General features: G+C 46.8%; 3 protein-coding genes and 1 pseudogene across 7 annotated transcripts; 1 reads left to right on the forward strand and 3 right to left on the reverse strand.

Annotated features, from left to right (window-relative positions):
- Positions 1-13,986: 13,986 nt before the first annotated feature.
- NOM1 (nucleolar protein with MIF4G domain 1) lies at positions 13,987-37,373 on the reverse strand. Of its 2 annotated transcripts, none has more exons than XM_080663372.1 (11): positions 36,420-37,373; positions 25,136-25,260; positions 23,072-23,267; positions 20,596-20,919; positions 19,140-19,250; positions 18,233-18,427; positions 17,349-17,470; positions 15,994-16,126; positions 15,197-15,328; positions 14,813-14,922; positions 13,987-14,284 (listed from the first exon to the last, which is right to left on the reverse strand). In XM_080663372.1, exons 1-11 carry the CDS (start codon positions 37,362-37,364, stop codon positions 14,110-14,112), a joined length of 2,568 nt encoding a protein of 855 aa, XP_080519498.1. In that variant the 5' UTR covers positions 37,365-37,373; the 3' UTR covers positions 13,987-14,109. The 2 variants fall into 2 exon arrangements, with proteins under 2 accessions (XP_080519498.1, XP_080519497.1); XM_080663371.1 differs by having other exon boundaries at positions 25,136-25,263.
- A 10,623-nt stretch (positions 37,374-47,996) lies between these two features.
- On the reverse strand, positions 47,997-49,081 carry LOC308246606 (glycogenin-1-like; annotated as a pseudogene). Its single transcript has 2 exons — positions 48,520-49,081; positions 47,997-48,299 (listed from the first exon to the last, which is right to left on the reverse strand). The product of its transcript is annotated as a glycogenin-1-like (transcript).
- A 53,847-nt stretch (positions 49,082-102,928) lies between these two features.
- Positions 102,929-230,798, forward strand: LMBR1 (limb development membrane protein 1). Of its 3 annotated transcripts, XM_080667099.1 has the most exons (18): positions 102,929-103,242; positions 117,473-117,545; positions 120,342-120,381; positions 126,777-126,916; positions 153,791-153,894; positions 177,243-177,369; positions 177,776-177,844; positions 179,366-179,430; positions 185,312-185,384; positions 195,341-195,421; positions 199,132-199,208; positions 200,039-200,116; positions 203,889-203,962; positions 204,196-204,286; positions 205,884-205,950; positions 225,875-226,036; positions 226,795-226,840; positions 228,198-230,215. In XM_080667099.1, the coding sequence occupies exons 1-17, from the start codon at positions 103,177-103,179 to the stop codon at positions 226,824-226,826; spliced, it is 1,419 nt and encodes a 472-aa protein (XP_080523225.1). In that variant the 5' UTR covers positions 102,929-103,176; the 3' UTR covers positions 226,827-226,840; positions 228,198-230,215. The 3 variants fall into 3 exon arrangements, with proteins under 3 accessions (XP_080523225.1, XP_080523224.1, XP_080523226.1); XM_080667098.1 differs by lacking the exon at positions 226,795-226,840 and having other exon boundaries at positions 228,198-230,798; XM_080667100.1 differs by lacking the exons at positions 126,777-126,916; positions 226,795-226,840 and having other exon boundaries at positions 102,952-103,242; positions 228,198-229,448.
- Positions 230,799-238,176: 7,378 nt separating this feature from the next.
- RNF32 (ring finger protein 32) lies at positions 238,177-264,232 on the reverse strand (the record flags this gene model as incomplete). The annotated part of the gene is made up of 8 exons (XM_080665142.1): positions 238,177-238,395; positions 238,988-239,155; positions 257,638-257,746; positions 257,897-258,021; positions 258,524-258,556; positions 260,842-260,984; positions 262,147-262,411; positions 264,218-264,232. The coding sequence occupies 8 exons, from the start codon at positions 264,230-264,232 to the stop codon at positions 238,177-238,179; spliced, it is 1,077 nt and encodes a 358-aa protein (XP_080521268.1).
- Between the last annotated feature and the right edge of the window lie 24,126 nt (positions 264,233-288,358).

The raw sequence follows: 288,358 nt of genomic DNA on the forward strand, positions 1-288,358 counted from the left end.
GGGAGGGCGGGCCAGGTGGGTCTTTACCTCGCGGGACTCGAGCCCCAAGCCCCTCCTGTCCCCGTACCCGAGCGGCCGGGCCACCCTCAGCCAGCCCGCGGCGACCCTGCATTCCGCGGCCTGCACACCTGGCCGCCCCCGCCCCGCAAGTGCACACAAACTAGGTGTCCGACTCCCAGAGACTCCGCTGGCCATTGTCTGTGGCGCTGGGTAGGACAAAGGTGCGGCCGCGAGGGGCGCGGGCGCGGTTTACCCAGCTGGGGAGGAACAAAGGCCACCGCCTGATCCTGGCGCTGGCGGGCGCGGGGTCAGGCTGGGGGCACTGCGCGGCCCCTCCCGTGCCCCAGATGCGGCGACCCGTCCGCTCACTGCGGCTCAGGCGCGTCCCCACCCGCCGAGGGGCCGTGCCACCGCCCAGGAGGCCTCAGAGGCGCCCACGCGCAGAGGCGCCTGCTGTTACGGTCAGAGCTCCCGCGGCTGTTATCAGAGGTTGCTGTTATCGGGCGGTGGTGGTGGTGGTTGCTATTCTCCATGGATGTTTAGAGAGAGCGGAAGGAGCGGGAGACGCGCAGAGAAACGTGGACTGGCTGCCCCTGCTCCCCGGTGGAGCTTGCAACTAAGGAACGCGCCCTTGACTGGATCGGAACCCGGGACCCTGCAGTCCGCAGGCAGGAGCCCTACCCAATGAGCAACCGGCTCGGGCCATGTTTGGTGTTCTTTAATATTCCAGTTCACCTTATGAGTAATATTCTTTCTTCAAGCATAAGCGCCATCCTCTGTGCTAGAGTAATTCCTGAGAAGGAGGGAAAGCAAAGAGGAGTGAGGGCTCCCCTGCCTCCTGTAAACTGTGGGCCCCTCCGGCTATTCTTTAATGGATAAATCCCTAAAGGAAATGCAAATGGTGTTTTCCTGGGTCTGCAACACCTTTCCACCTTTTACCACCTGGCAGGTTTACACGGTGATGAGTATTCCACAGGGGTGCCCGCCAGGTCCCTTCTGCCCTGGGACTAGGGACCCATGTGGCCCTGCAGCCTTTTCATCCCAACAAAACAACAGCAGTCCTGGGGGTGCACGGTGCCTGGCTCTGAGGCCAGTCTGCTAGAGCCCCTGCTGCTGCTCCCTGCACAGCGCACACTGTGAATAAACAGACACAAGTCTCCACCCGCTGGGCTACCAGGTGTACCAGTTACTAACACGGATTTTGTAATAAAAGAAAACACGATAATTTCAAGAGAAACATCAAAAGTGCTTTATTCAAAGTAATGTCCATCGCTAGCTACACATTTCCCCCATGTTTCAGATAATTTGTGGATACCGTCCCAATAGAACTTTTCTTGTTTTGAGGCAGACGATTCAGAGACCCAATTTTCCACTTCTTTTGTACGTTTTGAAGTGCTGCTCAGAAAGTGCATGTGCCATCTATCGGAACAAGTGGTCATCTGAAGGAGCAAGCAAGGTCTGGTGAATATGGCAGGTGGGTTAATACTTCCCAGGCAAGATTTTTAATGTGAAACAAAATTACTTTGCTGTGTCTTCTGGAACATTCTGGTCATTTCACAATCAAAGCGTGGTTCAGATTGATTATTTGTTGTTGGTAGCAATTAGTATTAACAGTTTCACCTGGTTTTAGAAGCTCATAATACACCACACCTTCCTGATCCCACCAAACGCAGAGCATTGTCCTCTTTCCGAAGCGATTTGGCCTTGCAGTCGATGTTGATGGTTGATCTGGATCAACCCATGATTCTGTGCAACCGGGATTCTCAAAATAAATCCACTTTTCATCGCCAGTCACAATTCGATGCAAAAAAAGACTTTCTTTCATGCCATTGAAGCAACATTTTACTGATGCCTTTTCAGTTTTCCATTTGTCTTTCGTTCAGTTGATGTGGCACCCATTTTCCTTCCTTTAAAATCTTTCCCATTGCTTGTAAAAGATCGGAAATTGTTGAGCAACGTTTAATCTTTCTGCAAGTTGCTTTTGAGTTTGACATGCATCTTCATCCAATAATGCTTGTAATAGTCGATCTTCAAACTTTTTCGGTTGACCTGGACGTTCTTTGTCTTGCACATCAAAATCATCACTTTTAAAGCGTTTAAACCAGCGTTCACAAGTATCTTGAGATGAAGCATGTTCACCATAAACTTTCCGAAGTATTCAGCAGCACTTTTCTTCAAAATAATGAATTAAAACTTCCTGCAAATGCTCTTTTATTGGCACAAAACTCGACATTTTTAAGTGTAAAAATATCTATGATGTTAACACCTTCAGAAAATTTGACATATGAAATCTTGAAGCTTGTTGTCAATACAACAAAATAGCATACATATCAAATTGAATATATATCAACATATGTGTGACTCCATCTATTAAAAAAAATCCGCATTTTTAACCAGTACACCTAGTACATGCAGCAGGACGAGAAAGATGTGAATAACAAACAGTAAACCCCTGAGCTCATAGTGTAAAGGGTGCACCAACACTCGAGGTTATGTGTGGGACTGTGCCTCACTTGAAACAAGACTAAGGGAAGCCCTGGCCAGTGGCTCAGTTGGTTGAGTGTTCTTCCAGGCACTAAAGGGACTTCCTGGGGTGTGTGGGAGGCGGCCAACAGGCGTTTCTCCCTCATATTGATGTTTCTCCCTCTCCTTTCTTCTCTCTCTAAAATCAACAAAAACCTATTTTAAAAAAGATATTAAAAAATGGCTAAAATTGTAAAAACAAAACTAAGGGGAAAGGGGCTCTGAGACATTTAGATGTTCGCCACCATGTAGCCACCATCCTGTCCCCACCAGGCAGGACTCTGGCTGTGCTGGTGACAGGAACAGATAAACTGGTGGTAGCACAGGCTGCCTGCCTTTAAGGGGTTGGTGGAGAGGAATTGGGGATTTCTTTTTCAAACATTAAAAAAAAATCTCACCCAAGGGTATGTTTTTATTGATTTTAGAAAGAGGAAGTGAAGAGAGAGAAACATTCATTGGTCACCTCCCTTATGTGCCCCAAGTGGGAATCAAACTCACAACCCAGGTATGCGCCCTGACCAGGAGTCAGACCCGAAACCTGTTGGTGCATGGGACAATGCTCCAATCAACTGAGCCACCCGGCCAGGGCAGGAATCGGGGACCTTTAAGAATTGTGGGGTATTTATCCTGAGTGCAAATGATGGAACATTCACTTCACTGATTCAAATGTCCCTAACCATTATGGTGGGATAAATATTCCAGAAGAGAGAATAGACAGGCATGTTTGGATGGTGGAAGTGGGAATTTTGAGACAGAACTGGATTACATGTATGATTTATTTCCCCTTTTTATTGAGGTACTAGCTCTCTGCCACTCGTAGCTCTCTGCTGCGAGTAGCTCGCGCCCCATCCCGCCCGCTGCTTGTTTGGTCACAACATGGTTACGGCGTCATGACCACAGGCCTTTTATGATATAGACTAGAGGCCCGGTGCACGAAATTCGTGCAGGGGGGTGTCTGTCCCTCAGCCCAGCCTGCACCCTCTCCAATCTAGGACCCCTCGAGGGATGTCCGATTGCCCATTTAGGCCCAATCCTACCGGGACTGCTGGCTCCCAACTGCTCGCCTGCCTGCCTTCCTGATTGCCCCTAACCACTTCTGCCTGCCAGCCTGATCACCCCCTAACCACTCCCCTGCCAGCCTGATTGATGCCTAACTGCTCCCCTGACAGCTTGTTTTCCCCTGACTGCCCTCTCCTGCAGGCCTGGTCACCCCTAACTGCCCTCCCCTGCAGGCCCGGTCCCCCCCAACTGCTCTCCCCGGCAGGCCTGGGTCCCCCCCAATTGCCCTTCCCTGCAGGCCTGGTTGCCCCCAACTTCCCTCCTCTGCGGGCCTGGTCACCCCTAACTGCCCTCCCCTACAGGCTTGATTGCCCCCAATTGCCCTCCCTTGCAGGCCTGGTCCCTCCCAACTGCCCTCCCCTGCTGGCCATCTTGTGGTGGCCATCTTGTGTGTTGGAGTGATAGTCAATTTGCACATTACTCTTTTATTAGATAGAATTAGATAGGATGGAGGCCTGGTGCACGGGTGGGGGCCAGCTGGTTTGCCCTGAAGGGTGTCCCAGATCAGGGTGGGGGGTTCCCTTGGGGTGTGGGGTGGCCTGGGTGAGGGGCCTGTGGTGGTTTGCAGGCCGGCCACGCTCCCCGGTGACCCAAGTGGAGGCCCTGGTATCTGGGATTTATTTATCTTCTATAATTGAAACTTTGTAGCCTTGAGTGGAGGCCTAGGCCGGCCAAGGTGTGCGGAAAGCTTGGCTTCCTCCATTACCAGGGAAACCCAAGCCTCCTGCTCTCTCCATGGCCGCAGCCATCTTGGTTGGGTTAATTTGCATACTTGCTCCTGATTGGCAGTTGGGTGTGGCTTTTGGGTATAGCGGAGGTACGGTCAATTTGCATATTACTCTTTTATTAGATGGGATAATTCACATATAACATTGTATTAGTATTTAGGTGTATGATTCCTTAACTTTAATAATTAACACTCATACCTAAGACCATTATGGGAAATAAAATAGAAAAACAAAATTTTCACATAAAAAGGTGTGCTGCAAATTTTAGAGACTGGGGGAGACCTTTGGAAGAGGGGGTTCGGGCCCACCAGGCACAGGACACTGCACTAACTTCTTCACTTCTCTGACCTTTCAATGACATCAGATGCCTTTGGCCCCTGCCTGGCATCTTCACCGTCCCCTGCATGCAGTGTGTCTACATCCACACATTTATCATTCTCCCCTTCCCTGGTCCTCTCCATCCTTCCAGACGGGAGGCAAGCCTGCCACCCCAGGAAGTTCCTGTGCCCAGAGCAGAGGGCTGTGGAGGGTGGGACCCGAGCCTGGCTGCCCAGGACTGTGCCCGCCTCACCTGGTGTGTGTCTGGGACAAGTTTCTTGACCTGTTTGTGCCTGAGCATCCCCATCTGTGAGTTCCTGGCTCACAGGGCTCTGTGAGGGTTAGACACAGGATGCTTGTGGCATGCCAGGTACCACGTACAGGCTCCTGGGATAATCCAACAGGTGAATACCTGCCCCTCCATACACACCTCTGCAGTCCATGGCACACAGTCCTGTGGCACTCAGGACACCCGCTCGCTCGGGGGGCGGGGGCCTTGCAGGTGGGGCTCAGGCTGGCCTGGGAAGATGTGGTGGGTGGGGGTACTTTTTGTAAAGATTCCTTGGGAGGCACAGGGATCCAAGGACAGGACCTGGGAGGCCAAAATCCTGGCTGGGTGGCTCTGGGCAAGGACTTGAGCTCCCTGTGGCCCAGGGTCGCCCTCTGTCAGGTGAGGACCGGCACCTGTCCTGTGCACACTTGTAACAGGAGGTACCCCACACAGCAGCACCTCCTGCCGGCCCCTCGGGAGTCTGGGGCCCTCTTGCCCTGCGTGTGTCCTTGTCTCCTTCTCCACTCACTGCCCTCCTGGGCAGGTGGCTCCTGTGCCCACACCTGTGACACTCTTTCAAGCACCGGCCTCCTGTGAGCTCTGCTGCTGTCCCCGCCCTGAGTGCCTCACACATGGACACATCTCCTGTGTGACCAATGGGACCTTCAAAAGTGGGACCTGACTGAACCCTGTAAAACGTGCACAAGGGTCATCATGTGGAGAATCATGGGCTAGTGGCTCGATGTGGAGACCTGCGCGCCAGCTGACCTGCAGCCCCGAGTGAGGAGCTAACACATGCTGCTGGGGTCGCTGTGCAGGGTGCTGGTAGTAGAGAAAGCTATCTGGTCCCACGCACACCCCTTGGCACAGCCCATCCTTTAGGCCACTCCTTGAGCACCTCTCCCATCTGCGCCCTGCCCTCCAGAGCTGAGGACTGTTTGCTGAGGAACTCAGGGTGCTGGGCGGGGGCTGGGTGCTGGACCGCAGGTGTGCTCTGTGCCAGGCTCCGAGGTCCCAGGGAGCAGGCTGCAGGCTGACTGTGGAGGGGCCTGGGCAGCTCCAGCCCCCGCACAAACTATGCCCTGGTCAGGGTGCCAGCCCGCGCTGAGCTAGTCTACTGGCCAGGAGTATAGTGGGCTTGAAGCACAGGAGAGCCCCAACCACAGTGGCTTCCACAGAGTTCACTCCTCTCCTATGACCCGGGCCGTTCCGGGCAGGGCCCAGGCCCTTTATCCCTGGCTCATCTTAAACGCGCCTTCCCTCCTCAGTTGAGGGGCGGCCCACATCCCACCAATGGGACCAGGAGCACAGTGCGCACCTTCCCAGGGCACTCAATGAGTGGAGCTCTTTACGCAGAGCCGTGAGCATCCTGGGGTGGGAAGGGGGCTCCCGGGGGCCAGAGCCTACCTGAGAGTGGGGTTCAGTTCTGAGGGAGCAAAGGTGAATGGATATTGGGAAACAACTAACAAATTGCTACAGTGTTTACTTTGGTCCCTTTTTTAAAAAATCATTTTTGTTAATCCTCACCTGAGGATATTTTTTTCCATTGATTTTTAGAGACAGTGGGAGAGAGAGGGAAAGACAGAGAAAAACATCGATGTGAGAGAAACAAATTGACTGCCTCCTGCACGAACCCTGACCAGGGCCAAGGCTAGAGAGGAGCCTGCAACCGAGGTACGTGCCCTTGAATGGAATTGAACCCGGGACCTTTAGGTCCACAGGCCGACGTTCTATCCACTGAGCTGAACTAGGTAGAGCTACTTTGGTCCCTTTTTAATTGTGGTAAAATCTACACAATATTGGTCATGTGAACCATTTATAAGTGCACAATTCAGTGGCATTAACTGCATCCACATGTATGTGCCCATCCCCACTACTGCACTCCGTTCCCAGCCCCAACTCTCCCAGTCGACACCACACTCGCTCCCCAGCCCTGGGCACCTCCACAGTCTCTACCTCACTGTCCAGGTCTAACTCCCCAGAGTGCCCAGCAGAGAGATGAGCACCTAAAAAAGGACCCTGTGCATGAACTTTATTTCTTCCCTACTCCAGCAAAGGCACCCCCACCCACCCAGGGGCTTTGGCTGACAACCGCGGCACCTGTGCTCTCCTCACCGCGCATCGGGTGCTGAAGACACACCCACGCTGTCTCCGGGCTCTGGCCACCACCGTCCCTCCCCTGACCGTCCAGCACTCTCCTAACTGGCCACTGCAGCAGCCGGGTGACCTGCCAGTACCTGTCCTCAGGTACACGTCATGATCAAGAGTTCAACAAACCAACGAGGACATGTGGGTTGGCCCTGCTGCAGGCTCTCGCGTTTCTCAGTGCAGCTCAAACAAGTGACTCCTCACAGGACAGCCCCTGAGCCCGAGGGGGGGACTGGAGAATTCTCTTTCCTGCCCCCAACTTTCACTTTGAATATGAAGCTAGGGCGGCAACCACAGAGGTCCTTTGCTAATTTAAACCCAGAAGCAGAGGCCACTTCGCAGCTCTCAGATCCTCCCCTCCTTTCCCAGGTAAAGAAGACACCGGCCTCTCACACATGTACTTTTGGCTGCTTTCAAAACTGCTTGAAAAATCCGAATTTCCCCAGAAGCCTCCAGGGAAGTCACCAGCTGCCCCATCACTGATGGCCCCACGCTCTCAGCAGGTGGGCCTGGTGTCCCTGCGCGTCCTGCCCCGTGAGGCTGCGGACCCTCCTATGTCCTATCTTTATAAACACTGTAATTCGCTTTTAACGAGCCCGGTGTTTTTGTTCCCAGTTCTGCCTGAGGAGATAATGTGTCTGATGCCTTCCCACAGGGTTAAACCGCCGCGACCTTCCCAATCAGAGAACAGAAACAAATTATATTTACTCATACATGGCACCGAGCCTCCGCGCCAGCTGCCTCCTAATCACAACGCTGTGATACTGTTGTGCTTTATCGGGCTGGCGCACAGGTAACAAAGCGCATATTCTTCCACCAGGCAGGTAGGAGCCGCAGGCTGGCGCCGCTCCCACGGAGGGAAGCTCTTGCAGGGCAGCGGGGAGGCAGGTGTGGGAAACAGGCTGCCAGTGGCCTGTTGGTCCCCAGAGCCCAGAGCCTGGAGAACGGGTTGGTGAGGAGAATGGGCTGGGAGCGACCAGATAGCCCCCCGGATCCTGAAGAGGCTGCGCAGTGGGACCAGTCAGAGGCCTGGCTCTCTGGGGGGAGGGGGCAGCGAGACCATTCTCTACTGACTGTCCCATGGGATCCTCTACCCAGCACACGCATCCCCACGCCTTGGGTGGCTTGTTTCTCTGCATGTTTCTCAGCAGCTCAGCCTGGCAGCCAGCAGCAGGAGACCCCCAAAGTCCCTGGGGTCTCCCAGGCCCCACAGTAAGCCAGCCCAGGCAGAACAAGGCCAGGGAGAGGCAGCCCCAAAGCCACGATGGCAAGTGGGACCACCCCCCGCCCCCCCACCTCCTGACAGCACAGCCAACGCTCAGTGCTGGGTAGGCTGGACACTCCGGAGACCAGGCTCCTGGCCTGGAGGACTGCGCCAATGGGCTCACGGTTCATTCCCACAGCCCAGTTCCCTGTCTGCCTGCTCTTTAGGGCCGTATCACAGCTCTGGGAGGGTTCTGTGTGGAAGGAGCACAGTTCCTAGGCCCAGGCAGCAGAGTGTCCCAGTTTCCCCAGGCCCAGCCCCTCGCCCGTGACTCGTTAGTCCCACAGCTGCTGAAGTGGAAAAGCAGACGCTGTCTGCCCTATTAAGTCTGACTTAGGAAACAAGGCTTTCTAAACCTGATCGTCCATTTGAGTCAAAAAGTGCAAGGGTGCTAATGACGACGGCATGGCCTCACTAGCCAGTTGGGGCCACACTGAAATGTACTTCCTCACTCATCAGGAGTTGGAGGGCTAGGACCAAATAAATCTCAAATAATCACGTTGTACTTTTGCTGAGGAAACAGGTGTTTTACGCCCCAGACACAGGAGCGGGCTTCTCTGCTCGGCAAGCCCTGGGCAAGCACTTACTCCCAAACCCGTGGCCGCAGCATCTTGTCGGATGATCACACCCTGCACACAGCAGCTCAGATTTGACTCCAGGAAGAGCTTTGGCAGAGGCTGGCAAAACAGAGTAATATACTAGACCCAATCTCAGCCCTGTTCTCCCCGGGCGCTGCTGTGCTGACTCGGAGATGCTGGAACCACCTGGCCTTCAGCCCTGGTCCATTTTGAACTATTTTGCGAGCCTTGCCTTAGATTCACAAAAGGTAATTTTCCCAGTGAGTAAAAACACTGTGGATTCCCCACCAGCTTCCAGGAGTCACACGGGCCCTCGGTGGTACTCCGGGCCGGGGCCTGGGAGGAAGAGGCCTGGAGGCCCGTCTGCACGGGAAGCCAGGCTCTGCTCTCCTGGGTCTAGAATAGATGGGAACCTGCTTTTGAAGGACACAAAACTCATTAGCGGTCGTACACTGTGACTCGGAAGTGCCCTTTCTTGCCAACATCAGGTTGCCAGCAAAACTGATAAGCAAATGCTCTATCTCCTTGGCCAAGTTACTGATAAAACTATGAGATAAGTGCAAACACTGGAGCCTGGACCCGCCCCCCCCCACAGGCACCCCAGGCGTGTGGCTGTGGGACGGTGACCAGCCAGCTTACCACAGGCCATTGCGCCCTGAAGACCTCGTGTTTGAGGCTGTGCAGTCTCCTGGGGTGTCCAACCAACCCATGTTATAGGACATCCAGTTTGAGCACTGAGTCCTCCCTCCCGAGAAACCCCGGCCAACCAGGTCATCTGGTCACCTCGCCTGGTCCTCTCAATGGACATAATCACCCACAGTATGAAGTGAAAACAGATGACCTAACTCTCTGTAGGGAATGTGGCCTGAAGCCTGGAGAGGCTACGCTATCGTTCTAGGTGCTCACAAACCTGAACCACAGAAAACAGGTGCTGACCTGCTTCACACCTATTTCCGACAGGTGACCATGGAGGTGACAGTCTGTGGAGGCTGGCCTGGAGCTGCTGGTCAGCGCTGGGAAGCCTGATGCTTCTGGTTCCCTGCACCTCATGACTGCCAGTGGGCATGCTGACCAGGATCCTCCTACCCAGTAGAAACAGGACTGCACAGGTGTGACGCCATGGGCGATGCAACACAATGTGCTGATGTAAGAAACTACCCCGAGCTGGATACTGGGCCCTGACGGGTAACTAGGCTGGAGTTCAGGTCAATGCAGCAGGAGTTAGGGAAGCTTGGTAGCGCACTTGTGGGGAGGTGGAGGCTCGTGGGCAGGTGAACCAGGCCACTGACACCTGCCCAGTCTGGTGTCTCTTGCTGAGAAATGTCCTTACACGGCCTCAGCCAATGCCGTGATGCTCCCTTGGCCCCACCCTGGCCGTCTAAACGTGGCTAGTTTGGTCTTTCCCGGGAAAAGCGGAGAGGGACACAGGAAGGAGCGTTTTTAAAGAAGAATGCAGCTAACAATGGAGAAGCGGCGGAATGAGAAAAGCATTGGCAACCACCAGCAATGACTGACTGGCAGGATTGTCATGGGTACCTGAACCACAGGGAATATATTGGTGGAGAATAGGAAATCCACATTTTCCCCCTTGTAAAATGTCCTGAACTCTTGGTGGTTAATTTCCCTTAAAAATGACAAAGGCAGCCTGGCCACTGTTGCTCAGTGGTTGGGCATCATCCCGTTCACCAAGAGGTTGCTGGTTCAATTCCTTGTCAGGGCACTTGCCCGGTTTTAGGCTCCATCCCCAGTAGGGGGCGCGCAGGAGGCAGCCTATCCATGTTTCTCTCTCTTATCAATGTTTCTATCTCCCTCCCTCTCTAAAAAACAATAAAATGCAAACTATTCCTAAAAACACAAAATCAAGAATGACAAAAGGTCAAAAGGTGCCTTTACGGTGGAGAAGCCCGGCAGCCTCACTGGACGAAGTACTTGATCCCCAACCCTGAGCTCTCCCAGGCGTGCTTACTCCGCAGCTCACCACACACTCAAGGCTCGCCCACACCCAGGGATCACGGGCCAGTGGCCAGCACTGCTCAGAAACTTGCGTGAGGAACGCTAAGAACCAGGGAGTGGGTGGGGGGTTCTGTATTAAAGAGAAACAGCAAGGAAATGGCATGTTTGAAGCTTGGTGGTATTCTATCCAGGGGAAACAGCTATAGAAAATTGACTTTGGAACAAGGGGTAGCGTGAACCTGGCCTGTCTGCCGACGGGGCAGCGAGTGCTGGTGTCCTCAGGGAGATGATGGCACTGAGTCATGGGAGCGTGTCCTGCCTCAGGAGACACAGGCCAATGGTTCAGGAATTCGGTGTCACCATCTCTACTTTCTGGTAATTACAGCCAAAACGTGTGTTCAGGTGCATGTGTCTGCACACACAGAGAAAAAGTAAGCGTGGCAACTGTTAGCAATTGGCAAAGAAAGGAAGAATTTGCCCTTTCTCTGGAAACAATGCTGACAAGTAGAATGAAAGGAATATTCCACCAAGTCTCCATAGAGGATCATTTTAAAACCTCTTCAACCACTTTTACTTGGGCCAGAGTCTGTATTTCATTCCGCTTTGTGAGGGGCACGAAGCCAGGAGAGGCGGCCCGGGCAGATGGACATGGGAGGTGAGAGGGGTCAAGAGCCGGCCTCTGGAGCAAGAATAGAGCAGAGACTATAAGGGGTCGTCAGTATTCGTCAGACACCTCAGAGTGGGAAAGCGTGGACCTGATAACCCGCGGGAGGCCAGCTCATACATCCTCGCTTGGACACGCTCAAGGTCAAATCGCTAGGCTCCAGGGCCCCTGGACACAGGACACATTGTTTTCTAATGCACAAGCCTTGGTGTTCCCGAAGGCACCTTAGAACATGCAAAGCTGGCCCCCACGTTTCCTGTCATCATCTTATCATGCAAACACCATTTTTCATCATTATCCAGGTCTCACCATAAATGTCACCTGTGAACTCCCCTCCCATCACCCGTTCGTGCAGCATCCGACACGAAGTGTCAGGCTGAGAAAAGGTGAAGCTCCCATTCCCAGGCCAGTCTCACTTCCCCAAGACAACCCGTTGCACCAACCTTTCGTGACTCCCCCGGACCCACTGTGCACACAGCCTGCACCCTTTGTGTTCAGGTATGAGGCTCTCCAGAGGCTCCCAGCGTGGAGCTGCCTCCACGGTTATAGCTGCAGAGCCAGGGCGTGTCTTGGAGCAGATGCTACACGATCCCCAAAGCCAAGTTCATGTCCGTTTCCAGCCCCTTTCATGGCTCCGCTGTCTCAAGGTCAGAGCTGCCTTCCTTCCCCCCAAAACTCTCCTCCAGGCACTTAGATTGCACCTAGAGCTGGGAGGGCTGCACCTCAACCCCGACCTCTGCAGGCTCCACGGATCCAGATGCGGATGTTGACAAAAGCACCACCAAGCTTTCCAAACTCCTGTCCGCCCCCCTCAACCTCTTCATTTAAAGGTACCACCTCCTGATGCGAACCCATCAGGATGTCTCTAAAAATCTTCACTCTCCCCACTGCTGAGCCACGGGCAGCACTGCTGACCTGGAAAGTCGCAGGAACCACCAGACTGTGAACTGCCTGGTGAGAGGGGTCAAGAGCCAGCCCCCTGGAGCAATAGGGCAGAGACGATGAGGGGGTGGTCAGGAGCCTGCATCAGAGCGAAAGGTCTGCCTCTAAGTGGACTTACTTCTTGAGGAAGTGCTGACGGACATCCCAGCCCCTGCCCTGCGAGTGGCACTGCTCGCACCCTGACCACCACCTGGCAGACGTTTCTTGTTGAAAAGCCCCTGAATGAAGTGCAGGCTCCAGCACACTCGACACCTCAGCCTTCTTTGTTGTCAAAGTTCGGAGCCCACTGGGAGACTCGGAGCAGGAGGAGCAGCCATGTCCGAGAGGCGTTATAGCTAACCCGGAACTGAGTTCTCCACGTTTCAAAACTTAGCCCATGCCCTGGCCAGTTTGGCTCAGTGGATAGAGCATTGGCCTGCAGACAGAAGGGTCCCGGGTTCGATTCTGGTCAAGTGCACATGCCTGGGTTGCGGGTTAAATCCCCAGTGTGGGGCGTGCAAGAGGCAGTCAATCAATGATTTTCTCTCATCACTGATGCTTCTCTCTCTCTCTCCCTCTCCCTTTCTCTCTGAAATCAATAAAAGTATATTTTAAAAAGAGTTCTTACCACAATAAAGTAAAATTTAAAAACAACAAAAGAAACTTAGCCCGTTAGTTTAGAGACACGTGGAGACACTTGGGACTGCACATTGTGTTTCTAGTCACAAGCTGCTGACACTATTTGATAGTGTGTGGCAAAGGGGAGTCTGACCAGGAGGGGCCTCCCTCAGGTCCGGCAGCTTTCCAAGGCGGCCATGTGGAAGGACAGCACACTGTAGGGTTTGTGGGTATGTATCGTATACAAAGTCATGTGACACAAGTCTTGGTGACTTTTTTGCAACAAGTCACCTTGCAAAAATGAAACAGAGGTCTTCAGGGTGACATTTAAAGCGAGCCTCCCCATTTAAAAGGAAAGCACATTCTAAGAGTGACTCTGTGGCAGGCCGCAGGCACGAAGACATGCCTCTTCACAGTCAGTATGTGTATCAACAGGCAGCCCCAGGAAGTTCCTCAATGCTGTTTAGAAAAGTGCATCACGACCTGGAATCGATGGGTGTAAGTGGTCAACATGGACAGGGAGCACGTGCCGCACCGAGTCACAGCTTCAGAGGCATCACACGAACAACCCACACACACTACACGGCACCGACATTTCCTCGGTTCACTGTTCTGGAACACCTGCATTCCAGATACTTAGAGTAATCAATTACGTATCAGGCACCATATTTAACTGATGGCTTCTGAACTTTTCCTAATATGTTTAGAAAGATAAAAAACATGTCAATTTCTTTATAACTACACCCTCTAGTGGCCCATCTTATCTATGAAAAAACAAGAATCACACAAGTGCCCACTTGCACACTCACCCCAGTCTTGTGACTCAGAGAACACTATCCAGTGTGTCTGCCCATGCCTCCTACACACACACACACACACGCACGCACACGTGCGCAAGCCCTGACAAAACTGGTTTACAACACACTCAATATAACCTTGGATCAAAAATTATCTCAAAATATAATACTGTAAATACAACAGACCATGATATGGCTCTCCCCAGCTTTTACAGTCAGCAGAGTAACAGGCATTTGGGTTAAAAAGGGCGCCTGGCAGATAGGCCCCTACATTCTCAGCAAAGGCCTTCCTTGCAAGGCCTTGGTGGCGAGCTCGGCTTTCTCCCGCAGCGCACCAGCCTCCTCGGCACTGCGGTGCGCCCGCGAGCCCTTCAGCAAGAAGTGGCTGATGAAGAGCTTCAAACCTTCGCGCAGCACACCCAGCTTTGGGTTGTCGGACACCCTGGAAAGAAATCGTACAAACTGTCAGGCACGAGTCGTCTACCTGGCTCTCCATTCTAGAAGTCTTGGATGGAGAGAAGAAACGATTTCTTTTCCAAAGAGAACTCTTGCCCAGGCCTATGTGGCTCAGTTGGTTGGAGCGTCGGTCCCATACACCAAAAGGTGGCAGGTTTGATTCCTGGTCAGGGCACATACCTAGGTTGTGGGTTCAATCCCCAGTTGGGGCACATGTGGGAGGCAACTGATCCATGTTTCTCTCCCTCCCTGCCTCCTTTCCTCTCTAAAAAATAAAAAGAATTTGCAATGAGGAATTTAACATATCCTATTTACAAGAAATCATTATTGGTTTGCTATCAGGCAGGTTTCCTGTTCCCGAAATCAAATGTATAACATACTGTACTAGCTTAAAACTAAAACGGGAATGGACTTAAGTAGACGCCCATACAACCACCTTGCTTTTACGAGAGACGTGTGAGTGGGAACAGCCCCTCCTCTTTCCCATGATGTGCCAGCACGGCTGGGACCATACCTTGCAAAAATGAAACAGACATCTTCAGCTTCTGTTCCCATCAACAGCACATGTAACACTTCTCGTAAAAAGTGGACTCGGGGTTTATCCAATTCACTGAATTCAATCACCTAATAGTCAGGATAGAAAGAAAAATAAAGTTACATGGATATAGTCAACTTTTTCAACAATTTCTAAGTAGAGTAAAAAATAACCCTCCCTTAGACAAGAATATGTCTAGCTTTATAAAATGACGGAAAGCCTTCGCACTGCTGGTGGGGGTCCAGCAGGCACTTAATTTCTAGACTTGAGTGAGCTGAAAGCACAAGCACAATTTTAAAGCACCAAATATAAACAACTGTCATCATTTTCACTGCTTTCAGTAGTTTCATCTATTACACAAACCTTTAAAATGGAAAGTGGGAGTGATTTTGTCTTCAACAAGTGAGCCACCAGATAAACCAAATTGGAGAAGTTGGTGGCTGGTAAGTTCTCTAAGTCTCGAAATTTGTCCCATATGCTGAACTGGAATGTCATCTAACGTAAGGAGAAGAAGAAAAGTTTAAACGCAACAAGTTATTAGAACAAATGATTAAGAATACGATCTAGCTAGCCATTGCCGGTTTGGCTCAGTGGATAGAGCGCAGGCCTGTGGACTGAAGGGTCCTGGGTTCAATTCTGGTCTGGGCACATGCCCAGGTTGCGGGTTCAATTCCTAGTGGGGGGCGTGCAGGAGGCAGCCGATCAATGACTTTCTCTCATCATTGATGCTTCTATCTCTCTCTCCCTCTCCCCGCCTCTCTGAAATCAATAAAAGTATACTTAAAAAAAAAAAGGAATACAATCTAAAGATACTCTGCTTATCTACTCATTTGTAGTATCTTAAAAATCAAGACTGAGGACAACTCCACTGTCCTTTCTGATGCACAGTAGGTGACAGCAGACAGCCACACAATGCCCATCAAGGCAGCAGGAACGCTGGAAAAGGACAGTTTGGTGCGGCATCAGAGGCACTTCGCGGTTACTGGGCTGTGACAGTCCCTCACCTGTGACCAGAAAGGTGATATGGCGGACAGGGCTTCGGTTGTGGTCAGCTACTCTCCCCGTGACCTGACTCAGACACCACCTGGGGTGGGCCGAGCCTGACAGAATGCTTAGAGGACAGCGGAGCGCAGGGACCTGTCGGCCTTCTAACAAGTTACCTGGAACCTCCTCTCATAGTCGCAGAACTTGCCGGCCAGGAAGGCGTAGAAAGGGTTGTACATTTTCTCCTGCAGGCAGCAATCCATGAGAACGTGAACTATTTCCCTTTCCTGCTGATCCTTAAGCCCAAGCCTACAAAACACCAACAGCAATGGGGACATTTCAATTCTAAATCTGAACAGGTTTCAGGCAGAGACCTTTCCAGGGCCACACCTCTCTGGCAGTTTGGTTAAAAGGGAGTGGAGCAGAGGTGGGGTAACAAGGCAGGAGTGACAGGCCGGGTCCTGTGCCCACCCTCCCTGGCCTTGGTGACCATGGAGTCGACACCGATTGGTGAATCTTGTGCCACCTACAAAGGCCTGTCACTGGTTCCTGAGGGACAAGAAACAGGACGAGCACGAGACCGTGAGCCTCATCGTCAGGTTCCTGCCATCGTCCGGACTTCCCACAGACACACGCTTCCTTCCAGTGCAGGGCTGAGTTCACACAAGTGTCTAGTCCTGTACTATTTCCCTCTATTTCCTTCTGAATTTGAAGCAAATAAGGAAAATTACTATCACTCTCTTTAGGAGTACCTTGTACAGGCACTTTTAAAATCTTACTGCAACTAATTACAGAAATGATACCAGACCATTTTAAATTAAAATTAAAAAGACCTTTAATCTGGAGATTTTAAGCAATTCATGACAACCAGCAGCCACTGAGAACTGCCAGCTGGTCACCTAAAAAAAATTTTTAATTAATCCTCACCTGAGGATACATTTTTTCATTTATTTTTAGAGAGAGTAAAAGGGAGGAAGGGAGGGAGAGGTAGAGAAACACATCGATTGGTTGCCTCCCACACGCACCCCAACCAGGTACGTGCCCTTGACAGGGAACCAAACCCTAGACCCGTGGTCGGCAAACTGCGGCTTGCGAGCCACATTGTGGCCCCTTGAGTGTGGCTCTTCCACAAAATACCACAGCCTGGGCAAGTCTATTTTGAAGAAGTGGCGTTAGAAGAAGTTTAAGTTTAAAAAATTTGGCTCTCAAAAGAAATTTCAATCGTTGTACTGTTGATATTTGGCTCTGCTGACTAATGAGTTTGCCGACCACTGCCCTACACCTTTGGTGCTCAGGCTGATGCTCTAAACCACTTAGCAACACCTGCCAGAGCTCACCTAAGTTTTAATGAAAATGTATTATAACCTGGAAGTACTAGCGGCCAGTGGGTAAGAGCAAGGTTGCTGAGCCCAGACGCTGGGTCCAGATGAGGAGCAGGCCAGCCCAGCAGCCTAACCCCAGATGCAACCTCAGCTCCTCTTACTCCCTCAACATCTGTTCAGGTGGGCCAAGCGTTCACACAAGTGCTTACTTTAGAAGCTTCTCAAATGCATCCAAGAAATCTTCACTGGTCATAATCGTACAAAATATGTTTCTCCTGACGTCGGTGTTCATTCTCTGCTTTCGGGCGAGTTCCAGCATCTTGGCGCTAACCTGAAAGGGGGAACGATTGAGATGTGGGTCACACAAGTTTTAATGAGATCTGTGACTGTGGTTTAGCTGCAGTCGCTAGAGTTAGGTTTCTAAAAAATAACATGTACGATTCTGTGGCTTGCCCTAAGCATAACTGTAAACTGTAGGCATGTGTATGTAAATGCAACATCTTTATTCTTGGGCAACTCCCCAGGAAGAAAACACACAAGGAAGGACCAAGTGAGGCCAGGCGAGAACACACCGGACGTGGGAGACTCCCACGGGGCAGGCCAGTCAGCCTGAGCAACAAGGAGACAAGACAGGTGAGTGGTCATAGCAGAAGAGCCGCGTGATGTGGGATCCTGGGACAGAAAAAGGGCTTCAGGGGGAAAAAGAAACTGAAGAACATGTGGACTTCAGTTAGTATAAAGCACAAAGAAGTGCACAGAATTTTGCCCATCTGAATTCTGGGTTAGTGCCCAGCGGCCCCATTTCCGGGGAAGCAATGTGTCTGTCTCAAGAGCGGGTCTGTCTGCAAAAGTGTTCTAATGGTCTGTGCCCTCATCCAGTCAGCTTATAACTCTTTCATGTAACATGTTTTGGCACTTGAAACAAATCCCTTAAAAAGTAACAACAGAAACTGAATTAAATTGTATCACAAAACAGCACCAATTCTACAAGGTCTGCAAATAAGCCATGGCTGCCCATCTCAATAATCCAACAAAGAGGAAGGCGGCCACTCCAGTGGAGCCTGGGAGGTGCCGTGGGGACACAGCAACATGCCTGGTAGCGGTGAGCACGGGTGCGTACTGTGCCTGCAAGTGGCTTCTGCAGGGCCTTCTGCTGACTGCTGTCGATCATTGGGGCCCCACTCCAGGCCGACCCCACGATCCACCAGCGCCCAGTCTGCTCGGCATTCAGGACGCTGTCCCAGGACACGCGCAGCTGAGATTCTGTGCCCGAGCCGGCACCACGCACCTAACGGAAGGAAAAGGAGCTGGTCAAACGCTTCAGATGGACCAGTCTGTCTACCTCCCCCCTCTCCCCACCCTCCTCTGTTTTTGACAATGGCATTTCTGCTGCGTGCACACTGTGATGAGTCACTGACAACTGGGACGTCACCATGTGGAATAATGCCAAGTGAGAGGCACTCTCCCAGGATCTGTGTCTGAGGTCTGCGGGCCCATCCCCCCAGCCCACTGTCTCTGGAACGTTGTCACAGCAGAGCAAGAGGCTTAGGCTCAGGCCACAGGGAAGCTCCATCTGGCTGGTGGTGGGAACGCAGCCTAGAGGGGCCTGGAGTTGGCTGAGTCAGTGGTTCTGGATCTGACTAAAGAAAGGGCAGAGACTCGCCCTGACTGGGTCTCATGTAAAAAATACCCAGGGAGCGTAAATTAAATAGACAAGCCCCCCTCCTCCGTGCTGAAACACCTCTGGTCCTGATGGGGCCCTCTTCCAAAGTCATCAGAAGGTTCTATTGTGATTCTGATGTGCAGGCGAGTCCAGTACCACAGGCTCAGTCTCGGGAATGCTTAACGCCCAGGGACTCCCTGCACAAGGGCCACTCACAGGCTCTCACCTCACAAACTCCTGCTGACCAGGCCAGGCACCTGACTCCCAGCTCCCAGCCTTCCATGGTGGGCTCACGTCCACATGGAGGCCCAAACCAGTCACAATCAAGGTGACTTACCAAAGCTCTTTGCAATTTCCTCAATTTCTCTACAGGCTCAGGGTCATAACCCGGAATCTTCCGCATGTCATTGTTCTTCAGTGCCAACATCGTCTCCAGCATAAACCGAATCTTAAAAAAAAAAAAGAAAAGAGAGAGAGAGAGAAAACATCATTTCAAATTGTCTAAACAACTGACCTTTCAACTTGGGAATAAATAAACCAACTCTGCACATGGCCATCACTGGAGATGGTCTCAGGCAGCCTATCTCTACTGTAGCCTCTGCAGTATTTTAACAGAAACTAGATTCTAGCACAGACCTCCACTGGGCTCTGACCACTACCCACAGATCCTCGCTTCCTCTCCTGCTCCGCTGCCCCAAACTCCTCCCACCGATGCCCCCTCCTGTGCTCCTCCCTCCTGGCCCTGTGCTCCGAGTCACTCCTCCTGTTGCCATCCCTTCCCCACTCATGGCCTTTTTACTTTTTCAACTTTTAAATTGAAAATGTTATACTTAGAGAAAAGTTGCTAAAATACTACAGACACTTCCCAGAAACCCTTTTCTGAGATTTCTCCAATGCTGACTTTTAAAAAAATAACATTTTTATCGATTTCAAAGAAGAAAGAGGGAGAGATAGAAACAATCGATGATGAGAGAGAATCATTGATATGCTGCCTCCTGCACACCCCTTACTGGGGATGGAGCCTGCAACCCGGGCATGTGCCCTGACCAGGAATCGAACCGTGACCTCCTGGTTCATAGGTTGCCGCTCAACCACTGAGCCATGCCCGTTGGGCAAATGTTGGCTTTTTATTGATGTAATTCATACCACAAATTCACTTAATGAGAGTGTATGCTTAGTATATATTCAGGATTGTGCAACTATCTCCACAATTTTAGAATTTTCATCACTCCTCCCCCTCAAAAAGAATCTCAAAACACATTAACAGGCACACCCCAATTCCCCCAAACCCCAGCCCTAGGCAACCATGAGTGTACTTCCTATTTCGCTGACTTCTGTGTTTTAAGTTTGACCTCTGGGCATTCAATGTGGGGGCAACTTCTATTTCGGAACACTCCTGCCTGGCTCCTGTGACCTTCCTCCTGCTCTTCCTCCCCTCAACCGTGCAATCCCAATGTCTGACTGTCAGCTTTGCAACCATGGCCTCAGGACCTCCTCAGAGAGCTCAGACCACACCTCCTTTCAGCGAACCCAGGGGCTGTTACTGCGGGATTTCAGAAACTAGCCAGTCTTCCCTTTTGAGCCTGTGTCCCCTCCTGTGTGTGCTGCTGTCCACTGAAGGCCCACACTGAGAACCTGGGCTGACTGACCCCCTCCACTCCTCGCTTCCCTCCCACCCACACCAATAGACAAGCCCCCCACACCCACGTCCACACAATTGAGCTAATCCTTGCCAATGCTGTCAGTTTCTGAGCATTAGGCACTTAGGAAGCAGGTCGAGTGACCCCTCGTACCCTGGTGTGGTCCTGGAACTTGCTGCCTGCCTCACTGGCTTTGGCCTGGGTCTCTGTGATTAGTTCCTTAAGTGACAAAGCATCATCTTTTCTCAAGGAAAAGCCCACATTTCTCAGCATTAACAGGATCAGTTCGATATCTTTCTCTGTGAAAGTTCCAATAAGTTTTTTCAAAATGTCGAAGATGAGGAGAGACTGTACCACGTGGAAATTATACAAATGGGCAATGATGGTAAACAGGTTGTCACACTCTTTGCCCTCGCTTTCCTTTTTATAGATGTCATCAAACTTCCTCACCACAGCCTCCAGAAAGTGAGCTCCAACCTGCACAAAGAAAACAGACCAGATGTCATCGCCAACACCTGACAATCATGGCAGCAAGTTACTCTCAGGGATCCTTCTTTTCAACAAGCTTAAATGTTTATGCTGAGTCAGTACTTTTAAAATTAATGTGTAAGTATACGCATGGTAGGATACACACTCCCACAGGGCATATGCTTTAAAACCCAGTCTGAGTGTGCAGTATTGATACACAACACGGACGGGTGAACGAAGCACAATCTGTCACAGCACTTGAACCTCCCCTGAAATACACTCTCTTGCTTCTAAACCGAGGTGGACTGCTTTGGCCAGCAGCCATCTGGTTCCTTGGAAAAGTGGCACGACACATCTCTGTCTGCAACGCTGCACAGATAACAGCACTCATTCTGAAGCGCAGGCTGAGCCTGGAGGAGGAGGTGGAAGCAGGAAACCCTGGGGGGGCGGGGGTGCAGGTTAGTGGGGCTGGTTAAATTGTGGGTGCAGGTGAACTCGACTAGACAGGTTAGAGTCAATATACACGTCATTGCCAAAGTGCAAAAACTAAACGCTAGAAGACTCCAGTGAAAAGCCCTGATGGGCAGGAGGGAACGATGATTCCACAGAGGCCAGTGCCGATAGGCTGGGGATGTTCTTTAGTTAATAAGTAACTTTAGCCCTAGACAGTTTGGCTCAGTGGATAGAGTGGTGGCCTGCGGACTGAGGTCCCAGGTTTAATTCCAGTCAAGGGCATATGCCCGGGTTGCGGGCTTGATCCCCAGTCGGGGGGTGTGCAGGAGGCAGCCCATCAATGATTCTCTCTCATCATTGATGTTTCCATCTCTCCCTCTCCCTTCCTCTCTGAAATCAATGAAAATATTTTTAATAAATAAGTTTAACCTGTCAACTCCTCACTCGAGCTCCGTCACTAAAGATCAACTTGAGGAGCATACTATGACTACTACATTATGTCCAAATATAACTAAAAAACGAGAAAATAAATTCTGAAGACATCAAGAAAAAACCAACTTTGCACGTGGCCATCGCTGGAAATGGTCTCAAGCAGACCATCTCTACTGCAGCCTCTGCAGTATTTTACATAAATTAGACCTGGCAGCGACCTCCACTGGGTGCTGGGTCTAATTTATGTTATGTATTAAATACACTCAAGTTCTAGCCCCGGAGCCAAAGCATGTCCCTCCCCTGCCCCAGCTCATGGGCTGGGACATCACACAGCTCCTCTGGCTTTGCTGAACTTGCAAAGTGGGGTCCAATCAACATCTGCTCTAAGTATCTTGCTGGGAGACCGCAAGGACCCCATAGCGAGGACATGGAGCCTCGATCACACTGGGCCTCCTGCAGCGGTGCTTTGAGGCCAGGCCTGTTCTTGGGATAGGGCTATTAGAGGTAAAGAAACAAAACCCACCATTAAGACTCTGTCCCACACAAAGACCCAAAGGCGTCCTTAAGTTCTTCCTTGAAAAGAAACTCCACCCGCTAAGTAAGCATCATGGCCAACTTGCCGCCCATTTGCCTCCCCTTGTCTGCACTCTGGAAGTAGACCCCTTCCTTCAATAACCCTGGGAGCAGACACATGGAGGGAATGGGGTACTGACTTGGAGGGTGATAAAGGGGTGGGGACAAGTACACTCAGCGGTGCCGATTAGGCACCAGAGTTGTGCAGGACCCCACATGTCATCTGACAGAGACCCCACAAGAAAAAGCTGCCGCAGCCCCGCCCCAGACGAGGACACGGCACCGAGGGCTGGGCCTGCCTGCTGGCTCCAAGCCTAGGCCTGTCACTGTCTCCTCACGGGGTCCAGCTTTACCTGACATTCTGGTGGCCTTCTTAGTTATGAAAAAAAACAAAAACAACTTCCGATCAGTACAAACACCTCAGAAGTAAGATCACACCTCCACTGCCTTCTGAACTCCTGAAATAAGTCAGTGTTCAAGAGGAAACACGAAGAAAATGAAGGCAAGTCTGAGACATAAGCCCAGAGGAAGATAAACTAATAAATAACAAAGACATGTTAGAATGAACCCCACACAAAGGCAACAGTTGACCAAAATCAAGTACTTACTGGATGTGGTTTAGAATATGACACAGACCAGGCTGTGCTGAGCCTTCTGCGGCTGGCTGCCACAGCAAGCAGCGCTTAGAGCCACTGCAGCCTACCTCGATGCCCACTGTGTGGTGCAGAATGCTGACCAGGAGGACGTGCTCCATCACCAGCCTGCCCGGCATGGCCGTGCCCGGAGCGCAGGCGCTCATGAGGATGCCCGTCAGGGTGTCGCTCATGTCCTTCCTGCTGTGTGCCATGTACAGCTCCTCCAGCTGCCCACTGATGGAGGCCATGTTCGGCTCACTCAACCTGCAGACAGTTGTAAAGACAGAGCTGCAGTGACATTTCAAATTAGGAATTACTTTTTAGGTCAATTAAAAACAAACAAACACAAAAAGCTATCAATACCACCAATGCCCATGTCCTATTTCATGGACACACTGCCTCATGAACAATGCTTACCTTGCCACAACAGCCCAGCATATACGAGGAGCACACAATCCTCTGGAACCTGCAATACTGTGACTGCAGTTTTTTCTTTCCGGCTGAAATGCAGCCACAGTGAAGGACACACAGGACTCCCCCTTAAGATCGATGCTCCACTTGTACGCTAACCCGACATGCCCAGTGGAGGACACACTGGGCCCCCCTTAAGACCAGAGACAGTGCTGAGGATGTTGCACGGGAACGCTGCCCCAATGCCCGAAGGGAACCATCCTTGCACGTCAGTATGTGCTGGTGGGAAAAATTCCAACATCCCATTTTTCTGCCAATATGAAAATCTTGGGCTCCTAAACATGAGGAAAGGTCACCCTATTTCCTGGGTGGAGAAGGAAGGAACCATGTGCACACAGAAGCTGCGCACTGCACCTGTGCTCACAACGAACATTAAAACAGCTTGTTTAGCCCTGGCTGGTATGTTTAAGTACCAGCACAGAAGAGTTGTGAGTTTGATTCCCAGACAAGGGCACGTAACTGAGTTGCAGGTTCAATCCCCAGCCCTGGTTGGGGCACGTACAGGAGGCAACCAATCAATGTGTCTCTCTCACATCGATGTCTCTCTCTCTCTCACTCTCTCTCAATCCCTCCCTCCGCTCTTCCTTTCACTCTAAAAATCAATGGAAAAAATATCCTTGGGCCGAAACCGGTTTGGCTCAGTGGATAGAGCGTCAGCCTGCGGACTGAAGGGTCCCAGGTTCGATTCCGGTCAAGGGCATGTACCTTGGTTGCGGGCACATCCCCAGAGGGAGGTGTGCAGGAGGCAGCTGATCGATGTTTCTCTCTCATCGATGTTTCTAGCTCTCTATCCCTCTTCCTTCCTCTCTGTGAAATATCAATAAAATATATTAAAAAAAAAAAAATCCTTGGGTGAGGATTAACAACAAAAAGCAGAATTTCAGGATACACCATGGAAAGTGTTTTGTTTTCGTCAGAAAGAAAAATTTTAAAAAGCAATGGGGGCTGGGAGGGTGACGATAGGGGTAGCAGGAGAGCCATGGGTGCTGGCTCTGTTCTGTCTTGAGCATGGGGTGGCACTGCAGAGCTGTATGTACACAGGTACACGTACACACACACACACACACACACACACACACACACACACACGGAATGAGCCTGGGATGGAGGACCACGCTCCTGACTGGAGGGCCACCTTGGATCATGAACTCGCTCTGCAGGGAAGAGGGTCAATCTTGCTGCCCCCCCTCTAGGACTTCTCAGAATAACCAAGTGGGCACCTGCATTGCTTTCAGACTCTGAGAGGTTCAATGTACCAAAGAGAAAAGGTGAGGAGTAAAAAAAAGAAAAAGAAATAAGCCAATCCGTGGCCACAGTCCTGCCCCCTCACTGTGTTTTAATTCCTGGGATAGTTTCTGTTTGTTTGTTTGTTTATTTATTTATTTTTAAAATACATTTTTTATGATTTCAGAGAGGAAGGGAGAGGGAGAGACAGATAGAAACATCAATGATGAGAGAGAATCACTGATAGCTGCCTTCTGCACACCCCACACTAGGGATCGAGCCTGCAACCCAGGCATGTGCCCTAGCTGGGAATCGAATTGTGACCTCCTGGTTCATAGGTTGTTGCTCAACCACTGAGCCATCCTGGCCAGGCTAGCTGTATTTTTAGAAAACAGACACTCCCTGTAAGTGACAATGTAACAGTGTTTCGGGGTTACCTGTTAATTAGGCCTTGGACATGCTTCTTTAGCCGTTCTCTCTCTTCTTTTTTCCGGGCATCCACTGTCTGCTCAGCTCGCAGCACACGAGGGGGGATATACTTCCCCGCATTTTCACAAAGACTCTGCTAGAAAGGACAGAAGTTACAAAAATGTACACCGACTCTGCTATGCTCAGTTAGATATTAAACCCCCAGAACTGGCAGAGCTGTAACCATTGACTATAGCTGCAACCATTGACTATAGCTGCTTACTAAACAACAGCATCAGTGGGGCGCCCCTAAGCAACTGTGGGGTCACTGTTTGTGCTGATGTCAGCACATTTCCCCATTCATTCTGTTTTTCCCTCTGTAGTTCGACCTGGCTGTGTCCCTCTGGGATCTGCGGATATAGCCCTATATTCTACACTTGACCCAGGTTTAATTTCCGGGGATAGAGCACACAAACACCAAATGTAACACCAGTTTTGGAGGGAAAGGGTTCTAAAATAATTTCATACTGCCCTGGCCAGGTGGCTCAGTTGGGTAGAGTGTTGTCCCATATGTCAAAAGGTTGCAGGTTTGATCCCTGGCCAGGGTGCATGCATCGATGTTTCCCTATCATATTAATGTTTCTTTCTCTCTCTCTCTAAAAATCAGTAAAAAATGGTAATTTCAAACTTGTTGAAAACTAGTATCTAAATTTACATGATAAAATAAAAATTAATTCACTGCTCACTAGCTCCTAGCATATCAGCTGCAAGGATTACAAATTGTGATCACTGGCCAACACTCCCTGGGCACCCGAGTGACAAGCCTTTGGGAAACATCTATACCAGGTATACCAGATAATAATGCGGATGGATTTTTTTCAATAGATGGAGTTACACGTATGTTGATATATATGCGATTTGACATGTATGCTATTTTGTTATATTGACAACAAGCTTCAAGACTTCATATGTCAAATTTTCTGAAGGTGTTAACATCATAGATATTTTTATGCTTAAAAATGTCGAATTTCCTGACAAAAAAAGAGCATTTGCAGGAAGTTTTAATTCATTACTTTATTTTGAAGGAAAGTACTGCTGAATACTTCAGGAAGTTTATGGTGAACATGCTCCATCTCAAGATACTGTGAACGCTGGTTTAAACGCTTTAAAAGTGATGATTTTGATGTGCAAGACAAAGAACATCCAGGTCAACCGAAAAAGTTTGAAGATCGACTATTACAAGCATTATTGGATGAAGATGCATGTCAAACTCAAAAACAACTTGCAGAAAGATTAAACATTGCTTAGCAAACAATTTCCGATCGTTTACAAGCAATGGGATTTTAAAGGAAGGAAAATGGGTGCCACATCAACTGAACGAAAGACAAATAGAAAACTGAAAAGGCATCAGTAAAATGTTGCTTCAATGGCATGAAAGAAAGTCTTTTTTTGCATCGAATTGTGACTGGCGATGAAAAGTGGATTTGAGAATCCCAGTTGCACAGAATCATGGGTTGATCCAGGTCAACCATCAACATCGACTGCAAGGCCAAATCGCTTCGGAAAGAGGACAATGCTCTGCGTTTGGTGGGATCAGGAAGGTGTGGTGTATTATGAGCTTCTAAAACCAGGTGAAACTGTTAATACTAATTGATACCGACAACAAATAATCAATCTGAACCACGCTTTGATCGTGAAACGACCAGAATGTGCCAGAAGACACGGCAAAGTAATTTTGCTTCATGATGATGCACCATCACACACTTCAAAACCAGTTAAAGACATGTTAAAAGAGCCGAAACCGGTTTGGCTCAGTGGATAGAGCGTCGGCCTGCGGACTGAAAGGTCCCGGGTTCGATTCCGGTCAAGGGCATGTACCTTGGTTGCGGGCACATCCTCAGTGGGAGGTGTGCAGGAGGCAGCTGATCGATGTTTCTCTCTCATCGATGTTTCTAGCTCTCTATCCCTCTCCCTTCCTCTCTGTGAAATATCAATAAAATATATTAAAAAAAAAAAAAAAAAAGACATGTTAAAAAATCTTTCCTGGGAAGTATGAACCCACCCGGCGTATTCACCAGCCCTTGCTCCTTCAGATGACCACTTGTTCCAATTGATGGCACACGCACTTTCTGAGCAGCACTTCAAAATGTACAAAGAAGTGGAAAATTGGGTCTCTGAATGGTCTGCCTCAAAACAAGGAAAGTTCTATTGGGACGGTATCCACAAATTACCTGAAACATGGAGGAAATGTGTAGCTAGCGATGGACATTACTTTGAATAAAGCACTTTTGATGTTTCTCTTGAAATTATCCTGTTTTCTTTGATTATAAAATCCGCATTATTAACCGGTACACCTAGTAATCATGGCCCTTGGTGTTAATGACTTAAACCTAGTTGGCGAAAGCACTGATGTACATGGAAACGGTTACACTTGAGAAACCCTTAGTTCACACTGTATGCCAATGACCTCAACAGCCTGGGGAAGAAAACCAGGAATAGTAAAAAATAATGTTCTAAGAGAGGAACTACAGTACTCAGGAGCTGCTCACAAAGGGCTGGGTCAAAAATACCAGGGAGAGAAGGCAAGGCAGCTTGTTACCTAAGATGGAAAGAGTCAAAGAGATGCTGATGTGGACATCACTTAGATAAACACCACAGTGAGAAACTGAGGAAAAGCCATGCAAGCAGAAGTAATATATTTAGAGGAAGATGATAAAATACAGCGGCCCCTTTATTGGCAGGGGATCCATTCCGAGTCCATCGATGCCTGAACTGCAGATAGTACTAACCTTTACACTTAAAGGAAGCACTATGCATATACTGTAGGGCCATTATTAAGTGAAGTAAGGGCTATTTGAACACAAGCGATGCAATGCTATGACAACTGATCTGAAAACTTGGATGCTATGGCTACTCAGTGACTCAAAGGCGGGTAGCAAATAGTGTGGATGATTCCTGGATGGAGCACAGCATGAGATTTCATCACCTTTCTCAGAACATGGCACTATTTAAAACTTATGAACTGCCCGGTGGTGGTTGATCATTGACCTATGAACCAGTAGGTCATGGTTCAATTCCTGGTCAGGCACATGCCTGGTTTGTGGGCTTGATCTCTATGGTGGGGCATGCAGGAGGCAGCCAATCAATGATTCTCTCTCATCACTGATGCTTCTACCTCTCTCTCCCTCTCCCTTCCTCTTTGAAGTCAATAATAATATATTTTAAAAAACCACTTATGACATGTTTCTTTGTGTAACTTTTCATTTAATTATCTTTGGACCATGGTTCACAGCAGGTGACAATCTACAAAAGGCAAAATTGTGACTAAGGGGCCACAGATGTGAGAGGGAAGCAAGACTTCCATTGGCTGCCTGCAAGGTGCCTGTGGGGGTGAAGCTGGGGCAGGGGAAGGTGTGCAGGCCTGGACTGCTGTGTCTTGGCTTGTGAACTTGACCTTCAAAGTCAGACTATGGAAGTGAGTGCTAGAGTTTCAGACTCACTCCAGGAGCAGCCGGAGAAGAAAAGGCTAGGTGAGGGAAGAGGGGGTTAGGAACAAAGCCAGGGGAGGGGTCACAGCCAGGTTGGAGACCGAGGCAGTACATAAGAATGAAGATGTCCTCTTAGGGCAACCAGTGGGACTGGCCATCTAGTCCCTGGGATTGTTGGAGAGTGGAAATTTTTGCCCATTCCAGAGAGACCGTGGACTATGCCCCAGATAGAGTTGTCAGTGCTGACACCAGGCCAGGCCTTGAGATACGGTCTCATGGCCCCTTCCCAGCACGTAAGCCTTCTTTCATAGATCACTGTCAGCTTTCTGAAGAACAGGATGACCCTGTAAATAACAAGGTCGTCAATGGCATGATCCTGACGTTGCTTAGGAAAAACTGTTTTGCCTTGGGTTACTTGTTCTGCAAAAACAGGATGTGGTTAATGTGCTTAAAAGTGGTCCCGCACAAAGGGTCGGGGCTGCTCTCGGGACTCCCTGCATGGAGAGAGAGCAGTCGCCGGCCAGCTATTAAAGGCTCCCTAAATTTTAATTTGGTCTGGACTCCAGTGGTGGTTCACTCGCGTTCGCTCCACATTTGGAGGCCCCCGCAAGATAACCAGCCTTTGCCTGGTCCTTTTGCTCTCTGTCAGAGAGGGAATCAGCCCACTTAGCTAATAAAAATTTCTGTCTATGTTTGTATAAGTAAGGGTTTCAGTTTGCTCTGATTTGTGAATTTGCTGTATTAAATTGAAATATTGAAGTCCTAGGGTTAATTTGAAGGTATAAATTTGTGACATTTCAAAGAGCAAAGAACTTTTATTTATGGCTTTCTTATCTCTTTGGGGGGGTCGGAGAAATCAAGAATAGTAAGGAGGAGGATTTAAGATCCTCTAGGAGTCTAGGGGCTTAGAGTAAAAATCTATGAGGGAAAACAACGGTTACAGAAAGAAAAAAGTATCCTTAAATGTAAAAAGCCTGGTTATACAGGATCTCAGACCACTTGCCTTATTTCCCCTGCTAAGGACAGAGTAAATGGTTAATGCAGAAAAGGGGGGGGGTGTGCATCGGTGGGGAGAGCAGGGAAAGATAGGTTACAACCCGCTCTGCTGGCCTCCTTGGTTTCTTACTTATCTGAACTATGCTAGACCCAAGTTTTTTTGCAAAACACAGTGGATCTTCTTCTGCCCCGTATTATTACTTCTTGGGCGGTGGTGGAATATTCAGCAAGGGAACTTGAAGATATAATATCTTTAAGGCTGACAACTAGTTTAAGTTTTAAAAATCTCTATCTCTCAAAAAGAAATATTTTTTACCTATTCTTGGTTTTATCACTGAAGGTCTAGTTATATTTTCTTGAAAAAGTACATTTTAAATGTGTTCATAAAAATTAATCTAAAAATGCTAACTGTTCACTTTTAATAATCATTAAAGGATTGAGGTTTCTAAGAAAAAAACAACTACTAGGCTCCCAGCAGCCAAGCAGAGGAAAAATGGAGCTGAAGTCTGCAGGCGCCCTGGTGATTTAAAACTGGGTGCTGGGCAGACACAACCCCCGAGAGCCAGGTGAAAGAAGGGCGTGAGGGGGGCTGGATGCCCGAGCTGCTTACAGTGGCCCTGGAAGAAGCAGCAACAGCAAGAAAAGCGGGGACAGCAGACATTTACCTGACACTACAGCTACCCCGCTGCTGCCCAGTGAGTAATGAGTGTTTTACAACAAGCAATACAAGACTTAGGCCTTTGGCTTGCTGGCTGCAGCAGTTAAACCAGAAGCCAGTGACTGCTACTGGCCTTCCTGCAGCCCCAGGAATAGAGCAGCAGGCCCGGGATCTGTAAAAGCAGCAGATAGAGCTAGTGGAAGCTCCCTGTTTGCAAATGTACTGAAAGGGTTCAGTACCTGTTGCTGCTGGAAGAGGAGGGGCTGAGATCCCCTTCCAGTGCACTCCCTTGGGAGAGGCCTGGTCGCTGCTCTGCCACAAAGGGGACTGGCGGGAAGACAAGGGGCCTAATACCCAAGCCACTGCCACAGAAGCGCTTTGCAATATGCAAAGCTGTTTCTAACTGTAACTCTGGCTGTTTTGGACTGGCAGCTTAAAGTCAAAGAGCAAAGGAAAGGCACTCTCCCTGGAGCGGGGAGCCTTCAGGACTTTGAGATTCTCCAAGAGAGGAGGAGTCTGACTGAGGGATGGCAGAGACCCTGTTGGGTTGGAAGGACCTAAGGCCACATGTTAAACTTATAAATTATGGCTTTCTAGGCAGATGTCCAAGCCCAGTTATGTAGGGGTTAAGCTGCCTGTTTACAGCAAAACAACTTTCTCCCGTGCCAGAATAAATTTTAGGGAAATTAGACAGGCTGTGTTTGTGGCTAGAAAGAAGAACTGGCCACCATGCACAGCCCTGACAGTGGCCTGCAGAAAACTGTATAATAGACTTAGATGATGCCTGCGTCTTCATGGACATGACTCCAAAAAGACAAGGACAATTTTGCTTTGTGTGGGAAGGTCAAGAATAGACCTTAGTCACCTCCCTAAGATACTTGTATAGCCCTACCATGTATCATATATGGTAGCAGAAGATTTGACTACCTAAGGTGGCCACAGTGCCAATATTGTACTTCATTGTGTTAATAATATTGCATTAACCTTACAGATTTGAATGCAGTTGCCAAAAGGGCAGGTGCCCAAATGGGCAAGGAAAATACCCATCTGGTTTTGGTCTCTATTGAAAGACAGTTGGCAGCCTGTATACTGTCTTGCAGGCCTGTGTGGCCATACCCATGTCAGGTATGGCACAAACCTCAACTTTAGGAAACCGGGGAAGGCCTGTTTGGAACAGAGGGAAGTGGTGAGTACCAGCCCTTTGTTATAGGAATTACAGACCCCGTGAGGTCCTGTGACTTGTGAGACCCTGTAAGCAATAAAGCTCCCTTAGTCCTTTCTCAGAGGGCATGTCACCCCTCCCAGAGACCATATAAAATTTAAGGACAAGTCAAGTAGGGGGAACCCTACTACAAGGACAGCTATAATTGTCTACTTGAATATAGACACATTTTGAATTTCTCCTTGTCATTTGAAAACAGTTTTATTACTCTGAAGAATCCTTAGAAAGGACTGACAAGGAAAATCAGAAGATCTTAAAGCAGGTCAGTATATTTTTCTCCTTATATAATTCCTCTGAAATTTGGCCATGCTTAATAAATCATGGCAATACATTTCTTTGCATAAATTCAATAAGACTGGTTTCTAATAGTGGTTTCATTGACCGGAAACTTTGACTGGAGTATCATGTTTGAAAGAGCCCTGTCTGAACTCTGAAGACTTAAAACCAATAAGAGTGCCAAGGAAAAGCCTGGTATCCTTCTTGGGATCCCTGAAAATGGCTGGCACTGGAGCGTCAGGCCCATGCCCTACCATCACTGGCGGTTGGTCAGAGTAGAATGGGAGCAATAGGACGCCTGTGTCCCTGTGGAACCCCCAAGCACTTTAGGGTGCAATGAGTAGGAGGGCTGAGATGGGCCTTAAAACCTAGGGTGTGGACCCAGGTGGAGTCGCTGCAGGTGAGGGATTCACCTAACTCAGCAGATACTGCAGGCAGGCCGGACGGCAGCTGGATGGCTTGGCTTCCTGGCCCTACGGGGCATACTAAGATTCAATCATGGAGAGAAACCAAGATGGCGGCATAGGTAAACACCTGAACTGCTGCCTCGCACAACAATTTCAAAACTACAACTAAAAGACAGAACGGACACCATCCAGAACCACAGGAAAGCAGGCTGAGTGAAAACTCTACAACTAGAAGGAAGGAGAAAAGCTCACAGAGAATTGGAGGTACGGCAAAGGGGCTTTGTGCGCGCAGAGAGGAAGGGCGGCTGAGAGCCTGGCTGACTTCCTCTGGCGGAAGGGGGAAGGAAGCCTCCGACGGCACTGAACCCCAGTTCTGACTGCACTGAACCCCAGTTCGGGCGAACCCCTGGGGACCCACGCTCTTACGGGGGGAGTCTGGACTCTCGGGCGGAGACTCGAGCTGGGAAAGGCAGAAGTCTGAAGGCGCACGCGGGCCAGTGCGCACAAAGGCTGCGGAGGTTGCCATAGGCTTTCCCTAGTGGAAGGGAGTCAGAGGATCCTGAATGCACTGAGCCCCAGTTCTGACTGCAGTGAACCCCGGTTCCAGGCGAGCCCCTGGGGACCAACGCTCTTGTGGGGGGAGTCTGGACTCTCGGGCGGAGACTCGGGAGCCGGGGAAGGCGGAGGACTGAAAGTGCACACGCGCGCGTGAGCCGGTGCGCACAAAGGCTGCGGGGGTTGCCACAGGCTTTCCCTAGTGGAGGGGAGTCAGAGGATTCTGACTGCACTGAGCCCCAGTTCTGACTGCAGTGAACCCCAGTTCCAGGCGAGCCCCTGGGGACCCACGCTCTTGTGGGGGGAGTCTGGACTCTCGGGCGGAGACTCGGGAGCCGGGGAAGGCGGAGGACTGAAAGCGCGCCCGCGCCGGTGCGCAAAAGGGCTGCGGATGTTGCCGCGGGCTTTCCCTAGTGGAGGGGAGTCAGAGGCTCCTGACGGCACTGTGCCCCAGTTCTGACTGCAGTGAACCCCGGTTCCAGGCGAGCCCCTGGGGACCCACGCTCTTGTGGGGGGAGTCTGGACTCTCAGGCGGAGACTCGAGCTGGGGAAGGCGGAGGACTGAAAGCGCACGTGCGCGCAGGGGCGGGGCTGACAGGAAGCCAAGACTGAGGCTCCACCCCATCCAAGCTGAGCACAGAGGCTATTGCAATTTGGCAAGTCTAATCCTATAGGGCTGTCTCCAGCACCAAACTTCTCCCAGCATAGACACAGCTGATCCTTACAGCCAACTGACCTGGAGGTCAATTCTTCCCAGTGATACCAACAACAATAAAGACTTAATTACAACAAGGCTGTACACACAGTCCACAAAGGGGTGCACCAAGAGTGTCCACCTCAGGTTAACTGGGGAAGCAGACCCACTGGGCCATATTGGAAACCTAGCACAAATATCTACCTTACCAACTCAGGGAAGCAGTGAAAATGCGGGGTCAAAGAATCAGATCACAAACGAAAGAAATGGAGGAAAACAAACGACTGGATATAGAATTCAAAACCACGGTTATAAGACTTTTTAAGAATATCCTAGAAAAGGCCAATAAATATAACGAGACCCTCGAAGATATGAAAAAGGACCAACTAGAAATTAAACATACACTGACTGAAATAAAAAATATTATACAGAGACCCAGAAACAGAATAGAGGAACACAAGAATCAAGTCAAAGAATTGAAATACAAAGAAGCAAAAAACACTCAACCGAAAAAGCAAAAAGCAAAAAAAAAATCCAAAAAGTTGAAGATAATGTAAGAAGACTCTGGGACAACTTCAAGCGTACCAACATCAGAATTATGGGGGTGCCAGAAGAAGAGAGAGAGCAAGATACTGAAAACCTATTTGAAGAAATAATGACCGAAAACTTTCCCCACCTGGTGAAAGAAATAGACTTACAAGTCCAGGAAGCCCACAGAACCCCAAACAAAAGGAATCCAAAGAGGACCACACCAAGACACATCATAATTAAAATGCCAAGAGCAAAAGACAAAGAGAGAATATTAAAAGCAGCAAGAGAAAAACAGTTAATTACCTACAAGGGAGCACCCATACGACTGTCAGCTGACTTCTCAACAGAAACTATGCAGGCCAGACGGGAGTGGCAAGAAATTTTCAATGTGATGAATAGCAAGAACCTACAACCAAGATTACTCTACCCAGCAAAGCTATCATTCAGAATTGAAGGGCAGATAAAGAGCTTCACAGATAAGAAAAAGCTGAAGGAGTTCATCACCACCAAACCAGTATTATATGAAATGCTGAAAGGTATTCTTAAAGAAGAGGAAGAAGAAAAAAGTAAAGAGGAAAATTATGAACAACAAATACATATCTATCAACAAGCGAACCTAAAAATCAAGTGAATTAAAAACCTGAGGAGCAGAATAATCTGGTGAATATAATAGAATCAGGGGCATAGAAAGGGAGTGGACTGATAATTCTAAGGGGGAAAGGGGTATGGGGGGTTCATGAAGAGAATGGACAAAAATCATACACCTATGGATGAGGACAGTGGGGGGGAGGTAAGGGCAGAAGGTGGGGTGGGAAAGGGGTGGAGGGGAGCTATGGGGGGAAAAAGGAGAAATAATTGTAATAATCTGAATAAAGATTTATTTAAATTAAAAAAAAAATCCACAAAAAAAAAAAAAAGATTCAATCATGAAATTCTGGCAAAGGTAGTCAGTTACCATTCTTGTTATGTTTATGCAAACAATCAGGCCAAATTAAATACAATAAATTAGTCTTGATTTGGCTCTTTTGATAAACATGGGGGTAATTTTGAGGAGAAAAATTCTATTTCAATAGAAGTTATTAAAACTGAAAGGTTTTCTTTCCCTTCCACCAGATCATTTATTACAGTTTGTCTCCGCCAGGTCACAAGCCCACCTCCTTCTGTGCCCAGGCCTCATTGTCCCTCTGACAGACAGCAAGGATCTCTTGGCTCTGAGAGAAAACTCTGCCCCTCCTCAGCACGAAGCAGCTACAGAAGAAATTCAACGTCCATTTTCCCTAAAGGAATTCAGAGCCAGGATCCTTGAGGTAATATATTAGGCAGTTAGACAGATATGAGCAGAGCAAGGACGATGAGCCAACTAGCACTACCAGATGTAATTAAGTCTTTCCATCTCTACCTATGTGAGACAAGGGGACTCCCCAGAAGCAAGAGGGAACGAGGCTGCAGATGAAGTAGCCCGGGAGGCTGCCCTAAAACCAGTGGGGCCTCTACAGATTCTAGTGACTCTTCCAAACCCTGACCTAACCACCTCACCAGCTTACACACAAACCCAATCTAGAAAAGCTGAAATCCATAACCAATCTTTACTCACGTTCTTACAGGCTTTACAGTCTACCCAGAAAGCAGTCCAGAAGCATGTATACCAACTTCTGATCCAGTCCATCCTTCCACCCTAGTGACTCTGTTTGGGTAAAGAAATTTGCCACACAAGGACTGACTCCTACCTGGAAAGGACCACCCCCACAGCAGTCAAGGTCGACGGGATCCCTATGTGGCTTCATCACACCTGGCTTAAGACAGCCCAGGTGAAATAGAGAGTCCAGGACTCTTCAGACCCTCTAAAGATTAGTCCTGGCCCTCATTCTGGGCCCTTATCTTATAAACAGGCCCACTGACTTTATTCAGCAGAGAATTAATTCTATCAAGCTTATGGTCCTCAGGGGTCAATATAACTCCCTCGCCAACAATGACCCAAGAGAGTCAATGATTTGACTCATGGACATAAAACCAGTGGGGAATGTTGCAGTGGGAATTTTTGCCCATTCCAGAGAGACCGTGGACTATGCCCCAGATAGAGTTGTCAGTGCTGACACCAGGCCAGGCCAGGCCTTGAGATAAGGTCTCATGGCCCCTTCCCAGCACATAAACAGGATGTGGTTAATGTGCTTAAAAGTGGTCCTCCACAAAGGGTCGGGGCTACTCTCTGGACTCCCTGCGTGGAGAGAGAGCAGTTGCCCGCCAGCTATTAAAGGCTCCCTAAATTTTATTTTGGTCTGGACTCCAGTGGTCGTTCACTTGCTTCGCTCCACAACAGGATGAAAAGCCTCTACAGAGCTTTTCTCCCTAACTCTTCATTATGGGAACTTACGAACATAAAAGTAGGCAGAATAACCGATTTACCCTCTCAGGTCAAATACATCACTTGTGTCCCGTGTTCCACGCTCTGTCCTCGTCACTTTGAGCAGCGACTGTTCACACGATACCTGATCTGCTGCGTCCACATCCTCCGGGGAATTTTCAGTCCTTTCTTCGTCTTCTGCAAACTGGACTCGCCTTCCCCCGCCTTTCTCCTTCGCTCTCCCCTCTGCAGCTGCTTTTCTCAGCTTTTCCTCCGGCACATCCTCCTCCTGGTCGCCCTCGTTGCCCTGCTCCCCGCTTCCGTCCTCCGAGTCGCTCCCCACGTCGCCTTCGACCTCGGCCTCACTCTCCACGTCGCCTTGGTCCTCGGCCTCACCCTCCACGTCGCCTTCGCGGGCTGTCTGTCTGTCCTCCTCCTCGCTGCTGCTGTCGCACAGGCCACTCCCCTCCCTCGACCCCAGGGCTCCCAGGATGTAGTCGAGTCCGTCGCGGGCGAAGCTGAGTGGCACAGAGCTGGCGTCTCCCTTCTTCCTGCGCTTGTTCAGGCCCAGGCAGCGCTCCAGTTTGCGGATCGCTCGGTCCTCCTCCTCGTTGGCCGCCAGAAGCGCCCGTCTCCGGGTGGCGTTGGCAGCGGCGGAGGGCCGGGTGCTGCCCACGGCGGCCCTGGTCGGGGCCCGGGGAGGCGGCCGTGAGGCCCGACCGCCCCGCCCCTCGGCGCCCTCCGCTCGGGGCCCGCTCCCCGCCCCGGGTCCGCCGCCCGGGCCCCGTGTGGGGGCTGCTGTCCTCTGGAGCCGGCGCGCCTTCCTCAGCTGTCGCTTCTCCTTCCTCAGCTCCCTGCGGCTCTTCCTCCCGCCGGGACGCGCGTGCCGCTCCGCCTGGGGCCCCTCGAGGCCGCCGGAGGGCTGGCCCTCGGAGGTCGCCTGCACGAACTCCTCCACCGCGAGTTTCAGCCGCTTCAGGGCCCCTGCCCCGCCGCCCCCAGGCCCGCGCCCTTCTCCGCGCTTCCCGTGGCCCACGCGCCGCCGGCAGCCGCCCCGGCCCGACGCTCCCGCGCCGGTGGACGCCGCCATCTTCCGGACGCACCGATGCTGACTTCCGGGAGGGAAGGGACTTCCGGTTGAAAGCGGCGCGCTCCGCCGAGCAAGGCGGGGCGGGACGGGGCGGGGCGAGGCGGCGTCCCCTGGCGGCGGAAGGGCGGTAGCGCAGGGAACTGCGCAGCCGCAATGTGTCATAGTCTCAGAACAGATTGTAAACTGAGTAGGTGGTGAGTGCAGAGATGCAACTTCACTTGATACACGAAAGCCCTGCAGATCATGGTACAGAGGCCTCTGCATGCCCTGCCACAGAAGGAGCGTCGCAGGGCGTGAATCTCTTCACACGTGGGTGCATTTACCTGGGTGAGAATGTCCATAGGAAACTGTGTCCTGTTGTTTCTACGTGTATTTATGGGGATCTTCATACTCAGCTGGCTGTTCTGAGACATGTTTCCACTCAACCCCCGGCCTCAATGTCTCCGTGTGCTGTGTGATACTTCTCCCGGGGTGGTGCTCCACCATTTACTCCTCTGTTGATAGACATGCACCCCGTGAACCAGCGTCCCCAAGTCCATGCCTATGGGAAACCGTGACCGTGACCTTATTTGGGAATAGGGCCTTTGCAGATGTAATCAAGTTCAGAGGAGAGCTTGGATTAGGTGGGCCCTAACTGCAAGTAGGGTGTTCTTATAAGAGGGAAAATGGACTCACTCACAGGGAGAAGGCCATGCGATGGGGACGCGGTAGGGGGTGTCAGTTTCCAAGCCAAGGAAACAAGGATAGCTGGCCACCACCAGCAGCTGGGAGAGACCTGGGCTGATTTTCTCTTGCAGCCCCAGAAGGAGCCCACCCTGCCCACACCTGGATTTCTGGGAAGGAGTATTTCACGGGCTGAGGTGGGAGCCCCGTAGGCTGGACGAGCTTCAGTGTGGAGAGCTCTGGTTGCGGCTCACCTGCCTGGACCACAGTCTCCTAAGCTCCTGGAGAGAAGCGCCAGGGAGGGGGGAAGGGACTCCCAGCCGCAGCCCGCAGTCTGGGGGTTTGGAGCAGGAGGAGGGGGTGCTTGGGGCACTGTCCTGCCCCTGTATCCCTTGTACCTCCCATCTCATGCCGACTGGTGGGGCCATGGCTGATTTCTGCCCAGAGGGTCTGGGGACCAGTATGCAGGGCTGTGCAAGGGAGAGGCAAGAATAGGCGTGCCCTAACCGGTTTGGCTCAGTGGATAGAGCCTCGGCCTCCGGACTGAAGGGTCCCAGGTTCGATTCCGGTCAAGGGCATGTACCTTGGTTGCAGGTACATCCCCAGTAGGGAGTGTGCAGGAGGCAGCTGAATCGATGTTTCTCTCTCATCGATGTTTCTCTCTATACCTCTTCTTTCCTCTCTGTAAAAAATCAATAAAATATATTTAAAAAAAAAAAAGAATAGGCGTGACAAAGCTCATCTTCCGCCCTAGCTGGTTGCTCAGTGGTTAGAGCATTGGCCTGGGGACTGAAGGATCTCGGGTTCAATTCTGGTCAAAGGTAACGTACCTCTGTTGCAAGCTCGATCCCCAGCCCCATTGGGGCTCGTGCCAGAGACAACCAAACAATGTGTCTCTTGCACATTGATGTTTCTCCGTCTCTCCCCCTCCCTTGCACTCTTTCTAAAATCAATGCGAAAAATACCCTTGGGTGAGGATGAACAACAATAACGAAAGCTCATCCCCATCTGTGCCCATTCCTTCAGTGCCCATACACTCAGCACCCTCGCCACCCACCCTATCTCTGCAGGGTCTGCCTCCTGTCATTGCACCCAGGAGCCCAGGCCTCTCTCTCATTCAATGATTTCTCTGGTGCTAATTGGGAAGAGGGAGTCAGTCACCCTTTCTGCCACACCATTTGACAGGAACCAAATGAATTAAGCCCATTTATTCCTACAGAGGGCTTAGGAGGGGTCTGGTACACAGTAGCTGCTCAGGAAATGAATGTCAGCAGGCCCTCCCCAGGCCTCTCCAGGCATTCGGGGCAGTTGGTGGGCAGGAAGTTCTGTTTCTCTGGTCCTGGTGAAAGGGCTGGTTGCAAACATAAAACAGTCCATTCATGACACAGAGGCTGACAGGTGTGCAACAAGGCAGGTGGCAGAGTGCTGGTGTGCATGCATGCGTGCATGAGTGTGTGTGTGTGTGTGTGTGTGTGTGTGTGTGTTCCTACCTGTGTTTGTGCATGCAAGAGATGGCTGGAGAGATGGGCAGGGCCAGGGGTGAAAGGTCACTAGGTTTTGTGTTTATTCTGGGAGCACTGGGAACCTCAAAGTGTTTTAAGTAGACAAGTGGGTAAGAGTTTGGGAGGCAGCAGCCTAAATCGATCTGCATTTGGAAAAGATCGCCCTGCTGCGTGCAGGACTGACCCAGGTGGGTCAGAATGACAGACAGACCGAAGGCTGGGGCATCAGACACTAGTTCCCCAGCCTGGAAAAAACTGTTGATTGGGGCTTTGCCTGATGGCTCTTTAAAAATAATAGCATGAATGCTCTGTTAAGAGTAATATAATATACAATGTAAAATGTCTCCTTTACTCAGTGTCTTAGTCCATTCTGGCTGCTGTAACAGGCACCACAAATTGTGTGGCTTACACAGCGGACATTCATTTCTCACTGTCGGGAGGCTGAAATCTGAGATCAAGGCCCTGGCAGATTCCCTGTCTGGTGAGCACCCTCATCATAGTTCATAGACAGTGTCTTCTCACTGTGTCCTCATATGGTGGAAGGGGTAGCGCGCTTCCTGGGGTCCCCTTTACCTGGGCACTAACCACATTCACAATGGCTCCGCCCCATGACCTAGTCACCTTCCCAAGTCCCCACCTCCTGACACCATCCCTTGGGGATTAAGATTCAATATATGGCTCGGCCGGCATGGCCCAGTGGTTGAGCATCAACCTATGAACCAGGAGGTCATGGTTCAATTCCTGGTCAGAGCACATGACCAGGTTGTGGGCTTGATCCCCGTGGGAGGCATGCAGGAGGCAGCCAATTGGTGATTCTTTTTCATCATTGATGTTTTTGTCTCTTTCTCTTTCCCTTCCATTCTGTCTAAAAATCAATGGAAAAAATATTCTCAGGTGAGGATTAACAAAACAAAATAAATACATGTATTTTTTGCACTATTAAAACATGCCATAGCCAGCATCCCTCTGTGTGTGTGTGTGTGTGTGTACAGGACTGTGCCAGTGTTTCATAAGGCTATCATCCTAGAAATTGCTTAGGAAAAGTATATAAATATATATTTTTAATTAACAGGTAATTCCAAATTTTCAATGCACTTCTGTGCCAGCTCATACTCAAATTGGGAGTGATAGCCTGTTCCCCATGCCCCCTGACTTGTCTCTGGGTTTTCACCTTTGCCCCTTTGCTAGGTGAAAGGTCAGCATGGAGATGCCCTGTGATAGGGGATGGAGTCGGGGGGAGGGGCCCTAAGCTGCAAGGCCACCTAAACCCCCTTCCTAAGCTCCCTTCACCAGTGTCAAAAACAGCTAGATCACTGCTACTCTGAGCCCATATATTCTTCTGAATTCTGCTCGTCTATGCCAATTGTGGACAGGTTCCTTCTCGAACCCTGCCCATTGCACTAACTGTCTGGTCTGAGCCCCTCTGCCAGGGACTGGACCTTCTTGGGTGCTGGGTCTTAGAAAAAGAAGCCATGAGAAGTTGTGGGTGTATATAAGAAAGCCTTTATTATAGAAGCCAGTGGCCATATAGCCATCAGACACAACAGTCCTTCCAGCAGTCTCATTTAGGCAGCCGCATACCGGCTGGTCAATACATATCTTTCCCACACAGCAGTAGCAGTCTCTGCACACACAGTTACTATCTGAGCAGCCGCATGCTGCCCCTTGACACACCGCCTCACATCGTAGTGGCACTTGAGCAGCTTCTGCAGCCTCTCCAGCCTTTCCTGCACACATAGGAGCTACACCCTCTGAGCTGCCTCAGTTTCTCCAGCACACTCCTCTAGTACCTGTTCAGTACCTGCATTATACCATTAGACAAAGGAGGCCTCTGCCAATAATGACACCAATCATCTGGATTATAGAAGAGCACAGTGCATCGTAAGATCGCTGTGGCCTTGCAGCTGCTTACGGGATCTCAGCTGTGAACATTCTGATTAAGATTCCCATGTTCAGGGTGGCCTTGGCTGTTGGCATACTATCAAAAGGCCTTTTACCCTCTGAGTCCCCTTGACTGTTAGACAACTCTGGCATGGTTCCCACAACCAGCCAGCCACCGAGCCACAACTCAGGTGTCTTCCCACACATCCATCCCATCAACCCTGATGGAGAACATTTGGGTAGACCCTGGGTGCTGCCCAGTCTCTTGTCCCATCCTTCTGACCGTTGTCCTGGGCAACCCCTCCCGTGGGTCCTCTGCAGCCCATCGCTGGCAAAGGGCTCACTCTAAACCAGGCCTCTCCTCACCATTTCCCGGCTTGAGACTTTTCCGTGGCTCCCTGTACCCTGCAGAGTCAAGTATGCAGCCTTGTCTGGGACATAAGACCCCCTCACCTTCATTTCTGTGAGAGATGCTCACCTGTTCGAATTAAAATAACGGACTCAGAGACACGAAGTATGGCGAAAATGAGACTTTTAATGTGGTCTTGCAAGATCCAGTGTCTAGTTGCACAGGCACACACGGAGCAGCGATCACAGGCTATTTATTCCTAATGCGCAAGAATCCTTCCCCCTGCTCCTCATTGGCTGAGTACTATAGGGTTAACAGTCCCTCCCTCTCCCCAGTATGTCACCTAGGTCTTATTGTCTCCTATTGGGTTATTTTAAAAAACAGGCTGGGGCCTTTTCTAGTTGCCTCCACCTCCCTTTGTCTAGTTGTGGCAGATCTTTCTGGAAAATGTGCTGCTGGTCATGTGCACAGTTCCTTGTTCTTATACCCTCTCACCTCCTCCCTGCATCCTGTTTGCCCCGGGAAAATTCAGTAACCGACTGGCAGCATGCTGTTAGTTTTCTCCATGAAAAGTTAACTATGCTGAAGATGGATCACAGGGGCCTATTTCCTACAATTTCAGCCTGTCCCCCTCTGCAGGACCCGTTGGGCAGGAGAGATGAGCCTCATGCTCCCAGACTCTCCTCTGCCCACCCGCTGGCTGGAACACTCTCCCTCTTCTGCTTGACCAGCCCTCCTTTGCTCCCTGTGTCCCGGGCAGTCAGCCTACTCCCAGTAACGCTCCTCTGCTGGGCAGTTTGGGCTCACCGGCTCCTAGCCAGACCCTGCATCTGCCTAAGGAGGAGGAGCCCGAGTCTGTCCCTCCTTCGTCCTGCAGCACATTTCTGCCCCAGGGCCCAGGGCCTAGGGCCCAAAGCCTGGCTCACTGTAGGAATTCCGAGGGTGGACAAACAAGTTAGCACATGACTGAGGTCACGCTGGGCAGCAATGAACTTCAGAGCCACCGTGTCCCAGTCTGTTCCTTCGGGAACATGATCATCTGTGGAGCTGCTGAGCCAAGAGCTGCAAGGTCCTGGCAGAGCTGGCACAGCTCTCACCTGCTGCAGCCTGTCCTTTGGGTGAGACCCCGAGAAGGACGTTTCTGTGGGAGAGGCTTCCAGGGAACGCGGCCCTTGGCGGAGCTTGTCCCCAGGGCCCTGGGCCTGTTGTTTATTACGCAGGAGCTGCCGGGTAACTCAGCACCCGACCTTGTCCACCAGATGACAAAAAGTCATAGTTATATGTTGTGATTTTTCAGTATTTTTAGTTTACAAACCAACTGTTTATCACATGAAGACACTGATCTATAAATAAATGTGAAAGCAGTGATGTGTCTGGCCTCTTCAGGCCTCAAGTTGAGGCAATGATCTGTAAGCATATTTGTCTGTGTCTTTGATCCCTTTCTTATTAATGGCGTGGCTTTCATTATGGCTATCCATCTCTTTTTCGATTACCGAAGTCCCTGCAAACCTTTGTTCCTGTATGGCCCCAGGTCAGCTCCCGCTTCTGAGTGAGGTAGAGGCACGCCTCCTGGCTCAGCTCAGGGCAGCATTGATTTTCATGAGCCTTTCTGTTCTTTCTCCCCGTTTTCAGAGTACTTGTCTGTTATGTAGAGACTAGTGGCCCTGTGCACAAAATTCATGCACAGGTAGGGTCCCTAGGCCTGGCCAGTGATCAGGGCTGATCAGGTTCCCTGCTTCCCCACCTCCCTGCCTCCTCTTCCCTCACTCCCTCAGCGCACTGCCGCTGCTGCTGGTTGCCCACCATGTTCTGTGCCGCTCCCTGGTGGTCAGCGCACATCATAGCGAGTGATCGATCTCCCAGTCTCCCGGTCGAACTCCTGAGGGGACACTTTGCATATTAGCCTTAGATATATATAGATAGATGCCAGCTCCATTTTCATTGTGTGTCACCTATAGACCCGTGAACTTAGGGTCAGCTGTTACACTTGTTTGTTTGTTAATCCTCACCCAAGGATATTTTTTCCACTGATTTTTAGAGAGATTAAAAGAGGGAGAAAAGGGCAGAGAGAGAAGCATCAATGTGAGAGATACATGGATCGGTTGCCTCCTGCATATGCCCCCACAGGGACCGGGGTTTGAACCTGCAACCCAAGTACATGCCCTTGACCGGGAATTGAACCCAAGACTCTTCAGTGTGTAAGCTGATGCTCTAACCACTTAGCAGCACTGGCCAGGGCTCTCTTTTGTTGTTGTTGTTGTTTTGTTATGTTGTTCCATTCCTTTTCTTTATCTTTATTTTTCATATAAGGTGCCACTGCTGTTTTCAGATATACAGAACTGAACAGAAGTATTTTAGCATGCTGCCTCACTGTACCTGGAAAACTGGGGCATCTTCAGACACAAAAGCTAGGGAAGAAAATGGGTTAATGCCATTTGTTGATGGGTTCATGAATCACTCAGCAGTGTTACAGGCTGTCTTCACCTGAAAGCAGAACTGTAATCACTTGGGCAGCCCTGGACAATTCTGAAATGCATGTCTATGGAGGTGCAACAGCAAGCCAGAGACAGATACCATGTCCCACTCTGAAAGGAGACTGATCTGGCCCGTGGCTCAGCCCATTTTAAGAGCTGATATAGCCATCTTAATAGTTTGAGTTTCCCTTACCACATACATTGGCAATGAGCATAACAGAATTTCTGAAACAGCTGAATAAGCCCAGGTTTAAAAAACAGGCCATTGTCTATATAACAATTGCTACTTCATAACTTCTGCTCAGTTATCACCTGATGTCCTACAAAACCCCCTTATCTGATGAATTTCAGTGAAAGCCTCTAGCTCAGGGGTCCTCAAACTACGGCCCGCGGGCCACATGCGGCCTGCCGAGGACATTTATCCGGCCCGCCGGGTGTTTTTGCCGCCGCTGCCTGTCCTGCTTAGCAGCCGACTTGTCCCGGGCCCGCAGTGCACATGTGAGGAATGTGCACCGCACTCTCCGATTCCCCTCCTTCTCTCTGTCTCTCGACTCCTCCTCTCAGTCTCGGGTGTGATCGGACGAGTCACGAGCTTGCCTGTGCAGAGCCTGCTGCTGCCTGAGGACCGAGGTAAGAACAAGTTAGGATTTATTTTTTTTTGAAGTTAGGAGGTCTATTTATTTTATTTTATTTTTCAGTTAGTAGGGCCTCTTTTTTGCGGTTAAGGGGGGCCTTTTTTTTCTGAAGTTAGGAGGTCTTTTTTTTTTTGCAGATGGGGGCACCTTTTTTTTTTTAAGTTAGGAGAGCCTTTTTTTTTAAGTTGGTTAGTTGGTTGGGGGTGGTTTCTAGGGGGATGGCATCACAGTGATAACGCAAATAGTCAGCGCTCAGTGCTAATGTAAATGGTCAGCACTCAGAGGTAATACAAAGAGTCCGTGCTCAGTGGTAATGATAATTGGAAGTGCTCAGTGTTAATGCAAATGGTCAGTGCTCAGTGTTATCGCATGGGGGCCCCAAACTGGTAATCTGCCTAGGGCCCCATGGGAACTTAATCCGGCTCTGCAGACAGCCGAGGAGTAGGAAACCCAATTTAATTGACAGTAAGTGCATTTATATTTTGATTGCTATTCAGTTGTGTATGATGTTGTATGTTGTGTGCTGTGTAAGCCCTGGTTCACACTGTTGCGATCTCTGAGCAGTGCGAGTTCAGCCATATGCTTGTATGGCTGAACTCGCATTAGATTCGGAAGAAAAAAGGCATACGTGCCTTCTTTTTTCCTGCAGTGGATTCTGATTGCATGGGTCTTCTCACCCATGCAATTAGATTCCTGTGTGAGTTCACAGATCGCAGTGCGGTTTGCACAGGGTAGTGTGAACTGGAAAGGTGGTGGAGGAACCAGCTCTGTAATCGTGCCGTTCCCACACTGCCCCAGTGTGAGCCTGAGGTAAAAGCGGAGTTCCACCAATATGGGCACTGGTGAGGCTGAAATGATGTGGACTGGCAAGGCTGCATTGATGGACACTGATCAGACTGCATTGATGGGCAGTGCAGTCTATATGTCTCTGTGTGGGCAAAGTTATTGCTGGTATATTGTTTTTGTAGCGCTGTATATATGTATTGGTATTTTACTAATAGCAATTTGGAATCCCTAGGAAACAATGATATCAAGAAAGAGAAAAATTGACTCGGAGTGTAGGATATTCCAAGAACAGTGGACTTATGATTACTTTTTCATACAGTACAAGGAAAGAGCTGTGTGTTTGATATGCCAGAATATAGTGTCTGTGTTCAAAGAATACAATTTGCGTCGACACTATCAAACTCAACATAAAGATAAATATGATTGTTTGGTTGGAGAAGTGAGAAAAGATAAAATATTAAAACTGAAAAATACATTGACAACTCAGCAAAATACTTTTGTGAAGCAGAAGCAGCTAAATATTTCATCACTGCGAGCAAGTTCTCAAGTTGCCAAACTAATAGCATGCACTGGCAGACCATTCGTGGAGGGAGAATTTGTTAAAGAACGCCTTCTTTCTGTTGCCAAAGAGATGTGTCCAGAGAAGGCCGATTTATTTAGTACAGTGAGTCTTTCAGGACCTACAATTACACGAAGGATTGAAAAAATGGGAGACAATTTGCATCAGCATTTGCAAAACTCCCCACAAAAACTTTCCTATTTTCCCTTGGCACTCGACGAAAGTAATGATGTTCGTGATTCTGCACAACTTCTAATTTTTATTCGTGGGACGAATGACTATTTCAAAGTCACGGAAGAGCTTGCTGCACTGCAAAGCATCAAAGGAACAACTACAGGAGAGGATATCTATGAAAAGGTTTGCCAAACTGTGAATGGTTTGGAGCTGGACTGGGCTAAACTAGCCAGTGTGACAACTGATGGTGCTCCTAGCATGGTGGGGTCTAAGAAAGGAGTAATTGCTCACATTAACCAAGAGATGGACAAACATAACCATTCTCATCCAATAGCCATACACTGCCTCATCCAACAAGTGCTGTGTAGTAAATCACTGAAGTGGGACTCTGTTATGAAAATTGTGGTATCTTGTGTTAACTTCATTAGAGCTAATGCACTAAACCACAGACAATTTCAGGAATTTCTGTCTGAGCTAAATGTTGTCTATGAAGATGTTCTGTACCACACAGAAGTCCGTTGGCTGAGTCGAGGGAGAGTTTTGAAACATTTCTATGACTTACTTCCACAGATTACAGCTTTTCTGCTTTCAAAAAACAAAGAAGTACCAGAGCTCAATGATGCAGAATGGAAACGGCACCTTGCCTTTCTGACAGATGTAACAGAGCTACTCAACAGTTTCAATGTGCAACTTCAAGGAAAGGGGAAGCTCATCTGTGATATGCAATCACATGTGAAAGCATTTGAAGTAAAATTAGGCCTCCTCATCAAACAAGTGAAGGAGGAAAACTTCTGCCATCTCCCCACAACTCAAAATCTGTTAGCAGAAAAACCATTGGTTGCATTCCCAAACAAAACATGTGTGGATTCACTGGAAAAGTTGCAAAAGGAGTTCTAATTTAGATTTAAAGAGCTTCATCTCCATGAACAGGACATACAGCTTTTCCGTAACCCATTTTATATTGACATTGAAAATATGGATACAATTTACCAAATGGAACTGGCTGAACTGCAGAATTGTGACTCTCTGAAAGACGCATTCAAGTCAAGCAGCCTTCCTAATTTCTATGCATCTCTCCCCTCTGAGACATATGCTAATCTCAGGAACCATGCACTCAAAATGGCAACCATCTTTGGCAGCACTTATGTCTGTGAACAGACTTCTTCCAGAATGAAACATCTGAAATCTCCAACCAGATCTAGACTAACTGATGCACACTTGCATCACTTGTTACGACTAGCAGTGACAAATATGGAACCGGACATTGACCATCTCATTAGCCAAAAGCAGGCCCATAGTTCCCATTGAAATACTGGTAACTTTGTTGATTTAACTTTACTTGTTCTTCATTTTAAATATTGTATTTGTTCCCGTTTTGGTTTTTTTACTTCAAAATAAGATATGTGCAGAGTGCATAGGAATTTGTTTATAGTTTTTTTTTTTAAAACTATAGTCCGGCCCTCCAACGGTCTGAGGGACAGTGAACTGACCCCCTGTTTAAAAAGTTTGAGGACCCCTGTCTAGCTACTGTAACAGACCAGCTCTAGGTAATAAGTATGAGAAAAAGTGCCTGTAAAGTGGATGTGTCCATGGAAAAGTGGCAGTGTTTCTATTGGAGGTAAGTGTCAAGTTTCCTCTTGATGTTGTCAAAGGAATCTGCTCCCATGTAATCGGCCTGGCCCTGTTCCCACCTCTCCTTCCGTTTTCTGAGGATACAAAAGGATGTGCCGTAGCCGGAGTCTCCCCAAGGGACAAATGTGACACGGCTCCGGAGACATCTTTCACATGGCGGTGTGGCTGGGTGTTTGAGATGAGGCCAAACTGCTGCAGCAGAGGTGAAAGGCTGGTGGTGAAGATGTCCCACCACAAGCTGAGGAACTCAGGGTGAGTCATGGTGGGGTCATGGGACTCACTTTTTTTTTTTTTTTTTAAATATATTTTATTGATATTTCGCAGAGAGGAAGGGAGAGGGATAGAAAGCTAGAAACATCGATGAGAGAGAAACATCGATCAGCTGCCTCCTGCACACCTCCCACTGGGGATGTGCCCGCAACCAAGGCACATGCCCTTGACCGGAATCGAACCCGGGACCCTTCAGTCCGCAGGCTGACGCTCTATCCACTGAGCCAAACCGGTTTCGGCGGGACTCACTTTTGACACTTTTTGTTTTAGGATCATAGGCATAATTCCACAGTTTGATTCGTCCCAGGAAATGCACAGCTTTGGCATTTGCACCAAATGCTTTAAATGCTAGGAGGTAGGAGTATATAGAAATGCTGCTTAGGTTATAAATAAATGGCAGGTGTTTTCTGATATCTGTTGTTGCCCAGCTGCTAAAAAACATGTTCAGTAAACCTTGGTCCCCGCCATCAAAACTACCTTGCTCAGAAGCAACACGCAGCAGCTGCTGTGTTTCCACTGAAGGCTGATGCACAAAGACTCTGAATTGAAGCAGTCAGGTCACCCGGGGCCTTGAGCCATCAACAATTCTTCTCTCTCAAAAAGATCATCAATATTTGCTAGGACCAGAGTATCTGCATCCATGAACACACATTCTGAATACTGTGTAAGTGACCAGCAGTGGAGCTTAGTTAAGGCAACACCCAACTCAGGCCTATTCATTAAGGTCAGATGAGCAGAATCGCCACTGTCCAAAACATCTACCATGACTTCATCAAAGACTGTCTCTAAAACTTTCCTGCCATGGTGCTGCTGGGGGCGGGGGGCCGCCGCAGCTGCAGGTGAGAGCTGGGCTGGTGGAGCAACAGCAAGGAGGGGTGCTCATTCCATTTCTTTTAAAAATATATTCTTATTGATTTCAGAGAGGAAAGGAGAGGGAGAAAGATAGAAACATCAATGATGAGAGAGAATCATTGACTGGCTGCTTCCTGCTTGCCCCCAACTTGGGATTGAGCCTACAATTCGGGCATGTGCCCTGACCGGGAATCAAACCATAACCTCCTGGTTCATCGGTCGATGCTCAACCACTGAGCCACACTGGTCGGGCTGTGGTTACATTTTTGACAAAGGGACACATTACCTGCCTGATGAAAGTTAAGCCGATCTCATTAGTTATGTAGGGTTTCTCATGATTTGTCACCTGCTTTGTTTTTGCTCTTCCTGTGGCAGGGTTTGCTGTGAGGCGGTTGTGTATTCAGGCAGGGCCTGGCAGGAAGGTCCGTGAAACGCACCTGCTCCCGGGTTACTTGAAGTGCACACGTGTGAAACCTCTCCGGCGGGGGCTGGGAATCTCTGCTCTGTCACTTGGGTCTTGAGTCTGCTCTGGGAAACCATTCTGATCATTTCAGTGATTCACACTGCAACCTTTTCAGGACACTGGAGAATTTTAAGGGGTCCTTTAAAAAAGTATTTGTTGGACTTGTACTAAAGTCTTGTACTAACAACACTTAGCACTATAGCCTTGGATAGAAGTTGGTTTTTCTGTGTTAATCACAGGAGGCATGGGTAACATTTGCTATGTGCTTGCCATGAGCCAGGCCCTGTTCTAAGTTTTTTTGTAAAATATTGATTCATTCAATGTCCCCTGAAGCCCTAGGCAGCGATGGAGGGGGTAGGGCAGCGGTGGAGGGGGTAGGGCAGCGGCAGAGGGGGTAGGGCAGAGCTGCCCCCGCTTTGCCACTTTGCCAAGTGGAAGAGCCAGTCTGTTCATCACTTGCCAAAGGACGGGGTTGGCCATATCTACCTTGCTGGCTCCCCGACAACCTAATTGGGCCATTGCAGGTGGAAAGGGCTCCTTCATTTTTTAAATTTAATTTAATTTTTAAAAAATGTATTGCATTTATTGGGGTGACATCCTATATAATAAAAGCCTAATATGCAAATTGTCCTCTTGGGTGGTTGTTCGACCAAGAGTCTGACCAGGAGACCGGGAGTTTGACTGCTCACTATGATGTGCGCTGACCACCAGGGGGCGGAGAGGAACATGGCGAACATTGGCAAAACGCTGCAACCTCTTGCTGGCTACCTGGGGGTAGGGGACAGGGATGGAGGTGCCGTTTGAATGCGGGGTGTCCGCTATGATTGCTCTCACTCCCCTTGCTACCCTCCTCAGGATGCCAGGGCTCAGCGCTGGGGAAGCCCCTGCGCTCAGGTGCCAGGTGCCACCCCACACCTGCGCTGCCTCTTCCAGGTGAGCCAGGCTGCAGCTGCTTGGACTGCAGGGGCCCGTTGGGCTCCCCATGGGTTTGCACAGGAGCCAGTCTGTGAGGCTGGCTGGGAGAGAGCATGCTGCCTGCCTGGCTTCCAAGCAGCGCTGCTGGCTGGCCCAGAGGCCTACACTATGCCCCAGCCCATGGCATCTGGCCATGCTCACTGCATCTCCGTGTGGGGACTCGAGTGCCGTGAGTCAGGCGGAGGGGGGCATGTAGGGGCCTGGGGGCCCAGGTGCTACCCAGGGCCCAGAGGTCAGCTGGGACTTACCCTTCTATGCCAGACACTTGTGCTTCGATGTCCTGCCAGGCCTGGGGCCTGCACATCCACAGATTTTATGCACCGGGCCTCTAGTTGGTAAATAAAATTATATAAAACTAGAGGCCCGGTGCATGAAATTTGTGTACGGGGGGTGGGGGGGGGTGTCCCTCAGCCCAGCCTGCACCCTCTCCAATCTGGAACCCCTCGAGGGATGTCCGACTGCCCGTTTAGGCCCAATCCCAGTGGGATCGGGCCTAAACGGGCAGTCGGACATCCCTCTCACAATCCAGGACTGCTGGCTTCCAACTGCCCGCCCACCTGCCTTCCTGATTGCCCCTAACCGCTTCTGCCTGCCAGCCTGATCACCTCCTAACCACTCCCCTGCCAGCCTGATTGATGCCTAACTGCTCCTTTGCCAGCCTGTTTGCCCCTAACTGCCTTCCCCTGCAGGCCTGGTCACCCCCAACTTCCCTCCTCTGCCGGCTGGGTCACCCCTAACTACCCTCCCCAGCAGGCTTGATCACCCCCAACTGCCCTCCCTTGCAGGCCTGGTCCCTCCCAACTGCCCTCCCCTGCTGACCATCTTGTGGTGGCCATCTTGTGTCCACATGGGGGCAGGATCTTTGACCACATGGGGGCAGCCATCTTGTGTGTTGGAGTGATGGTCAATCTGCATATTACTCTTTTATTAGATAGGATAGAGGCCTGGTGCATGGGTGGGGGCCAGCTGGTTTGCCCTGAAGGGTGTCCCGGAACAGAGTGGGGGTTCCCTTGGGGTGTGGGGCGGCCTGGACAAGGGGCCTGTGGTGGTTTGCAGGCTGGCCCGCCCCCCAGTGATCCAAGCAGAGGCCCTGGGGTCTGGGATTTATTTATCTTCTACAATTGAAACTTTGTAGCCTGGAGTGGAGCCAAGCCTTCTGCTTGCTCTGTGGCAGCAGCCATTTCTATTGGGATTTATGTATCTTCTATAATTGAAACTTTCTAGCCTTAAGCAGAGGCCAAAGCAGGCCAGGGCTGCAGAAGCTTGGCTTCCTCCATCGTCGCAGGCAACCCTAGCCTCCTGCTCTCTCCAGTTCTGTGGCTGCTGCCATTTCTGTTGGGCTTTATTTATCTTCTATAATTGAAACTTTGTAGCATTGAGTGGAGGCCTGGGCTGGCAAGGGCAGGTGGAAAGCTTGGCTTCCTCCATTGCCAGGGAAGCCCAAGCCTCCCTCCTGCTCTCTGTGGCTGCAGCCATGTTGGTTGGGTTTATTTGCATATTCCCTCCTGATTGGCTGGTGGGCGTGGCTGGTGGGCGTGGCTGGTGGGTGTAGCGGAGGTACGGTCAATTTGCATATTACTCTTTTATTAGATAGGATACACACACACACACACACACACACACACACACACTAATGTCCTGGTACACGGATTCGTGCACATTGAAAGGAAATTAATTAGAAGAAATATTTTAATATTGCTATTGGCAACTTGCTAATGAAAAGAAAATAGGATTCTATCGAGTCTCCTATCTATCTACTCCAGGACTTCTGTGAGGATCAAATGAGATGAGGCATAGGAAAATGCTTCACAAACATTTGGTTAAAGTGTAAAATGTTTGCACCAGGGTATAAAGCAAGTCGTGTTCCTGGGCTGAAGAAACTCCAAGGAGGCTAGTTGCTAGGGAGAGGAAGCCAGGTGTTGCTATGTGACATCATTACCCGGCACCCACAGCCACCGTTTCTGGGCTGGGCTGGGCTGTGGGCCCCATGGGGTCTTGGCAGTGTCGGCTGCAATTTGGTGGGGTGTCGCTCCAGGGTGGTGGTGGGGCCTGTGTCCCACTTAGGGGAAGCCGAGTGTTGGTTTATCAGTGACAGGTCTGCAGTGCTGTTTATTTTTAAATGGCCAGTGTGCATCATGGCAGCTCCTGTGTTGAGCGTCTGCCCCCCAGTGGTCAGTGCGTGTCATAGCTACCGGTTGGACACTTAGCTTTTTATATATATAGATTGTACAATCATCTGCATATTGTATTGTGTGTTCACCATCCCTAGTCAAGTCTCCTTCCATCAATATTTATCCTCCCTTTACCCTCTTCTACCTTCCCCACCCACTTTCCCTTACCATACTGCTGTCTGTGTCTATGAGGGTTTTTGTGTGTTTTTTTTGCTTAATCCCAGAAAGGGCTCATTTAAGATACTTGTCATTCATGTTCACCCAGCTACAAACTATCTTTCTTACATTGCTTTTCTAAATATATTTAAAATATATTTGGAGGGAAAACAACACAAATAGTAACTGCTCAGAAGGAAACCAATATCTCTCACGTAACAATCTTATTGGAGGTTGGATCATGGTCTGGGATAATGTAGACCAGTGGTCGGCAAACTCATTAGTCAACAGAGCCAAATATCAACAGTACAACGATTGAAATTTCTTTTGAGAGCCAAATTTTTTCAACTTAAACTTCTTCTAACGCCACTTCTTCAAAATAGACTCGCCCAGGCTGTGGTATTTTGTGGAAGAGCCACACTCAAGGGGCCAAAGAGCCGCATGTGGCTTGCGAGCGGCAGTTTGCCGACCATGGATGTAGACAATAGACAAATATTTAGCAAGAATCAAACGGTGCCTAAACACTAGCTTTAGGTGAGCTGTGTTTTAAATAATGTGGTTTTAAAATACACAACAATAAGTCGGGAGGCCATTGTAAATCTAGGTCTCATATTTTGCCGAATGTCGTGTCTCCTTTGTGAAATGTAGGATTAATCTTCCTGTTGCCGAAAAAGTGATCCTTCCTGGGAGAGAGAAGGGGCGGGAATCTGAAAGTCCCTCACTGGGATGCTCGTGGGCATAGGTTGATCCACCTGCCTGCCACCCAGGTGAGCACCCGGGAAACCTGTGCACGGGGGTCACTCAGAGCGACTTGGTGCAGGTTGTCAAGAGTGAACATTGATATCGAGGCACAGTTGCCTATTTTGTCTTCTTTCTGGTGGGCTGGCAATAGCCGGCTTCTGCCATGAAAAGGCGTCTCTCTGATTACAAACCCTGTGCCATGATGAGGGCTTCACCCAGCTTCACCCTGGCAACTCGGAGGCAGTCTCCAGCACCTGTCTGGGTCGGCGTAGACCGGTAGTTATGGTTAGAACTTTACCCTGTAAAACAAGGCTAATATTTCTCCATTAATTTTCCCAAGAAAATAAATAGAAAGCAAATTACTTTATTTGAGTAGATTGTGTATTTAATGCTGGAGTGACAGGAATGCTTGAGGGCCTGGCCAGCGAGCACTCACTTGTACCTAATGGAGCCGTGGGCTGGGGATACTGCCGAACTTCTCATGGCTTTATCGATCCATTTCTGGCACACAGACCCCTAGACAGGAACTGTCTCTGGGCAAGATTTTATGACCTCAGTATAGATCCAAAGCTTTTAATGCACCTTTTGCCTTTATCATAATGTCACTGAGAAGCCCAGAGTGGGCAGGGATGGCCTTCTGACCCTCAGTTCCATGTGGAATCATGTGAAGACGGCTCCGTTTTACACAGCCCCTCCATCTGAAGGCCTTGGAGCAGCTCTTAGCCCATCTGGTCGCAAAGCCTCTAAAGGCAAGTGGGAGGTTCCCCTGCATCCTGAGAGGCAGAACCATTGCGATGCTCCCCGAGGCCTCAAGAAACAACTAAATCCACTGCAGTGGATGCCGAGAAAAGCAGGAAGCCGTCGGCCAGGCCAGTGTTAAGAGAGTTATCAGACAAACGCTGGCCTCCGCTTGGACAGCACCAAGCACGCTCACTTAATGGACTGGCTCACTTGATTATTTGGGGGGCATGTGGCTCACTTGATTATTTGGGGGGCCCGTCCGTGCACATGCCCAGCAGCCTCACTCAGCTCTTTCCTTGACATATCACTTCTCAAGCCTGAGAGGGGTTCAGTGCTGGGCTGGGTCCCGCCGCTCAGTGTCAGCTGTTTTCTCCCCAGGGAGTGGAGTGATGGCTCTATACCTGGGACTTGCTGGGGACTTAATAAACTTCCAGTTGCCTTTGGTGACTTTGCGGCCCTATTCCGTGGGAAGATGTAGCTGTGCTCTGTGAGAATAGGAATATAAATCAGGGCTCTAAACACTTAAGATACAACTTGCCCTTACTACCTAAATGCCAAGGCCAGGGATGCTGACACCCAAAGCATAGGAATCTTTTTCAAAAATAACTCGGAGGCCCTGCTGGGGAGCTCAGGTGGTTGGAGCATCATCCCAATACACCAAGGCTGGAAGTTTGATCCCTAGTCAGGCACATACTAGAATCAACCAATAAATGCATAAGTAAGTGAACAACAAACTGGTGTGGTTCCCCCCTCCCTGCCCCCTCTCAAATAAATAAATAAAAAGTAAAAAAAAAATAGCTGTGGCGGGACAGCACAGCCAAGGGTTCAGCGAGCCTGAGGAAGGGCGGCGAAGGATGAAGAAAAGACAGACAAAGAGAATAAGCTGTGTCTAGAGGGGTGGGCAAACTTTTTTACTTGAGGGCCACAATGGGCAAACTGGACCGGAGGGCCGGAACAAAAGCATGGATGGAGTGTTTGTGTGAACTAATATAAATTCAAAGTAAAGGAGCAGAGAGGAGAGCAAGAGAACCCTCCACTCTTTCGGCTCCGCAGGCCGGATAGAACAGCCGAACGGGCCGGATCTGGCCCGCGGGCCGTAGTTTGCCCACGGCTGCCTGGCTGAAACCACAGAAAAGATCCAGACTGCAAGCTGATGCTTTATTTTATAGTCAGAGTAAACAAGGTAATTTACAATGTTCTTGTAAGTTTCACTTGTTTTGGCAGCACCTGCTGCACCTCCCACAGCCCATTAGCTACCCAGGAAAGATCTAGGGAGCTTCACAAGATCAAGCTTAAGCTGGGACTTGTTTGTGGCTTTGCCAACAGGTCAGTCAGAGGCTTAACCCTATAACCGCTCCCTACAAATAGCCCTAGTTGGTTTGGCTCAGTGGATAGAGTGTCAGCCTGCGGACCAAAGTTGTCCCGGGTTTGATTCCGGTCAAAGGCACATACCTTGGTTGCAGGCTCCTCTACTACCTGGGCCCTGGTTGGGGCGTGTGCAGGAGGCAACCAATCAATGTGTTTCTCTCTGTCTTTCCCTCTCCCACTCTCTCTGAAAATCAATGGAAAAAATATCCTTGGGTAAGGATTAACAACAAAAATTTTAAAAAATAACTTGGAATAAACGTATTATAGTCACTTTATTAATTTTTTAAACGGCTTTATTGAAGTACAATTGGCACATAAAAATGCACATATTGCATAGACACAACCTGGTGAGTCTGCACATACACATACACTGTGAGACGGTCAGCACAGGCAAGGGCGGGCCCTCAGCCAGCTCTGCCAAAGGGGCCTCCTGCCCCTTCTTTCTGGGAAGAACACTTCACAGGAGCCCCACTCTCACTGCGGCTGCAGCACACACAGGAGCCCGCACTCACTGCGGCTGCAGCACACAGCAGGCGTGGTTAGCCACAGGCACTGTGCTGTGCAGCAGAGCTCCAGGGACTGCTTGTCTTGCATAACTGAAACTGTCACCGATTGAACAGCAATGCCTCGCTCCTCCCTCCCCGCCCGCCAGCCCCCTCTGCTCTCTGCGCCTTAGAGTTTGGTTATTTTAGGTTCCTCAGATAGTGGGACCCCGCAATGTTTGTCCTTAGGGACTGGCTTACTTCCCTGAGCACAATGCCCTCAGGTTCCATCTGTGCTGTAGCATATGATAAAATATGACATAATTATTTTTTAAGGCTGAATAGTATTCGATTGTATGTATTCACCTCATTTTCTTTCTTTGTTCATCTGTTGATGGGCATTTAGGTTGTTTCCATATCTTGGCTGTTGTGGAAAATGCTGCAGTGAATTTAGGAGTACAGTTAGCTGTCTGAGATCCTGATTAACCTTATCAATTTTGAATTGTCCATATATAAATACTGTCAAAAGCTTAGTCTAATTAACTCAAAATGGATCATAGATCTAAATGTACAATGCAAAACTCCTAGAAGAGAATACAGAAGAAACCTAGATGACCTCGGGTATGGTTATACCTTTTAATTTTTTTGAGACTCCTCACCTGAGTATATGTTTATTGATTTGAGAGAGGATGAGAGAGAGAGAGATAGAAAAAGAGAAAAGAGAGAGAGAGGGGAAGAGAAACATAGATGAGAGCAAAAGATCAATCGACTGCCTTCTGCACACCCCCTATTGGGGATCGAGCCTGCAACCCTGGGCATGTGCCCTGACCAGGAATCAAACCAGTGACCTCCTGGTGCATGGGACAGTGCTCAACCAACTGAGCCTAACTGGCCAGGCTGATGGTGATGTCTTTATAGACTTGATTCATGAAAGAAATAACTGATTAGCTGAATTTCATTAAAATTAAAAGCTTTTCTTCTGCAAAAAGACAATATCAATAGAGTCCTATATAATAAAGAGCTAATGTGCTAATTAGACTGAACAGCTGAATGACCTTCCGGTCGTCTTTCTGGACGAAGCCAGAGCTGCGAGGGCTGGCTGAGGCTGCGAGGGGCTGTGAGGGCTGGCCAGGGCTGTGAGGACCGAGCCCCTTGCACGAATTTCATGCATTGGGCCTCTAGTTAGAAGATAAGCCACAGATTGGGAGAAAATATTTGCAAAACTTATTTGATGAAAGACTATTATCCAAAATATACAAAGAACTGTTAAAACTCAACAAAGAGAAAACAACTTGATTTAAAAATTGGCTAAAGAGCTTAACAAACTCCTCACCAAAGAAGATGCCAAACAAGCATGAGAAGATGCTCCTTATCATATGTTATCAGGGAAATGCAAATTAAAGCAAGGAGATAACCACCACACACCTATAACAATGGCCAAAATTCAAACATTGAGCAACACCAAGTGCTGGCAAGGACATGAAGCAATAGGAGCTGTCAATCACTGCTGGTGGGAATGCAACATGGTTCTAGCACTATGGAAGACAGTTCTGCAGCTCCTCACAAAACTAAACATACTCTCACCACCTGACCCAGTAATCATGCCCCTTGGTATTTACCCAAAGGAGCTGAAAACTTATGTCCACACAAAAACCTACACACAGATGTTTACAGCAGCTTTAATTCATAATCACCAAAACCTAGAAGCAACCAGGCTGTCCCTCAATAGCTGGTGGGACAAACTATGGTCCATCCAGACAATAGAATATTATTCAGCACTCCAAAGAAATGAACTATTGCCTGGCCAGTGTGGCTCAGTTGGTTAGTGTCATCCCATGGACCAGGAGGTTGCCAGTCAGGGCACATGCCCTGGTTGCCGGCTGGATCCCCAATAGGGGGCATGCAGGAGGCAGTCGATTGATGTTTTTCTCTCATTGATGTTTCTATTGTTTTCTCTCCCTCTCCCTTCCTCTTTCTGAAATCAATAAAAACGTATGTAAAAGAAAAGAAATGAACTACCAAGTGATCCTAATGTAAACTATGGCCTTAGGGTGATTTTGATGTGTCCACGCAGGTTCATCCATTGCATCAAACATTCCATCTGGTGGGGTGTGTGTGTGTGCGCGCGTGTATTCGCGTGTATTGATAATGAGGAAGCTGTGCATGTCCGGGGGGGTGGGGTGGGGTGGGGTGGGTGGTGCAATATGGGACCTGTATCTTCCTCTCAATTTTATTGTAAACCTAGAACTACTCTAAAAAGGTAAAGTCACTAAAAAAAAAAAAAAAAAGCTTAGCCTAGACAATGGCTATTGGAGATGAATAGCTTAAAAAATTAATTCAGTTTTTACATCCTTTGAGCTTCATTAACTCATTTTCAGGAAATGGCATACTTAGACACTCTTACTCTGCTCTTCGCCCCAACAAAAAACTCTTCAGACTTAACAGCACACGTGTAGATTTTGCTCATAAAGGCCCACCTTTGTGCTTCTGGGCAGTTTGCCATGGAGTGCTGTCCCAGACCTGGGTTGACCAGATGCTCCTTCAGGGTGGGCCCCAGCAGACGGGGCTCTCTGTCCCACTCTCCCCTTCTCTGGTGCACATCCTTGAATAACTTCTCAGGAAGGGGGAGGAGAAAACCGGCAGCAAACTGTGTGGGAGAAGATCTGAGTGACTATGTTCAACCCCCACTTGGCTGGTAGTGTAGCAGGTTTCAGAATTTTAGGTTCAATGTAATTTCTCCCCGCAATGTTGGCGGTGTTGCTCCATTATTTTCTAGCATCTCGTGTTGTTTATGAAAAATCAGAGGCCAATCTGATTCCTGTCTCTTTCTGTGTTCAGAAGAGATATGGGCCTTTTTCATTTGTTGTGTGAGAACTTTATTTGTTTGCTATTTTCACTGAGTTTTGATTTATACTGATACAAAACATGCAGGTAGAGATGAAGAAGGATGGTCATCCAGTCAGCATGGAGATGAGCACATTTTACTTACCAATCTCCCTCCACCCCAGCCATATCACTTTTGACCAATCCGGGAGCCCTTGCTGAGTGTGTCTCGGGGTCTGCTGTGGCCTGAGGCTCCCTGGTGACCGGCAGTCCCTGGTGACTGGCAGCCCACGGAGGGCTGCGGTCCTCTGTGGAGCTGGGCGTGGGCCCGTCCTTGGGAAGCTGGGAAGCAGAGCAGCTGCTGTGGGATGGCTGTGTTCACGGCTCCCAGTCCGCGCCCTCCAGTGGGAGACATGGGCGTATCCACCTGTCATGGCTTCTCGGTGGGTCTCATATCTATAGTCAGACTTGCCTGCTCTGTTCAAAGCCTACTTTATGTGAGACGTGCGGCGCAGTCCACCCAGACTGGGGGGAATGCCCAGGGACAGCACAGTGCCAGAGAGGGTGGGCTGGGCGGCGAGGGGGCGGGGCTCCAGTCATCCTTGGAGGATGCCAGCTCACCGGTGCTTGCCCAAAGGGGACCACGACCTACTGGATGCTGAGGCCCGAAATTACGTCCGAGGTTGTGAAATTCAGATCACAAGGTGCTTCTCTGAGCCAGCCGGGGGGCCTAGAGCCCAGTCCTGCCAGCCCTCCAGGAGGGACCGAGTCTGCGGGCTGCGCTGTTCCCTCCCCTCCACTGGGGCCGCCTGCACCACCACCCAGGATCCCCGAGACCGCGGGTGCAGGGGAGCCCCGCCTGGGGCTGGACTCCTCCTCCCGCTGCTGCACACAGTGGCCCGCTCCTGCATGGACGATCCCTGCACATGTAAAGAACACGAGACTTCCTGGAACACAGCAAGAAATGGGGCCTTTCCGAGTCTCAGAAAGCCTGGATTCTCTCTCAGCTGCGATGAAAGGAATGCTGTACTTAAGAAATGCATCTCTGACTCCAATGAGATCTTCTCAATCTACAGTGTTCAAAGTTTTGTAAGCATCATACATGCACCAATCATTTCAGTAAACGTTTACATGTTATTTTCTCCTTATCGGTTGCATTCAACGCTGCTTTGCAGTAGCTACTGCTGTGCGGCAGGTGGATAGACATCCTTATGGGCTAAGGAGTGTTCCCTCCGAGAACTCAAGTGCCCACCTGACACCATACAGATTGTTGCAATGCTATCGACTATGTTCCCTGTGCTGTGCTTCACATCCCCATGACTGCTTCATACCTGTGCCAAGAACTTTAAATTTGAAGACTTGTGTCTTTTGGTTCTGATAATTTCTTATATTATTGCTTTAATAATATCCACCCTCAGTTTCTTTAGGCTCTCTTTCTGGGACACTTGTTGGTTAGGTGTTGAATTTGGGGGTTATTGATGTTCTAACTTCATTATTATTTCCCATATTTTTTATCTCTTGGCCTTTTCCCTCAGCTCCATCTTCCAGCTTTTCTGTTGACTTCCTTTTTAAAAAATATCTTTATTGATTTCAGAGAGGAAGGGAGAGGGAGAGAGAGAGAAACACCAATGATGAGAAAGAAGCACTGATCAGCTGCCTCCTGCATGCCCCACACTGGGGATCGACCCCGCAGCCCAGGCATGTGCCCCGACGGGAACCAAACCCTGGCTGCCTGGTTCACAGGTCGTCAGGCTCATCCGCTGGCTCATTTCAATGTCAGCACTCTCTTTAAAGTTTCTTATTCTCATTTTCTCTTTTCCTGGCACCCTGCTCCTGTTTTACTAATGCAATATCCTTGGATCTCCAGGATATTATTTAGAGTCTTGTTTGAAGTTCTGTTCTGTTTCCTGTAATATGTCAGATCACTCGATTGTTTCTATTTTGGAAAAAAAGTTTCTTGTAAGTTCAGAAGCATGGCACATGTTTATGTAATTGGAAAGCGGATTCGGAAAATGAAAATGGAAAAAATGCAGCAATGAAAAAATTATGTCCTCCTCACCTGGAGATTAGCACTGTTACTATCTACATACATATCTTTGCAGATATGCACATATATGCACACGTATGACATAGGTATGTCAGTGTGTTTGCAAACACACTGTACATTTTTAAACAACATAGGATTGTAGGTACCTATGGCTTCTTGGTCCCATTTCTTGTTTCTCCTGCTCTTTCTCTTTCATATTTCTGATTACCCAGAAATGCCTAGCTGTTCTTTGTTGACCTTCAAGCTAAGAAGGAGGCAATGCCCTGGCCGGTGTTCTCAGTGGTTGGAGCATTGACCCTTGGACCGAAGGGTCATGGGTTCGATTCCCAGTACCTTGGTTGTGGGTTTGCTCCCCACTCCAGGAGGCAACCAATTGGTGTTTCTCTCTCTCTCTCTCTCTCCTCTCCCTCCTCTCTCTCTTACACTCTGTCTGAAAAATAATGGGAAAAAATATCCTCGGGTGAGGATTAAAAATAAATTTAAAAAGGAGGCAATGGCTCATTGAGAGTGGTACTTGTATTTCCTGCCAAGGCTCATCCATGTTGGGTTGTATTTTATTTTTTACTAGAGGCCCAGTGCACAAAATTCATGCACGGGGGTGTGTGTCCCTCAGCCCAGCCTGTACCCTCTCCAATCTAGGACCCCTCGAGGGATGTCCGACTGCCCATTTAGGCCCAATCCTGGTAGGATTGGGCCTAAATGGGCAGTCGGACATCCCTCTCATAATCCAGGACCGCTGGCTCCCAACTGCTCGCCTGCCTGCCTTCTTGATTGCCCCTAACCGCTTCTGCTTGCCAGCCTGATCACCCCCTAACAACTCCCCTACCAGCCTGATTGATGCCTAACTGCTCCCCTGCCAGCCTGTTTGCCCCTAACTGCCCTCCCCTGCAGGCCTGGTCACCCCTAACTGCCCTCCCCTGCAGGCCTGGTCACCCCCAACTGCCCTCCCCTGCAGGCCTGGTCACCCCCAACTTCCCTCCTCTGCCGGCCATCTTGTGGTGACCATCTTGTGTGCACATGAGAGCAGAACACCAATCGGGGGCCTCCTGCATGGCCCCGCCTGGGGCTTGAGCCCCGAAACCGGGGCAGGTGCCCAGAATGGGAATTGAACCTGCAATTCCATGGTGCATGGGATGACGCCCAACCAACTGAGCTACAGCTGCACTTTAGGATGAGCAGGATGGGAGACCATGGGCTTAAATGAGACAAGCTTTGCACTAGGAATTATCTGGATCTAGAGAAATGGCACCCACAGACACAGGCTTGCAGTCAGGCCCACTTCTCCGAGGGTCCTCTCACAGGCCTGCATGCGTGGCCAGTAAGGAGCCAGCTGTGTGTGGCCAGGGAACTGCAGGTGGCTTACTCTTGGGGCATCAGCCAGCAGGCAGCCACTCCTCTGGGAGCCCTGGATGCTAGGATGCAGAGCAGATAACCTTATTGCATGTTCACTTTTCATAAAACATATTGATCACTCATTCCATTTTGTAGCATGTAGACCCCCTCATTCTTTTCTTTTTAAACCAGTTATTTTATTTATTTAGTTAGTTTTATTAATCCTCACCCAAGAATATTTTTTCCATTGATTTTTAGAGTGAGTGAAAGGGCGGGTTGGAGGGGGAGAGAGAGAGAAACATTGATGAGAGAGACACATTGATTGGTTGCCACACACGCGCGCGCACACACACACACACACACACACACACACACACACTCACCAGGGCCAGGTATGTGCCCTTGACCAGGAATCAAACCAGTGAGTCTTCAGTGCGTAGGCTGACACTCTAACCACCCCAGTGGCCAAACCCTCTCCTCACCCCCCTTTCTTTCTGGAGCAGCAAAGTAGTTGATGATAAGGTTGTTCTGAGTGTTTCGCACAGTCCCTCCCAGGAGCATGGAGGTGGTTTCTGTGAGTCGCTTCCTGACTTCCTCCCGCTGGCGGCCGCCTGCCTCCTTCAGCTGGTTATTAACACCAGGTCCATCCCTGAGGTCGGTGCCGCTGGCGGTTAATATCTCCACGCCCTACGATATAAACCTGTCAGGGGGAGTCATGCGCTGGTTTATGGCAAGGCCTTTTTGAGCCATAGGTTAATATATTAATGAAGACTGTGCCTGCTATTCCACATTAAACAACGGCTGTGAATGATGAGGAGACAAACACCCAGCAGGGCAAGAGATTGATGGGAATGGATTACTCTGCCAAGAGAATGCAAAAATATTACAACCTTTTATTCCCCTGCAGCTTGGACGGGTGTGTATTCATTTCTATGTTATTACAAAAAACCCTGCTCACAACGATTCTGAGCTAAAAACACACTAAATCATCACGTTAATTACATCAAAACAGCACACTGAGACTCTGGCTAATCTAGTTTAAACTTGGCCTCTTCAGCTCATCCAATATTTTATTTCTATTCAGGTCATATTAGTCAACTGGGCACGAGCAGCTATATTTATTTATCTTATTGGTTTATTTTGGCCAAGTAGTAAATTATGATAGAATTATAATAATTCCTCCCTTTGTATACATCTCACAATCCCATGCACTTGACCTTTTAATATGTGGTGGAAACACATATAAATATAGCCACGTCCACGAGTCCTTCCACTTTTCCAGGAGTGTAAGTGGCTCAGAACATTCTGGCCTCTCTTTTTTCTCCGAACCATTCCCACCCAGTGTGTTCTTTGTGGCATCACCTCTATGTGCATATAGATACAAAAAGAGTCGTCTATAGTAGGACGATGTGCGTTAAAGCTAAAAAAAAAAACAAAAAACGGGGGGCGGGGCTGCTAGGCCCTTCCGCTGTCTTGAATAACCGACTGCCCCTTCGCCAGGATGGCTGGGAGGTGGCAGGCGGCGGGTGTTCTGTCTCCAGGGTGACCCCAGGGGAGGTGAGTCTGTCCTGCCTCCCTCCCGCGCATCCCCTGTGGTCCGCACCAGGTGAGGACCAGCTGCAGGATGTGAGTGGCTGGGTCAAGGGTGAGCCGCCCCCGGGAGGGCCTCCCAGTCAGAGTCATTAATTCGGACATTTGTCACCGTCCGGCCCTGAGCTTCACAGGTTCAGAGACTCGACTTCAGCAGCAGACCTCGAGCAAACCAGTCTGGGCACAGGTCACAGTAGATGGCAGCGGAGCGCACTGTGGCTGTGTGTCCATGCGGCTTTGAGGCCATCAGGTCAGGGGCTGCCTGGAGAGCAAGGGCTTTCGGGAAGGGACACGATGCCAAGCAGGGGTGTGTCCCACGCAGGGGTGTGTCCCTCCAGCCCCAGGTGCCCAGGCCCACTCCCCACAGCCTCCGTGCGGATCCCGCGAGGTAGGACGGTGCGGTGTGCGCAGGGGACCTGAGTCACCGTGAGAGGCCTGCAGGGGCGGCAGCTCACCCTGCTTCAGTCTCATTACTCGGTCACGCATCCAGTTAGTTCAGAGTTGCCGTGCTGGAAGAGCCCTCATCTCCCCCTTCCGCCTCGGCGACCCAACCAGAGGATCCACAAGCAGGTACAGACACAGCGCAGCCACACAAGGCCCCCCAACCCAGCGCGAATGGAGGCAGGGAGGTGTCCCGCCTCCAGCCTTCCCCACGGAGGCCGCTGTGTGCTTATCTCTTCTCCCATCAGCTGTGCACAGATCTCACTATTACTAGTAGCTCTGAAATCCCATCGCCCTGATTTCCGAGCCCACAGCGAAGCTCTCGCTCTAACAGCCGCCCTGTACACATGGCAGGTAGAAATGTCCCAATTCGTCATTATCCGTAAGACTTTTAAATAGCGCGCCAACCTCAGAACTGTGCCGTCTCAGGCCCCACGGTGAATCGCAGAGGAATTACAGAAGAAATGTCCTGTATTGAAAAATGATAGACAGATGCTTCTTTCATTCCCTAACACTTCATAGTGGAAAACTTTACAATATGCACAAGTACAGATGACCGTATAATTAACCCCCATGTGCCCACTGCTCAGCTCAGACATATAACCCACCTTCGTTCATCCCTCCCAAACCTTCATCGTTCACACCAGATTAGTTTGAGCAAAAATCTCTGACATTCTATTCTTTTACCCTGGAAATAGTTCAGTCTCGTACACAGAGATATTTTTGCAAATTTTTTTTTTGTTGTGGTATAATACACATAATGTCAATTCACCATTTTAACAAATTTATTATTTATTTACTAGTGGCCCAGTGCATGAAACTTGTGCACATTAAAAGGGGATTAATTAGAGGAAATAATTTAATATTGCTACTTGCCCTTTCTCTATAATAGAAGTGTCAGAGATGAAAGAAAATTAGTAAAATGTATATAAAAACCTTCCTCCTGTCAGAGTCTGGGGCACATCACGGGACCCCCCAGAGTCAAGTCCCCGCCCACCCACATGCACATCAAAATCGCTTGAGACCCAGACACAGCTACCGCCCCACTCATTGGGCTAGATTCAGACCCAGCCAGACCCATTCTTGTCAAGCTCCGCCAGGCAGGGGACATAGCCTCAGGTCCCCTGTCAAGCCCCGCTGGGTGGGGGGCATGGCCTGAGGTCCCCTGTCAAGCCCAGCCAGGCAGGGGGGGTGCAGCCTCAGGTCCCCTGGCTGAGTGCTGGGGTGGGGGGTGCTGTCTGAGGTCCCCCAGCCTGGTGCTGGGGTGGGGGGTGTGGCCTGAAGTCCCCTGTCAAGCTCCACCTGGTAGAGGGTGCGGCCTGAGTTCCCCCGACCCAGCACTGGGGGTGCACCTTGAGGTCCCCTGTCAAGCCCCGCTGGGTGGGAAGCACTGCCTGAGGTCCCCCGTCAAGCCCAGCCAAGCAGGGGTGTGTGGCCTGAGGTCCCCTGTCAAGCCCCACCGGGCGGGGGGTGCAGTCTGAGGTCCCCGGCCTGGTGCTGGGGTAGGGGGAGGAGCTTAAGGTCCCCTAGCCCAGCACCAGGACGAGAAGCTCACTTTGAGGTCCCCCGTCAAGCCCCGCCCTGGCGCCAGGGTGGGGGGCACAGCCTGAAGTCCCTTGTCAAGCCCTGCAGTTGGGGGATGTAGTCTGAGGTCCCCTGTCAAGCCCCATGGGGGCAGGGGAGGTGTAGCCCAGGGGTGGGCAAACTTTTTGACTCGAGGGCCACAATGGGTTCTTAAACTGGACCGGAGGGCCGGAACAAAAGCATGGATGGAGTGTTTGTGTGAACTAATATAAATTCAAAGTAAACATCATTACATAAAAGGGTATGGTCTTTTTTTTTTTTATTTCAATAGTTTTATTCATTTCAAACATTTTAACAAGAAGAATGTAGCCGAAACCGGTTTGGCTCAGTGGATAGAGCGTCGGCCTGCGGACTGAAAGGTCCTGGGTTCGATTCCGGTCAAGGGCATGTACCTTGGTTGCGGGCACATCCTCAGTGGGAGGTGTGCAGGAGGCAGCTGATCGATGTTTCTCTCTCATCGATGTTTCTAGCTCTCTATCCCTCTCCCTTCCTCTCTGTGAAATATCAATAAAATATATTAAAAAAAAAAAGAAGAATGTAAACACTAATTATTATAATTTGAAACTTCAAAAAATGGAGGAATCATAGCACAATAACATACCTTATATTGAAGATGGCAAAGGCAAAATAAAATTGCCTAACAAAGGAAAGGTACAAAAGCCTTTCAAATTAAACTTAAATATAATAAAATAATTTAAAACTAAAACAAATAGAAAAGAACAAAATGTGTAAACAGTAAATTAAACATTTTCTTTAGTGCAACTTCCAAATTATGCCCGGGACGTAGATGTAGATGGCAATGTAGACTGGGTTGAAAGGTTTTTGGTCTTTAAAACATCAACTTCAGTGGGAACAGTGTTGTTGGTCTCCTTTTTTAGCTAATGCATCAAAGTCTGGAGTTAGTTTTGTTGTGGCTATTCTCAGGATAGATCTGAGGTGTTCGTCAGTTAAGCTGGATCTGTGAGGGGCTTTGTTGATGTTCATGACGCTAAATGTCTGCTCACAAACATAGGTTGACCCAAATAGCACCAGTATCTTCTGTGCCATCCTCCGGATGTTTGGAAAAGTGGCTTCATTAAGTGAAGCATAAAAGTCTCTTAATTCAAGAGAGCTGAATTTCTCCTTTAGGACAAAGTCAGACTGAAGATCGATGAGTTCCAGTTGCACCTCTTCTGGTGCTGTTTCAGGGTTTTGTGACAAAGGACAGGCCACCAGTTGAAGTGACTAAAAGCTGAAAGTCTTTGTTGTTTTATTAACAAGTCATTGTGATGTACAGAATGTGGGAACAGGAAAAAATTGTGTTTGAGTAGAGCTCTTAATCTTACCTCAGAAAGGCTCTGGTACTGTGCTCTCCAGGGGCGTGTCTCCCTACATCACCACGATAACGTGTCTACGCATTCCCAGGGTGATGTCGGGAGATGCGTCCGAGGGCATTACAAGGAGCCTCTAGAAGATTGAGAGGTTGTTCCTTCTACTGAATGGGCGGATATAAATCCGCCCACTCAGAAGAAGGAGCTGCGGCTGTGTTTCCCAATGTTGCCATGTTAACACTGCTGCTGGTGAAGGAGCGGAGGGGAGAGCAAGAGAACCCTCCACTCTTTTGGCTCCGCCGGCTGGATAGAACAGCCGAACGGGCCGTAGTTTGCCCACGGCTGGTGTAGCCTCAGGTCCCTGCTGATTGCTTGTTAAGGCTCCTTATGGGAACTTGGCCTCAGCTGTGGGTGCAGCCATCTTTGTGACAGAGTGATGGTCAATTAGCATATTCCCTCTTTATTAGATAGAATTTTTGTTAATCCTCACCCAAGGATATATTTTCTTTTTCTTTTTTTTAAAAAAATATTTTTATTGATTTCAGAGAGGAAGGGAAAGGAAGAGAGAGATAGAAACATCCATGATGAGAACCATTGATAGGCTGCCTCCTGCACGCCCCCCACTGGGGATCAAGGCCGCAACTGGGGCATGCACCCTGAGTGGGAATTAAACCTCAACCTCCTGGTTCACAGGTCGACGCTCAACCCCTGAGCCTCCCTGGCCGGGCTTAAGGATATTTTTCCCATTGATTTTAGAGAGAGTGGAAGGGAGGAGGGGAAGGGGGAGAGAGAAACATCAAGGTGAGAGAGAAACAATGATTGGTTGCCTCCCATACCTGGCCCAACCAGGGTCAAGGATTGAACCTGCAACCCAGGTACATGACCTTGACAGGGAATCAAACCCAAGACTCTTCTGTGAGTGGGCTGGCGCTCTAACCATGGAGCACACTGGATGGGTGCCATTTTAATAATTTGTAAGTGTCCAGTTCAGTGGCATTAAGTACATTCACACTATTGGGCAACCATCATCACCATCATCTCCAGAACTTTCTCATCTTCCCAAACTGAAGCTCCATCCCATTGAACACCCCTCTCCCCCATCCTGTGACAGGTCTCTTGAGCTTCCCATGATGGGCTGCCCGGGACTGGCCCTCTTGTGTCTGGCTTATTTCACTTACAATAGTGCCTCCAGGTTTACAGAGATATAAAGGCTCCAGACTGGCTGAAATCGTGCAGCAGCTCTGACAGAGTTCCTCTCCTTCCAGAAGGAGCAGGGAACAGAGCCAGAGGCACAGGAGTGTCCCCTTTGGTTGCCTCGGGCAGGAGGGACCTGCTGTCACCGGAGGGTTCAGAGCAGCTCAGGATGAGAGCCCTTGATCGAGATGAGGGAAAGGTGCTGGGGCACCTAAAGGGCTGTCAATATGGCTGCTGGTCCCAGGCAGTGGAGGGCAAGGCCTGGTCCCCTCCCTTCCTGTGACTGCGGGACCTGACGCTTAGAGAAACCGGCACCCGCTTGCTTCCCGGTTCCCTCCCCCACGGCTCGATGCTAGCGGTGGCAGTGACCTCCTCCACGCGGCAGGTGCCCAGACCCCAGGCCCTGGGAGCAGGGGCCAGACAGACCACCCAGGTGAGGGGTCAGGGGCACGGGACCTGCTGGGGGGAGACAGTGCCCCCTGTGAGGGCCCCTAACCTGTCACACCAGGGGATACAGGGAGTCGGGCCTGGGCAGGTGCGGGCTGGCATGGCCACTTGCAGGGGTGGAAACGCAGGATTTGAGACCGCTCAGCCTCGCAGGGTTCACAGGCTGCCTCCTGCAGAAGAGCGCCCCTGAAGTGGCCATAATTGGGGGGCACCCCAAGCATAAGACCGTGAACTCCCGAGCGGGGCAGGGCTGTGACCTCAGGGCTTTGGTCAGCTGCGCCTCTTGTATGTGTCCAGCCTCTCATTCACTGCAGGGCCTGCTTCGCGGTTGTCAGCTTAGCAGAGAACCTTCCAGATGGGGCTGAACCTCCCATGCTCCAACCACTGGCATCGTTGTTAACCACGTGTCCCCGCCTAGGGCGCCAGCCAGGGCGTGCGGCCTGCTGGGCTCTGTGCTGGGTATTGACGCTCCTCAGCTCCTGGGCAGCATGGAGGTTGGGAAAGTCAATGCTGGTGGACTACTGAGCAAAACTAGAAAGAAAAACAGACAGAGGCTGTAGATGTCTCTTCACCCCCAAACAGGACATGGGTCACCCTCCTCAGGATGGAAGGAAGGACAGCAGTGTCCCGTTTGGATTAGGCGAGCGGGACCGTGTCTGCGGGGCAAGCTCCGCCCTCTACTGGTTTGCGGTCACTAACCAATGGGTGGATGTCGCTTTGATTCTGTAACTGCACCGAGGGAAGAGAGGGAAGAGCGGGGCACCAGCTAAGGACTGTCGTCGTGCGCCCTCGGGAGCAGAGCGCAGCTCTTGCCAGGCCCCGGTGGCAGTGCAGAGAATGGTTCCTGTCCCTGCCCCTTGGCTGTACCTGGTTAGCCAGCAGTGTAACCTCTGTAGTTGCTAATCTGGCTTTTTTGTACCCTCGTTTTGGGAAGAGAGAGGCCTATTTGAACAACTGCTGCTGGCCACGGTGGCCTGCGCCTTTCCCTGCGTCTGAAACCACCCTCAGTCCCCGCTTCCGGCCTCGCACTTCGCACAGACCTTACTGTTGCTAAGAAGACAGGTAGAAGGTGGGAGGTCTTACAGTGTCAGACGGTGTGCTTATCTAATTGCTTTCAGGGACCCGGATACTCTTCGGCACCCCGGCCTGCCATGTATTACTGTCACAGGCCTGAGAGGGTTTAACCGTACTTGAATTTAATTAGAGGAGAACATCGGTGATTTCAGATAAAGCTTATCCCTCCTAATTTTTTTTTTTTTTTTTTTTTTTTTTCAAATTTTTATTAAGGTATTATATGTGTACATATCTTACCATTGTCCCCCACCCCCACCCCACTCCCATACATGCCCTCACCCCCCAATGTTTTGCATCCGTTGGTTACTCTTATATACATGCATATAAGTCCTTCAGTTGATCTCTTATTTCCCCCACCTCTCCCTAACCTTACCACTGTAATTTGACAGTCTGTTTGATGCTTTACTGCCTCTGTAACTATCTTTTTGTTCATCAGTTTATAATGTTTTTCATTATCCCCAAATGAGTGGGATCATGTGGTATTTTTCTTTCATTGACTGGCTTATTTCACTTAGCATAATGTTCTCTAATTCCATCCAAGTGCCTACAAATGGTAGTAATTCCTTCTTTTTTACGGCAGCATAGTATTCCATTGTGTAGATGTACCATAGTTTTCTGATCCAGTCATCTGCTGATGGGCACCTAGGCTGTTTCCAAATCTTAGCTATTGTAAATTGTGCTGCTATGAACATAGGGGTGCATATATCCTTTCTGATTGGTGTTTCTGGTTTCTTAGGATATATTCCTAGGAGTGGGATTACTGGGTCAAATGGGAGTTCCATTTTCAGTTTTTTGAGGAAACTCCATACTGTTCTCCACAGTGGCTGCACCAGTCTGCATTCCCACCAGCAGTGCACGAGGGTTCCTTTTTCTCCGCATCCTCGCCAACACTTGTCGTTTGTTGATTTGTTGATGATAGCCATTCTGACGGGTGTGAGATGGTATCGCATTGTTGTTTTGATTTGCATCTCTCGGATAATTAGTGACTTTGAGCATGTTTTCATGTGTCTCTTGGCCTTCCTTCTGTCTTCTTTCGAAAAGCTTCTATTTAGGTCCGTTGCCCATTTTTTTATTGGATCATTTATCTTCCTTTTATTAAGTTGTATAAGCTGCCTGTAGATGTTGGAAATTAAACCTTTATCAGTGATACCATTTGCAAATATGTTCTCCCATACAGTGGGGTTTCTTGTTGTTTTGTTGATGGTTTCTTTTGCTGTGCAAAAGCTTTTTATTTTGATGTAGTCCCATTTGTTTATTTTCTGTTTGGCTTCCATTGCCCTAGGGGCAGTATCACTGAAAAAGTTCTTTTGGCATATGTCTGAGATTTTGCTGCCTGTGGATTCCTCTAGTATTTTTATGGTTTCCCGTCTTATATTTAAGTCCTGTACCCATTTTGAGTTTATTTTTGTGTATGGTGTAAGTTGGTGATCTAGTTTCATTTTTTTGCATGTATCTGTCCAATTTTCCCAACACCATTTATTAAAGAGACTGTCTTGACTCCATTGTATGTTCATGCCTCCTTTGTCAAATATTAAATGCGCATATTGGTTTGGGTCGATATCTGGATTCTCTATTCTGTTCCATTGATCTATATGTCTGTTCTTGTGCCAGTACCAGGCTGTTTTGATGACAGTGGCTTTGTAATACAGCTTGAAATCTGGTATTGAGATCCCTCCTACTTTATTCTTCTTTCTCAGGATTGCTGTGGCTATTCGGGGTCTTTTTTTATTCCAGATGAATTTTTGGAGAGTTCTTTCTAGGTCTGTGAAATACGCCGTTGGTATTTTAATGGGGAGTGCATTGAATCTATAGATTGCTTTGGGTAGTATGGACATTTTAATGATGTTGATTCTACCAATCCATGAACATGGTATGTTCTTCCATCTGTTTACATCTTCCTCTATCTCTTTTTTCAGTGTCCTGTAGTTTTCCGCATATAGGTCTTTTACCTCCTTGGTTAGGTTTATTCCTAAGTATCTTAATTTTTTTGGTGCGATGGAAAATGGGATTGCTTTTTTAGTCTCTCTTTCTGTAAGTTCATTGTTGGTGTATAGAAATGCCATAGATTTCTTGGTGTTAATTTTGTATCCTGCTACATTGCCGAATTCATTTATTAAGTCTGTTAGTTTTTTGATGGAGTCTTTCGGGTTTTTTATGTACAATATCATGTCATCTGCAAATAAGGACAGCTTTACTTCTTCTTTTCCAATTTGGATGCCTTTTATTTCTTCTTCTTGTCTAATTGCAGTGGCTAATACTTCCAGTACTATGTCAAACAGGAGTGGTGAGAGTGGGCATCCCTGTCTTGTTCCTGTTCTTAGGGGAAATGGTTTTAGTTTTTGCCCATTGAGTATGATGTTAGCTGTGGGTTTATCATATATAGCTTTTATGATGTTGAGGTATGATCCTTCTATTCCCACCTTGTTGAGAGTTTTTATCAAGAAAGGGTGTTGGATTTTGTCAAATGCTTTTTCTGCATCAATTGATATGACTATGTGATTTTTATCTCTCAATTTGTTTATGTGATGTATCACATTTATTGATTTGCGGATATTGAACCATCCTTGCATTCCTGGGATAAACCCTACTTGGTCATGGTGTATGATCTTTCTGATGTACTGCTGGATCCTATTTGCTAGAATTTTGTTGAGGATTTTGGCATCTACATTCATGAGGGATATTGGCCTGTAATTCTCTTTCATTGTGTTGTCTTTATCTGGTTTTGGTATTAGGGTGATGCTGGCTTCATAGAAGGAGCTTGGAAGTGTTCCTTCCTCTTGAATTTTTTGGAATAGTCTGAGGAGGATAGGTTTTAGTTCTTCCTTGAATGTTTGGTAGAACTCTCCAGTGAAGCCGTCTGGCCCCGGGCTTTTGTTTGCCGGAAGCTCTTTGATGACTGCTTCAATTTCTTCCATAGTTACTGGCATGTTGAGCTGTTTAGATTCTTCCTGATTGAGTTTTGGAAGGTTATATTTTTCTAGGAATATGTCCATTTCCTCCAGGTTGTCCAGTTTGTTGGAATAGAGTTGTTCGTAGTATTTTTTAACAATCCTTTGTATTTCGGCGGGATCTGTTGTTATTTCACCTCTTTCATTTCTGATCTTGTTTATTTGGGTCCTCTCCCTTTGCTTCTTGGTGAGCCTGGCTAGAGGTTCATCAATCTTGTTTATCCTTTCAAAGAACCAGCTCTTGGTTTTGTTGATCTTTTGTATTGTTTCTTTGGTCTCTATGTCGTTTATCTGTGCTCTGATCTTTATTATTTCCTTCCTTCTGCTTACACTGGGCTTTTCTTGTTGCTCTTTTTCTAACTCTTTGAGTTGTTGGGTTAGGTAATTTATTACCCCTGTTTCTTGTTTTTTGCAGTAGGCTTGTAGAGCTATGAACTTCCCTCTCAAGACTGCTTTCGCTGTGTCCCATAGATTTTGGATTGTAGTGTTTTCATTGTCATTTGTTGTCATGATGTTTTTTATTTCTTCTTTGATCTCTCTGGTAACCCAGTCATGGTTTAATAGCATGCTGTTTAGTCTCCATGTGTTTGATTTCTTTGGGTTGTTTTTATTGTAGTTGATTTCCAGTTTTATGCCACTGTGGTCTGAGAAGATGCTTGATATGATTTCTATCTTCTTGAATTTGAAGAGACTTTGCCTATGTCCCAACATATGGTCTATCTTTGAAAATGACCCATGTGCGCTTGAGAAGAATGTATATTCTGTGGCTTTGGGGTGAAATGTTCTGAAGATGTCAATTAATTCCATCTGGTCTAGTGAGTCATTTAGGATTGATGTTTCTTTGCTGATGTTTTGTTTAGAGGATTTGTCCAATGGTGATAGTGGGGTATTAAAGTCTCCTACTATGATTGTATTGCTGTCAATGTCTCCCTTGATATCTTCCAGGAGTTTTTTTATGTATTTGGGTGCTCCTGTATTGGGTGCATATATGTTTACCAGAGTTATTTCTTCTTGTTGGATTGCTCCCTTTAGTATTATGAAATGGCCTTCCTTATCTCTTGTTATGTCCTTCAGTTTGAGATCTAATTTGTCAGAAATAAGTATTGCTACCCCAGCTTTTTTTTCAGTTCCATTTGCCTGGAAAACCTTTTTCCATCCCTTCACCCTCAGTCTGTGTGCGTCTTTTTTTCTGAGGTGGGTTTCTTGTAGACAGCAGATATATGGGTCGTGTTTTCTTATCCAATCTGTTACCCTATGTCTTTTGATTGGGGCATTTAATCCATTTACATTTAAAGTTATTATTGATAGGTACTTATTTGTCGCCATTCCTATTCTTTACCCCTGTGTTACTTCTTCGCTTCCTGTTTCTTTCTTTCTTTCTTTCTTTTTTTTTTTTTTTTTTTTTTTTTACAGTAGACCCTTTAGCATTTCTTGCATTGCTGGTTTGGTGGTAATAAATTCCCTTAGTCCTTTTTTGTCTGTGAAGCTCCTGATTTCACCTTCAATTTTGATTGACAGCCTTGCTGGGTACAGTATTCTTGGATTCAGCCCCTTCCTTTGCATGACTTTGTATATTTCATTCCATTCCCTTCTGGCCTGATGAGTTTCTGTTGAGAAATCAGTTGCTAGTCTGATGGGGGTTCCTTTGTATGTAACTTTCTGTCTCTCTCTTGCTGCTTTTAAGATTCTTACTTTGTCGTTGGTGTTTGCCAATTTAATTATAATGTGCCTTGGCGTCGGTCTTTTGGGGTTCATTTTGCTTGGGACTCTGTGAGCTTCTTGGATTTGTGTGGGTTTTTTCTTCCCTATATCTGGGAAATTTTCTGTCATTATTTCTTCAAAGAGGTTTTCTATTCCTTGCTCAGCTTCCTTTCCTTCTGGAACCCCTATTATGCGGATGTTGTTTTGTTTCGTGTTGTCCCAAAGTTCCCTTAGACTCTCCTCCTGCCTTTTAATTTTTTTTTCTAGAAGTTGCTTTTCTTGGGTATTTTTTTCCATCTTGTCTTCTAGCTCACTGATGCGGTCCTCTGCTTCTTCTAGTCTACTCTTGATGCTTTCTATTGAGTTCTTTACAGCAGCGATGTCATTTTTCATTTCTTCTTGGTTCTTCTTCATTTCCTCTTGGTTCTTGCTCATATTGTCGAATTTGTCTTCCATTCTTTTCAGCCACCTTATGACCATTTCTCTGAATTCTTTTTCTGGAAGGTTGCTTGCCTCCATTTCGTTTACTTCCTTTTCTGGTGATGCCTGCTTTTCTTTCATATGCGGGCTGCTTCTTTGTCTCCCCATGGTCTCTCTTCTCTGGGTGTCTGGTTATGTAGTTTTCTCTCTCCTGGGTTGATTTAAAGGCACAAAATACAGCACTACCAGGTACAACTCACAAGGCACTGAACAGGAATGTATTCACGATATTAATAACCTCCAATAAAGGTGACCACCAGAGAAAGGCAAATTAGGTGATAGAAGAGAAAGAAGAAGAGGAAAAAAGAAAGAAAGAAAAAAAAAGAAAAAAGGAGTGTGAAAATGAAATTGGGAAAAGGGAAAGTAAAGAGAAAAAAAAAAAAAGTAAGAGAGACAAGAAATTGACTAAGAGAGAAAGGGGAACAGACTATATATATTGGGGATAAAACTCCAATAGAACAATCACTAATCCCAGCAAATGCCAGCAACAAGTGCCTGGGGATTAGTACAAACTACAACACCAATTAATATGGAGTGAGGCAAGGGAAAGCTGAAGGACAAAACAAACAAAAAAATAAATAAAAGAAGAATAAGCAAAACAATCTCACAAAAAAAGCATAAAAATTGGATATAATCTACATTCAAGCAAACAACAACAAAAGGACAGAGATAAGGACAAGTTTATGGATAACTCAGACAGCAAAGGGAAAGGTGTATGTGGACTTGGAGTAGGGGATTGGAGATTAGATATGTAAGTAGGGTGAAATTTTAACAAGGGGTAAACAGAAAGAATAGGGAAAATCTAAAGCAGTAAAAGGGTAAGACAAACAGGACACTGAAAAGGGGGAGGTTAGGAAGAGAGTGATGGCCTAAAGGTAGAGTTGAGGTAGAGTAAAACGATGCTAAAGGAAAGATAAAAAATAGAATGTAGAACCCTAATCCCAAAATAAAATGAAGAGAAAATAAAATGACACTTTAAAAAAAAAAAAAAAAGATAAAATAGCAGTAGTAATAATACGGATTGAAAATAAAAATGTAATCATTAAAAAGGTAAAATCAAGTGATGAAAAAAGAAAAAAAAGTTTCTTGATTAAAAGATGCAAAAAATGAAAATTAAAAAAAATAAAAAAATAAAAAAAATAAAAGGTAAAAATAAAATGTGGAGTAGTGAAGGTCATTCACTTCCTCTGTTTTTCTGTTTGGCACGCCTGTTTCTCAGTCCAGGCAGTATTGCAGTTCCCTGCGATCCACTGCTCTTCGGTGTTGTAAGCCAGTCCTGATTTTAAGCAGGCGGTGTGTCTTAATTTCTCGTATTCCTTTATTTTTGATTACACAAGAGTCAATTTGTGATTCAGCCCCTGGGTGGCAGTGTTTCTGGATTGACTTCCGGGTCTATCTATGGCCTCTCTAGGCAGTGTTAGAGCCTTCTTTCCCTGTGGCACTCGCCAGGGGCCTGTGGGAGTGGGCTGCCTCAGAGCTGGCTCTCTGATGGTCACTCCCCGCTCCGATCCCCAGGTTCCAGAAAAACAACCTTCCCCTGCAGTCTCCCAGGGTGTCCCCAACTGTGTGATCCTATGTATTGGGCTTAGTAATCAGATGCAAGGATTTGAAGAGGAAAAAGCCCAAGTGTGCGAATTCCGGGACTGCGAGTAAGCCCAGGCACCCAGGGAGCGCACGGGCTGCGCGTAAGTCTGGACTGCCTGAAATTCTTAGGGTGTCCCTGCACTTCAGATCAAAATGGGTTGCTTTTTAGAGTGCCCTTCTCTTAGCAGCTCTGAGGACCCCTTTCACAGTCACAGATCACGCCAGCCCCTACAGCCACGGATTTTTCTAGGCACAGACTTCCCTGGTCCTCCAGCTCCCGCAAAACGCGCGTTCCTCTCTCCCGCCGGGACCAGAGACCTCACCTTATCCCAGGCGAAATCTGACCTTTCCGTGGTGGAGTGTAGAGCTCCTCTGAACCCGTGTGCTTGCGCCAGTTGGGGAGCGTTGTTCTGGGGCTCGCAGCTGTTCCTGGGGTGCCGCCGTTGTGGATTCTCAGGCTTCAGATAAGCTCCACTTTCCGGATCAAGATGGCGCAGACTCCGCGTCCAAGCCCGCAGCTCCGGGAGGGGACCCAGCCGCAGTTCGTGCTGCCAGGTCAGGGGAACCCCGTTCAGCAGTCCCCCACCTCCTTCTGGAATTCAGCAGTCTCCCAACCAGCCAACAAACACTCCTTGCGCAACCCTCAGCTGTTCTTTCTTTCTGCTCCGGGACAAGGCTCAGAACACGTCTGTCTATTCCGCCGCCATTATTCCCTCTCTCATCCCTCCTAATTTTGAAAATTAATTTAACTTATTCCCACTTGGATTTCTAATGCTTCTGAAGTAAATCTTCAGAAAATGAACAGTGTGTGCTTTCTTTTCTTTTCTTTTTTGTTGTTAATACTCACGCGAGGGTATTTTTCCATTGATTTTTAGGGAGAGTGGAAGAGAGAGGAAAAGATAGAAACATCAATGTGAGAGAAACACATCAATAGGTTGCTAAACCAGGCAGACATCACTGCAGGAAGAATCAGGTGTACACCCCCAGTGTTCCCGCGCGTGAATAGAGGCTGATGACTCAGCTCAGGTATTGGAGTTGATTACCAAGATGAACTGTGGAATCCAGTTCTCTGAGCTCTTCAAGGACACACACACTCTCTCTCACACACACACACACACACACACACACTCTCACACACACACACACACTCACACACACTCTCACACATGCACACACTCACACACACACTATACACACTCTCACACACACACACTCACACACACACTCACACACACTCTCACACGCACACACTCACATACACTCTCACACTCTTACACTCTCACACACACTCACACACTCTCACACATGCACACACACACACTACACACACTCTCACACACACACACTCACACACACTCTCACACACACTTTCTCACACACATTCACTCACACACTCTCTCAAACACACACACACACCTGAAGGCAGAAGGGTGGGTTAGGTTTCAGCTTTTAACTTGTACTTTTTAAAATGTTTTTATTGACTTTAGAGCAGGGGTGGGCAAACTTTTTGACTCGAGGGCCACAATGGGTTCTTAAACTGGATGGGAGGGCCGGAACAAAAGCATGGATGGAGTGTTTGTGTGAACTAATATAAATTCAAAGTAAAGGAGCGGAGGGGAGAGCAAGAGAACCCTCCGCTCTTTCGGCTCTGCGGGCCGGATAGAACAGCCCAACGGGCCGGATCCGGCCCATGGGCCGTAGTTTGCCCACGGCTGCTTTAGAGAGAGAGGCAGGTGAGGGAGGGAGAGAGAGCAACATCAATGTGAGAGAAACATCAATTGGCTGCTTCCTGCACGCCCCGCCCCCATCATGGATCCAGCCTGCAATCTGGGAATCAAACTGGTGGGTGACCTTTTGGTGCACAGGGCAACACAATGCTCAGCCAACTGGGCCACACCAGCCAGGGACCAGCCTTTAACTTTGAAAACAGCCCAATGAAGAAATAAAAATGCATATTTTAGTGATAAAGTTATAGGACAGTGTGGGGAAGCATGGGACTTGGTTGGAAAGTCTGTAAGGAGGATTCTCCGAAAGGTTGGGGGCCTCTGGGGGGATCTTGCTGAAGGTGGCAGCCCCTGCCTTGACTTTTCCAGAAGAGTCCGAGCCCCGGGTGTTTTGCTAGAATCTCTCTGTTTAGTCTTTAAAGACCCGACCTTGTAGAAGCAGGTGCTCTCTCAAGGATGCTTACCTGCTGATTGTATCCGGAGGTTAATTTAGTTCAAGCTGTTGCTACAATAAAAGCCTAAGGAGGCAGGTGAACAGGACTGCTTTTTACTTCTAAAGCAAAACAGTCCCTTAGCCTCTCTTCACAGAAACGTGTGTCAGGGTAGCCATTCACCCGTCGCTCAGGGTCAGCCCTGGCAGGACAGGAAGTGAAGAGAAGAGCAGCTATCCTGTCACTGTAGACAGTGTAGACAGTGGGTATCATTAGCCACACACTCCATTCTCAATTCAGGCACAATTTGTTATTTGCCTATATTGCAACTACAGCTCTATAGTTTCAGACTATACTATAATAAAATAGAGCTAATCCAATCCCATTAATGTAATGTAATGTAATGTAATGTAATGTAATGTAATGTAATGTAATGTAATGTAATGTAATGTCGTACAGCATGCACTGCACTGCAGTGTAATACAGATAGGCAACACAGTGCAACACAACTACAGACACCCTAACAGCCCAAGAATCGGGAAGCCACACTATGTAACATCATATCCTATAACATCACCTGCATCTCTGCCCCCTCCCAGCTCCTTTCTTTTCCTTTTTAAAATAGATATACTTTTAATTTATCTTTATTGTTGAAAGTATTACAGATGTCCCCCTTCCCCCTGCTGACCCCCCAGGTGAACCCCGCACAATGGGCAGGTGTAGAGGGCGCCTGGGAAGGCACATGGGCATTTCTTTAAATTGTCAGCTGAACCCAAGGCAACAGGTAAAGCCGCACCCTGGGAACATGCTTTGCCAAAAAGGCAAGGGTGTTATCAGCTTGACCTTCATTTCAGCCCCGGTGTCCGGTGTCCGGTAGTGGGTTTTTGATATGTAAATCCAGTCAAGCACCAGGAATGCTCGGGCCTACTCAAGAATGCAAATAATCTCCTTTGTCTTGACTTTTGGTGAAACTTCCTGGTATTTGGGATATAAAATAAACATGCTGTATGGGCTCCGGGTCACTGTCTCTCCAGCAGAAGAGGGCAGCGGTCCCACCCGGTTCCAAGGCTTTTCCTTCCATTTTGTGTCTTGTCTCTTTCTTTCTTTCATATTTCCTCAATCCCCAGCCCCTCTACTCGAAGAACCGGATCATCTCTCTTTCCGTGCTGGACGCGGAAAAGAGAGACCCTGTCATATCTGGCACCCAACGTGGTCTGGCAAGACCCCGCCATAGGCAGGTCTAGGGCAGGGGCTCCCAGAACAGCCACGGGGGTCAGACTCCGGAGTCATGGTTGATGCCACCAGCAGTCTTTACACTGGAAAATGGAAACAGCCACAAAACCAGCCTTAGGCTGGGCAATGGAACTGCACAGTCTTGACAATGAAAACAAAATGTTAGAGGTTCCTCAGAAAAACGATCACAAACATGTTTTTCAAATAAGCAGTTTTCACCGTGGCCCGATGAGCTTTGATCAAGACCGTCCACACAGGGGTCCTCAAACTTTTTAAACAGGGGGCCAGTTCACTGTCCCTCAGACCGTTGGAGGGCTGGACTATAGTTTAAAAAAAAACTATGAACAAATTCCTATGCGCACTGCGGGCCCGGGACGAGTCGGCTGCTAAGCACGACAGGCAGCGGCACCCGGCGGTCCGGATAAATGTCCTCAGCGGGCCGCATGTGGCCCGCAGGCCGTAGTTTGAGGACGCCTGGTCCACAAGTATAAAAGCACCATCTCCGGAACACAGAAGGTGCTGTGGGGGCGTGGCACTCAGGCTGTGAGGACCGTTGTCCCCACACTTCCTGACGTCACCCCCAGACACTGCCTCTGCCTGAGGCGCTGGCACTGTGCAGCAGTACCGCCAGGCGGGACTCATGTGGAGGAGGACCCTGCAGGGCATCCTGGAGGGCAGGCGGAAGGTCACTAGACGCTGGAAATCGGAAGAACACCTGAAAACCCCCTCTTCACTGGAAGGGCCATAAATCAAGACACAATCCTGAATTCACAAGCAATCCTTTTATGCAATGAGTTGATATCAAATATATTACTGAAGAGACACTTAATTACCTTAAAATCTGCCACAGGCAGGAATATATTGGAGCTCTTAAATTATAATTTAATCTTACAACAGTAAAAAAAATAAACACTTTTACTGTTTATTCTCCCCTCCCCCTTTTGAGCTTCGCCTTTTATCCTCACACATACAAAGAAAAAGTAGGACTGTTATACCCTTACATCCCAGGCAGCTCCAAAATTTCCTAAACAGATGAAAAGCTGATTTTGATGAGCAAGAGAAAGGGAGTTTTCTCATTCTTCTTAGTAAGTGAGATCAGCAGTCACACAGCTAATTCCGGCTTGGCAGGGACCATTTGTACATGCCCTCTCCCTTAGAGGAGGCGTTCTGTTGGACCCAGAGGAGTGGCGGGGGCTGGAGGGGGACTGCTAGACCAGGGGGTTTCCAGCTGCATATTGGAGTTTTTATTCAGTCTGCTCAGAGGGGCACTATATGTATCCATGTTTGTCTCTGTCTCCAGCTCTCTAACAATAGCTATAATTATCTGTCTCCACTGCCCCGGAGCCATCCCTCCCTCCTGAGACTGCTCTGTAGCCCTCTAGACTTGAACAGAGACCTGAATGTGGGATTTCCTCTACCAGCAGGTGCTCTGCCACTTACTGGCTGTGCGACCCTGGTATGTCATTTAACCGCATTCTATTTTAGTTTGCTCATTTGTTAAAAAGGATGATAACCCTAGTTTACCTGGTTGGGTATTGTGAACTTGAATGGATAACAACCTGTGCTTTGTGGGTTATGAAATACCACGTAAAGGCCAAACATCATTAGTGATAAAAATTTAGGTCCAGTAATAAATTAGGATCTAATCCCATTTTAAGGGCCCTGCTCAGCGAATGGCTGTCAATTATGCTTTGCTTTTTGGGAGAATCAGCGGGCAAGAGCGGGAACGCGTGGTGGACACTGCTGAGTACTCCCTCTCGGCCCTCTCTAACGCCCTCCGTGGTTCCATTAAGACATTGCCGTACAATCCGGGCGAGGTCCATGATGAATGAAAAAGTACGTGGAAAGATAAGGAGGTCCAATAGCATCCCCTGGTCCCCAGTGGGTCAGTACACCGATTCCCGGTGGACTCCTGGGTTCCAAACAGGGCGGAGGCCGAGGCTGTGCTCTGCCCGCTGCGCTGCCCAGGGCGTTCCGGCGTTTCACGGGCCACTGCTGCCCCCTAGCGGTCGGGACGCACCGTGCAGCCGCGCCTCGGCTGTTCCCAGCGGAGGAAGCTGCTTCTTGTAGAGCCAGCAAGCAGGGGAGCGGGCCAGCCTGGGTCCTGGAGGGAGGTCCCACCTTCTGCTGACGCTGTCACTCTGCAGACCCGGTGCCCTCCGGACACACGGTAAGCCAGTAAAGCGTTCTCAGCTGCGTTTCCCAGCGCGCGCCTGTGTGGTCCCTGTCATGAGCCTCAGTGTATGGCTGCGGTGCCTCACTTGAGGATTTCTTGCCCCGGGAACAAATATGGCATTTCCACGGGTTTACAAGCCGTCCTGAAGCCCGGTGCTGTGCTGAGAAGTGTCGGGCGCGCCCCTGCCCCGGAGAACTGAGACTAGGACAGGAGTCACACACTCAGAGGTAAACAGTGTCAGCAAGGATCCTACTGAGCCAGATGGCACGTCACAAGACAAAGACTCGGGCTGTTGTTCCAGTTTCTGTCTTGACATTTTACAGCCATAGGAACCTTCCAGAAGGTTAAACTCTCCGGAGATCAGCTGGACCCTGGAAGGTGAAGTCCTGGTTCTGTGCCCCCAGGTCACAGTCCCCCACACCTGCTGTGCCTCAGCCCAGCTCCCGCGCTTGCGCTGGGTGAAGGTCGTCACATTCCTGGGGTGGCTGGCTCTTCTGTCCCAGTGAGCTTTCCTAACAAATCCCCAGTGTGAAGTCAGAGATCACCAGATCACGGTGGGCATCCCCACAGCACCTTACAGCACCTCTTACACACCCTTTATCTTTATTGCCGAGAGTATTACAGATGTCCCTTTCTCCCCAGGCCTTCACCACACTGCTGTCTTGTCCATGGGTTATGCATATAAGATCTTTGGTTAATCTCTTCCTGCCCCCTCCCTCTGAGAATCGTTAGTCTGTTGTATGATTCCATGCCCCTGGATCTATTTTGTTTATCAGTTTATTTTGTTCATTAGATTCCATACATGAGTGAGATCATGTGATACTTGTCTTTCTCTGATTGGCTTATTTCACTCAGCATGATACTCTCCAGGTCCCTCTAAGCTGTCCCAAAGGGAAAAGATCCTTCTTTTTCACAGCTGCATCGTATTCCATGGTGTAAATGTACCACAGCTTTTTTATCCACTCATCTACTGAAGGGCACTTAGGCTGTTTCCAGATCTTAGCTATTGTAAATTGTGCTGCTATGAATATAGGGGTGCATGTATTCTTTCTGCTTGGTGTTTCGGGGTTTCGTAGGATGTATTCCTAGAAGTGGGATCACTGGGTCAAATGGGAGTTCAAATACTTAATTTTTTTGAGGAAACTCCATACTATTTTCCATAATGGCTGCACCAGTCTGCATTCCCACCAGCAGTGAAGGAGGGTTCCCTTTTCTCCACATCCTCGCCAGCACTTGTCTTGGTTGATTTGTTGATGGTAGCCATTCTGACAGGTGCGAGGTAACACCTCATTGTGGTTTTGATTTGCATCTCGCTGATGATCGGTATCTTGGAGCATGTTTTCATGTGTCTCTTGGCCATCTGACTGCCTGCTTTGGAGAAGTGTCTATTCAGGTCCTGTGCATCCAGCTTTTAACATTGACATGCTGATATTATTGAACTGACTTCCGGGAGAGAGTGATTTTATGACACTCACTTGAAAACTGGCATAAACTGCTATAAAGGAGGGACATTAGAGCGGGACACCTCAGAGTGCCATGAGGAGGCCCAAAGGTGACGAGATATTTCTGTCATGGTTTCCAAGCTGCCAGCTCCACCTTCCAGCTCCTTCAGGGACACTTGGCAGAGGCGCCTCTTCGCGCCTGCGATGCTGGGCTGCAGGGAAATCCAGGCCACCACTGTGGCCCAGACTTCCCCTTGGAGGGAAAGGCTAGAGAGTGAGGAGCCCTATTCCCAGGAAAACCCTTCAAGTGTTTTGCCTGCTGGAGTGGCCTGCAACCCCAGCGCTGATGAGCGATGGCAGCTCACTTACACAGGTGCAGGGACCCCCAGTCCGGAGAGGAAGCCTCCAGCGTTGTGACAATGTCAATTCTCCCTAACTCCATTCCAACCAGAGGCCAAGAGGGTTCTGGGGGCTGGGAGGTAAGGACAAACCATTCAACATACATCTGAAAAAGTAAATACTTGAGGGTGACCATGGTGGGGACAAGGAGCACTCTTAGTGGACCCCAACCCCACCTCTGCCACCCACCTCCTTCCTGCTGGGCCATTCTCAGAGTGTGGCGTGGGCTCTCAGGGGTTAAATCTCAGTGGCCAGGGGAGAGTCCCAATTGCCCTCCCGCTCCCCCAGGAGTTGCTGACTTGGTTTCCCTCAGTGGGCAGGTTTCAGGGCTTAGATCTGCACCTGGCAGCCCCAGGGGAGTGGGAGTCCTGGATAAGGCTTGTGCTCCACTGGGAGAATACCCCGACGCTCCTGCAGGCACTCTCTCCCCTAGCAGGCCATCCACTTCCTTCCCAGCCAGCTCTGGCTCCATCTCTATAGGTCCCTCTTGGAACCCCGTGCTGTGAAGGGCTGGACGTCTTCGGCCTCCCCTGGAGCAAAGGAGAGGGAGCCCCCCCATGGTGAAGCCTCCAGGAAGTGTACAGGCAAGGAGAGGAACACATGCAGGGCGGTGCACACAATGTTGTTTAACAGGAATGCAAGACAGCGTGGAAGCAATCTGAGTGTCCATGCAGCACTGGCTAAATAATGTGACTAGTCAATGGGTCACTAATCAAACTGTGGAAAGAATGTACAGGATCTGGTATGACAGCCAAGGTCTATTAAGTAAAAATATCAAGTGGCAAAACACATCTCAATTGGGTGGTAAAAATGTTTATATGTGTGTAGGAAATTCTGGAGGGGTGGCTAGCAGCCCTTTCCCCCTCCGTGCTCGCAGAGAACAGCTCTGAGGGTGAGGGGAGAAAGATTTACATCTTCCCACCATTCTCATCTTTTTCCTCCTTAGAAAGTATAATTAAAAAGCGAGTGTAAAGAGGGCAACTTCAGCATCCATTGTCCAAAGCCGGGAGCAGTTTACAAATGGCTTCTCCAATCGGAATATTTTCTCAGTCAGACAGCTTTGGCTTTGGACCCTGTTTCCCACGGCCCAAATAAGGCTCGCGTGGACAGACCCAGGAGCACTTGCCCCATCTCCTGGCTTCCTTCAGAGAGCATGTTTTCAAAGTTCATTGACATTGTAGCATGGGCATGGGCCAGTACTTCACTCCTTTTCATGGCTGAGTACTATTCCACTCAGTACTATGGCCAGACCACCTATTATCTATCCAGTCATCATTTCATGGACATCTAGCTGGTTTACTCTTTCTGGCTATTATGAATAATGCTGTTACAAACATATTTGTTTCCTAGGGGGCATAAGTTTTCATTCTCTTGGGCACACACATCGGAGCGGAATTGCTGGATCATCTGGATACTGTTTAACTATTTGTAGAGCTGGCACACTTTTCCACAGTGGCTGTGCCATGTTACATGCTTACCAATGACATCTAATTCCCCTAAATCCTTGTTTTATTTTTTAAAAATTCTAGCCATCTTAGGGATGTGAAGTGGAATGTCATTGTGTTTCTGACTTGCATTTTCCTAATGTCTAATGATGTTCACCATCTTTACGTGTTCACTGGCTATGTCTATTATTTTCTCTGGGGAACTATCTATTCCAGTCCTTTGCCCATTTTTAAGTTGGGTTTGTCTATTTGTTGTTGAGCTATAGTTCGTTATATATTCTGGACACTAGACCCTACTGAGATGTGATTTGCAAATGCCTTCCCCCATTCTGTGGGTTATCTTTTCACTTTCTTTGACAGTGTCCTCTGATGAACACTGTTAAGAAAAGTTTTAATTTTGATGAAGTCTGACTTACCTTTGGTTGTTGTTGATTGTGCTTTTGGTGTGACATTTAAGAAACCATTGCCTAACCCAAGGTCATGAAGATGTAGACTCTTTTTTCCTCTTTCTTTCACCCAACTGGCCAGGGTGATAAAATTCTAATAATAAAGCTCTTTTCTGCTTAAATTTGACAGGGAGTTTGTTTTTATTACTTGAAACTTAGAACTCTGATGAAGCCTACTACAGAACTGCTTTTGCTAATTTGTGTTTTGGGGTTATCCCCTTGAACTTTTTTTTTTTTTTAAATCAAGGGACACTATCATGAACAGTATCATGAGACTATTCCATTGCTTCATTTGCTGGAGAAATAACTTTGAGACTATTTTGTCCCCCTGAAGGCCTATCTGAGATCTGCCCTCCCGAGCAGAGTGCTGGACGAGCTGTTTCTCCCACGGAGGGCAGGCTTAGTTCTTCTAGCTGCCAGGTGATGTCACCAATCACAGTTTCTTTTTCATTTTTAATGCCAGGAAGCGCAACAAAGTCTAATTCACATCTAGCAGCTGGGTGCTTTATGATCTGCTGGACTAAGTGTAATTTCTTCCACCACTTAATATTCTAATATATATGTTCATTGGGTCTCATTTATTTAAAAAAGTATACTTTAGCCCTGGCCAGTGTTTCTCAGTGGTTAGAGTGTCTGCCCACTGACTGAAGAGTCAAGGGTTAGATTCCTGGTCAAGGGCAGATACCTGGGTTGTGGGTTCACTTCCCACCCCCAGTCAGGCACATTTAGGAGGCAACCAGTCGATGTGGCTCTCTCACATCAATGTTTCTCTCTCTTTCTCTGAAAAAGCAGTGGAAAAATATCCTCAGATGAGTACTAACAAAAATAAATAAATAAATAAATAAATAATAAAACTTTATATTTCTATCATCTTTTCTTTTCTTTATAAGCTGTCAAATCCTTGGTAAAATTAGGAAGTAGTTACGCTTTTATCTATACTAAGAAGATTAACTACTGAGTTAGCTCAAGATCTCTCTGTTACTTTAAACCAGTGGTCCTCAACCTTCCTAATGCCACGACCCTTTAATACAGTTCCTCATGTTGTGGTGACCTCCAACCATAAAATTATTTTCGTTGCTACTTCATAACTGTAATTCTGCTACTGTTACGAATCGTAATGTAAATATTGTGACCCACAGGTTGAGAACCGCTGCTGTAGAGCCTAAGACCAACACAGATATTTACATTACGATTCATTAACAGTAGCAAAATTACAGTTATGAAGTAGCAAGGAAAATAATTTTATGGTTGGGGGTCGCCACAACATGGGGAACTGTATTAAAAGGTCGTGGCATTAGGAAGGTTGAGAACCACTGCAACAGATCTTTGCTCTGGGAACGTTAGCCTTTAAGAGGCAATATATCAAGTGGTTAGAAATAGTGGACTAGCCTGCCCGAGTTTCAGTTCTGGCTTTGCCATCTACTTACTCTATTACCTTGAGCAGATTCCTAAGCTCTCTGTGCTTTAGTTTTCCAAACTGCAAAGTGGGGCCCTAGCTGGTTTGGCTCAGTGGATAGAGCATTGGCCTGCGGACTAAAGGGTCCCAGGTTCAAGTCCCTTCAAGGGCACATGCCCAGATTGCAGGCTCAATCCCCAGTAGGGGATGTGCAGGAGGCAAACGATGGATGATTAACTCTCGTCATTAATGTTTCTATCACTCGCTCCCTCTCCCTTCCTCTCTGAAATCAATAAAAATATCCTATCTAATAAAGAGGGAATATGCTAATTAACCATCACTCTGTCACAAAGATGGCTGCACCCACAGCTGAGGCCAGGTTCCCATAAGGAGCCTTAACAAGCAATCAGCAGGGACCTGAGGCTACCCCCTCCCCCGCCCCCGTGGGGCTTGACAGGGGACCTCAGGCCGCCCCCCTACCCGGCAGGGCTTGACAGGGGACCTCAAGGTGCGCTTCCCGTTCTGGTGCTGGGCTAGGGGACCTCAGGCTGCTCCCCCCGCCCCAGTGCCAGGCAGGGGACCTCAGGATGCACCCCCCACCTGGCAGGGCTTGACAGGGGACTTCAGGCCACACCCCCCACCAGCAGGGCTTGATGGGGGACCTCAAGGTGCGCTTCCGTTCTGGTGCTGGGCTAGGGGACCTCAGGCTGCTCCCCCGGCCCCAGTGCCAGGCCAGGGGACCTCAGGCCACACCCCCCACCAGATGGGGCTTGACAGGGGACTTCAGGCTGTGCCCCCCACCCTGGCACCAGGCTGGGGGACCTCAGGCCGCACCAGGCTCCTCAGGCCGCACAGAACCGAGCCAGGGGACCTGAGGCTGCGCCCCCTTGCCTGGCGGGGCTTGACAGGGGACCTCAAGGTGCACGCCCAGTGCTGGGATGACAGGAGATAACGGGGCCTCCCATCTCCAGTTGGGTTGGGGCGTATTTGTACAGTGGCAGTTGGAGGCTGCCCAGGGTCTGCAAGAAGGGACAAGCCCTAATGTGCAAACAGTGTCCTATTTTCTCATGTCCCTTTGACCAAAGCAAGTCACATGTCCAGGCTCAGGTGCAAGGAGTGGAAAACAGACTCTGGGGTAAAGCCATAGGCAAGGGGATGCATATATAGGGAGGGGGGAGCTTGTGGCCATTTTAAGGCAAACCCTGGACTAAGTGATGTAGGTACCAATGACAGGGTGGGAGAATTAAGAATTAAGTACTAAGTACTAAGAACCAAGTACTAAGACCAAGGTGGGAGGACCTCTACAGACAATCTCATAAAAGGAAAAAAAAAAAGGTCTAAATGCTTGCCATGTTGGGTTAGGAAACCCAGAAATGCCATAGGTACCCACTTTCTGGAACAGGAAACTAAATGCTACACATCTTAAAATCTCATCTGCCTATACTCAAAATTTGTAGAGATTAACCCAGAAATTACCCAGGTCTGTGCAGGCAGTATTTACCCAGTTCTTGAACCCTGGACAACCAGAAAAAGAGACTCGGGTGCTTCTCCATCTTTTCTTGGTTCTGTAGGGCTTTGGACAGTTTATAAGTAAAGGTGAACACTGAATCTAACGTTCACCAGCTGAAAGTTATTCCTGGCTTCTTATCAGCCTGTGGCAGCAGGAACAGTCACTCAGAGCAGGCCTCAAGTTCACTAAGTCCTCTGTAACATTTCCCCACATACGATGTCATATCTATGCACAGTATTTGGGGGCCTACATGCTTTTCAGGGGTCATAAAAAAGTTTGGATAATGAAAACTCAATATTGCAAAAAGGTACTATGAAATGTAAATCTATAATAATAAAAGCGTAATATGTTATTAGACCGGGCATCCTTCTAGATGTCCTTCCAGACGACCTTCTGGACGAAGCCAGGGCTGCGAGGGAAGCCTAGGTCCCGGGTACCTGCTGGCAGCCAGAGGGAAGCCTGGGTCCTGGGTGCCAGAGGGAAGCCAGTGCCGGCAGCCAGGGGAAGGAAGGCCTACTCTTGCACAAATTTCGTGCACCGGGCCTCTAGTATATCATAAAATCATTGGAAAACGAACAAAAGATTCACTGGAAAGAACCCTGATAACCGAGGACTGAAAGTGCAGACCTCATAGAGACTGGTAGGAGGAGCGGAGGTGCAAAAGGGCTGGCTGGGCGCCCACAGACAGCAGCTGAAGTTCTGGAGAGATATCTCAGCTGTGGGGCATGTGTTGCCACTGAAAACTCCAGGCTCTTATCCCTAAACTAGGCCCCCCAGCAAAGAGCACCACAACTGAGAAGGATATCCACATAACATCTGGCTGTGAAATGCAGCAGAGTTGCTGTCCACTGGAAATTCAGGCACCCTCTTAAAGGGCCAAAGCACACAATTCCCTGTGGAGCTATGCACCTTGTGCTCTGGCAGAGGGAGGGCAGAGTGGACTGGAGCCGTGTGAGCAGAAGCCAGGATCAGGGGCTCTGGGGTTAGAGCTCAGAAGGCAGACACCCCGGTTTCCTGTGCTGAGTCATTCTCTCATGCTGCGGAGGCTATCTTCCTCACATGGACATTAGCTATACAGGTGGCTTTGCCTGGGGGAAGACAGTTGATCCACCCTATTGGAAAACACCTTGCCCCACAGTGTGGAGTTGCTCAGACCCATTAAAGACTGAGAATAACAATTAGCCTCAGGCAGAAGCAATAGCCCCATCCTGTTTAAAAGAACTCTTGCCACACCTATGGAAGATAGCCTGTGGGCAATTCAAGACAAAATCCTATCAGTCTGTACATAGAGGTGGTCTCTGGGGGCTTTGAATCTTTGCTTGATCAAACTAGTCAGAAACAGTGTTGACAATGGCCTACACTAGAGATTGAGAAGCGTAGCAGATCTACCTAATACAGTCACAAACCCAAACAAGCAGCCAAAATAAGGAGACAAACAACCCTCAAATGAAAGAACAAGAGAATTCTCCAGAAGAAGAGATAAATGAAGCAGAGATAAGAAATTTATCTGATACAGAGTTCAGAATCATGATGGTAAAGATGCACAACAGCATGAGAAATGATATATTAACTATGAAAAGAGAACATTGGGAAATAAAGAATGACATAGCACAAATAAAGAATACATTGGAAGGAACACAGCAGTTTAAGGGAAGTTGAGGATCAAATCAGTGAATTAGAAGACAGAGTTGAAAATATCACTCAATCAGAGAAAAAAAAGAAAAAAACAATTAAAAAACAGGAGGACAGCTTAAGGGAGCTGTGGGACAATGTGAAACATAATCATATTTGAATAGCAGGTGTGCCAGAAGAGGCAGAAAGGGAGAAAGGTATAGAGAATGTGTTTGAAGAAATAATGGCAGAAAACGTCCCTAACCTGGTAAAGGAAAAAGTCACACAAGTTCAGGAGGCACAGAGGACTCCAAGAAAGAACAACCCAAACAGGCCCATGCCCAGACACATCATAATTAAAATGCCAAAAATTAAAGACAGAGAGAATCTTAAAGGCAACAAGAGAAAAGAAAACTGTTACCAGCAAAGGAGCTCCCATAAGGCTGACACCTGATTTCTCATCAAAACTCTACACCCAGAAGGGAATGGCATGAAGTTCTCAAGGTAATGGGAAGCAAGGATCTGAGACCAAGATTACTATATCCAGCAAGGCTATCATTCAAAATAGACGGTCAAATAAAGAGCTTCCCAGACAAAAAAGGTTAAAGGGTACATCCCCACCAAGCCAGCATTACAAGAGATGACAAAGGGATTGCTGTAATAATAAGAAGAAACAGAGAGAGAAACCTAGCCATACAAAAATATAATAGCAATAAATAAGTGCCTCTCAATAATAACCCTAAATGTAAGTGCATTGAATGCTCCAATCAAAAGGCATAGGGTAGCTGAATGGATAGGAAAACATGACTCATCTATATGCTGCCTACAAGAGACCCACCTCAGAACAAAAGACACACACAGGATGAGAATGAAGGGATGGGGAAAAATTTTCCATGCAAATGGAAAAGAAAAAAAAAAAAGCTGGAGTATTCAACAAAATAGACTTCAAAATGGAGGCCATCACAAGAGACAACAAAGGTCACTACATAATACTAAAGGGATCAATCCAACAAGAGAATATAACACTGGTAAACATATATGCACCAAATATAGGATCATCCAAATATATATATAAAAAAAAACTTCTAGAAGACTTTCAGGGAGAGATAGACAACAATATAGTCATAGTAGGGAAACTTGAACAACCCGCTTACTTCACTGGATAGACCTTCCAGACAAAAACTTAACAAGGAAACAGTGACTCTAAAGGACACACTGGATCAGATAGATGTAATTGACATTTATAGAACATTTCACCCCAAAGCTGCAGGATATACATTCCTCTTAAGTGCACATGGATCATTAACAAAGATAGACCACATGTTAGGACACAAAACATGTCTTTACAAGTTCAAGAAGATTGAAATCCTATCAAGCATTTTCTCAGATCACAGAGGAATGAGATTAGAAATCAACTACAGTAAAAACACGCAAAAACTTTCAAACACATGGAGGCTAAATAGCATGTCATTAAACTAGGGGAAATTCATGCACCTTGAAAGGAACTGTGGGCCACGAGGCTGCGGTGGGCATAGGGGCAGGTCTTGGCTTATCCTCTGCACCCCTACCTGGCCCCTCCCACTGTGGCCCCCTGGTCCCATCTGCCAGTAGCCCTGCTCCTGCCACTGCCGCTCCCATGCGCTGATAACGCCGGCCCGGCTCACACCTGCTGATGGCGCAGAGTGATTGGGGCCAACACCAGCAGCAGGTGTGAGCGGGGCAGGTGCCGTCAGCAGGTGTGAGTGGTGGCTGCTGCCCTGATCACCCCTCAGGAGCAGGGAGAGGTAGAGAAGCCCTCAGGGGTAATTGGGGGCCAGCAGCCGCTGCTCTCATCCACTGATGGTGCTGAGCGATCGGGATTAGCACCAGGCACTGGCAGAGGGTGTGAGTGGCGGCTCCGGCATTGGCTGTGGGTGCGAGCAGGGCTGGCACTGGCAGTGGATGCAAGCGGCGGCTCCGGTGCTGCCAGTGGGTATGAGCAGGGTCGTCGCTGGCAGAGGGTACAAGAGGTTGTGCTGGCCTGATCACCCCTCAGGAGCAGGGTGAAGTGGAGAAGCCCTGAGGGGTGATTGGGGCTGGCAGCCACCTCTTGCACCCACTGATGGTGCTGAGTGATTGGTGCTGGTGCCAGCAGCAGATGTGAGTGCTGGTTGGGACTGCGGTGCACAGAAGCAAAGAATTTTTAGTAACCACCAGAGGCTTGTCCTGAAGACAGTGACTGGTGCGCCACCTTGGTCTGGGGCCCCGCTCACCTGCTCCACCTTCCCACAGCGGCCAAAGCATGCCATGTTCCGTGCTCTGCCACCTGCTGCTGATGCCCGCCATGTTCCACCCACGCCCCCTGGTGGTCAGCTCACATCACAGTGACCGGTTGTTTGGTTGTTCCTCCATTCAGTCTATTTGCATATTAGGGTTTTATATATATATAGACTAGAGGCCTGGGGCATGAAATTCATGCATGGGGGGTGGAGTTGTTGTTCAGCCCAGCCTGCACCCTCTCCAATCTGGGATCCATCTCAAAATCTGCAACTGCTGACTCCTAACCGCTTGCCTGCCTGCCTGCCTGATTGCCCCTAACCGCTTCTGCCTGCCAGCCTGATTGCCCCATAACCGCTCCCCTGCCGGCCTGATTGACGCCTAACTGCTCCCTTGCTGGCCCAATGGCCCCCAACTGCCTTCCACTTCCGGCACAGTCGCCCCCAACTGCCCTCCCTTGCCGAACTGGTCACCCCCAACTGCTCTCCCCTACAGGCCTGGTCACATCCAACTTCCCTCCCCTGCAGGCTTGATCTTGCTGCCAACTGCTCTCCCCTGCCGGCCTGATGGCCCCCAACTGCCCTCCCCTGCCAGCCTGGTCACCCCCAACTGCCCTCCCCTACAGGTCTGGTCCCCCCAAACTGCCCTCCCCTGCTGGCCTGTTCGCCCCCAAAGGCCCTTCCCTACCAGCCCAATTGCCCACAACTGCCCTCCCCTGCTGGCCATCTTATGGTGGCCATCTTGTGATGACATTGTGCATGATGCCACCTAGGCTTTTATTATATAGGATGAATGGGTTACCAACGAGATCAAGAAAGAAATAAAAAACTTCACGGAAACAAATGAAAATGAACACACAACAACCCAAAATCTCTGGGACACAGCAAAAGCAGTCCTGAGAGGGAAGTTCATAGCATTATAGGCCTACCTCAAAAAACAAAAAAAATATACAATAAACTATTTAACCCTACAACTTAAAGAACTAGAAAGAGAACAAGAAGAAAATCCAGAGTAAGTTGGAAGGAAATAATATAGATTAGAGCAGAGCCCTGGCTGGTTTGGCTCAGTGGATAGAGCGTCGACCTTTCAACTGAAGGGTCCCGGGTTTGATTTCAGTCAAGAGCACATGCCTAAGTTGTGGACTTGATACCCAGTTGGGGGGCGTGCAGGAGGTGGCCAATTGTTGATTCTATCTCATCACTGATATTTCTGTCTCTCTCTTCCCTCTCCCTTCCTCTCTGAAATCAATCCTATCTAATAAAGAGGGAATATGCTAATTAACCATCACTCCGTCACAAAGATGGCTGCACCCACAGCTGAGGCCAAGTTCCCGTAAGGAGCCTTACCAAGCAATCAGCAGGGAACTGAGGCTACACCCTCGCCCTCCCCCGCCCCCATAGGGCTTGACAGGGAACCTCAGGCCGCACCCCCCACCCAGCAGGGCTTGACAGGGTACCTCAAGGTGCACTTCCCATCCTGGTGCTGGGCTAGGGGACCTCAGACTGCTCCCCCCGCCTGGCAGGGCTTGACAGGGGACCTCAGGCTGTGCCTCCCACCTTGGCACCAGGCTGGGGGACCTGAGGCCACGGCCCCCACCCAGCGGGGCTTGATGGGGGACCTCAAGGTGTGCTTCCTGTCCTGGTGCTGGGCTAGGGGACCTCAGGCTGCTCCCCCCACCCCAGCGCCAGGCCGGGGGACCTCAGGCTGTGCCCCCCACCAGGTGGGGGTTGACAGGGGGCTTCAGGCTGCGCCCCCGACCCCAGCGCCAGGCCGGGGGACCTCAGGCTGTGCCCCCCACCAGGTGGGGGTTGACAGGGGGCTTCAGGCCGCGCCCCCGACCCCGGCACCAGGCCGAGGGACCTCAGGCCGCACCCCCCGCCCCAGCACCGGCCCAGGGGACCTGAGGCTGCACCCTCCTGCCTGGTGGGCTTGACAGGGGACCTCAGGCCATGCTCCCCAACCTGCAGGCTTGACGGGGGACCTGAGGCTGTGCCCCCCTCCCAGTACCGGGCTGGGGGACCTGAGGCTGCGCCCCCCTACCTGGTGGGGCTTGACAGGGGACCTCAGGCCATGCCCCCCACCCAGCGGGGCTTGACAGGGGATCTCAGGCCGTGTTTCACACCTGGCAGGGCTTGTTGGGGGACCTCAAGGCATGCCCCCTGGTCTGGGCTGGGGCACCTCAGGTCATGCCCCCCATCCTGGCACCAGGCCAGGGGACCTGAGGCTACGTCCCCTGCCCGGCAGGGCTTGATAAGGGTGGGACTGGCCAGGTCTGGATCTAGCCCAAAGGGGGGGTGGGTGGCCGAGTCTGGATCTCATGTGATTTTGAGGTGCATGTGGGTGGGCAGGGACTTGACTCTGGGTCCCGTGGTGCACCCCAGATTCTGACAGGAGGAAGGTTTTCATATACATTTTACTAATTTTCTTGCATCTCTGACACTTCTATTATAGAGAAAGGGCAAATAGCAATATTAAATTATTTCCTCTAATCAATCCCCTTTTAATGTGCACGAATTTCATGCACCGGGCCACTAGTAAAAATATATTAAAAAAAGATTAGAGTAGAAATAAATGATATAGAGACTAAAAAAACAATACAAAAAATCAATGAAACCAAGAGCTGGTTGTTTGACAGGATAAACAAAATTAATGAACTGTTAGCTAGATTCATGAAGAAACAAAGAGAGAGGACCCAACTAAATAAAATTAGAAATGAAAGTAGAGAAATAACCACTGACACCACAGAAATACAAAGGATTGTAAGAAAATACTATGAACAACTATATGCCAACAAACTGGACAATGCAGATAAAATGGACAAATTCCTAGAAAATACAATCTCTCAAAACTGAATCAGGAAGAATCAGAAAACCTGAATAGGCCAATAACAACTGATGAAATAGAAGCAGTAATAAAAAAAGAAAAACCTCCTGGTAAACAAAAGCCCAGGTCCAGACGACTTCACACAGGAGTTTTACCAAACATTCAAAGAACTAACACTATACTCCTCAAACTATAAATATTTCTCTCTTTTCCCCAACCAGCACGGCTAGAGAGCAGATAGGAGTCCTGAGTAGGGGCAAAGGGGGATTGAGAAAATTAAAGAGACAGACACAAAGACAGTAGGGAAAGCTGGGACCGGGTGGGACAGCTGTCCTCTGATGGAGAGACAGGGACCCAGAGCTGATACAGTACATTTATTTTATACACTGTGTTTATTTTATACCAGGGGTCCTCAAACTTTTTAAACAGGGGGCCAGTTCACTGTCCCTCAGACCATTGGAGGGCCAGACTATAGTTTAAAAAAAAAAAACTATGAACAAACTCCTATGTGCACTGCGGGCCCGGGACGAGTCGGCTGCTAAGCAGGACAGGCAGCGGCACCTGGCGGGTTGGATAAATGTCCTCGGCAGGCTGCATGTGGCCCACGGGCCATAGTTTGAGGACGCCTGTTTTATATAGTAAGATACCAGGAAGTTTTACTAAAGTTTAAGATAAAGAAAATATGTGCATTTTTGTGGCTTCTTTGTAATCGTCACTTCTGGGTGGGCCTGGATAATTGTGTTTGTTCCTGGTGCCTGGCTGGATTTAGATAATGAAATCCACCCCCTGGTGCCTGAGCTAAAGGTCAGACTGACAACACACCTGCCTCTGGCAAGGTATGTTTCCAGGACATGGCTCTGCTAGGCACCACTGGATTCAGATGACAATCAGCTCAGGGACCTTTCCCAGGTGCTCTCTACATTAAGCTATTCCAAAAAATCCTAGAGGAAGGAACACTTCCAAGCTCTTTTTATGAGGCTAGCATTACCCTAATTCCAAACCAGATTAAGACACTACAAAGAGGGAGAATTACAGGCCAATATCCCTGATGAACATAGATGCTAAAATCCTCAACAAAATATTAACAAATTGGATCCAGCAATACATTAAAAAGATCATACACCATGACCAAGTGGGATTTATTCCAGGGATGCAAGGCTAGTACAGTATTCACAAATCAATAAATGTGATACATCACATAAACAAATTGAAAGACTAAAGCACATGATCATATCAATAGATGCAGAAAAAGCATTCAACAAAATGCAACATCCATTTTTGAAAAAGACTCTCAGCAAAGTGGGAAGAGAGGGAGCTGGGAAGAGAGGGAGCATATCTCAACATGGTAAAGGCTATATATGACAAACCTACAGCGGATATCATACTCAATGGGCAAAAGCTAAAACCATTTCCCCTAAGGACAGGAACAAGACAGGGATGTCTGCTTTCACCACTTTTATTCAACAAAGTACTGGAAGTCCTAGCCACAGTGATCAGACAAGAAGAAGAAATGAAAGGCATCCAATTTGGAAAGGAGGAAGTAAAACTCTCATTATTTGCAGATGACATGATATTGTACATAGAAAACCCTAAAGACCCCACCAAAAAACTTCTAGATTTAATAAATGAATTTGGCAATGTAGCAGGATACAAAATCAACACCCAAAAATGGATGGCTTTTTTATATGCCAACTAGAGGCCCGGTGCATGAAATTTGTGCACAAGGGGTGTCCCTGAGCCTGACCTGCACTCTCTCCAATCTGGGAGATTCCTCTTACAATCTGGGACCGCTGGCTCCCCACTGCTCGCCTGCCTGCCTGCCTGCTTGCCCCTAACCACTTCTGCTTGCTAGCCTGATCGCCCCCTAACCGCTCCACTGCCGGCCTGATTGATGCCTAACTGCTACCCTGCCAGCCTGATCGCCCCAACTGCCCTCCCCTGCCAGCATGATCACCCACAACTGCCCTCCCCTGTCAGCCTGATCGCCCCCAATTGCCTTCCCCTGTGAGCCTGATCACCCACAACTGCCCTCCCCTGCTGCGACCCACCTCCTCTGCCAGGACCGGCCTCCTCTGCGCTGTGCAGAGCCACAGGAACCCCAGGACTCACCAGGCGGAGTGGCCGCTGGGCCCCACCTCCACTGTGTGCGTGGCAATCTTGTGACGGCCATCTTGTGACGATGTGAGGGCATGACACCACCTAGGCTATTATTAGTATAGATAATGAATTCTCAGAAAGAGAAACGAAACAAGCAATCCCATTTACCATTGCAACAAAAAAATTAAAATATGTTGGAATAAACTTAACCATGGAGGCAAAAGACAAGTATTGGGGAAACTACAGGAAGTTGAAAAGTGGTGAGTCCTGGGGTTCCTGCGGCTCTGCACAGCGCAGAGGAGGCCGGTCCTGGCAGAGGAGGTGGGTCGCAGCAGGGGAGGGCCAATTTATATCATACACAAGTATAAAATAAAAATGGATAAAAAACTTAAATGTAAGTCGGGAAACCATAAAAATCCTAGGAGAAACCATAGGCAGCAAAATCTCAGACATCTCTTGTAGCAGTATGTTTACGGATACATCTCCTAGGGCAGTGGTTGGCAAACTGTGGCTCGCGAGCCACATGCGGCTCTTTGGCCCCTTGAGTGTGGCTCTTCCACAAAATACCATGTGCGGGCGCGTACGTACAGTGCGATTGAAACTTCGTGGCCCATGCGCAGAAGTCGGTTTTCGGCTCTCAAAATAAATTTCAATCATTGTACTGTTGATATTTGGCTCTGTTGACTAATGAGTTTGCCGACCACTGTCCTAGGGCAAAGGAAACTAAGGAGAAAATAAATAAATGGGACCACATCAAAATAAAAAGCTTCTGCACAGCAAAAGAAACTGTCAACAAAATGAAAAGGGAGGCCACTGTATGAGAAAACATATTTGGTAATGGTACATCTGATAAAGGGTTAATATCCAAAATATATAAGGAACTCATACAACTTAACAGAAGGAAGACAAACAATCCATTTAAAAAATGGGCAAAGGACCTACTAAGAGTATTGGTTAATAATATGGATTTTGTAATCAAAGAAAACACAATAATTTCAAGAGAAACATCAAAAGTGCTTTATTCAAAGTAATGTCCATCACTAGCTACACATTTCCCCCATATTTCAGGTAATTTGTGGATACCGTCCCAATAGAACTTTTCTTGTTTTGAGGCAGACCATTCAGAGACCCAATTTTCCACTTCTTTGTATGTTTTGAAGTGCTGCTCAGAAAGTGCATGTGCCATCGATTGGAACAAGTGGTCATCTGAAGGAGCAAGGGCTGGTGAATACGCCGGGTGGGTTCATACTTCCCAGGCAAGATCTTTTAACATGTCTTTTAACTGGTTTTGAAGTGTGTGATGGTGCGTCATCATGAAGCAAAATTATTTTGCCGTGTCTTTTGGAACATTTTGGTCGTTTCACAATCAAAGTGTGGTTCAGATAGATTATTTGTTGTCGGTAGCAATCAGTATTAACAGTTTCACCTGGTTTTAGAAGCTCATAATACACCACACCTTCCTGATCTCACTGAACGCAGAGCATTGTCTTTTTTTCCGAAATGATTTGGCCTTGCAGTCGATGTTGATGGTTGACCTGGATCAACCCATGATTCTGTGCAACTGGGATTCCCAAAATAAATCCACTTTTCATCGCCAGTCATAATTCGATGCAAAAAAGACTTTCTTTCATGCCATTGAAGCAACATTTTACTGATGCCTTTTCAGTTTTCCATTTGTCTTTCGTTCAGTTGATGTGGCACCCATTTTCCTTCCTTTAAAATCTTTCCCATTGCTTGTAAAAGATCGAAAATTGTTGAGCAACGTTTAATCTTTCTGCAAGTTGTTTTTGAGTTTGACATACATCTTCAACCAATAATGCTTGTAATTGTTGGTCTTCAAACTTTTTCAGTTGATCTGGATGTTCTTTGTCTTTCACATCAAAATCATCACTTTTAAAGCGTTTAAACCAGCGATGAAGCATGTTCACCATAAATTTTCCGAAGTATTCAGCAGCACTTTTCTTCAAAATAAAGTAATGAATTAAAACTTCCTGCAAATGCTCTTTTATTGGCACAAAACTTGACATTTTTAAGTGTAAAAATATCTATGATGTTAACACCTTCAGAAAATTTGACATATGAAGTTTTGAAGCTTGTTGTCAATACAACAAAATAGCATACATATCAAATTGAATATATATCAACATATGTGTAATTCCATCTATTGAAAAAAATCCACATTATTAACCAGTACACCTAGTAAATAAACACTTCTCCAAAGAGGACATACAGATAGCCAAGAGACATGACAAAATGCTCAAAGTTACTGATCATCAGAGATATGCAAATTAAAACGACAATGAGGTATCACCTCACACCTGTCAGAATGGCTACCATCAACAAATCAACAAATGACAAGTGCTGGTGAGGATGTGGCGAAAAGGGAACCCTTGTGCACTGCTGGTGGGAATGTGGACTGGTGCAACCATTATGGAAAACAGTATGGAGTTTCCTCAAAAAATTAATATGGAACTCCCATTTATTTGACCCAGTGATCTCACTACTAGGAATATATCTTAAGAAACCTGAAGCACAAATCAGAAGGAATGTATGCACCCCTATGTTCATAGCAGCGTAATTTACAATAGCTAAGATTTGGAAATAGCCCCAGTGCCCATCATAGACAAGTGGATAAAAAAGCCATGGTACATTTACACCATGGAATACTATGCAGCAGTAAAAAAGAAGAATCTCTTATCTTTTGAGACAGCATGGAGGGACCTGGAGAGTATCATGCTAAGTGAAATAAGCCAGTCAGAGAAAGACAAGTATCGCATGATCTCAATCATATGTGGAACCTAAGTAACAAAATAAACTGATGAACAGAGTGGATCCAGAGACTCGAATCTTGGAACAGAGTGTGGAATCCCAGAGGGAAGGTGGGGGAGGGTGGGTGGGTGGGAGGTAACCAGCCAAGGACCTTTATGCATATATGCATTGCCCTTGGACACAGACAATGGGCGGTGAGGTCCTAAGGGGGGGCGGGGCAGGGTGGAGGGTGTTAATGGGGGAAAAAAGGAGATATATGTAATATTTTGAACAATAAAGATTTATAAAAAATCATTTGAAAGCAATTTGTAGATTTTCTTGCTTCTTTTTAAAAAAATATATTTTATTGATTTTTTACGGAGAGGAAGGGAGAGGGATAGAGAGTTAGAAACATCCATGAGAAACATCGATCAGCTGCCTCCTGCACACCCCCTACTGGGGATGTGCCCGCAACCAAGGTACATGCCCTTGACTGGAATTTAATCTGGGACCCTTCAGTCTGCAGGCTGACTATCTACTGAGCCAAACCGGTTAGGGCTTCTTGCTTCTTAAATAATTCTCAATGAGAGATGCCAACAACCCTCCCCTCCAAAGCAAACAAAGAATAAAAACCAATCACAGCCACAGGAATTTAAATGATTTCCTTATCTATACTAATAAAAGGGTAATATGCTAATTAGACTGGGATACCTTTCAGACATCCTTCCGGACAAAAATATGGTGGCAGGGCCGAGGCAGAGGTGGTTAGGGGTGATCAGGCCAGGAGGGGAGGGCAGTTGGGGGCAATTAGGCCTGCTGGGGGGCAGTTGGGGGCGAGCAGGGTGGCAGGCAGAGTGGTTAGGGGCGATCAGGCAGGCAGGCAGGTGAGCGGTTAGGAGCCAGCAGTCCTGCATTGTGAGAGGGTTGTCCGACTGCCGGTTTAGGCCTGATCCCATAGGAGTCCCAGATTGAAGAGGGTGCAGGCTGGGCTGAGAGACCCCCCCCTCCCCTGTGCACGAATTTCATGCACCAGGCCACTAGACCTATCTAATAAAAGAGTAATATGCAAATTGACCATCACTCCAACACACAAGATGGCTGCCCCCATGTGGACACAAGATGGCCGCCACAAGATGGCCAGCAGGGGAGGGTAGTTGGGAGGGACCAGGCCTGCAAGGGAGGGCAGTTAGGGGTGACCAGGCCAGCAGAGGAGGGAAGTTGGGGGCAAACAGGCCTGCAGGGAAGGGCAGTTGGGGGGGACCCAGGCCTGCAGGGGAGGGCAGTTAGGGGGGACCAGGCCTGCAGGGGAGGGCAGTTAGGGGGTGATCAGGCTGGCAGGAAGAAGCAGTTAGGAGCAATCGGAAGGCAGGCAGGCGAGCAGTTGGGAGCCAGCAGTCCTGGATTGTGAGAGGAATGTCCGACTGCCCATTTAGGCCCGATCCTGGAGAGGGTACAGGCTGGGCTGAGGGACACCCCCCCTGCCCCCCCCCTCCCCGTGCACAAATTTCATGCACCAGGCCTCTAGTCTATAATAATAAAAGCATAATATGCTAATTGCTAATTAGACCAGACAGCCAAACGACCTTCCGGAAGTCCTTCCAGATGACCTTCTGGACCAAGCTGGGGCTGCGAGGGCCGAGGTAAGCCTCCGTGGCTTCAAGGGCTGAGTTCCTTGCACAAATTTTGTGCATCAGGCCCCTAGTAGTCAAATAAATCCAAACGTAAAATGATACATATTCCTTTAAATGCAATTTTATAGCAAAAAAACAATAAAAGACCTTGCATGCAGAATGGGGAGATTTACCGTGTTTGCATGTTTGGCGGTCCCCCTAATAAACGCTGTCGTGGGTTTGCAGAGGGTCAAAACCGCCCTAGGCTCAGGGCTGTCCTGCCACTTGGCGGCGCACATTCAGGCTATCTACGCTACGTTTTCCAGGTGGGCAAGCCCAGGCTCCTTATCAGATCCAGAGAGCCAGGTTTCCGCCCAAAGCGTGTCCTGAACCAACCAACTTCCGACCTTTACTTGCTTTGGCAGACTGAAAGTGTCCGTGGGAGAGCTCCTGCCTGACTCTGCTCAAATCTTTGCAGACTGAGCTGGGTGCTGGGTGCCGAGAGCCGGGTGCTCGGTTCTGGGCACTAACAGGCATTGAGTTAAAATGACGAACTCCTGTGGGGAACAGAGCACCAACATCGCCTGCCCGCGCATCAGCACCCTTCACCCTCACCAGAGGGAGAACAGCCTCCACGAACCTTCCCCAGTCGCACCCTCAAGGTTCGGTCTGCCTCCGCCCCTGGGGGCATGGACTCAAGCCCCGCCCCTGCACAAGGTCCCGCCCATCACGCCCCCCCGCCCCGCAACAGGCCCCGCCCCATCCCCCGCCCCTTCTATCTTAGGTCTGCAGACGCCCGGCGCGCTCCTCTGACGCACGGCGCCTTTCTCTGGCGTAGTCTCGCTCCGGCCCCGCCCTGGGTCGCGTTGTGCCCGCCCTCACCCGAGCGGCGCCGAAGCGGCGGCTGTGGTAGTGGTCGCGGTCCCTGCCCAGCCGCTGTTGCCGCTGTGGTCCCCGGTCAGCGCGGCGGCCGCCCAGCCCCTCGCGCCGGCGGGCGATGGTGCGGCGGGGTGCGCGGACGCTGGCATGACGGAGGATGGAAGGACAGGACGAGGTGTCGGCGCGGGAGCAGCACTTCCACAGCCAAGTGCGGGAGTCCACGGTGAGCGGCGGCGGGGCGCCTGCCTATCCTTGCGGCCCCCCACCCTGCGCCCCCTCCCTGCGCCCCCGCGGCCGCCTCCCCTAGGCCACCTGCGCCGCTGCCCGCCCGGCCCCGCTCTTTCTGCGCGCCCACCCGCCCACTTTCCTGCGCGCAGTCGCCTCGAGTCACCTGCCTTCGCGGGAAGTGCTGCGGAACCACCTGCGTCCGCGCCGTCACGCACCGCCACACACCTGCGCCCTCCCCGCGCTCCTGCGCCCGCACTGCCCCGGCTCTAACTGGGCCGGTGGCCGGGCCTGGCGGGTAGACAGGTGTGCGCGCAGCCCCGCTTCCGCCCCTCAGCGGCGACCTCAGCCCACTTGCATTCAGGCCGAAACCTGCTGTGGGTGGAAAGACCGGCGATTGGAGGGGAGGCAGCTGGCTCCTAGGGAGGTCACCCTTTCTCGTCCGGGTTCGGTCTGCGCTGCTGCCCGCAGTCCGGAACCGGCGTGGCCTCGGAAGTCTGCTCTGATGCTCTGTCTTTTCATGGTGCACAGAACACAGTGTCGTGCTATTTGTGTGTGCAATACGGCGAAAACACATCAACTTCATGCACTGGCATTGGCCCTTCTTTCTAACTTCTCTGATTGTCACACTTGGTTTGAGGTGAAACCTTGTAGTTTACAGTGGCCTCATGTGTGTAGTTATTGATCTTGAAAATTGAGAATCAGTTTGCCAAGTCATGCTCTGGAATAAAGAGGAGATGCAAAGTCCGAACTGGTGGAATTTGACACAGTACATTTGGTTCAATGTTTAAATTGAAGCTAAAAGGGCACAGAGGAGTGCACGATCATACATGAACGGCTTGAAGCATTTCACATGTGATTGAGAAAGGCTGCGACGGCATCCAGAGCCCCATCCCTTCCCTTTTCCAGTCACCCTGCTCCTGGACAGTGACTCCTCTCCTGGCTTAAGGTTAGCTTTGCTTAGTTGTGAGCTTTGATATAAACGGAACCTCTGCGTATGCACTTTTTGTTCTAATTTCTTTCATTGAACAATGTCTGAAATTTCTCCGTATTGTATGTGGTTGTAATTCATTCACCTGTAACTGTGTGATAGCACAGTTCATGTTTGTTTTGATGTTGGTGCGCACTGCAGTAGTTCCCAGATTTTGGCTCCGAATATTCTTGGACATATTTTTTGGTGAACATGGCTGTGCATTTCTGTCAGGTAGATACCTAGGAATGAGACCACTAGGTTATATAGGCACTTACTAGGTGCTTTTAAACAGTTGGCCAATTTACACCCCCAGCAGCACTGTATAAGAGGTGTACTTGCTTTCCATCTTTATAACACTTAGTATTTTCTGCCATTTTTATTTATTTATTATATCTTTATTGATTTTAGCGTGAGAGGAAGGGAGAGGGAGAGAGAAGCATCTATCGGCTGCCTCCTGCAGGCCCCTACTACTGATTAAGCCAGCAACCTGGGCTTGTGTCCTGACTGATTCTTGGAGACCTCTTGGTTCATGGGCACTAACCTGCCAACTAAGCCACACTGGTTAGGGCTTCTGCCCCTTTTAAATATTAACTACTCTAATGTGTCATAGTACTTATTGCACGAAAGATTTTACTTGCATTTCCCTGATGATCAATGCATTTGAGAACCTTTTAAAAAATTTATTGGTCATTTGGAAATCTTTTGTAAGTGTCTTCAAGGCTTTTTCCCATTAGTTTGTTTATCTTTTTAATATTGATTTACAAGAGTTTTTATTCAAGATATACTTTGGTCAGAGAAATATATTTAGCAACTCCCCCCCCCATTGTGTTGATATCTTCTGATGAGCAGAAATTCTTAATTTTAATATAGTTCACTTTATTAATTTTTTCTTTTATTGTTAGTGCTTTTTTGTTTTATGTCCCATTTAAGAAATCTTTGCTTAATCCAAGGTTATGAGGATGTCTCTTGTGCTTTTCCCTAAGTGCTTAATTGATTTGCTCTTCCCATTGAGATCTGAGTTCACCTGCAGATTATTTCTTATGTTGCTGTGAAGTAGGAGTCATACGTGTTTCTTCACATGAATGTCCAATGGTTTAAGCACCATTATGACCTTTGTCACAATTTAGGTAACTATGTTTGTGGGGCTTAAGTTTGGACTCTGTGCTGTTCCATTGGTCTATTTTTTTTTGCTTTATTTTTAATTAATTAGGTATTATGTCATTTGAATTAGATCTCATGTTGTAGTAGCCAGGAGCTTTATTACTTTGTCTACGCCACCATTTAACTATCACATCAGTCAGGTTTCTGTATGATAACAAGGGATTAGAGTCAGACTCTATTTACGAAGGAGTCTCTAGAGAAAAATCAAAGGCAATAGGGAAACAGAAACAAGAACAATAGAGGAAATTCTAGCCTCTGATGCCCACAGTGACATCTTACAGTAAACACAGCCTATCTCACAGCTAGATACATAGAGCCTCACACTGAAGGTGTACTTACCTCATTTCTTTTTACCTTATATATAATGCCTGACTTTCAACAAAAACAGTACAAGGTATACTAAAAAGCAAAACACAGTCTCAAGAGACAAAGCAAGCATCAGAACCAGATTCAGGTATGACAGAGATTTGGGAATTATAAAGGCAGAATTTAAAATAACTAATTAATATGCTTAGGGCTCTAATGGAAAAAATGCATGAAAGATTTTATTTGCATTTCCCTGATGATTAATGCATTTGAAATGGAAACTTGAAAAGAATGGTAGAAGTCAAATAAACTGTAATATAAATGCAGAATGCCTTTGATGGGCTTATCAGTTGACTGCACAGGACCAAAGAAAGAGTGAGTGAGCTAGAAGATATGTCAATACAAACTGTCCAAACTGAAAAGCAGAGAGAAAAAAAAGAGGTTAAAAAAGGAATGAACAGCCAAGAACTATAGGATAATTACAAAAGGTATAACCTACATGTGTCGGGAATGCCAGAAAGAGAAGCACACAGAAAGGAACAGGAGAGATATTTGAAGCAACAATGCCTAAGAATTTTCCTAAAATTAATACAGATACCAAACCACAGATCTAGCAAGCTCAGAGACTACCAGCCAGGACAAATACCAAAAAATCTATATCTAGGTATATCATCTTCAGACTGCAGAAAATTAGAGACAAAGAGAACAGAGGAAAGAAGGCAGGGCAACAAAAGCACCTTACAGAATAGAGGACCAAGAATAAGAATTATATCAGATTTCTCTTCAGAAATCATGCAACGCAAGAAGAGAGGAGTGAAATATTCAAAATGTTAATAGGGAAAAAACCCCACATAAATCAACCAACCTAGAATTCTGTATCTAGCAAAATTAATCATCTACACTAATAAAAGAGTAACATGCTAATTGACCGTACCTTTGTGACGTGCACCAGCCAATCAGGAGTGAGTATGCAAATTAACCCAGCAAAGATGGAGGGCTAATTTGCATACACAGGCACCAAATGGCCAGGGGCGGGGTGGGATGCTTGCATTGTTGCCATGGTGACGACACAGGCGTTCCACACCACCCCAGCTCTGCCTTTGGGCAGTGTGGGAAGGTGGAAAGGTGGCTCCGGGCCAGAGTGAAAAGGCGGCTCTGGCCAGAGTGAATGTGGTGCCGGCAGCCAGGGGAAGGAAGGCCCATTCTTGCACGGATAATAAAAATGTAATATGCTAATTGACCAGGCATCCTTCTGGATGAAGCTGGGGCTGCGAGGGAAGCCCAGGTCCCGGGTGCCTGCTGGTGTCTGGAGGGAAGCCTGGGTCCCAGGTACCTGCCGGTGGCCTGAGGGAAGCTCGGTTCCCGGGTGCCAGAGGGAAGCTGGTGCTGGCAGCCGGGGGAAGGAAGGCTTACTCTTGCATGAATTTCGTGCATCCGGCCTCTAGTTTAAATGAAAAGGAGAAATAAAAACTTTCTCAAACAAACATTAAGGGAAGTTGTTGCTAGTAAAGCTGATACTAAAACCAGATAAAGACATTAAACAAAGGAAAACTACAGACTGCTATATCCCATAAAGATATTGAGTATAGATGCACAATTCTTCAAGAAAATACTAGCAAGCTGAATCCAACAGTATACAAAAGGAATTACACACCATGACCCGGGGGATGTGTCCTAGGTATGCAAGGGTGGCTTAACATTAGAAAACCACTTAATGTAATCCATTATATTGACAGGATCTCTTTATACATTAGTGACCCAGCGCACAAAATCTCCTGGCCCCGCCCACCCCCATGCGCCCTGCCCACCCGCCGCCGCTGTGCCTTGACACTCTAATCTCTCCACCCAGAGCTTGAGTGTGCCTGGCCCCGCCCCTGACCCCTCTGGCCTTGTCTGGCTGCTTCAAGCCCCGCCCTTGGTCCTGTGAGTTGCCTCGGGCTGGTCCCACCTCCTCTGGGCCCCTCCCCGCTTCTGCCCCATCTCCAGAGCAGTGTGGCGGCTCCACCCCGTCATGGTGCTGGAGGAGAGTGTGGAAGCCTCCCGCCTGCTGCGCTGCGCTCCTTCCCCTGGCAGGTGGGTGGTGGGGCGCTCTGAGTGTGAGTGGTGGGTGGTGAAGGACTGGTGAGGGGGGCACTACAGGCTCTCACCCCCGCCCTCCCTAGCACAGGATGGTCCCGCCTCCTCCCAGTGTCTCCCTGCTTCTGCCCTGTCTCCGGAGCAACGCAGCAGCTCCGCCCCGCCGCGCACACAGCCTCCTGCTGATTGGTCGTTACAGCGTGAGGGCATCACAGCCATTAGCATACTAGCTCTTTATTATATAGGATACTTGTGGAGATAGGTAAATATATCTGAAAGGAAAGCTTTCAGCCACCAGCAACTCAATATTCATGTGTTCTAAAACATGGGTTTATTTTTCTCGTAAAGCTCTGCAGCAGTGAAATACTGATATATGCTACAACATGGATGCTAAATGAAAGAAGCTAGACACAAAAAGCCACATATGGTACGATTCATTTATATGAAATATTTAGAAGATAATAGTTCAAATCCATAGAAACAGAAAGCAAATTAGTGGTTGTGAAGGGCTGGGGCAGCATGGTGGCAGTGTATGGGATACATAGGGGCATGGAGCATTGAGTATGAGAAACACTTATATACTAGAATCTTATGACTTAAAAATGCATGTTTATTATTATGCATTTGGTTTGGGTTTACTTTTTCTTCCATGGTAAAGTAGTCTCCTAACTAAAGTATTGTTTTATTTTTTCTTTGCATATTCAATTTAAAAAAATGTCTTTTGGTACTATGTTTTTTAGTGCATGCAGATTCTTTCCTCATCATGGCTTATGCCATTGTTCATAAAGTGCCTGACTGTCTTACTTCACACCTTGTGCCTCAAATTCAGCCTTGTCTGAGAGAAGAAAAAAATTGATAGCTTAACTTTCTCCTTTGTTAGCATCTGCCTTTTAATAGTTTGTCTCTTTTACAATGATTTTAATATGTTCCATGTCTAATTACTATTATTTTTGTGTTTTCCTGCCTTTTACAACATATTGTAGATTCTTTTCCTTTTATATTTATTTTCCTGGTCCTTAGGGTAATTTAAACATTTTTTTAAATTTAGTTTTAAAATTACAGGTGACATACAGTATTATATTAGTTCAGGTGTACAACATAGTGGTTAGACATTTCTATATCTTACGAAGTGCTCACCCCAAGATAAGTCTAGTACCCACCTGGCATCATCCATAGTTATTACAATATTATAGGACCGGTGCACGAATTCGTGCACAGGTGGGATCCCTCAGAGTGGCCTGCGGGGATGGTGCCCCAGCTCGCCCCCAGGCTTGCAGCCCTGCAGCCCTGACATGGCCTGGTGCTGCCCCCTCACCTGCTCCACCATCTTGCCTGCCCGGCGATCGATCGGGGCCAAGCCTGTCCCCCGCTCGGCTTGCTCAGCTCCCGGGAGCCAGGTGGCAGCCCCGCCCCCTGCCGCCACCGCTGGTCACCGTCTGTGGGGCGATCGGTTGGGGTTGGGCCCCTTCCCAGCTCCCTCAGTGCCTGGGAGCCAGGCAGTGGCCTGGCCCCCTGCTGTTGCCGCTGGTTGCCATCTGTGGGGCGATCGGGCCCCCGCATGCACCTGTGTTGGCCTGGCACTGCCTGCTCACCTGCTCCACTATCCCTTCGCAGTCCTCCTCTTACCGAGGCCCATTGGGGCTGACAGCGCCTCCACTGCTGCCTGCTGCCAGTGCTGCATTGCTGATGCCCGCCATGTTCCGCACCACCCCCTGGTGGTCAGCGCACATCATAATGAGCAGTTGAACTCCGGTCGAACAATTTGCATATTAGGCTTTTATTATATAGGACTAGAGGCCTGGTGCACGAAATTTGTGCACTGGGAGGGGGTGTGCCTCAGCCCAGCTTGCACCCTCTCCAATCTGGGGCCCCTTGGGGGATGTCCGACTGCCGGTTTAGGCCCGATTCCCTGGTTGCCCCCAACTGCCCTCCCCTGCAGGCCTGGCTGCCCCAAACTGCCCTCCCTTGCAGGCTTGGTCATCCCCAACTGCTCTCTCCTGCTGGCCTGGTCACCCCCAACTGCCCTCCCCTGCTGGCCTGGTCGCCTCTAACTGCCATTCCCTGCTGGCCTGATTGCCCACAACTGCCCTCGCCTGCCGGCTATCTTGTGGTGGCCATCTTGTGGAGGTCATCTTGTGACCACATGGGAGTGGCCATCTTGTGTGAGGCGTGACGGTCAATTTGCATGTTCTTTATTATATAGGATTATTAACTATATTTTCATTCCTGTGACTATTTTGTAACTGTGAATTTGTACTTTAAAAAAATATATATTTTATTGATATTTTACAGAGAGGAAGGGAGAGGGATAGAGAGCTAGAAACATCAATGAGAGAGAAACATCGATCAGCTGCCTCTTGCACACCTCCTACTGGGGATGTGCCCACAACCAAGGTACATGCCCTTGACCAGAATCGGACCTGGGACCTTTCAGTCGCAGGCCAACGCTCTATCCACTGAGCCAAACCAGTTAGGGCACGAATTTGTACTTCTTAATCCCTCATCTTTTTCACCCAGTCCCCCAGTCTGTCTCCCCTTGGGCAACTCTTAGTTTGTTGAAAGAATTATAACTTTAATTTTAGTTATCGTAGTGGTTAGCTTATAACTTTAAAGGATAGAACTGAAAGATGGCGGCATAGGTAAACGCCAGTACTCGCCACCTCCCACAACCACATAAAAATTACAACTAAAATACAGAACAACCATCATTCAGAACTGACTGAAAGCTGGCTGAGTGGAGGTCTTACAACTAGAGAAGTAAAGTAAAGAAGAAAGCACATTGAGACTGGTAGTAGGGGCAGAGGTGCAGAATGGCCTGGCCTGACACCCATGTGTGGTGTGTTTTTAATCAGGAGGAATAGCTTGGCTGCAGAGGCCTCCAGTGAGGAGCAAGGGGTCCCAGCCACACATCAGACCCCCAGCCGAGTGTTCCAGTGCTGTGAAGAGAAGCCCTGTAACTTCAGGCTCTAAAATCCAGCTGGAATTGTGGTTGAGTGACATGAGGCTGCTGGAGACACAGACAGTTCCTCTTAAAGAGCCAGCACACAAACTTAGAATGCAGTCCTGCTCCCTTTGAGCTCCAGAGCTGGATGGCAACTTTGGGGGATCCATGGACATAAAGGGAGGAACTAGATTGTCTGGAATCAGGGCAGGAACTCAGCAGCAGCTTTCTCCCAGATGGGTGCTTGCAGGGATCATTGTTTCTATGCTGAGACCTCCCCTGTCGCAGAGCTGACTGGTAGCCATATCTAAATTTCCATCAGCCTGGCCCACACTGTTCACTATGCCTTGGTGATTCTCTGAGACCCTGCACCATCCAATTTGCAGCCCCACCCAAGCTGTTTGCAGGGGCTTTCCCATATAAATGACCTCTCCTGGCTCAGGCTTCAGACTTTCCTAAAATCTCTCAAATGAGTAGCAAAGACCCAACACTAGCCTGCCTTGTTTCACAGTGTGGCCTTGCCTGGGCACTTCCAAGCCTAACTCAAATAGCTCCTGCTGGGTGGCCCCAGGCAGTGGCTGACTTTGCACCTCTGGGATACCCCTGAGCCAGTGCATCTGGTGCACAGCTTCAGACCACACCAGATTACAACTCTACACATCCACAAGTGACACATTCAAGAGACAGATTCAGTGAGCACCAAAGCTGCACTGAAGCAAGTCCTGCTCCATAGGGGTGTCTCATGCACAGCAGTTCTTCCACTATAGTCACACTTGGTCCTCACAGCCAGTTGAACTGGAGGTCAATTCTTCCCAGTGATGCCAACAGCAATCAGGCCTCAACTACAACAAGACTGTGCACACAGCCCACACAGGGGTGCACTTAAAGTGCTCAGCTCAGGTGACTGGGGAGGCTGAGCCACTGGGCTCCACAGGACACCTAATAAACAAGGACACTCTACCAACTCTAGGAGACACAGCAGCTCTACCTAATACATGGAAACAAACACTGGGAAGCAGCCAAAATGCGGAGACAAAGAAATATGTTACAAATGAAAGAACAGAAGAAATCTCCAGAAAAAGAATGAAATGAAATGAAAGCAAGCAAACTACTAGATACAGAGTTCAAAGCAATGGTTATAGGGATGCTCAAGGAACTTAATGAGAGTTTCAAGGAACTTAGTGAGACTTTCAAGGATCTTAGGGAGAACATCAAAGACATGAAAAAGGACCAGTTAGAAACGAAGGATAATTTATAGGGAATCAACAGTAGAGGACACCAAGAATCAAATCAGCAATTTGGAATATGAGAGAGCAATAAACACCCAATCAGAAGAGCAAATAAAATAAAGTAAAAAAATCCAAAAATATGAAGATAGTGTAAGGAGCCTCTGGGACAACTTCAGGCATACCAACATTCTCATCATGGGGGTAACAGAAGGAGAAGGGAGAGAGAGCAAAATATTGAAAACCAATTTGAACAAATAATGACAGAAAACTTCCCTTACTTGTGAAAGAAATAGACTTATACTAGTAAGTCCAGGAAACACAGAGATTCTCATACAAGAGGAACCCAAAGAGGCCCACACCAAGACATCATAATTAAAATGCCAAAGTTTAAAAACAAAGAGAGAATCTTAAAAGCAGCAAGAGAAAAGCAGTTAGTTATCTATAAGGGAGCACCTATACGACACAGCTGATTTCTCAACAGAAACTTTTCAGGCCAGAAGGGAGTGGCAAGAAATATTCAAAGTGATGAATAGCAAGGACGTACAACCAAGATTACTCTACCCAGCAAAACTATCATTTAGAATTGAAGGTCAGATAAAGAGTTTCACAGACAAGAAAAAGCTAACGGAGTTCATCACCACCAACCCAGTATTACATGAAATGTTGAAGGGTATTCTTTTTTTTTTTTTTTTTAAATATATTTTATTGATTTTTTACAGAGAGGAAGGGAGAGGGATAGAGAGCTAGAAACATCGATGAGAAACATCGATCAGCTGCCTCCTGCACACCCCCCCACTGGGGATGTGCCCGCAACCAAGGTACATGCCCTTGACCGGAATCGAACCCGGGACCCTTCAGTCTGCAGGCCGACGCTCTATCCACTGAGCCAAACCGGTTTCGGCATGAAGGGTATTCTTTAAGAAGAAAATGAAGGAGAAGAAGAAGGGGAAAAAGGTAAAAAAATATGAACAATAAAATGGCAGTGAGTATATATCTATTGAAAATTGAATCTAAAAATCAAAGGAACAAGGAATCTAATGAACAAAATAGACTGATAAAATAGAACCAGAGGCATGGAACCATGGAGCAGACTGACGTATCTCAGAGGGAAGGAGGGAGAGGGGGCGGGAAGAGATTAACCAAAGAATTTATATGCATATAATATGCATTCCTATGGACACAGACAATAGGGTGGTAAAGGTCTGGGGTGGGATTGGAACCAGGTGGAGGGGGGTAATGGGGAAAAAAGGGGGACATCTGTAATACTCTCAACAAGAAAGATGTTTTAAAAAAGGATACTCAATGTCTCTAATTGTTTTGATTTAGCAACTTTAAAATAAAGCTGTATGCATTGGCTCAGGGAAGGAATACTCAATGTCTCTAATTGTTTTGATTTAGCAACTTTAAAATAAAGCTGTATGCATTGGCTCTCACTTGTCTTCTCTTCCATGATTTTGTTAGAAATGTGTTGGTGGTTGCAGTCCTTGAGCCCATAGGCACCCACCACTCTTTTATGTTTCAGTTATTCTAAAGTCCTTGAAGCCCATAGGCCTTAAATGAAAAGCCAGAAAGTACAGCTTGATTATAATGCACTAGTTTGAATTTAGGTTCAGGTCTTACACCTGGAATTTAGGATATTAGCTTTTAATGATTTTTTTAATCCTCACCCAAGGATATGTTTATATGTTTATTAATTTCAGAGAGAGGAAGGGAGAGAGAAATCGATCGGTTGCCTCCTGTATCGTTTGCCCTGACTGGGAATCAAATCTGCAACCTTTTGGTGCATGGGACAATGCTCCAACTAACTGAGCCACCTGGCAGGGCGACAGTGTATTTTAAATGTATTATTAGGTTACTTGTGATGGGGTAACTCAGCTTGGAAATGCCTAGCCGTTTGTGATCAGCATCAGGACTAAGAGGGCTCCAGAGAGGGCTGAGGAGCCTGTCCTCTGGGTCAACTGGCACAGAGGACATGCTCCCGGTATGGTTTCTGCTGGAGAGGTCCCACGCCTCGCTCTTCCTTCCCTGAGCCTTCTCCAGAACCATGAGGGCCCTCCTCTCCTTGTCACAATTTCCTCCTGTCTGTGGTGAGGTATTTCCTTTTGTCCCACCCGCTACAGGAGAACAGGAGGTGTCTTTGGGCTTGCTTGCATTTCACGCATCTTTTGGATCTGTCTCTCTGCTGAAGACACTCATTTAGGGGAACTGGGGAAACAGTCCAGCCAGGCCTGTAACCTCTGTTCCAATTGTATTTTTATTTCCGAGTGAGGAATACGTTTACTTTTGTAATTGCTAATCTTGCTTCTGCTCTTGAATGACTTGCTTTCCATTAGTCTTTTCGTTCCATGCCATGCAACTTAGTGCCTTGATTTCCTTTTGGTGGTTAACTTTCATGCCTTCTCATCTAGCACTTCTGCACTAACTCCCCAGAATTCCTGAAACTAATAAAAAAAAAAAATCCCCAAACATTCCTTAAGCACAACCATCTGCTCCTCCAGCTCTGTTGGTCAAGTTCTTTTATTGCAGCTGCTTCTCCACGGCAACCTCCGCTCCCATCCATCACCCATCCTGGTTTCTCTTGTCTCCGATGGACTTAGGGTTCATGGCCAGTCATTTCACTCACTCTTGCTAATGCCCTAAACCCGTGGTCGGCAAACTGCAGCTCGTGAGCCACATGAGGCTCTTTGGCCCCTTGAGTGTGGCTCTTCCACAAAATACCATGGCCTGGGCGAGTCTATTTTGAAGAAGTGGCATTAGAAGAAGTTTAAGTTTAAAAAATTTGGCTTTCAAAAGAAATTTCAATCGTTGTACTGTTGATATTTGGCTCTGTTGACTAATGAGTTTGCTGACCACTGCCCTAAACCAGTGTTGCTCAAACAGTGGTCCAGGGATTTCTGGGCATTGGTTGTTAAATCCCTGGGGCAGATGAGGTTACCTATGAAGAGCTTGTGGAATGAGAATTGATATCTGGTTCAGCCCAGGAATCACAGAGAAGGATGATGTTTAAAGGCTGGCACGGGGGGAGCCAGCGACGTTGCCTAGGAGCGCAGCAGAGGAGGAGGAAGCGTGTGGCTTGCAAGTTGCTGTGTGGAGGTTGAGTGAATTCGTAAACTGGGCTGTTGGGTCACTGCTGGCCACTGCCAGGGCATGCCGAGTTGGGCAGTAGGAGTGAGGTGACACTGGTGTTGGCAGAGTGAGGGAGGTGGAGAGTGAAGTCTGAAGGTGTAGGCTATAAAGAGCAGGAGAGAGTAGGGCATCTGTTAGAAACAGGCTTCTGATGTCTCCCAAAGGACATCAGATGTCTACCTGCATCGGCCTCGGGGAACCAGGCCTCATGTCAGACAGCACCCTCAGGCCTCCCAGGCTGCTTGGAGTTCTGGACTGGTTGGCCTGGAACTTTAAAGGCTATTTCATCTCACCGTGCCTCTCTTGTCTCCATTTAATCTCCCACTCTCCGTGAAATTTGCTTCCATTTCATTGACAACACAGAAGCCACCAAAAGAGAATATTTTGGCCTCCACTACTCACGTGCTTACCCACCTGCAGCGGCACTCGTATGTCTGTCTCCTGCTCTTCCCCCTCTTCCTGCTTCTCCTCTCCCTCCTCTTCCTTACAGGTGGATGTTTATACTTAGCCCCTCAACTTGGGCTCATTTCTTCAGCAAGTCTGTTTTCTTTATCGCATCAGTGATTTCTCTTTACTGGATATTCCCAGAACCATTGTAACTTCCCAACGTAAAAACCGCTCATGACTTCCCACTTCCTTCATACCTCCTTTGCTTCCCGATATCATAAAACTGGCAAGAACTGTCTGCTTATATTTGTTTCCAATTCTCTCTTAATTGACTTCGGTCAGGGTTTTGCCTCCACCCCTCCAGATCTCTGCATGTCTTGCTCTCTCCTCTCCCACGACTTTCCTCAGATGTCACCTTATTAGTGAGGTGGCCCTCACCCCCTTGGCACTCGCTGTCCCCTCCTCCGGCACTGGTTGTCATCTGACACACTGTGGATTCACGGATTTGTTATCTGTTTTCTTACTGCAGTGGAAGCTCAGTGAAGCGGAACTCGGTTGTGTTCCTGCTGCGCTCAGTTCTTGGGAGAGCGAGCACCTGGTGTCTGGTGGCCCACAGTGTGTACTTGCTGAATGAATGAGTTCTGGTCAGCCCCGTCACAGATTCCCTTGTCATCTGATCTCTCTGACTTTGACTTCTTATTTCACAGTGTTTCTGGCCATTGACTTCTCCCATTGCTCTTCCAGCCTCTGGGACTTCCCTTTCATTGTAAACAACATCCTGACTTCTTCTGTTTACATTTCTGCACCAATAACTGCTGCTTTTTTCTGACCCATCTCCCACGCTGGAGAGGCTAAGGGAGGAGGTGGTGATGGTGATGCCTTCTCTGATCTGCCAGGGTTCCTGGGGCTCCCAGCAGCAGGCTGTCCTGGATGCACCTGACTCTGCTCCTTTGAGTCACTGTCAGTATTGTTTCCTGTCACCGTCCGCATGTAGCGGGAGAACTTAGACAGGAGGCTCATAGTGGTCCTCTCCACCTCAGTTTGTCATTCCCTAGGTCAGTGGTCGGCAAACTGCTGCGGCTCTTTGGCTCCTTGAGTGTGGCTCTTCCACAAAATACCACGTGCGGTGCGCGATTGAAACTTCGTGGCCCATGCGCAGAAGTCGGTTTTCAGCTCTCAAAAGAAATTTCAGTCGTTGTACTGTTGATATTTGGCTCTGTTGACTAATGAGTTTGCCGAGTGGTCATGAAGTTTGACATGCTTGCTATACAGTGTATGTCCATCATGCATGTCCAAGGTTGTTCTCAGTCACACACTACCAACCGTCACTCAGAAATGCACCTATGGGGTGCTCCCTAGACTTCATCATCACCTGAAGGCTTTGATTTGAGAGTCTTCCAGGTCTTTCACTGTAGTCCCTGCACTGACGAGCCTTTCTTTCCAGCACACCTGTCTTTGACTGTAACGAGATCTGTTTCTGGACCCATCCTTGTGGCCTTTCATGCCCCAGATCTGATAGAAATGAAATGGAATTTAATGTTAAAGTCTGTTCAACTGCTGTTTATTTTGATATGTGGTATGTTTATCTAATTATTGTCACATTAATTAGTGATGCCTCTGTGTGTATAACATGTTACATGATTTTCATATAATAGACTGTTTTATTGATCTCTGATACACTTTTTCCATGTGACCGGAGCTTCCTGTATGTTTTAACATGTGGTGGGCTGGTAGCCTCTCCCTGACTTTATTTTTCAGAGTTGTCAGTGATGTCCTGGTTTTTATATATCCACATGATTTTGAAAACAATTTGGTCAAGTTATGAAAAGAAAAATCTCTACTGAAAATGGTATTAAAACTAGTTCATATAAATTAATATTTCATCCAAACTTAATATTAGCAAAATACTTAAAATGTTCACTTTGCAATAAATCCTTTTTTTTCTGTAAATACAATGGATGTATTTTCTATTATTTAAAGAAAGATATGCAAAAAATGTAAATGATATGTTAAATTTGTTCTGTTTCAGATATGTTTCCTTCTTTTTGCCATTCTTTACATCGTTTCCTACTTCATCATCACAAGATACAAGAGGAAATCAGGCAAGTAAAACACTGTAATGGAAACTTTGATTTTCATGCTCGGTGGTCTAGGACTGATACAAGGGCTCCACAGTGCCCATCTGTGTGGCACTGTATTCACCATGCCCGTGACTGAAGTAAGCAGTTGCCAGGTACTAAAAGCACTAAAAATAACCTCCAGGGAACCTGACTACTGTAGGGTCATCTTCTTAGGCCTTAGCCCTTGTTTGTCACATTCTTAGGGCCCAACTAAGAATAGTGTGGGCCCTTCAGTATACTGGAAATTCCCGAGTTTGTGAGGATATTTGGTTCCTTGTGACTAGCTCTGAATTTGAACACACTCAGCCCCATCCCATTGTTGCTCTGACTACCAGAATACTTCTCTTTCTCTAAAGCAGGGGTGGGGAACCTTCTTTCTGCCAAGGGCCTTTTGGATTATAACATCATTTGTGGGCCATACAAAATTATCAACTTAAAAATTAGCCAGCTATATTGGGTCAAACATTTAATTAACTCACTCCTAATGCCTTGGCAGGGCCACACTGAATGATTTCGTCCCTCCCCGCCCCCCTACGCCCCCCATACATTTTGTATGTATTTTAAAGTGATACAGAATGTAGAGTCTCCCTAACACCATATCCTTTTAGTATTTCATATATAGGGTGTCCCAAAAAATGTATACACACTTTGAATTATAATAAAGTCAGTGTTTATTAACATAGAGTTCATTTTCAAAATTTAAAAGAATTGATAGAAATGAATAATTTTTTTTTTTTTTTTGTCAATACCTGTTTCCAAATTGATGACCGTTTTGTTCTAGGCTCTGCTGATAACGTGAAGCAATGGAATCGCAAACATTAAGAATCATTTCATTTGGTATTTGTGCGCCCTCAATTCGTCAACTGTTGCCGGTTTTGTACTGTAAACTTTATCTTTTATGTATCCCCACAAAAAGTCTAGTGGATAAATTTTCTTTGTTCAAAGCTTAGTCTGGCTTCACATATTATTTCAAATCAATTAAACCGAAAAGAAGTGGAAATTGAGTTATCAGCTGTTAAAGTGTGTACACATTTTTAAAAATACACACTTAGAATAATTATAAAGGCAGTGTTGTACTTCAACTGCATTTTTAAACTTCCAGAAGCATTTAGGATGAATTTCCTTTGTTCAAAGCTTAGTCTGGCTGAAAAGAAAGAAGCATCAGTTGAGCCATCAGCTGTTACAGTGTGTGTACATGTTTTTGGGACACGCTGTAATATACTGTCTCGCCAGAGAGACCACTGTATCTTTATTCTTTTTTTAAAGAACTTTTTGCTGTTTAATAATTCACAGATTTTTGTGCCAGGGTTTTATACGACCTAAACAGTTACCTCACTGCCTTCTGTTAAATCTCAGCTGTTTTCTAGAAGTGATAGGATTTTCTGCCTGTGATGTTGTGCTGATATTAGTGCTGTATGAATACTTGGGGATTCCATATATTAAAGATTCCCTGCATTATGTTAGCATATCACACTTGTCTGTCAGACATTTGAAAGCAGTCAGGAACTACTCTTTGCTCTGGAATGTTACTTTAGAACTTGGCTCTGTGACAGCACTGACATGCTCCTGGGATTCCATAATCTCTCAAAATTTTGCAGACTTGGGATCCAAGACAGTATCTTAGCTAGTTTAAAAGATGTTTTGACATCAGATTTCATAGATTATAGACACAGAAGTAGAGCGGGGGAGAAAAAGAGGGTTGTGGGGAGGCAGGCGATATTAATGAATGACTATAAAGCAGTGTTTTAGAGGAAATTAGGAGATGATGAGCAGGAAAAGTGGAGATTTATTAGATGCTTTCTTTTTGAGTAATCATGGGGAGGAGGTGATAAGGACTCAGGACCTAGTTGGCAGAGTGTTGAGATATAATTGAAAAAAAGCATTCTTTAAGGTTTGATGGTTGATTGGAGTGGGCACCACAGTATAAAAGTTAGTTGTGACTACATTATTTTGTGGTCTCTTTGGTTGTAAAGCTATTTAGACAAGCCTGTAGTTAAGAATGGAGATTGAACTGTGAGAATGGTCAAGTGGGCCATTGGCAGGGAAGCAGGTGGTCATTCAGAATTGCAGAGGCCTACAGAGAGAGCCTTTGAGGACAAGCCCAGTTGGGCATTGGGGGGACAGGGGCTGGGTGTTGTGCAGTATCCTTGTAAGTGGGTCAAAGTTTCTTTGGTAAGTTTACGTGGGAGGACAGAGGAGATGGCTGGCAGCCATGGTGGGGGCTGAGTGAACACCGGCCAAGTGGACACATTCTTGTATGTACCTTGGACAGCCATGATGAAGTGTGGTGCATGGGACCCCAGGTGGGTTAGGGTGGCCCACTGCCAATGACAAACTCAAATTCTAGGAAAGTATACGAGTCCTTCGATTCTGAATTTTAATTTTATAGCAAACTTTTTTTTTTTGGCTATTAACCAGAAAATCTCATTCATTAGCAACTTCACTTACATTTTATAACAGTAAGCGTGATAGTGATCTTAAGGGCCTACTAAGCTTCATTTTCTTGAGCACTGAATGTTTGGGATATTTTAATTACATGTGGCCATTTTGTTAATAGGATTTTGATTAATCAAAATACTATTCTTTAACCATATTCTCTCCTATCTCATTTAATGAAATTTAAATGTGGATCTGTGCTGAAGTAAACACAGTGCTGTTTAAAAATGTTTCCATCAATAATTGCTGCTTTAAGTTTATATGTTTGTTTGTTTTTTTATAAATGAATGAAGCATCTTGTTGGAAGAGAAAATAATGTTAATACCTTAAACATTTTTGCAGATGAACAAGAAGATGAAGATGCCATAGTCAACAGGATTTCGTATGTATTTTAAAGTTTAATTGTTTTGTTTTTAATTCTGGAGTCATAAATCCTCAAAATTTAATTCTACCTTTTGGGCAGAAATATGGAAGAAATTTACCTAAAGTATTACAACACCTTCATCAATATTAATCCTATCCTCAGAAAACACACATAGGCAAATATGCATGAATAATGAAGGATTGATTATCTCCTGTTAAATTAGCTTATTTAAGGAGCTGATAGATTTTTGTTGTTGTTAATCCTCACCCAAGGATATATATATTTTTCCATTGATTTTTAGTTGAAGGGAGGGAGGGAGCCAGAGACACATTGATTGGTTGCCTCCCGCACTTGCCCCAACTGGGATCAAGCCTGCAACCCAGGTACGAGCCCTTGACTGGGATCAAACCTGGGGACCCTTCAGTTCTCAGGCTGACACTCCAACCACTGAGCAAGCCAGCTTGGGCAAGCTAACAGGTTTTAACTTCAGAAGATTTAGCCTGGAAATGGGCTTCAGGCTAGAAAAGTTGCTGGGCCATTAAGAAAGCAAGCTCCCGGCTTCTGAATGGTCTGCTGAGCAGCCTGGACGGGTTTGGAAGAGGGAGCGCCATCTGTCTGGTTACAGACCTCCTGTGAGCAGGGAGGTAGTCTTTTTAGGGCCCAGAGTTCTTCTGCTTTATGGATGCTGGTGACACAGGATAGAAATACCCTTTAATTTTTCTGAGGAATCAAACTTCTGTAGGTGGAAAGCAGTGAATTCTTTTCTATCAAGTTTGCTCAATGAAGCGGACATTCCACAGCTTTGCCTACTACATAGGAGACATCTGTTTTTTGATTGTTTTCATTGATACTTTAAAAATGTTTTGAAGTAGTCCCAAATTTATAGGAAAGGTAGAAATACAATACAAAGACTTCTGTTCCCTGAGCCCTTGGAGAAGTTGCTGACCGGATGCTCCATTTCTGCAGGATACTTTCGTATCTAATTCCTATAAATAGGGAATTCTCCTGCCCGTCCACCGTATAGCTACCAGCATCACGAAGTTGGCATTGACAGTCCCTGCGTTCCGGTTTGCTGTCGTCCCCATGTTGTCCCTGGTTCAGAACCCCACACTGCAGGGAGCGGCTGTGGCCCTGTGGTCACCCGCAGACGAAACTCGACTTCAGTATTTCCTTTGACTCCCTGACCTTGTCAACACATTTGCACATTTCAGGCCGGTCATGTGGTTTGTCTGTTGTCCCTTCATGGTTAGTGTCAGATTACCCAGCTTCTGCTGAGGTGCTGGGGAGGTGGAGAGGAGAGGGGAGGGAGACAGACGGCATGTTCTCTCTCTCTCTCTTTCTCTCTTTCTCTCTCTCTCACTCACACACACACACACACACACACACACACATGCTTCCCCTACACAGGCGCGTCACTTGGCCATGAAGAGGAAGGTAGACACCTGCTACCACATGTGTGAACCCCTAAAACATGATGCTGAGTGAGATGAGCCAGTCACCAAAGGTCACCAGTATTGATTCCATTTATGAGAAACGTCCAGAATAGGTAAATTCAGCAAAAGCAGATTGGTGGTTACTAGAGGCTGAGAGGAGGAGAATGGAGAGCAACTGCTTGATGAGTTTGAGGTTTTACTTTGGGGTGGTGAGAATGTTCTGGTTGCACAACTTGGGGAATGCTCTAAATCTACTAACTTGTTCGCATCAAAGTGGTTGATTTTATTTGAATTCACCTCAATAAGGCAATGCTTTCAACTAACAAATGATTTGATTTTTTACTGAAAAATGAGTGTGGATGGATCCTGCTGTACTGGATTTGGATTTAAATTATTTAAACACCCAGGGAAAGCAACTGTAACTCCATACTGAGCATTCTCTGTATGGCTCTAACAAAACTTAGGCCCAAAACGTGTTGCTTTAAATGTGCAGGATTAGGGATCTTACGTTTTAGTCCCAGCACCGTGACATTTGGGAAAATTCTCTGTCCCAGTTCCTGCTCCCGTAAAAACACAATAACACACTCACTCACTTCAGAAAGCCACAGTGGGTCCCACACTGGCTGCCGGGCGGACAGGAACTGTGTCCAGCGAAACCCTCCAGGATGAAGTACTGAGATTGCGCCTCTCTCCTCTGCGTGGTCTCTGTTCCACTTTGGTGGTCAATTACTGAAATGCATTTGTAGATTAATAATTTATAAATCGATTAGTGCCAGTCACTTTGGCCATTCCCCTTGCAGGATATTTTAGGAAAATATGCCATTTCCTGGTGGTGAGGGTCTGGAGGGGCCCCACCCCTCGACCGGATTTAGCCAGGCAGCACTGTGTGTCCGAGCGTCATGTGATGACATGGACACCTTCCTGTGGGAGATGGCTGTGCACCCACCGCAGAGTCAGGAGGCAGCGTGGAGGGGGAGGCACCCAGTCCATCCCCCTGTCCCCTCACCCATTGCTCTTTCTGTCCTTCACTGCCTTTTCTTCCTTCTGTAATGGGATGAGTGAGAACTGGACCTGGGTTCAAATTCTGAACCCAGATTCGTTTGAGTCTAGGCAAGGTGGAGAAGCCAAGACTTGAGTTTGGCACATGAGCTGGGCCTGTGCCTGCTGTGTAGTGCTGCTGTGCGGATAAACAGCATGTGCACAAGCGATGGTTGGGCTTCTGCTCAGTGGCTGTGGTCTCGGGGTTGTCCCCTGTGCCCTGACCCTCTTCCTGGCCTGCCTTCCTTCCACTGAAGGGAGTTGTGGGGGCACTGAAGAGGGTGAAACAGGAGAGGCTGAGCCTGAGCAGGAAACATGGACGTGGTCAGTGTTCTGAGAGTCCTGCAGTGTGGTGCCCGCCAGCCACCTGCACAGAGAGGGCTCAGGGTGACTCCAGCGCTGCCAGCACAGAACCCCTCCTGTGCCTCCCACCTTGCTCTAGAGCCTACCTTCACGCTCTCGTTTGCTCCTCAGGGCCTTCATTCTGCCCTCCTTCTGTCTCCTTGTGCCCCCAGATTAACTCCCTCTGCCCTCCCCAACCAGAATTACACTTGCTGACAGCAACTCCCTGCTCGTTACTGGATTTGAATAGAAGTGGTCGATATAAAATGTGTGCCTAACTGGCGAACAGAAACAGCCTGTGAGGAGAGGGCCTCGCATGTGTCTCACCCTGGAGGGTGGCCAGAGTGGGCTTAGGGTTTGAGAGCAGGGAGGAAAAGTCCCTGTAGACGGGGATCCTGGCATGTAGGGAGGGTGTATGTGCAGGATGGCAGAGCCCTCGAGGCATGGCCTGGCACGGGTGTGACAGCTCAGGTGGGGAGGGCATAGGGCAGGAAGGTCCAAAATGGGGGGGTCACCTGAGCAGCAGGCACCTCTGCATAGGATGGGTGTCAGTGTGATGGGAGACTGATCGCAGATGTGGGGTCAGTCTATTAGAGATGATGGGAATCAGTCCCAGTTGGGGAGAGGGAGACAACGAAAGGGAACATTGAGTTGTCGCAGTGGAGTTGGCGGTATCACTGTGGACTCACGGTTTTCAGTACAGAGAGTTGCTGTGTCACTGCAGATGTGAGTGTGGGTGCGTGTATCTACACACAGCGCCAGTGCACCCCGGGTTGGCCTGCGACTGAGCCTGGGAGCGCAGCACCCAAGAGCAGCGAGTGCCTCTGAGTACAGCTTTCAGGACAGGAACAGGGCCCTGGGAAGCACTGGCTGCAGGGCTTTCGTGTACCTTGTCCTGGGGGGCGCAGGGATGTGCCAAAGGATGAGGGCGCATGTCAAAGACTCAGGCCTTCAAGGGCTTTCTCGCCAAACCAGGGAGAGTCTGCTCATCACAGTAATGGGTGTAATGGATCCTGCACAGAAGCAATAGGAGCCTGAGTGCCCATGGCTGTCACCAAAGGGATACGTTGTTTGACCAGGAACAGGACATGCTCTTGGTTTCCTTAGCTTCCCACACAGTGCTTATGATGAAAGGGAGGAGTAACTTTCAATTGGAGAGTCCTGGCAGACACCACCTTGACCAGTGATGAGAGGATGTGACCAGTATGGGGCAGGCAGAGAGTCAAGGCCATCGGAGGGCCTGCCGTGAGAAGTTCAGAGATTGTTGTGACATTCATCTCGTGGACATGGCGCCTGCAAGTGTCCAAGCTGAACTCCTTGTTCCTCCGCTGCAGCTGCCTCCATCACGGCTGATCAGCGCGACTGTCCACATCCTCAGGCTAAAAACCAGGAGTGGTTCGTGGCCCTCTCGCCCCACACAGGCACTGTGTTTCTGTCCACAGAGCCCTTCTGTGCAGAAGGGGTGTTTCTGAAACTATCCATCACTTCAGAGGGCACTTTCCTGCAGTTCCGTAAGCAGCTACCACTCTGGCCACGTGGCAGGGCCTCACCTTAGGGACCCCGTGCCAGCACCTACCTCCTCCCCATCAGCTTTTTAAAAAAAAAATATTATAAAAATTGATTTCAGAGGAAGGGAGAGGGAGAGATAGAAACATTAATGATGAGAGAGAATCATTGATCACCTGACACTGGGGATCAAGCCCGCAACCTGGGCCTGTGTCCTGGCCGGGAATCGAACCATGACTTCCTGGCTCATAGGTTGATGCTCAACCACTGAGCCACACCAGCGGGTCCCCATCAGCTTCTCAGGGGCAGCTCTCCTCCTAGCTCCCCAGGGCATTTAGGGAGGATGCTGTGGTCTTTTTTGTGTCTCCAGGGCCAACCCCAGCACTGGAAATGCAGTGGGCTGCAGTCTTGGTGAAAGAGCTGTGGTCCAGTCGCGGTGCCTGTGTGATCAGGGTTTCCTGGGGCTCTTTGACTTCAAATACTCCATTTGTTTGCCCGCAGAAGCTTTGACAGGTCTGGGCTTTGATTTGGAAATTGTGGCTGGCCTTTATTGCTGGGTCTGTGGTCCGAGTGTCGTGGGAGCCAAGAGTGGGGGAAGGGAAATGCTGAGGGATGTATAGGGCGACCCTGGGGACAGAGCCGGCAGTGGCCTTGGCCCGGAGCCACAGAACCCACTCACGTGTGGGGCACAAGGGGGTTAGATGACTGATTGTGGGACTGTGGTGGCGGAGAGGGGTGTGGAAAAGCCTCGGTGGCTGTGCAGCACCTGGTGTGACGGGCTGAGGGTTGATTTCACTTCCAGCTTTGGAGGAAGGTGATGGAAGCCAATAGGACACTTCCTCACTGGCTAGAGGACAAGACGGACGGCCCTCGTTCAAGGCCACTCGCCGTCACTGCTGCAGTGGGCAGTGGCCCAGATGAGGGCTTGTGCTCCTGCTCTGACCAGGAAACACGTCCTGTTAGCAGAGCCTTCAAGGACGTCTCCTGGGCCTGGTTTGGATTGTGCTTTGGTGTGCGTCACGTGGTCTCATGTAAAATCCATCAGTGACACTGAACAGGTTCCTGGTGGGTAGGCTCTTAAGCAGGAAACACTTCTGTGGGCCACCACAAGGTGGCATTGCTGCAAAGTTACTCCATCAGATGTGGATTTGGAGCATTTAGTGTGATGGTTTTCCTTACATTTTCACATTCTTCCTATGTTTTCTTTAATGGGATGACTATTAAATTAAGTTTCCCTCTCTAATGTTGGTTAGACTCCTGTTTTTTTGCTATTTAAAATAATCTTTAAAAATAGCTGTAAAAATTTAAACGTTGCAGATGTGGGATTGAGAGTGAGAGCCCCTTGAAAACCATCCCCTTCCCCCGCCTCCCGGGCTTCGATATGTGCTGTGCTAGTGTTTCTACCTCTATTTTTCTGTGTGTATATATGTGCTTTTTTGCGGGGAGGGGCATGCTTTCTATTTATCATTTGTCTTTCCTTCAATTTGTGTTCCTGACTTGTTTTAGACACCTTTCTAAATTAGTACATATTAGAGATACCTTATTTTTAAAAATGACAAAATAGTGTTTTAAATACTGTTTAATGATCCTTACTGTTTATTAGTACAATTTATTTTTACTTTACCCATTTTAAGGGGTAGCAGACCAGTGGCTTTGTAAGCTTTCCCCTGAAATACGAGCTTTTCATACTGTGTTCACACGTATTTTTTCACCTAAAATAGTTGTTGCCTTGCTTTCAGCATAGATTGCCAAAGCTATTAATTAAATGCAATGTGAAATGAACACTCACATTTAAAGGAGGAGAGAGTCTACAGTTCATTCTCTGAGTGTGTGAGGCCCTCTGCCTTCGGCACATGTGTCCTCTGGGGCCTCCTCGTTAGATCCCCCAATCCCTGCAGAGTGAGGCGTTCTAGAGTTGATCTAGCTTAACTCCTAGGCTCATGCATATGTCATTTGTCTTCCAGTTGCATAGATTTCATGAAATTCTCCCATAATTTTTTTTAGATAAAAATTTCAGAATTTTTATTCGTTTTGAATGACGGCCGCATTCCCTGCTTCCCCGATGGCTGGTGACACGCCTCTCTTCTCTTCTAGGTTGTTTCTGTGCACGTTCACACTCGCAGTGTCCGCTGGGGCTGTGCTGCTCTTACCCTTCTCCATCATCAGCAACGAAATCCTACTTTCCTTTCCACACAACTACTATATTCAGTGGCTCAATGGCTCCCTAATCCATGGTTAGTATGTCTGGCTTAATCACAATTAATGTTTTAATTTAGTACTGCACTGTATTTTTAGGTTTTCCTTTTCGTAGTTTCTTCATAATTTGCATCTTTAATAAATCACTTGAGTCCTTAATAAAATCAGAAAACCAGATTTTATTCACCTCCCTTTTCCTGTTAGTTATGAAAGGCTTCTCTGTTTTATTTACTCAAGGAGTAGTTTTAATACTGACCAGGATTCTGATAAGTACATTTGAATTTAAATATTTAGCAAGAGAATTTTGGTTTTATCTGAACATGCCAGAAGAACTCAACCTCCATTGACGACCTGGAAAAGGAGCCATAGTTTCCATTGTATTTATTTGCTGTTAGTTTCTCTAGCCATTTCAAAATGTGTGGTAGAAGGGGAAACTCCTTTAAAGTTGATGTGGTTTTAAAAAGAATAATGAGTTATCATAGGCAACATGGTATATTACTTTGAAGCCAAAAAGATCTGCATTCCAATCTTAGCTCTGCCATTTTCTAGAAATTTTTAGTGAGGTAGGGCATTTTAATTTGTAATATACTGTATATCTCAAAAGGTCTAATGTGTATACTTTATATGTTTCATAGTCCCTTGCTCCTCCTTTTTTTCTATATTAAACTATGTGATCTCTTTATGTGTCAAACACAGCTTTTTATCCGATTTTTATAGATATGTTTTTCTAGATATTTTGCTTTTGAATTGTATTTGTTTTTTTGATTTATATAAGTTTTACATTTTTATGTTGTACAGTCTTTTTCTTCCTTTGGATTCTCTAATGGTTTTTGTGTTTAGAAGATCCCTTCCCTTCCTAAGATGTGACAAATACTTCCTTTTTCTTGGTTGGAGTGTTGTCCTGTACAGCAAAAGGGTTGTGGGTTTGATTCCCAATTGGGGTGTGTACAGGAGGCAATTGATTGATATTTCTCTCTCACATTGATGTTTCTCTCTCTCTCTCTCTCTCTCTCTCTCATCAATAAACATATCCTCGGTGAGGATTAAAAAAATTTAAAAAATGGTTTTGTTTGCATTTAACTATTTAATTCATCTGGAGTTTATACATATACCTTTTCTCTTACTCCTTTGTGTGTGTTTAAAGAAATACATGTTTGCTTTAGAAAATTTGGAAAACAACATTTATAGGGAAGAAAATCACTCTTCTTCACAGTCCTGTACAGTGGGAAGTCCTGTGGACACTGTGTCCTGCAGCTCTCAGCTGTGGATTTGAGCATGCCACTGACGGAGGGCGCCTGCTGTGCTCGCTGCTGCTTTGTGCCCTTCCCGTCCAGGCTGCGTGTCACTTAGAGCCATTATGTTCATGGCTCTTCCAGGTTTTTAATTAGAGAGCTACAGTTGTCATCTTTATAAGTAAATATTTGCCCTTAAATTTATGCAGTTCACTTTCCAGATAAGCATACGTTACAAGTTTTTAAAAAGAAATTTCCCCTTTATTCTTCAGAAAAAACTGTACGAGTTTTGCAGGCGGCTTCATCCTGGCCAGTATGCAAGCGTCTCTGTTCCCAGAGCGTGTCTTTACCAAGTTTGGTTGTTAGTGAAAACAAACCTACCAATTCAATAGAGGAAAATTTTCTCTTTAAATTTATATTTCCTTAGTTACTAGTGCAGGTGGACATTTACAAAGCACAGGTATAGATCATATTTTTCAGTAAATTGCCTACCTGTGTTCTTTGCCTATTTTTACAGTGTTTTTATTTTAAGTAATTAGTTGTCTATCAGGTTAATTGCAAACATTTTCCTCCCAATTGTCCTTTAATATTGCGTAAGTTGTTTTTTGATGTAAGAATTTTAAAATTCATTCTAATTGCATATTTTAAAAAATATTTTATTGATTTTTTTACAGAGAGGAAGGGAGAGGGATAGAGAGTTAGAAACATCGATGAGAGAGAAACATTGATCAGCTACCTCCTGCACACTCCCTACAGGGGATGTGCCTGCAACCAAGGTACATGCCCTTGATCAGAATCGAACCTGGGACCCTTCAGTCCGCAGGCCGATGCTCTATCCACTGCGCCAAACTGGTCAGGGCTGCATGTTTTAATCTGGCCTTGTGGTCACTGTCATGCTTGAAACGGGAAACAGTGGAGTCGTTGACACTCTGAGGACCAGATGAATTAGTGAGGTTAGGACTAATTATTAAGTGAATAAAAAAATTAGTCTATTTTTCAATTAGTTAGCAATTGAAAAACTCAAATAAGGAAAATAAGGTGTTTACTGAAATAGACACAGAAAGTAAGTCTGAAAAGTCACCTGTTACTCTGAGAGGCAGGACGCAGCCTGGAAGGCCATGGCTGCGGTTCCTGGAGTTGTCTTTAGATGACAGAGCTATTCGTGATGAACAAACACCTTGGTAACAGATAATCCACAGGTGGTTCTTGTGTGTGTTGTCCAACATGTTTGGAGAAGATGGGCGTGCTTCCCTCTGGGCCGCTTTTCTGTGAGACTGTGTGTGCCATGTGCTTGCCTTCCTGAGTGCTGGGCTCCGGGGTTTTCACCGGTAGTGAGGTGTCTAAGGCTGGGCTGATGAGTTTGACAGTGAATTTACCTTTGTTTTCAGTTTTACTCTTAGAAATGGCATGCTGTACTAATGACCTTCGTTTACTCTAAATCAGGGCTATTTCTTTGTTCTGTTTATTGACAAAGTAAGAGCTACCAACACATGCCCTATATTGGGTGCAAGAGGCCTTAACCTTGGAAGTGATTTTTTCGTATTGGTTGTCTTTCTCATTATGATGTAAGGGTGTAAGCTCAGGCACATTATTTTTAAAAAAAATAAATCTTTATTCAGATTATTATAATTGTTCTTCTTTTTTCCCCCATAGCTCCCCTCCACCCAGTTACCACCCCACCCTCTGCCCTTACTCCCGCCCCCTGCCCACTGTCCTCATCCATAGGTGTATGATTTTAGTCCAGTCTCTTCCCACACCCCCACACCCCTTTACCCCCAAGAATTTTTAGTCCACTCCCTTTCTATGCCCCTGATTCTATTATATTCACCAGTTTATTCTGTTCATCAGATTTTTAATTCACTTGATTTTTATATTCACTTGTTGATAGATATGTATTTGTTGTTCATAATTTTTATCTTTACCTTTTTCTTTTTCTTCCTTCAGCATTTCATATAATACTGGTTTGGCAGTGATGAACTCCTTTAGCATTTTCTTGTCTGTGAAGCTCTTTATCTGACCTTCAATTCTGAATGATAGCTTTGCTGGGTAGAGTAATCTTGGTTGTACGTCCTTGCTATTCATCACTTTGAATATTTCTTGCCACTCCCTTCTGGCTTGCATAGTTTCTGTTGAGAAATCAGCTGACAATCGTATGAGTGCTCCCTTGTAGGTAACTGTTTTTCTCTTGCTGCTTTTAATATTCTCTCTTTGTCTTTTGCTCTTGGCATTTTAATTATGATGTGTCTTGGTGTGATCCTCTTTGGATTCCTTTTGTTTGAGGTTCTGTGCGCTTCCTGGACTTGTAAGTCTATTTCTTTCACCAGGTGGGGGAAGTTTTCTGTCATTATTTCTTCAAATAGGTTTTCAGTATCTTGCTCTCTCTCTTCTGGCACCCCATAATTTGGATGTTGGTACTCTTGAAGTTGTCCCAGAGGCTCCTTACACTATCTTCATATTTTTGGATTCTTTTTTCTTTTTGCTTTTCCGGTTGGGTGTTTTTTGCTTCTCTGTATTTCAAATCTTTGACTTGATTCTTGCGATTTTCTAGTCTGCTGTTGGGTCTCTGTATATTATTTTTAATTTCAGTCAGTGTATGCTTAATTTCTAGTTGGTCCTTTTTCATATCCTTGAGGGTCTCACTAAATTTATCGGCCTTTTTTAGAAAATTCTTGCAAAACCTTATAACCGTGGTTTTGAACTCTATATCCAGTTGTTTGCTTTCCTCCATTTCTTTCATTTGTGACCTGTTTCTTTGTCTCCGCATTTTGGTTGCTTCCCTGAGTTGATAGAGTGGGTTTGTGTGCTAGGTGTCCTATAGGGCCCAGTGGCTCAGCCTCCCCAGTTACCTGAGGTGGACAGTCTTGGTGCACCCCTTTGTGGGCTGTGTGCACAGTCTTGTTGTAGTTAAGCCTTGATTGTTGTTGGTATCACTGGGAGGAATTGACCTCCAGGCCAGTTGGCTGTGAGGATCAGCTGTGTCTACGATGGGAGAACTTCATGCTGGAGACACCCTTATGAGACAAGACTTGCTTCAGTGGGGCTTTGGTGCTCACTGAGTCTGCCTCCTGAGTGTGTCCCTTATGGATCTGAGGAGTTGTAATCTGGATGTTTCCCACTCTGACCCCTGGGTACACTGGCTCTTGGATCTCCAAGGAGGTGCTAATTTAGCCTCTGCCAGAGGCCACCCAGCAGGAGCTATGGAGAGATCTGCAGATTCCCCTTCTTTGGGTTTTGGAGGTGCCCAGATGAGGCCCAGCTGTGAAGCAATGCAAGCTGCTGTGGGGCCTTGGGCCTTCTTTTGGATGTTCTGGGTCTCACTGACTTAGCTGCAGTTTGTTAGGTAAGTTTGGAATTCAAAGGACCAGGCCATTCATATGCAAAAGCCTCTGTGCTCAGCTTGGATGGGGTGGAGTCTCAGGGCGGAGCAAACAGCAATGGCTTCATGGGGCGGGATCTCAGGGTGGAACAAACAGCAATGGTTTCCCGTCAGCCCTGCCCTAAGAGACCCCTGGGTCTCAGTGTCCCTTGGTAATCGCTACAAGCACCTCTGAGAGAAAGCCACCCTTGAGTTTCGCCCGCTGCCAGACAGTCCAGTTTCTTCCCGTGTGAGTCTGGGTCCCCAGAGTCTCACCTGGAACTGGAGTTCAGAGCCGTCTGGAGCTTGTGTCTCCCTCTGGCTTTAAAAAGCCAGCCGCGTACTCAGTTGCCAGCCCTCTGTTATTGGGATGAGCCTCTGGCGGTTACTGAAAATTCTTTGCTCCCGTGCACCACAGTCCCACCCAGCGCTCACACCTGCTGTCGGCAGTGGCCCCAAATGCTTGGCACTGTCAATGGGTCGAGCGGCTGCTGCCAGCGTCGATAGCCCCTGAGAGCTTCTCCACCTCTCCCTGCTCCTGAGGGGCAATCAGGGCAGCAGCTGCCGTTCGCACCTGCTGCCGGTACTGGCCCCGCTCATACCTGCTGCTGGCGCTGGCCCCAGTCGCTCCACGCCGTCAGCAGGTGAGAGTGGGGCCAGCGCTGGGAGCGGGGATTCCAGCAGACGGGACCGGGGCCCAGGTGGGGGCACAGAGGATGGGCCCGAGACCTGCCCCTGTGCCCACCGCAGCCTGCCACCCACAGTTCCTTTTGGGGTGCACGAATTGGTGCACTGGGCCCCTAGTATTAATATAAAAAATATCACAGCTCATTGCTAAAATTATTCTTTATTTGTTGTTTTCTAAGCAAATAAACAGAAGCTATTCTAGTTCTGAAGTCTCACAATACTGACTCTTCAAACATAAACTTGTCTTTTAAAGCTTGTGCTTTCTTGGTAGAATTTAAAAAATTATCTTAGTCCCTTTTTGACAATTCCACTGAAATACTGGTTTTAACTTAGTTTTGTCATTTTTGGAAATTATTGACAAAGGCTGAACTCGGATTCATTTTCTTGTTTAAATTTGTTGAGTTTTTCATGTGATGAAAGGTGGGAGCTTATGTGCCTCACAGTGTTGTATATTGTCTTTTGAACTACTCTGTGACTCCAGCAGATGGAGCTAGAAGTTAACACATTCTGTGGTGATCTGGCATTCTGTCAGATGTGGTTTAGTTTGGCTTTAAACTAAGTATTTGGGGATTATTAAATAATCTTTGTTTAAATTCAGATACTTCTTTCAGGGATAGGCATTGGCTGTCTTTCAAAAAGGTTGTCATTGATACTGATTTAGACAAACTATGAGGATTCTGAATTTTTAAGATTCTACTACTGTATTGGAGCATGTAATTTTAACTTTGTGAAGTGGGGAAATTTGACTAATATTTCTTTTTATCTACAAGTTGACATATAATAAAATAAAGGCAGTGGTAGCATGTTATGTTTATTAGCCCTAATTTTTAATTTAGCAATGCTTTATCAAATTATAGGCTATTCTTAGGAACATTATGTGTATATATCTGACGTATGTTTGTAAGATGCTGGGAACTTACTCAATTTTAGACAATTGTTAAGAATATAATTACTACTTGGGAATGTATGATAGATCTATTATTTTTCTGTATATTAGATCTTCTCACAGTAACTTTAGCTTTCGATATGTTGTGAAATTGATAATTAAGTTAGCATAAGTTAAGTCTAAAACATTCACATTTATTTACTCTTGTTAATAAACTTAATTTTTTGCATTAATTATTGGGACTTTGATAAAGCTTTTTTTTTTTTTAAATATATTTTATTGATATTTTACAGAGAGGAAGGGAGAGGGATAGAGAGCTAGAAACATCAATGAGAGAGAAACATCGATCAGCTGCCTCCTGCACACCTCCCACTGGGGATGTGTCTGCAACCAAGGTACATGCCCTTGACCGGAATCGAACCCGGGACCCTTCAGTCCGCAGGCCGACGCTCTATCCACTGAGCCAAACCGGTTTCGGCTGATAAAGCTTTTTATGTGGATGATTAGGTAGGATAAAACCATCAACTCTCAAATTCTTAGTGTTAAGTGAATATTTCTTTCAAAAATAAATGCAGTCACGCACAGCTTAACGGCTGGGATATGTTCTGAAAAGTACGTCCTTAGGCGTTTTTGTTGTTGTGTGAACATAATAGCATGCTTCTGCACAAACCTAGATGGTACAGCCCACTGCACATGGCACGGCACAGTGCTCCTGGCTACCCGCCTGTCAGCCTATCACTGTGCAAACGATGCGAGATTGGAGCAGGCCTGAGAGAAATGATGCCATTAGGAGACACGATCAGATAAACATGAGATGTGTGAGGCTGCCACAGGCTTAACACAGCTGTTTTACAGCAGACTTTCTATTTACATGTAGAAAGAGTGCATCCTAAAATAACATTAAAAGTATAGAACATACATGAAGTGGTACCGTAGTTGTTTATTATTACCAAGTACTATGCACTGTACATGATTGTATTGCTGCACGGGGATACGACTGGGGGAGAGTTATGTGACGTGTTGCGACGATATGATGGCTGCGAGGTCATTGGGTGATAGGAGTTTCTGCATGACCATGCATGGCCTACTGTGTATGTATGATCACTGACCAGTGCGTTGAGATGTGGGCTGGGCGGCACAGGGAGGGTCTAGATCAAGCATGTCAAACTCACAAGCTGGCGAGCCGCATGCCTAGGCTACGATTTTGACACGCTTGATCTAGATTATATCCCTTCCGAGAGCCAGCAGTCATGTTGAGTCTCCAGAGAAAGAACAGGTGGGGGGAAATAACATTTAAATTCTATATAATGTATATTTAAAGTTCCACAGGTAAAAGAAGGCACCCAATTTCCTGACAGGCTAAACCAATTGGTGTTCAGACCGTACTCATCGATGGTCTTTCTCCCTGGTCCAGCGGACACTCTGCTTGTTAACATCCACGGGAGCAGATGTCTTTGTGTCGCCGTTCATAACTGCTTTGTTTTCCGTGCGCTGGCTGGTCAGAGGAGGTGCTTTTACTGCTGTGTGAGCCTTTGCCCCAGGCAGAGTTTTATATCTTAACTTTTGACTTCCAGAGAAGAATTTGAATTTGTAGTTTTCACGGCATGAAAGTGGCATGTATGATCAGAAAGGTAAATTCTGGACACCTATATATTTATAGATCACTAACAATAAAGAGCCTCCTTTTGTGCTATGCATGACAGTTGATTATTTCAAATTGCAAAAACTAAATGAAACCCCCTCACCACCAGTTACAGAGCAGCGTGGACTCTAAGCATCAAGGGTTTGCATTCCTGGTTGCACCTTGTTGGGAGCAGTTGTTGGAGCTCCCTGCCATGAGCTAATGTGCGACCTCACTCAAGTAACATTCGAGCTGTGCACCGGGGAGACCAGTGAATTGCGTAGGCGGTGTGCCGAGGGTCCCAGGCATACCCAGCTCCGGTCAGCTCTGCTGCCCTCTGCCCTGTGACATAGGGATATGGAGAATTTTGAGTTTCACAACGGGGTTTAAATATAGGTTTCATGATTTTTAAGGGTTTTTGCGCTTTAAAGAAAACAGAATATGTAGAAGAGCAGGAAGAAAAAAAATCATTGATAATTTTACTTTGTTCACATTGTTAATAGTTTGGTGTCTTTCTTTGCATTTTATTTTCTATGCCAATTTTTGTCATTGTTTTTATATTTGTTAATGTCATGTGCATTAGGTTTTTATTGATAAGTCTTTTTGCTGTAATTAATGATAACACTTCTTTAGGGAAAGGGTTGGGTGCTAATTTTAGTTGTAACTGGCATCACTTGCTTGTCTTGATCTGATCTAAATGCTGGTAGGCATTAGAACTTTTCAGTGTTTTGGCCACTCGCTGTGTTGAGACAGGGCGGGCTGAGACGCTGAAAGTGTTTAACTCAGTAGTGCATCGTTTCTCTGTGTTCTTCACGAGAGCCCAGCGAGTTAGGGTACAGCCTGTTTATACAGGAGGAGGCAGGGCCCACAGAGCGGATGGCTGCAAACCAACTGGTCAGACAGACAGACAGATAGTGCTGTCAGGATGCGGAAGGTCGTTCAGTCACAGCAGTGTGAGTGCCTTGTTCTGTTGGAGGACATATAGTACACAGTACCCTACATTAAATGTTTTATTGATGTGGGGTGTGTTTTAAAAAGAGGTTTTGGTGTGTTAAGGTGTGGGTGTATGTGTGCACACAAATATGAACAAATACAGAAATATAACCATAGAAAACTGTGGAAAAGAGAAACACCCAGAGGAAAAACTGACAGAAGAAACTGACTAGGGCTTCAGTGATACAATGCTCCTGAAGGAAGGAGGGTTCTGAAACAGTTTTGAAAAATTAATGGCAGAAAAATTTCAAGATAGGTGAAACCTGTAAACCCACTGATCCAAGAAGCTCAGCCAGCCCAATGTGCAAGAAAGCCCTGTGTGCAAGAAACTATGCCAGGCCATGAAATCGGCCAGGACCAGTGATAAAGAGAATCTTGGAAGCATTCAGAGAAAAGGACATGTAAGTGCAGAGGAGCAAGGATAAGAATTGGCATTTTTCTTGTGGGGAAGAAAGCCAGCCCATCCTAAACCTGCCAACCTAAATCCAGTGAGAATATTTTTCCAAGACAAAGGCAAAATAAAGGCAGTGTCAGAAATACAGAAGCAAACTGTACTCCAGGAAGCAGTGCTGCAGTAGCACAGAGGGAGGAGAGAGGAGTCGCTGCCCTGCACCAGCATGCCGTTTGTTGGTGAACATAGACGTTTTCCTTTGTCATTTATCTTATTAAAAGAAGATTGATTGTTGAAATAAAAAAGAGTAACAGTGTATTGTGAGTTGTATAACATGTACAAATAAAACATGTAACCACAGCAGCACAGAGGCGGGAAGAAGGAAATGGAAATACACTGGTATAGGTCTGTGCTGCCCATGAAGTGATACTATGGGAGGCACAGTGTGTGGAGTTAGAGGTGTGCACGATAACCCCCCAGTCCCTGAAACAGCTCAGCAAGGAGGTGAAGTCAGAAAGCAAATAAAGGAAACAATGTGGAGTCATAGCAAAGAGCTAGTACAAAGGAACACAGAAAAGGAAGGAGAAGGGAAGACAGACAGTGGATGGATAGAAAACAGAGCAAGCTGATAGCCTTGAACCTGACCACATCATTGGTCTGAATGCCCCAGTTAGAAGGCAGAGATGGACAGATTGATAAAAAGGAAGACACAAGTAGATGCTGCCTACAAGAAACCACTTGAATTAGAAAGACACAAATAGGTTAACAACAATAGGAGAAAAAGGTATACCCTCCTAATGCGAGCAAAAAGAAAGCCAGGGTAGGTATATTATTAGCAGAAAAGAGTAAGGAATAAAGAAGATCATTTCATAATGATGAAGGGGTTCATTCATCAAAAGAACATGGTAAACATTTATCTACCTAATAAATATTAAATATGTGAAGCAAAATTACAGAAATGAATGAGTTAACAGTCAACATCACACCTATATTCAGATATACCTATATCCCCTTTTCAATAATTGACAGAACAAGTAGAAAGGAAAACTTAAGGAAATAGAAGACTTGAATAACACTCCTAACCAATTTGACCTAATTTACATTTATTAGCACTTCCTGCCCAACAGTAATAGAACACATTCCTCTCAGGTACACTTGGAGCATTTATTAAGACAGCCACACCCAATGGCATAAATAAGTCTCCATACTTTAGAAGGATTTAAGATATGTTCTCTGACAATGCTGAGATCAAATGGAAACCAGTGACACAGCATATCTGGAAAGTGCCTCAAGTCTTTGGTAACTAATTATCATACTTCCCAATAGCGCATAGGTCAAAGAAGAAGTAAAAAAGGAAATTTGAAAGTACTTTGAACTGATTAAAAATGGAAAGAAATAATTTCAAAATGTTTACAGCACTGAAATGCATTTTTTAGAAAAGAAAAAGGGCCCAAATTAGTTCTTACAGTTTCCACCTTAAGAAACTACAAAAAGGAGAGCAAGTGAATCCCAAAGGAAGAAGATGGGATATTAAAAAAGACAAGTGGAGAAATCAGTGAGATAGAAAACAGAAAATATAGAAAATAGAAGATCAATATCATTGAAAAACGAAAATAATAAAAGAGAAAACGCCAATGATCAATATCAGGAACAAAAGAGGGTGACATCACTACACATCCTACAGCTATTAAAAGGATAATTAGTGCATATTATAAACATTGTTATTCCAGTAAATCCAACAATTTAGAGAAATGAAAAAATTCCTTGAACAGCAGAATAACCGAATTCCTTTCAGACATTGTGGAAATGCTACAAATATTTTCATAAATAAAACTCTAGGACAAGAGGGCTTCACTGTCAGCCCTACCAAATATTTAAGGAAGAAATAATTCCAGTTCTACATTGAACTTTTCAGAAATTAACCAAAGATCTTAAATGCATACTAGAGGCCCGTTGCATGAAAGTCATGCACTGAGGGGTGTCACTCAGCCTGGTATGCCCCCGCTTACAGTCCAGGAGCCCTCAGGGGATGTCCTACTGATGGCTTAGGCCCGCTACCAGTGGGAGGCTACCGGGCTAATCAGGGGAAGGCACTGCCCCCATCACCCCACTGCTGCTGCCATGCTGGCTGCGGCAGCTGCGAGGCCTGAGCCCCGGGCCTCGCAGCCACCGGGGCCCACGGCTGCTGTGAGCCCCGGGCCTTGCAGCCACTGTGACTTTGTCTGGATCAAGGTCCGGAAGATGTCCTCCCTAAGTAGCATATTACCCTTTTATTAGTATAGACTAGAGGCCCAGTGCACAAAATTCATGCACGGTGCGGAGTGTCCCTCAGCCCAGCCTGCACCCTCTCCAATCTGGGACCCCTTGAGGGATGTCCGACTACTGATTGTTAAAATCTTATATTAATTTGGCATTTAAACTCATATTTATTTGTCAGTAAATTAATTTATTCAGCACATCACAGTGTTAATCTTCTGATCTCTATGAAATATTGGCCAAGTTTAGCTTCAACTTGGGATGTCACTTTATACAGCCCGTATTTGGCCCATTTCTACCAGCGTCCCCAATGGTTCTTTCTCTCCTCTGTTAGTTTTACTGGCCCTTTATCTGGAACACTAGAGGCCCGGTGCACGAAATTCGTGCACGGGGGAGGAGGGTGTCCCTCAGCCCAGCCTGCACCCTCTCCAATCTGGGACCCCTCGAGGCATGTCCGACTGTCCGTTTAGGCCCGATCCCGGTGGGATCGGGCCTAAACGGGCAGTCGGACATCCCTCTCACAATCCAGGACTGCTGGCTCCCAACTGCTCACCTGACTGCCTTCCTGATTGCCTCTAACCGCTTCTGCCTGCCAGCCTGATCACCCCCTAACCACTCCCCTGCCAGCCTGATTGATGTGTAGCTGCTCCCCTGCCAGCCTGTTTGCCCCTAACTGCCCTCCTCTGCAGGCCTGGTCCCTCCCAACTGCTCTCCCCTGCAGGCGTGGGTCCCCCCCCACTGCCCTCCCCTGCAGGCCTGGTCGCCCCCAACTTCACTCCTCTGCCGGCTTGGTCACGCCTAACTGCCCTCCCCAGCAGGCTTGATCGCCCCCAACTGCCCTCCCTTGCAGGCCTGGTCCCTCCCAACTGCCCTCCCCTGCTGGCCTGATCGCCCACAACTGCCCTCCCTTGCAGGCCTGTTCCCTCCCAACTGCCCTCCCCTGCTGACCATCTTGTGGTGGCCATCTTGTGTCCACATGGGGGCAGGATCTTTGACCACATGGGGGCAGCCATCTTGTGTGTTGGAGTGATGGTCAATCTGCATATTACTCTTTTATTAGATAGGATAGAGGCCTGGTGCACGGGTGGGGGCCAGCTGGTTTGCCCTGAAGGCTGTCCCAGATCAGGGTGGGGGTTCCCTTGGGGCGTGGGGCAGCCTGGGCGAGGGTCCTGTGGTGGTGTGCAGGCTGGCCATACCCCCCAGCGACCCAAGCAGAGGCCCTGGTATCTGGGATTTATTTATCTTCTATAATTGAAACTTTGTAGGCTGGAGCAAAGCCAAGCCTCCTGCTCGCTCTGTGGCTGCTGCCATTTTTGTTGGGATTTATTTATCATATATAATTGAAACTTTGTAGCCTTAAGCGGAGGCCTGGGCCGGCCAGGGTGTGCAGAAAGCTTGGCTTCCTCCATCACCGGGGGCAACCCTAGCCTCCTGCACTTTCCAGCTCCGTGGCTGCCGCCATTTCTGTTTGGGTTTATGTATCTTCTATCATTGAAACTTTGTAGCCTTGAGTGGAGGCCTAGGCCGGCAAGGGCAGGTGGAAAGCTTGGCTTCCTCCATTGCCAGGGAAACCCAAGCCTCCTGCTCTCTCCAGCTCTGTGGCTGCCACCATTTTTGTTGGGGATTTATTTATCTTTTATAATTGAAACTTTGTAGCCTTGAATGGAGGACTGGGCCCGCCAGGGTGTGCAGAAAGCTTGGCTTCCTCCATTGCCGGGGAAACCCAAGCCTCCTACTTGCTCCGTGCTGCAGCCATCTTGGTTGGGGTTAATTTGCATACTCGCTTCTGATTGGTGGGTGTGGCTTGTGGGTGTAGCGGAGTGATGGTTAATTTGCATATTACTCTTTTATTAGATAGGATATACATAACCCTTGCACACAGTCAATAGTATAGTGAAGGCCTGGAGTGGGGGTCCGGCTAGAAGGGGTCAATGGGGAATATATGGGTACATCTGTATTACTTTCAATTATAAAGATAAACTTAAAAAAAGGAAGAAAAAGAAAATGAGGGGACACTTTGTAACTCATTGAGGCCAGTATTAGCCTGATGCCAAAACCAGACAGACATTACATGAAAACTATAGACCAATATCCCTTAGGAACATAGATTCCTAAATTCTAAACATAATAGCAAATCAAGTATAACAATATTTAAAAAGGAGAATAGATCATAACTTTTGAAAAAATCAGAGTGTAATTTATCATATTCACATACTAAAGAAGACATATGTTCATCCCTGTTTATGTAGAAACATCATCTGACAAAATTCAGCATTCATTCCTGATAAAATCTGTCAGCTAACTGGGCATGAAAAGGGATTTCCTCATTCTAATAAAGAGCATATAGGAAAATCCTACAGGTAACATTGTACTTAATAGTGAAAGACTGAATGCTTCTCCCCTGGGATCAGAAACAGGTCGAGGATGTCCCTCACCACTACTACCCAACATCATTATGGTGAGTTTTAAAAAATAAAGAACATTCAGGTTCAAAAGGAAAACTGTTAATAGGTGATATGTCTATATAGAAATTCTGATGGGGTTTATTTTTAAAAAGCTATTAGAACCAATAATTGAATTTTGCAAGGTTGCAGGATACAAGATTAGTATACAAAACTCAACTGCATTTCTGTATGCTAGCAATGAAAAATTGGAAGTTGACTTAAAAACCAATGCCAGTTAAGTACAATGGCATAAAAAATATGAAATAGCTTTCGGGTGTGTGGACCTGCATGATATAAACTGTGAACACACTGAGAAATATTAAAGAGCACCACACTAAATGGGGAGATATACTATGTTCATGGGTTAGAGGACAGTACACTTCCAATGTCTGTCCTCCCCAGATTGATCTGTAGATTCAACACAATCCTACTCAGAATCTCAGCAGACCTTTTTTTTGTAGAAATTGACAGGCTTATCTAAGATTCATAAGGGAGTTTAAAAAACTTAGAATTGACAAAACAACTGGAGGTCTTAGTACTTGACTCAAAGACTCTTTTAAAGCTGCAATAATTGAGACCACGTGGTGTCAGCATAAAGATAGACAAATAGCTGAGCTCAGTTGAATATAGAGTCTAGGAAAGTATCCACACATACATTGTCAATTCACTTTCAACAAAGGTGCAAGCTGATTTGGTGGAAAAGGGTTATTTGTCACAAATGGTGTCAGAACAACTGGATAATCATGCACAAAAATGATGAACTTTAATCTGTACCAGATCATCTACAAAATGCAGTTCAAGAGGATTATAGACCTGTATGTAAATCCTAAAGCGGGAGCCCATGTAGGGAACCTTAGGAGGAAGCCTGTGGCACTGGACCAGGCTGTAGTTTCTTGGGTGGAAATTACTGTATTTTTCCGTGTATAAGATGCTATTTTTTTCTAAAATTGTTAGACTGAAAAGCGAGGGGCATCTTATACATGGAAGTCAGCCAAGGAGGGAGCCGCGCAGGTGCATAGCTGCCCATACCTTGTCAAACAGGCTTCCTCCAATCATGAGCCTTATTGTTACTGACGTCAGCTGATGCTGTAATTGGAGGTGGAGGTGGAGAGTGTGCAGATGCAACAGGGACCGAGTGTTCTGAGCCCATAAAGATGTCAGAAATAAAAAAATAAATTCCGGTAAGTGATTGTCTTACTCTGTAAAATTCAAATCAGCTATGCAAAAGAGATGGAAATAGAGCTGCAGAGAGACAATTTGGACCTTCTCCCACTGAGTGTATGATCAGACAATGGAGAAAACAGGAAGAACAACTCCTTAAGATGCCAAAAAAGAAGAAGGCCTTAAGAGGAAAACCAGCAAAATATTTAAAATACCAATTTCTTAATTTTGGGTTGAAAAGTGGGGGGCGTCTTATGCATGGGGGGGTGTCTTATACATGGAAAAATATGGTACCCTTTAAAGCAAAAAAAAGACTTAATAAACTGGACTTTATAAAGACAAAGAAATTTTGTTTTTGAAATACTGTTAAGAGGATGTAAAGACAATGCACATTCTGGCAGAAAATGCCTGTGGCTCACTTCCCTGATCCAGGACTTGTGTTCAGAGCAGATAACGAACTTGCCACACTCGTAACAGGTGAACAGACAACCCAGGAACAGTGGGCAGCAGATTCAAAGAGACGTCACCAAAGACTATAAGCACGTGGCAAAGAAGTTTACGAAGAGATGTCATAGCCTTACTTATTAGGGAAATGCCAATTGACGCATTAATGAGCTACCACTATACACTCACTAGAATGGGCAGAGACCAAGGTGACTGCTCACGCCATATTTTGGCAAAATGCGAGTGAAATTTGAACTCTGCTGCTGGGAATGTAAAATTACATAACCACTTTTTCAGGAGTTTCTTAAAATGTTAAACATCCACCTGCTATGCAATCCAGCCACTTTCTGCCCACATATTTACCCCAAAGATAAGAAAGCATATGTCCATATAGAGGCCTGGGCATGGAGCCTGTAGTAGCTTTTGTGGTAAGAGCCACACATTGGCAATGACCAGGGAGAGTTTGCAGGTGAATGGTGCAGTGTGAGAGCTGTATTCCATGGATTTGTATGGAGGGGCCATCGACTGATACATGTCACAGTGTTGGAAAAGCATAGAAAGCTGTGCAAGGCGACAGAAGCCCAACAAGACTATATTACACACACCGTGAATATAAAATTCTAAACTGTGCTGTCTTTTCTGAACTTAGTGCAGATGTGGTGGCTGCCAGGAGGAGGGCTGGGAGTGTCAGGTGGCAGTGATTATAAAGTGGGAGGAGGAAACAGGTGTGTGTGTTCATTATCTTGATTATGGCGATGCTGTCACTGGTGAGTACTTATATCAAAATTTATGAAATTTTACACTTTCAGTATGTAGTTTATGTCAGTTACAACTCAGTGAATTGGTTAAAATTAATATTTTTAATTTCTGTCTGTGTTGTGATTCCCTTCATTGTGCATTGACAATGGACAATTATTCTCAATCTACCTTAGTTTGGCCCGTGAGCTTTTACTGAGAAGGTGTTTCCTGGTTTGTAGGGAGCGGCTATAGGGTCAAGCCTCGGACTGACCTGTGGCAGGGCCACAAACAAGTCCCAGCTTGAAGGGCAGAGCCCTCTTAGCATAATTAAGATGGATCTTATAGTCCTCCCTAGTTCTTTTCTAGGTAGCTAATGGGCTGTGGGAGGTGCAGCAAGTGCTGCCAAAACAAGGTGAAACTCTCAAGGACATTGTAACCATGTTGACCACTCCTTGTTTTGCTTTAACTATAAAATAAAGCCTGGGCTTGCAGGCTGGGTCTCTCTGTGTCCTCATCCAGGCATGGGAGATCCACCAAACCCCAGCTGTATTCTCTTGTCTGTCTTCTTTAATCCTTCTCCGGCCCTCCTCAGACTCACCTTTGGCCGTGCTGGTGCGGCACATGTGGTGCCCAATGTGGGGCCTGAGTACCTGGGAACTACAATTGCAAGGTGAAAGGACGCTCCAGTGAAGCACGAGCAGAAAGCAAAAAGTAAAGTAAGGAGCGCAGTTTAGTAATAGCTTAATAGCTAGGTGTAAGACATGGGGAAAAGGGATCTCTAAAACAATGCAAATTCCTAAATTTCTTAAGGTGTCAAAAGGTACTCTCTTAAATCAGGCTCAAGAAAAATGAGTGCCCTTGTCATCTTTAACTAGGTGGGCTCTTGTTTGAACTGCATTATGCCCACTTCGTATTGAGCATCAAAAGTCTGTAACACCTAAGGCCCCGGATCCTCCGCCTCTAGTGTGGGAAGGCTCAACATCTAGAGAAAAAGGGACTAACAGTCATCTTACAAAAGGACTCTTTAATGCTTTGTCTGAAAATTACCATATGACTCCTTGGGACAGGCAGATTTTAGCAAAAATAACTTTAGACGCCAGTCAATGCTATGGAGAGCAGAATATGATAAGATCTGTGATCATCAGGCTGAGATCTAGGCTGCATTCTGCCTGTAAGTCCCAGGCAATATAAAAAACATCTGAAAGATCCATGAAAAGAACTCTAATTTATCAAGTCCTATCTATATGTTGTGGGCACTTGTCTTTTGATTGTTGTTTTATCTGCTTGTTGTTTGGTTTAATTTGTTTGTTGTTAGTCTATTAAGCATGTCTTTAATGTAATTTTAAAGAAACAGTAGGTGGCCAGGCCAATACTAAATTTCCCCAGAGCAAACAGAATGTGGGAATGGAGTGAAAGAATATAAACAATACACGTGGCCGATGACACAGGTTCTAGGAAAAATCCCTAGACAAAGGGAAGTAACTAATAAAATGCCCCAGCCCATTAATTACTAGGTCTTTTGGTGATCCTGTAAAATGGACGCCCACTCTCGGGAGTGTTATTAAAAGTCTCATTTTCGCCATGTTTTTATTTCCCAGTCCATCATTTGAAATTTGAATAGATGAGACATTTCTCACAATTTAGGGATACGTCTGGGATTTCTGTACCCATGGGGAGAAAAAGGCTAGCTTAAGAGAAGGTGTGCCCCTCCGGGTGGCTTTGAACGGAGTCCCTTATCTCTTCATGGATGCTATAGAATAAACCCAAGACTGTTTTTCTTTAAAAGATGGCAAAAATGATACAAGGAAAATATACAGGCTGTATTTGGGCAGCAAGATTAGTGTTTCCATAATAAAGGGTCGTTCTTGAATAATAATGGACCGCATTCCAAGATTGCCTCACAGGTCCCAGGCACTCCTGTTTTTATAAAATAAAAATAATAATAATAATACTTTAACATTAAAGCCACTAAAAGTCAGTATGTTATCTTTAAGGAAAAATGTGGCAGTTTTACATTCAAGCAGCTACAGGCCTGCTCCCTCCTCCCCTTGCTTTTTCGCCATGCCTCTACATAATTTTTCAAAGTCCTTGGTAACTTGAGGACCTTGGAACATTGCTAAATTCAAAAAATTGTTCAATATCTAGGTATTTTAAAATGGCAAGGTACTGAAATGTCAGTCTGAGTTTGCCTCGTGTGAAGAATCTAGAGGATAGAATTGAATCTATTAATTGAATGTGCCTTGTGTTTTGTTTGAAATATATCCTTAGAGATGTGGATATGTTGCTAATCTGAGAAATGCTAGGTGTTTAGCTTGCCGGCTAGAGTTTGAGGCTTCTGGGAGTTTGGAGTTCAGGTTAGGTTGGGAGGAATTGTATGGTTGTGATGGCACAGTGCATGGAGTGTGGAGGTTCATCTTTGAGAGGAATGGTTCTTGTGTTTTCTCTGGAGAGATTGGTGGTTCGGAGCGTATTGTGGTCCTTATGTGTATTGCGTGTGGTGGAATTTCAACCTAGGATATAGTATTTTGTTGGCCTAATTAGAGGATAAGGATTAATTCTGTGATCTGAACCAAATTTTTAATGCTAAGACCAGTTTGAATTTAGTTGATGTCTTTCAGAAATAATTATAAAATGTGTATAATAAAATCTTTGGGTTATGTATATTTGATAGTCTTTCCAAGTTAAATTTCAAGACTTTAACCTAGAGATAGCTTTGGGACATTTCAAGGGCCCTGGAATGATGGAAGGATTTATTCTCTCCTCTTAAAAGAAATATTTTTAAACTAAATTAGGCCCATCTAATATACTCGAAATCACATGGGAAGCTTTATCAAATAAAAATTAATAATTATGTTCTATTTAAATACATATAAGCAATTGGTTCTAACAAAGTACACAAAGAATATTGTTTAAAAGTAAATTTAAAAAGGAGAAATTTTAAAATCTCTTCCACTACTATTTACAAAGTAAAGTAAAAAGTTATTATTCAGGCATTAAATCTCACCATTAATGAGACACCATGAAGAAAAAGAAAGTTACTTTTACTTGAGATGTATGCATTGCAGTATTGGCCAGCATGTTTCTCTCCTACTAGTTTTTCTGAAAAGCAACCAAGTTGGTGGTTCTGTTTAAAAGAAAGTAAAAGTTTTTAAAAGAAACTCCCTAAATGTGGCTTAGAGATTGCTCTGGGAAAAAATACAGTGGGAAATGATCTTCAAATACCTAGGAACTGTACTTAAAAATCAGTGTATTAGGCCCCAAAAGGTAGAAATACGAAAGGATTGCCTCAAGACCTTAAATGACTTTTAAAGGTTATTAGAGGGGGAGAAACCAAGATGGCGGCATAGGTAAGCACCTAAACTGCTGCCCCGCACAACAATTTCAAAACTACAACTAAAAGAGAGAACGGACACCATCCAGAACCACAGGAAAGCTGGCTGAGTGGAAATTCTACAACTAGAAGGAAAGAGGAAAGCTCACGGAGAAGGAGCGGCAAAGGGCTGAGGTACGGAGACACGTGCGTGCAAAGAGGAAGGGCGGCGAAGTGTCTGGCTGGCTTTCGCTGGCGGGAGGGGGAAGGAAGCCCCCGACTGCACTGAACCCCAGTTCCGACTGCACTGAACCTCAGTTCCGGGTGAAACCCCGAAGACCCAGGCTCATACAGGGGGAGTCTGGACTGTCAGGTAGAGAGAAAGGCACACGGAGACTCGGAGACTCAGGGGAACTGCGGCGGCAGGGGTCTGGAGGCGCAAGTGCGCACAAAGACTGACTGCGGAAGTTACCACAGGCTATCCCTAGCGGAAGGGAGTCGGAAGCTCCTGACTGCACTGAACCCCAGTTCCGACTGCACTGAACTGCAGTTCTGGGTGAGCCACGCTCTTATGGGGGGAATCTGGACTGTAAGGCGGAAACTCGGGAACTGCGGAAGGCAGAGGTCTGGAGACTCGCGTGCAAGGGCAGGGCTGACGGGAAGCCAAGACTGTCTGCTCCGCCCTGAGACTCCACCCCTTCCAAGCTGAGCACAGATGCTTTTGCAATCTGGCAAGGCTAATCCTATAAGGCTGTCTCCAGCACCGAAAATCTCCCAGTGTAGACACTGCTGATCCTCACAGCCAACTGGCTTGCAGGTCAATTCCTCCCAGTGATACCAACAACAATCAAGACATAACTACAACAAGGCTGTACACACAGTCCACAAAGGGGTGCACCAAAAGTGTCCACCTCAGATTAACTGGGGAGGCCGACCCACTGGGCCATATAGGAAACCTAGCACACAAAGCTACTCTACCAGCTCAGGGAAGCAGTGAAAAATGGGGGAACGAAGAAACAGATCATAAACGAAAGAAATGGAGGAAAACAAATGACTGGATATAGAATTCAAAACCACGGTTATAAGGCTTTTCAAGAATATCCTAGAAAAGGCCGATAAATATAATGAGACCCTTGAAGATATGAAAAAGGACCAACTAGAAATTAAACATACACTGACTAAAATAAAAAATATTATACAGAAACCCAACAGCAGACTAGAGGAATGCAAGGATCAAGTCAAAGATTTGAAAAACAAAGAAGCAAAAAACACTCAATCGGAAAAGCAAAAAAAAAAAAAAAAAGAAAAAAGAATCCAAAAAGTTGAAGATAGTGTAAGAAGCCTCTGGGACAACTTCAAGTGTACCAACATCAGAATTATTGGGGTGCCAGAAGAAGAGAGAGAGCAAGATACTGAAAACCTATTTGAAGAAATAATGACCGAAAACTTCCCCCACCTGGTGAAAGAAATAGACTTACAAGTCCAGGAAGCGCACAGAACCCCAAACAAAAGGAATCCAAAGAGGACCACACCAAGACACATCATAATTAAAATGCCAAGAGCAAAAGACAAAGAGAGAATATTAAAAGCAGCAAGAGAAAAACAGTTAATTACCTACAAGGGAGCACCCATACGATTGTCAGCTGACTTCTCAACAGAAACTGTGCAGGCCAGACGGGAGTGGCAAGAAATATTCAAAGTGATGAATAGCAAGAACCTACAACCAAAACTACTCTACCCAGCAAAGCTATCATTCAGAATTGAAGGGCAGATAAAGATCTTCACAGATAAGAAAAAACTAAAGGAGTTCATCACCACCAAACCAGTATTATATGAAATGCTGAAAGGTATTCTTTAAGAAGAGGAAGAAGAAAAAAGTAAAGAGAAAAATTATGAACAACAAATACATATCTATCAACAAGTGAACCTAAAAATCAAGTGAACTAAAAAATCTGAGGAACAGAATAAACTGGTGAATATAGTAGAATCGGGCATAGAAAGGGAGTGGACTGATAATTCTCAGGGAGAAAGGGGTATGGGGGCGTGCAGGAAGAGACTGGACAAAAATCGTACACCTATGGATGAGGACAGTGTGGGGGGAGATAAGGGCAAAGGGTGGTGTGGGAACTGGGTGGAGGGGAGCTATGGAGGGAAAAAGGAGAAACAATTGTAATAATCTGAACAATAAAGATTTATGAAGTTAAAAAAAATAAAATAAAAAAAATAAAGGTTATTAGAGGACATTAATTAGTTAAGACCTTATCTAAAAATCTCTATGGGAGAAATGCCAAATTTATTCAATATACTTAGGAATCCTAAGAAAATTTTTATTAAGTGTATGCAAAGACCTACAGAGTCATTTTTCTAATTTTGTGGCTTGCGTGTAACAGCAGTTTGCAACCATCTAAAAAATATGAATGCCAAGTGGTTTGGGGCCATCTAGTAAATCCTATCTTCCCTAAACCAAGGACACTTAAAAGTAAATAATTTGCATTTGCCCCCCTAACCAAAGCTTATGTCTATATTCTCAAAAAGACTGATAGCAGCCAATTAGTGTCATTTACTGTCCACACCTTAGGACAAATAAAGTTAGAAAATAAATCTTATTTCAGACTAATTTAAATTGGCAAATTGAAATAAGTGTATGTGGCAGGGGAAACTAATAGTGGAAGGTTACCAGAGGCTTATTACTGTCACAAAGGCTTGTCGCTCACCTGGAGATTACTTATTATGGAAGTATTTTATCCATGTTTGTGCTGATACTGGATTGGCCTACGTTCAGGGAATGGGCCAAGATGCAGGAGAGGAAAGCATTGGGTAAATGAATGCCACGGGAGTGTATAGGCCCCTTCCCGTGGGCTTGATGGGACTAATTTTAGGGAGAAGCAGTTTAACATTGAAAGGGTTTCAAGTTCTCCCTGGGGTGATAGATCAGGACTATACTGGAGAAATTACAGCCACAGGGGCATAGCCACTGCCCGTCTGGACACCTGGAGCTGGGCATGGCGAAGACGCCAGGTGTGAGCTCCTGGATGATGCATGACCCAGGGGCAGGGTCGCCATCCTGCAATGGGAACCCAGATCATGATAGACTCCCAAGTGGGGGAAGAGAACCCTGCCTCACACAGACCTGGGGGGTTGTGTGTGGGCCAACCCCCTGCATTGGGAAAGAACAAGGACGTTGGCACAAAAAATACTATAAATCAGGTCTTACAAGAAACAAAAATAGCACAAATTCAAGGTTAGGCAATAGCAGCAAGAGCCAATTCTACTCTTAAAAAGCAATTATAAAACCAAAAAAAAGGGGGAGAAGGATGTTATGTGTTAAATTTTTTGAATTACGATGCAGAGAGTTTTACAGAGGCCGAAAGGCATCGGACCTCCAGTGCAATAGCCTCCGCTGAGTTAGCCCAGTGGAAGGATGCACAAACCAGACAAGAGTTTTACCAGATTCAGTAATGATGTGGGGAAGAGGTTGTGTTTTGTATCTTTCCAGAAGGAGCAGCGTAGCCAGTTTGGGTGCCATAGCGTTATGTGCATCACCACAATAGACCCAGAGAAGCTCCTGTCCCTTCGTTCAAAAGACTGAGAGTTGCCCCGATGACAACAATGCGGAAAATGAAAATGAAGGCAAAGGGACCGAGGTGCCAACATGGGGTCAGCTGAAGAAGTTAACAACTGAAGCCCAGCAGACGGCAGAAAAGCAAGAATTGGAAGCTACTCCCTCAACCATGTTTCTGGCTATGCTAGCATTGGTTAGCTGCCAGTCGTCTGCAAAGTCTTACGCAGCCAAGTCCAAGAACTCTGAGTAAATATACACCAGCAGCAAAAGAAGCTTTCATTTTGTAGCTGAAAATGTTAACATGTCTGTAGTTTTGATTTCTCTCTTATTGCTATGTTGCATTGACATTGTTTTGTTATTGTTTTAATAGCCAGAGCTTTGTTCTTGATGTTTAAGTTTTTTATTATAGTAGCTTAAAAACAAAAAAAGGGGGAGATGTAGGGATGGCTATAGGGTCAAGCCTTGGATTGACCTGTGGCAGGGCCACAAAAAAATCCCAGCTTGAAGGGCAGAGCTCTCCTAGCATAATTAAACCTGACCTTGTAGCTCTCCCTAATTCATTCCTAATGGCCTGTGGGAGGTACAACAAGTGCTGCCAAAACGAGGTGAAATTCACAAGAACATTGTAAACATGTTGACCACTTCCTTGTTTTGCTTTAACTATAAAATAAAGCCTTGGCTTGCAGGCTGGATCTTTCTGTGTCCTCATCCAGGCATGGGAGGTCTGCCGAGCCCCAGCTGTATTCTCTTGTTTGTCTTCTTTAATCCTTCACTGCCCCTCCTCAGGTTAACCCTTGACCATGCTGGTATGGCACACTGGTTAACATTTGGTGCTCAGATGTCACGCTCATTCTGCCACTCAGGATGGATTCTTGGTCCTGGAGCCAGTGCTGTGGGGGCACAGTGCCGCCCCGCATGGGCACCTGGCTCTGGGGAGCTGTGGTGTAGAGTTCAGGCATCTGTGAAGAAGATGAGGATGTGGAAATGGGTGCCGATGTTGCTAAAATGGGGCAGCACCTTGGGAAGAGTGGCTGCCGTTTCCAGCTGAGGGCAAAGGCGTGTTTCTGAGCTTGAAGGCCATCTGTAAACTAGAGGGCTTGCCTTGTCAGGAAGAGTTTGGTGCAGTGCCCAAAGCATCTGGAACATGCCTGAGATGCTAGGGACTTAACAAGAGATAGAATACACTAACTTTTATCTCCTCAGCACAAATGATTTAAAACCACAGTTTCTCTGTTTTCCACCAGACCTAACGAAAGCAACATATAGCAGTCACGGTTCTCCAGCCCAAATAATATAATGTGCTATGAATCATCTAGATAATGCTCATTATCATTGTACTTCAGATCTGGAAGTAACTTACTTGGAAACCGTATGAAGGGAGGTCAAGTGCTGTTGAGCAAAGTAGAGGACAAAGACCATGCACTGAAGTTTATGAACTTGACTTGGAGGGCACAGCTCTGATTGAGGCCCATCAACTCTTAGGCACATGTGTGTATGGTGCCTATCCCCAGCATCTCTTGGGGGAGGGGAGAGATTGTTGTTGGACTTGCGCAAACTGCTGGTGACAAAAAGCAAAAAGCAAGAGCTGATACACCTGGCAGGAAGGGAGTTGGGAAGTCATCCCGCCTGTTAGCACCTCTGGGGATGTGGCTGTTACTAAAAGCAGCAAGTCACGAAGTGTTTTGTGTGTGACAGGTGTGCTGATTGTCCTACGTGCATTATTTCACTTAGTTCTCAACACCACGTTAGGCAGGATCCTCGCCTCCCTTTATAGATAAGAACCTGTGACTCATTAGGTGTGGCACATGGACATGCTGGTGAGGCTGGAACCCAGGTGTCTGACACTCCAGGTGGGGCATTGAGCCACCGTCCTTTGAACCCTTCCAGTTATTAATGCAATAAAACAATTGACTGTGATGATAACGCCTTTGGATGAAGAAAAGGGTGAAGGTGTTGAAAGTTTGGGAAGTAGAAAAGTACTTTAGAACAATTTTTATTTTAAAAAGTTCAAATTAAAGTTTTTCCACTGAAAGATGTAAGATGTTTCCCCCCAAAATTTGTGAAACATTTTAGTTCCTGCTAAGCTAAGTAAGTTGTCAATTTCATTAAATTTGCCTACATTTTTGAATAAGAAACTGTAAGTTGAATTTTTAAATTCTGTCCCCTTACCTACTGAAGGTCAGTCTCTCTAGATCAGTGGTCGCCAGCCTTTTGGGCCTCGCGGACCACCAGCTGCCGAGCGCTGCTCTAGAAGACCTCCACAGGACGCATGGGCTCTTTTTGTTTGTATCCCATGCTGTTCCGATGGGGTTAGGGCGGCGAGGACTCACGTATGTTAATTTGTAACCACCACCTTGGTCCCCTGAGAACTCACATGCAGTGTCTGGTGCCTGGATTGAGAGCTGCAACCGCAGAGGTTTGTGTTCTGCTCACTAGTGGCTGTGTCCCCAGCGCCTGGTGTCCGTGCCTTGGAAAGAAAGCAGGTGCCCGCTTCAAAAGCCCTGACTTCTAACCATAGCATAATTTTTATCTTTGTCTCTGGATTTTGTAAATTTTATAAAGATTATAGCCATCATTTTGAAAATCAGTTTTAAATGTCAGTGTTTTACCATATTTTAAATTTTATTTTATTACTAGAGACCTGATGCACAAAATTCATGCAAGGGGCTTGGCCCTTACAGCCGTGGCGGCTTGCCTCAGCCCTTGCAGCCCAGGCTTGGCCTGGAAGGTTGTCCGGAAGGACATCCAGTTTAATTAGCATATTATGCTTTTATTATTATAGATTTATTTCAGAGGGGAAGGGAGAGGGAGAGAGAGAGAGGGAGAGAAACATCAATGATGAGAGAGAATCATTGATCAGCTGCCTCCTTAATGCCTCCTACTGGGGATCAAGCCTGCAACCCGGGCATGTGCCCTTGACCGGAATCAAACCCGGGACCCTTCAGACTGAAGGCCGACGCTCTATCCACTGAGCCAAACCAGCTGGGGCTCAGTTTTTTACCTTTAAAAAATAGGAAATGTTGGGCTAAGTTCTGTCTCAAGGACACACCTAAAGTTGTCTTTTTCCAAATTTATTCTTAGTTGCTTTTTACAGTGGTTTTCTGAGAGTGTGGTATATGTGAGAAAGGGAAAAGGCTATGTGAGCTTCTCTTCCCTTCTCTTTCCCACTTGGAATTGCTCATTAAAACATCTGCGGTGTGGTGCTTTTTAAAAATCCCAGGAGCTGGCGCTGCCACAGGCTGGCTGTGCACCTCTGCCCATCCGGTGACCCGCCTCCACCGCTGTCATGTTGGGCTGCTGCTGGGACGAGTAAATGAGTTCGCATCATATCTGTAAATCACTTAGAATAGTGCTTGGCACATAAGGGCTCAGTAAATGCTAATTATTACTTTTAGGGTTTTTATGAGGCTTAAATTAAATGAGCTTATGCATGTAAAATGTTTAGTAGAGTACCTGGAATTTATTAAGTGCTCAATAAATGCTAGTGTCTCTAATGTAAATATTCAGGTGCCAATATGTCTAAAGAAGCCAATATGACCATGTCTGTGGGTCTCTGCACATGTCATATTGTAGTGACTTTATTTCAGGGTGTGAGGAAAAATTAATTCCTATCTTGGTTTTTACCAATAGGTACATGTTACAAAGTTGCACACAATTTAAATAGGTAATTACTTTCTGATTCTAAGGTTAGGTCATTTGTTAGGCCACTCTTCAGGTTTATGTTTATTTTACTGTTAGAAGGCACAGTGTTCTAATGCCACAGTGTAGTACGGTCATTTCTCTGCCGAGCGTGTCAGTACCTGACCTGGCTGTCTTCTGCGTTGCCTTCTAGGTCTGTGGAACCTCGCTTCTCTCTTCTCCAACCTTTGTTTGTTTGTCTTGATGCCCTTTGCCTTCTTCTTCCTGGAATCAGAAGGTTTTGCTGGCCTGAAAAAGGTGAGTGACCTGTGTTTTGGAATTAAATTAGTTACATGGAGAAGTAAATACCATTCACGTTGAACTATAAGAAGTTGCCTTAAACAGCCATTTGACAGGAATGTAAAAAGTTTAATTAATAACAACATCTTGTTACTATTACTATTAACAGTCTCTTAGTAACATTGCTTATGAACTGTGAGTCCACAGGGACCAGGGCGTCTTTGACCTTCGAGTGCTCCCGGGAGTGTGCTGCCCGGCAGAGTGTGCCATGTGGAATGGGACGCCCGGCGCAGCAGCTGTTACTCTCAGGCTCTCTCTTCTCCTTTGGTTTAAAGCATGGAACAGAATTCTAGAAGCTTAGAATGTATCTTGATGTAAGTTATTTCATATCCAATGTTTTCAGGATTGTAGCCTGTTAGAGCATTAGACATGCTCCATTAGACAATCAGATTCCCAAGGTGCTGCGGGCTACTGCTGTGAGTGGGAGGTAGAAGTGGACCAATTGGAGACTTTGCAAGAGCATCTCAGTTAGACTTTCTAAGTGGTGAGGACTTCATCTGTCCTTGAATATGGCATTTTAAAAGTGAAAGGAATATTTTTTACTTGCAGTCTCTTTTTACTCTTTGCTATAAATTTTTGGAATATAATGCAAAGATTTAAGTAGCTAGTACTTTTTGGGTGACTTTTAAACTTGACAAAATGAGCTTTAGTGTTACAGTTTATTTATAGACACAGCATGCCTTTTCATTTTTAGTCTCTTCATGCAACATATGGGGGAAGGCGTTCTGTGTCCTTGCTGAGCAGCACTGCAACGTCACATAAATGAACTTGGCTTGGCAGGTTGTAAGTTCTGTACTTTTTGTGTCACATCACTTTCTGTGGGTTCTTAGGAATGGGATTGTTTCGCTGGCGTTTGACGACTCTTGTAAACCTCAAGTTCAGCATGTTTTTGGCCTGCACACCAGAGGGCCCAGGAGAGCCCTTGAGGGTGAGGTGAAAGTGTGTCGGTGGCCCACCTCTCTGGTTTCCAGACCTGGTTCATAAGTCAATGCTCAGCCACTGAGCCACACTGGCCGGGCATCACTGGTTTTTATTTATTGGAGTTGTTTTTTATTATGATGCGTTTAAATTTACCTAAGTCATCTATATAATGTGAAAAATTACATAGTTTAAAAAGCTCTTTGTTATAATTTCTTGAAGAAATTATAGGAAGTGTTGTTGCTGAAAGAGATTTCGTTCAAACCCTCCTTTTATAAGGTGACATCTGAGGCCCAGCGATATTAAATGTTATTAAATTGTCTGCGAAGCGCATATGTGCAGTTGCAGAACTAGTGCCAAACCCAAGGGTAGCTGCCGAGCTTCTGAAGTGTTCGTGTTGTTCGCAGCCAGCACTGAGGGGAGCACAGTGAGGGCCAACAGGTGGGAGCTGGCCAGGGCCAGCGGGACTGGGAGGAGAGGCCAGTGGGATGGGGAGGAGAGGCCAGTGGGTTGGGAAAGGAGAGGCCAGGGGGATGGGGAGGAGAGGTCAGCGGGACGGGGAGGAGAGGCCAGCGGGATGGGGAAGAGAGGCCAGTGGGTTGGGAAAGAAGAGGCCAGCGGGATGGGGAGGAGAGGCCAGTGGGACGGGGAGGAGAGGCCAGTGGGATGGGGAGGAGAGGCCAGCGGGACGGGGAGGAGAGGCCAGTGGGATGGGGAGGAGAGGCCCACGGGTTGGGAAAGAAGAGGCCAGCGGGATGGGGAGGAGAGGCCAGCGGGATGGGGAGGAGAGGCCAGCGGGACGGGGAGGAGAGGCCAGTGGGATGGGGAGGAGGGGCTTACGGGTTGGGAAAGAAGAGGCCAGCGGGATGGGGAGGAGAGGCCAGCGGGATGGGGAGGAGAGGTCAGTGGGATGGGGAGGAGAGGCCAGATGAATGGGGGAGGTTGTTGGCGGCCGCCTCGGAGCAGGTGCCGTGCGTGCAAGGACTGAGCAGAGCGTGCTCCTGGCCCACCCCCGGTAGTCTAGAACAGCTTGTAAACTACAGCATTCAGGAGGGTCGGAAGAATGAGCATGGAGAAGAAATGAGGTTGTTGGAGATACTTGAGAAACCAGTTCCGTAGAATTTGGGAGCCTTTGATGGATATTCATTCATCTGACAGTTTTACTAAGCACGTACTAGGTAGTAATTATCCTGCTATTATAGGAGCTTGCCAGGGACAGAAATGGAGAGACCGGGATCCTGCCTGGAAGGGTGTCGAGGGAAGTCAGGCAGGTGAGTAGCCTGCTGGGAGGTGGACTGTAGACTGCAGCCACTGTGGAAGTGCAGAGGAGCGCAGGTCCTGGTTCCCGGGGCCGGGGAGGCACAGAGGCCGCCTGCTCTGGAGCTGGGACTTGCCTGCGGAGCAGGAGGAGTAGGCGGGTGTTGGCCTAGTGCAGTGGTCGGCAAACTCATTAGTGAACAGAGCCAAATTTCAACAGTACAACAATTGAAATTTCTTTTGAGAGCCGAATTTTTTAAACTTCTTCTAACGCTACTTCTTCAAAATAGACTCACCCAGGCCATGGTATTTTGTGGAAGAGCCACACTCAAGGGACCAAAGAGCTGCATATGGCTCACGAGCCGCAGTTTGCCGACCACGGGCCTAGTACATCCCAGGCATGAGTAGGACGTGGGCTTCTCTGAGCTGCGGGAATGGCTGGTGCGGAGACTGGTGAGCAGCAGCCCGAGTCCTCCGCCGCGCTGTTGGGATTTTATGGGTAGATGGCAGGGAGTGGGCACAGGATTTCTGTAAAGGATTTTTGCATCTACTGTTTTATCTAAGTCACTAAGGGAAGGTGAAATGTGGTGTGGTGGAGGCACTGGCCTATGAAGATGTCTCACCATCTGGCCCATCACATAGCGTCTGGGCACACGTCCCTGTTGTCGCTGTCAGTGTTTGCCTTACACATGCAGAGCTCTCCTTCCTGTCTCTGCCTCGTGTGAATCTGCCCACTGCAGACAACAACCTGGAAAATTCAGTGTTAAATATGGTTTCACATTTGGTCTCATAGGTGTACCTACTTTTATGCTTTTTATAAAAGTCTAGTTATTAGTTAAATAATTTTTAAAAACTGCAAATAATTGCCTCCCAATTATTTCCCCCTTCTTGTGAACTAACCAACTAGAAAGGGACTTGGCTTGATTTATTGGAGCTGAATTAGCAACTATCTCTAGAATTAAAAAAAAAAAAAACAGACACAAAAACCGTGACATGTCACTATTCTCTTGGTCAAAGGAAAACCACTGAGCCCCAAAGTGTGTTGTTTGCATGTCAGTGCGGAGGAGGGATGGGGCGGGGGGAGAAGGAGGGGGGCGCGAGGAAGCACCTCCTCCCTCCATTGTGCCGCTTTCTTTTTAAAAATTTATCTTTATTGTTGAAAGTATTACAGATGTCCCCTTTCCCCCCACTGACCCCCTCTGCGCACCCAGGCCTTCACCATACTGTTGTCTGTGTCCATGGGTTTTGCATATATGCATAATAGTTCTTTGGTTGATCTCTTCCCAGCCCCCGCCACCCCGTACAGCATTTTTTCCTCTAAGTTATGTGCTTCCATTTTCTCTCTAAATGAGGGGAAGAACATTCACTCTGTTACTGTCATCAAATCCCTCTGTGGGATCGCAAAGGGGACTGACATGGTGGATGAGTGATTGTGGGGTACCGTTGACACGGCTGCCCAACTAATTCCCAAACAGCCAAGAATTTTAAAAGATGGCAAGGAGGCAGCGCTCAAGATATTGCTGTTGATCGACTAGACCAGTGGTCGGCAAACTCATTAGTCAACAGAGCCAAATATCAACAGTACAATGATTGAAATTTCCTTTGAGAGCCAAATTTTTTAAACTTAAACTTTTTCTAACGCCACTTCTTCAAAATAGACTCGCCCAGGCTGTGGTATTTCGTGGAAGAGCCACACTCAAGGGCCAAAGAGCCGCATGTGGCTCGTGAGCCGCAGTTTGCCGACCACTGGACTTAGATAGTGGTGGAATGAGGGAGGCTGTAGGTGGAATCAGAGAGCGGGTCCTTAGTGCCTTTGAGGGAGTAGGGTGACAATGAAGATGAGGGGGGAGTGGCCTGGAGGCTGCAGGGAGGCTGAGTGCTGGGGAAGGCCGGGGTGCTGTGGTGAGATGCCCAGGCTTAGGGTTCCTCTGAGGTGAGTGGCCTTGTTTACAAGGAGGAGGTCGCATGTAAAGCAAAGCCCGCAGCCCAGGACCAGCCCTTGGACGTCAGCTGTCCTTGCAGTCCTTCAGAGCTGCCTGCGTTGACTAGTACATGTCCTAGAAAGTGCCAGTGGTGCCGGGGGTCATCTGAAGCTGCTGAGCAGAGGTGGCTCCTCATTGTTCCCACAGCTCGGAGTTTTAAGGTCCCATTTTGATCCCATTTTAGAATGACCTAGACCTGTGGTCGGCAAACTGCGGCTCGCGAGCCACATGGGGCTCTTTGGACCCTTGAGTGTGGCTCTTCCACAAAATACTATGGCCCAGGCGAGTCTATTTTGAAGAAGTGGCATTAGAAGAAGTTTAAGTTTAAAAAATTGGGCTCTCAAAAGAAATTTCAATCATTGTACTGTTGATATTTGGCTCTGTTGACTAATGAGTTTGCCGACCACTGACCTAGACTGAAGCAGAGTCAACCCCACTGCCAGACTAGGCTGCCAGGCTGCACTAGGGATGTTTGGGAAGCTTTCCAGGGAAGGTGAGCATGACACGTTATTTTAAAACATTCATATTCTTTCGGTTCTTAATCAATTACAGGGAAGTTGCAAGGTTATTAGCGCTGTCCAGCTGAGTGTGAGTGTGCACAGCACACGGGAGCCTTCAGTCTGCCTTCCTGTGAAGGCCCGCCTCCTGGTAAGCTGTGTTGTTCTGGGCCCAGCGCTGTAGGGGTACAGTAACTGGCTGTGGCCTCTTCGAGTCACTGACATGCTCTGCTCGGCTGGCCAGTACCTGTATTTCTGTCGATGCCTTTGAAGCTCTTTGCTCACTGGTGACGTTTGACACATCAGTTCCCATTGACATTGAAGAGAGCTTAGAAAACACCTCTAATTGGTAGCCAGCACAGTTACTTGAGTAATGACAAACTTGTAATATGGTTGTGTTAAAGTCGCTTTATATTCCTCGGCCACCCTCCTGGTGCGTTTTACTGTGTCTCAGTCTGTGGCATCCCTGACGGCCTGTGGCCCCTCCTCCATCGATTCCCCTGGGCATCGATTTTAAAGCAGTCCCTTGCATATTGTGCCGAGATGCGGAAATTGGCCATTCGCCACAGGCGGATGCAGAGTTGGAATTGAAAGTCAAATTAAGCAGAATTCTCTACGAAGTTTTTAATTAAACCACCATGTTAATTCAGACAGGACATTTCAGGCCTGGGGGGCTGACCGTGTCCCTAAAGAGCCTTTCTCCTCCTTCCCCGTGTGGGTTCCTGTTCTGTGGGCCAATTCTTAGCTGTCCCCGCTCCTTATCATCACATGGTCGGCGCATGTAAATGGCTCTGACAAAAGCAGCTGTTTTAGTGAGAAGGTGACTTTTATCTTGGAGCTCTAACTTATTGTTATAAGTGAAATGTTTATCACATTTAGATGATTTCCCTGTCACATACACATATTATATGTTCATGTGTGTTTGAACCTGAGCCCATGCAGACATCTGAATGTTTCTGATGAAAAGGTCACCTCTGTTGGTTTTTGTTTGTTTTGTGGGAGACTCTTTCTCTGCAGTTTTATCTCAGTCACTCAGATGTACACTGAGTGGGAGGGTCTTGAGGCCAGCAGTGCGTTTTCCTGTCGTCTTGCCGGGAGCTGTGCGGGTTTCTCTGCCCGCCTTGCCTCAGGGAGGCCTCTGGACCGCCCAGGCCATGCCCTACAGTGTTTCCCTTCGTATAAGGAACACTGACGGATTTGGGTGGGAGTTAAGAATGTGTTCCTTGCCGGAACCGGTTTGGCTCAGTGGATAGAGCGTCGGCCTGCGGACTGAAGGGTCCCGGGTTCGATTCCGGTCAAGGGCATGTACCTTGGTTGCGGGCACATCCCCAGTGGGGGGTGTGCAGGAGGCAGCTGATCGATGTATCTCTCTCATCGATGTTTCTAGCTATCTATCATCTCCCTTTCCTCTCTGTAAAAAATCAATAAAATATATAAAAAAAAAAAAAAAAAAAAAAGAATGTGTTCCTTTCATATTGTATTTTAACATCTTACTTTGGATTAAAATGTTAGGAGGAAAAAATTCAACAACTTAATGAAAGTGAAAAAAAACCTCATCAGTGACGGATTAATTCAAAACCAAAGATGTTTCTGGGAGTAACTTTACAGTGTGCCTCACCTTACTGCCCACCTTTTATTTGAAGTCATAGCATAAAATTTAACATGAGTGACAGCAACATCCTGACCAATTACCAGTCCTGGCAGACATCCCCCAGTGTCCAGAGCAGAGCGTGCGGTCTGCGGGATTAAGAGGTTAACTCCTGTAACTTCAAACGGAGTGCTTGATAATAAAAGCAAAAAGTACAGAATTTGGGGTAACTTCCTTCCTAATTAATTAGACTGACCAGGTGGAGCGAGGGGCTGGGTGCTGGTGCGGGAAGTCTATAAAGCAAGCGCCATGACAGCCGCGCACGAGGCTGAGCGCTTTAATATGTCTCTATCCTGTGTCACAGTTTGAGATTGTCCTGGTTTATGTCCCTTTTGGCAAACTTACATAAAAGTGACCCTGTACTGTATTTTATGGCCAGACGGCTTTCCCGCGGCTAATTTGTATCAGGCCTCTGTCTTCAAGGGCCGCAGACATGAGTAGGAAGTCCAGTGCGGTCCAGGGAGCTTTCATTGCGTTCTTTCATTATTTTTGCTCGTTTTTGCCACTGATCATCCATAAATTGTTGGAAATGAGTGATTAAGGAAGTGCTGCTTAGTGTTAGTGGCACAGCGCATATTTGGCTGGGCTTCGGGTGGGAGGAAGTCCCGTCCATACAGAAAGGAAAACGCCTGCTGGGAGTCTTGCACGGAAACTCACCCAGGGTCGCGTTTTGATCTTGGTGTTTATTACGGAAAATGGAGTCATATCTCACTCACTGTTGTTATGTGTTAATTTGATTTCCCCAACACCTTTGAGAAAAAAATCATTCAGTAATTTATTAATAGAATTCCTCTGCCCTCCCCCTGTGGGAGGACTGGTATTTTTTCAGAGCACCAACGTGGACGAGAATGATAATGTAGAGGTGCCCGGTTCTGGCCATGTTATATGCCGGGTCCCTTTGCACTTCTTACTCAGCTGTAAAAGGTGCGACAATAGTGATACACTGAGCGATTCCCACCTGGAAGCGTGGCATGTAGCATCTCCAAGGACAGAAAAGTATTATTTTGAGGGAAAGAGTACACTTGTTTCATTTAAAAATCATTTGAGTTTATGAAGATTTTAAACCCTTTAGTTCCTGGAAGGACATAATTTTGTCACTGTGTCAGTGCAGTTGCCTGTTGGACGGAGGGTGGCAGCCTCATGGCATCCCTGCTGGTTGCCTGGCAGCGGAGTTTCCAGCACCCACTCCCCTGCACTCGGCGATGGTCACATCCTTGGAACTGCAGTTCCGTGGGCTTCCATCCTCTCTGGCTGCCAGAGCGGGAGCTTCCCACCTCAGCCATTTGCCTCTCCACTGCATGACAGTGCCGTGCAGGGGCCTGCACCATGGCTTTCAGAGCCTGGCGTAAATCCTGACCTCCTTGCTGAAGGGACCTCAGGCGTGTTTTCTCGGCGTTTGCACCTGTGAAATGGGTTGGCTGTTCTCACTGAGGGGCACGGTCACCTTGCCTGATCTGCTTGCAAAGTACCCTGTCCCAAAGCGGCGTGATTGTTAGGGGCCAGGTGTGTCAGCGGGGAGAGTTGATACAGAAGCACCAGGAAGATTCGTGTGGGATCACTTTCTGTGCTAGCAAAACAATGTAAGAACTTAAGTGTCACAGACAGAGTCCGCTCCATTCATTTACCTTTTGTCTTCTACTAGTACAGGCAGTAAACATAGGTATTATGTTTAATAGGTAACCAAACTCCAAACTTTATTTTATATGATGATTAAATGACTAACAAATGTTTCATAATCCAGGGCTCTCTGTTAAGTGAGGAGAAGTTTGGGGAGGGAGGAAATAAAAATCATCAGGTTAGATATTAAAGTAATTGTACTTTTAACTAAACTGGCCCTAATACCTTCAGTATTCATGAAACAATTTAATGAAACAGTCATTGTTAATTAGAGTCTCTTTTCTAAAACTTTTTTTTGGGGAATTGAAAACTATCCACCCTTGGTTAGAAAGAACTTTATTTGAAAGTAAAATTAAATGTCAGATTTAGTGCTGACTAGAGAGTTTTTTACATAATTATGATCCACCCCACAGACCAATTGGACAAGGGCTCACCCAAGAGGCTGGTGTTTGGATTGTTAAAATCTTGTATTTATTTGGCATTTAAACTCATATTTGTCAGTAAATTAATTTATTCAGCACATCACAGTGTTAATCTTCTGATCTCTATGAAATATTGGCCAAGTTTAGCTTCAACTTGGGATGTCACTTTATACAGCCCGTATTTGGCCCATTTCTACCAGCATCCCCAATGGCTCTTTCTCTCCTCTGTTAGTTTTACTGGCCCTTTATCTGGAACACTAGAGGCCCGGTGCACAAAATTCGTGCACGGGGGAGGAGGGTGTCCCTCAGCCCAGCCTGCACCCTCTTCAATCTGGGACCCCTCGTGGGATGTCTGACTACCCATTTAGGCCCGATCCCACCCACCGGGATCGGGCTTAAACGGGCAGTCGGACATCCCTCTCACAATCCAGGACTGCTGGCTCCCAACTGCTCACCTGCCTGCCTGATTGCCCCCTAACCACTCCCCTGCCAGCCTGTTTTCCCCTAACTGCCCTTCCCTGCAGGCCTGGTCCCCCCCCCCCCCCCCAATTGCTCTCCCCTGCAGGCCTGGGTCCCTCCCAACTGCCTTTCCCTGCAGGCCTGGTTGCCCCCAACTTCCCTCCTGTGCCAACTTGGTCACCCCTAACTGCCCTCCCCTGCAGGCTTGATCGCCCCCAACTGCCCTCCCTTGCAGGCCTGGTTCCTCCCAAGTGCCCTCCCCTGCTGGCCATCTTGTGGTGGCCATCTTGTGTCCACATGGGGGCAGGATCTTTGACCACATGGGGGCAGCCATTCTGTGTGTTGGAGTGATGGTCAGTCTGCATATTACTCTTTTATTAGATAGGATAAAGGCCTGGTGCACGGGTGGGGGCCAGCTGGTTTGCCCTGAAGGGTGTCCCGGATCAGGATGAGGATTCCCTTGGGGCGTGAGGCGGCCTGGGTGAGGGGCCTGTGGTGGTGTGCAGGCTGGCCACGCCCCCTGGCGACCCAAGTGGAGGCCCTGGTATCTGGGGTTTATTTATCTTCTACAATTGAAACTTTGTAGCCTGGAGCAGAGCCAAGCCTTCTGCTTGCTCCAAGGCGGCAGCCATTTCTATTGGGACTTACGTATCTTCTATAATTGAAACTTTGTAGCCTTAAGCGAGGCCTGGGCTGGCCAGGGTGTGCGGAAAGCTTGGCTTCCTCCATCGCCAGGGGCAACCCTAGCCTCCTGCACTTTCCAGCTCCGTGGCTGCCGCCATTTCTGTTTGGGTTTATGTATCTTCTATCATTGAAACTTTTTAGCCTTGAGTGGAGGCCTAGGCCGGCAAGGGCAGGAGGAAAGCTTGGCTTCCTCCATCACCGGGGAAACCCAAGCCTCCCTCCTGCTCTCTGTGGTGGTAGCCATCTTGGTTGGGTTTATTTGCATATTCGCTCCTGATTGGCTGATGGGTGTGGCTTGTGGGCGTAGCAGAGTGATGGTTAATTTGCATATTACTCTTTTATTAGATAGGATAGTAGTAACTCAGTTACTTGTTAATTTGGGGCCTTTTTTGACCTTTTTCCAGATCTGGAAGGCTTTGTGGTTCCTGTTGAATCAGCTCTGCATTTGTCAATGGGTGGGACCCAGTCTTTTCTTCGGGCCTCTGCTCCCGGGCGCACAGCCTGGGCATAGGGGCTCTGGAATGGAGCCAAGCACTTGGGCTGCTCTTCTGCTGACTTGGCTGTCTACGGCTCCTTCGGGTGTCAGCCTGTGGGAAACCCAGAGCTGTACAGATGCATTCTGTCGGAGAGAGAGGCGACTGATTTCCTCCCTGTCCACAGGCTAGCCCCCACATTTCCTTTTGTTGTCCTATTGGATATTATCCAGTCCTTGCATCTATTAGCAGATCGATATTAGCATTTCCAATTGTCTAAGTATATCTGGATTCTTCAGATTCTCCTCTGGGGTGGTTTTAGTAAAAACTGAGACCATGTGGCCATGAGGAACAGAGAGCCAGGTGTGGGGGCCCCCGTCAGCACACAGCACAGCACTTGCTCTGCCGAAGTAGAGAATGTGGGTCCTGCTGTCTGAGAGCCAGGCCAGTATTCACACGTGTAGGGTGGAGCTACCACGACATCTCACCCCGAATCAGACCCACTCTCCCAAGAGGCAGGAGGTGACAGGACATGCAGGACAAGGGGTCGTACATGTAAAGATGAGAGGGACTCTGATGACGACCAGACGTCTGGGAAAAGCCAGCACTGTGAGGGGTAGCAGATGCAGTGGACGCAAAGAGTTAGAGGACAAGCAGAAGATTTCAGGGAGATTTGCAGAATTCCAGGTAGCATCCCAGGTGATTTTTGGCAGAAGGAATTAAGGCCCTCTCACCCTCACTATTGCCAGAAAGGAACGTTCTATAGACTCATTCTGATAATAAGGAACAATTTCCAGGACATTTCTACCAGACTTCAAAGAATAGTTAACTCCCGTTTCATACAGATTTGTCTAGAGACTTGGAGATGGAGCACTCACAGTTTTATGTTATGGGACCAGTGTGATCTCATCACCAAAAGCAAACAGGATAGTGTGAGAAAGGAGCTTGGTGCACCATTCTTTCTGAATACCTGTGAATCCCAAAATACTAAGCTGAATCCAGCCATGTATACAAAAGACCATCACAGGAAGTGTATTTCAGGTGTGCAAGTTGGTTTACCATAGGAAACCTAGGGCTGGAATTCATGTGAGGAGAGTAAATGGGAATGCAGTCAATGGAGCATGTCCAAAGGGCAGTCAGACTGAACAGCAAGCTGAGAACTCGAGAGTCTCCTAACCTGATGCGGACGCCCACCCTGAGCCTACAAATGACATTGTACTTCATGGTAAAACGTTCAAGTACTTACTTTAAAATTTGGAAGCCAACGTATTTTTATTTCCAATAATAAATACCACTGTAGTTGAGTTCTTTGCTAGTGCAGTTAGAGAAGAAAAGGAGCCTAGCCAGTGTGGCTCAGTGGTTGAGTGTCAACCCATGAACCAAGAGATTGCGGTTCAATTCCCGGTCATGGCATGTGCCTAGGTTGCGGGCTCAATCCCCAGTAGGGGTGTATAGGAGGCAGCTGATCGATCGATCGATCGATGTTTCTCTCTCATCACTGTTTCTAGGTCTCTATCCCTCTCCCTTCATCTCTCCTAAAATTAGTAAAAATGTATTAAAAAAAATAAGTGAAACAACAAATTGATATTTAAAATAAAAAAGAAGAAAAGGAAAAATGGAAAGAAACAAATTGCCATTATTAGCAGATGATATTGTCTGTTAAAAAATCCTATAGAATCTAAAGATAAATTGTTAATTTAAATAGGAAAATTTGCTATGGAAGGTGGATATAGAATTAATAGAGAAAATTAATAACAGCAACAAATAAAATCTAATTAAAAATACATTTTTAGTAGCAAGACAGTCCAAGGTATCTATATATATAAAAGCCTAAGTGACCGTTATGACTGGTTGACTGGTCGCTATGACGTGCACTGACCACCAGGGGCTGACGCTCAACGCAGGAGCTGCCCCCTGCTGGTCAGTGTGCTCCTACAGCCAACCTCCCACAGCTGGCCAACCTCCTGCTGCCAGCCAAAGTCCTGCGGCCTCCCCCGCTCCCACCAGCCGGCCCGATTGGCCCCAATGGGGACTGGGTGAGATGGCCTCGATTGGCCTTGATTGCCGGCCAGGCCGAGGGACCCCAGGCCGAATTCGTGCACCAGGCCTCTAGTGTTGAAATAAATCCAATAAATGATATGTAAAACCTTTATGGGAATAATATATGAAGCCAAAAATCTTATTGAAAGATGTTGAGAAAGACTTAAATAAATGGGGAGATATTTCTGTCTTTATGAATTTCTTTATATGATGAACATATCAGTTGTCAAATTATTTTTTAGAATCAGTGCAATTCTAATGAAAATTCCAAGAGGTTACCTTATTGAATGAACCAGCGGGGAGTCAGGTTCTCAGGGAAGAGCAGAGAGCCCAGGCAGCCAGAGCAGCTGTGAGGCACATGACAGCGACGGGACTTACCAACATTAAACGAGGAGCAAAGGACTTGCATAAACACTTCTCAGAGAAGGTTGCACACGGCCATTGAGCACATGAAAGGCCTCGACACCACCAGTTAGGAAAACAAACAAGCAAAAACAACCAGAAATAATATTGGTGAAGATGTGGAGAAATCAGAACTCTTAAAATAATTTCTTTAATTGATTTGAGAAAGAGAGAAAGGTCGATTGGTTGTTCCACTTATTTATGCCTTCATTGGTTGCTTCGTGCATGTGCCCTGACTGGGGGATTGAACCCATAACCTTGATGTATCTGGATGATACTCTAACCAACTGAACTACCCAGCCAGGGCCAAGAAATACACTGTTGGTAAGAATGTAAAATGGTGGTTGCTCAAAAATTAAGAATAGAATTACCATATGATTCAGCAATTCCACTTCTAGGTATGTGCCCAGAAGAATTGAAAGCAAGGACTTCACAGATATTTACACACCCATTTTCATGGCAGCATAATTAACAATAGCCCAAAGATGGAAACAACCCAAGTATTCATCAATGCATTATAAATAAAAAAATGTGGTCTGCACATACCATAGAATCTTACTAAGCCTAAAAAAGGAAGGACATTCTAGCACATGCTACAACATGGATGAATCTTGAGGACATTATGGTAAGTGAAACGTCAGACACAATAAGACACAGTGATTTCACTTATGTAAGGTCCCTAGAGGATTCAAATCCATAGAGACAGAGAGTAGCCTGTGGGGGCCATGGCTGGGAGGGAGAGGGGAGTGAGCGTTTAAGGGGTGCAGAGTTTCAATTTAGGAAGATGAGAAAGTTCTAGAGATGATGGTGGTGATGGTTGCACAACAATATGAATGTGTTTAATGCCACTGATCTATATACTTAAACATGGTAAATTTTATATATATTTTGCCACAATAAAAGTGTATGTCAATAGTGAACATAGCAGTTGGAATTGGTGGTTACCTTTGGGCAGGTTGGTGTGACAGTTTCAGTTGGGAGGCCACGTGGGTACCACAGCGGTTGTGGTGATGCTCCTTTAAGTTGGGCGGTATGTCCTCAGGTATTTTACAGCCATACAAGCTGAACAATGCACTTTCATTATTTAAAAATAGAAAGAAAAAAAAAGTGATTTATGTCTTGGTGATGGGCTCATATTACTTAAACTGGCTGATAGGTAAAGCCCAAATGCCAATTGACTGGTCCTCAGTAGAAAACTATGAAATGCGCCCTAACTGGTTTGGCTCAGTGAATAGAGCGTCGGCCTGCGAACTGAAAGGTCCCATGTTCGATTCCAGTCAAGGGCATGTACCTTGGTTGCGGACACATCCCCAGTAGGAGGTGTGCAGGAGGCAGCTGATAGATGTTTCTAACTCTCTCTCTCTCCCTTCCTCTCTGTAAAAAAAAATCAAAATATATATTAAAAAAAACAACAACTATGAAATGCTCACACATGTGTGCACCCCAAGTAGCTATTATTGAGCATGTGAGGGAGTGTAGAGCCAGGGGCTGGGTCCCTGCACAGATCCCGGGTCTGGGTCTGGGGTGCCATAGAGGGCAGTAAGCTGTGTGTGTGTGTGTGTGTGTGTGTGTGTGCGTGTGTGTGTGTGTGTGTGTGTGTGTGTGTATGCGCGCGCGCGCGCGTATACACACAAAGGCGCATACTCTTCTGTGGTATTTTACAATTCCTAGTGCTTTTTGTGTAAATGCCCTCTTTGCCACATAAGCAGTATGACCCTGTTATTTAAATTGCCGTGTGGCATTGCTTTAGATTCTGTCCTGCACCTTCCTATCTTGCACACTGGGCTGTAGCAATGTGATAGTCCCACCCAGTGATCCTCCTGCTGCAAATGATCAGAGCTGGCGCCTGATTGTGCGACTTCTGTATGGGAAGTGCCTTGTAGGACTGAGCCTTTGACCCCAGGATGATCTTGCTGTTATGGAAAAGAATGTTCTAGTAGAAGAAGCCTTTGTTTATGTTGTTTGATTTTTTTACTAACACGGTAGGTTTGTCTTAAGTATGTTTTAAGCATTTTCCCTCCTCCCTGTTTCCAGGCCATTTTGTCTTTTGTGTATGTTTCTGTCGGGGTGGGAGGCTCGGGCCAACCTGCCCAAAGGTAACCACCAATTCAAACTGTTATGTTCATTATTGATCTACTTTTTTTTATTGTGGCAAAATATATATAATATAAAATTTTATACCTTTCAGGGGATGGTGAAGATTCAGTGACATAGAAAGCAACTGGCAGCTCTCTACATGCGTCCCAGGTCCTCTTGTCCATGAAGCTTATAACTAGAGACTTGCTGGAACAGAACTATGGGAAAGACCCTCTGGCTGACCGTTAACTTGACTCAGTGTGAGGCCCTATTCGGAGAGGTTTTCTTCCAAATTTAGAATTACGTTTCAGATTTTCGATGTAAAGTCCCAGCAGTCTTTTCACAATTCAGTTCATGTTGGAAACTTGCTGTATTAATTATTTACCTGCAGTCTGGAGGGTTTTTGTTTAGCTAATATGAGAAACTTCTGCTCATGAATTTGAATACAACGCACATTTTAGTTCAGTGAACTAGCGATGTTAGAGTTTTTATTTTAACTTTGCCTAAAGTGCTTTCTTTCTGTCAAGTTTTAAGAACTTGAGCGCTTCATAGTTTAAATTTTTCTTATCTTGTATAGACTACATTAAGTGAATATGTATATAATAGCTGCAGTAAATATTGATATTAAAAAACATTTCACTATAGAATTTCACAAAGCTTTCTATAAAGCTGTTTCTTTTTGCTTGTGACCAAAACTCTGAGTGTCCTGCTCTTACAATGACTTTGAGAGCAAAGAGGCCGTGCTGGACCCTCTCTGGCTGCTTGTGTGAAGTTTCTTTGTGGTAAAGAGGACTCGCATCTGCCTTTAGTTTCTGTCCTTCATTAGAGCTGCTATCGATCTTCCCGCCAACGGCATGCGTGTTTGGTGCGGTCTGCATGTCATGCTGAGCAAACCCAATCCTCATGTTACTAAGAGACTCTTTTTGTTAGAGGAAAACAATGGCTCGATATTTATTTTAAATGTCCTGTGAGTGTAGAAATGTTCCCAGGCTTTCCTGATGGGTGGAGACATAGTATATAAAGTGGTGTTTACATGCCATCCCAGAGGTCAGGATGTCCAGGCCAAGTTTTGTTTACATGTTCATCACCATAGAAACATATCAGCTTGTTGTTAGTGCTTTTTACTTTATTGATGTTTGGTACAGAGCAATTAAATGTATGGTTGACCAGCACAAAGATTTCAAGAAGCAATTATAACCCTTTTAGTGTTTTAACTTTGCATATTCAGCACTTATTTAAATCTAAAAAGAGATTTACGAGTCTATGTGTATTTAGTTATTAGATTTTTAAATCTAATTTGAGCTGTTAGTGTTGAGGTATTGTAATTTCCAAAATAATACTGGTATGAGACTAGTGTACTAATCACATAGCTCACTTTTCTTCAATACTCTATGGCATTTCATTGGCAGAAAGTACCTTGTCTCGATGGTGCTTTTTACTGATATGCTGAGTGCTTGTAACACTACGATTTTAATAAAAGGGATGGAGCTTCATTACACTAACTTAGATTTATGGTTTTTGGGAGGGATTAGGGTAGGTGTTCATACTGGGGATAAAAATATCACGAAGTTCATGGAATCCTGGCGCGAGGTGATAGTCGAAACCTTCACGTGGTGTGTCGCGGTGCACTGGAGGCGGTGAGTGCCGTGCTGAGGGCTGTGATCGGTTCAGCAGACTCCTTGCTTTTCAGATGAACAGTGGAAGCCTCCTCCTTCTCTGACAGTGTTTTGGCACTTTGCGTTGGCAGGATGTCTCAGGGAGGTACTCTGACATCTGGCCCTCTTAGCTTAGCGTATGTCAGAAGGGAGTTTATGGGAACCTTCCCCTTGGGGCCTCCTGGCTCCCGATTCAGACTTCTAATGGAAAGATGAGCAGTGGGCATATTTTTTGCTTATATGCTATCTTGCTGGTGATTAATGGTGGCGATAAAAGCTCTCACAATGCTTTTCATTACTTTGCAGGCAGACTCACACACAAAAGTTTAAAAACCTCAACACTACCCATGTAGGCTTTGTGATATTTTTATGATCTCAAGAAAAGTATTGATAACAGTTGATGTGTTTTGGGTACTTGAATGAGCCAGGCTGAATTAACAAATGGAGCTTCTGGTTATTTGTGGTCCCATCACCCTTTTTCTGTGGCCTGAAGTGGTTGAAGGTAAAAATCTACACATTGCATTTAGTGAACAAGTTTATGTTTTTTACTAGTTTAGCTATAGCTCACACTTGTGACACTTAGTTGATTTCAAGTTGAGCTGATTTTGTCTCATTTAATCACAAAGAGAATAAAACTAACAAAAGAAAAACATAATTGTCCTAGCCTCCTAGTGGATTAAGTCAGAATAACAGTTATTTCTTACAACATCAGTTACCTTCAATATTTCATGAACGGCACAATCACATTCAGTAAAATGGACGCCTATGCTGTGGCAGCCTTTCCTGTGAATGTAGTTTGCTCATTTACTCTTTTAAAATGTAGATTGATAGCTGAAATGGACAGGTTTCCTTTTGTGAGTTATTTACTATCTTTCAAAAGGAATATTAATAAATTTGAAGTAAATTTTTGAAGAGTTTATGATTTGCCTGCAGAGGGTTTTTTGTTTGTTTTGTTAAATATTTCTTATTTGACCACTTAAGCATGTGAATATACATTTTAGACATTTTTTCTTGGTATTATTAATACATCTATAACAGAAAAGCATCCTCCTGGAGTTATATAGCTTGTATCTATTTAGAAAGACTGTTGTTCACATATAATTTTTAAAACACACACAAGATTTTTTTTGGTGGAGGACTTTGTTTGTAAATATATGTGAACAAATATATGGCTATTTAATCCTAGTATCACTTTCAGATAGGGTTATATTTAGGTTGCATTTTAAATACTATCTATTTTTCTCAAGGAGAGAATATACTCTTTTTTATTAAAAATAGAAGGGGGAAGTTTCTGAATTTAATAGATTTCCTTTTTTTGACATAAATTCTACTTAAAACTCTATGTAGAACTAATAACTTGTTAAATGAGGAGGTAACTGTAACTAAACTGCTTTTCAAAGGATTTTATATCAAGGTTAAATGTAGAAAAATGACCAGAAAGTGCTTGAGAACACAGAGCGCTTACATCAGATTTTGTTAGAAGCAGGCTTTTAACAGTCTGCTCCGACCAGCATGGTAACCATCACCCAGGTGGGACTGTATGAACTTAAAATACTTAAAATGAAATGAAGTTAAAATTCAGCTCTTCCGCAGCAGGGGCCATGGTCTGAGCGCTCAGCCAGCAGCTGCTGCCTGGGGTCTCCCTCGGCCCAGGGGAGCTGCTATGCAGCGGACTCTCTGCTGTGGAATCGCAGAACCCCTGACAGCGGCAGGAGGAGCAAGGTGACTGTAAATGGTGGCACCTCGCTGGTGGGGGTGGTGCTCCGAGACTGGATGTTTCTTCTGTGTCCTTGCATCCATGCACCTGTTTCCCAGTTGAGATTGAGAGGAACACAACCCGCTTTGTATTTCGAGATCACACTTGCACTGAGTCAGACGGTGGCGCAGTAGGACTGGAAGGACGAGGTGTGTACATGGGCAGCCGCCGCAGGAAGGCCTGGCAGGGATGGGCCGAGTTTCTTGCAGAAACAGCAGCTGGATAACGGCGCACCTAGTGAGGCCTGTGCACGAGGGGAACAGGTTTCCAGGAGGAACGGGGAGTTTGGCTTAGCATTCAGTTGGAGGGACCTGTGAGGCCTCTAAGGGAGCTGGCAGCTGAGGTTGTACATCTTGGCCTTAATGGTAAGATTTGGACTAAAGATATAAACACTAGAGTCCTTGGTCAAATGAGGGGACAAGATCTCCCAGGGGAGGAGCAGAGCAGTCTGCGGGGAGCACCCTCATTGGGAGGGCGCAGTGCCACCTGGGCTGGTCTGCAGGCACTGGCGAGCCCCGGGGAATTCTGGTGCTACTGGAGTTTGAGAGGTGCTGGTCCAGCGTATGCAAGCATGTCCAAGGCTGAGCCCTGGGAGAGGACCTTAGCCAGTGAAGGAAATAATGATGGAGATGGAGAAACTGAGTGTCGGGGGAGGAAGCTGAGGGGACGTGCAGGCGGCCCAGCTCTGTTTCAGTGAGGCAGAGCATGGTCAGCTGCAGCTGTAATAAAGTTAGTAGGGGGTGAGATTAGGACCCTGGAGGTTGGAGAACATTTAAAAATCATGAGGGAGTAGCCCTGGCTGATGTGGTACAGTTGGTTGAGCATCGTCCTGTGCACCGAAAGGTTGACAATTCAATTCCTGGTCAGGGCACATGCCCTAGTTTCGGGCTTGATCCCCAGTAGGGGGTGTGCAGGAGAGAGTGATCAATATTACACTCTCACATCGATGTTTTTTCTTTCTCTCCCTCTTGCTCCCCTGAGTGATTGAGGCCAATATGCATATACCCCTTAGAGGTCCCACAGGTACCTTCAACTTAATTCTAAAACCAAACTCACCATTCCTCTCTCTCTAAAAATCAATAAACTATTATATTAAGAACTCATGAGGGAGTTGTGAGTCAGCCAGAGATCCATGGAAAGATTGCTGGGTAGCACGGGGCCCACTTGAGAATGTGGTAGCAAACACTTTTCATGATTGTGTCGTTTCTTTAACAGGTTGAGAAGTCAGGAGGGAGCCATTCATGGACTGAAGTGGGGCTGGGGGAGCCAAGGGGATGGGCGTAATAGAGTGTGGTTGATGCTGGACTATTAAGGTAGAAAACAGGCAGGTGAAACAGGCTGGTAGAAGGCTGGGGGGTCGGGAGTGGGTTAGCGGGCTGAGTGGGTCAGAGAGAGGGAAGTGTGGGGGGCAGTGCACGTGTGGGGGTGACAGTAGAATGAGCTATGTGTTACTTGGGATAACAGGGGAGGTGGTCAGATCCTAAGAAAGATGGGATTGTTTCTTATAGGTCTGTACATGATAGTGACAAAGATGGGACGTGGGCGTAAGCTGGCCTTAGAAGGTGGTATACATGTAACTCAGAAGCACAAGTGACCATGAGCTCCCAAGGCCAACCCAGTGACCGAGGCAAGGCGGCTCACCTGGGCTGGAGCTTTCTTAGCACCATGTCACATATATTAACTCACTTGATCCTGAAACACCGGCCAGGCGGGGGCATTACTAATAAACCCATTGGCAAAGGGGAAACTGAGGCACACAAGGTTTAGGAATCACCCGAAGTGGTAGGTGGTCAGTGATGGAACCAGGGTTTGCACCCTTGCTGTCTGTGGCTAGAGCTGGGAAGCTGGTCCCCGCTCACTGTCTGCCTTGTAAACGGACTGGAGATGCTTAAAAGGTTAATTCTTTTAAGAAAAAAATAGAAAATTAAAAATAATAGTTTATTCTCATACTAGAGGCCCGTTGCACGAAATTTGTGCAGGGGGGGTGTGCCCTCAGCCCAGCCTGCACCCTTTCCAATCTGAGACCCCTCGGGATGGCCGGGGATCAGGCCTAAACCGGCAGTTGGAAATCCCTCTCACAATCCGGGACAGCTGGCTCCTAACTGCTCACCTGCCTGCCTGCCTGATCACCCCTAACTGCGCCCCCCTGCTGGCCTGGTCACCCCCAACTACCCCCCTCTGCCGGCCTGGTCGCCCCCAATTGCCCCCCTCCCCCCCACCGACCTGGTTGCCCCCAACTGCCCCCACTGCCAGCCTGGTCGCCCCACGCAGCCTGCTGCTCAGTCGTTTGGTCGTCCCTCACTAACCCCCCTGCCGGCCTGGTCGCCCCATACAGCCTGCTGTTCGGTCATCCGTCTGGTCGTTTAGGTTATGACGGACCCTGGCTTTTTAATATATTGGGATTACTTATGTCATATCCATCCACTCTAGAAAATACAGAAGAGCACCAAATATATAAGAAACATAGTTCCCCGTGGCTATAGTTGGAGCAACGGGACAGTCCCTTCTGGCTGGCCTCGCAGGGCCTGCTGGTCTCCTGTGCCCAGGGCACCCCTTCCTGCTCCCGCCCAGAGAGGAGCTACCCCGAGCTGCCCATGGGTCTCAGTCCCTTCACAGCTCAGCTCCCGGCCTGGGTCAGTGGTTGCCAGGGACCCTTCTTTCTCCCACCTGCTTGAGAGTCCAGTGCCAGATCCTGTAGTTTCTCATGGCCATAATCCACCCCACATGGCCCTGTGTGCTCTCCAGAGCACCTTGTTAGCTTCCCACCCTTGTCACCCAGCTGTCCCGACTGCAGGGGCTCCTAGACTACTGGCCAGCCAGGTGCTGTTGTGATGGCTCCTGGGTCAGAGACAGAGGACCTTGCACTCAGGCCTCATGCATGGGAGCTGCTGGCTCCTGTCAGTGCCCTGACCCCAGCCCAGAGGCCACTTGGATGGGGCTGCTCCCGTGGTGGGCCTGTCCCGCCCAGGAGCCCGAGCTTAGGGAACCACACCATTCAAAATGGCTGCAAGCAAACCCTCCGCCCTTTGCTCTGTAGGTGCCATCACCATTGTCATTCTAGACAGTAAAGCCCTGCCCTGCTTCAGAGACTCCCGCCTGTCTTCCAAGGCTGCTGCTGTGCCATAGGGGGCACCTTGGAGCCTCCCCGACAGCACACAGGAAAACAAGCCTCACTGCTAAGAAATGTCAGAGGAGCCCTAACTGGTTTGGCTCAATGGATAGAGCATCGGCCTGTGGACTGAAAGGTACCAGGTTCGATTCCAGTCAAGGGCATGTACCTTGGTTGCAGGCACATCCCCAGTAGGATGTGTGCAGGAGGCAGCTGATCGATGTTTCTCTCTCATCGATGTTTCTAGCTCTCTATCCCTCTCCCTTCCTCTCTGTAAAAAATCAATAAAATATATTAAAAAAAAAAAAGAAATGTCAGAGGAAGTGCGCGAGCCTACTGGCAAGTCATTTCCTACATTGATCATCATCATCTTAACCCTTATGCTGTATTTGTGGTTACATCATTATAATTGTTTAATAACTACTAGAGGCCTGGTGCAGTGGGGTCCCTCGGCCTGGCCTGCACCATCTTGCAATCCGGGAGCCCTTGGGGGATGTCGGAGAGCCGGTTTTGGCCTGATCCCCACAGGCCAGGCCAAGGGACCCCACCAGTGCACTAATATGTACACCAGGCCTCTAAGATCTTTGGTTAATCTCTTTCTGCCCTCCCCCCTTCCCTCTGAGATTCATCAGTCTGTTCCACGATTCCATGCCTATGCATTAAGCGTCTGCCTCCTGGTGGTCAGTGCGCGTCATAGCTATGGGTTGAATGGTCGCTTAGGCATAGATAGATAGATAGATAGAGAGATAGATAGATAGATAGATAATATATTATTAAAACAGTTTTGCTTGGGCAGCGGATCTCAGATAGTTCCAGGAGCACTATTGCTCCATTTCTATCTGTCAACACTGCTGTGCGACCTTGCTCATATGTCACAGTGCTTATGACACACGTATTCCATGTTGTGGGAGCCCTGGTGCTTCTGGCTCGTCACGGGCGGCAGGAGCTGCTAGCGTGGGGCACACACAGAGCGCCCACTCTTTTTATCTGTCTCACTCAGGGGCTTTCCACACAATATTTAATGGGTAACAGAAAACTCTTGCTTAGAAAAACAGATTATTGCCTAGAAAGAGAGGAAGGAGAAAGAAATCACTATTAAAAAGTGGTGTGCTTTGGTGCCAGAGTGCTGTGCCAGGGCAAGATTCAGAGCTGTGAGGCTCTTCTGTGAACTGGGAGTGTGTTCTGTGACCGTTCCTACCTCATCTCCCTGGAGAAACAGCCACTGTCTCATGGAAGACAAGTTCAATCACTCTGCAGTGCTGGCCCTGGTGGAACCTACGCTTACACCGGAGCAGGCATCTGTTCTGCCCGGGCACTGCGTGGGCCTGGGCCAGGGGAAAGGCCATGCCACTCTGAGTCTTCATTGAGGCTGAGGAATGCCACTCCCCTGGCCTTAGGACACGCCCTGTCCCCTATCACACATGAGGAACAATCTAAGGGCAACCTGTTTCTTTAACCCAGAAAGTGGGAAATAATATTTAGGGCAGAATTGGGCTAAGTGGGCATGTAGGTTCTTTATCTGTAACTCATATCTTTAAGTTTTTTGATGTGGAAGGGAAGGTTACATGGTTTATTAAGAAACATGGATGTACTTATAATTTTGTTTTGTCATGTAGATTAGTGCATTACAGTATCAATATGCGTCTTTAAGTTCAGATCAGTCATTTGGTGACTTCAGGATCATAAGGAAGTTTTTGTTTTGCCTTGTCTAGTGGGTTTCAATTTAAAAATCTGGTCTCTAGTTTGGCCCTGAGGCCAGACTTGTTTATATTGAAAACAAATGGTGCATAATGACTGTTATGTCCCAGCCTCACGGAGTAGGGAGAAGTCTCTAACGGGAAGGGGATGCTCTATCTCTATCCCTGGTATAAACTGACCATCTCTGGTCTCTCCTGCCGGGCTAGTCCTCCGCTGCTCACTAGAGGGCACTGGAGGCCGGGAGCTGTGAGAGGCCCGCTGGCCCAGCGCCTGGACGGGCCTGTTCCTTTGATTAGGACCACAGGTCAAGATTGGGTAATCTGCTTCCTTGGTGTAAGTGTTAGGAAAGTAATTAATTGTTTAGGATGATTCTGCAAAATGTTTGGACCAAGAATATTTTTCGTACTTTCCTCAAAGCTAATGCTATTTTACATAATTTTGGAAAAATCAGTCTCAACATTACAAACTGTAAGCACTTCATGTTTTTTCCTGCTGATAAATATAAATTTCCGCCCCTTCCCAAGGAATTTTATGCTTTTTATCTATGGCTAGAAACCTACTTGTTCATGAGATGTAATACAATATTAAAATCATGCCTCTGCTTACTTTTCAGGGACTCCGAGCCCGAATCTTGGAGACGCTGGTCATGCTCCTACTCCTGGCGCTGCTGATCCTGGGGATGGTGTGGGTGGCCTCCGCGCTCGTGGACAAGGACGCGGCAAGCAGGGAGTCTCTGTACGGTGCGCTCGCGGCTTGAACCAGTTTCTCCCGTGGAGCCCTGCTCACCACTCACTTTTAAAGCATTGAAATAGTTATTCGTGTAGTGAACCCTTGTTAGTTTACAGGATTAAGAAACCTTTAGAGACATTTAGGAAAGCAGTGAATACTCAGGCATTTGCTGTGTGCAGAGTATCTTTTTGTTGTGAATTGGTTTCTGTTCTTAAAATTCCATGGAGGCTTTTTTCCTCCTTCTAGATAAGTGTTGCAAAGGGGTTATTTTAGATCTTTTTGTTGTACTGTTTAGAAATTATATGGTTTAGACTCAAATAAACAATTATGATGTTTACTGTACATTAATTCATAGTCAGCCTCTATCTCAATGCACAGTGTTTTGGATTTACTAAAAAACATTGACTGTTTTCACAGATCTCTGGGAGTTCTACCTGCCCTATTTGTATTCCTGTGTATCACTTATGGGATGTTTGCTGCTTCTCTGTAAGTATTTTTCTGACTTTATATTGATCGGAAAGGAGAGTTCTTCTGTGTTCTAGAGAATTATGGGAAAATTTCCAATGACATTCCTTAACAGCTTGGAGAGTTTGAAAAAGTTGGCCCTTTATTTTTTATTTTTTATATTTTTATTGATTTGAGAGAGGGAGAGAGAGATCGAAACATCATTGATGAGAGAGAACCATTGATCGGCTGCCTCCTGCACGCCCCACACCGGGGATTGAGCCCATAACCCTGGCAAGTGCTCTGATCTGGAATCGAACCATGACCTCCTGGTTCATAGGTCGACGTGCAACCAGTGAGCTACACCGGCCGGGCAGCCCTTAACTTTTTTTATGTTCAAGGTAACTTTTGATAAACTGAAACCTTGAAATAATAAGACACTTGTGTTGTTCTCTAAGAAAAGCTTCTTCCACAGGGTTGGGGGAAGGGGTGGGTGGAGGGGGAGATACACACATGGTTGCATACATGCCCACATGCAGAGACACACAAACACAGACATAGATACACATGTGTATAGACACAGACACACATTCAGGGACATGCACACATAGCACAGACACAGACACACACACAGATATGCACACAGACACGCAGGCATTCGCACACACAGACACATGCACATATAGACACACAGGCACACACGCACAGACATGCACATATACACGCACAGACATAGACATACATGTGCACATGCACATACCCCGCACACACAGAGACACGCACAGATATGCACACAGACACACATATGCACAGACGCAGAGACATGCACATACTCACGTGCACTTACATGCCCCCCGTACACTTAATATTCTGACACTAGACCAGGGGTGGGCAAACTTTTTGACTCGAGGGCCACAATGGGTTCTTAAACTGGACCGGAGGAACGGAACAAAAGCATGGATGGAGTGTTTGTGTGAACTAATATAAATTCAAAGTAAAGGAGCGGAGGGGAGAGCAAGAGAACTGGATAGAACAGCCGGATCCGGCCCGTGGGCTGTAGTTTGCCCAAGGCTGCACTAGACTCTACTTTTGGATGGTAATGATAGAATTGTGTGTGATCAATTATGGTCTTTATTTTCAAGCTTGCTTAGTTTTACTTAAGACGTCACCACATGTCTCTGGGACCTTATAAACAGATAAGTGTTGTTATAAGGATTTAAGATGATAGTTGTCACTTTTAGATGTTCTTGGCTGCTTCTCAGTTTCATTAGTGCTTGAAACCAGTCTGTCCTTTAGTTGGTTTTCTTTAACTTCTTGTAAGTGAAAATGCTTATCATTCAGCTGCTAGAGGCTCGCGTGTCCTCAGTCTGTAGCCGTCACCTGTCCCTCATCAAGTACAGGAAGCAACCTCGCCAGCCCTCTTGACCATGCTGAGGAGCCTCCGACAGGCACTGCGAGTCTGAAGCGGCGACAGAACTTTCTGAGAGCCAGTCTGACTTAGTGTGGTGTGTGGGCTGGTGGTCTGTGTGCTCGCAGTAAGTGCTGTCTGCCATTTCCCCGCAGTGTGCACCCCGGTCGGCCTGTCCCGCATGTTTGCCGTCATGGGCCAGCTGCTGGTGAAGCCGGCGGTGAGTAGTGGGATCTGTGTCGCGTCCCCAGCCTTTGGTTGTGAACGTGCATGCAGACACAGCAGAAGACTATTTCTGTGGGTTTATGACCCAAATTGTGGTTGTTTTTATTTTAATCCTTTTCATTTTTGGAAACAACATTTGTTTTTGCTTTTAAAATACTAACTATAGGCACTCAGGTAAAAATTTAAAACAAGGTTTACGAACATTTACAGGTATTGTAGGTGTTTGTTACCTTAGATCAAATAGTAACTGTTATGTTTCAAAATCTACCACATGGGCCCTTTGATTTACAAAGCAATTATGTTTCTGAAAATTTGCTGCATATTAGATCTTGTCCCTTTAATCTCAGAAGTACTGTATATTCATTTTCAATTAGTACTAATTCTAACAATCTATCCCTAAGTTTCTTTGGCCTCTAGGTATTTTGTCAAATATTTCATAATATGAAAGCAGTTCTTAGCTGTATCTAGGACATTTGTCACTCAAATCACTCTCATGGATCCTCACTGCCTACAGACTCTACACTAAACTATTAGCCTGCTACAACACCTTGCACAGTCTCCACACTGTGTGTACCTGTAGCCGCCACACTCCCGCACTCCCTGCCCCAAGTGACTTTAACTGTAGACTCAGTGGCCCTGCTGTGCTCCAGGCGCTGTGCCTACGGCCTCTCCCTCGGTGCCTCCGCCCCCCCAGCCCTGCTGGCCTCCTCCGGCCGGCTCTGCGGTCAGCTGCCCACTGCCATCTCTGAACCGGCCTCACTGCTTTCAGCCAAAGTAGCTAAGCTCCTTCTACAGCTCTCACTCCCCTCTGTCTGTATCTTACTAGTAGTACTTACTACATTTTTATGGTCATAGGTTCGCTTTTCTTAGGGAGAAAATAAGGAAATGTAATAGATATTCTTTTAGTAAATGCTTGCTTAATTTCGAAAGTGTTGTTGTTTTTTTTTAATCCTCACTGGAGGATATTTTTTCCATTGATTTTTAGAGAGAATGGGAGGGAGAGTAAGAAGAAGGGAGGGAGTGGAGGGAAGAGAGAGAGAAACATTGATGCGAGAGAGACACATCAATTGGTTGCCTCCTGCATGCACCCTGACTGGGGCAGGGATCTGACCTGCAACCCAGGTACATATCTTTGACCAGGAATCGAACCTGAGACCCTGGTCATACTCTAACCACTGAGCACAGTAGCCACGGCTTGGACTTTTTAAATAAATGGCAATCTCTTCCTATCTTCTTTAAAATTGGACTTTTTACTTGCTTCCTAAATGTGCACACAGCAGATACCATGTACACCAACCATGTCAAACTCAAAGGCTAACACGGGCCAAATAAACAAGGCTTAAGTTTATGTGGGCCGCTTTCACAGACCTAGAAAGAACTCTCCAAAAATTCATCTGGAATGAAAAAAGACCCCAAATAGCCACAGCAATCCTGAGAAAGAAGAACAAAGTAGGTGGGATCTCAATACCAGATTTCAAGCTGTATTACAAAGCCACTGTTCTCAAAACTGCCTGGTACTGGCACAAGAACAGACATATAGATCAATGGAATAGAATAGAGAACCCAGAAATTGACCCAAACCACTATGCTCAATTAATATTCGCCAAAGGAGGCATGAACATAAAATGGAGTCAAGGCAGTCTCTTCAATAAATGGTGTTGGGAAAATTGGACAGATACATGCAAAAAAATGAAATTGGACCACCAACTTACACCATACACAAAAATAAACTCAAAATGGATACAGGACTTAAACATAAGACGGGAAACCATAAAAATACTAGAGGAATCCACAGGCAGCAAAATCTCAGACATATGCAGAAGGATCTTCTTCACTGATACTGCTCCTAGGGCAATGGAAACTAAAGAGAAAATAAACAAATGGGACTACATCAAAATAAAAAGCTTTTGCACAGCAAAAGAGACCATCAATAAAACAACAAGAAAGCCCACTGCATGGGAGAACATATTTGCCAATGATATCAACGATAAGGGTTTAATCTCCAACATTTATAGGGAACTCACACAGCTTAACAAAAAGAAGATAACCCAATCAAAAAATGGACACTTTTCGAAAGAAGACAGAGGAAGGCCAAGAGACATATGAAAATCTGCTCAAAGTCACTAATCATCAGAGAGATGCAAATCAAAACAACAATGCGGTACCATCTCACACCTGTCAGAATGGCTATTATCAACAAATCAACATACGACAGTGTTGGCGAGGATGCGGAGAAAAAGGAACCCTCGTGCACTGCTGGTGGGAATGCAGACTGGTGAAGCCACTGTGGAGAACAGTATGGAGTTTCTTCAAAAAACTGAAAATGGAACTCCCATTTGACCCAGTAATCCCACTTCTAGGAATATATCCCAAGAAACTAGAAACACGAATCAGAAAGGATATATGCACCCCTATGTTCATAGCAGCACAATTCACCATAGCTAAGATTTGGAAATAGCCTAAGTGCCCATCAGCAGATGAGTGGATTAAAAACCTGTGGTACATCTACACAATGGAATACTACGCTGCGGTAAAAAAGAAGGAGTTCTTACCATTTGCAACAACATGGATGGAGATAGAGAGCATTATGCTAAGTGAAATAAGCCAGGCAGAGAAAGATAAATATCACATGATCTCACTCATTTGTGGAATATAATGAACAACATAAACTGATGAACAAAAATAGATCCAGAGACAGAGAAACATCAATCAGAACATCAAACCTTAGGGAAGGTAGGGGAGGGTGGGGGTAAGGGGGAGAGATCAACCAAAGGACTTATATGCATGCATATAAGCCTAATCAATGGACACAGACAACAGGGGGGTGGGGGCATGAATGGGAGGTGGGGGATAATGGGGGAATAAGGACACATATGTAATACCTTAATAAAGAAATTAAAAAAAAAAGTTTATATGGGCCGCAAAAAAACAAAAGCTTCAATTTTCATAGAAACGTAGATTTATTTCGATAGACACATGCTGAATACAAAGGGCTGAAATAAGTGAGTAATCGTTAACATAAAATAATAGAACATTTTAATAAAAATTTATATTTTTTCTTGAATATTAACTTACCAGACACTGAATAACTGCACAAATTAATAAGCGTAACACAAACCTATTTTTCTTGTTCTCCGAAAGTGAAGTATTTCCTGTTGCACACACCAAACAAGTCAGTACAAGACTAATGACATGGCCATCGGATGCTAAAGTATTTGCTGCCAGTATTAGTGGAGAGAAATGATGCATTTGCGCGTAAGGCGCATAAGGGAAATGAATGCAACACGATGATAGTAATCAGTCATTAGCGAACATTGTAGTTCGTTATTAATATTATGTATAACAGGATATTGTAAAAATTAAGTTACAAGATTTTTATTAAAACCTTTCTTATATACCGTTATATTGGCTGGGCCACAAAAATATTCGTTGTGATTTGACATGCTTGATGTACACGCTGTCCACCCAGGAACCACTGCCCTCGGAGACATGTGGTGGCCCCGTATGCATTCACTTCCTTCCTTTCTCTGGTCTGTTTACGCATCTTGGCCTCTTTCTCCACTGGCACCTTCTGCCCTAAATTTTGGCAGAGGTGTGACGTCCTGAGCGTGGTCTCGGGCTGTGCTCTGCTCTCCTGGCCACTCGGCCACTTCTCCCTCTGTCTGACCTTGGTGAGGAAAGGCAGTGAGAACAAGCTCACGCACACAAAACCAACACCTTCTTCATATCCCCTCCCACGCTTATTTTCCCCCAGATTTGTCTGTTATTAAGAGGATCCTGAAAACGCTCATTATCTTTGCTGTGTGCTTGCCATGAGTACTTTGCACACGTAATTCACTCCATCCGGTGGCAAACACGCAGGCTCGCGGGTGGCTTCTCATTTACTGGCTGAGTCATCTGCAGCTCAGGGAGTGGAACGCTTGCTCCAGGTCACAGGCCTGAAGGGACGGCAGGGCTGGGTCAGAGCCTGGCTCCGGGCACCGCTGTCCGCAGAGCTCCAGCATCCCCACCCGCTGCCGCGAGCATGAGGTGCCTGCTCCCACTGTGGGCATATTGTCACCTCTGGCTGGGCGCCCCACCTCCTTTTGGTGAATTAAGCCACCAGGGAAGGCACTGCCACCACCAACAGCACTGGCCAAGGCCCTGCTCCTCAGCGGAGGTTGGGGGTCTTTCTTTCCCTGACCTTCTGTAACTGTACTTTAACTTCCGTTGTGACATTTAAGTCATGTTTTGAGCTTACCACATCTCTCCTGGATGCTGGAACACATGCCACTTGAGGTCCAGGCCTGTGTCTGACCCGAGTGGTTAAGGCGCAGGCTCCAAAGGCAGATGATTCTTCTTCGCCAAACCTTTGTTTCTTGGCAATTCCAAGACGGGGTGATAGCAGTATATTTTTAGGGTATTGTAGGCTCAAGGGCATGATGCATGCAAACTCTTACCTCAAATACAGGGGTGGGCAGCTGTTTGCATGGAGAAAGGCAGGCAGGCAGGCTGTGATGCTCGCAGGAGCTGTAGCAACTGTGACCCCACTTCTGTCCCCCCGGGTGCTACCACTGTCATTCCCACCAGCAGACCTGTGGGGTCAGTCAGTATCTGACCGTTTGCCAGTATGAGGATGTCCTTTGTGCGTGTCAGATCTTAGGAAAGTATAAACTGTCACCTGTGGTCCCGACAGGAGGCAGTGGTGAGGACCCAGGTGGGAAGGTCAGTCCCTGCGCTCCACACACTCAGAGCCGCTGGGTCCCCCAGCCTCCTGGTCCCCTGGCCCCACCTCCTCTGGGGCTTTTAGGGGAGCCCTCCTTTCCCAAGTGGGAGGGACTGGAGTGTTGTCCTCAGAGAAGCCCTGTCTTCCCATCCTGCCTGGCCACAGGATGCTCCTCTTATGTAGTTATTGGTACTCATTGTTGTGTGTGCTTCTTTTGTTATGAGTCCAGGCCAGAGGGGAGAGGCTGTCGGTACTTGTTCAGATACTGGGAACTGTTAGGTTGTTGTCTGTCAGTCTGATGTAAATCCTGCAGACTTAGCACCTGCCGGGATTGCACGGGCTGAGACGTCAGCAGGAGTGGAGAGGCTAGGTGGCTCCATCCTGTTCTGTCCCTGCTCCTCAGTCACTGCGTAACTGGGAGAGTGGCCTGAGTTAATCGCACAGAACATGGTGCCGCTCTGGCGTCCTCCAGGCGCCCCAAGCACAGCCCTGTTAGCACAGCTGCGATAGGACACTCAGGGGGTCCGTTTTGGAGACAGTGCGGATAACACCCCACATGGCTGGCTGTTGGTCGTGGTTGGTTGTTTCTTATTTGTGTTGTATGGTGTGACAGTGAGGGGTGCGTTCGTCAGCCTAGTTTCTCTAGGGTCCTATCTAAAGGGTGGCCTCAGCAACACCGTGATGAACATTTGCGGGAAATTTCTAGTGTAGAGATGATGCCGATAGAAAGCATTGCCTGGCAGGAGGTCAGTTTATGGATTTCTGGTTCTGAACATGATGTGAGAAGTAGAGATGAGGAGCCAGGGTTGGGCGGGCAGCCAGCCTGCCTTCAGCTCTACACAGTGGCCGGCATGGGGAGCCCCACTGTAGTGAGCCTTCGATGATTAGAGTCTGCACTTTGTCTGCCAGTGAAAACTGCAGAGTGGGTTAATCCTTTAAACTTAAAAAATACCCAATTTAAATATATGTAGATTTTGTGATTATTAGCTTTTGATGTATTTAGTTATACCCTGAAATATTTTTACTTAATTTGTAAATCAAGTAGTTTGAGCATTTTCATTTTAGATTCCTAGTCATTGAGTGGTAATCTGAGTCCCAGGCCCTACAGCCACTGTTCTCATCAATGGGGGTTTGTGAGTTGCCGCATTCAACAGCCTGGTCTTCCCTTTAGATCCTGGAGGACCTGGACGAGCAGATGTACATTGTTGCCCTCGAGGAGGAGGCGCTGCAGAGACGGCTCACCGGTACGTACACGGCGCACTCAGATGGGGAACCCAGCAGGTATGCGCAAACCGGGCACCTACCTGGCGCACTCAGACGGGGAACCTGGCACGTAGCTCAGAGAAGACGGTCTGGTGCAGCGCCTCAGGCCTCTGCTGTGCACGCGGCAGGACTCGGAGTGAAGGGGCCTTCGGGAGGAAGGGCTGCCGAGACTGGCGGCTTTTGGTCACGTTCCCATGATTCCCCAGCTGATCCCCTGAAATCGAGCAGGGCTGGTTCAGTTCCGAGACCCTGGCCACCACGCTGTGCCCACTTTTCTGTCCTTGTGTAGCGGCACCGCGACCCTGGCTGCTGAGGCGGCAGAACTGCATGTTGTCCAGTGAGGCACATGCGTCTCATTCCCTCCTGCGGACTCGGGGGTAGACACGTGTGTCCCCGTGGCACAGGCTGTGACCTGCTCTGGGTGGCACCTGGGACTCTGCTGGCATGTGGGAGGCGTTCATCGTCAGCTGATGACCAAGTGAACACAGCACAGATTTTAATGTTTAATTTCTAATTACTGGTTATGTTTGGCTTTAAATGAAGAACCAACAAAGAAAAGAGTAATGACATGATGAGAAATGACATAGTTTGTGTAAGTTTTATTTTTATTTACTTGGGTGATTTTCACCCTGCACACTTTTCTCTTACAAAGTAGTTTTTAATGTTGAAAATCTGCCACCAAGATCAGGTTATGGATAGCTAACTGTATTTCAGAATCCTATTTCAAGGGTAGCTATAAAGTGAAAGGTTACCTTAAGTATAAAATATTGAGAAATAGGAAGAAATATATCTATTTTCTTTAATTACAAATAATGAATTTAAATCTTCAAACAAAGAGTGTTCATAACATTTAGAGCGTGTGCTTAGAGGAAAGAATTTCAGGTTGTATCTATTCTGGAGAATTCTTGTCAGTAATATTTGTGCATTTTGATACCAATCACTTTTAGAGGGGAACTACATGTATCTTTTATCCTTATAACTTTATTAAAGTTACTTTAAGATTTAAGTCTATTTAATTCCAGAATTGTAACTTCAATTAATGCTGTTGGCTTAATAACATGTTATTAAAGTGGCAAATATAATGATAAATTTGTCTTTAGAGAATCATGGTGTGTAATAAACACGCCAGAATTGTAGGAACCAGCGGTCGCCAACCTTTCGGACCTCACGGACCACCAATTGTCCACGGACCACCGGTTGGTGACCGCTGGTAGGAACCACGTCGAGCAGACGGCCCAGTATGGGACTGTTTGCACTGAGCCATGTGCTATTTCTTTCTTTCTTTTTTTTTTTTTTTAAGTTTTTTATTTTTTAATATATTTTACAGAGAGGAAGGGAGAGGGATAGAGAGTCAGAAACATCGATGAGAGAGAAACATTGATCAGCTGCCTCCTGCACACCCCCTACTGGGTCTGTGCCCGCAACCAAGGTACATGACCATGACTGGAATTGAACCTGTGATCCTTCAGCCCACAGGCTGACGCTCTATCCACTGAGCCAAACCGGGTAGAGCGCCATGCGCTATTCAACCTCCAGGCCAGGGGCTGGGACCCAGGGAAGTAAAATGTAGTGCTCCATGAATTAAAGAATTTGAGTCGAGTCTAATCCAAACCAAATCAACCAAAACCACGGCCTTTACTCACTTTGCCCTTCACAGCAGGAAAAAGATTGCTGCAGAGTCCTCTGGATGCTTTGGCTGCTCCAGTCCAAAGGGCTTGATTACACCCGGAGACACTGAAAAGGAGACGCCTGCCAGAGGCTGATGTGTTACAAGAGGGAGCCAAGCCAGAATGGCAGACCCCCAACCAGCACAGAAATGTCCACGGCGGGGTGGGAGGGCGGTGATGGGAGCACCAATGCTGGGTGGAATCTGTCTGCCTCGGGGAGATGGGAGCCAGCGCTGAGATCTGCATCTGCCTTCGGGGAGATGGGGGAAGATGGGAGCCAGCGCTGAGATCTGCATCTGCCTTCGGGGAGATGGGAGAGATGGGGGAGATGGGGGAAGATATGGGAGATGGGGAGTGATGGGGGGAGATGGGAGATGGGGGGAGATGGGAGCCAGCTCTGAGATCTGTGTCTGCCGTTGGGGAGATGGGAGAGATGGGGGCGGGGGATGGGAGCCAGCGCTGAGATGCTGAGATCTGTATCTGCCGTCAGGATCTGTTTTGACCGCTCTGCTGGCGGGTGGGTCCCAGTCTCCCCGCCAGACTCCACCAGCTAGTGGGCCGGTGGCTGTAGTTTTGCTGTTTGCTACTGGTGGACTGTTTCAGGTGGAAAACAGGCTTGTAACAGAAATAGCTGCGGGACAGAATGGACATCTGGACTAATTACACTAGGAACTGTGAGCGTCAGGGTGTTGATCCGTGTTGTGCAGAGGGAAAAAACAAGAGGCAACGGGACAGCATTTTATGATTTGCTGTTTTAAAGCAAATGGAGATCCTAGAGGTTAGTAATAGAAATCATCCCCATGGGCTTATTACTCTAGTATTATGTGAAATGTGTTGTAAGTTATATTTTAAATCATTTTTAAAAATTGAAGTTTTAACTTTTTTATTCTGGGCTCCTAAGAAGAGTTGCAGTATGATCAAAGTAAAAAACAGTTAAAACAGTAATACAGATGGCCCCTGTGACGAACCCAGAGTGCATGGCGGTGTTTTGCTGATGGCACACAGCATGCGACACGCATCCCGTGAGACTCGGACATCTGCTTCCTGTGACCTGGAAAAGCCCGAGACCCTGCCGGACGCGTCCCTGCAGGAGCACTCTGCTGCTTCGGGGAGGCACCGCGGCTTGCGTTGGCGGTTACGACATCACGAGAGCTGAATTTTCGCGCTGGCTTTGCAAGGCAGCCTGGCTCTGAAGGCTGCGGGCCAGGCTTCACGTTCCTGTCTGACACGTGCGGGGCCAGAGGCTGTGTCCTTGGTGACAGTGTCGCGGCTTCATAATGGCTGTTAGGAAGATGAGCTGCCTGCGTGCCACTGTCAGTTAGTGTCCTCCCCTTCCGTCTGCTGCGCATCTTATTCCCAGCAGCACTTTTGGGCAGGCGAGTTCCAGCTGCGTCTCAAGTTCATGGACTTACTGTTGTGAAGCTGCTGCTGGCGGAGTGGGGGGGCGGGGGGGCGGGGTGTGTGGCCATTCCCCAGGAGGTGAGGAAGGAAGATGCAGGGCGTGCTGGGGGCATGAAGGCAGAGTCCCAGGGACAGAGCCCAGGACCCACAGGGCCCCTGAGGACAGGCCAGGCCGAGGGGTGTTCCCAAGGAAGCAGAAGTAAGGGGACATTCCCCTGTTGGTAATGTGCAATATGAGCAGTGACGATGCCTCCTCCAGACCCCTGCGGAGGAGCCCCACTGGTCATGGTGGTGGGAAGCCCTTTGTACCTCCTGCCCAGGGCCACGCACATCGCCATCACGTGCACAGTGGAAGTGAGGCAGAAGATGGATGGAAATAGCGAGCCTTTGTGTGCGTAGCCGATGGGTGTGCAGGTAACTTAGAGGCACTGCAATGAGCAGGGATTACTTTTTGTTGTTTAAGTTCAAAACCTTCACAGTTCATTCAATGTAATTTATTTAAATTCAATGTAATTTATTTAAAAATGTTGTAGGCTTTGAACTTAATGGTTCAATGCAGTTTTGTTAGATACTATTTTTACCTTCATGATAAAAACTTAGTGTATCACTTTTGGTAGCAGCTACTTTCCTGCTTGGTTCTAACCTTTTTTAAAGCCTGGTCCTCCGAAGCTTCATTAACTCCTTCTTCTTAGGGGCACTCAAGACATGCTTGTTCCATTTTCCCTGAGTGTCAGGTTGCAATGCCTTTGTATCCTGAAGAAGAAAGGACTTTCAGAAAGACACATAGCCCTTCCGTGGCCCGGGTGGGCGGCCTGCAGCATTGTGTCCTCGGTCCTGAGCCCGCTGTGCACAGGGGGTCGAGCTGTCTGGCGCTTTTAGGCGATGTCCAGGTTTGGGGGGGGCAGATGTCCAGGTTTGTGGAGGCGTGTGTGCTGCTCGAGAGTACTGGGTCCTCTCAGAGCACCTCCCAGCTTCCTGGGCAGACAGCTTGCTGACTGGTCATCACTTACCTGACATCTTTCTCCTAACACCCTTAACTGTCAGGAAGCTGAGGTCAGATTTCATCTCATGTCCTCCCCTCACTTTCATCTCGACGCTATGGTTCTACGCCAGCATTGGGTATTTTAAGAATCCTGTGTACTGTGGGATCTATCACGGAGTGACAGTACCTCAGATTTGCTGACTCTGGGCCCTGGTCCGTTGGGTGTGGACACAGACAGCAGCATTGCTGTGGGAGCGGCCCTTCTTTGGTAATACTGTGACAGAGGAAAGCGTTTAGTAATCCCTGACGTCCTGAGCGCACGGAAAAGAATGTTGATCCTGCTGGTAAAACTAGTTACATGGCTTCTTTCTAGTAAGATATCAGCATTTGGGTCTAAGGGTCTGAAACGGAGGAATTCCTTGTTACAGTTCATTCAGTTTTTAGGGTCATATAATCTCTTTCTAGACAATAAAATGTGGCCCAAATAGATTATTTGTTGCAAGTGAGAAGATGTGGCTGAAGAGATGTCAGCTAATGGGGAATATTTGCAGTAACCAGCTATAGAATGTATTCGAGTCAGGTGTCATGTAGTCTTTGAAATTCAGGGAGAGATTGCTCTATGTAATTGCTTCAAATTTGTTAGCAGAAGATGCATTTCATACACACGAGCTCCTTGTTCAGCCACAGCCTGCTCGGATAACAGTATTGTCGATACCGTGTTTCCCCGAAAATAAGACAGTGTCTTATATTAATTTTTGCCCCCAAAGACACGCTAGGTCTTCTTTTCAGGGGATGTCTTATTTTTCCATGAAGAAGAATACGGTACACATTTATTGTTAAATGAAAATAAAGGAAATTTATTACCTGTATACGGTACGGTAGTACGGTAGTTGTCAACACAAACCAGACAAACTGTGAATCCTACAGTATCAAGAATTTACTCATTTATTCAATGAAAATCATGTCGTCATCTTCTGGAACATCATCATAACAATCCAATTCCTGAATTTCCTGGTGAATTTCTTGTGACTCCATTTCTTTCAGAATCAGTGGACCAAATCTCCCATGTTTAGCAATAGCACTGTCTTTAAATGAGTACTTCTTGTCAAGGTAGCCTGCTCGCAGTGCATTTGCAATGCAACTGTCAGTGATTTTCTCCCATGAATTCTTCACCCAAGTCACAACTTCTTGCAGTTTAGGTTTCACAAAGTTTCCACGCTGATTTCTCCATCCTATTTTCAATGTAGTCATTAATTTCCATGCGCAAATTGTCTTTGAATGGTTTATTTATTGCAATATCAAGAGTCTGGAGATAGGCCGTCATTTCTGCGGGAATCATTATCTGATCTATTTTTCTTTCTTGAAGAATGTCTTCATGTCTTTAGTGTGGTGAGTGCTGGCTGCATCCCAGACTAGCAGACCGCTTTGGCTCCCTCGCATAACAAGCGGCAGCATTAAATCGACCCACTTCCTTATTACTGCTTGTGTGGCCCAGGCTTTTTCAGTTTCAAGAATAAAAACGCCCAAAACACGTTCAATCTTTTCCTTCTTGCCCTTAGAAATGATTAAAGGTGGGATTTTAGTGCCATCCAGACGAATTGCCAAAATATAGGAAACACGTGCACTTTCGTAAGCAGTGGAGGGAATGTACGCTAAGGAGGCACCCTGCTGTTCAATTGTTGTTTGAGATGATTGGCCCATAAACATTGCAGTTTCATCCATAGCAATCATGTTGGAAAGATTGTATTTAGAGAAGTCAGCATCATCAATAAAGGACTTGAATGCAAGTGCTCGCTTAATAACTTGAGTATCTTCCAACCTAAACAATGTTGTAGATCTTCTTAAAGACAGTTCACTTCGCTGAAGGAAATTATCCAGCCAGTGTTGTGATGCTTTGAAGTCTTCGGGGGCTATGTCAAACTGTGGTGCCATTGCAAGGGCAAATTCTTGAATCTGAGCCCTATTCACAACCAAAGCCTTTGCTCTCCTGTCAACAACCCATTCACAGATCAGGTCTTCCAGCTCGGAAAATAATGGTCGCCGACCTGATCCACACTTGCGCTTTTTAGCATTTCCCTTGTCCACTTGTTCAATGAGGTTACCATACTCTGCTCGCCATTTTCGGACCAATCGGATACTCAACATCTTCTCTTTGCAGAAAGCAGTAAGATTTTGGCCCCAAGAGTCTTCCACGATTCCTTTCTTGTACTCCACGGAGTAGCTTTTTCTTTTTGCGCTCATTTCTAGGGGTAAAAAAAAAGGAATTGGGGTATCAAGGTGGGGGGAGGGGGATCACTCAAAATGACACGGGGGATCAGAGATGGGAATCAAAATGGCACAGGAGAATCAGAGGGGGGATTACCATTTTAGTAACCCCTTTTGATCCTCCTGTGTCATTTTGATTGTCCCCTCTGACCCTCCTGTGTCATTTTGATTGTCCCCTCTGATCCTCCTGTGTCATTTTGATTGCCCCCTCTGATCCTCCTGTCATTTTAAGTGATCCCCCTCCCTCCACCCCTGTGCCACTGAACACCTTCACCAGACATTCCCCCTACCCCTTTATCAGACATTTACCCCCTGGGGCCTGCCTGGGGACTGTCACTGGGCTTGCTGGGGCCTGGATCTGGGCTGGAGCAGGGTCTGCCACTGACTGAGAACCTTCAGTCATCATGAAGGCGGCCGCGAGCATCAGGTAGTGTCACCAGAGACAGACCAGCACTCAGCACCTTCGCTGCGTCCTGTCCGCTCTAATCCTCCTGTTCTTCTACACGCATCTGCAAAAGTGTCCTCCTCTCTCCTGCCCCGCGCTCACCGCTCACTCTGACCTCCGCTCCGCCTCCACACAGCAGTGACGTCAGGACTCCGCGTAATGTCACTGGTTGCTAGACGCCAGTCGGGGCGGCCCTAGCGACCAGTTTACGGTAAATTAATTTTCATTCTGAGACAGAGCCTGGGGCCTTATTTTCGGGGGATACTTTATATTTCACTCAGAAGGAAACCTGTAAGTAGGTCTTATTTTGGAGGATGTCTTATTTTCGGGGGAACACGGTAGTAACGTATAAATAAATAAGTTTGAAAAATAATCCAGGATAAAGTCTATCAGTAACTTATCTAAAGTAGAAAAAAGCCAAACGGCTACTTTAATTGTACATTTGTTTCAAATTTTCTGTCTTGCATGTCATCATATATAGTGAAAGTATATTTACATTTTCAAAATTGTGCTGGATGTTGAAAGTTTTATGTTCCTTACTTAGCCATATATTTATGGCTATGTCAGAAGTAAATAGAAACTCTTATTGTAACAAATATTAGCATTGAAATGGAGTAGAACTAGAGCTTCTGAGTATATGGGTTGTCTGTCTCCTCTGAAGAGTAACAGTGTTTGTCTGTCCTGCCGAAGGTGCTGTGGGGAGCTGAGGATCCAGGCTTCAGTTGTCACAAGCTCTGTGGTCTCCTCCTCGCCAGGCTCTGTGCTGGGCAGCACCTGGTGCTCGCTGGCTGAGGGGATGGAGCCTGTTCACTCTGAGTTATTCAGAGCCTTGGGACTTAACAACAAAATCGTTTGCCTAAATGATTCGAAGTAATTAAAAGTACTTGAGTGACCTCACATTCTTGGTTGTAGAGATCACCTTTGTCAGTTTAAAGTACAAAGTATAATCAAAACTTTTAAGAGTTATTACTTAGATTTTCTAATCAACTTTTTTGGGTTATATGCTAAATTAAAAAGTTAAATAAGAAAATAATCTGTTTATTCTGGAGGTATCTACTTCCAAATATGAGACTAAGTTTAGGGTGCTGCTCTACTTAGGGCTACCTTCCTATTGCTTCATGGTTTTGGATTGTTTACATACCAGGCTGGAGACTTACATTTGTTTTAAGAAATGCAACATTGTATATTTTAAATTAAATTGTTAGTGTCTGCTCTTGAACACATGAATGTCAGTCAGGGCTGTGTTATGTATTAAGAAAATGTATAAGGTCAGATCAGTTATTGAAGAAATGCTGGGCTTTGGGAAACTGTTATCTTGGAAGCAAAATATGAAAGTATTTTCAATAGCACACTAGTTTTTCAGCTTTAGAGTGAAGCTGGGGAAAGTTGCCTTCAGCTATTCGTTTTCCTGCATCCAAAGAGACGGGTGGAGTAGGATCAAAAATACTTACTTGATCAAAGTTATTGGCTCAGAAGTCATTCTTACCAACGTGAGGAAGATGAAAGGCATTGTTTTTACTGCACGCTAGTAACAGCATAATTTTGAACTAATTGGTGTTGAACTGCCAATCACCTGGGGGAATGCAAATAGATACTCTTACAGGTTCCTTTGAGGTAGTGAAGTCTTGTGTCGAGGCTGGAAGGAAAACAGAATAATACCGTTAAATTGACCTTAAATGAGCTGCCTTGTGGTTGTCTTGGAGAATCCCTTTTTATTTTTCCTGACTAGCCCAAACAGGTTTTGTCTACCAATTTGACTTATTGACTAGACGATGCTGACGGTGAACGTTCAGAATCGTTTTGAAATGAAGTGGTGATGATATAATTCTGCAGGATATGGTGGTGATTTCGTTGGTGCGACTTAAGTGAGTGTGACATTCCAGGGCTTGTTTGCAGTTGTCATGGTTCCTCCCAGCAGCCATCGTGTCCTCTGGTCACTTACCGTGGAGCATTCTGCCCGACAAAAGGTGGCTGTGCTCACGGGGATGGCGATGGTGCAGGGAAGGGTGGGTGGCTTTGAGATCTGTTATTCCAGATGAAGCTAGTCATTTCATGAAAGCACCATTTCTCTGAGGACAGAATGTCTTCTTGATTTTTGTGTGCAGGTCAGTATTTATTAACTGCCTACTGTGTACCTCGTATGTGTTACCCTAAACAATTTGCATATTAGGCTTTTATTATATAGGATTATAATATTTGGGGGGGAAGTAACTTCTAAATATCTCCTATATGTCAGTGCTCACACCCTTTGACTCAGCAGAGTGTGTGTTGGGAATCTGCGCTACAGAAATAACAGACCAGAATGACCTGGGTGTGCCTGTAGATGTGTGTACTGCAGCATTGTTTGTATGCAAACCATCGGAGGAACTTGACTTCATAAGTGGAATAATCTTGAATAAAGCTGAAAGATGTCCACACTATGGAATAATACGTATTCAGCTGTTAAGGACTTGTCACTGTCAATGTGGATGCATCATTGACTAGGAAAGCAAGTGGTAAAATAAAGCAAGTGGTAAAACAATAAACCCCATGCAAGATATATGTGAGTGTGTGAATATGCACCTGAATATGAAGAAAGGTGTGGACGCATCAACCACACGGTCAACTGTTGTCACTGTAGGAAGGTGGGATGGAGAAGAGATCTTGATTTTCTTTTACTTTATAATAAGCACATACTTTTATAATTAATAAAAATTAATAATAGATCCATTTAGAATTTTACCAAAGTAATACATTTTCTAGGAAACATTTAGTGTTTTATCAAGAATTTGGACGTTTTAAGTGGTTAAAAAAATGGATGTACTTTTCTGTGAGTCACAGCAGCATTTGTTTTCATTCTCTATAATCAGCATTTGCAATGTGTTATTTTTATATTTTAATTGAATGTGAGGGCCACCTCTTCTATACTCCTAGGTCAGTGGTCGGCAAACTCATTAGTCAACAGAGCCAAATATCAACAATACAACGATTGAAATTTTTTTTGAGAGCCAAGTTTTTTAAACTTAAACTTCTTCTAACGCCACTTCTTCAAAATAGACTTGCCCAGGCCGTGGTATTTTGTGGAAGAGCCACACTCAAGGGGCCAAAGAGTCGCATGTGGCTTGCGATCCGCAGTTTGTCGACCACGGTCCTAGGGGTTCTGTTGTTTTACTTCTAAACTATGTTTGCTTTCCACAGGACTGTCTTCATCAGTGGACTACAATGTAATGGAGCTGGAACAAGAACTTGAAAATGTAAAGATTTTTAAGACAAAATTAGGTACATTTTTTCCCTTGACTTGATTTCTTATTAAAGTCTTTCCTGTAGTCTGAAATATTAAAAAACATATGAAATCTTTAATTTATGTTACAAGCTTTCAATCTGTCCAAGCCATTTGCGAGAGGATAAACATGCATCGACTCACTTTTTTTTTTTATGTTTACAAAATGAATTTTCAAAACAAACTGATGTTTAAAGGTGTGTCGTTCTATTGTCTTTTCTCTTGTATTATTCCTGACAAGTAATCATCTGTCATCTTTATCTTTTATTGTGTCTTTATCTTCTTTTCAGAAGATTTAGAACAGTTTTATTGTGATGTGCCTTTGAGTAATTTTATTTATGTTTCTTATCCTCTGGGTTCATTGATTTTTTTTGACCTGGGAAATTGTAATTGTCATCTCATGTGGAAACTTTTTGCCATCACTTTTCCAAGTGTTTGTTCTTCTCTCTGTGCCTCTCTCTCCAAGGACTCCAATTCCAATTCCATGTGCAATAGCTCTCGCAAAGTTGCCCCTAACTCAAGGATGTTCCCTCATTTTTCATGTTTTCTCTTTCCTCTGTTTCATTTCAGGTAGTTTGTATTGCTGTGTCTTCATGTTTACTCATTTTTTTCCTCTGAGTGTCTAGTCTGCTTTTAATCACACCTATTGTATTTTTTTTCAGACACTGCAATTTTTATCTCTTGAAGTTCTGTTTAGGCCTGTTTTATATCTTTCATATGTCTAATTAGCATCTTTAATTTGATATCCACCTTTTTGAAAATATGGAATACAGTTTTAATAATACTTTTAATGTTTTTGTCTGCTAATTCTAACATCTGTGTTTATTCTAAAAGAGTTTCAATTGATTGACTTACTGTATTTTTGTGCCTGTTTGCATGCATGGCAACTTTGGATACTAGCTACTGTGAATCTTACATTGTTAGTGCTAATGTTTTTGTGTTCCTGTAAGTGAGGAACTTTGTTTTGGGATGCTGTGAAGTTACTTATAAACAGTTTGATATTATCAGGTATTGCCTTGAAGACTTGTTAGGCTGGGCCAGAATAACATTTCGTCTAGGGCTACTAGTAATAGTTCCCCGCTACTGACGCAAGACCCTTCTAAACATTCTACCCAGTGTCCCAGTGTCTTGAGGGAACAGCATGATTCTTGACCCTTTGTGATTGTTGGATGCTATTCCTTTCCTCATTTTGGTTGGTTCTTTCATCAGCTGTGGGTGCTTTCTTCACATCCCTGAGCTGATCATCACCCTGCTCCAGTCCTTGGGGTTTTCTCTGTGCAAGTCTCCTCTCTGGCACTTGCTGTGCAAAATCCTGCTGACTTGGTCTCTCCAGACTCCATTGTATGTCCTCAACTCAGGGAATGAAGTGGGCTCTGCTTGGGTTCCCCCTCCCTGCACCAGGGCCTGCCTGGAAGCTCTCCCCAGACACTGAGCTGGGACAGACACAGGGCTTGCAGGGTTTGTTCCCCATCTTTCAGGGCCATTGCCCTTCAGTGATCGGATGTCCCAGGCTTAAAAACTATTGTTTTCATATACATATATTTTTTGGTCTTTAAAATGTTTCAGGCTGGACAGTAACTCTGGTCCCTGTTGTTACCCTGTCTTCAGAAGGGCAAGTCGAATATTATGTTGTTGAAAATCACATATGCAGTTCAATCATTTTCATTTCATAAACATCATTACATTGCCGCAGGTTATTTTCTTCATCCTGCTGTTGATGGATGTTTGATGTGTTTCCAGTCTTGTGTTAATGTGAATACTATTGGTATAGACATTCTATATATCTCTTGGTACAAGTGAAATTATAGGATCACTGGGTGTTTCTGTACAACGTTTTCAGATAACACCAAGCTTTCCCAGGTAGTTGTGTTACTTTGTATTCCTGCGAGGGACCAGAAGGCTCCCTGTTGTCCCCATCCTTGCCAACAGTCCACAGGGCTGGGCTTCTCCATTTGTACCAGTTCAGGGCATCCGACTTGGTGTTTCAGCTTGCATGACCCTGATTTGTGTTTCCAGTGTTCATTTAGCTTCTGCTGGAAAAACATTTGTAAGTATTTCATTCAGTGCTGGTTTGCTGGCAACAAATTCTCTCAGTTTTTGTTTATCTGAAAACATTTTTACTTTGCTTTCTTGTTTGTGGGGCGTTTACATGGAATTTGAACTCTTATCGGATAATTTTCATCATTGTAAAGATGCCATCCAAAGTTGTCTCTGTGCCCTTGGGGAGGGCTGCTAAGATTTCCTTTTGTCTTTGTCTTTCTACTGATCTTCCTTCACTTCTTTTCAGCTGTTGTAACTGCTGTCAAAATGATCACACTCTTATCTTTAGTTACAATATTTTTCAGTTCTAGAAATTCCATTTGATTATTTTTCTAGATTCAATTTGTGACATTTGCCATCTCATCATTTGTCTTATTGAGCATGTTAATCAGTTATTTTAAGGCCACTTCCTAGGAAGTCCAATATTTGGATCAGCTGAAAGTGTTTCTGTTCTTTTTTCCTTGTTCTTTCTACTGGTAATATTAGATTAAATGCTAGACATTTTTTATGTGTCATTGTAGAAACATGGTTGATATTTTCTTCTTTTTGAAAGGATTTACTTTAGCTTCTGGTAGGCAGTTAGAGTAGGGACAGAGCCCTTTAATCTGAGAGAGTTTGAGACTGGGTTTTGGTCTTTACTAGGCTGGTCTAGTTCCAGTTTGGTATTGCTCCTAGAATATAGCTTTTCCGTGGTCCTGAAAGCTGGTTGTTTTGTTGTTGACTATCATTCTGTCTTCTTCATGAACCTTGAACTCTAGTTTTACCTTTCAAGAAACATGAGCCCGATGGAGCCCAGCTTGACTTCTCTGCCCCGAGCTGCACCCTCTGTCCATCCCCTCAGCGCTGAGCCTTGCAGGGGCAGTGGCTGCATCGGCTCTCTTTCCTCTCTCTTCTCTGTGATCCTAGCCTCTCAAGTGCTGGCGGCCTCAGTCACCCCAAACTTCAATTTTTGTCTCCTTGGCTCTGCTGAGTTTGCTGAAAGCTTTGCTTTAGGAAAGTGGGTTTTCTTTCACCCACTGATTTCTGCTTATTTCTCAGCCTTGTGGGTCCTTGCAGTTACCTCTGGAAAATGTGGGGGGAAGGAGTGTGCATTCATTTCACAGAACACTGGCCCCTCAGGGTTGATTGTCATGGTACTTCTGATACCTTCATACAGATTTTTAATAAAATCAGTTTGCTCCACCTTCTACAGTTGTTTATGGCCTGGGACAGTTGTGACATGAGGTAGCCCCTTGCAGCCCAAAGTGGACGTTTGCTCTCAGCCTCTAGAAATGGGAGTGATGTCTTTGGGATGTGAGAGTAGAGGGGATTTTTACTCCTGTTACTTTAGTCATTCAAATCTGTATCAATATGTAAGTCCATGTCAAATACAAATATTTCTATATTTTCAGAGTAAGCTATAAATTACCAATTTATTTCATTAGCAATTGAAATGTCTTTAAAGAGCTAAAATTTAAGCATCACAGGACTAAGTTGTTTAATGTAGCAAACTAACTCTAAATTTCTGATTTTTATGGTTTGTGGAGGAAAAGTAAAATTTGTGTTTTTTAAAAAAGAAATTATATAAAAATAATGCATTCTGGTTATAGTAGTAAGGAATAAAAATGGGAATGTGGAGAGGATTTTTGGCCATTTCTGAAATCTTTTGTTGTGTTGTTTCTCCTACTAGAGAGGCGGAGGAAGGCATCGGCTTGGGAAAGAAATTTGGTATATCCTGCGGTTATGGTTCTCCTTCTCATTGAGACGGTAGGGATTGATTTGCCTGGATGCATAAAGCAAATTATTTTATATTTACTTTACTGTTTGAAAATGGCAACTCCCTCAGCGAAGTGCAAGTAAACTAGTTTTCTAACAGTAAGATTAAAATGCATCCATTTTTTAAAAGTCCTCAAGCTTATCTATTTCTTCGTGAAAGCAGGAAATCCATTCTTTATTTCATTGAAAATGCAGAGCAGAGGAGGTACAGGAGACACTGTCAAGCTCACGGGAGGCTGTGGGCAGGAGTTAGGGAGCCAGTTCTGATGGATTGTAACTATTTCTAAGTAGCGGGGGAGGGGGATCGGGGTTTGGATTTCCAGTGGGTGAGATCAGTGAATAAGTGGATCTGTGTTATTAGCATTTGTCACAAGTTTTGAAATTATAATAATTTACAGAATGTTTTAGAATTTATTCTGGGGTTTTGTAGGCAGTCTAATGACTTTAGGGTTATATGTAGAATTTTTTTTTAAATATATTTTATTGATTTTTTACAGAGAGGAAGGAAGAGGGATAGAGAGTTAGAGACATCGATGAGAGAGAAACATTGATCAGCTGCCTCTTGCACACCTCCTACTGGGGATGTGCCTGCAACCAAGTTACGTGCCCTTGACCGGAATCGAACCTGGGACCCTTCAGTCCGCAGGCTGACGCTCTATCCACTGAGCCAAGCCGGTTTTGGCTATATGTAGAATTTTTGTTTGGACTTCTTTTCCTCTCCTCTGAAGCATACAGTTGGTTGGCCACTTAGATTTTAATATATATGTATTGGCAAAATGTCTTTGAAATGTAGAACTGACAATTGACTTTTTGTGTCGTAGTCCATCTCGGTCATCCTGGTGGCTTGTAATATCCTTTGCCTGTTGGTTGATGAAACAGCAATGCCAAAGGGAACGAGGGTAAAGTAGAATGTTTAACACGGCTTTCTTTTACAAAAGTATTCTGCATAAGCCAATTAAAACAGTCACCTTTCTTTATGCATATACTTTAAGTTGTGTGAATTTCTTTATGCAAGGAGCCTTCATAAACAGCATTTATAAACTACTAGAGGCCCGATGCATGAAATTCGTGTGAGGGGCTCAGCCCTTGCAGCTGCAGTGGCTGCCTTGGCCCTTGCAGTCCCTGCTTCGTCTGGAAGGTCATCCGGAAGGCCATCCGGGAGGTCGTTCGGCTGTCCGGTTTAATTAGCATATTATGCTTTTATTATTATAGATGGTTTTGTTTCTGGTATCTTACTTTGGATTGGCTGGGCCTTTTATCAAAAATCAGACACACTTCATATCAGAGTTTATCTTTGTTTTACTGAAATTCATTACTTGTGATTCTTTTAAAAAAAATGTACACTCTGAAATAGTGACATATGAAGAATTTATTAAATGGATCCATTGGGTTTGTGAGAGATGCAACTGTGTGGTTGATGGGAGTCCCGCTTCAGGAGAGTCCACACTTTCTGATACTGAGTCGAAGTGTTCAGTTACTGGTGAGAGTCAGAGGTATATCTTTTTATGAGTTAACTTAGTTTTCTTTCTTGTTAAAAGATTGATGATTTTATTAAATTCTGTCAATTAGCCGATTTGAATATATTTTCCATCAGGAAGGTAGTTACCACTAAAAATTCATATTTGGCATAGTTTTTTCTAGGTGTCTCTAAACTTTTACATAAAGTAACATTTAAGTTTTGACATTTATTATATTTTTCCAAGTCAGCCACTTTCCCATTCCCCATAGAAATGACTTAAAAACTTCGACTTTTGATGCCCTTCTCTCTCTGATACACCTGTTCTCTCATAGAGAAAAGCCATTGTCTATCTTAATTCCTTCCCTTCGGTATGATGAAGATAGCCTGTTCTTCCAAAAACTAATTCATTCAGCCCTAGTTCTTGATTTAGACCCCCCTCACACCATTCCAGGACTTCGTGCCATCTGTCCCTGCCACTGTCTCTCCACAGTGTGAGCCACTAGCAGGCTCCAGGTGCCTCATTCCACTAAAAGCAGCAGCAACAGACAGCCTCCTCTTCTACAGTCTGGTCTTTGTCTTTTTTTTACTCCCAATCCCATTGATAAGAGCAAGAAGTCACCTCCTGTGTTGACTGCTAGCTACTTTTTAACCCATTCTTATATATTATCCACTAAGAAATCTTACGTCATGGTAGAGAGGGACTTGTACCTGGTAGGCTCCTGCATGATTGTGTAAATAAATCAGGTCACCTTAATCCTACCTGTGTAGGCCTCTGAAGACAGGGAATAGTTCCAAAATGTTTTTCATCACAGTTGTTGGGGAGGAAAAATTTTTCCTTCTACCCTTCTAGGTTCTTTTGTCTAAGAATTAAATTGACAGGAGACAGAAAAACAGGAGAAAATAAAATTTAATTATATAAGTACATAAGGAGACCCCATAGAATGAGACCTCAAGAAATGATCAAAGCAGGGAGTATGTATACCATTGGTAGACAAAGAAATAGTTACTTATGAAGATTGCACAAAACAAAGAGTTTGTGTTTGGGTTAGGGACTTAATTGAAGAAGTAACAAAGCTTGTTTGTATAGTGACTTCCAGTCCTGAGCTCCCTCTCTCTGGCACAGAGAGCTTTGTTTCTTGTGTTGGGAACAGGAGGCCGGAGTGTGCTTCTTGTACTGGCGGGCTCTCCAGCAACTGATTTGAAATGATCAGCATGCCGCCGTGGCCTTTTTTGGGGTGGCCTGCGAGTCCCAGTGCAGTCAGTATGCTTCCTATGCCTAAGTTAGAATGTATAGAGAATATTTATTATTTCTTGGTTTATTTATTTTTCTTAGTGTGGCTATACATTTTATTTTATCCTGGTATTTCTCTTAGATGTAATAGAAGCTGATAGTAAATAAGTCATTCATATTCATATAGTTCCTTTAATTAATAAGCTGTGAAAATATTGTTCCTACTTCACTAAGAAATAATTTTTTCCTGTCTGGTCTCATTGACAAATACTAGTTTTCTGAAGTTCTAGATAAAGATAGTTTTTGAGACTAGGTACAATGTTTAGTAATTTATAGCATTACATTTTTAAAAATCTGGGTTAAGTTATATCTTTTAAAACTCCGAGTTTCCAAGGAAGATTTGGGGAAAGGACATTTCTAAGGGCTAGAAACAGGGTATGCACATTCACCTTTCTGTGCTTAGCTTACTTTTGACATATTTTAATTGTATAATTTTTATATGTCGCCTCCGAGTTTGGATAATTACATATTTTATCCCTGTTAATGAAAGGTTAGCATGGAAGGCTAGCATGGTGGTCTGTCCGGGAAGGCTAAATAGCCACCTCTGAGAGTGATTAAAGAAAACTGAATTTAAGAAAAGGGCTGCACAGCACCGAACCAAGGGGACATTGGGGCGACAATGGCAGCCTCAGGAGCTTGAGTGTCATTCTTATATATAGTCACTGGCGGGACACTTGTCATCAGTGGATTTGGGGGCTGAGTCGGTGGGCTTGGAATGAGGGTGGAATGCATGTGTGTGATCAGGTGCCTTCAGGACAGTTTCAGTTCCTTGTATGGTCTGACTCCTGGTGTCTCGAATCTTTTTCCTGGTCTTTGTCTACGGGGGGCGAGGGAGCAGGGAATTGGCCATTAAGGATTGTATTGCCCTTGTTAATGTAAGAAACATTCAAATCTGTAAAGAATTTTTGTGAGTTTATTTGAGCCAAACTGTTGACAATTGCCGGGAAGCAGAATCTCAACATATTGAGATAATGCTCCTGAGAATGGCAGTTTTTTTTGTTTTTTTTTACCTAGTTTTACAAATTACCTCAAAGGAGGAGATGTAAGTGGGTTACATGAAATCCACTGGTGATTAGGGAGGTGGGAGAAAGCAAAGCAGGGAAGCCTCTGGGATTGGGAAAGAAGTAAAATGATAGATACTTACCCACCATGATCACGAAGGTGGTTTTCCCAGGGCGAGGCTTACCCGTTGCACTACAGATGTGCTGACCCCTGCAATTTCCCCAAAAAATATAAAGCAAAATGATAGACACATGTTTCTTTTGCATAGGTGGGTACAGGATAGTTAAAAGTCAACAATTAACCTGATAATAATAATAATGAGGGAACTTTTGGTCTCTACCCTGGTGCATTAGTTGTGCCCTAAGGGGTCCCCAAAAAGGGAAGTTACAAGTTACCCTGACATTCCACAGGTATGTTATCATAGATGCAAAAGGACAATAGGCTCAGTAAAGATGAAAGTTGATCTTTGTCAGGGAAGATACCGGCCTAGGACAGGACTACCCACCATAAACTGCTTTTTAATTTTAAAAAGTTTTAATTTCAGGCCATCCTTTCTGATTACTGTAAGTCCCTCCACACAGTGCTTCCCTGACTAGTCAGATTAGCATGTGGCCCCTTTTCGTCCACACCCTGTAGTCCTAACAGTTATATTTTAAAAAGATTTCTTCCAAGCACATTGAAGAATTAACAAAATAATCATATTATTTTGATAAGTAACTTAAATTTGAAATAAATCAAATGTTTCGAGCCTATTAAAATTGTTAACGTGTGGTTGAGTTAGTTGATGAACTCTGTCTAATGTCACATTTTATTAGACCGAGTTCCTAATTTCAGCTGTCCTATATTTGTGAAACAACAATTTTAGGGAAACCAAATATAATAGTGTCATTGAATTCTGAAAAGTGTTTTTCCCCCCCAGGGGCCTGGGATAGGAAATGCCTCGCTCTCTGCTTTTGGTTTTGTGGGAGCGGCACTTGAAATCATTTTGATTTTGTATCCTTTCTTTCACTGGAGCTCTGTCTGTTAACAGGTTTTCTGTCCAGTTTTCTGGGACAGTGGTAATTCACTAAGACACTTGCCCTGGAGAAAAAACAAGGCATTCTTCCCCAGGCACTCCAAGTGGCTTTTGGTTTTGTTTTGAGTTTCCTTTGGGCCCTCAGACTTGGAGACTACTGAGAGCGAAGGCAGCGCACATTCTTTGGAGGTGTTTTCCTTGACTCTCACAGCTATCTGATGGTGTCCTCTGTCGTCGGTTTCTATAGCCTCCGCTTTTTTGGAGACTTTATTCCCAAGAAGGATGACACGACCATGACAAAGGTAAGCTAAAAGTCTCAGGCGACTGTGCCTCCCCTTTGCCTTGCAAGCCAACCCGAGTGCTTTATTTAGTAATCGCCCTGGCTTCCTCTGCAGCAGAGGCGTTTGTAAATAGCGCAAACAAATGGGAAGGCTTCGGGCGGAGCTGCCAGTGTGCCCTGTGTGGCTTGGACGGGGTCCATTCACTTGTAAATGCGGAGGAGCCGAGCTTGTTAGCTGGCACAGCCGCTCTGAAAAGATGCTTTTCCTCCAAAGAAAATGCTCCGCTAATGAGTCACTTGGGCTGTGCTGACTGCACTTCAGGGAGCTCTTTTGAGATCTGAAGAACCTCTGTTGCTACAAGTAGTGGAGACAAAGTGTTTCAAATTTGAATAATTAAAGCAAGACGGAAGAGGCCTATTTAGAAACATTTTGCAATCTGAGGCTGATTTGACTTCCTACAATATGTCCTTGGCTTCGGAATGGCACAGGCTGTGGCACAATGGCTGCTGCTCTGTAAAATGTTCCCACTGGCTGAAATGAGGGGCATCTACAGGAGCTGCGGGCTTCTGTAATTTTACTAAATATTCCATATTGTTGTCTTATTTTAAGAGGGAACTTATTTCCTATTCATCTGTCGATGTATCTAACACACTGAGTTTCTGAGACTCTGAGCTTAAGTGATCACAGGTCTAATCAGCATTTCCAGCTCTTATTTATTATGAAAGAACTAGAGGCCCGATGTACGAAATTTATGCAAGAGTAGGCCTTCCTTTCCCTGGCTGCTGGCACCAGTTTCCCTCTGGCACCCGGGACTTGGGCTTCCCTTGAAACCCCAGCTTCGTCCAGAAGGTCATCTGGAAGGACATCTGGTCTAATTAGCATATTACGCTTTTATTATTATAGATAAGCATAGGGTACATTGAAAATGAATGACTAGAATGTATGTGTTTTGGATTTTGAGCTTTTTGATATTAAAATGTTATAATATCAACATATTAGAAGTAGGCCTTATATAAGTTCTGAGCAGTAGTTGGCTTTAAAAACAGAGATATTAAATGCATTAATTATTTAAAAAAATATGTTTTTATTGATTTCAGAGAGGAAGGGAGAGGGAGAGAGAAATTGAAACATCAATGATGAGACAGAATCATTGATTCCTGGCCCCTGCACACCCCACACTGGGGATCGAGCCCAAAACCAGGGTATGTGCCCTGACTGGGAATCAAACCATGACCTCCTGGTTCATAGGTTGATGCTCAACCGCTGGGCCAGGCTGGCTGGGCTAGGCATTAATTCTTTTTTACTTGACAAGCAAGCCGTTTTGAAATTGGCAGCATCAATCAATGTTGTAAAATGCATTGTCTGAGGTGTAAAGTAACTTAAGTGTTCTGTAGCTTTATATTTGTGCCAGGCACTACCAAGATTTTCTAGAACTTACAGATAGGACATTAACTGTCTATAGGCAGTTTCTTCTTATTTTTAAATTCTATAGTGAAGAGTATGATTAAGAAGTTAGCAAGGTACAGTAGACACCTGGAGTGAACAGCATCCTAGAGGTGATGGGTTCCATTTATCATCCTGTTGCGTGACTGCCTGCTGCTCTCGTGTCTCCTGGCAGATCATTGGGAACTGCGTGTCGCTCCTGGTCCTGAGCTCCGCTCTGCCTGTGATGTCCAGAACCCTGGGTGAGTCCAAGAGGGATGTTCTACTCCACTCCACTCCACTCCTTAACTCCAGTTTCTAAAGATCATCCTTCGAGATACACCACTACCCCCTACTTTATGCCTTTACTCCTGTACTTCATTATTTAGGGCTACACCAGAAAGCGCTTTTATCAAATGAAGGCCACTTATATTTTTAAATCCTAATAATATGTCTTCTCAAAACAGTGGACGTTTTTGTTCACTGACTAGTTAAGCTTTTGAGTCTCTAATAAGGAAACTGATTTTTATTTTTAAAAATGTTTAATGAATAGAAAATATTAAACTAATTTTTCTTAATATGAAATGTTTTAAAACATAATTGTGTTTTAAAAAATTGAAAATATGTCAGCCTTATTTTAAGTTGCTTTGTGCCATGACGTGGGCGTAAAGGCAGCGAGGTCTCGGAAAACCACAGGGACTTAAAGGGCAGCCTTTAGTGTAAGGATCTCACGTGCCTGTCATTCACGAAGTTTTCCTGTTTACAGAATTTTGATTCTCTAAGTAAAGCATCCCCACATTGTTCTAGTGGCTGGGAAGTCTTCCTGTGGCCCCTTTCCACCTATAAGCCCTGTGGACTCGGGATGCTCAGGCCTGGGCTAAATGTTGCTCAGACTGTTCAGGAGGAGGTCCGCTTTCTAGGCTTAGGGTTTGACCTGAGAGTGTTCACCAACGATTAGGAAACATCCCATCATTCAACCTCAGCAACTTGCTCACAACAAAAATGACAAGTCCGAGCTGCTTTTGTTTCAGCTCGTATATCGCATCATCATTTATTCAAGACGCACCCATCAGGATGTGGGCGGTGCCAAAAAGCAGACGTATCCTTGTCTCTAATTCTCACAGGAATTTCGTGTTTTAATAAAGAGTGAAATCTCCGATGAATGGAGAGAGACCGCTCTCCACAGACTGACACAGAGCTCGCTCACTCCTCACCCTTTTGTGTTTGCTTACAGGGCTTGTTACTGTTTTGACATCTGCTTATGGTGTGCTAATCTTGAAAATGCCAAAAATATGCACTTTCATTACTTGATTTGTAGCTAAATATCATATGTATCATGACAGTTCAACAAATAATTCTGTGACATTACAGCTACCCTACCATTTGGTCACTTGTGAAACCTACTGTCCTTTGTTATTTAAAATTGTTCATAGCAGTACGAGTATATGCTTATTTATGAAAGAAAATTACATGCTGAGTATAGTTTTAATACAAAGAAAACAAATTAATGGCAAAATTTGCTTTTTTGAAGATCAACACATTAAATTCCTGAGTATTTTGCCATAGAGATAAATAAAAAGGAGAAAAGGAAAGATGGAACAATTAAAAGGCAGCTAACAAATGCCCGGACCCAGCTGTCCAAACAGGATTAATGGCGTGCATTAGGGCACAGTGGTCACGTGCTCTGCCCGGCACAGCACGCACACACTACCTGTTATGCCAGTGACACTGAATAGATGAAAAGGAGTAAAGATTCATAGAGGCTTTTCACAGTGTTAAAAAAGCAAATTTCTAGACAAAAAGAATAAGCTTTATTTAGTATTATGGGAAATGCAAACTTGGGAGTTACTTTGTAATTCCTCTGTTAACTCTTTAGAAGTGAGTCTTTGATTTTAAGAAGATAAAATATAGGGAATTGTCACGACTATTATCCTACTGTATAACGGGACTTTGATTTACTGGCTGAGAAGCTTATCAGACCAGAATAGAGTGTGCTTAATCACGGATTCCAGGCTGTGGCGTCTCCTCTGTCTAATGCCTCCCACAGGGAGAGCCTGACCCCAGGAACGCAGCCCGCAGCAGCCCGCCACTTGCAGTTAAACGAGAAGTGAAGCAACAAGGAGCCTCATCACCTCCATTACATGCAGCTCTTCTCTTGGTTTAATAGTTTTAAGTGATGATTATAAATTCAATTATAAATTGAAAATATATTGAATCCTGTATAAAAAAGTAATTTGGTGTTCTGGGAGGTTTTTTCTTTTAAATTTGCCAACTGCTACTGTTGCTGCCTGTTAGGCATAAACTGTAGCTTTAGAATTACATGTCTGGTGTGACATGACACTTTTATTAAAAAATTCCTTTGAAATAGCTTCTTATATTTGAATATGGAAAACTGCACTAATTGAAAAATTAGTGCTAATTATGCTAATTTAAAATAACCACTAAGTAGATGTTATAAGCATATCACTTGCCACAAGGTCTGTGAGAAAAATTTTGACCTTGTATTTTCAGTCAAATGTAATTAATATAGATGATAGTTTTGTTACTTATAGGAAACACAAAACTTCTGTGCTTAACATTGTTTATTCGAACTCTTTAAACCCTTTGCAAGCGAGTAGTGACACTCCAGGAGCTGGTGACCAGACATGGCTGGCTGCTGGTCAGACTTCAGTTTTGAAGAATCCAACATCTGGGGGACTTGGTGTCCAGATATTTAGTAAACAAAGGACTCTCAAGGTGATTAGAGGAGATGGTTGACAGGTGAAATTAGAACAGGATCAGGCCTAATAAATGACCTATGGATGCCAGAGTTTTCTATAATAAAATACTTTAAAGGTAGCAGAGCATTTTGTAAGAACAGATTTTGTCTGGTTGCTGACATGTTCTTTTTTAAAAAAATATATATTTATTGATTTCAGAGAGGAAGGGAGAGAGAGAGAGAGAGAAATCATCAATGATGAGAGAGAATCCTTGATCAGCTGCCTCCTGCATGCCTCCTATTGGGGATCGAGCCCGCAACCCCCAGCATGTGCCCTGACTAGAAATCTAACCATGACCTCCTAATTCATGGGTCGATGCTCAACCACTGAACCACACCAGCCGGGCTGACATGTTCTTTATTATGCTTAATCAAGAAACAATGGAAGGATTGACATTTTTTTGCATTATTTATTTGAAATCTCCTTTAACCAGAAAGTTTTTCTCAACTGTAACCAAAAGACCTTGTAGTACTTCTACTAATTTCTATTTTTTAATTATTTTCTTCACTCTGAGGTTCTTTCTGTGACTTGCTAGTGATGCAGGATCCAAATGCAGATGTACCCTTTGAACCAGCTGGTTATTTGTGTTCTGTGCCCGTATTTCTCATCCTGCAGGAGAGCAAGTGCACTATTCGCTTTTGTTCTTTATGAAGGAATCCTGTTTCATTTCTGTCCTTTTCGGAGAGGTTTTCTTTTGGGGTTTTGTAAATATACTCTTCATTTTTACCCTGGGCCTTCTTTCCCTCTCCAGTTCTCAGTGTGAAATAGAAGTATAAGTTATCATATATACCCCTAATTATAATTTTGATACAGAAATAATTTCAAACCTCATATTGAAAATTTCTCAGCAAAAAAATGTGTATATAACTCAGTCATGGTCAGTTATTTTGTGGAAAATAATAAATGAGTGGTACTGATGAATTTTTTAAAAAATTGTATTGATTTCAGAGAAGAAGGGAGAGGGAGAGAGAAACATCAATGATGAGAGAGAATCAATGATTGGTTGCATCCTGCATACCCCCTACTGGGGATCGAGCCCGCAACCTGGGCATGTGCCCTTGACCAGAATCAAACCTGGGATCCCTCAGTCTGCAGGCCAACGCTCTATCCACTGAGCCAAACCAGCAAGGGTACTGATGAACTTCTGATAGATTACTAATGTCCTCATGTCTGAACAATCAGTTTGTATATCTAGTTAGGATTTTTAATAAAGGGAAGTATTCTGAGTCAAATGTCTAAGAGTTTGGAAAGTAACCAAGGCTCACGCTACACACCCTCATTCCCGGCACCTTCTTGTCATGTTCTGACATTGTCTTAGTTTCAGGGCTCACAGTCTTGCCCAAGAAAATGTCAAGGTCACACATTATCCAAATAACTTAGCCATCTGTTGACACACAACCAAATACCTTAACTTTTAGTTTGTCATAAAATATTTTTCATATGAAAATAATTCCAGTTAGGATCATTTTGCTGGAAGAAGCCTTAAGATACAGTTTTAGAATGTTAACAATTAAAACTAGACTGTGAACTATAGTGGGGGACTAATTTGTACTAAGAATCAAGAGTGCTAACCTGGCTGAGAATATAACACGACACTGCGTACTGTCAGCCCTGAGACTGGTGAGCAGCGGTGGTGGGAGCAGGCAGGACGGTGAACGCACTTGCACTGCTAACGACTTTAGGTGCAGCTTTTGTTTCTATGTTAGTTTGAGACTCGCTTTATAGACCAGAACATGGTCTGTGTTCTGTGTACACGTGAAAAGAAGGTGTGTTCTGATACTAACTGGATAGTGTCCTGTAAATGTCAGGTCAGTTTAGTTGATATGGCACCCAAGTTCGGTGTCCTTGTTGATTTTCTAGCTACTTGTTTTATCAGTTATTGAGGAAGGGTTCTGAAATCTAATAATTGCGGGTTTGTTTATTTCTTTCTATACCTCTGTTAGTTTTTGTTTTATCTGTTTTGAAGCTCTGGTAGTATATAAATACTAGAAGCCCAATGCACGAATTCGTGCATGGGTGAGGTCCAGCCAGCCTGCCCCGATTGGGGCCAATTGGGCTGGGCCAGCCGGGCAGAGGGGCCCCCCTGCCCCCTGGTCGAACTCCTGGTTGAACTCTCAGTTGAATTCCTGGTTGAGGGGACAATTTGCATATTAGCCTTTTATTATATAGGATTTAGGATTGTTATGTCCTCTTGATGAATTGACTCTTTTATAATTATGATAATGATGGTGACATTCTTTATCCCTGGCCATATTCTCTGCTCTGCCCTGAAATATACTTTGTGAGACATTAATATAGCCTTTTTATCTTTTTTTAATTAGGGTTAACATTGTATACTTTTTTCTATTCTTATACATTCAACCTGTTTGTGTCGTTGTATTTAAATAGTTCGGTTTTCTTCTGTCAATAATGTATAGTTGGGTCTTGCTATTTAATCCAATCTGTCAACCTTTGTCTTTGAATTTGGATATGGTTGTTGTTATAATTATTTTTTTCTTCAAAAAATTTATTGATTTGAGAGAGAGAAAAAGAGAGGGAGAGATAGAAATGTCAGTGATGAGAGAGAATCATTGATTGGCCACCTCCTGCATGCCCCTCATTGCCCCCCTCCAGCCCGTCCCCGCCACCCCCCATCCCTGCCCCAGGCTTTCAGCACCCTATTATCTGTGTCCATGGGCCATGCATATATGCATACAGGGTCTTTGGTTGATTACCTCCCACCCCCCACCCCCCCACGCTCTACTGCCGTCTCTCTGAGATTCCACACTCTGTTCCATGCTTCCATGTCTTTGGATCCACTCTGTTCATCAATTTATTTTGTTACTTGGATTCTACATATGAGTGAGATCATGTGATACTTGTCTTTCTCTGACCGACTTATTTCACTTAGCATGATACTCTCCAGGTCCCTCCATGCTGTCTCAAAGGGTAAGAAATCCTTCTTTTTTACTGCTACATAGTGTTTCATGGTGTAAATGTACCACAGCCTTTTTATCCTCTTATCTACTGATAGGCACGTGGGCAGTTTTCAGATCTTAGCTATTGTAAATTGCATACATTCTTTCTGTTTGGTATTTCGGGTTTCTTAGGATATATTCCTAGAAGTGGGGTCACTGGGTCAAATGGGAATTCCATATTTATTTTTTTGAGGAAACTTTATACTGTTTTCCATAATGGCTGCACCAGTCTGCATTCCCACCAGCAGTGATCTAGGATTTCCTTTTCTCTACATCTTCGCCAGCACTTGTCATTTGTTGATGGTAGCCATTCTGACAGGTGTGAGGTGATACCTCATTGTCGTTTTAATTTGCATCTCTCTGATGATCAGTGACTTTGAGCATTTTGTCATGTCTCTTGGCATCTGTATGTCCTCTTTGGAGAAATGTTTATTTAGGTCCTTTGCCAATTTTTTTATTGGATTGTTTGTCTTCCTTTTGTTAAGGTGTATGAGTTCCTTATATATTTTGGATATTAACCCTTATCAGATGTATCATTACCAAATATGTTCTCCCATAGTGTGGGTTCTCTTTTCATTTTGTTGAAGGTTTCTTTTGCTGTGCAGAAGCTTTTTATTTCGATATAGTCCCATTTATTTTCTTCTTAGTTTCCTTTGCCCTAAGGAGATGTATCGGTAAACATATTGCTATGAGAGATGTCTGAGATTTTGCTGCCTATGGTTTCTTCTAGGATTTTTATGGTTTGACGACTTACATTTAAGTCCTTTATCCATTTAGAGTTTATTCTTGTGTATGGTGTAAGTTGGTAGCGTGGTTTCATTTTTTTGCATATCTGTCCAATTTTTTCAGCACCATTTATTGAAGAGACTCTCTTGACTCCATTGTATGCTCTTGCCTCCTTTGTTAAATGTTAATTAAGTGAAATGGCTTGGGTCGATTTTGGGGTTCTCTGTTCTGTTCCATTGATCGATACCTGTTCTTGTGCCAGTACCAGGCTGTTTTGATTATGGTGGTTTTGTTGTATAACTTGAAATCTGGTATTGTGATTCCTCCAATTTTGTTTTTATTTCTCAAAATTGCTGCAGCTATTCGGGGTCTTTTTTGATTCCATATAAATTTTTGGAGTATTTGTCCTAGATCTGTGAAATATGCCATTGGTATTTTAATAGGGATTGCATTGAATCTGTAGAGTGCCTTGGGTAGTATGGACATTTTAATAATGTTGATTCTACCAATCCATGTACACGTATATTCTTCCACTTGTTTATATCTTCTTCTATCTCTTTTTCCAATGTCCTGTAGTTTTCCGAATATAGGTCTTTTGCCTCCTTGGTTAAGTTTATTCCTAAGTATCTTAATTTTTTGTTGTTGTTGTTGCAGTGGGATTGTTTGTTTACCTTTTCTTTGTGAGAATTTATTATTGGTGTATAAAAAAACCATTGATTTTTCGGTGTTGATTTTGTATACTGCTACATTGCCAAGTTCATTTATTAAATCTAGTAGTTTTTTGTTGGAGTCTTTATGGTTTTCTATCTACAATATCATGTTATCTGTGAATAGTGAGAGTTTTACTTCCTCCTTTCCGAATTGGATGCCTTTTGTTTCTTCTTGTCTGATCACTGTGGTTAGAACTTCCTGTATGATGTTGAATAGAGTGGTGAAAATGGGCATCCCTATCTTGTTCCTGTTCTTAGGGGAAATGCTATTAGTTTTTGCCCACTGAGTATGATGTTCGCTGTAGGTTTGTCATATATGCTCTTTATCCTTTGAGATATGCTCCCTTTCTTCCCACTTTGCTGAGAATTTTTATCAAAAATGGGTGTTAGATTTTGATGAATGCTTTTTCTGCATCTATCAATGTGATCATGTGATTTTTGTCTTTCAGTTTGTTTATGTGATGTATCACGTTTATTGATTTGCAAATATTATACCAGTCTTGCATCCCTGGAATACATCCCACTTGGTCATGGTGTATGATCTTTTTAATATATTGCTGGATGTGATTCGCTAATAGGTTGATGATTTTAGCATCTATGTTCATCAGGGATATTGTCCTGTAATTCTTCCTTTTTGTAGTGTCTTAATCTGGTTTTGGAATTAGGATAATGCTGGCCTCATATAATGAGTTTGAAACTGTTCCTTCCTCTTGGATTTTCTGAAATAGTTTGAGGGGTATAGGTGTTAGTTCCTCTTTGAATGTTTGGTAAAACTCCCCTGTGAAGCCGTCTGGACCTGGGCTTTTGTTTGCTGGGAGTTTTTTTTTATTATTGCTTCTATTTCATTCATTGTTATTGGCCTATTCAGGTTTTCTGATTCCTCCTGATTCAGTTTTGGGAGATTGTATTTTTCTAGGAATATTTCCATTTCATCCACATTGTCCAGGTTGTTGGCATATAGTTGTTTATAGTATTTTCTTACAATCCTTTGTATTTCTGTGGTGTCAGTGGTTATTTCTCCATTTTTGTTTGTGATTTTATTTACTTGGGTCCTTTCTCTTTGTTTCTTGATGAGTCTGGCTAATGGTTTATCAATTTTGTTTATCCTTTCAAAAAACCAGTTCTTGGTTTCAATGAATTTTTGTATTTTTTTTTAGCCTCTATGTCATTTATTTCTGCTCTAATCTCTATTATTTCCTTCCTTCTACTTACTCTGGGCTTTTCTTGTTGTTCTCATTCTAATTCTTTAACTTGTAGGGTTAAATAGTTTATTGTTGATTTTTCTTGTTTTTTGAGGTAGGTCTGTAGTGCTATGATAAGTTTGTATATGAACTTCCCTCTCAGGTCCCAGAGATTTTGGGTTGTTGTGTGTCCATTTTCCTTTGTTTCTGTGAAGTAACCCATTCATTGTTTAATAACATGCTATTTCGCCTCCATGTGTTTGAATGTTTTGGGGTGTTTTTACTGTAGTTGATTTCTAACTTTATTCCACTGTGATCTGAGAAAATGCTTGGTAGGATTTCAGTCTTCTTGAACTTGTAGAGCAGTGGTTCTCAACCTTTCTAATGCCGCGACCCTTTAATACAGTTCCTCATGTTGTGGTGACCCCCAACCATAAAATTATTTGCGTTGCTACTTCATAACAGTAATTTTGCTACTGTTATGAATCGTAATGTAAATATCTGTTTTCTGATGGTCTTAGGCGATTCTGCTAGCAGTTCTCAACCTGTGGGTCACGACCCACAGATTGAGAGCCGCTGCTGTAGAGTGCGAAATTCTTGCACGGGGGTGTGTGTCCCTCAGCCCAGACTGCACCCTCTCCAATCTGGGACCCCTCGAGGGATGTTTGACTGCTCGTTTAGGCCCGATCCCAGTAGGATCGGGCCTAAACGGGCAGTCGGACATCCCTCTCACAATCCAGGACTGCTGGCTCCCTGCCTGCCTTCCTGATTGCCCCTAACCACTTCTGCCTGCCAGCCTGATCACCCCCTAACCACTCCCCTGCCAGCCTGATTGATGCCTAACTGCTCCCCTGCCAGCCTGTTTGCCCCTAACTGCCCTCCCCTGCAGGCCTGGTCACCTCTAACTGCCCTCCCGTGCAGGCCTTGTCACCCTTAACTGTCCTCCCCTCCAGGCCTGGTCCCCCCCTGCAACTGCTCTCCCCTGCAGGCCTGGGTCCCTCCACCCCTGCCCCCCCAACTGCCCTTCCCTGCAGGCCCCGTTGCCCCCAACTTCCCTCCTCTGCCGGCCTGGTCACCCCTAACTGCCCTCCCCTGCAGGCTTGATTGCCCCCAACTGCCCTCCCTTTCAAACCTGGTCCCTCCAACTGCCCTCCCCTCCTGGCCTGATCATCCACAACTGCCCTCCCTTGCAGGCCTGGTCTCTCCCAACTGCCCTCCCCTGCTGGCCATCTTGTGGTGGCCATCTTGTGTCCACATGGGGGCAGCCATCTTGGAGTGATGGTCAATTTTGCATATTACTCTTTTATTAGATAGGATATATTTTTTTTAGGTCCTTCTGTATTGGGTGCATATACACTGAGTGGCCAGATTATTATGATCTCTGAATGCATAATAATCTGGCCACTTAGTGTATATATATTTATATTAGAGGCCCCTGTGCATGAATTCGTGCATGGGTGTGGGGTCTGGCCAGCCTGGCCAGGTGGAGGGGACATGGGTGGTTGGCCGGCCTGTCTGTTGGTTGAAGTCCTGGTCGAGGGGACAATTTGCATATTAGCCTTTTATTATATAGGATAAACACTGAGTGGCCAGATTATTATGCGTTCAGAGATCATAATAATCTGGCCACTCAGTGTATGTTTACCAGGGTTATATCCTCTTATTGAATCAATCCTTTTAGTATTATGTAGTGACCTTGGTTGTCTCTTGTGATGGCCTTCATTTTGAAGTCTATTTTGTTGGATATGAGTATTGCCACTCCAGCTTTTTTTTTCTTTTCCATTTGCATGGAAAAAATTTTTAATCCCTTTTACTCTCATCCTGTGTGTGTCGTGTCTTCTTGTTCTGAAGTGGGTCTCTTGTGGACAGCATATAGTTGGGTCATGTTTTTGTATTCATTTAGCTACCCTATGCCTTTTGATTGGAGGATTTAATCCAGTAACATTTAGGGTTATTACTGATAGGTACTTATTCATTGCCATTTTAATTCTGTATGGCTAGGTTTCTCTCTCTGTTTCTTCTTCTTTTTATAGCAGTCCCTTTAGCATTTCTTGTAATTCCAGTACAAGCCTTTTTTTTTGGTCTGGGAAGCTCTTTATTTGACCGTCTATTTTGAATGATAGCCTTGCTGGATATAGTAATCTTGGTCTCAGATCCTTGCTTCCCATTACCTTGAGAACTTCATGCCATTCCCTTCTGGGTGTAGAGTTTTGATGAGAAATCAGGTGTCAGCCTTATGGGAACTCCTTTGTTGGTAACAGTTTGCTTTTCTCTTGTTGCCTTTAAGATTCTCTCTGTCTTTAATTTTTGGCATTTTAATTATGATGTGTCTGGGCATGGGCCTGTTTGGGTTGTTCTTGCTTGGGGTTCTCTGTGCCTCCTGAACTTGTGTGACTTTTTCCTTTACCAGGTTAGGGAAGTTTTCTTCCATTATTTCTTCACACATGTTCTGTATCTCTTTCTCCCTTTCTGCCCCTTCTGGCACACCTGCTATTCTAATGTTATGTTTCCCAGAGCTCCCTTAAGCTGTCCTCCTATTTTTTTTAATTGTTTTTTTCTTTTTGGTTTTCTGATTGAGTGATTTTTTTTCTATCCTGTCTTCTAATTTTCTGATTCAATCCTCAGCATCACCTAATCTGCTGTGTATTCCTTTCCTTGTGTTCTTTATTTGTGTTATGTCATTCTTTATCTCCGACTGTTCTTTTTTCATGGTTACTATATCTTTTTTCATGCTGGTGAGCATCTTTACCATCATTACTCTGAACACTGTTTCAGATAAATTTCTCATCTCTGCTTCATTTATCTCTTCTTCTAGAGAATTCTCTTATTCTTTCATTTAGGGTTTTTTTTTTTGTTTTTGTTTTTGTTTTTTTGTCTCCTTGTTTTGGCTGTCTGTCTGGGTTTGTGACTATGTATTAGGTAGATCTTCTATGCCAAGCATGTCAAACTCAAAGGCTAACATGGGCCAAATAAACAAGGTTTAAGTTTATGTGGGCCACAAAAAACCAAAAGCTTCAATTTTCATGGATACATAGGTTTATTTAGATAGAGACATGCTGAATACAAAGGGCTGAAATAAATGAGTAATTGTTAACATAAAATAATAGAACACTTTAATAAAAATTAATATTTTTTCTTGAACATTAACTTACCAGACACTGAATAACTGCACAAATTAATAAGCATAACGCAAATAAACCTATTTTTCTTGTTCTTCAAAAGGGAACTATTTCCTGTTGCGCACACCAAACAAGTCAGTACAAGACTAATGACGTGGCATTCGGCTGCTAAAATATTTGCTGCTAGTATTAGTGGAGAGAAATGATGCTCCTGCGCGTAAGGCATGTAAGGGAAATGAATGCAACACAATTATAATAATCAGTCATTAGCGAACTTAGTAGTTCATTATTAATAACTAGAAGCCCGGTGTACAAAATGAATTCGTGCATGGGTGGCCTCCGGCTGCTTGCCCCTGATCGGGGTGGTGGGTGTGCTGAATGGGGGGTGTTATTACTGTCAAAGATCTTTGCAGGGTGTATAGAAGTTTGCTCTTGGCTTTTGGATGAGTTGAAGCTTCAAAGGCGCTTTAGTGTCAGGGACACTTACAGCTTCCGTTTCTAAGCCTCTCCCTAGACAGGTAATGTGATTTAGTTCCCTGCTGACAAACACTCAAAAGAGAGGCCGGGGTGTGACGTGGCTGCCCTCTTTGGTAGGAAGCAGTGGAGAGAGAACACAGGAAGATGGAGGTTGTGCTGGGCGCCTCTCCTGGACACCTGACTGCATTGGGGTGGGGTGGGGGGGCATTCAGAGGGCGGGGAAGATGGAGGTTGTGCTGGACACCTGACTGACAGTCCAGACTGTGAGCAGTTTTCCTCCTGATCACTTGTCATTCAGGTTCCTGGTCTATGAAGGCTGGAGAGTGTTTACTTAGAATCACTGAAGGTCACACCGGCAGGGTGGAGGGGCCTCGGGCAGTTGGCTGGCTGGCCCCGGCCCCTATTGGGCTGGTTGGTCATCGCAATGCGCGTCATAGCCACCAGTCGTTCTGGTTGTTCCACCATTCGGGTGCTTGGCTTTTATATATATAGATTATGTATAACAGGATATTGTAAAAATTAAGTTATGAAATTTTTATGAAAATGTTTCTTACATACTGTTATATTGGCTGGGCTGCAAAAATATTTGTTGCAGGCTGCATGTGGACCGCAGGCTGTGAGTTTGATATATTTGCTTTACGCCTCTCAATCTCTTGTTTAGGGCAGTGTTAAATGCTGTTTCTGACTGATTAGATCAGGCAAAGACTCAAAGCTTCCAGAGACTGCCTCTGCCTACAGACTGATAGGATTCAGATTTGAATTGCCCCAGGCAATTGTCCTCAGGAGTGGCAAGACTTTTTTTCCAACAGGGTAGGGCAGTTGCTTCTGCGTGGAAGCTAGTTGTTATTTTTAGTCTCAGAAGTGGCTCAGGGCAAGGTGTTTTCCAATAGGATATGTCATTGTCTCCCCCGCCCACCCCCAGGCAGAGCAGATGTCTGTGTTGTAAATATGTCCTCTGCTGCATGAGGGAATGACTCAGCACAGGAAACTTGGGGTGTCTGCCTTCTGAGCTCTATCCCCTGAGTCCCCAGTCCTAGGTTCTGCTCACATAGCTCCAGTCCACTTCACCCTCCCTCTGCTGGAGCACAAGGTGGGTGGCTCCACAGGGAATTTTGTGCATTGGCCCTTTAAGAGGGTGCCTGAATTTCCAGCTCTTTCCCTGGCAGACAGCACCCCACTGCTTTTTACAGCCAGATGTTATGTGGGTACCCTCCTCAGTTTGGTGCTCTCTGCTGGGGAGCCCAGCTTGGGGATTAGGTCCCAGAGTTCTCAGCAGCAACCCCCCGCAGCTGAGATATCTCTCCAGGACTCAGCTGCTATCTATGGGCGCCTGACCAGCCCTTTCGCACCTCTGCCCCTCCTACCAGTCTCTATGCCATCTTCAGTTTCAGTCCTTAGGCATCAGGGTTCTCTCCTGTGAGTCTTCTGTTGATTATTCAGGAAGTTTTTCCTTTGCAATAGCATGGATGGAACTGCAGATTATCGGCAGTGATAATTTAAAAGAAGGCTAGGATAGGAGGGTAGGCAAAGCTTCTTCTATCAGCTAGCTGCTTGTCCCAAGTCCTTAATCTATAGTATACATTTTAAACTTACCACAGTCTACCTTCAGGTTATAGTTGGTATAAGAACCTTATACCATACCAATGCACGATTGACCCTTGAAGAACATAGGAGCTACGGGTGCCAAACCACTGCACAGTCAAAAATCCACATATAACTTTTGACCCCCCCCCAAATTTATTCTTAGGGGGATTGGTTCCAACCCCCAACCCCCCCACCCCCGGTACCAAAATCAGCAGATGCTTAAGTCCCTTATATAAAAAGGTATAGATCAATGCATACAGCCAGCCCTCAGATTTCCAACTGGGATCAAAAACAGTACAGGTGTTTATTTAAAAAATCTGCATATAAGTGGGCCCACACAGTTCAAACCTGTGTTGTTCCATTTTTTTCCTGTCAGCTTTTGTGCTACTTTGTCATACATTTTACTTGTACACGTTATAAACCCCACTAGAGGCCCAGTGCATGAAATTCATGCACTGGGGTGGGGAAAGTCCCTCAACCTGGCCTGTTCCCTCTTGTGGGGAGTGGGCCTAAGTCAGCAGACGGACATCCCTCTCGCAGTCCAGGACCTCCTGCTCCTTACCTCCCGCCTGCTCGCTGCTCCTTACTGCTCAGCTCACTGCTCCTTAACGCTGCCGCGGAGGTGGGAGAGGCTCCTGTCATCACCGCTGTGCTTGCCAGCTGTGAGCTCGGCTTCTGGCTGAGCAGCGCCCCCGCTGTGGGGGCGCACTGACCACCAGGGAGCAGCTCCTGTGTTGAACTTCTGCCCCTGGTGGTCAGTGCACATCATAGCGCACATCCCTCTGGTCGTTCTGTTGTAAAGATCGCTTAGGCTTTTATTATATAGACTAGGGGCCCGGTGCACAAAATTCGTGCACTGGGGGGGGCGGTCCCTCAGCCCAGCCTGCCCCCTCTCACATACTGGGAGCCCTCAGGGGAAGTCCTACTGAGGCGACTGGGCTGATCAGGGGAAGGCACCAGTCCCATCACCCCGCTGCTGCAGCCACTGCCAGTTACTGCAGCCACCAAGGTGTTTCCATCAACACGGACTCCAGTCCATTCACCATGAAAAAATGACAACTTTCTTTAGGCATTTTCAAGATGTGTCTTTCATAGGATATGACATTTCTTTCTTTTTTTTATCCTCACCTGAGGATATGTTTCCATTGATTTTTAGAGAATGTGGAAGAGAAAGGGAAAGACAGAGAGAAACATCAAAGTGAGAGGAACACTTTGATTGGTTGCCTCCTGCATGAGCCCTGACCTGGGCCCCAGCCAGGGAGGAGCCTGCAACCCAGGTACATGCCCTTTATCAGAATTGAACCCGGACCCTGCGGTTGCCAAGCCTAGGCATTATCCACTGAGCCAAACCGCTGAGGGCAGGATATGACATTTCTTAGCCCTCCAGCAGCAGACCTTCGTTTTTTTCTCCAGGAGTGTGGTGGAAAAGCCCTAGATCACCTTTTTGAATTCTTATACCCAAGTTACTAAGAATATTACCAGTGGCAAACAGGGAGCTTAGCTAATGAGCCGTCAGAAAAGCTATTTCCTCTGTAGTTCACACCATCGCCTCCGATGTCTGGCTCCGCCCCTGCCAAGGCCTAAAGCCTCCGGCCCTGGGCAGGGGCCCCCCAGCTCCTTCTGATCACCCGGTTCTGCCCCTGCCCAGGTCTCAAGCCACTGGCTGGGGCTTGGGGCCTGGGTAGGGGACCCCCAGCTCCATCCGATCGTCCGATGGCCCGGCTTTGCCCCTGCCTAGGCCCCAAGCTTCTGGCCCGGACAGGGACCCCCAGCTCCCTCTGATCACCTGGCTCTGCCCCTGCCCGGGCCCCAACCCTCTGGCCAGGGCTTGGGGCCTGGGCAGGGGCCCCCCAGCTCCCTCCGATCGCCTGCTCCGCCCCTGCCCAGGAGCCCCCTGGCTCAGGCCCTTTCCAGGTTGCTCAGGACCCATGGGGGACCTACCTCGGAGTGACCTGGGTGCTGAGAAAGTTCCTGGGACCCAGGCTGCTGGGCGTCTATGTATGCAAATTAACCTCCATCTTTGTTGGGTTAATTTGCATACTCTGATTGGCTGTGGGCGTAGTGGAGGTATGGTCAATTTACATGTTTGTCTATTATTATGTATGATGATACATTTTTATTTTTGCTTCAAACTGATCTTTTAAAGAGATTTCGAACTAAAAAATTTTTTCTGTGTAGCCACATAGTAATCATTTCTTTTGCTCTTCAGTTCTTTATGTACAACCAGTCTTCCTTCTGGTAGCATTTCCTTCTGCCAGGAAGACTGTCTTTAACATTCCTTGTAATGCAGGTTTGCTAGTGATGTATTCTTTCAGCTTGATGTATGTGTGAAATGTTTTTATTTTGCCTTATTTTTTTTAAAAGATATTTTTGCTGGGTATAGAATTTAAGATGGACTTATTTTTTCTTCAGTATTTTAAAGGTGTTACTTACTGTTTTCTCATTTGCATAGTTTTTGACAAGAAATCTTGTGATCATTTTTTTATGTGACCTTTTAAAAAATTTGACTGCTTATAAAATTTTTCTTACCACTTAAGCAGTTTGATGATGATGTGCCTTGGGTTAGTTTTCTTCTGTATCTTGTACATTGAGTTTATTGAGCTTCTTTGATCTATCGGTATAGTTTTCATCAAATTTGGAAGATGTTCAGCCATTGTTTCTTCAAATATATTTTCCATTCTCACTTCCCTATCCTTTAAGAACTGTCACCACAAGCACATTAGCAATTTGAAATTAATTCACAGGTCACTGATGCTCTGTTAATTTTTGGTCTTGTTTTTATTTCTGTGTTTCATTTCGAATAGTTTCCATTGATGTGTCTTCAAGTCTATAATCTCTTCTTTTGCAGTGTCTAATCTGTCAATCCCTTCTATTATGTGTTTTATATCTTATACTTTAGTTTTCTTCTGTAGAAGGCCAACTTGGGTCTGTTTTATATTTTCCATGCCTCTAACTTAACTTTAATTTTTCTTTCAGTTTTTGAAATATAGTTGACTCTTGAACAACAAGGGGGTTAGGGTTGTGACCCCCCGCATAGCTGAAAATCTGTGTATGACTTTGACTCCTCTAAAACTTCAGGTGGGAGGGAAAATCTGGTGTCTTTTACTCTATCTTGGCTGGAATGTAAAGTTAATTAACATTTCTAATTAATGTAATTTAATGAGAATCTACTTGCACAGTAAAACTGGTCAAAAGTTAACGTCTTTACTTAAATAGTGTCATCTTTCATTTTACCCCCAAAATGGAACCTCTCTTTAGTATTAGAAGAACTTTGTTTTTGAATGAATAAAATGATTGGCAATGAACCTATTTACATTAATCCTAAAATTAATGATGTTTAAAGTGGTTGTAGATTTTACTCTTCCATTATTTTTGTCACATTCATTATTTGACACTCTTAAGCAAATTTATTTCAAATGTCTGGTTTAGAGGAAGGATTTTGGAAATCTAGTCAACATAATTTAAACTAACCACTGTGAGAGTCTGGGTGGGTAAGTGGAGGGGAATGTGTTAATTCCAATGTTTCATCAAAGAATAGTTTAATTTCTAAACTTGTTATTTATAACAAGATGCATATGTTCTTTTTGGCAGTCCTACAGGGAAGCCAAGGCATTCACGTCAGCCGTGTGGTTTGCCAGCACACGTCATTTACTGATCAAACTGCGTGAATGATCCTTCAGTGTGTGAGGCTCTATGACCTCTCTCTCATTGTCTTGCTAGTTGAGAACATGAATGTTCTTGCTGAATATCGAAGCTGACTCTGGTGGGCTAACGCACATAAATTCTGTTGACTCACATTGCAGGTGGATAACCAGCTCCTTCTTGGAGTGAGGTTAAGTTTGTACCTTCGTTTTATAATATGAATAGAAAGAGATCTTAATTCAAGGCAGTAACAGCAGACATTTTCACTTGAATCCTAGTGGGCAAACTGCTGTGCACTTCATCATGAAGAGTATTTTATCGTTAGATAATCCAGATAGTGGGCCTATGCTTACCCACTGCCTAACTTTAAGGTTCTTACCTCATATATGTCTTACTTATCTTTAAAAAATGCACTCGTAAATGGGAATAAGCATTTCAATATTTGGTGAGGAGGGTTAACATTTGATAATTGAATTTTCTTACAGTTAGTAGTATTTTAAATTTTGCTGCCTTAAAAATTAAGGCTCTCTTATACTTCTTTTCAGAAGTAGAGATTTTGAAGTATTACACATGTGTATAGTAAGTGTTTTTAAGTTAAAACTTAAGTATTGTTACTTTTTCTTAAGTGTTGGTACTTTTCATAAAAAGGTACATTTTTCAGTTTAACGATTGCCATGACGTTTAGAGAAGTGATGCCAAGGTCTCTTGCTGTCCAGTCTCACAGAAGATTTTCAGGATTGAAGAGCTCTGTGTGATCCTAGTCAGCACTAGTTAGGTTTTTAAAATATGAAACTAAATTGGGATAATAGTGTCTCGGCCCGGTATTTGCGCAGCGCTTGGTGCACTGTGGCAGCAGCCCCTGGAGTTCTGTCTGTGGGCAACAGAGCTGTCCTGGGATTGAAGTGTCCGTGAGGGTGTTGCTCTTTGCCTGGTATTTCATCTCAGGGCTTGACCCTGTCTCTCAAGGTACCAAGTTGAGTCCACTGAGAAGTTCTAGTGAGAGCACTTTCCAGAACATTGTTCCCAGATGTGTGCTCCATTCTCACTCTGGGTGCATCCTGCCAACTCCATTCACACATGGCAGTGTGGTCCCAACGTGGTACATGGGTCACATTCGGGGAGTGGCTGATCACTATTAGCTCACACCGGTGGTTTCCAAAGTGGAGTCTGGGCCCCAGGAATTCACATAGATAGACGGGCCGTGTGAACAAACCAGTAGATCTTGCATTTACCTTTATTGTTGGGATTTTTTAGCTAAGTCTTTGTGTATAATATGTATGCCAGTTAATAGCATCATTTATAAGTAATTCCACACACATGTTGGGTATATGTGCTCTCACTTTGTTTTGCTAATGGTGCTGTCTGATCAAGAAGGTTCAGACTAGATAAGGCTCCGAGGAGTGTCCGGAAAGGATTCTGTTCTGTGACCTTCCAGCTCCTCCATCAGTGAGTGTCACAATACGTGAGATTTGTGCATTTGTGTGCTTTTCTTATGAAAAGAGCCATGGCTCCCACTAGATTCTCAAAGGCTTCTTTGGCCCTGAAGGTCAAATATCTCTGGGCTGAAACCAATGAAGCTTGTTTGGAAGGACTCAGTCTTGTTTACAGATGCCTTCTTAGGTTAAATTAAAGGGTATTCTATTAAAAAAATAAAATATATAATTAGACACGTATTCCTTTTAACAAGTAAAGTTTCACCAAGACTTCTGAGGAGCGGCAGCCACGGCCGTTGCCATGGTCTCGTGGTGTGGGGGCAGTGCAGCATCCCTGGCTGGACTCTGGGTCCCTATTTCCTTTAGAAAGATGTTGTTGTTTGTATGTTTTCATTAGTCTTCTAGCTCCTTAAAAGTTTTAGTAGGTTGTTGTCTCTCAAAGTTAAAGTCATTGGCACTGGGTAGGTGTGACTACAAAAGAGCTACTTTTGGAAACCACCTGTTTTCCTGCCTGTTTGGCATGAAGAGTTTTCTGCTGTCTCTATGGGTTGCTTTTGTGGAGTCTGCCCTGGGCAGCTGATGGGATTGCATTGGGATGGGGATGAGAGTTAAGTCTGAAAGTTGGCTGACAAGGTGAAATGGAATTTAGTTGAAGTCATTCTTGAAACCCTTAGAGCACTCATAAAATAAAGGTTTTGATTTATAGTCCTTTGTGGTTAAATTTTTATATGACCCCCTGTAGCTATTTAAGTTCTTCCTTGAGAGATGGCAACAGTATACCAAGGGTCAGAAAATCTTACCATTCACACATCCTTTCCAGTAAGTATGGGCCAAGGCACATGCTCATCGAAGAGAAGGACTATTTAAATTATTGCTTTTATAAGCGTGTACAGGTGAGTTAAAGGGACTTCTGTGCAATATGACACAACCATGCTGCATTTCCAGCTGTGCCATTTTATTCGCCAAGCCTGTAGTATCGGATTCCCATGAATGATTTTTTCCTGAAAAGGAATAACCTGTGTGTTCATTAATTTATGTAGTAAGTATTGAGTGTGCGCAAGGCTTGGCTCTGGCATTGGGACCACAGGCATCAGAAAGACGAGGCCCCTGCTCTCACAGGACTCATCCTGTGGGGAAAGAAGGCAGGAAAGCAGCCAGAGGAGGCAAAGCTATTCCAGGCCATGTGTGCGGTGGAGAAACAGAATTTGAGTAGCAGGCATGGGGGGCAGGCGCCCTCTCCAAGGAAGTGGACACGCAGGGGCGGGGAAGGGGTGGGTTGTCAGGTGTCTTTTTCTACCAGACCCCCATTTCCTGGGTCAGTGTGCACTCGCCGCCCCCCACACCCCCATCCTTACTCTCCTCTGCACCCCCCTCCCACCCCAGCAGCAGGGCAGTTCTGGCCAGTGTGAGCATGACCTCTCTGTGACCTCTTCGTGAGTGGCACATGGGGGAGCAGGCAGGGTGGATGGGTCTGGTTCCACAAGGCATAGTCACTGACAGAAATGGGGAAGTCCAAGGCATTGGCTCTGATTGGCACTTTATTTTGTGATGTCTGTGAATGCATCGTACCTGATTTTAAGGGCTGTTTGTTTTTAACAGGAATCACTAGATTTGATCTTCTGGGAGACTTCGGAAGGTTTAACTGGCTGGGAAATTTCTATATTGTGTTATCCTACAATTTGCTCTTCGCTGTGGTGACAACACTGTGTCTGGTCAGAAAATTCACCTCTGCGGTCCGGGAAGAGCTCCTCAAAGCCCTAGGTAATCTGCAGGCGCTGCGTGGTTTCCCTCTTCCTACTAATTAATAACTGACATGAGAGTTAATTGTCCGTTTTCACTCATTTTTCCAAATGTGTGAGCGCTTAGAGGCCACAGTCCTGACCCTTGTGTGAAATCTCCCCATGAAGTGCCGCCTTCCTCACCTGAAAGCCCCCTTCTTTTGAGGATGGTGGGGACATAACAGGCATCATCCTCGGGGGCTGAGCCCGTCCTGCGCGAGGTCGGAGCAGGAAGCAGCAGCTCTCTGTCGTGCCTGTGGTGTTGGGAGGTGTGGGGAGGCGGAAGGCATACTTGTTGAGAAGGGCACCTCCTCCTGTTTCAGTGAAGGATTTTAGTGAGGCTTGGGTTTTGCAAGTGTCAGGCGGACCCCGTTCTCTGCAGTGAGCTCCACACAGCGCAGGATAAAGTGTGTTCTCGCATTCCTGAGAGCGAAGCTCCTGACCCTGTGTCCATGGCCACTCACACGGGCAGTGGGAGCGACTCCTCAGTGGGTGTAAATGTGCCTTCGGAGTGTATTTGTCCTGCTCATGGCAGCAGTGACACTAAACATGTTCCAGCCTTTGAATGTGGGAACCCCAGGTCAATAGAAAGGACCACAAGTCAGCCTTCCGGGGTGCGGGCATGAACCTTATAGCAAAAAGGGAAAGGCAGCAGTTGATGGTAGGCAGTCCTGACGGGAGCTCACCCACCTGCCCTGGCAGCACTCGATGCTTACATTCCACGCTCCATTATGTTTCCAGCTCCTGGACAGGCAGCCGGATGCTGGCACTGAGGCTCTGCGCTCAGGTAACAGCCTTGTGAGCAACAGCAAAGCTTGGCTCACCAGGGCTTCCCAGCCCAGGGACTGAAAGGGTGACCTTTGGGCCCGGCTGGCATGGCTCAGTGGTGGAACGTGAACCTTGGAACCAGGAGGTCAGGGTTCGATTCCCATCAGGGCACATGCCTGGGTTGTGGGCTCAATTCCCAGTGTGGGGCATGCAGGAGGCAGCTGATCATTGATTCTCTCATCATTGATGTTTCCATCTCTCTCCCTTCTCTGAAATCAATAAAAAAAAATACACACACACACATATTTTAAATAAAGAAAGGGTGACCTTGGGGAAGGAGAAAAGATTTCAGATTGTTTGTGTTTTACTTTAAACTAACCCTGTAAGGAGGTGGCTGATGGGATATTGGCCTGAAAGGGAAAAGTTATGCCTTACTTCAGCCAGAGCACCAGAAAGTGGATGGGTCCCTGCCCAGGTGTGGGGTTCTGGCTGTGGGTCTGCACAGGGGATGGGATCAGGCATTTCTGGCTGGCAGTATCCAGAGTTAAACTGCAAGACCGCCGAGCTGTAAGCTCGCTCAGCTCCCATGGGCACCTCTGCGATAGGGTGGCTGTACCTGCAGCAGGGCCGCTGTGTGCAGGGCCCTGGATGTCCTGTCAGGGCGTCTGCACACAGTGGACACTCAGTTTAACTATGGACGATGGTGCCCATGGCGGCTTCTGCACAAGACAGACACTGGTTCCTCCAAACCCCAGCCCAGGCAGCACCCACGTTTCAGAAGGAACCCCCACCCCAGGAGGGCCAGTCCTGTCCCCTCTCCCGTGGGTGCAGTTTTCTGTGTTGGGTTCCATGGAGGTGGTGGCTCAGTGGCACCAGTTGCTGTGACTCACATCAATACTTTCTATTCTCTGAAATATTATCTTTGTTCAACTTGTTGCTTTGCCATTTCTTTCTTTTTCTTTTGGGTAATGTTTTCCATTGGCTTTCTTTTTAAATACATGCTTCATATTTTGCTCTGTCTGTCCATGCGTTTTCCTGTGTTCTTCATATGTGTGTATTTTGAAACACAAATGGATGATACTTGTTTGGGATTGGGCTCCCTGGGAGACGCCCTTGGGGTAGGAACAGGCTTGCAGGAGGATCAGTGCTGAGGGGTGGGTGAGGGCGGTAGGGACCATGCGGAGGGGGCGGCTGCCTGCGCCTCTGCACAAGCCCAGCTGCCTCCAGGGGGCGCTGTGTGTGCCGCAGGGCTGGCCCGGCCCGGGTGGAAGAGAGACCCCTTGGAGGTGTCCCCAGCACCTACACTCCTGTTAGTGCCCCGCCGCCCCCACCCGCCTCGGGCAGAGCCTCCTCTCACCATTTCTTCCTCCCTGCAGGGCTCCATAAGTTGCACTTATCCAGGGCGCCCCGGGAGTCGGACACCGCCAAGCCGTCTGCCAACGGGCACCAGAAAGTCCTGTGAGGCCGCTCCGCACCCAGCGCAGACGCGGGAGTGACTCGGACATTACCGCCCCAGGCTGGCAGCTGCGCTCACTTTCTAATCGTCTCCTGGGAACCTGCGGGGTGTGGGTTCCAGCCCCACACCCACGTTCGCTCCGTGGGGACAGCCACCAGGAGGCAGCCGGGAAGATAGGGCTTCCGAGAACTCGCTCCAGCCCAGGACCTGAACACGTGGAGGCTGCTGGTGGCACCTGGTGCTGGGACAGGAGGTGGCCAAGGGCGTGGGGCGAGGCCAAGGGCGTGCACAAGGTGCAGGAGGTCTGTGCCTGAGACGTGGGAGCTGGCGTGGCGCCTGTGATATTTTCCATGTCCTTGACGCAGGACAAAGCACAGTTCAGACTTAGTTACAGATGTGAGTCCAGGGAACACAGGGAACTCTTACCCCCACGCCTGGGCAGCCTTGCGCCACCAAGGTGGGAGGGAGTGGCCAGCCAGTTCCAAGTTCATGGCCGGTCAGTGTCTTCTCTCCTGGCACAGCTGCCAGTGTGAGACCCTGGGACCAGCGCCCTCCTTACAGGCTGTATGACACCATTTTTAAGCCCCTTTTTCTAAATTCCCTTAACTCCTCATGCTAAACTAAGCACTCTGGGTAGAAGCCAGTTTCTTTTGCCGCTGCTTCACGCTTCACTACTTTTGCCATTTAAATCTCAGACCTGAAAAAGTGACCAGTTTAGCACCAAACGCACAGCATCTGGTTCTGGCGTAAGAAGACTTTGGCCGAGTATCGTTATCTGCTAGCCACTCAGTTGTTAAGCTGTAAATAATTCTTGGGGTCGTGTCATGGCCCCACATCCACTGAATAAAGTTGTCCCCCAGGAGACTGAGTTCTGTCAGTCGAGTGTGCAGAATCCGAGGGCCCCAGCACAGCCCCACATCCAGTCTCTACATGTCTCTACTCACACACGTATGTTCACATGTCTGTAAATATGTACATATTTCATATGCACTGTGTGTGTGCAATGAGCCATCTATGCAGGCAACAGTAAAATAACTTTTTTCTCAGATTGTTGCATTTAAAGCTTTTTGGGGGGGAGAAATTATGAAAACCAGGCTGTGTATATTGGACATCAAAACATTTCCACTTAGAGTCAAAATAAGAAAAATGAATGTGTATGTTTGCAAGCTCCACTGATTGGGCCTGTCCTCCTTGTACACCCACACTTCCTTTGAAGCCTCGTGAAAATGCAGATCGCTTAACAGAGTTGAGGATTGTGAACATTACTCAGCCTCGTGCTCACCTGGTGGCCGCCAGCAGGGATGCGCACCGAGGAGGCTCATCAGGTGTGCTTTCTAGCTCCCTGCATCTGCCTGTGTGGGCATCGGCTGCCAGCAGTGGCTTTCGCGGGAACACGTGGGAGCCGGCCCTGGGACAGACGGCCATGGAAGAAGACACGCTTCCTTCAGTAGAGTGGTGCTGCCCAGTCACCCCAGTTCAGGCACATCCCAGGAAGAGTTCTGGGCACGTGCGAGACATCCGACAGTGTCTGAGGCAGATAGTCACCTTTTCCGTGTTTGTGTCAGGTCTGTTCGCTGACCACTTCTCTCTGAAGACTGAGCCCACCTGGCCGGGCCTCCCAGGTAGGCCTGCTGTGGACACCCACACGCGGGGCTCTGCACGGTCGCAGCCACGCGGGCCCTGCAGGCCGCGGGCAGGCCTGGTCATGTGGCCTGCACGCAGGGCTGGGGCCTGCAGGGACCTGTCAGTGAGGGCTGGTGAAGGCCAGCAGCTGTCCCCAAAGTGGTGCTGCCCCTCGTGACCACAGGCCTCCCCGTTCCCACCTCCCGCATCTTTTCTGAAGGCGTTAGGCCTGGGGGTACAGGTTTCTTGAGGAGACTCGGCCAACTCCAGTCATTAATTGGTTCTGCATATTTAAATAAAATATTTTAAAATTATAAAATTACAGATGATAACTTTTGTAATGATTTTCCAACCTATTTCTTAGATTTAATGTTTTCTTAGCTTTATGAACCTTCTCTCTAAACTAGATCTGTTCTAAGTAAATGCACACACACTCCCATTAGCGTTCAGTGCACAGTGGGTGACGGGTGGGATGGAACCTTCCCGTGGTTCTGACTCCCAGGTGCGTTAAAGGTGCGTGCACACCTGGTCTTTGGGACACCCACACCTGCCTGGCCTCGGTCACCCTGAATCTGCCCACAGCACAGGCCTATGGTTAGAAGCCTTGTTGCTTTCCTGGTTGTTTGCACAGTATTTAATGAATAAAGACAATTCTTAACAGTAATTAAAAAGTATATATGGGCGTACATACAGTATGGACTTTTTAAACTTTTAAAAAATCTGGTCTGATGTTACTTTAAAAATAATGTTTGGAGGCACTGGTAAATTTGTTTACAGGCAGGGCATTTTTTTTTTTTTTTTTTTTTTTTTTTACAAATTGTTACTCCTGTTTCTTTCTATGAGATATTGTCAGTGTGACCATTTAAATGTCTTAGAAATTAAAGTTTTACAAAAATGAGTGCTTATAAGCACTGAAATGTGTTTTTCTAAAAAATCTGAAATACCATCATGTCTAAAACTTAAGGGTATGTATAGGTACTTCCATTTCCATGTAGAAAGGGCAGTAATTCTGGTGGGACACTGAATGGAGGCAGAAGCCAGTTTCTCTCTTCATGGTGGGGTTCCTGGTAGGCCAGCTTCTCGCACTCTGACAGGGAGCCTCGATCGTGGGGTGATGTGTTACCTGACCGAGTACCTAGATTTGTGTGCTTCCCCTGGTCTCCCACAGAAGGCCCGGCGCACTGAGTGTGGTCTGGGCAGCGCAGCGAGCGCTCGGGACGGAATGAGACGTTAGCACCAGCAGGACAGGCAGTGCTTTACGCTTTCTGATCACAGGAAGAGACACATTTTACATGTGAGTCAGTGTGCATGCACACCCTTCTGTCCATATAAACAAACATTTAACCAGTAGGGCCTCCTTTAACGTGTGTGATGTATGCTGGCATTTTCTATTCCGTTTTGTTATTTTTTTAACATAAACCACTAAGTCATTACCTGGCATGTATTAATGGATGGTAAACTTTAGTTTGAAAGACACGACGTTGAGGGCTGTGAAAATTGTTCATCAGGTGAAATGTGTTATTCCAAATACCTGAGGCATAAGTCCTGGGCATGCAGAGTCCTTGTTGCCCGCAAAAGTGTAATTAAAATCAGTCAAAATCACTGAATCACTAACAAATGGATTTTAACATTTCAAAACTAGGTGATTGATCCATATGTCTCGAGGGGGAGAGCTGGGAGCTAGTGTTTGAGAGAAGTGACTTAACCTCCGGTTGTGTGTAACTCAATTAGGAAGGTGTCTTTCAAGTTCAAATGTAACCAAATAGGAAATTCAGACGGAGCCGCTCCTCTTGGACAGGACTTGGTGTCTCATTGCTGAGCCCTTCCAAGCGGAGGCTCAGCCACCGGGCCAGCAGGACGCCAGGCCGCGGGAACAGGGCCTCCAGTGTCCACCAGGGGGCAGAGAGCCTGGGCTGGGAGTGAGGCCGAGGTGGGTGGTCACTGCGCATTGTATGTCTTCCTTTGAGATAGGATGCGGGGCAGCGGCTGCCATCACAGTGACTTGTCAGCCCCTGGAAATCGCCCATTTTTTTGTATCACCAGATGGTGGGTTTGGACAGTCACCTGACAGCTCCTCACGCGATGCCTATGTGCGGCGCTTCCCACGTGGCCCTCGGTCCTCAGCGCGCCTTGGCCTCCCAGCGCCCACAGCCGTCCACCTCCTCTCACTGTCCTTACTGTGGCTGTGGAGGAGAAGCGGTCGGGTGGGGCGACTGCTGCCGCCGTTTACAGGGACACCTTAGCCTCGGTGTCCCCGAGCACAGGCCCAGGCCCAGGCCCCGCTGGCCTCACCGCCTCCCATCGGCAGGTTCAGAATTCTCAAGGGGCAGGTAACAGACCTTCCACTGCAAACACAAGCCAGTGTTCACAGTCGCTGGCGTCAGTCACGGGTGCTGAGGGGTGGGGAAGGGGCAGCAGCCGCCTCCGTGGCTCGGCTCCCCTCAGCCAAGGCACTGGGTGCCAGAATGAGTGCTGCCAGACGCTCAGCAGCGCTGCCCAGGCCAGGGGACAGGAAGCTGGGTTCTAAAGTGAGACTGATGTTATGTATGTCACTTGCAAAAGGTACCTCCTGCTTTAAAATAGTGATAACAAGAACACTCCCAACAGCAGCCACTTGGTGCTCCTGACGCCAGGCTTTGCTTTAGCGTTTTATTTGTGTGAATGTGCATTTACAAATGTCATTTATTTAATCCCCATGTTGACCCTGTGAGTTGCGTACTATTAGTAACAGTCTTATTCCCACTTTGTAGGTGGGGAAGCTAAAGCACAGAGAGGTTAAGTAACCTGCCCAGGGGCCCACAGGCTTCAGAATACAAATCCCTGGCCGGCTCCCGAGTCCTGCCCTTAAACCACTATATACACTGCCTCTCAGAGGCGTCTTCCTCCCACTGACGGCCGAGGAGCCTCCCCTTCCTGGCCCTGGATGACAGAGCCCCTTCTACCTCCAAACAGCTTCACTCCTCTAAACCAAAAAGGCGTGCCTCAGACCTGTCACCTCTGTCTTGATGGGGACAGTAAACCAGGGAGAGAACACGTGTGAGATATTTGGGCCTTAAGAACACGACTTGATTGCCTTGAAAGGAATTGTGAGAAATGTTCACCTGTCTGAATTCAAGTAACGGACTCGGAGACAGAAGTATGGCAAAAATGAGACTTTTAATAAGTTCTCAAGAGCGGGTGTCCGTCCAGTTGTACAGGCACACCTGGGGCAGCCAACACAGCCTGTTTATTCAGTCCCTCCTCTGGGTCCTCATTGGCTGAGTACTGTGGGGTCATCTGTTTCCTCATATGTCGCCTACGTCTTGCTGACTCCCATTGGGCCATTTAAAAAAAAATGGGCTGAGGCCTTTTCTAGTTGTCTCCCCCTCCCCCTGTCTAGTTGAGGCAGGTACCTCGGGGTTTCCACCATGATGCTGGCTGGCTACAGTTCTTTGTTCTTATATCCTCTTACCTCCTGCATACATTCTGTTTGCCCTGGGGAAATTCAGCAACCGTTTCCATCAAAAGTCAACCACACTGGAGATGGGTCATGGAGGCCCATTTCCTACAGAAGGAGGCAGTTTGGGGAAGTTCTCTCTGGCTCCCAGTTTAGCATACAGGCTCAGATCTGGGGACCTGCAGCCCCAGGGAGGTGGTGGAGGCCTGGGTTTCCCGTTTCCTTGTTCTTTCCCCCTGTGCAAAGCGGCTGTGCAGAACCTGGGCTGTGAGGAGGACCAGGAAGAGTGGCCACAGCCACCGCACTCAACTCCAAGGGCAGAAATGGGACGCAGGAGGCTTGCATGTCAACAGCATTTTACACGGACACCCAATCAGTGTGGCTGATGTGTCTGAGCACAGGCGCTCGATGAGTGTCAGCTGTTACTTGAAAAGTTTATTTTAATTTCTCAGCCTTTCTGAGACAATGTCATAATCAGCTGTAGCAGCTCCTATAAAGGACTGCAGCCCTTTGAACTTTTAACAGTGGGCTGCATAGGAACAGCTGACAACATTTAAAAGCCTTAGAAGTTGTGCAGCGTTGGACTTTGGTGTTTCAGAACATCCTATCTAATAAAAGAGAAAGATGCAAATTGACCATCACTCCGCTACGCTACCAGCCAATAGGAGCGAGTAAGCAAATTACACAACAAAGATGGTGACGCACATAGTGGCCAGGTGGCCGCCACCAGCAGCCCCAAGCCCCGAATCAGGGACACAAACCCACAGGGAGGCCAGGACCCAGCAGCCCCAAGCCCAGCCATGGCGGCGCTGGGGCTATTGGGGGCCGGATTGCAGACACAAACCCGCAGGGAGGCTGGCACTCAGCAGCTCCAAGGCCCGCAGCCAAGGTGCTGGGGCTGCTAGGGGGGTGGGGGGGCAGCGGAGACACAAACCCACAAGAAACCTGTGGAAAGGGAGATAAACTATCATAACTTTATCTCCCTTTCCACAAGATGAGAAAACTGCCCCTGGTTTATTTAGTGATGTAGCCCACACCTTTCTACAAGCACAGGGTATGTTATGACCACTCCCAGGAAGGTCTGGTCAGAATACCGTCTCCAGGGAATAACCTACTGTGGCAAATCATCTAAGAGAGGAAACAAGCTTTTGTTGGGTTTATTCTGAAGGTCAGAGAACATGCCACCCCATCATATGCTGTGTTGTTATATTGATGATCTTGAGCTGCAGATGCTTAAAAAACAGCAAATGCATGCAGAGGCTTTCACTGAAGTTTCCTGATCTGCCTAAAATCGGACCCCCCAAAAGGAGCTTAAATATCATAGGTCCCCTTCATCGGAGAAGTGTCATCAGGCAGAGAAGACTGACTCCTGTCACAGGACAGGAGAGTAGAAGTTGACATCACACCCAAATTTTGTTACAAACTATTTCCCCCCACCCCCAGTCATCTTTCCTAAAAATCATTTACTCTCCTCTAAGAGGCCTACATCTCCTGTCCCCTTTCCATAGGAAGAAGGTATTTAAATCTGCATTCTAAGCCACCTTGGGAGTTACTCATTTTTTCCCTGGGATCTCCCACATATACACGAGATACACACGTTAATGAACTTTTGTTTTTCTCTTGGTGATCTGTCTTTCATTACAAGGGCCTCCACTAAGAACTCAGAAAGGTAGAGGAAAACTATTTTTCCTCCTCCATAATTCTGTCTCGGGAAATCAAGTCCCCAGCTGAACAATGAAGTTGGCTCAAGTACCAAGCAATCCCGGCTGACCGGAGGGAAGCTTCTAGGAAGAAATCAATGATATTGGCATCAAAGTGGGACGGAGGGCACACGCATGGTTGCTGGTGGGAGTTTAAAATGGTTCAACATTTTTGGAGGATGATTTGGCAAATTCCATAGAAATGTTCAAGGTACATCCAAGAGTCTTCTGCTAGGAATCACATCTGCTGAGATAAAGCACAAATGCATAAGCCCAGGTCAGAACCCAGGATGCTACTGCGGGCTCCCCTTCCACGACAGGAAAACCTGGGAACAACCTGCATTTTTAGGACAAGGTGGCATCTATACTAATAAAAGGGTAATATGCTAATTAAACTGAACATCTTCCGGACGACCTTCTAGATGTCCTTCCGGACATCCTTCCTGACAAAGCCATGTTGGTGGGGCCAAGGCAGAGGAGGTTAGAGGCGATCAGGCAGGCAGGGGAGAGCAGTTAGGGTGAACAGGCTGGCAGGCAGATGAGCGGTTAGTTGCCAGAGGTCCTGAGGGGTCCCAGATTGGAGAGAGTGCGGGCCAAGCTGAGGGGACCCCCCAGGCCTCTAGTTGCTTTATAAAACCCTGTAATGTGGATAGTAAATATTTGTTGGGTATGTCATAAATATTTTTCCTGGTTATTTTTTAACTTTGTTTTTAATTTATTTTTTAACTTTATTTTTATTGTTGACACTGTTACAGGAGTTCCCATTCCCGCCCTTTGTTTTTGCCTGTAAGGAAATTTAAAAATTTGAAGCCGTCAAAATCTGAAATTTCCCATGAATACTTAAGGAGCCCTCCCTACTCCAAGGTTAGAAAGAATCCTGTCCGTTTTCTCCCTCACTAGTTCAATTGAGACGTAACACACACCCATAAGGTTGCTCTCAAGCGCAAGTCACTGGTGCTCAGGATCCTCTCAGGGCCGGGCGGCACCGGCCTGTTCTGCCCACGGGTCTGTCTGTCTGCCAGCACCATCGTGCTGTCAAAAGGCTCACACACAGTCCCACATTTTGCCTCCCTCACCGTCGGTCACCTGGTGGCCACCGCGGAAGCAGAGCCAGTGCCAGAGCCCCGAGGACCTGGGCAGGGGGTCCTGGAGCTGGGGCTCCCCGGGACTCTGCCGGAGGAAGCAACTGGCCACCACCGGGCGCACCGGGCATGTGGGCGTCCCGGGGCAGAAGCCAGCCTGCAGCCTCTGGCATCGCCGCTCCATCAGAGAAGCGGGGAATGCCGCACCCCTGAGGCCCGCGGGCTCAGCCTGGATGGCACAGGGGCCCCCACGGAAGCAGTGGTCACCCGCCCCGTGAGCGACACGGCAGCCTCTGGCCCTGAGTCTGCACCTTCGCATGGCACCAACAGAATCCCATTTTGTGACCGTTTTGTGGGAAGCCATGTCTGAGCTGGTATGAAGCTGTCCGGGAGGTGGCGCACCTTTGGGCCGGAGCACCTGCGGGCAAACCTGTGGTGGGGCCTCGGCCTGGGTGCCCAGCAGCGGTGGGAGCAGGTGCTGGACGTGAGCCTCGGGCGGGTTGAGGGGCGGCGGCTCTGCCCACACGCTGTTCCTCTTGGCCACCCCAGCACCACTGGTCACTGAGAGAGGAGTCACTCTCCTGACACTCGCCTTGCTTTAACTCGGGGCGCAGGTGCTAGAGACCCACGTCCCGCAGCTCAGGGGCCTCAAGTCCGGGGCTGAGTCATGTGCAGTGCGCCCAGCGGAACCCCCAGACTAGCCAGCCCCACGCGATGGTGGGGAACATGTGCTTGTTGTGACAACACCATGACAGCAAACCGACCCCCTCAGCACCTGAAACAAAACGAATTTACTATCAAAATGGTGACACGACAGGCAGCACCTGGGAGTGTAAACAGACTATTCTTAAATCGCTCAGACACCTGTGGCTGGCGATGGGTTTAAATCGCGTCTCAGAACCTCTCTCCTTGGGGCCCAACTCTCTCCTGGTCACTGACCCGCTTCCGCACCTGGAAGTCTGCAGGAGCCAGGACCGGGAGGGCGTGGTCCCTTAGCCATCGGAGGGGCAGCGACTCCACGTGTCCCACCTCACTGCTCTGTGGTCAGCTAGGAGTCCTCATGCCTGCGGTTGGGGGAGCCTGAGGAAGAGATGGGATTCCCGCCGACAATCCTGGCTGCACGAGACCACCTGAGCACTCGGGGTTCGGTTTGCTGCCTCCCTCCCCAGGGCCAGCCCCCGGCTTCCTGCAGCTGGTGCCTGTTGGTCAAGTCCCGGTGGAAAGAACAGAGGATGTGGGCAGCTCACAGACTTGGGGAAGCTGGAGACGGGGCTCAGGGAGGCCAGGAACAGAGCCCCAGCGCCTCACCGTGTGACACGGGCCTCCCTGGCCTCCCTCTAGGTCCCAGGTTTGGGGCAGTGGACTGGCCTGCTCCGGCCACGGTGACCTGGCTCTGCCCACCGGTCAGGGCCTTCGAAGGGGATGGTGGGCCAGTGCCCACTCCCCCTGGCTCTCTTTTGGTCACACCCTGCAGTCCGTCTCCCCTGGGTGACGCTCTGTTGGAACGGCGCTAGAGCTCTGATCCCCAAGTGGTAGGAATCAGTCCAGAGAAGTGAAGCGGATGCTGGCGTTTTAAGAGTATGAGACGAGTAATGAGTAGGCTGTGTGTTCCAGTATTCTGTCCCATTTGGCACTGTTGACAGGTGCACCCTTGCCAACCTGTGTGCCCATCACGGGCTCGCTGGTTCCCCGTGGAGACGGGCCAGGTAGACAGGCTGCCGGAGAGGAAGGGGCACTTTCTGTTCTGAGCAACCCCGGCCAGGCCACTTGGCACAAGTCAGCAGTTACAGAACCTCAGAAACTCAAGTTAGATCCGTCCCTCTCCTGTTTCAACTGGTTAAATTCATGAATCTGGAATGTTCTTCTTACAGAGTAAAGACGGACACTGGATGAGTTGTCAGCTTTTAAAATATAGTTATATTTCCTATGCACAACTGCTAAGGGTCCTTCCCTGGAGAACAAATTGCACTGCAGCACTTAACCCAAACCCCCATAATTTGTCCGAAGTTAAGTTAGACGTTGCCCCAGAATGGCGCATCTTTTCCCTGACCATGAAATTCAACTTGGAAGAATTTTCTTCTGGTAGCAAGCACGGCAGAGGGGGCAGGCGTGGAAGGGCGAACTGTCTCCCCAGGAGAACTGCTCCAGGGCTAGCAGGCACATGTGGTGAAACACGTGGGAGCAGGACAGGAGCACGGTCTCCCGGGGGCGCTGGCCGCTGCTCCCCGCCAGCGGCGCCAGGCAGATGGAGCACTCGGAGGCCTCCCGCTGCAGGGCCTGCAACACAGAGGGAGTGCCTCTCAGGGTCTCGGCTCATCCGTATTAGGGGAGACCAAGGTCCTGAGAGACAGGGATCTTCTCAAATGAATGAGTCTCGTCCTGTGTTAAAATAATACTAAACACATCCTGTTATTCCTGTGAAAATGAAAGGGGGTCGGACCCGCCTCTGGTAAGACATTTAGAAACAAAATCCTTTATAAAATACTGAGCATTGATAATACAGATTTACTTTTAATTAAGCAATAGAATGGTCTTTTTCAGAAAACAATTCTATGTAGCTATTAAACATCATTATAAATGTTCTTATTTTTATGACATTCAAGTAAGTTTTTCCTCCTTTGGATTCTCAGTGGCCCTTTCTCCCACGGTCCCTGCAGCCCCAGGGAGAGCACAGGGAGCGCTGAAAACGGCAGCACCCGGGCAGTCTGTTCCCTTTGGTGTTTCCTCTGTTCACAAGTTGGCATCATCAAAGCAGAACTTCAGATGGAAGGGCCTGGCAGTCACCCAGAGCAGGTGTGTGTGTGTGTCTGTGAAGGTCAAGGTCCCTAGGCCTCCCTCCAAGGTTGCTACTTCCCTGTGGAGGGCCTACCTGTGCCTGGATCTCCTGCCAGTCATCGTCCGTGAGCCTGTGGCCACACTGCCCATCCAGCTGCTGCAGGACGCTGCGGTTGACGGCCAGGCAGTGGTCGATTTCAGCAAAGAGCTCATCTATGTCTGTGTGGTAGGAGCAGAGCATGCGCCGGCTGATCTCTGTGAACTGGAAACAGGGAGCGTCAGCTGCTGAACATGACTCAGTGGCGGTGGCAGGGAGTCAGCCACCCTTGTCACCAGCTCCCCTCAGGCCTCTGCCTTTGGGGAAATGGACATCTGGCTGTCTGACTGTCTAACTCCTTGTCCAGGTAATTCAGGCCTAGAGGTTACCAAAAAGACCCCCTGGCTATTAGCCTTGATGGTTGTCAGCAAGGAATATACTGAAACCAAAAATTGACAGGAGAAAGCAGCTGGGCTTTTACGAGGTTAGTCGCCTATCACCGGTGGCACCGTTTACTGTGATTTAGGGAGGACGGTCACAGCACAGTGCCCCGATTTCCTGCTGCGACCACGGGCAGTGGAACCAGTGCTGGTTCTTGGTCTCTGCTGGCCATCTTCCCACTGTGGTCACTGATTATGAATGATCATTTTCGCGTGGCCATAGAAAAGGAAATCAAGCTCTAGCTGGTTTGGCTCAGTGGGTAGAGTGTTGGACTGCAGACTGAAGGGTCCCAGGTTCAATTCCAGTCAGGGCACATGCCCAGGTTGCGGGCTTGATCCCCAGTGTGGGGCGTGCAGGAGGCAGCCGATCAATGATTCTCTCTCATCATTGATGTTTCTGTCTCTCTTTCCCTCTCCCTTCCTCTCTGTTAAAACTAGCCATTCAGTTTGCTTTTCTCACCAAACTCTAAAAGAATAGTCTGAAAACCCCCATTGTGTAAGGACCTTACAAATTTCTTAACAGCCGATGGAATCGATTCATGGATGTCTGCTTGCCCCTTTGCCACAGAGCACAAACGTGGGTGGCATTTTACATTTCATCTCAAACGTTTAAGCAGTTTGTTTGACGGTAGTGTGCAGAGGTGCAGTCTCTAGTGCTCCCCACGCGCAGTTCTTTCTTTAAGGTACTATCATTTCCACACAAAAAGATTTAGAGAAGCTCCGCCACCTTGTGACCAAGTATTTAACTGGGTGTTATTGGCTGGTTGTGGCACAGCACGCTATCTCCTCCTGCTGGCACAAACCGGAATTGCAAGCATGAAGCAAACCAATTGCAGGCCTGGCTACAGTGTGAATTTGCTGCTGTGTGATTAGTAAGAGTGGAATGTTTCTGGATAGTGTGGGTAATGGACTCAGGGGTGACTGCCCTTGGTAGGCTCCGTTATGTGCCATACCAGGGTAATAGTTGCCAATGGAAAGTAGCATAACCTGACATCCTTCAGTGTCCTTGGGACTCTGTTCGGTCATGCACCCCAATCACTATGTGATTCTCCCTGATCTCTGTGATTTTTTAAAAAAAATATTTTTATTTATTTCAGAGAGGAAGGGAGAGGGAGAGAGAGATAGAAACATCAATGATGAAAGAGAATCATTGGTCGGCTGCCTCCTGCACACCCTTCCCACCCCCACTGGGGATTGAACTCAAAACCCGGGCATGTGCCCTGACCAGGAATCAAACCGTGATCTCCTGGTTCATAGTTCGACCCCCAACCACTGAGCAACACCGGCTGGGCTCTGTGAATTTTTGTTGTTGTTGTTAGTCCTCACCTGAGGATATTTTTTCCATTGATATTTAGAGAGAGTAGAAGGGAGAAAGGGAGAGGGAGAGAGAGAGAAATGTTGACTTGAGAGAGACACACCGACTGGTTGCCTCCTGAACAAGCCCTGACAGGGGGATAGGAGGGGGCAGAGAGCAAACCTGCAACCCAGGTACATGCCCTTGACTGGGAATCAAACCCAGGTCCCTTCGGTCCTTGGGTGGATGCTTCAACTACTGAGCAACACAGCCCAGGGCTCTGAATTTTTAAAAATTGATTCTTTTGAGAGAGAGAGAGAGAGAGAGAGAGAGAGAGAGAGAGAGAGAGAAAGGAGAGAGGAGAGAGAAACATTGACTTGTTGTCACTTATTTATCCATCCATTGGTTCATTCTTGTCTGTGCCTTGACTGGGGATCAAACCTGCAATCTTGCGTTTTGGGACGATGCTCTAACTAGCTGTGCTACCTGGCCTGGGCATCTCTGTGAATTTTAATCTCCAGAATTAGGAACCATCCACCCTTCTAAAGACACCCTTCCATCAAGATGCCATCAACTCCTTTTTCAAAAGGTGAAGTCCTATAGTTATTGGTTTATTAGGAATTTAATGTCTTCAACTCTAGTAGGGTTTTAAATGAACACAGTGATTGTTTTTGTTGGTGTTTTGGTTACAGGTGTACATGTTGCAGGTGGTTTGCCCATTTTCCCGCAAGTCCTGCAGGGTTTTTCAGGAGGCGATGATGAGGTGATGAAGGCCAGTCTCAGGCAGCTGTGCAGGAGGAGCAGGGTCATGGCTTCAGTTCAGCTGTGCCGGCCTGGAGTTTCAGGGGCGGAGGACGGACTCGCTGCTGAGCATGTCTTATGAAGAAATAATGGGAAGAGCGGGGCACAAGGCGGGGAGGCTCAGGGTGCCAGAGGCTAAATAAATGCAAAAAGACCCATTGGAAGGCCAATGGACTTTTTCAGCAGGGCTGAAAATCAGCATAATATTGCCCTGCTGTGGGCTCAATGGCTGAAGGCAATTCCCTAACCCAGTGGTTGGCAAACTCATTAGTCAACAGAGCCAAATATCAACAGTACAACAATTGAAATTTCTTTTGAGAGCCAAATTTTTTAAACTTAAACTTCTTCTAACGCCACTTCTTCAACATAGACTCGCCCAGGCCATGGTATTTTGTAGAAGAGCCACACTCAAGGGGCCAAAGAGCCGCATGTGGCTTGCGAGCCACAGTTTGCCGACCACGGCCCTAACCTGATAATCCTTTTACTGTTTACCAAACTTTACCTTTGATATGCCTATATGCATTCCTAAAGGGCAAATGTGTATTCAAGTGAATAAAAGCTGATGGACGGAGGAGTTTTCAGTGAGCTTCTCCACTAGAGGGAAATTTCCACCTGGCCCCCATGCCTTCTAAATTCATATTTCTTGTCTAGTGTTTTCATTTGTGTGTGACCCCTTCTTCAGATCCTGAACCCTGGCTGTACATGGATGTGGCACAGGGCTTGGGGGGGTAGGATTGTATTTGATTCTTTATTTTTGTCTCCCAATCATCTCAAAGTGGTGTATGATATACTGAGGGAAAAAACTTCTTAGTATAATTGTTTTAAGAACTTTCTAGCTACTCTAGGTGGGCACTGCCCAACAGAAATGTAACCTGAGCTACATCTGGAATCTTAAAACTTCTAGGGGCTGGATTTTAAAAGTTGAAATTAATTTTAATGATATATTTTATTTAACCCAACATATCCAAAATATTGTCATTTCAAAATGTATCAATCGAATAATCTATTAAAGAAATATTTTACATTCTTTTTCCTGGCCTGGCTCTGAAATCCCATGTGGACTGTGCATTTTCAGTCCATCTGAACTCAGAGGGGCCTCCCTCCATGAGAGCCACGGGGCTCATGGCCACGCGTTCGGAGCTGCAGGCCCCGGCAGCAGTGGCTCCTCTGTCAGGTCTCTGAAGGCTGATCTCAGCCGCAGAGGAATAATCTGTGGTGTGGAGGGTGGTGCCAGGTGGCCAACACGTTGGTCTCTTCCTTGTCCTCCCCCAGCACTGAGCTGCCCACAGAAGTTGGCGTCTCATTCAGGCACCACATTTCCGGTCCCCCATGCCAGATGGGGCCACATGGCTCTTCCAAGTGGAAGTGGGGTGTTGGGAGAACACACAGGGCTCCAAGGCCCAGGTGATAGCAGCGCAGAAGGATGGAGGACTAGTGTGCCCCGCTGCACTCCGGCCAGAAGCTTCCGTTTTCAGTCATTGAATTAGGGGCTGCTCCTTCCAGCAATAGGGGTGCCTGACTCCTGGTTAACCTGTGTCTCAGGGAACTGGGCTGATGAATGAACTAAGCCCAGCAGAACCACCCAGATGTTTAGACCTGTGTGATATGGGGACATACATTCCACGGTGTTGGACTTCGCACCTTCCAATGTAGTCACATGCCGCTGAACAACGGGATGGTTGGGAATGTGCTGTTCCATTTTGTCCTTGTGTGAAGGGTCCAGCCCAGTGCACAGCGGGGCTACAAAACCGCAGGAGATTAAATCAGAGAGCAGTGATGCCGCCAGGAGGCCGTCAGGGCCCTGCAGGTAACACGGCTGCTGTTGACAGCAAACTTGATTGTAGAGAGCGAGTGCACGCTGCAGGGTGGGAGTACAGCAGGCACAGACAGCAGCGCGGGTCACGGTACGCGCTGCACGTGATTGTATCGCTGTCCTTTTACACACGGTGGCACATGGCTGCTTCCTGTACGCGCCCCACCGGACACGGACCCGCACGCTGGGTGTCTGGACCGCGCTGCCAGGGAGCGGCCAGGCCCCACACTCCCGGCCACGCGGGGCGCCTCCTTGCTCTATGGTGTGCCCTACGACGGCCGAGGCAGCCACTGCAATCATGTGGGAGGACGTCAGGTCAGAGGTCAGGCACCTCAGGCTGCATGGGGCTAGGACGGTAAGGGCGGCCCAGGCGAGGTGGGTGCGAGTGGTCACATTCCCGCCTCCGGCTCAGTCCGCGGTCCCTGATCCCAGCATGCAGGCACCGGCACCGGCTCCCCTGAGCAGGTCCCTGGACACGAGGCGGTGCCCGGTCCCTAAGGTGCGCCCTCCCAAGGGCGCCCGTGCGTCTGTGCCCAGGAGCGCTCCTTCCTGCGCAGCCGCAGTCCTGGGGCGCGGTGCCGGCGCACAGTCCCCCTCAAGTCCTCATGGTCGCGCCACCGTTCACGGGTCTCCAAGAGCGCAGGTGTGAGCGCGTGTTCTTAGGTGGGTGCTCCTGTTACCACGTGTGTGATGGAGGCACCCGCGTCCTCCCACACCAGCGGGTTCTGCTCGGAAACACCGCGGTGGACACGGGCTCCTGACACCCGCGGGCCTTCTGAGTGGGGAGCCTCACGGGGACTCGGTGGCACTTACTCGGACCTGACTTTAGGGGCTTTCACGTCGCTGCATCAGCTCTCTCCGGCCCTGGTGGCTGGAAAACGTCCTTGTCAGTTTTCTGTGCAGGTGAGAAGGGTCTGAACGCTAATCCGTGAAGGAGCAGAAAAGCAGGCGAATCAGCGAGGTCTGCCGTGTCAGACACCTTAGAAGCAGCCACTGCTGTAGTCTCAGGCCAAAAACCCTCATGTGTTTTGCTTTTACATCAGAGTATTTTCTAGCTTTTCAGCCGAAACTGCCATCTTCCAATAATTCACCAAATTAATAACAACGGGAGGAAGGAGAGCCCCACCATGTGTTCTCTGGCCTTTTAGGGAACGGGGAGTTGCTCCTTTGGCCACATAATGTGAATCCACAAGAAAGGTGCTGTCGTGGACAGGGAGGGGATGGCACTGCGCAAAGGAGTGCCCCACAGGGTTCCCTGGCAAAACCAGCGGAGCCTGGTGCCACCCAGCACGCGGCGGGCATCGTGGTGGACAAACAAGGTAAGGGTGAGATTCTTGCAAGAGAATGAGTGTAGGCATTGAGCATGTTAAGCATGAAGAGCGAGACAGCTTCCTGAGCGCATGGAGGAACGTGACCTGGCTGCACTGGGCCCAGCTGCTCCGCCCACATGGGAAGGGACATGACCAGGAAGACAAGGAGGCAGGAGAGGGGACCTGGCTGCACTGGGCCCAGCTGCTCCGCCCAAATGGGAAGGGACATGACCAGGAAGACAAGGAGGCAGGAGAGGGGACCCGGCTGCACTGGGCCCAGCTGCTCCGCCCACATGGGAAGGGACATGACCAGGAAGACAAGGAGGCAGGAGAGGGGACCTGGCTGCACTGGGCCCAGCTGCTCCGCCCAAATGGGAAGGGACATGACCAGGAAGACAAGGAGGCAGGAGAGGGGACCCGGCTGCACTGGGCCCAGCTGCTCCGCCCACATGGGAAGGGACATGACCAGGAAGACAAGGAGGCAGGAGAGGGGACCTGGCTGCACTGGGCCCAGCTGCTCCGCACAGAGAGGCTCCTGTGAGGACCAGTGGAAAGGAGCCGGGACTGCGGAACCCGCTCCCTGTGAACTCGTGGCGTGGTCAGTGCAGGAAAAAGAGACCGCTGCACTGATAAAAAAGACAAAACCAAAATATTTTCTAATTCCCATTGCAATATCTTTTTTTGGCTAGGTTATTCCTAATTTGTAAACATCTGAAATATTTTTAGTTCTTAAAAAATTATTTCTATCTTAAGTACACTTTGTCAGACAGAGAGCATGCTTTGTGCACTTAAATGGATTAAACCAGTGGTTGGCAAACTCATTAGTCAACAGAGCCAAATATCAACAGTACAACAATTGAAATTTCTTTTGAGAGCCAAATTTTTTAAACTTAAACTTCTTCTAACGCCACTTCTTCAAAATAGACTCGCCCAGGCCGTGGTATTTTGTGGACGAGCCACACTCAAGGGGCCAAAGAGCTGCATGTGGCTTGCGAGCCGCAGTTTGCCGACCATGGGCTTAAACTATGATGAAGAATTTTATGGTCAGTTTTTAGAAGTGCTCTGTTGGCACTGAAGGAATGTGTGTCCCAGCTGCAGGGGGCAGTGTTCTACGCTGTGAGCTCTAATGCCTTGGCTCTAAGATCTGTCTGGGACCACACCACAGCGCTTTTTGTTGAGTTCACTTGGTGAGTACATACAGTCACACACTCTGTTCCTATGCTTTTGTGCATCTTTCTTTCATAGCTGCGTTTATTTTTCATGGGCACATTCAGTCCAGCCTGTAATGCCATTGACTGGGTCCGCCCTGTCCTGTCCCCTGGTTGTCCCACCATGGCTTGGTCTCTATCTCTGCTCTTCTTCCCAGTGGACAGTTTTGCTGTCTCAGTTTTGTCTCTTTACTGCTTTGAAGGTTAGAACTGTGTGTTCTTTCAGCTGTTACCCTAGAGATGCATTCAGGATTTTTGTCCTCATACAATGATCTTCTCCTGAGTTAGGTCACTGTCATGCCTTTAACCCTGTAAGACACTGTCATTCTTGCATTGAGTCAGTGTCTGTTGGGTTTACCCACATTTTGCCATGTTCCCTGCACTGTACTCTGCATCTTGGAGTCTGGTGCCATTCTCTTCCTCATGAAAGGCTCCCTTACAGATGCCTTTGATGAAGGCATTTTGGTGGCACTCTCCCAGCTTTTGTCTGAAACTGCTTTTCTGGTGCCTCCGCCTGACTGGATTTTCATTTGTACGTGTGCAGTTCTAGACTGCTGTCCCGTCTCTGTCAGGACCCGTGATGTCCTGCTTGGTGTTCTGGCTTCTGCTGTTGCGGTTGCTCCTGGGAGCGTTGCCTGCCCTTTGCTCTCCTGCTTCGAGGATTCTGCCTTCAGTGTTATGCAGCTTCTGGACAATCCATCGCCGTCGCCAATGTTATCCCCTCTCCCTCCCCTTCCTTCCTTCCTTCCTTCCTTCCTTCCTTCCTTCCTTCCTTCCTTCCTTCCTTCCTTCCTTCTTTTCCTCTAAACTGTACTGGAGTTCCTCCCCCCTCTCCCTTCTCCTCCTTGTCCTCTAAACTGTACTGGAGTTCCTTGGGCTACTTAAATCTGTGTTTGTTGTATTGCCTTCTGATCTGGAAAATTCTTAGCCCTTCTGCTTCCAGCTACAGCTACTGTCCCCATGTCCTGTTTTTCTTCTGAATTCTGATTATGGATGGAATCCTCTCATGTTCATTCTTGGGTACGTCCCTTCCCTGTAGCCACTCAAACTGAAAATGATGACGCTGGAAAAAACGGACACACGGTAGATGCTGCAAATAAAAACCATGTGACAACGTGACATAGTGAGGCTGCCACAGAAGGAAGTTCCACATTTAGTGCCCTTAGTGGCATTTTCCTCCAGGCTCTGAACAGGGTGGCTTTCACCGAGTATGGTGTCCCCTGCGTTCTCTCAGCCAAACCCTGAGGGACCAGGTAGAAACCTGCTGCTCTCCACCGGCGCCCTGCCCCTCCATGCACACTGGCACCACCTGCCCTGGATGTGGGGGCTCTGTCACCTCCCACAGTGCAGGGAGAACCTGCTGCAGCGTTCAGCAGTCCAGCCCCCGGGTTCACGCGGTTCAGCTTCTCGCAGCTTCTGTCACAACTAGTCACTTCCCCTCTCTGGACACACGCTGTGTCCTCCACTCTCCTCTGGTCTCAGCAGCCACTCCCAGGGCCGGACTGGACCTCGCCAGGCCGGCCTTGCCTCATCCCTCTAGACCAGCCGTGGGCAAACTACGGCCCGCGGGCCGGATCCGGCTGTTCTATCCGGTTCTCTTGCTCTCCCCTCCGCTCCTGTACTTTGAATTTATATTAGTTCACACAAACACTCCATCCATGCTTTTGTTCCGGCCCTCCGGTCCAGTTTAAGAACCCATTGTGGCCCTCGAGTCAAAAAGTTTGCCCACCCCTGCCTAGTCTGTCCTTCCCTGGCCTGGCCATGCTGGCCTCTGTCCCTCACACATCTGATGTCCCCCTCCACCTGGAAAACGCCTCACCTCCATGCCTATTCCTCACTCAGGACCAAAGTCGGCGAAGTGCAGGCCCAGCAGGTGTCCTCGCTGGAGGCTGTCTACTAGATTTAATTTACATGTTCATGTCCACTCAGCTTTTATAACAAACAGTATCACTTTCACACTTGCTAACAAGGAATTAAAAACGTTCATTTAGCCCTAGCTGGTTTGGCTCAGTGGATGGAGTGTTGGCCTGTGGACTGAGGGTCCTGGGTTCGATTCCGGTGGAGGGCACATGCCTGGGGTTGCGGGCTTGATCCCAAGTAGGGGGTGTGCAGGAGGCAGCCAATCAATGATTCTCTCTCATCATTGATATTTCTATCTCCCTCTCCCTCTCCCTTCCTCTCTGAAATCAATAAAAAATTGTCATTTAATCCTCAATTATATGCTTTTCATTGAGAAAAATAATAATTTCCTTTACATGTAATGGTGGCTAAAGACTACTAGCCTGGCCAGCAAGGCTCAGTGGTTGAATATTGACCTATGAACTAGGAGGTTACGGTTTGATTCCTGGTCAAGGCACGGTTGCGGGCTCAATCCCCAGTGTGGGGTGTGCAGGAGGCAGCAGATCAATGATTCTCATCATTGATGTTTCTCTCTCCCTCTCCCTTTCTCTCTGAAATAAAAAAATACATTAAAAATAAATAATTTTAGCTTCACCATGTAGTGCTAGCCCGGGACCATGTGACCAGGACCTTTTCCTTTAGTGACAGGGCTCCCACGTAGCAGGAAGGCGGGGTGGGAGCACCAAGAATCAGGAGGCGGGAGGGGCAAGCAGGCATGTGCCCAGGGAAGGGTGGCTGTGCGGCAGGATGTGCACCTGATGCCCACATTGCCATTGGCATCACCCTCCCCACATCCAACTTCTTCTTTGCATACCCTCTGGAGGCTGAGGGTCCGTGGACCTCGTGCCCACACCCCTCCCTGCTTTCCTACGTGAATCTTCAGGACTGGCCAACCTCCCTCCCTCACTTGTTTCCATGACTCCATGCCTGTGCGTCCCTGCTCTCAACTCTCTTGAGTACCTCTGGACCCTTCCTTTGCCCCCATCAGAGCTGGATGCTGTTATCTCGTTCCTGTGTGTACTCACTGCTCCAGTGAGTTCCTTAGGTTCGGGGAATCACCTCATTCATCTTGGCGAGGCCCTTAGCATTCAGTAAAAATTTGACTTTAAGTTTGCAACAGTTAGAAATAAGGACACACATGCCCCGTGCACATATTCTGATGGGATGACTGACAGTTTTCTTTCTGGGGTTAAAAAACAACAACGTCTGTGTGCAATGATTTTAAAGTTACTGTCAGTTTCAAGATTGCATAAAAGATCAGTGTTTAGCTAATAACCATAACATTGACATTAGCTTGTTAATAAATGTACTGAAATCCTTCAGTGTATATTTAAAGCAAATTTCTGAATGTGAACTGGTATGACTGTCTTTATTTTCATAGTTTCAAGTATTTGAAAGTTCACAAGGGAAATATTTTAAGATGTTAAATCAACATATATTTATTGACTACCTATTGTGGCCCATTCAAGCCTGTCCTAAGTGTAGCTTTTATGAAATATTTCTTAAATGTCAAATTCTCACGTGCTCAGTGTCCACCTTCCTTTACTAACTCCCTCTAGTTACATGGGTCAGAAGCCCTTAGTAAGTGAAGAGCAAGAATTAGCAAAGGAAAAAAAAAAAAAGACATGAGTGCTAGTTTTTAAACAAATGCTTACTATTAATTATTCAGAAATAGACAAAATACATAAAATTTTCAATTTTAATAAGAATGATTGTCTTAATATTTTTTTCCTTCTAAATCTCATATTTCAGATATTTGATAAGTAATTAAGAGTTCAGGTTATTGATATGTAAAGCAATTTCTGGTTATTTACAAGTAATGTACCGGCGAACCATTAAAAAAAGTATGCTCACAACAGTACCCAGGTGAACTCTGACTGCCCAGGAGGCCTCTCAGAGTGATCCATCTTGATGTCAGCAAATTGCTTACTAATGTGTTGACTTAGGGCCACCCTCAAAAGCAAAATGAAAAGCCTGGAATTTACAGCATATCAATGAATCAGTTGATAAGCTTTTACTGGTTTAATATCCTCACAGTCTTGCTGCTTGGAGCCACTTCAAGTTAGCAACAGAATGTTTGCCATCTCTATGTGATAAAGGAACTCAAAGGACTAAACAAACTTTCAGACCATTATGCTGTTTGGTGAGATGTAAATGAAAAAAGTAGGATAAATCTCACGCGGGAGGGTGCTGGAGCAAGCAGCCCCTAAAGTCAACCAGTGTCTGACAAATCACTAACTTTTTACACAATGGTCAGGACTTTTAGCTTGGGTGGAGATGATATAGTGCATTTGAAAAGTTTTAATTGCAGTCATAAAAGGCCATGCCTCAATTATATGACATATGCTAGCAGAACTTCCAGATAAGGATCAAAGGTTTTCAACCAGCAGCCACTGCATTCTGGGCAGTACTTGGCCTCCCTGTGGGCCGGTGGCAGCCATGGACTCAGGACCTCTGCAGGTGGCTTTGATCTGAGCTCACGATGCACCAGGACAGCCATGTTGTCCTCACAGCTCTGCACCCGCCCCAACAAAGCACTGCTGACTCAAGGTCAGTTCTGGACACTTGCTCACGGGGCAGAGCTCAGCATCTGATCTGCTGGTTCTTACTCAGGACACTGTCTGTCTGAAAGAACCTACAGGCAACATGGCATCACTTTGCTCGAGTGTAGTCTTGTTAGGAATGTGCCAGTGACATCTTAAAGCAAGGCAACTCTGTGCAGAGGAATTCTCAGTGTGTGGAGGCATTAGTATTTGTAGAAAGACGGCCTCTGTATTTTACCCAGTAACACCCAATAGATCAGTGGTTCTCAACCTTTCTAATGCCACGACCCTTTAATACAGTTCCCCATGTTGTGGTGACCCCCAACCATAAAATTACTTTCGTTGCTACTTCATAACTGTAATTTTGCTACTGTTATGAATCGTAATGTAAATATCTGTATTTTCCGATGGTCTTAGGCTCTACAGCAGCGGTTCTCAACCTGGAGGTCGCAACCCACAGGTTGAGAACTGCTAGCAGGGTCGCCTAAGACCATCGGAAAACACAGATATTTACATTACGATTCATAACAGTAGCAAAATTACAGTTATGAAGTAGCAATGAAAATAATTTTATGGTTGGGGGTCACCACAACATGGGGAACTGTATTAAAAGGTTGCGGCATTAGGAAGGTTGAGAACCACTGCAATAGATGCATGAAAACTAAGTAGGAAGAGACTTCATGAATCCCCCTGAAGTACAGGAATGGAAGTGCACTGCCACAGCTCTCACAAGGAAGACAGACTGACTTATAAAAATAGAATGGTCCAGCTCATCTAGAGTGTTAAAAACATATCTGTCTTCTCCCTCTCTTGGAACTTTAAAGGAAATAAGCACTTCCTAATTTACTGTGCCTAAAAACACCCCACTGTTGCCTCTCTTTTCTATTGATTAGACTTCCTTTTTCCCTGACGGTAACTTATTGTTGGTCTCAATCATTGGTTCCCAAGTACAGCAAAGAAGTTTTCACCCACTTCCAGGGTGAAGGAAAAAAATAACTTCAATGGAGTGTTTTTATATAGCTAAATGTCTTCAGTGTAAAGAAATCTCCTTCCGTGTAGCCAAATAGTCCTACTTTTCTGGTGTTAAATTAGTCTTCCTTATATGAGATGATTCTGATGGTGTGTCATGTGTTAATCCCAGCAGCCTGGAGACAGTGGGTACAGCACTGCATGGGCTGCTGGTAGGGGAAGGAGAACTGTGCCCCATCTGGTTCATTGGCTGGTGAAGCCGTGGAGCCGATATTTACCACTGTCGACTGGAGGATGTAACATATGATTTATTTCTCCTAGTAATGTGCAGTTTTAACTTGCATGAATTTAACATTCACCAGTTGTCAGAATGGAGCTCGAGCTTAGGAATGTGGCTAGGGGTGCACATGTCACCCCAGATCAAAGACCGGCTGCTCTGCAGGTGACTGAGAATTCAGCATATCCGAAGCTGTGGTTACTGCACAGTGTGCTTTGTAAAATCTCTAGTTTCTAAAATTGGACATTAAATCTCTAGTGGCTCTGTGCACGTGTAGGTTGTGGGAGGGTGACAGATGAGGCCTGTGTCAGAGCCGAGCTGAAAGGCAGGCCTCTGCAGGAATGTCACTGCCTGGGTCACAGAGCTAGTCTCCCACCCCAGGAACCTCAGCAAAGTCAGTTAGTTTTAGCTGTGGAATTTCTTTATTTTTAAATGGGTGTATTCCCAGGAATACCTGCAGACACTGGTTCTTCTGAAGCTGGACTTTAGTACATGTGTCAGTTCTGGAAAATGGGGGTGAATATTGAGAAACCCAGACCAAGAGTCATAGTTTTATTTTAAACTAGAGGCCTGGTGCATGAAATTCATGCACTGGGGCAGGGGTGGGTCTCATAGCCCGGCCTGTGCCCTCTTGCAGTCTGGGACCCCTTTGGATATGTCCACCTGCCAGCTTAGGGATCGGGCCTAAGTTGGCAGTCAGACATCCCTCTTGCAGTCCAAGGCTTTCACAGTCCAGAACCACTTGCGCCTTACTGCCTGCCTGCAGCAGAGGCGGGAGAGGCTCCTGCCACCACTGCTGCGCTCGCCAGCTGTGAGCCTGGCTTCTGGCTGAGCAGCGCTCCCCTGTGGGAGTGCACTGACCATCAGGGGGCAGCTCCTGCATTGAGCGTCTGCCCCCTGGTGGTCAGTGCACATCATAGCAACTGGTCATACTGCAGGTCATTCTGCCATTTGGTCAATTTGCATATTAGGATTTTATTATATAGGATATCTCAGTCTGTGATTTTTAGATTTTAATTGACACATAACACTGGGTAAGTTTGAGGCATACAAAGTGATGGTTTGATGTACTTATATGTTGTGAAATTATTACCACAGTGGGTTAGCTAATACTTCCAACATCTCACATAATTTTCTGTGGTGAGAGCACTTAAGATTTACTGTCTTAGCAACTTTGAAGCATATAATACAGCTTTGTTAACGATAGTCACCATACTGTACATCAGATCTGCAGAACTTGTTCATCTTATAATTGGGAGTGTGTATACTCTGACCAATATCTCTCAATTCTCTGGTAGCTCCCATTCTACTCTCTGGTTCTGAGTTTGACTGTTTTAGATTTTACATATAAGTGGCACTGTATAATATTTGTCTGATTTACTTCACTTAGCATAATATCCTCAAGGTCCATCCGTGTTTTTGCAAATGGTAGGATTTCTTTCTTTCTCATGGCTGAGTAATACTCTATCATCTGTCTGTCTGCCTGCCTGCCTGCCTGCTTACCTACCTACCTACCTATCTACCTCATCTTCTTTATCATTCATTTGTGGATGGACCCTTAAGTTGTTTCCATGTCTTAGCTATTGTGAATAATACTTCAATGAAGGGGTGCAGATATCTCATTGTGATCCTGATTTCATATCCTTTGGATAAGTACCCAGAAGTGGGATTGCTGGGTCATATGGTAGTTGTATTTTTAATTTTTAAGGAACATCCATACTGTTTCCATTGAGATTGCACCAATTATATTCCCACCACCAGGTCACCGGGTTCCCTTTTCTCTGTGTCTTTGCCAGCACTTGTTATCTCTTGTCTTTTGATAACAGCCATCCTAACGGGTGGGAGGTTGTTTCTCACTGTGGTTTTGGTTTGCGTTTCCCTGATGACTAGTGATGTTGAGCACCTTTTCATATACTTGTTGGCCATCTGGATGTCCTCTTTGGAAAAATGTTTGTTCAGATCCTCTGCCCATTTTTTTTTTTTTTTTGCCAGTAATCAGATGTGGATTTTAAAAAACTATTAAGTTATATGAGTTCCTTATATATTTTAGATATTAATCTCTTATCAGATACATGATTTGCAAATATTTTATCCCCTTCTGTAGATTGCCTTTTCATCTTGGTTGTTTCCTTGCGGTACAGAAGCTTTTTAGTTTGATGTAGTCCCATTTATTTATTTTTGCTTTTGCTTTTCATGTTACATCCAAAAAATCGTTGCCAAGACCAATGTCAAGGAGACTTTTCTTAATATTTTCTTCTAGGAACTTTATGGTTTCAGGTCTTAAGTCTTTAATCCATTTTGAGTTAATTTTTGTTATATCCACTTGATGAATTGACCCCTTTATCATTATATAATGATCTTTGTCTCTTGTTACAGCTTTTGAGTTAAAGTCTATTTTGTCTGCTAGAATATGCAAGACTGCTGTCATTTGTAAGGAATATTTTTTCCACCATTTCACTTTGAGCCTATGTGTGTCCTTGAAGCTGAAGTGAGCCTCTGGTTGAATCCTGTGTTTTTACCCATTGAGTCATTCTATGCCCTTTGATTGGAGAAATTAACCTATTTACATTTAGAGTAACCATTAATAGGTAAGGACTTACTAATGCCATCTTATTGTTTTATAACTGTTTTGTAGTCCCAGGCATTTTATTCTAGAATATTCCACAGTGTTTTTTTTATTTGTCTTTATGGCACTGATGTTTATAGTCACAGCCAGTTGTTTGCAGAACAGTCCTCATTTGGAATTTACCTGATTACATGTTTTCTCATGACTGGGTCGGGTTAAGCACTTTTGGCATGAAAGTGCACAGGTGATGTTTTGTCCCCACGCACCTGCCACATTAGGTGTCAATTTGCCCAATTATTGGTAATCATGTTCGTTGGGTTTAGGAGATGTCCACTAGACCTTTCCAATGTAAAGACTTCTCATTCTATTTGTAAATTGTAAGTGATCTGTGGTTGATACTTTTGAGACTGTGGAAGTATCCTATTCCTCAACAGTCCTTCACCCTGTAATTTACAGTAACTTAATTTATTGACCTAAGTTCTCAAACTATCATTTGTGTAATAGTCAGATAGTTTGGATGCATCTTTAGCATCCTGGGTAATGTGACATTGACTAGCATAGTTCAATAATCTTTGAGATTCCATTAAAACATACTGGCATTTTAAAATTGTAGGTTAAAATTTTAGATTTTTATTTCCTAGTCCATGCCTATAGCTCACAAAGTGAATTCCATCAAGTTGGAAAATGTAGGAAAAATCATGAAATTGCACGACTCACTCAGAAATGACGAAGAAGTGGCCTATCGCCTGAAGCACAGCCTCTGAGTCTGCTGGCACAGGTGTTTAAATATATGAGGCAGCTAGGAGGGAGGCAGGAGTGCACACCTGCCGCTAACACAGTTTCTGGCATTTGATTACTTCATCCATCTAAGGCAGTGGTCGGCAAACTCATTAGTCATCAGAGCCAAACATCAACAGTACAACGATTGAAATTTCCTTTGAGAGCCAAATTTTTTAAACTTAAACTTCTTCTAACTCCACTTCTTCAAAATAGACTCGTCCAGGCCGTAGTATTTTGTGGAAGAGCCACACTCAGGGGCCAAAGAGCCGCATGTGGCTCGCGAGCCGCAGTTTGACGACCACTGATTTAAGGTGAGGGTTTGGTTTACAGGTTCACACATTAAAGGCCACAGGGGATGAGGGAGCTGGGGGAGGTGTGAAGAGATTGCAGGGAAGACAGGAAATGAGCAGAGGTGGCAGGGATTCTAGAACTCATTAAACATAAGAAGCACAAAATATACAGAATGCAAAGGCCGTAATAAAATGCTCTGTGTGCAACAAACTGACCTCACTAAATAATACTTTTGGGGAAGAAAGATCTCAGTTGTGTGTGTATGTGTGTGTGCAGATGTACAATCAGTTGAGTCTCATGACACTGCTTTATGTGTAAGCAAAGTGTAGCCTATATTTTTAAAAGTTTAAGTGTGTGAGAGGGTTGGACCTGCATTGCCACCATGTGCCCACCATCCAGATATCATTGCTGACATGTACACATAAGGAACTGTTTGACATTGAAACGGGGAATCAGAACTGTTGGACATTGAAATTGGGACTCAAACATTTTTTGTTATTATATGTCTATTTCTAGTCTGCAGAGGCAAGATTTTTTAAAGGAAAGAAAAGGGGGAAAAATAGATACAGAAGCAAAGAAGCATTGAACAGACTGTCAAACTACAGTGGGAAGGCAGAGGAGGTTTTGGGGGGAGGGGGGCTGTAAGAGATCAACCGAAGGACTTGTACGCATGCATATAAGCATAACCAATGGATAAAAGACACTGGGGGGGGGGGCAGGTAAAGGCATGTACTGTGGGGAAGGGGAGGGTGGGGGGAGGTCAATGGGGGAAAAAAAAGAGACATATGTACTACTATTTTTAATACTTCAAACAATTAAAAAAATGTAAAAAAAAATAAAACATATGAGCATTTAAAAAAAACAAAACAAAAAAAAACAAACAAAAATAAAAAAAAAAGTTTAAGTGTGTGCAGATGAAACAGTATTTATACTCATAAGGTAAAATGACTATCAAATCTGTAAAATTCTGTAACAGAAAACGAGTAATTTCTGATTGGAGAGCCAACGCTATCATACTCTGGAATTACAAAGTAACTCAGAGAAAACGGAATGGAGCAAAGCCTGGAGGGGAGTCGGAAGGATGGAAACAGGTGTGACCTGAGAATGAATGACAACATGAGATGACCAGTCCCTGATGAAGGAGGAAAGACATGGCTGAGAAGATGATAACTGGCCAGAAACCAGGTTTCCTGCAGGGAGTGAGCATGAAGACTGTAGGTTGGGCTGAAACGTCATTGTGGTTGAGGACAAGGACTTTTTAAAAGCAGATAAACTCTAAGGAACTGCAATCCAGAAAGGAGGCGGCACGCTGTTTATCCAGAGGCTCACCAGGACCGCACTGGCCACGCCCTCCTGCCGAGCAGGGATGCCTGAGGGAGCGAGATGGCCTTTCCCTGGATCCTGTTCCCTTTCCCTAAATAAGGGGCATGGCTGACTTGGACATATAACTCCCTCACAGACATGTCGAAAAATGTGTGCCTGCAGCCCCTCTGTCCAAGGTCTCTGGGTTCCCTCTGCGGCTTCCCACACAGGGCCAGCCCCACCCATGGAGGGGGCACCTCCAATATTGGGACAGGGAGCGGCATCTCAGCCAGCGCTCTGATAACCTTGCCAGGGAAATTCCTCTCTCCACCCTGGCAGCAGCTTTGTCATCAAGATAAGCAGTAGTTTAGGTCATTTGCTCACATAGTGCATTTTGTGTTATCCTGCTGCTGAGGGCAAATCAAGTATATTTCTTGATTAAATCTGAGGCATAATAATGTCACAGCAACCTAAGAGTCTGACTTTCTTGTGCATATTCTGGTACCTCATTGCTGGGACAGCCACCTGAGTGACAGGAAGGGCACTAGGAGGACCCTGTTGTCCACTGTGGTAGAGTGAAGGCACGGCCACTGCCTGCAGGATGCCTGTACAGCCCTGAGACTAACTAAAAGGACGGCGTGAGCCAGGGACCAGCTCCTCGGGCTGACTGGGCATCTGAGGAACCAGGGCTGCGTGCCAACATCACCTTTCTCCCCAAGCTCAGGACGGGGCCACTTAGGTACCATGCTCAGGGCAGGACAGTGAGGGACAGAGGGTCCCTCTACAGGACGGAGCAATTACTGTCACTCATTACTCCACATGGAGGGCAGGGAGGTGCGAACGGATCTAAACCCCATACACAGTAATCCTGGATGTGACCGCGAGGTTCTGGCTCCGCCTGAGGGTCTGGGCCAGTGTCCTGTCCGAGCGGCCACCTCCCCTGAAGTGCTATGATAGAGAGGTGTCTGAGCACATAGGAACATACAGTAAATACATATTTCAAAGCGCCTACTGTGTGCTAGGCCTTTGTAAACACTGTAGAATAGCTCTGCAAGGTAGAAGTCACTCCTTCATGTGACAGATGAGGAAACTGAAGCCACAAAGCTGGTGGAACACCATTAAACAAGCAAAAAAAAAAAAAAAGTAAAAATAAAAAATGGCTAAAAGAAAAGGTAGAAACGGAAGTTTCTGGAGAATTAAGGGTATGTACCTACCTTTTCTTCAAAGAATTTTCTCCTCAACTTGGCGTCTGTGGGCGGCAGCGTCCTCCTCAGATCCTGGTACCACTTCCTAACCACGTGTCCCCTCCAGCAAGCTTGGATCCTAGGACACGGGTTGGAGAGGGGTGGTCAGGTGGCTGTCCTGTGTGGGCTGGGCGGAAGCACCCCCTCCCCCCTCACTGTAACACCAGCCATTGGCGTGACCTCTGAACACCTTCTGACACTGTGGGTGCCCTGGATGGGGCCTTCTCACCGGATTGCACACTTGGCTTTGAAGAGCCGGGCTGCGTCGTGGATCACTCGGGTTTGATACTGGCTTTTCCTGCAGAGGGGACAGGTCTTCTTACTTGTGAATTTCTCGAAGGCCTGAAGGCATGCCTGCGGGGAAACATTTCCCTTAAACGACAAGTAATTACTCAGGCACCACGTTTTCACTCCCATGTAATTACAGTGTTCTGTCCTTGTAATTATGAGACTCCGTCCAATTTAGATCATGAAGAAGTTTCAACAGATGTGAACACCTTCCTCACGTAGCTTGTTCCAAATGATCTTTTACAAGAATACACATGCACATACATCAAAACCTTCTGAAAACAAGTCCCGCGCAGGAGAGGCGACTATGGGTGGTGACCGCAGTGAGCCCAGGACCTGCTGCCCACACTCGGACTGCCAATGCAAACGTCTGGCTGGGGTTCTGTCCCATAAAATTCACCACTTTCTAAACAGGATGAACTGCACTGTAGCCCAAAGTCACATTTCTAGTTGTGAAAGATGATTACAGATAAAACAAGTGGGCCTGTGAGATTAGTGAGCAAGATGGCCCGTCTCCCGAAGCCACAGGCGACGCGTTGCACACGTGAGCACAAGCGCAGCTACTCACCCTGTGAAACACGTGGGAACATGAAAGCAGCACCTGCCACGGTAGACAAAAAATGTTTGAAGTTTCAATTAGTGTAACAGAGAAGCAGCATAAACGCATTAATTAAAAATTCTGAGTGCTCAAAAGGTAAAGCTTGTTGTTTCTTTGAAAAATTGAAAAAGCAAACTAATAACCTCCATATGCATAATATTTAGTGTTTTTAGTATGGCACAGGTATATAATCTCAACAAGAAAAGCTAAGTTAAACATCAAACACACACATGAAGTTTGTTATTAAGCTATTAAAAAGAGTGTCTATTTAAAAATGAAACAATTATGAAGTGGATGCATTTCCTGGGCAGATCCTTGGGGGGGGGGGGAAGGGGAGAGGCGAGCAGAGAAAGGTAAGAAAAATGCCTTTTTCAGGCTTTGTACAACTACATTGCACTCTTTAATTTTTAAAAAGCACAGTTTTATTGAGATATAATTCTGACATTCTAAATAGTAATAAGTGCTGGATACATATGAATCACTTTTTGTTTTTAAATGTAGGGAAAGTGTGGTTGGGAGAAAATGTTCCCTTTCTGTGACCCAAATTCCCACAAATAGTGACATTCTGAGTTGTGACAAAAGACAGAAGCTTAGACCCAATAAAGAAAAAGGTAGCTGGTCCTCCAAAAGGGAGAGCTGGGCGGGGTGGGCAGGGCAGGGCGGGGCAGGGTGGGGCGGGGCTGGGAGAGGAAGGAGGCATGGGGAAGTGCAGGCTGGTTGTGGCAGAACAGTCCCGGGTGGAAGGTGCAGCAGGGAGTGCCATCGATAGTATCCTGATAACAGGTCTGTGTTGGGTGGTGTGAGATTTACCGAGATGACCACTTAGTGAGTTATGTGATGTCTAATCTCTGGGGTGTACACCTGAAACTAATATAATACTGTATGTCAACTGTAATTAAAAGTAAAAAATGATTTAAAAAGGTGAAGAAAATTAAAGAAAGAAAGAGGTTGCCAGGCAGCAAGACACCTGTGGCTTCATTAACTCTCTTCTATACTAAAATGCTGCACTATCCCAGATGGTAATCTTGTAGCTTAAGGGCTAAAATCTTTTGAAACACCTGAGTTTCACAGACGTTAGGTCCTGATGAAGAACTGGAATATAACTAGTGGTGAATTCAAATTAGTAAAGACCAAAAATTTTATTGTGAACTAACTCATTAACAGTAAACTTATGAAAACAAATGAAGTTTGAGACGTTATGTGCCAGGGAGCAAGTGAAGCGGGCTCTTGATTCTGCTGCGTTTCCCAGCAAATGCCAAGGGCCTGCCCGTGTGAGGCATGGCCCTGCATGGAGATCACTGGGATGGAAATTCTAGGGCAGGCGCATCCCTGACTTGCAGGTTACAGTTAACCAGGCACACGGAATCGGCGTAAAGAAACCCTGTGACAGAGGTTGATTATATATACTGTATAGTGTGACAAAGTCTCATGAATAAAGATAGAAAGATTTTACTTAGAGCATCTTCCACAAATTATTTCAAGACACTCAAGCCTAATTTTTCTTTTATATTTCAACTAGAGGCCCAGTGCACGAAATAGTGCACTGGGAGGGGGGGTGTGTCCTTCAGCCTGGCCTGCACCCTCTTGCAGTCCAGGAGCCCTTAAGGGATTTCCGATTGATGGCTTAGGCGAGGGGAGCAGGGCCTAAGCCATCAGTCGGACATCCTTAGCATTGCCATGAGGTGGGAGAGGCTCCTGCCACCACTGCTGCACTCACCAGCCATGAGCCCAGCTCAGGGCTTCTGGCTGAATGGCACTCCTCCTGTGGGAGCACATTGACCACCAGGGGCAGCTCCAGCATTGAGCGTCTGCCCCCTGGTGGTCAGTGCGCATCATAGCAACCGGTCGTTCTGCTGTTCGGTTGATTTGCATACTAGCCTTTTATTATATAGGATTCACAAAACAGCTTAAAAATGCCTTCTAGCTTTCATGCTTTCCACTTGGGGACAGATGCTCCTGTCGGTGTCACGAATGTTCAGCTCTCGCGCGGTGGCACAGGGCTTTCTGGCACAGTCTTCGTGCTTGAGAATTACTGTCCAGTCAGTGAACAGAACTGCTAACTAGAGTGTTTAGCTCTTCCTCACACATGTAACTTTAGTAAATGGACAAGAAAATGTAAGTATCTGAGTGTCACAGGAAGAAAGAACCTGGGTTTTTGTGTGTGTGTGTTTTTTGTACCTAATGCTTCCTATTAAAGTGCACGGGGTATATAATCTCAGCGCCTTAAGCCCCAGTTCAGCGCCTCCCGCGAGGGGCCCAGGCTGCTCACCTGGCCCTCTGCTACCCACCTGGGGCCAGAGCTGGAACTCCTCCCTGCAGATCGGGCAGGGCTGCGAGGAGTCCCCCTGCGAGATGGACCTCTGCTTCACTTGCTCCCACTCATCTGAGGAGAGTGGCAACGGGGGAGGCTCAAACAGGCCCAGCTTCTGCGCTAAAGTGAAAACAATGCAGTGTGAGTTAACAGTTTATGATGTGGGGCTCACTCACACCTTAATGACACTGAGAAGTGTCCTCGTCTGGAACACAGCCAGCGCTGTTTATAGTTTAGAGCGAAACAGGAAGGTGCTCGGGGTATCGCTATGGCAGTGGGTCCCCTCTACGTGGTGCCCGTCACATGTGCGCGGGGACACAGTGCCCCAGACACACCTATTTTCTACTCCCAGCATCATTTTTAAATTTCTTTCTCACTTTCAGTTTAAAATAATTTCAGACTTGCAAAAGGTAAAACAGAGTCCTCATGTGTCTTTCAGCAGCTTCCCCATAGTTAACGTTTCATAGCCTGCATGCAAGGGTCAAACCAGGAAAGAGTGTTGACCCAACTTGCCCTTCTGTTTCTGTCTCACTCGGCCCTCTGTTCTACCCCGGCTCCACTCAGTGGCCGTGTCTCCTCTGCAACAACAGAGTGATGTTACACATGAGTCTCCCGCAGCCTGGGCAGGGCCTCCATCTTTAGCTGCTTTTCTTACACCTGGGAAGAGTGCTGTCCAGGAACCGTGTCGAGTGTCCTTCTACTTGGGTTTGTCTGATGTTTCCTCAGGTTAAATTCGCACATGCGCTTTGGTGAGGCTACCACAGCAGGGATGCCGCACCCTCCTAGTGCCACCAGGGGCACCAATGGGGGTGTCTATCGGGGTAAAGTGCAGTTTGCCCCATGTTACCCCTGTAAAGCTATGGTTGTGCCCTTGCAATGAATGTGTGTGTGTGGGACTGTGTGTGTTGCAGCATGATTTTCCCCACCGATGGTGTCATCACTGTGCTGCTTGCCAAATGGCGCCGTTTCAGTTCTAGCCCCACTCCTGGGCTTCTGGGTGTCACTCTACGGCAGAAAGAGTCTTGGCTTCCCATTGGCCACACCATTCCTTATTTCCGTCGGCATGGATGAGCGATGTGTCATTTCACGGTTTTGCTTATTCTACTGTCATTACTAATGCTATTTACTTTATTTAGTTGTCCCCATCATTGCTTTCAAACTTTAGCACATACACATCTTTCTATAAGGTCACACATTTCTGTACCAGAGAAAATTTTACTATTAGCCTCAGCCAAATTCTTTAGCTTGAATAAGCCAAACAGGAATGATGAGGTCAGCTTACCTAAAGTTAATGGAGGCGGCTTTGGATCAAGAACATACTCTTTTTCTGGGTCTTCCTCTTTGGGGCCTTGTGTAGTCTTCGGAAGTCCTGTATCTGTTACAGCTTTCGTGTTTCTTTTCAGAGACTTTGATGTGTTCTCTCTTTTCGGTACCTTTGTCTTGGAATGATCGGCCACCGAAAGATTCCGCAGTTGAAGATCATGTAAAATGTGATCTTGTAGAGCAACTGCAACGACTGCTAAATTCTCTCGTTTAGATGAATGACCCTGAAAAGTAGGAACAAGGCCATATAGACGGGACATTATGTAACATACCGTTTAGAAGAAAACCGAGGCTTTCATACTCCACCTGGAAAGCCGCCTAGACCGAGTGTCCCAGGAAAGGATGCTTGACCCCTTGTCTGCTGAATGGGAGCAGAACCGTCTCCTCATTATGGTAAAGACATAGAAATAGCTGTTCATTAGTCTCTACGGATTAATTGCAATGCAGATAAATTCATTATGACCTATAAAGCAGCAGTCACCAACTGGTGGTCCGCAGACCACTGGTGGTCCACAAGGTCCGAAAGGTTGGCGACCGCTGCTATAAAGGGTGTGCATGCCTCAACAAATTCTGTTTCACTCTAAGTTAGACTGCAGGCCAATCTTTCTCTGTCATACCAGAGCATCTTACATTTAGTAGATGCTTTTTTGGTGAAAACTCACATGGAATAAAATTGCCATGCAGCTAAGAGGTGCTGTGAATACAGTGGGCAGTTCCTCAGTGAAGTGAAGCTTGCCAGCTGTTTTCATACTCTCACATAACTGAGGTAAAACATATCCATGACTACAACCAGGTGTATGTTTCAGAAAAGAATTGTGTGCCTTATTTTTTAACATGCTAAATCAGGAAGCGTTGCCGCTTGCTTGGCTCTATCAAATTCTGTCATCATGGTATTGCATTCCTTTCATTCTTCTACTTAGAAACACAGTCCACAGCAAGTCAGGGTGAGACTGCACAGGAGAGCAAGACAACAGAATGGTGTTACACATGAGTGCAAAAACCTCAGGCCGAAGACCGGGCTGTGAGTGAAGACTCCTCCAGAGAGAGCACTCACTGCGATCTGGAGGATGATGGGAAGCGAACATGCTGCACCACGTACACGAAGAGAGTCACCCAGGGGCTCAGCACGTGTTTCTCACCCCGGGGAGAAAGGAGACACTGAATGCAGGGGACAGAGAGGAATGCTGGCTCGCTTCAGTGTGGCCACAAAACACACACACACACACCCATGTGGGGGCACACTGGGGGTCCAGTCTTGCTCCACCTGTTTGCTGGGCAGTTTACTTTGCATATGAGTCAGCTTCCTCACCTTAAAACAGGTATAATAACACACACACACCTTGCAGGGTTAGTGTTGTGAGTACAGGAGGCAGTTTTTGTAAGGTGTCTTCCGTGGGCCTTTCACAGTGAAGATACTCTGTAAATGGTCATTATTGCCCCACATCCCTCCAGGCTGCCGCGAGACTTCAGGCTTGGCTCTTAGAAACGTAACCCTTGCCCCATATTAAGAGCTGAAATTAATAGGAATATTTTTTCTTCGTAAACTCCAGTAAGTATTACCAAGAGGTAGCTTGGTAACGAAAAATACCATTGTGGTGCCAAAGTAATTAGTTACCAATTTTTTAAGTGACCTTAAGCTAATTAATAAACATGCCAATTAAAAACACGCACATAAGAGATATACCATTTAAAGTACAGTTGGACATACTGTCTTATTTTTCGTAACTTGTGAATTCCTTGTTTGCACATTTTTGGTGAGATCACAGCTGGGACGGCCAGAAGCAGACAGACAAATGTAAAATTAAATTGTTAAATTCTCTGCAAAAACATGGCCAGGCCTTTGGACTCGGTTCCCTCTTAAGTACCGGGTAGCGTTAGGTTTCAGAAATCACCCATTTCAGACTGTTGATATTTTTAGGCCCCACCAAGGCACGTCACCAGGGCTGCCCTGGACGGAGGGGCTCCCTGCCAGGTGGGCGTGGGGGGGGGGGGCGCGGGCGTGGCCCAGGTGTCAGCCCCCGCCGCCTCACCTGCTGCCTGCTCATCTCTAGCTCTGGGTGGTACCCGCGCCCGTAACCAGTAACGGACCCCAGTCTTCCGTGCCCTCAACACGGTCTGCTTCCCCACTTTGTGACCGCTCATCTTTGCCTAGCAACTGCCGCCTCCGCAGTCACCCACCCTCCCCCCAGTGCGCATGCTCAAGGGCCAGTCTTGCCAGTGACAAGTTCTGGACTACCGCTCTGCACACGGCTACTTTGCGCATGCTTGCTGGCCCCGCGGCACAGGGCCGCACCGCGCATGCTCCACTGGCCTAAGGCTGTGTGGTGGGGGCCCTGACTGTGGGGTGCTTCTAGGGGCCCTGAGGGTTTTCTCTTGAGCCTTGTGCTGGGAGGTTACTGGCTTCTTGGATCTGCAGTTTTCAGGACATTTGACGAAACTTAAGCCATTTATTTTTATTTTTTAAATATGTTTTTACTGACTTTAGAGAGACAGAGGGAGAGAGAGAGAGAACATTGATGAGAGAAACATCAGTGGGCTGCCTTCTGCACCCCCGTCGAGCCTGCTACCCAGGCATGTGCCATGACCAGGAACGGAACCGGCGACCTCTTGGTGCGCGGGTGGATGCCCAACCGAGTGAGGTACACCAGCCAGGGCAGCCATTTATTGGCTCCACTACCTTTTCTGCCTCTACCCCACCCTTCTCTGCTCTGGATTCCGGTTACATTTATATCAGACTTCTCTGCATGTATATGTGCACACGTGGCAACATGATTTTTCATGTTTCATCTTATGCAGTGAGATACTCTGTGGTGCTGGGCAGCCCGGCCACCATGAGGCACACCCGTACTGTACAGTGTAGTGTTAAAACCCACTTTCCACTTAAGGCATTTTCAACTTACGATGGGTGCATTAGGTTGTAACCCCATCATAAGTCAAAGAGCCCTGGGGATTCTGGGATGAAATATATGACCAGCCTAAGCTAGTCAGGAGACCACAGTGCCCTGGCTGCAGCGACTTAACTGGGATGGATAGCTGACCGAGGCAGGCTGACTAGGTGGACTCAGTGTGTTAGTGGGAGCTATGGGAAAATTCCTTTAATTCTTCCTACTGAAGACGAGCAAGAAGAGACTGGAGATCACAGTGGTGCTGGCTCTCTCATCCAGTGAGGGCCTGGAGCTGCTGAGGACCCTCCAGGCCGCGGGGGCGCCTGGGCAGGGAGTGGGGAGGCTGGGGCCGAGGCCAGCCCTGGTGCTGTTGTTTCAGCCAGAAGCTAACCCTCCTCTCAGCCTTCTCACTTACCTGAGTGACAGAAGTCCCTTCACACTTCAGCCAGTTTTGGTCTGTTTTTCTGTTACTTGTAACAGGGAGTATTCGGTTGATAAACAGGTGTACTATCACCACCTTAGGGCTGTGGTGTGATGAAAACCTCCCATGTGTGTGAACTCTTTATATCCATGTATTCCTTTCCTCTATCCACATATTTAAAATTTCACGAAAGTTTTACTACCTGCATGCTCTATCCCAAAGAAATGGGTATTTCTTGCTTTTTTTTTTTTGGTTAATCCTCACTGGAGGACATTTTTTTCTATTGTTTTTGTTTTTTTAAGAGAGAGTGGAAGGGAGAGAGGGAGGGAAATAAGAGAGAGAAACACCGATATGAGAGAGACACATCGATTGGCTGCATCCCTCTGACTCCCACACTCACCCTGACCGGGAATCGAACCTGCAACCCAGGCACATGTCCTTGACTGGGAATGGAGCCCAAGACCCTCTGGTGCATAGGCTGGCGCTCTAACCCACTGAGCACACTGGCCTGGGCAGAAATGGGTGTTTCTTGTTAGCTATGCAGAATATTTTTCTGCAGGTTTTGTTTGACAATTTAACCTTGCAGCTATAACTTTGTAATTCTTGACAGAAACCTGGGTGACAAGATGGACATTGAAGACAGAGTTATGAGGAATACCCTCCTCAGTCCTCCTTAAGATGCGGTCCCATCCTTGGCCTAAGACACATCTCCAGGAGCAGCGTTCTTGGGTGGGGTCATTAGCACGTCGCACTCCCCCGGGGTTCTCAGTGTGTGGTGTTTTATGTTAGGGTTAGCGTTTTTGCTTGTTTGTTTAAAGAGGGGCCTAGGAAGTTGCCCAGGTGCAGAGCATGTGCGACTTCCGAGCACCCTCATTGTGCACATCTTGTCCCGTCCAGCCCGGTGTGCAAGCCCTCGCATGGTGCGTTTATTTTAGAATTCCGGTCACAACGGGATGCTCTGATACTGGTCTGAAGAGGAAGTTAGAGAGCCAGTGGGCCGCAAGACATGTCAGCTGCTCTGCTTAGTCACTTGGAGAAGGACACGGATGTGCTTAGAGTGAACAGGCTGCGCCCACACCCCCACTGTTCTGAAGAAATCAGCTGTTCTGTGGGCTGTATTTAAGGGCTATATGTGTACACACGTGACAAGGAAGGTCATTGTGCCGCACATCTCATAGGACGGGCAGCAAAGATGGGAGGGCTACGTGTGTGGGTTAAGTGTTGTATGAAGGGGAATCTTACTCTATGTCTTGTCTGTGCAGAAGCAATGCAGGAATGTGGCCAGGTACTGACGTGGCCGTGGAGTCTGTCTTCTGGTTGAGGAGGAGGTGGTCCCGCACGTACACTAGAGACAAGTTTGTTTTTTGTTTTTTTTTCTGTGAAGTGATAGATTTGTCATAAAATTTCTCACACTATGCAATTACGCAAAGAAGAAAGTAAACATGTTTGCACCTAAATCTCACAACCCAGAGTAATTCTTAAGAGCAGATTCCCAAGGCCTGTGCATAGCTGGGTGGCTAACTATACATGCTATTTTAAAATAAAAAGTATAGAGTTTTATTTTTAGATAAAAATATTTTACTACAAATTTTTTGTTTCTAAATGATCTTTCTAAAATGTGGGGGAGATTATGAAAACATTGAGGTATTGATATCCCAGTTGCATTATCCCATTTCTCTGCTCACCCATTTACAAAATGAGCTCTATGTAAACACCCTCCCACGCCTCGCTGTCACTGTGCCATCGGCCTCTTTGTGAGTCTCACAGACAGAGGACACCATAAACTGTTAAGAATACAAGGCAAATAGGTTGCAAAGCTGAATGACAAGTCTTGTGAAAGACTCAGGATTTAATGTAGCTGATGAAAGTGCCGATGGACTCCAGGTAAAGCCATCGCTGACTGGAGATCTGGGAGAATTAGGCCAGGTGATGATTTGACAAGGGCGCTGGCCGGGAAGGAGCTTCAAAAGACCAGGTTTGCCAGTGGAGGGATTAAGAGGAGCCCTTGGGAACACACTGAAGAATTTAAAATCATTTGCAAAGAAAAGCCTGCTTTAAAAGTCCAAGTTGAAGTGGGAGAAGGTCACACTGGTTTTCAGTCTGGTCCTATTTATTCACACAGCCATGGTCAGGCCCGTGGCCCCTCCTTTGGTTTCTGGCCGTGGTTCTGTTGTTGCTTGTAATCATGTCCCCTTTTCTACTCCTGCCTGTTCTGGAGACAAGGGCCCTGCAAGCAAGAGCTCCCAGGCCATTCATGCAGAGCTCGCTGGAGCCAGGGGGGCGGCCAGGGCGGGGCAGGAGGGCACCGCAGGGGGAACGGGACGTGGGGTTCCTGATGTAGGCTGTGGGCGTGGGGTGCTGGGGGGGCCTAAATAGAAGAGGGACACTTCTCTGACTGGGCTGGGTGTGTCTGGCTTTCTTGGCTGGTCCTGAGTCCAGGCATATAGAGGCTGCAGTCAGCACCGGGTCCGCCGTTTGGGGCTGGTTGCTGCTGAAGTTGTGGCCTCAGTTCTGTTGTCATGTCCGTCTGGCCACCGTCCATTTATGTACTTTCCCCCTCAGTGTTCATGCTGTGTCAGTGTCTGTAGTGACAATAACGCTGTAATACAGGCCCCTCTCCCCCTAAACTCAGGGGTTTCAAGCCATAGGCTTCGCTTTACTCACAAGGACGCCTCGGGTGGGCACTAGGGGCTGGGCTGAGTGGGAGCTGACATCACTTCCCATCCGCACAGGCCATTGCAGAGGAAGGAACCAAGAAGAGAGGCCATGTGCCGGCTCCGGAGGCCGCTGGCTACCCAGGCTGCGGGCCACGCGGCCACACAGCTGTCCTGCAGAAGCGTACCCTCCTCCAGCTGCGGCCTTTGCCAGGTGGGGCCCTTGGGGAGCGCCTGCTGGCATGCCTGTTAGATGCCTAGTCCAAGCAAGTCATGTGTGGAGCCTAAACTCAGGACGCAGGGCCTGCAGGGCTGCCCGGTGGGCGTGTGGGTGCAGGGAGCAGGGCGATGGCCAGCTCTGCCCCGGACGTGGGCCCGCCACCCTCACCCCTGCGCAGCTGCAGTTTGCTCTGTGCAGGCAAGTGAGATGCTGGGTGTAAGAAAGCAAGGAGCAGGCCTTGGCTGTCAGTCGTTCTCAAGTATGACAGCATCAGTGAATTTCCAATGAGGTCCTCGTCCCAGAGTGCTTGTTAATTCGCAGGTCAGGTGTTTGCAGTGAGACCACGAACCTACTTTTCTGTAGTTCAAAGCGTGTTTTGTTCAAAGCGTAAGTAATTGGAGGTAAAAGTTTCTGTGAAAACTTGGATGTCTTATGTGACGTTGGGGCAGGATTTTCACCATTACGTGCATCCTCTCGCTGGTGGTGAAGGCTCCATTCATTTCTTCTGCATTTGCTTTCTTTCTTAGTCATGAGCCTTTCAGTAGCAACTGTCTCGCATATTATACTTTTCATTCATATGAAGTCCTATTATGATAACTGTCACTGTCTCTTTATTACCTTCAAAATGAGTCATAAAGCCAGGGAGCGTGGGGCACACTGAAGGGCGGCAGGTGTGTGCATCTGGCATCACATCTGTGTACACAGCAATGCATGGGGCTGGACTGAAAGGGTCCAGCTGCCTGGGCCCCAACAGCGTCCCATTGTGATTGCCTTGAAATGCTTTATTACTCTTAGCAGACTCACGCAGACAGGAGCAGATACTCCCCCAGAGCAAAGGCCATATAAGAACTTTTACAAGTCTCACCTCTTTAACAGAAAGAGGGTTAGTAGCACGCAAGTGCAAAAAAGAAACTGAGAATAAAGGAGTGATACAGGCACATTCTTCTTTTTCTGAAATTGCTCTATTTTGTTATGATCCTGTCAGTGGTTTGGTGTGGGAGTATTTTCATGTATATTTAAAACAAAATTTTCCTTGTTTTTTTTTTTTTTCTTTTCATTTTTTTTTCTATTGCAGTTTACATTCAATATTATTTTGTATTAGTTTCAGGTATACAGCATAGTTTACATGTGTATTTTAATTGGTGTCCATTTCTGTGTTATTCTCAGCATAACAATATGCTCAGAGTGGCTCAGTGGTTGAGTGTCAACCTATGAACCAGGAGGTCATGGTTCAATTCCAGTCAGGGCACATACCTGGGTTGTGAGCTCGATCCCCAGTAGGGGGCATGCAGGACGCAGCCAATCAATGATTCTCTCTCATCACTGATGTTTCTCTCTTTCCTTTTTCTTTCCTCTATGAAATCAATAAAAAAAAAAATTTTTTTTTTTTACAGTAAAACCAATTTAGGAGAACAGGTCGCTCTGTCTTTACTTCCATATTTGACCCATTTATTCCCCTAATATTTATTAAATGCCTGTTTATGAAAGTACCATGCTAGAAGACCACCAAGTGAAATCAGTTAAAAGCTGCTCTCAGGGTCACAGACTAGAAGGGGAAGAAAAATGACACGAAGACCTTGTGCTGTTTGGTGACAATGGGGGACACGTGGCCAGTACAGGGAGACATGGCCAGCACTGCCCTGTGGTGAGACTGACCGCTAGCAGGCACAGAGTCCCTGGAAGGAGGGGTGTGGAGCTGGGCAGAGCTCTCTGCAGGCTGAAAGGCGATGGAGCCAGTTGCGGGGAGCGGAGCCCAGGTGCTCTCTGTGGCCAGGCAGGTTCCTGGGAAGGAGGCAAAGGGGCTTTGAGGGTTGGGGCCGTGGAGGAGTGAGGACGTTCCTACATTAATTCAGATGATCACGGCTCATTAAGAATAGCTTATGTGACAAGAAAGAGCTTTAGATTTCTAGTTGAAAGTTCTCTTATCCTTTTTTTCCTGGAGGGATTTCTAGAATAACCTTTAGAAAAGATGTTGACAGCTTACAACGTAAATGTCCCTGGCAAGTCCAGTGGGGGCGCTGGGCTTTGGCTCCAGTGCTGAGGGCGCCGTTGCTGTCCCTGCCAGCGTTTGGCCAGCGGGTATTGAGACGGCTGGTCACCTGCCTGCGCACGGTGCCGACGGGAAGGGCCAGCAGCTGTCCCTCGGCAGTGTGCTGTTTCTGCATTCGGTTGGTAATGCCAGTTGCTGTCCTAATCACACAGATTGTGTTCGCTAATTATTCAGGGTCATTGTAGGGGCCAGAAGGGTTAGTGAAAGTTTGAAATGTTGACTGGTTAGTTAAATTTTAGATTTACCAATTTGTAGTTTCTAGCAGGACATCTGAATCCAAAAATACATTTTTTCAGATAAATCCAGAACATACTTCTCTGTACAAAATGAAAAAGAACTTGCTTGCTTTCTCAGTTACGGTACCCCCAGCACACTGCCAGTACCCCGTCCGTACCCAGTGAGTTTGTTGCATTCATAATTTTCCACGTTGGGAGGCCCATGCCATTTAAACCACTCTGGAAGGGGTAAAGTAGGAGAACGTTTAGATTCAGGAAGGCATTTGAAAGAAAAGATCAGTGCATCAGTTCTTTTTTTTTTTAAAGTACAGTTTATTGATTTTTTACAGAGAGGAAGGGAGAGGGATAGAGAGTTAGAAACATTGATGAGAGAGAAACATCAATCAGCTGTTTCCTGCACACCTCCAACTGGGGATGTGCCCGCAACCAAGGTACATGCCCTTGACCGGAATCGAACCCGGGACCCTTCAGTCCGCAGGCTGACTCTGTATCCACTGAGCCAAACCGGCTAGGGCAGTGCATCAGTTCTTAAGTCATTATAGTCACTCATGTGTGTTAAAGTAAAATATTCTCACCGTGGTGCCACGAAGTTTGGGTTTTGGAAGTAAAGGGGCTTAGTTCGAATTCAGGCTCTGTCACTCACTAGACGTGTGTGATCCGGGGCAAACTCTTTAACTTCTTTGTGCCTTAGTTTCCTCATTTGGAAAATGGGAATTATGATATCTACCTCGAAGGACTTTTTAGAGATTAAATGAGGTAATATGTGTAAAGCACTGAGCCAGTCCTTAGCAGACAGCAAGCGCTCAGTAAACAGTCATGGTCCTTGCTCTTCGTAGAGGTCACAGCCCAGGTCAGGCAAACCCCGGCTAACTTTGTCTCTGTTCCAGTTACTTAATTACCAGTCCTTGCTCAAGGGCCCCTAATGGTAAAGGCTCACCAGGAAATAGACAGGTAGTTGTAGTGTTGCTGAATCATATAGCTTCTTTTGATAGAGTTTGTGGTGCACAGATATACCACAAATTACTTTTCAACCAAGAAAATAGAGACACTTGAACGTGTTTTATCTGAACGTGTCCTACTTGGTTTAAATTTTGCAGTGTGTTTCATACAAGAGCAAATTGAAACCACAGGCCTTTGAACAAGCGAGACTCAGCGCTTGTAGAATGTGATTCTTCTTACGTCTTCTCCTCATTTAAAGCTCTCCGCTCTTTGAGAATGTGGCGGAGCTCTGTCATTTCAGACTTCAGAATTAGCACTGAAAACACGGGATTCTTTACCTGGATGGATGAAAGTGATTTATTGTTTGCTGGGTCAAACACAGCATGCTATTTGTCACACTGTGGTTTGTGTACTTTCTAGAAGCTTTCAACTTTGATCTGAGTCAAAGTACACTCAGTAGCACAGATGACAGAGTTAAAAAAACCCCGTGATGTGCATTGTCACTCATAGAAACTCTAAGTCAACAAGTACAGAGACACAGAGTCAAAACCTATTCCTTTAAAGAGGCTTGTACGTTCTTGTGAGGAGCAGACCTCTGCCTTTCTTGGGCGAGACAAAGGTGTGGGACAATTTATTAGTTAAAGATTGAGTTCACTATGTGCAATCAAAAGGCGCCTCTTCAAGGCCAGCTCCCAGCCCTGGCCTGTATTTTTAGGTAAACACCCGCATTTGAAAGGCCTTGCTGAGCAGGGCTCCGAGCACATAAAAGCGGCTTTCTTAAACTGTCATCAGAGTGGATTTCAGGACGTGCTTTTAATACTTACAAGGTTGATGTTTGCCTTTTAAAAAATGCTATTTGAGATAGCTTTTTATTTAACTTCACCCCTCCTCCCCCCGCATGCCTTTCACCTGATCGAGGCAGCATTAAGAAACTCACCTTGTTGTGAGACCAGACAAAGATTTAGGGAAATGTCGCGCATGTGACCTTTTGAAAGTCAAGGCTTTAAAAAAAAATCCTTGTTTAAACACTATAAAGACTGGGCGGGAGACAAAGGCACATACTCTTCATCTGGACAGTTGGTTTCAGATTCTTTTTGCTATGCTGGGTAGATGACGCTGTGAGACTGTTTTCCCGGATTGCTCTGTGCTTCCATTTCCTCCCTGGTTTTAACAAGCCATGACTCAGATCAATAAAAAGGTAAAAACACAGAGGTTTGGGATATCTACACTTAAAGTCTTGCTCTTCTACATTATGATCCTCTTAAAAGAAATTAATTGTTGCTGTTCAATCTGTATTTGTAGTTAATGATTAGTAGGAACTTCAAGCTTGATTATTAATATTAATAGCTGCAATAGAATACACCGTATGAATGTAGCATTATTTATTTAGGGTGACTGTATTTATTGGTATTCCCTTTGCTTCCTGTTTTGAAACAACTTTCCTATAAATTTATATTTCTATTCTAGTACATTGTTAAATCAAGTATGTTGAGGTAAAAAAATACATACACTTTTTTAATCATACAGTTTCATGCATTTGACCAAAGTAAATAGTCACCTAACTACCATCAAAATTAAGATTTTAAAAACACCCATCACCACAAAGAGTTTCCTGCCTCCATTTATAATCCATCCCAGCCTCTCCCCTCAGCCCCTGACAATCACTCATCCGTTTTTTGTCCCTATAATTTTGCCTGTTCCAGAGGGTCTCATACACGAAATCATACAGTATGGGACCCTTTGAATATGCCTTTCCGCTTTAGCATGATGCAAGTGAGAGTCAATCAAGCCGTGACACGCATGCGCGCTTCCTTTTCATTGCTGAACCTATTCCACTAGTGAGTGTACCTCGTTCTGGATGTCCATCCCCAGGCGGATGAACGGGGGCTTGTTTCCAATTCTTGGCAACTGTGAATAAAGCCACTACAAACATTCGGATCCCGGTTTCTGTGTGAGCATGTTTTCATTGCCTTGGATGAACATTCAGGCATGGGATTGTGGGGTTTTATGGTCAGTGCTTACCTTTGCAACACGCAGTCAGCCTCTATGTCAGAGTTCATCGTGGGAACGGCCAGGTGCTCGGGCTGCCCACCATGTGGCAGTGTCAGGCGTCCGCTCAGGGCCATCCGCACAATGCCTGTGGTGTGGCTTCGGTTCCTAATGCCGTTGAGGTCCAGAATCGGCTCACCTGCTCCTTTTCCATCTGAAGATGCTCTTTGGTGAAGTATTAGTTCAATTCTTTCTTTGCCCATTTTTTTAAAATTGGGTTGTGTGAATTTTGTATTTTCTGTACACAGTTTTTTATTGGATCATTGATTTACAAATATTTCCCCCCAAGTCTACAGTAGATCATATGTTTTCTTAACAATGCTTTTGCAGAGCAAATATTTCTCATTTTGATGATGTTTGAGTTGTCAATTTTGTTTCTTATGGATTGTGCTGTTGGTGTCGTATCTAAATTACCTATCTAAGTTCAGGTCACAAATACTGCTTCTGTGATTTCTTCTAAAAGTTTTACATATTAACATTTTATGTTAGATCTCTGATGCCCTCGGTTAATCTATATATATAAAAGCCTAAGCAACCGAACAACCAAATGACAGAACCACCGGTCGCTATGATGTGCACTGACTACCAGGGGGCAGACGCTCAACACAGGAGCTGCCCCCTGGTGGTCAGTGTGCTCCCACAGTGGGAGTGCCGCTCAGCTGACTGACCTGTCCTGGCGGCCCCCCAGCCCAGTGGCAGCCACTCCCTCCCTCAGTAGTCCTGAAGGTCCAATCTCTGGAGAACAGGCCAGGCACTGATGCTGGCATGATCCAGACAGCGCCACTGGCCTCCTGGAAGTCAGCCTTAGACACTGCATCTGCTTCCCTTCCCTAGATGCTCTGCAAGGAAGAAACAATATACTAGTAAAAGTGGCTGCCACGTGGCTCCCAACAACCGGCGTGAATATCAGCAGGATGGATCTGGATCCTGGGCCTGCAAGGGCATCCCACTGCCAGCCTGGAGGGCCAATTGCGTCCCGCCCGCCCCCCGCCCCCCACCTTGGGATGGGCGCCAGACACAGGGCTCACAGCTGGCGAGTGCCGCTGTGGAGGTGCGAGCCTCTCCTGATCAGGACTGTCTGGGCGTGAGCCTGCTACAGTAGGTGCAGTGGGGCCAGGATGAGCGGGAGTGGCAGGCAGGAACGGCAGGTGGCATTGGACTGCCGGTTTCAGTCCAATCCCCGCAGGCCATGCCAAGGGACCCCACCTGGGCACAAATTCATGCATAGGGCCTCTAGTTTTTTATATAAGGAGTGATGTTTATTCTTTATTTTATTTTTTTATATTTTATTGATTTTTTTACAGAGAGGAAGGGAGAGGGATAGAGAGTTAGAAACATCAATGAGAGAGAGAGAAACATCGATCAGCTGCCTCCTGCACACTCCCTACTGGGGATGTGCCCACAACCAAGGTACATGCCCTTGACTGGAATCGAACCCGGGACCCTTGAGTCCGCAGGCCGACGCTCTATCCACTGAGCCAAACCAGTTAGGGCAGGAGTGATGTTTAGATCACAGTTAGTTTTTTTGCATAGGGATGGTCAATTATTCCAAGTAGCATTTGTTGAAAAGGCTATCATTTTTTTCCTCTAATTGTCTTTGTCTTTTTGTCAAAGATTGAATGGTAATATTTGTGTGGGTCTATTTCTGAACTCTATCCTGTTGCACTGACACCTGTTTCGATTACTGTGCCAATACCACACTATCTTGATTGTGTAGCTTTATAAATTGGACTAGAGGCCTGGGATTTGTGCACTGGTGGGGTCCCTCAGTGTGGCCTGTGGGGATTGGGCAGGAACCGGTGGTGCAATGCTGCCTGCTGCTCCTGCCTGCTGCTCCTGCTCATCCCGGCCCTGTTGCGCCTGCTGCCGCAGCTCAGTAGGCTTGCTGCCACTCCGCTGTGGTCTCTGGCCTGCGGCGGCCAGCCGTGAGCCTTGCATCTGGTGCCCGTCGGTTAACTGAGCAGTGCTCCCATGTGGGAGCACACTGACCACCAGGGGGCAGCTCCTGCGTTGAGCGTCTGCCCCCTGGTGGTCAGTGTGTGTCATAGTGACCGTTGACCAAGGTCGTTAGGTTGTTCGGTTGCTTAGGCTTTTATATATATAGATAGCGGGAGTTCTCCAACTTTGCTCTTCTTTTTTATAGTTGTTTGGCTATTTTGGATGCTTTGCAATTCCATAGCAATTTTGGGATCAGCTTGGATGTGTACACAACAGTCCTGCTGCGATTTTGATTGGAATTGCATGCAATCTGTAGGCTGGTTGGGGACAGTCTTCCAATCCAAGAAATTTGTATGTCTTTCCATCTAAGTAGGCCTTCCTTCCTTTCATTCATTAGGATTTTATAATTTTCAGAATATGTTTGTAATTATGCCTAAACATATCATTTCTGGAGCTATTGTACATGTTATTGTTTTTTTTGTTTTGTTGTTGTTGTTAATCCTTACTGGAGGATATTTTCCCATTGTTTTTCAGAGAGTGGGAGGGAGGGAAGAAGGGGAAGAGAGAGAGAAACTTCGATGTAAGAGACACATTGACTGGTGGCCTCACGCACCCATCCTGACCAGAAGCAGGGAGTGAACCCACAACTCAGGTACGTGCCCTTGACCAGAAATCGAACTCGAGTCCCTCTGGTGCATGCCTGATGCTCTAACCATTGAGCAACACAGGCCGAGGCAGTATTGTTTTTAAATGTTTTCTTTCTCATGATTTATTGCTTATATATAAGGTGTCCCAAAAAATGTGTACACACTTTAACAACTAATAGCTGTAGATTCTATTACATTTTGAAAATAAAATGTATTTTAATAGACACTGCCTTTATAATGTGTATACATTTTTTTGGGACACCCTGTATAGAAATATGATTTTTGTGGGTTGACCTTGTATCCCACAGTCTTGCTAAACACACTTATTCATTTTAGAAGGTGGTTTGGGACATTCTTTTGGAACTTATACAATCATGTCTCATGAGAATAGGGCAAATTTTCTGTATGCCTGTTCTTTTCTTCCTTTTTTTCATATTGAACTGGCTAGGACCTCCAGTGTGATGGTGAATAGGAGTGGTGGGTGGTTTCCTTGTTTTAAGCAAAAGCATTCAATCTTTCATTATTACATAAAATGTTAGCTCTAGGTTCTTTGTAGGCGCCCCTTATCAGATTAAGGGTTTTCCCTTTACTCCCAGTTTACTGAGTATTTTATCATGAGCTGATGTTGAGTTTTGTTAAGTGCTTTTCGGCATCCATTCATGTGACCGTGTGGTTTCTTCTTTTGTTGGCTTGTATGATGGATCACTGTGATTGATAAGCCATCTGATAAAAAAGGAGTATTATCCTTTTCCATGTACTGCTTGATCCAATCTGCTAGTATTTTGTTGAGAATTTTTGCATCTGTATTCATGAGGGATACTGGTATGTGGTTTTCTTTTCTTATACTGGGTTTGCCTGGTTTGGTATCAGGGTAAGGTAGGGTTCGGTTCCTTTTCCTTATCTATTATGTATAAATATGCCTGTGAAAGTTTAATAACATAACATGTGAACCCATAAAGGCAACCTTGGGCTGGGAGATTACCAGTCCTCCCCTGTGAATCCTGTCCATGTTTATTTCTCTTCATCGAGGATCATGTACCTTTTCCTCGTGTATTGATCTGTAGTGCTTTATGTCTTCTGAATGTAGGTCCTTTGCCAGTTAGATGTGATGCTGATGCCCAAGAGTGTGAGTTGTTTTCAACTTTCTTTATATTATTTTTTGATGAAGAGAAGTTCTTAATTTTAATGTAGTCTAATTTATCAAACGTTCTCTGTCTAGTCCTACTTTTTTTCTGTTTTGTTTAAGAGTATTTCTCTACCCTAAGATCATGAAGATATTCACCTAAGTGTCTTTGATTGACTTGGAATAGAGTTTTATTTATGAAATACTGTAGGGATCCAAGCTGATTTTTTTCCTGTATAGATACCCAACTTTCCCAGGACTACTTAATAAATAGTTATTCTTTGTTCAGTAGTTTACAAAACTGTCTCTGTTTTCTATCAACTCTCCATGCATGTGTGGGTCTAATTGTGGGCCTTCTATTCCTTTCCACTGGCCCGTTGTCTGTGGCTGTGTCATCACCTTGCGTAGTCTACACTTACAGCATTTCTTGTGACCTGGTGGGCACCTCCCCACTGTCACTGTCCTGGAGGGAACTGCGGCTACTCTTGGCCCTTGATTGCTTTGTATGAATTTTAAGGTCAGTCCATCATGTTCCATGAAAACCTCATTGAAACTGAGATTGTGACTCCACGGCGCCTGCATCAGCTGCAGGGAGCTCATCGGGCCGCATCTTCCTGCGAGTACACAATGTTTCTCTTGCCACTTGTTTTGTAGTTATTTTTAAAGACTTTCTTTAAAAAAATAGTTTTATTGGTTTCAGAGAGGAAGGGTGAGGGAGGGAGATAGAAACATCAGTGAGAAGAATCATTGATCGGCTGCCCCCTGCACGCCCCCTACTGGAAATCGAGCCCATAACCCAGGCATGTGCCCTCGCTGGGAATCAAACCGTAACCTCCTGGTTCATAGGTCAACACTCAACCACTGAGCCACACTGGCCGGGCTTTAATGACTTGCAATCAAACTTGAAAAAAATGTTTCCATGCAGGTTTTGCCCGTCTCAAGTCAGTCTCATCCCTCATTATCTCTGCTATTTGAATGATATTACATTTTTTCCCTTTTCGGTCACTGGTCAAGAAATAATGTTGGTTGTTGTACATGGATCATATAATAAGCTATTTTGATAAACTGACTATTTTGATAAGCTCTAACAGCTTGTCTGAATATTCTTTTGGTTTTTTCTGGACAGTTAGGTAATCTGTAAATAATAAAATCCCTTTCTTTTTAATTCTTACGTCTTTAATTTCTTCCTTCCTTACTATGCAAGCCGCGCCACAGCCAGTGTTCCCTGGAAGAGAGCGGCATCGCTTCTGGTGGGGACGTTTCACACCAGCGCCCGCGGGGCAGAGCTGCAGGGGCTGCTGTCCTGAGCACGCAGCTGGTGCTGGGCTCAGGTGTGACCTGCTCCTGGAGAGTCTGAGGAAGTCACTTAAAACCACCTGAGTGTGACATTTTCTCAGGGGAAGAACTATGATTCCATTTCATTGTTTTGGGACCCTCTTAGGCTTTATTTGGTTTCTTGAGTCAGTTTGCTTATATTTTCCAAATATTAGTTACATGTTAGGAATTTTTCAGTTTTCTCTGAATTCTCACATTTGTAGGTACAGTATTACCTTATAACTCCTGCAATGTCTGTGGTGATGTCCGTGTTGTCATTCCTGGTGTTGGTGGTTTGTTCCTTGTCTTTATTATCACTTTTTCTTTCTTTCCTTTTCCATCCCTATTGATACCCTCTTCCACCTCCCTCCCCTGCCCCTCAGTCACCACACTGCTGCCCACTTCCATTGAGTCTCTCTCAGTTTTCTCTGCTCAGCCCCTCCCCCCCGCCTCCCCCCCCCCCCCCCCCCCCCCCGCAGCCCCAGCCCGCTGCTGCTCTGGGTCTTTAGATTCTTATTCAGGGTCAGAAGTGTGTGAACCTCACTAATCATGTCAAAGAACACACTTTTGGCCTCTGCTTCTCCTTATTGAATGTTTGCTTTTTAAAAACCATTTCAGCTCTTCATTATTTCTTTCCCTTATTTTCTTTGGTTTATTTTACATTTTCTTCTTACTTTTTTGAGATGGATGCTTTGCTCATTTATATGTGGCTTTCTTCTTCTCTAACATACATTTACTAGTAGGACTACAGCTTTTCCATTTTTATTGCTCTAGCTGAAGTCTATAAATTTAATATGTAATATTTTCTTTATGATTCTTTTACTACTACCTTTACCTTGAATCTGCTGAAACCTCTTCAAGTGCATATTTTCTACCTTATGTATTATCAGCATGGGGTTCGGGGGAAAGGGCAGGCCCTGTAGTTTGTATGCACATGAGCCTTCTGATGGGAGTAGGTGATGCGGATGCAGAGACATTTGGGGGCAGGGAGAAAGCTAGTTAACTATCCCGATTTTGACTGAATGAGGTAGCAAGGGGAGCTATCGAACAACGCGACTGCTAAAGAACTGTCTGTAAGTCTGTCAAAGCATAAACATTATAAAGCTCGTACAATCAGTGTAACAAGTGCTCACCACCTGCTGCATACGTGCAGGCACGCGCTGACTTCTTGGAGTTCGAAGCTGAATGGACACACTTCCTGCCCGTGAGCACCTGGGATTTCAGGTGGACCTGGTCCCAGTCTGTGTCTTCCCTCTTGGAGGTGGCAGGATTGGGGTGGGGACATGTCGGGGTTACATTTCATGGCAAGTAATGGAGCTGTGATTACAGTCACTTAAACACAAGGGATCTGGCAGATGGGGGCCAGAGTGGCAGCTCCCCCAAATAATTGGACCATCAAGATCCTCCTTTTCTGCTTTGCTGGAGTGATTGCATTCTCGAGGTCACTGCATCTGCCCAAGTAGCTTCTGAAGCTGCTGCCATCTTGACAGAGGAAGGAAAGGAAGAAAGAGACCTTTCCCAGCTAGTTGGCTCCCTCACAGCCCCCCACACACCCTGGCTGGAATGTAGGCACAGCCCACCCCTAGTTTCCAGGAAGGATGGGGCACATAATCTCTCATTCCTGGGAGCGAGGTGCCCAGCAAAAACCAGCTGTTATGAGGAGGAGGGGATGGGCGTTGGGTGGGTCGCCAGCAGCCCTGGCCACAGTGAGTGTCACTGAACTGGCCTTTTTCCTATCACAGCGAACAGGTCGTAGTGGGCGGTGGGGGTGGGGAGGCAGAGACAGAGCCCAGAAGCAGCTGACTGTTTTTAGGAGAACAGGCATCTCCATGCCCAGCTCGGTTACTAGGTTATACAGTCGGGTTGGGGTAGGCAGACTTTGTGCTCTTGGCCCAGTCACAGTTTCCCACATGGCATCCTCTAGGGTCGTGGAGACTGATGTGATGCTGAGGGGCTGGGCTTGGGGAGTCCTCGGTCCCGTGGCCAGAAGTCATCCCAGAGGTCCTCTTTGTCCCTTTATTTCCAGCAATTAAGAAAAACCAGCCTGGCCAGCATGGCTCAAGGGTTGAGTGTCAACCTATGAACCAGGAGGTCGCAGTTCAAGTCCTGATCAGGGCACATGCCTGGGTTGTGGGCTCCATCCCCAGTGGGGGGCGTGCAGGAGGCAGCTGATCAATGATGCTCTCTCATTATTGAAGTTTCTATATCTCTCTCTCCCTCTCCTTTCCTCTCTGAAATCAATTAAAAATATTTTTAAAACAGTAAGGAAAACCATATTCTTGATGTGTCAACGGAGTAGTTCAGAGGCCAGCCACTGCCATCGATTGGAACTGAACCACTAAACTTGCTTTTTGCAAGTCTGAGCACAATGAAAAGACTGGCAAGCTGAACAGGCGAGTTAACTTTTATGTAGACAGGGCACTGTTCATGTGCTCAGTGACTACTTGTGTGTTTTCTGTGGAGAAATGTCCATTCAACTCCTCGCCATCTGTGAATCGGGGTGTTGAGTTTGGGAGTTCTTTACAGATCCTTGGTGTCTACACTCCCTGTGAGGTCTGTGGTTTGCAAACATGGCCCCCCATTCCATGGGCTGCCTTTACCTCTGCTGATATTCTCTGTTTTCCCTCATTTTTTTTTTTTTTTTTTGCTGATAGTCTCCTTTCATGCACAGAGGTAACGCTACCTTGAAGATTTAAAGGAGTAGAAGCCTTTCTTAGAAATAAATGCATTTGCAAAGTAGAATTTCCTCACTGGCTTGCTTCATGAGGCATTAAAAATGGAATCATATTTATAAATCCCCTCATCCACAAATTAACAATGACAGTGTACAATACTGGGAAACTATTATTCCTGGTGGGCAGTGAAAAAATACGTGAAAACATCACCTCCATTTCCAGGTGAACAAGTACAACGCGGGCACAGATTTTTTTCAGTTTCCTGGGTCAGTGCTGCCATTTTGCGCTGGGATCCAGTCAACACGAATCTCCGTGTTGAAACCAAGGAAATGTGGCCTCACTCTGTGGCTTCTTCACTGTGAGTGGGGTTCTGACAAGTGAGGGCGCGATTTGAGTTCGTATCAGAACCCCGCTCTTAATTACAGCAGCGTTAAAGAGACCGTCATGCAGGTGGCCCGACGGGCTTTGCAGCTGCTGTTTTATGGAGCTATTAACACAGAGACACCATTACTTAAATGTAATTTTTATTATCACAATTAAAGACTGATTTGATTTTATGAGATCATGCATTCTTATTTTATGAAAGCCTTATAGTAAATTCAATTTAAAAGATGGCTCTGTGTTTAAAGTAAAATATAAGCAGGTGTAGTATTAAAGTTGTACTCTACTTCTTTTGAAAATTCGGTGTTAAGTTTCCATGCAGAGGGTGACTTCGGTAGGAACAAGTGTTTCCTGTTCTAACTGCGTAAAAGCTGAAGAAAAATGATCTTGGCTTATTCTATTTGTGAAATTACAAGCAATTGTTTGCCTATTAAATACATCATTAGGCGTATTGTCGGTTTCTGTAAACACCGCTTTCCTGGCCTTCGATGGATCAGAGTGAGCGCTCACCGCTGTCTTACTGCGCAGAGTGGCCGAAGTGGTGACCAGCCCTGGTTCCAACACCTCACAAAGAGAGGCAGCTAAGGAGCTGAGACCTGCACAGCGATCACGTGGCCGAGGCCAGCTTAGGAGTTTGGAAGTTTGCATGCAATATTTGCAGGCTTTTTTTGTTTTGTTTTGATGGCAGCAAAGAATGTAAAAGAGTGTTTGCACTAAATAGATTAAGCTGTTAGTAAACACGTCCCCTTTAAATTAACTGATGTGTGAACAAAGGAAGTGCTTTGTCGTTGTCAGCTGGGCTTGTCTTAAGTCACAGGGACCAACAAGTGGGGCCGGGCCCTCTCTACACCTCCTGGGAGGAGGTCAGAGGTTAATCAGAAAGGGTCTGTGAAGCGAGAAAATGGGTCGGATTCTCCCTCCCACTCCCTGGGGCTAAAAGCTTGCTCTCCTCTTTCTCCAGCCTTTCTTAGGAGGAAACCTGGACTTCCAACATCAAATCAGCATAGGAGCAAACATTGCTACAGTGTGAGTGCCTTTCAAGGTCTTAGCGCTTCGTCCTGCGTAAGGTCTGATGGCACATCCATGTAGCCGTCCCAGCGCCTGGCGGCGATAATTAATCTCACCATCAGCCGTCACACAGAGGGGGGCTGATGAGGGGCTGAAGGCTGGGCTGGGCCCCGGGAGGCTGGCCTTGTGCGCTCACCCTCTGCGAGCACACTGTGCAGTCACTGGACCTGCCACTTGTTTGGGAGAGAAAGGGAAAGAAAGAGAGGACTCGGGTTCGAGGCCTTCGGGGGAATGTCCTGGAAGGGGATATGGGGCCCAAAGGAGGAGAAATGGCCCTGAGACCTGGGCATGAAGGAGGCAGCATCTCCTCAGGCCCCAGGGTCAGGGTGGAACATGGCGAGTGTCCACCACGCAAGAGCCAGCGCTGAGATTTAAGATGTGGGCGCTGAGTTTCTCCTCCATTCAAACGTTTTCTCCTTAAGGAGTAACTAGTCCAGTAACCAAGTGAAGTTGGGGTTGTCCATAGTCAGGGGTTCACCAGGAAAAGTGGAAACGCATGAAGGAGGCATCCTGGGCTGTTTCAAGCAGAATGTCAGCTTCCTGCAGGAGGTCTCAGAAGCTGTCCGGATGGTGAAGGGAAAGGCCTCCCCTCTCCACCCCAGGCCCTGCAGGGACATCCATGAGGGCACGTCTGTAGGCAGGCATGGGCCTGGGGTGCAGGTGCACCCCTTGGTCTTGAGGCCTCAGCACTCTGGGGTCAGACTTGTGTGCTCATTTCCCACGTGTCAGCGGGAATTCCGAGCTGAGTGTAGGGCCTGAGGAACAGGGACCGAATCTTTTTGTGCTTTTGAGGCCTCCCAGGAACTTGTCATCTCAGAGTCTTGAGCTCACAGGGTGGTCATGTTAATTGATAACAAAAAGGCAGACACGAGCACAAGGTCTTGGCTGTGACAGGGCTTAGTGCAGCTACCCCCCCGCCCCCGTCCGGAGTCCAGCCAGTGCAGACGCTGCCCCCCTGTCCCGGAGTCCAGCCAGTGCTGACGCTGCCCCCTGTCCCGGAGTCCAGCCAGTGCAGCTGCCCCCTATCCCGGTGTCCAGCCAGTGCAGCTGCGGCCCCCCTGTCCCGGAGTCCAGCCAGTGCAGCTGTGGCCCCCCTGTCCCGGAGTCCAGCCAGTGCAGCTGCGGCCCCCCTGTCCCGGAGTCCAGCCAGTGCAGACATGGTCCCCTGTCTCAGAGTCCAGCCAGTGCAGACGTGGTCCCCTGTCCCGGAGTCCAGCCAGTGCAGCTGCCCCCTGTCCCAGAGTCCAGCCAGTGCAGCTGCCCCCTGTCCCGGAGTCCAGCCAGTGCAGACGTAGTCCCCCTGTTCCAGAGTCCAGCCAGTGCAGCTGCCCCCTGTCCCGGAGTCCAGCCAGTGCAGCTGCCCCCTGTCCCGGAGTCCAGTCAGTACAGCTGCCCCCTGTCCCGGAGTCCAGCCAGTGCAGCTGCCCCCTGTCCCGGAGTCCAGCCAGTGCAGATGCGGCCCCCCTGTCCCGGAGTCCAGCCAGTGCAGATGCGGCCCCCTGTCCCGGAGTCCAGCCAGTGCTGACGCTGCCCCCCTTCCCGGAGTCCAGCCAGTGCAGATGCGGCCCCCCTTCCCGGAGTCCAGCCAGTGCAGATGTGGCCCCCCTGTCCTGGAGTCCAGCCAGTGCAGCTGCGGCCCCCCTGTCCCGGAGTCCAGCCAGTGCAACTGCCCCCTGTCCCGGAGTCCAGTCAGTGCAGCTGCGGCCCCCCTGTCCCGGAGTCCAGCCAGTGCAGATGCGGCCCCCCTTCCCGGAGTCCAGCCAGTGCAGATGCGGCCCCCCTGTCCCGGAGTCCAGCCAGTGCTGACGCTGCCCCCCTTCCCGGAGTCCAGCCAGTGCAGATGCGGCCCCCCTGTCCCGGAGTCCAGCCAGTGCTGACGCTGCCCCCCTTCCCGGAGTCCAGCCAGTGCAGATGCGGTCCCCCTGTCCCGGAGTCCAGCCAGTGCAGCTGCGGCCCCCCTGTCCCAGAGTCCAGCCAGTGCAGCTGCGGCCCCCCTGTCCCAGAGTCCAGCCAGTGCAGCTGCGGCCCCCCTGTCCCGGAGTCCAGCCAGTGCAGATGCGGCCCCCCTGTCCTGGAGTCCAGCCAGTGCAGATGCGGCCCCCCTGTCCCGGAGTCCAGCCAGTGCAGATGCGGCCCCCCTGTCCCGGAGTCCAGCCAGTGCTGACGCTGCCCCCTGTCCCGAGTCCAGCCAGTGCTGACGCTGCCCCCCTGTCCCGGAGTCCAGCCAGTGCTGACGTGGCCCCGGCCGGCTTGGCTCAGTGGTTGAGCATTGACCTATGAACCAGGAGATCACGGTTCAATTCCTTGTCACATGCCCGGGTTTCAGGCTCGATCCCCAATATGGGATGTGCAAGAGGCAGCCGATCAGTAATTCTCTCTCATCATTGATGTTTTTCTCTCTCCCTCTCCCTTTCTCTCTGAAATCAGTAAAAATATATTAAATAAAAAGAGCGTTTGACGGGTCACTGCTCACCCGTGACTCTGTGATCTCATCACGACACATGATCACTAGGTCACCACCTGGAGCAGGGCCCTGTCCGCAGCCTCGCCGGCCAGTGACAGGGCAGAGCCCACCGGCACATGCTGCCATCGCTGCGCCCTGTCACTCGGGTGTGGTCACTGGAGTGTAGCCATGGAACGTGAACAGAAGGCTGGTCCTGCTCCAGTTCTGGCCCTGGACACTTCCCTGGATGGAGCCTCTGAACTGCATGGACGTGGGCACATGACCAGCCTCAGCAGCCACAGAACAGACAGGGAGGCCCGGCGGCACTGGCCCTGGAGGGACACTTTCTTTCCACAACTGGAGGCCTGGTCCCTCAATCCCTGAAACAGAAAACAGCAGCAGCGTTAATATTTTCTTTATTCTCATTTTTAGGCTAGCTCCAAAGCTTGTGTTGTTTTATTCTAACTTTTTAAGTGATTTGAGGCTTCAAAGAGAGCTGCAGACTGCTGGCAGTGGCCAAGTGCCTGTCACCATTTTCCTCTTGTGCCAGCTTACAGCCATCATTCAACCCAACCAGGAATTCACGTGGGCACTACCCTGCCGCAGAACCACAGACGCCACTGACTTCAGCAGCTAAGGGACCTGGTAAGATGTGGTAGGAACAGAACAGGAGGCTGCTCTGTATCTTGAATCATAACGCCAAGTATGGTTTGCACATAGTGGGACGACAACCAGCCACCCTTGGGGTGATCACCAAAGAGACTCCGCAGGCAGTAGACATGTGTCCTAAGCAAACTGATGAGCCTGCATGATCGCATGTGCCCTGTGGGGCTTGGCAAGGTGAGAGAACATGATTTGAATGAAGCTAATCATTGATGACATGCAGGGTCTGCAGGTGCACACAGGTGCAAGTGAGGCCTGTGCACACCTGCTGTGTGCTGGCTGTGCCTCTCCAGTGCCTGGTGGAGGGAGCGGTGTCCGGGTGGCACCACGTGTCCCTGCCTGTGCTGCTGCCACCCCTGAACTGAGCTGCGAGCTGGGTGGGGCGGCCTCTTGTCGGAGCAGCTGGGCATCCCATTGCTCCGACGCTGCCTCTCCCCTCCCAGTTGTCCGGAAGGTGAGGGGCACCTGCCTGGGGCGATGGGCTGTGGATGTGACAGCAGAGTCTGTCTGAGGATGCCGAGCTTCCTCATGGGCTCCAGCTGTCCTTCACGGAAGCAGCACCCCACCCCCTCCGTTCCCTTGGCTCCTCCTCTCTCCACATATGAGGCTGTACACACAGGACTGGTATGTTTTGGGTTGAGGGTGGGAAAAGGCTCCATGTAGGAGCTGCTGGAGTGGTCAAGTGGGAGTGGGAGGAGCCATACTTGGGGGTTCCCTGGGTGCCGGGAGGGAGGGGAGAGAGGTGGGATCTGTGTCCTGTGGTGTGGACTGCACCCGTGTGTTAGTGTCCTTGGGCTGTCATACAAAACACCACCGACGGTGTGGTCTAAGCAACAGGGATTTAATTCTCAGAGTCTGGGGCCATAAACCCAAGCTCAAGGTGCGGCAGGCAAGGCTTCTCCTGAGGCCTCTCTCTCTGACTTGTAGGCGACAGCCTTCTCACTGTGTCCTCCATGGTCGTCTTTGTGAGCCTCCCAGTCTCTTCCTCTTCTCATGAGGACACCAGTTGTACGGGACCAGGTCCCACCCTATGACCTCACTTGACCTTTATTCCTTCTCTAAAGGCCCTGTCTCCATATAGGCTCATATTTGGGGTTAGGACTTTGGCAATAGAAGTTTTTTTTTTTTTTGAGGGGGAGGGCACACTTCAGTTGACAACAGCCCACCTTGACTGTATGATCAGTAGATTTGAGCCATGGGCCGGGTTATAATCAATTTTACATGAGAACAGGGGACACTCTTGCCTGCTGCAACGGCCCTTTCACTTCTGAAGCCTCAGATGCTAGAAAAAGACACATAAATCAACAATGATATCAGCCAGTGTGCCAACAGGGGCATTCCACACAGACAGCCGACCTGGAGTCACTCCTGAATTTTCAGTTTTGTATGGAAACAGCACCCCCAAGGGAGAGTGAGTGTGGGAGTCCCACCCCCAACTCTGCCCCAGCAGTTCAACTCATCTGCCTCTGGGCTCCCAGGTCTTCCCGTGACGGGACCAGAGTGTAGAAGATCCTACAGTGAATCTGGGATCTGGCTGTCTGGGGACTGAAATAACTCAGTCTGGCTTTTTGATTCCATAGTTACTATTTATTGAGAGTTTACTATCTTCCAGGAGGTATTGGGGATACAACATGTAAAAAAGACATTTTTTTTTTTCTTGTTTTCAAGCCTAAGGAAGCCCAGGGGGTGATGACCTCATACACAGGTTGTTTCAGGATGGCAGAGGTGGGCACAATGTGTTGTTTGGATAGACATCTGGCTCAGCCTGGGCTGGAGGTGGGCGGTCAGATAGAATTCTAATGTTAATCTACCTCCCTAGTTAAGGTAAACTGGAAATGTAATTCCTGCATATTTCTTTTTTTTTTTAAAATATATTTTATTGATATTTCACAGAGAGGAAGGGAGAGGGATAGAGAGCTAGAAACATCGATGAGAGAGAGACATCGATCAGCTGCCTCCTGCACACCCCCCACTGGGGATGTGCCCGCAACCAAGGTACATGCCCTTGACCGGAATCGAACCCGGGACCCTTCAGTCCACAGGCCGACGCTCTATCCACTGAGCCAAATCGGTTTTGGCTCTGCATATTTCTTTAAAAATAGAGTCATCAATGCTACTGAGGAAATCACTCAGCAAATAGAAAATAGTTCAGTGATTGGAATCTGATACTGCACTAGTGTACATTGGAAACCCAAAAGAACCTGCAGGCAAACTGTTAGAATTAATAGTTTTTAAGGTTGCAGGACGTAAGTTAATAGTAATTGCATTTCTGCACACTGTTTTTAGACCATTAGAAATAAAGTTTTAATAAAGTACCTGTAACATCACAAACATGAAACACCTAACTACAGCCACAGGAGGATGGACCAGCGCCCTTGTGTACGTTATGAGATGCTGCTGAAGCAAATGAAAGAAGACCCCTGTCTATGGAGACACTTGCTGTGTCATCCATGAATTGGAAGCCA

The sequence above is a fragment of the Plecotus auritus genome (genome assembly GCF_963455305.1).
Source record: "Plecotus auritus genome assembly, chromosome: 4".
In the NCBI taxonomy this organism is placed as follows: domain Eukaryota; kingdom Metazoa; phylum Chordata; class Mammalia; order Chiroptera; family Vespertilionidae; genus Plecotus; species Plecotus auritus.

Excerpts from the sequence above, each read along its gene's own strand:
- NOM1 (XM_080663371.1), bottom strand. The coding sequence starts at position 37,364 with ATGGCGGCGTCCACCGGCGCGGGAGCGTCGGGCCGGGGCGGCTGCCGG. Across the intron at positions 20,920-23,071 it reads ACCACACAGTGGGCATCGAG|GTTGGAGCTCACTTTCTGGA; the intron begins GTAGGCTGCAGT and ends TTCTTTGTGCAG. Across the intron at positions 14,285-14,812 it reads GTCTGTTTCATTTTTGCAAG|GGTGTCCGACAACCCAAAGC; the intron begins GTATGGTCCCAG and ends ATTTCTTTCCAG.
- LMBR1 (XM_080667098.1), top strand. The coding sequence starts at position 103,177 with ATGGAAGGACAGGACGAGGTGTCGGCGCGGGAGCAGCACTTCCACAGC. Across the intron at positions 177,845-179,365 it reads GGGATGTTTGCTGCTTCTCT|TGTGCACCCCGGTCGGCCTG; the intron begins GTAAGTATTTTT and ends ATTTCCCCGCAG. Across the intron at positions 179,431-185,311 it reads AGCTGCTGGTGAAGCCGGCG|ATCCTGGAGGACCTGGACGA; the intron begins GTGAGTAGTGGG and ends TCTTCCCTTTAG.